Source organism: Pseudophryne corroboree, chromosome 2 (genome assembly GCF_028390025.1).
Source record: "Pseudophryne corroboree isolate aPseCor3 chromosome 2, aPseCor3.hap2, whole genome shotgun sequence".
Classification (NCBI taxonomy): domain Eukaryota; kingdom Metazoa; phylum Chordata; class Amphibia; order Anura; family Myobatrachidae; genus Pseudophryne; species Pseudophryne corroboree.
The window spans coordinates 670,850,804-671,139,161 of NC_086445.1; the positions used below are offsets into that span (position 1 = coordinate 670,850,804).

At 47.3% G+C, this 288,358-nt stretch overlaps 1 protein-coding gene and 3 pseudogenes across 3 annotated transcripts; 3 read left to right on the forward strand and 1 right to left on the reverse strand.

The window, feature by feature from the left end:
* The first annotated feature begins 47,911 nt into the window (after window positions 1–47,911).
* Window positions 47,912–177,026, forward strand: TAF8 (TATA-box binding protein associated factor 8). Of its 3 annotated transcripts, XM_063955088.1 has the most exons (9): window positions 48,041–48,055; window positions 68,002–68,074; window positions 96,952–97,108; window positions 133,856–133,954; window positions 134,033–134,095; window positions 134,632–134,756; window positions 134,890–135,037; window positions 155,704–155,846; window positions 176,493–177,026. In XM_063955088.1, the coding sequence occupies exons 3-9, from the start codon at window positions 97,096–97,098 to the stop codon at window positions 176,622–176,624; spliced, it is 723 nt and encodes a 240-aa protein (XP_063811158.1). In that variant the 5' UTR covers window positions 48,041–48,055; window positions 68,002–68,074; window positions 96,952–97,095; the 3' UTR covers window positions 176,625–177,026. The 3 variants fall into 3 exon arrangements, with proteins under 3 accessions (XP_063811157.1, XP_063811158.1, XP_063811159.1); XM_063955087.1 differs by lacking the exon at window positions 68,002–68,074 and having other exon boundaries at window positions 47,912–48,055; XM_063955089.1 differs by lacking the exons at window positions 48,041–48,055; window positions 68,002–68,074 and adding an exon at window positions 48,206–48,291.
* LOC135052406 (5S ribosomal RNA) lies at window positions 64,997–65,115 on the reverse strand (annotated as a pseudogene).
* LOC135052408 (5S ribosomal RNA) lies at window positions 67,036–67,154 on the forward strand (annotated as a pseudogene).
* Window positions 177,027–249,697: 72,671 nt separating the features above from the next.
* LOC135054135 (U5 spliceosomal RNA) lies at window positions 249,698–249,805 on the forward strand (annotated as a pseudogene).
* Window positions 249,806–288,358: the final 38,553 nt, after the last annotated feature.

The following is a 288,358-nucleotide window of genomic DNA, read 5'->3' on the forward strand; positions in this document are numbered from 1 at the left end:
TATCCGCAGGTACCACAATAAGCTGGTTCAGGTGAAACGCTGACACCACCTTAGGGAGAAACTGGGGACGAGTCCGCAGCTCTGCCCTGTCCGAATGGACAATCAGATATTGGCTTTTGTGAGACAAAGCCGCCAATTCTGACACTCGCCTGGCCGAGGCCAGGGCCAACACCATGGTCACTTTCCATGTGAGATATTTCAAATCCACAGATTTGAGCAGTTTAAACCAATGTGATTTGAGGAATCCCAGAACTACGTTGAGATCCCACAGTGCCACTGGAGGCACAAAAGGGGGTTGTATATGCAGTACTCCCTTGACAAACTTCTGGACTTCAGGAACTGAAGCCAATTCTTTCTGGAAGAAAATCGACAGGGCCGAAATTTGAACCTTAATGGACCCCAATTTGAGGCACATAGACACTCCTGTTTGCAGGAAATGTAGGAATCGACCGAGTTGAAATTCCTCCGTGGGGGCCTTCCTGGCCTCACACCATGCAACATATTTTCGCCAAATGCGGTGATAATGTTGTGTGGTCACCTCCTTCCTGGCTCTGACCAGGGTAGGGATGACCTCTTCCGGAATGCCTTTTTCCTTTAGGATCCGGCGTTCAACCGCCATGCCGTCAAAAGCAGCCGCGGTAAGTCTTGGAACAGACATGATCCTTGCTGAAGCAAGTCCCTTCTTAGTATCTCTTGAAGTTCCGGGTACCAAGTCCTTCTTGGCCAATCCGGAGCCACGAGTATAGTTCTTACTCCTCTCCTTCTTATAATTCTCAGTACCATTGGGTATGAGAGGCAGAGGAGGGAACACATACACCGACTGGTACACCCACGGTGTTACCAGAGCGTCCCAGCTATTGCCTGAGGGTCTCTTGACCTGGCGCAATACCTGTCCAGTTTTTTGTTCAGACGGGACGCCATCATGTCCACCTTTGGTCTTTCCCAACGGTTCACAATCATGTGGAAGACTTCCAGATGAAGTCTCCACTCTCCCGGGTGGAGGTCGTGCCTGCTGAGGAAGTCTGCTTCCCAGTTGTCCACTCCCGGAATGAACACCGCTAACAGTGTTATCACATGATTTTTCGCCCAGCGAAGAATCCTTGCTGCCATTGCCCTCCTGCTTCTTGTGCCGCCCTGTCTGTTTACGTGGGCGACTGCCGTGATGTTGTCCGACTGGATCAGCACCGGTTGACTTTGAAGCAGAGGTCTTCCTAGGCTCAGAGCATTGTAAATTGCCCTTAGCTCCAGTATATTTATGTGGAGAGAAGTCTCCAGACTTGACCACACTCCTTGGAAATTTCTTCCCTGTGTGACTGCTCCCCAGCCTCTCAGGCTGGCATCCGTGGTCACCAGGACCCAGTCCTGAATGCCGAATCTGCTGCCCTCTAGTAGATGAGCACTCTGCAGCCACCACAGAAGAGACACCCTTGTCCTTGGAGACAGGATTATCCGCTGATGCATCTGAAGATGCGATCCGGACCATTCGTCCAGCAGATCCCACTGAAAAATTCTTTCCTGAAATCTGCCGAATGGAATCGCTTCGTAAGAAGCCACCATTTTTCCCAGGACTCTTGTGCATTGATGCACTGACTCTTGGCCTGGTTCTAGGAGGTTCCTAACTAGCTCGGATAACTCCCAGGCTTTCTCCTCCGGGAGAAACACCTTTTTCTGGACTGTGTCCAGAATCATCCCTAGTAACAGCAGACGTGTCGTCGGAATCAGCTGCGATTTTGGAATATTTAGAATCCACCCGTGCTGTCGTAGAACTACTTGAGATAGTGCTACTCCGACCTCCAACTGTTCTCTGGACCTTGCCCTTATCAGGAGATCGTCCAAGAAAGGGATAATTAAGACGCCTTTTCTTTGAAGAAGAATCATCATTTCGGCCATTACCTTGGTAAAGACCCGGGGTGCCGTGGACAATCCAAACGGCAGCGTCTGAAACTGATAGTGACAGTTCTGTACCACGAACCTGAGGTACCCTTGGTGAGAAGGGCAATTTGGGACATGGAGGTAAGCATCCTTGATGTCCAGGGACACCATATAGTCCCCTTCTTCCTGGTTCGCTATCACTGCTCTGAGTGACTCCATCTTGATTTGAACCTTTGTATGTAAGTGTTCAAAGATTTCAGATTTAGAATAGATCTCACCGAGCCGTCTGGCTTCAGTACCACAAATAGTGTGGAATAATACCCCTTTCCTTGTTGTAGGAGGGGTACTGGGAATACAGCTTGTGAATTGTTTCCAATAATGCCTCCCTGTCGGAGGGAGACGTTGGTAAAGCAGATTTCAGGAACCTGCGAGGGGGAGACGTCTCGAATTTCCAATCTGTACCCCTGGGATACTACTTGTAGGATCCAGGGGTCCACTTGCGAGTGTTCGTGGGAAGGGGCTGCCTGCTGCAGTCTTCTTCCGTTCCTCTACCCCTGGGCAGATATGACTGGCCTTTTGCCCGCTTGCCCTTATGGGGACGAAAGGACTGAGGCTGAAAAGACGGTGTCTTTTTCTGCTGAGATGTGACTTGGGGTAAAAAAGTGGATTTTCCAGCTGTTGCCGTGGCCACCAGGTCCGATGGACCGACCCCAAATAACTCCTCCCCTTTATACGGCAATACTTCCATGTGCCGTTTGGGATCTGCATCACCTGACCACTGTCGTGTCCATAAACATCTTCTGGCAGACATGGACATCGCACTTACTCTTGATGCCAGAGTGCAAATATCCCTCTGTGCATCTCGTATATATAGAACTGCATCCTTTAAATGCTCTATAGTCAATAAAATACTGTCCCTGTCAAGGGTATCAATATTTTCAGTCAGGGAATCCGACCAAGCCACCCCAGCGCTGCACATCCAGGCTGAGGCGATCGCTGGTCGCAGTATAATACCAGTATGTGTGTATATACTTTTTAGGATATTTTCCAGCCTCCTATTAGCTGGCTCCTTGAGGGCGGCCGTATCTGGAGACGGTAACGCCACTTGTTTTGATAAGCGTGTGAGCGTCTTTAATTTTCTATCGGGGAAAACCCACGCATCATCACACACTTCATTTAATTTATCTGATTCAGGAAAAACTACAGGCAGTTTTTTCACACCCCACATAATACCCTTTTTTGTGGTACTTGTAGTATCAGAAATATGTAACACCTCCTTCATTGCCCTTAACATGTGTGGCCCTAATGGAAAATACGTTTGTTTCTTCACCGTCGACACTGGAGTCAGTGTCCGTGTCTGTGTCTGTGTCGACCGACTGAGGTAATGGGCGTTTTAAAGCCCCTGACGGTGTTTGAGACGCCTGGACAGGTACTAATTGGTTTGCCGGCCGTCTCATGTCGTCAACCGACCTTGCAGCTTGTTGACATTATCACGTAATTCCCTAAATAAGCCATCCATTCCGGTGTCGACTCCCTAGAGAGTGACATCACCATTACAGGCAATTTCTCCGCCTCCTCACCAACATCGTCCTCATACATGTCGACACACACGTACCGACACACAGCACACACACAGGGAATGCTCTGATAGAGGACAGGACCCCACTAGCCCTTTGGGGAGACAGAGGGAGAGTTTGCCAGCACACACCAAAACGCTATAATTTTACAGGGACAACCTTATATAAGTGTTTTCCCTTATAGCATCTTAATATGTAATAATATCGCCACAAAAATGCCCCCCCTCTCTGTTTTAACCCTGTTTCTGTAGTGCAGTGCAGGGGAGAGCCTGGGAGCCTTCCCACCAGCATTTCTGTGAGGGAAAATGGCGCTGTGTGCTGAGGAGAATAGGCCCCGCCCCCTTTTCGGCGGGCTTCTTCTCCCGTTTTTCTGACAACCTGGCAGGGGTTAAATACATCCATATAGCCCCAGGGGCTATATGTGATGTATTTTTAGCCAGCATAGGTACTTTCATTGCTGCCCAGGGCGCCCCCCCAAGCGCCCTGCACCCTCAGTGACCGTTGGTGTGAAGTGTGCTGAGAGCAATGGCGCACAGCTGCAGTGCTGTGCGCTACCTTAAGAAGACTGGGAAGTCTTCAGCCGCCGATTTCTGGACCTCTTTTTCTTCAGCATCTGCAAGGGGGTCGGCGGCGCGGCTCCGGCGACCCATCCAGGCTGTACCTGTGATCGTCCCTCTGGAGCTAGTGTCCAGTAGCCTAAGAAGCCAATCCATCCTGCACGCAGGTGAGTTCACTTCTTCTCCCCTAAGTCCCTCGATGCAGTGAGCCTGTTGCCAGCAGGACTCACTGAAAATAAAAAACCTAAGAAAACTTTTACTCTAAGCAGCTCTTTAGGAGAGCCACCTAGATTGCACCCTTCTCGGCCGGGCACAAAAACCTAACTGAGGCTTGGAGGAGGGTCATAGGGGGAGGAGCCAGTGCACACCACCTGATCCTAAAGCTTTTACTTTTGTGCCCTGTCTCCTGCGGAGCCGCTATTCCCCATGGTCCTGACGGAGTCCCCAGCATCCACTTAGGACGTCAGAGAAACATATACTTACAAATATGTTTGGCATAAGTGGCAACACCTATGTAGCGCATATTGTTAATTTGAGATGTGTACCACGAAAGAATGCTTACCATGGGGTCAAATTAATAACATTGAATTTGTTTTTAAGATGGGATGTTGTCCATAGCAACCAATAACATTGCAGGGAGTATATTGGAGAAGGTGCTGTATTAATGTTACGGAGAATAGGATTGGTTGGTATGGGCAACATCACATCTTAAAATAAGAATTTACTTACCGATAATTCTATTTCTCATAGTCCGTAGTGGATGCTGGGACTCCGTCAGGACCATGGGGAATAGCGGGCTCCGCAGGAGACAGGGCACATCTAAATAAAGCTTTTAGGATCACATGGTGCGTACTGGCTCCTCCCCCCATGACCCTCCTCCAAGCCTCAGTTAGGTACTGTGCCCGGACGAGCGTACACAATAAGGAAGGATCTTGAATCCCGGGTAAGACTCATACCAGCCACACCAATCACACCGTACAACTTGTGATCTGAACCCAGTTAACAGTATGATAACAAAAAACGAAGTAGCCTCTGAAAAGATGGCTCACAACAATAGTAATAACCCGATCTTTGTAACAATAACTATGTACAAGTATTGCAGACAATCCGCACTTGGGATGGGCGCCCAGCATCCACTACGGACTATGAGAAATAGAATTATCGGTAAGTAAATTCTTATTTTCTCTAACGTCCTAGTGGATGCTGGGACTCCGTCAGGACCATGGGGATTATACCAAAGCTCCCAAACGGGCGGGAGAGTGCGGATGACTCTGCAGCACCGAATGAGAGAACTCCAGGTCCTCCTTAGCCAGAGTATCAAATTTGTAAAATTTTACAAACGTGTTCTCCCCTGACCACGTAGCTGCTCGGCAAAGTTGTAATGCCGAGACCCCTCGGGCAGCCGCCCAAGATGAGCCCACTTTCCTTGTGGAGTGGGCCTTTACAGATTTAGGCTGTGGCAGGCCTGCCACAGAATGTGCAAGTTGGATTGTGCTACAGATCCAACGTGCAATCGTCTGTTTAGACGCAGGAGCACCCATCTTGTTGGGTGCATACAATATAAACAATGAGTCAGATTTTCTGACTCCAGCTGTCCTTGAAATATATATTTTTAATGCTCTGACAACGTCCAGTAACTTGGAGTCCTCCAAGTCGCTAGTAGCCGCAGGCACCACAATAGGCTGGTTCAAGTGAAAAGCCGAAACCACCTTAGGGAGAAAATGAGGACGTGTCCGCAGTTCTGCCCTGTCCGAATGGAAAATCAGATATGGGCTTTTGTATGATAAAGCCGCCAACTCTGAAACTCTCCTGGCTGAAGCCAGGGCCAATAGCATGGTTACCTTCCATGTAAGGTATTTTAAATCTACCGATTTTAGAGGCTCAAACCAATGAGATTTGAGAAAATTCAAAACTACGTTCAAATCCCACGGTGCCACTGGAGGCACTATTGGGGGTTGTATATGCAGTACACCTTTGACAAAAGTTTGTACTTCAGGCACTGATGCCAATTCCTTCTGGAAGAAGATTGATAAGGCCGAAATTTGAACTTTAATGGACCCCAATTTTAGGCCCATAGACAATCCTGCTTGCAGGAAATGTAAGAATCGACCCAATTGAAATTCTTCCGTTGGAGCCTTCTTGGCCTCACACCACGCAACATATTTTCGCCAAATGCGGTGATAATGTTGTACAGTCACTTCCTTTCTAGCCTTAATCAAGGTAGGAATAACTTCCTCTGGAATGCCCTTTTCTTTTAGAATCCGGCGTTCAACCGCCATGCCGTCAAACGCAGACGCGGTAAGTCTTGGAACATACAAGGTCCCTGCTGAAGCAGATCCCTTCTTAGAGGTAGAGGCCATGGATCCTCCGTGAGCATCTCTAGAAGTTCCGGATACCAAGTTCTTCTTGGCCAGTCCGGAGCCACCAGTATTGTTCTTACTCCTCTTTTCCGTATAATTCTCAGTACCTTTGGTATGAGAGGCAGAGGAGGGAACACATACACTGACTGGTACACCCACGGTGTTACCAGAGCGTCCACAGCTATTGCCTGAGGGTCTCTTGACCTGGCGCAATATCTGTCCAATTTTTTGTTGAGGCGAGACGCCATCATGTCCACCTTTGGTCTTTCCCAACGGTTCACAATCATGTGGAAGACTTCTGGATGAAGTCCCCACTCTCCCGGGTGAAGGTCGTGTCTGCTGAGGAAGTCTGCTACCCAGTTGTCCACTCCCGGGATGAACACTGCTGACAGTGCTATGACATGATTCTCCGCCCAGCGCAGAATCCTTGCAGCTTCTGTCATTGCTCTTCTGCTTCTCGTGCCGCCTTGTCGGTTTACGTGGGCGACTGCCGTGATGTTGTCCGACTGGATCAACACCGGCTGACCCTGAAGCAGCGATTTTGCCAGGCTTAGAGCATTGTAGATCGCTCTTAGCTCCAGTATATTTATGTGAAGGGACGTCTCCAGGTTTGACCACACGCCCTGGAAGTTTCTTCCCTGTGTGACTGCTCCCCAGCCTCGTAGGCTGGCATCCGTAGTCACCAGGACCCAGTCCTGTATGCCGAATCTGCGGCCCTCTAACAGATGGGCACTCTGCAACCACCACAGGAGAGACAACCTTGTTCTTGGTGACAGTGTTATCCGCTGATGCATGTGCAGATGCGATCCGGACCATTTGTCCAGCAGATCCCACTGAAATGTCCGTGCATGGAATCTGCCGAATGGAATCGCTTCGTAAGAAGCCACCATCTTTCCCAGGACTCTTGTGCATTGATGTACTGACACAGTTCCTGGTTTTAGGAGGTTCCTGACAAGTTCGGATAACTCCCTTGCTTTCTCCTCCGGGAGAAACACCTTTTTCTGAACCGTGTCCAGAATCATTCCCAGGAACAGCAGACGAGTTGTCGGGGTCAATTGAGATTTTGGAAGATTCAGAATCCACCCGTGTTGCTGAAGCACTACCTGGGTTAGTGCTACACCGACTTCCAGCTGTTCTCTGGACTTTGCCCTTATCAGGAGATCGTCCAAGTAAGGGATAATTAATACGCCTTTTCTTCGTAGAAGAACCATCATTTCGGTCATTACCTTGGTAAAGACCCGAGGGGCCGTGGACAAACCAAACGGCAGCGTTTGAAACTGATAATGACAGTCTTGTATCACGAACCTGAGATACCCTTGGTGTGAGGGGTAAATTGGGACATGCAGATAAGCATCTTTTATGTCCAGGGACACCATGAAGTCCCCTTCTTCCAGATTCGCTATCACTGCTCTGAGTGACTCCATCTTGAACTTGAATTTCTGTATGTACAGGTTCAAGGATTTCAGGTTTAGAATAGGTCTTACCGAACCGTCCGGCTTCGGTACCACAAATAGTGTGGAATAATACCCCTTTCCCTGTTGTAGGAGGGGTACCTTGACTATCACCTGCTGAGAATACAGCTTGTGAATGGCTTCCAAAACCGACGTCCTTTCTGAGGGAGACGTTGGTAAAGCAGACTTTAGGAACCGGCGAGGGGGAGACCTTTCGAACTCCAACATGTAACCCTGAGATATTATCTGCAGGATCCACGGGTCCACTTGTGAGCGAGCCCACTGATTGTTGAAAATCTTGAGTCGACCCCCCACCGCTCCTGAGTCCGCTTGTAAAGCCCCAGCGTCATGCTGATGGCTTTGTAGAACCCGGGGCGGGCTTCTGGTCCTGGGCAGGGGCTGCTTGCTGCCCTCTCTTACCCTTTCCTCTGCCTCGCGGCAGATAAGACTGTCCTTTTGGTCGCTTGTTTTTATAGGAGCGAAAGGACTGCGGCTGAAAAGACGGTATCTTTTTCTGTTGGGAGGGGGTCTGAGGTAAAAAAGTGGATTTGCCGGCAGTTGCCATGGCCACCAGGTCCGAAAGACCGACCCCAAATAATTCCTCTCCTTTATATGGCAATACTTCCATATGCCTTTTGGAATCCGCATCACCTGACCACTGTCGCGTCCATAAACTTCTTCTGGCAGATATGGACATCGCGCTTACTCTTGATGCTAGAGTACAAATATCCCTCTGAGCATCTCGCATATAAAGAAAAGCATCCTTTAATTGCTCTAGAGTCAATAAAATACTGTCCCTATCCAGGGTATCAATATTTTCAGTCAGAGAATCCAACCACACTACCCCAGCACTGCACATCCAGGCTGAGGCTACTGCCGGTCGCAGTATAACACCAGTATGTGTGTATATACTCTTCAGTGTAGTTTCCAGCCTCCTATCTGCTGGATCCTTGAGGGCGGCCGTATCAGGAGACGGCAACGCCACTTGCTTTGATAAACGTGTGAGCGCCTTATCCACCCTAGGGGGTGTTTCCCAGCGCGCCCTAACCTCTGGTGGGAAAGGGTATAATGCCAATAACTTCTTGGAAATTTGCAGTTTTCTATCTGGGTTAACCCACGCTTCGTCACACACGTCATTCAATTCCTCTGATTCTGGAAAAGCTACAGGTAGTTTTTTCACCCCCCACATAATACCCCTTTTTGAGGTACCAGCAGTATCAGAGATCTGCAAAGCCTCCTTCATTGCCGTGATCATATAACGTGTGGCCCTATTGGAAAATACGTTTGTTTCTTCACCGTCGACACTAGATTCATCTGTGTCGGTACCCGTGTCGACTGACTGAGGTAAGGGACGTTTTACAGCCCCTGACGGTGTCTGAGACGCCTGAGCCGGTACTAACTGGTTTTCCGGCCGTCTCATTTCGTCAACTGACTTTTGTAATGTGCTAACATTATCACGTAATTCCATAACTAAAGCCATCCATTCCGGTGTCGACTCCCTAGGGGGTGACGCACCATTACCGGCAATTGCTCTGCCTCCACACCAACATCGTCCTCATACATGTCGACACACACGTACCGACACACAGCAGCCACACAGGGAATGCTCTAATTGAAGACAGGACCCTCTTAGCCCTTTGGGGAGACAGAGGGAGAGTTTGCCAGCACACACCAAAAGCGCTATAAATGTATATAAACAACCCTAGAAGGTGTTGTTTTTGATATAAGCGCTTTTAATATATCAATATCGCCAAATTATGCCCCCCTTCTCTTTGTTACCCTGTTTCTGTAGTGCAGTGCAGGGGAGAGTCCTGGGAGCCTTCCTCACCAGCGGAGCTGAGCAGGAAAATGGCGCTGAGTGCTGAGGAGAATAAGCTCCGCCCCTTTTTCGGCGGCTTTTCTCCCGGGTTTTAAGAAAACTGGCCTGGGTTAAATACATACATATAGCCTTAATGGCTATATGTGATGTATTTATTTTGCCACTAAAGGTATTTAATATTGCTGCCCAGGGCGCCCCCAGCAGCGCCCTGCACCCTCCGTGACTGAATCAGTGAGACGTGTAGCAACAATGGCGCACAGCTGCAGTGCTGTGCGCTACCTTCATGAAGACTGAGGAGTCTTCTGCCGCCTGCTTTCCGGACCTCCGTCTTCAGCGTCTGTAAGGGGGATCGGCGGCGCGGCTCCGGGACGAACCCCAGGAGGACCTGTGTTCCGACTCCCTCTGGAGCTAAGTGTCCAGTAGCCTAAGACTCCAATCCATCCTGCACGCAGGTGAGTTGGAAATCTCTCCCCTAAGTCCCTCGATGCAGTGATCCTGTTGCCAGCAGGATTCACTGAGATTTAAACCTAAAAAAACTTTTTCTAAGCAGCTCTTTAGGAGAGCCACCTAGATTGCACCCTTCTCGGACGGGCACAAAAACCTAACTGAGGCTTGGAGGAGGGTCATGGGGGGAGGAGCCAGTACGCACCATGTGATCCTAAAAGCTTTATTTAGATGTGCCCTGTCTCCTGCGGAGCCCGCTATTCCCCATGGTCCTGACGGAGTCCCAGCATCCACTAGGACGTTAGAGAAATATAAGTTCCATCGTAGTAACATTACCCACACGTGTTTGCTGGTGTTGCTTACTACAAGGATGAGTGTGTGCTTTTGTTTAAATTTGGAAAACACTGTGTAAAATGCATTGAATTTTTAGAAATAAGGTTTACTCACCAGACAGCTGAGGGGATTGAGGCTCATCGGTTTGTGGACTGGCCAAAATGGCATCGGGTGGCTGAGGCAACACAGTTGAGATGCGCCGTTGTGGTGGTGAGGATGCGGGTGTAGGTACGGACTCAAGACGGCGTCTCTTACTACCCATCTTCTGGAGACTGCCAGACCCCTGCAAATGTCGTCTTAGTGGAATGCGGTGCGATGATGAAGTTCCTATGGGATAATAAAAACATTATAATTCTGTATTTATATGGGGCCTATTCATGAAGAAGTGAAAAGTGTGGAGAAGTGAGCCAGTGGAGAAGTTGTCCATGGCAACCAATCAGCATTAATGTTACATTTATAATTTGCATACTTTAAAATTATACTGAGCCACTGATTGGTTGCCATGGCCAACATCTCCACTGACTCACTGCTCCACTCTTTGTGTTTAAAGAATATGTGTACCCACAACATTCTTACCTGCATCGCCAGCATCCGCATCTCTTGCCTGTGTGGTTTGTGACCTGGCTGTGCTGTCTCTCTTTTGTACTGTTGAAATATGAATTTTGACCTTATATTCAGTAAATTGTGAATACATATTTACTCCAAAACATTATTGTGATGTGGACATATGAAGAACATTAAGACTATTACACTAAACTTGGCTTATGCTTTTATGGCTGAGTTCATTGGGTGTGTATACTTTAATCATGAACCAATTACAACAAACAATCCATACCCTAAGGCAGGCCTGTCCAAAATGCAGCCCTCCAGCTGTTGTGAAACTACATATCCCAGCATGCCCTGACCCAGTTTTTTTGTCAGAGAATGCTAAAGCTGTGTCAGGGCATGCTGGGATATGTAGTTTCACAACAGCTGGTGGGCCGCAGTTTGGACATGGCTGCCCTAAGATGCATAATTAACAATATTATACAACTACAAAACCAACCGTGGAACTTTTAAACAACAAGAATATTAGTCTGTTAGAAACATAAAAATTGTAGTCACAAATAACTCACAATAAACGAATATATTATTTAAATTTTAAAAGTATCAAATTTTTAGGCGGCAAAAATCACATCTTCCACACAAAGCCCTATCCACAACAACATACATTAACCAAAAATAAAAATAAAAAATGGATTAAACATTCATTAAAACACATGTCACATTTCATTTAAATGGAAAAAAATAAAATATACATTAAAAAAAATAATAATGCTGCAAAAGGGACAGGTCAACTGCTAACTTCACAAAACAATGGGAAATAACATAACTATTTATGTTAAAAAAAAAACATCACCAACACATTACAATATTTAAACCACTTACAAACAGAATCAGCTACAATACATTTCACACAACTAAGGACAAAGCAAATATGTTAAAATAATATAAATATTGAACCACAAACTCACCATCCTGCCTTGGACGATCCGAATCCCGGACATGAGTCGTACCAACCACTTCAGGCGGAATAAGGGACCGCACAGGCTCCTCCCAATCGCGATATGACGCTCTGAAGGGATGGTCACCCCCTGTTTGCCTGGCAGACTTTGCCTCCTTGGCCATCTTCGCCTTGACACGGCACTTGATATCGTAGAAGCGCTTACGACACGCGTCCTCGGTCCTCCTCACCACACCCTCACTATTAACTGCCGCTACTACCTTCCCCCACAGAACACTCTTCCTGCGTAAAGGTACCTTGGCAGCATCATGCCCAAACAGATGACGATGATGTTTCATCAGCTCCCGCACCAATGCCACATTCTCTGCATAGCTGAATTTAACATTGCGCCCAGTCTTTGTAGTGGTGCGTGGCTGCGGAGCCACAGCACCATCACTATCACTCGAGGCCGCAGCAACAACCTCCCCCTCCTCCTCACTAACCTCCTCCGCCTCACTCACCTCCACCCTCTCAGTCACCTCCTCACTCACCTCCTCCACCTCTGACTGGGACATATTCAGGACAAACAACAAATAACAAATATAAAAAAAAAAGCACACAACACACTCCTCCACTACCACTACACACCAAACACACACACACACACACACACACACACACACACACACACACACACACACACACACACACACACAATGACAATAGACTGTAACATTTTTTACAAAGACAAAAAATAAAACAGATTTTTAAATAACTACACAACAAGTATGACAAGACTACTTACACACACAGTACAGCACTCAACAATCTCAAAAAACCACCTCCAAACCACAAAATACTCCAAACTACTCACCAACACCAAACACCACTTCCTCTCACCTCTCCACTAGCTAAACCCACGAGGTAGGGACGGTTTGGGGCATTTTCATAGTAATGAGCACAGACACTCCTCCATCACTAAACAAACCAATCACGGACGAGTGACAAAAACGAAAGTTAGACCAAAATCGCGGCCGGGAACGGAAAAACACTGCCGTAACATTCAAATGACGCATTCGTTAAAAAAAACAACAACACGGACGCAAAAACACAAAATCGTCCGCATTCTACCATTAAAAACCACGAATTACATCGACATTGATAAATGAAAATAATCAATATACGACAGCTTAGTAAATGAGGCGTAATAAAAACAAAAAGTTGCAAATTCACACATTCGATGTCATTCGTGTTTAATTACACTCCAAATGGACACAGATACGAATTTTAGTAAATATACCCCCATGTGTGTAAACATACCCAATAACTGCAGATACAGTACGCACTGGGACGGGCGCCCAGCATCCTCTATGGACTAAGAGAAAAGGATTTACCGATAGGTATTAAAATCCTATTTTTTCATACGTCCTAGAGGATGCTAGAGATGCTTCAAGAACCATGGGGTTTATACCAAAGCTCTAGAACGGGCGGGAGAGTGCGGACGACTCTGCAGCACCGATTGACCAAACAAGAGGTCCACATCAGCCAGGGTATCGAACTTGTAAAACTTTGTAAAGGTGTTTGATCCCGACCAAGTAGCAGCTCAGCAAAGCTGTAATGCCGAGACCCCTCGGCCAGCCGCCCAGGATGAGCCCACCTTTCTAGTAGAATGGGCCTTCACCGATTTTGGTAACGGCAATCCTGCTGTAGAATGAGCCTGCTGAATCATATTACAGATCCAGCGCGCAATACACTGCTTGGAAGCAGGAGCCCCAATCTTGTTGGGAGCCCATAGGACAACAGAGCCTCTGTTTTCCTAATATGAGCCGTTCTGGCGACATAGATTTTTAAAGCTCTGACCACATCGAGAGACTTCGATACCACCAAGGTGTCAGTAGTCACTGGCACCACAATAGGCTGGTTTACGTGAAACCACTTTCAGCAGAAATTGCTGACGAGTTCTCAACTCCGCTCTGTTAGCATGGAAGATTAAATAGGGGCTTTTGTGAGACAAAGCCGCCAATTCAGATACCCGCCTTGCGGATGCTAAGGCCAACATCATGACCACTTTCCAAGTAAGAAATTTTAATGCAACCTTATGTAAAGGTTCAAACCAATGAGATTGCAGGAACTGCAACACCACATTAAGATCCCATGGAGCTACAGGGGGCACAAAGGGAGGTTGGATGTGCAACACGCCTTTCAAGAAGGTCTGTATTTCTGGAAGGAAGGCCAATTCCTTCTGAAAGAATATTGATAAGGCCGAAATTTGTATTTTAATGGAGCCTAACTTTAGGCCCGCCTCCACAATTGCTTGTAAAATATGGAGCAACCGCCCCAGCTGAAAATCCTCCGTTTTAGGAGCTTTCTTGGATTCACATCAAGACACATAATTCCTCCAAATACGGTGGTAACGATTTGCCGTTACTTCTTTTCTAGCCTAAAGAAGTGTGGGAATGACTTCACTGGGAATAACCTTCCGGGCTATGATTGGCGTTCAACCGCCATGCCGTCAAACGCAGCCGCGGTAAGTCTTGATACACGCACGGCCCCTGTTGTAACAGGACCTCTTGAAGAGGAAGAGGCCAGGGATCTTCTATGAGCAATTCCTGAAGATCTGGATACCAGGCTCTCCTTGGCCAGTCTGGAACAATGAGAATCGCCTGAACCCTTGTTCCTCTTATGATCTTTATCACCTTGGAATGAGTGGAAGTGGAGGGAACACCTAGACCGACTGAAACACCCACGGTGTCACCAGGGCGTCCACCTCTATTACTTGAGGGTCCCTCGACCTGGAACAATATCTTTGAAGTTTCTTGTTGAGGCAAAACGTCAACATGTCTATTTGAGGAATTAATTCCCCAACGACTTGACACTTCTGCAAAGACCTCTTGATGAAGGCCCTACTCTCCTGAATGGAGATCGTGTCTGCTGAGGAAATCTGGTTCCCAGTTGTCTACGCCCGAAATGAAGATCGCTGACAGAGCGTTTACATGCCTTTTCTGCCCAGTGGAGAACATTTTTGGCTTCTGCTATTTCCGCTCTGCTCTCCGATCCGCCCTGGCGGTTTACGCACGCCACTGCTGTACGTTGTCCGACTGAATTAAGACGGGCAGACCACGAATAAGATGTTCCAGAATGTTTAGGTGCAGACAAGCTTCCTGGCTTGACCACTTTCCCTGGAAATTCGTTTCCCCCTGAATGACTGCTCCCCAGCCCTGGAGACTTGCATCCATGGACACCAGGATCCCATCCTGGATCCCGAACCTTCATCCCTCTAGGCGGAGAGAACTGAGCAGCCACCACAGGAGAGAAATTCTGGTCCTTGAAGATAAGATTATTTACCGGGGTATGTGCAGGTGAGACCCGGACCACATGTCCAAGTCGCACGGCAGTATGCTGCAATGATATAAACATGACTCAACTTAAGTTGCATACAACTACTTCCCCATGCGCATGTAATGCAAGTATAATCAACGTATATGCGGACACATAATTAGAGCATCACATATCTTCCTGCTAAAAAACACTCTGGCATTTAACCTGCTCACTTAATGGCCTCGTAGGCCGCAACCCTCTTTTTCATCAATGGAACGTATTGATGGATTGACACTGTTGTAGATCTGACCCGACTCTGGATCTTCAGAGCTCTTTCCATTGGAAGAAACAAACTCTCAACAGTTCTGTATCTAACATTTTTCCCAAAGCCTACAACCGCGTCGTTGGGATCTACCGTGATTCTGGCAAGTTCAGGAGCCAACCACTTTGTTGAAGATCCGTCAGGGATAAAACAACGTTTTGCACCACTTGTTTCTTGCCCTCCCCGTACGCAGGAGAGCGTCCCAGTACAGAGTAATAATGACTCTTTTACTATTGAAGAAAACCATCATACCGCCATCACTCCGGTGAATTGGCACTGACAATCCTGAATAGCAAACCCAGGTAAGCCTAATTCGGAAGAACCGTATTGAGACCCTCTTTCCCCTTTAACAGATTGGAGATCCCTGCCCAGAGAGATTCCATCTTGTAGTTCAACTTCTTAAGTAGAAATTGTTTGGAATTGTTCTGACCGAGCCTTCCGGCCTCAGAAGCACGTCCAGAGGAGAATTGGAAAGGTCTATTTCAAAAATCAGTGAGGGGAATCGTCTGGAAACTCCAGTATGTCCCCCTTGGGACTCTATTCTTAAACTCACAGGTCCATGTCCGTTCCAGAACTGACTGAAGATTATTAGACGTGGTCCCACCGGTGTGGGCTCCCGCAAGAAAGACCCAGCGACATGCAGTGGATGTGTTAGAAACAGAGGATGATTTCTGCTCTGCGAACTTGAAAAGGCTGCTGACCTCTTACCTTTTCACCTTCCTCTACCTGCAAAGAAAGGGAAATCCGTATTCAGTCGGTCAAAATGACTGCATCCTACAAAAATGCGTCACCAACCGTTGTGAGGGAACATAGGTCAAGTGTTAGGTTCCTGGTGCTCAGAACAAAGGAGATGTTCATGAAGTGAGTCCAGAGCACCAGGACGTAACGCTGGGAAAGGGGAATGGAAAGGGAATAGCCCCTGGCGCCCTAACTCTGTTGTCTCACCCGTGCTATCGGAAATCCCTTGCGAGACTATGGTTTCTTGAGCCCTTGGCAGCCACGTTTGAAGGGCGGATTATGTCTGCCCAACTCCGGTGCCCCCCGGTCTTAATGAGAGACAAAGGGAAATCCGAGGCAGAATGATAACAAGAGGACCTCTAACTAAGCAAACAGGCCAGGGGCTACAAGCTAACTAAAAACCTAAAGTATGTGCGGAGAAACCGCCAAAGGAAAAGAACAACAAAGGAAATGCTGATCACACGCCGACACAATACCTTTGTGTACCGGCGGTGACAGCATAAGCAGAACCCTCTGCAAAACACCAGGGACAGAAACAATAATGGAATACAGCGGCCTAGGCCAACGGACGCGGGAGAGCCGCTACTCACGGAACCGGTACGAATACTGGCAAACGGACAGGAACTTCTAATGCTGCCGACACCGACTCTCAGAACTGGAGGACAAGCAGAATCCCAAACGACAGACCGGTGGACACCAGGAAGCCAGAAGACTTGACCAGGGACAGGCAAAGCCACTGGAACTCAGGGCAGGAACGCCTCACAGCAGGACACGGGATCAGACACAGGAATCGACACAGGGACTGACACAGGAATCAACACAGGGACTGACAGGAACCAGCTCAAACTTCAAGCAGACTGCAAACCAAGGAATATCACCAGCATCTGTGAATTGCAGTCAGCCAGCATATAACAGAGGCCTAATTAATAATCCCATGCAGCTGCCCTGTTGCATGATTCCAAACTGACAAGATGCAATTAGCAGCCAGGTGAGGCTGAACACATGGGAACAAGCTGCAATTACACAGACTCACCAGCGGCAGCAGACAAGAGTATTCTAAAACAGAGCAACAGGAAATCCTGGCATGCAAGACAACTTTATAAACATAAAATAGGAATGAACCACTACCTGTGGTTCATAACAATATCCCCTCCTTAAGGGTGAGCTCCGAGCACCCCATGACACCCACGGGGAACATAAACAGAAGTATAACATGAAATACAGAACAAAACTGCAAAACAGGAATGAGCCACAGCCGTGGCTCATAACATTACCCCCCCCCCCTTGAGGAGGGGTCAAAAGACCCCAAAATTCAAACTATCCAGAACAAGGGATACAAAAAAAAAAAACCTGACACACTGGTCTAACAGACAAGAAAACAAAAAACAAGTTGTAGCAACAACTTGTAACAGTGCCCTCCCCTTGATGGTGGCCACTGGACACAAGACAAGGAAAAAAAAAATCTTTTTTTTTTTTTTTATCAAGGCAAGAGTCAAAAATTATTTATTTTTCTTCTTCTTCTTTTTACAAAGCTCTTTAGGTCTGACCAAGGTAATTCCCCAAACATTGTCTGAACTGATGGTACCACCCAGCAAGGCTGCGTTCAAATCAGAGACAGGTCTCTTACCCTTGGGAGCTGAACTTTCTGGTAAAGTACTATTATTAGAAGAAGAAGTCAAAAAAGCACATCCTGCAGTCAAAACAACGGGCTGGGACTCTTGTGCCGAGTTTACAGTATTTGGTGGACTCTCAGCAGACAAGACGGGTGACTTAGAGGAACCTGAACCAATTTCTTTGGAACCATATCTTTTAATAATTGCATCACTGAATGCTGGGGGATCCTGAAGAATGGGATCTTCAGCTTTCATTAGGCTGGTCGCCCACTCAAAAGGCTCTCCTCTAAAAGAATAAATCAGATAAAGCACAAGGTTCTCTGAAGTGATGCCCAGAAATGGTCTAGACAACATAATAATGTAATAGTGTTTGTAAAGTGCCAAAAATTGGGCTAAGTCCCCATCAAAGATTATGGATGTTGAGATACCAGAGTCAGGATCTGTTTCCTTCCCATCTGACTGACTGGAGTGCTTTGCTAGGACCTGGTCACTATTGACCTTACTCGAGGCTGAGACTCTCTGAACCCCACCCGGGGCTGAGACTTTCTGAACCCCACCCGGTGTAGTGACTTTCTGAACCCCACCCGGGGCAGTGACTTTCTGAACCCCACCCGGGGCAGTGACTTTCTGAACCCCACCCGGGGCAGTGACTTTCTGAACCCCACCCGGGGCAGTGACTTTCTGAACCCCACCCGGGGCAGTGGCCTCCGGGAACCCCGCTGGGGCAGTGGCCTCCGGGAACCCCGCTGGGGCAGTGGCCTCTGGGAACCCCGCTGGGGCAGTGGCCTCCGGGAACCCCGCTGGGGCAGTGGCCTCCGGGAACCCCGCTGGGGCCAGCACCTCGGATTCTTTTACTGGGACCGGGCCGTTGGCCTCCCTGACTGGGATCGGGCCATCGGCCTCCCTCTCTGAGTCGATAATTATCGAAAGTTCTCCCGGGACTATGACTTCCGGGATTTTTGCTGAAGCAATAACGTTCAGATCCTCCACTAATGCTATGCTTCTTAAGTTCTTTCCTGGGGAAGCGACTTCTAGACCCTTCTTTGGGGCTGCGTCTCTCGAGACCCCACTTGGGGATATTACTTCAAAGATCCCTTCTGGGGTTTTGCTTCTCGAGTTCCCTTCAAGAACTATAGTTTTAGAGACCCTTTCTTGGGTTGCGCTTTTCAAGTCCCTACCTGGGGTAACAGCTTCTGAGACCCCTTCCGGTATGGACACCTGAACTATAATATTTGATGTCCCTCTATAAGCTAGGGCATCGGGTACCGCTCCAGCACTCTGGGCATCGGGTACCGCTCCAGCACTCTGGGCATCGGGTACCGCTCCAGCACTCTGGGCATCGGGTACCGCTCCAGCACTCTGGGCATCGGGTACCGCTCCAGCACTCTGGGCATCGGGTACCGCACCAAGAACCTGAGCATCGGGCACCACTCCAGGACCCTGGGCTATGGGCACCACTCCAGGACCCTGGGCATCGGGCACCACTCCAGGACCCTGGGCATCGGGCACCACTCCAGGACCCTGGGCATCGGGCACCACTCCAGGACCCTGGGCATCGGGCACCACTCCAGGACCCTGGGCATCGGGCACCACTCCAGGGGCTTGCAACTCCGCTTCCACAGGAACCTCAAGAGAGGAGAAAAACATTCTTTTTAGATTCCTGAATCTATAATGGGGCTCCCTTGCCCAAGGACCCCAATTATAGGACAGAGAGCCTTTTTGTGTGGGTTGTGTGACAAGTACCTCTGCCACAGTAGAGACAGGAGTAGGTCTTGTATCATGACTCAACTTGGCCAGAGGGCAAGACTCGTCACCACACTTTGGCTTGCGCAACTCACAGGTCTGCAGATAATGGCCTAAACCCCCACAATATAGGCATAAGTTTAAGTTTCTGCGACTCAGACGCTCCTCTTCTGAGAGCCTGGGCCGCAGAAAACTTTTAAACCTTTTCTCTTCAATTAAACCAGAGGATTCTCTTGTCACCATACTGTGAACAAGAGTCTCTTCAGAGATAGATGTACTCTCAACGACTTCTGGCAAAATGAGCAAGATTTTAGTCAGAAGGTTTTGCAGTTGCTTTAGGGATTGCTGCAAAACTTCTAGTCGCTCTGGTCTCAAAGCACTGAATACAGAGTTCAGGGCTGCGAGAGATGCCTGCAGGGCTTGCATAGTAGACATAGGAGGATTTAAAACTAGACAAGACAAGGCAAGACAAGGCAAGGCAAGGCAAGACAAGGTAAGACTAAATTTTGCTAAACAAAACAAGACTTTTTTTTTTTTTTTTTAAACACCGGACTGGATTCTAAACACCGGACTGGATTCTAGACAGGACTGGATTCTAAACACCGGATTGGATTCTGCACACTGAATTCTAGACAAGACTGGATTCTAGACTAGACACTGGACTGGGCCAAAAAAGAAAAAAAAGTTTTATTTCTTTTTTGTGGTATGGCTGGTGATAATGTTAGGTTCCTGGTGCTCAGAACAAGGGAGATGTTCATGAAGTGAGTCCAGAGCACCAGGACGTAATGCTGGGAAAGGGGAATGGAAAGGGAATAGCCCCTGGCGCCCTAACTCTGTTGTCTCACCCGTGCTATCGGAAATCCCTTGCGAGACTATGGTTTCTTGAGCCCTTGGCAGCCACGTTTGAAGGGCGGATTATGTCTGCCCAACTCCGGTGCCCCCCGGTCTTAATGAGAGACAAAGGGAAATCCGAGGCAGAATGATAACAAGAGGACCTCTAACTAAGCAAACAGGCCAGGGGCTACAAGCTAACTAAAAACCTAAAGTATGTGCGGAGAAACCGCCAAAGGAAAAGAACAACAAAGGAAATGCTGATCACACGCCGACACAATACCTTTGTGTACCGGCGGTGACAGCATAAGCAGAACCCTCTGCAAAACACCAGGGACAGAAACAATAATGGAATACAGCGGCCTAGGCCAACGGACGCGGGAGAGCCGCTACTCACGGAACCGGTACGAATACTGGCAAACGGACAGGAACTTCTAATGCTGCCGACACCGACTCTCAGAACTGGAGGACAAGCAGAATCCCAAACGACAGACCGGTGGACACCAGGAAGCCAGAAGACTTGACCAGGGACAGGCAAAGCCACTGGAACTCAGGGCAGGAACGCCTCACAGCAGGACACGGGATCAGACACAGGAATCAACACAGGGACTGACAGGAACCAGCTCAAACTTCAAGCAGACTGCAAACCAAGGAATATCACCAGCATCTGTGAATTGCAGTCAGCCAGCATATAACAGAGGCCTAATTAATAATCCCATGCAGCTGCCCTGTTGCATGATTCCAAACTGACAAGATGCAATTAGCAGCCAGGTGAGGCTGAACACATGGGAACAAGCTGCAATTACACAGACTCACCAGCGGCAGCAGACAAGAGTATTCTAAAACAGAGCAACAGGAAATCCTGGCATGCAAGACAACTTTATAAACATAAAATAGGAATGAACCACTACCTGTGGTTCATAACAGTATCCCCTCCTTAAGGGTGAGCTCCGAGCACCCCATGACACCCACGGGGAACATAAACAGAAGTATAACATGAAATACAGAACAAAACTGCAAAACAGGAATGAGCCACAGCCGTGGCTCATAACATCAAGAAGGTAGACTTACCAGTGGTATCTGCCGAGATCAACTTAACAAAGCCATCCCCAAACCATGTTTCACCTTCATAGGGAAGATACTCCAGTTTTTCTCGGAGTCAGCCACAGCATTCCATTGGTGAATTTACAACGCCCTCCTAGTCGAGACCGCCATGGAAGTGGCCCGCGAAAACAAGAGTCCTATATCCCTTGTAGTCGCACGGCAGTATGCTGCAATGATATAAACATGACTCAACTTAAGTTGCATACAACTACTCCCCCATGCGCATGTAATGCAAGTATAATCAACGTACATGCGGACACATAATTAGAGCATCACATATCTTCCTGCATACGATCCTTTGTGACAGGACCTTGTGCAGAACAGGGGGTGACTCTCACCTTCTATCCAATTAGAAGGACAAACTTTACCACAGCATTCATTATAAATATCTTTATATACTGTTAGGGTCTCCTGCTCTGTGCTGCCACGTCGTCATGGCAACCGGGAGACAAGTGCTAGCGGAGTAACCTGAGCGTAGCTGATACTCCGGTTTGGGTCTTTTGCTGTGCAGTGGTTACAGGCTCTGTGCACGGCAGGGGATCCGGTGCTGGTTTTTGTGCTCACAGTCTGTGAGGTCTGAGTGGGGCGTGGACAGCACCTGCTATATAAACCCTCTTCTCAGGTTAGGCAGATGCTGCTGAATCTTTGTTGGTTAGTCAGTTCCTGAAAGCTAGCTAGTACTGTGTAAACTTTGTATTTGTTTGTTGCTTACTGCAAATAGGCCTTGGGATTTGGTATTACACTCTGCCAATCCAGACCTAGCAGTAAGACTGGAGTCAGTCGTTTAACCTGCTGGGGTTCTTTTGCTACTCTGTGAACCTAGCAGGTTTGTGGCTGTATTCTCAGACTTGCCTGCCAAAATCCTTTCTCACTGTGCAAGGTGTTCAGGTGTCAGTTTAGTGGCAGTAAGCTGAACCAGTGCACTGCAAGTGAGGACTAGGATTGTGGAGACTCTCCTTGTGTCTATTATTCCATCTCTGACCAAGGAGTTTACTGCCACACCCGTTGGTAACCCTTTAGGGTTTTGCTGTTGCCCTTAGCAACAGCATTTCGGGTTCTCTACGTATTAAATAACTACATCTCGCTTCTTTCCATCTGAGCATTCCTAATACTAAGGAGACACCCAGTTTCTTAGCCTTTGGGCTTCTCTGTTCACTTTGTGTTTATTTTGTTACCCTATCACCTTCTGTGTATGTAATGTCATATTCCCCAGTCTGTCTGTGAGTTCATTTGTTTTGCATCCCTCACCGTTCAGACACCAGTACATTCCTGCTGGCACTGGTGTGCATAACATATTCAGCAGCTTAATACTCCTGTTGAAATTTTGTGGGAATATGGAGCATACCCCTCAAAATACTTTGCAACAGGTGGTCGATCAGGCGCAGGTCCTGACTCGACAATTTAATGATTTGTCCATTAAAATTGTTAGGCGCCGGGGTCCGCTCGTCGGTGCGGCCCGGCGCCTAGCAACCAGGGACGCCGTGCGCGTACAGCCGCCGGCTCCCTGGCAACGCTGGACGCCGGGCGCACGGAGCCGCTCAGACCCTAGCAACGGGGACGCCACGTTCGGGCCGCGTTCCCCGTTGATGGGTCTTTTCTAATTTGTATTAATGGTGTGCTGGCCGTGCAGCATGCAAGCTGCACGGCATTACTTGTGATTACCCAGTCTGGCTCCTGATTGGGGAGCTCACAGTTATAAGCACCCTTTGGACTTCTCACAGACGCCGGTGATAGCTTCCTGTTTGCCTGTGTCAGTTACAGAGAGTTTCCAGTCCTGCTCAATCCGGTTGTTCCTGTCCTCAGTGATCCTGTACTCGGAAGTTTGTCATCTATTCCTGGAGTCTGACCGAGCACCTTTAACATCCTGTGGTGTTCGTGAGTCGCGGCATAGCCGTGTGTTGCGGCTTGACCGCTTACTATTTATTATTTTGTATCTTTGTGTTCTGGAGCTTTTGCGGAGGATTCCGCTCTCCCTGGTCCACTCTGGTGTCCAGCGGTGCTGGATAGGAGTGACGGATCAGTGGATCTTTGGTTGTCCTTTTCCCTGGCGGCTAGTCCGCACATACTTCTTTGGTTAAGTTAGTTAGCTTGTAACCCCTGGCCTGGTTGCTTAGTCAGAGGGCCCCTTGTTATCACCCTGTCTCGGATTTCCCTTTGTCTCCCATTAAGACCTGAGGGGGCATCGGGGTTGGGCAGACATAATCCGCCCTTCGAACGCGGCTGCCATGGGCTCAAGCAACCATAGTCTCGCAGGGGATTTCTGATAACACGGGCGAGACAACGGAGTTAGGGCGCCAGGGGTTACTAGGCTCTCCTGCTCCCACAAACCAGTATATCTTTCCTGTACTCAGACCTCTGCCATAAGATCTCCTCTGGTCTGGAGTACGGGAATCATAACATTATCACCGGCCAGACTAAAATTTAAAATTAACAGGAGTTAATTTTTCCCTTGTTCAGTTGGGAGATTTGTCGGCCTCATGAATCCCACCGGTGTCGGGCAAAATCCTGGCCAGCTTCTAGTTAGCCAGATTCAAGAACTTACTCAGATGGTTCAGGATCTGTCCCTTCGGGTGAGGTCACAGGAAGATCTGTTACGGACTTCCCCAAGGGTCATTCCTGAACCAAAAATGCATCTGCCTGACCGTTTTTCTGGGGATAGAAAACAGTTTTTTAATTTTAAAGAGTCTTGTAAACTTTATTTTCGTTTGAGACCAGTCTCCTCAGGTACGGAGGCTCAGCGGGTTGGAATTATTATTTCTCTGCTTCAGGGGGATCCTCAGACCTGGGCTTTTGGTTTAAAGACAGACGATCCGGCTTTATTTTCTGTAGACGCCTTTCTGAAGTCTTTAGGACTGTTATATGACGACCCTGATAGAGAGGCATCCGCCGAGACTCAGTTGCGTGCTCTCAGACAGGGTAGGAATCCCGCAGAGAATTATTGTACGGAGTTTCGCCGTTGGTCGAATGACTGTGGATGGAATGACCCAGCCCTGCGCAGTCAGTTTCGCCTCGGCTTATCTGAGTCTATAAAAGACAGTCTCCTTCAGTATCCCGCTCCTGAGACTCTCGATAAACTCATGGAGCTCTCTATTAAGATTGATCGTCGGCTCAGAGAGCGGAGGGCTGAAAAAGGAGCATCTGTCGGGTCAACTCCTTGTGTTTTTTCCATCCCTGTAGACATAGAGGAGCCTATGCAGATAGGTCTCTCCAAACTGTCTCCTGAAGAAAGAACCAGAAGGCAAAATTCTGGTCTTTGTTTATACTGTGGAGGTAAGGGACATTTTGCCCGTAGTTGTCCGAACAAGTCGGGAAACGTCTCGACCAAGTGAATTGTGAGGGGGTTCACTTTGGTCTGCAGCTTATCTCCTCAAATAATTCACTGTTAGTCCCAGCTAAAGTTTCCTTTGGCAGCCTCTGTTCCTCGGTCTCTGTTTTTGTGGACAGTGGAGCTGCAGGGAACTTTATGGATTTAACATGGGCCAAGACCTTAGGTATTCCTCAGTTAGCCTTGGGTAGGTGTATCACCATGCATGGTTTAGATGGGAGTCCCTTGTCCAATGGGGTTATTTCTCTCTGTACACCTCCTGTTCTACTCTCGGTAGGAGCTCTGCATTCTGAAAAAATTGAGTTTTTCCTCACCCATTGCCCAGCAGTTCCAGTGGTTCTGGGTCACCCTTGGCTGGCCTTTCATAATCCCATCATTGATTGGCAGTCGGGGGAAATCTCACAATGGGGTACCATCTGTAATAAAGAATGTATTACGCTTCCCATCAGAATAGCTGCTGCCATTCCCGCACCCATTCCTGTGGAATACCAGGATTTTGTTGATGTTTTTTCCAAGGGCAATGCGGATATTCTGCCTCCCCATAGGCCTTATGATTGTGCTATTGAGCTAATTCCTGGTGCCACTTTGCCTAAGGGAAGGTTATATGCATTGTCCGGACCTGAAACCGTGGCCATGAATGAGTATGTTAAAGAAAGCCTAGGGAAAGGATTTATCAGGCCATCTAAATCCCCTTTAAGTGCAGGCTTCTTTTTCGTAGAGAAGAAGGATGGTTCACTCAGACCCTGCATTGACTTTAGAGCCTTGAATAAAATCTTATTAAAAAATACTTACCCTCTGCCACTGATCTCTGTCCTCTTTGATCAGCTACGTTCGGCTGTGATTTTTTCTAAGATTGACCTGAGAGGAGCATATAACCTCATCAGAATCAAGTCAGGGGATGAGTGGAAAACGGCATTCAGTACTCAGTCAGGCCACTATGAGTATCTGGTTATGCCATTCGGCCTGTCTAACGCTCCGGCAGTTTTCCAGGATCTCATTAACGATGTGCTTCGTGAATTCCTTGGAAAATTCGTTGTAGTCTACTTAGACGATATTTTGATTTATTCTGACTCGGTAGAACAACATGTTACCCAGGTGCATCAGGTTCTAAAAAAATTACGTGAAAATCACCTATATGCCAAGCTGGAGAAGTGTGAATTTCATGTCACGGAGGTATCCTTTTTAGGATACATTATTTCCCCTCGGGGATTCCGTATGGAACCAAAAAAGCTCCAAGCCATCCTCAGTTGGGCGCAACCCACCAACTTAAAAGCAATTCAGCGCTTTTTAGGGTTTGCGAACTACTATAGAAGATTTATTCACTCTTTCTCTGACCTAGTTGCTCCCATTGTGGCACTGACTAAAAAGGGAGCAGATCCTACCAATTGGTCACGTGAAGCTGAGTTATCTTTTCAGGCCTTGAAACAAGCCTTTGTCTCAGCCCCTGTCCTCAGACACCCCAACCCAGAATTGCCTTTCATTGTTGAGGTTGATGCCTCAGAGGTTGGAGTAGGGGCTATCCTGTCTCAGAAGGATCCGGATTCCCTTGAATTACATCCTTGTGCCTTTATGTCCAGGAAATTCTCTTCTGCTGAATCCAACTACGATGTTGGTAACCGGGAATTGCTGGCTATTAAATGGGCCTTCGAGGAGTGGAGGCATTGGCTTGAGGGAGCGACTCATATCATTTCAGTTTTGACTGATCACAAAAATCTTCAATACATTGAATCAGCTAAACGACTGAATGCCCGGCAGGCTCGTTGGGCTTTATTTTTTACTCGTTTCAAATTCATTATCACCTTCAGGCCAGGTTCCAAGAATACCAAGGCAGATGCCCTGTCACGCAGTTTTCTTCCAGTTCAAGACAACAGTCCTGTTACTCCCATACTTCCGTCTTCAGTCATTCGGGCAGGCCTCACACAGGATTTATTTACCCAGTTAAAGCTGCTTCAACATCAAGCTCCTGGAAATACTCCTGCTGGTCGTCTTTTTGTCCCTGAGTTTTTGAGAGCAACTGTTTTGACGGAGTTTCATGATAGCAAAGTTGCCGGGCATCCGGGAATCGCTAAGACTTTGGAATTAGTCTCCCGCTCAGTATGGTGGCCTGGTCTTTCCAAAGACATTAAAGAGTTTGTTTTTTCGTGTCAGGTCTGTGCACAGCATAAAGTTCCCCGTTCTTTGCCTATCGGTCAGCTTATGCCCTTGAATGTTCCTCTTAGGCCATGGTCTCATATCTCCATGGATTTTGTGGTGGACCTCCCTCTGTCAGCCGGATGCCGAGTCATATGGGTGGTAGTGGACCGTTTTAGCAAAATGGCCCATTTCATTGCTCTTCCCCGATTGCCATCTGCCCAGGGATTGGCAGTCTTGTTCCTCCGCCATGTTTTCAGACTCCATGGGTTACCCACTGATATTGTTTCTGATCGGGGTCCACAATTCATTGCACAGTTTTGGAAATCTTTTTGTGTCTCATTGAAGATGAAATTATCTTTAACGTCAGGCTACCATCCCCAATCCAACGGGCAGACTGAGCGAGTTAATCAATCACTAAAACAATATTTGCGTTTGTACTCGGCCAAACTCCAAAATGACTGGTCTGAGTTTCTTCCATTGGCGGAGTTCGCTTACAATAATGCCTGTCATTCCTCCACCAATGTGTCTCCATTTTTTGCAGTTTTTGGTTTTCACCCCAGAGCAAATTCCTTTTTTCAACATTCCTCTGTCTCCTCACTGACCTTGACCTCTCATCTTAGGCTCATTTGGAGAAAAGTGCACCTGGCTCTCAGAAAAGCGGCATTTCAGGAAAAGAGATTTTCTGACAAGCTCCGGCGGCCGTGCACTTTTAAAGTAGGAGATAGGGTATGGTTGTCGACTCGCAACATTAAACTTCGACAAACCTCAGCCAGATTGGGTCCTAAATTTATTGGACCATTTCACATTATCAAAAAAGTCAATCCAGTTGCCTTCCGGTTACGTTTACCAAAAACTTTACGGATCGGAAATACTTTCCATTGCTCTTTGCTGAAACCATTTGTCTCGTCCAGTAGATTTCCTCGTAAGATATCTCAGGGGAGATCACCAATAGATGTACAGGGTCAGCAGGAGTTCTTGGTGGAGAAGGTTCTCGATTCCAAGTTGTCCCGGGGTCGGCTTTATTTTTTGGTGCATTGGAGAGGTTATGGTCCAGAAGAAAGGTCTTGGGTCCTGGATAAGGATCTCCATGCCCCGAGGCTCAAGAGGGCATTTTTTCGAGAATTTCCCCAGAAACCTGGCTTTAGGGGTTCCTTGACCCCTCCTCAAGGGGGGGGTACTGTTAGGCGCCGGGGTCCGCTCGTCGGTGCGGCCCGGCGCCTAGCAACCAGGGACGCCGTGCGCGTACAGCCGCCGGCTCCCTGGCAACGCTGGACGCCGGGCGCACGGAGCCGCTCAGACCCTAGCAACGGGGACGCCACGTTCGGGCCGCGTTCCCCGTTGATGGGTCTTTTCTAATTTGTATTAATGGTGTGCTGGCCGTGCAGCATGCAAGCTGCACGGCATTACTTGTGATTACCCAGTCTGGCTCCTGATTGGGGAGCTCACAGTTATAAGCACCCTTTGGACTTCTCACAGACGCCGGTGATAGCTTCCTGTTTGCCTGTGTCAGTTACAGAGAGTTTCCAGTCCTGCTCAATCCGGTTGTTCCTGTCCTCAGTGATCCTGTACTCGGAAGTTTGTCATCTATTCCTGGAGTCTGACCGAGCACCTTTAACATCCTGTGGTGTTCGTGAGTCGCGGCATAGCCGTGTGTTGCGGCTTGACCGCTTACTATTTATTATTTTGTATCTTTGTGTTCTGGAGCTTTTGCGGAGGATTCCGCTCTCCCTGGTCCACTCTGGTGTCCAGCGGTGCTGGATAGGAGTGACGGATCAGTGGATCTTTGGTTGTCCTTTTCCCTGGCGGCTAGTCCGCACATACTTCTTTGGTTAAGTTAGTTAGCTTGTAACCCCTGGCCTGGTTGCTTAGTCAGAGGGCCCCTTGTTATCACCCTGTCTCGGATTTCCCTTTGTCTCCCATTAAGACCTGAGGGGGCATCGGGGTTGGGCAGACATAATCCGCCCTTTGAACGCGGCTGCCATGGGCTCAAGCAACCATAGTCTCGCAGGGGATTTCTGATAACACGGGCGAGACAACGGAGTTAGGGCGCCAGGGGTTACTAGGCTCTCCTGCTCCCACAAACCAGTATATCTTTCCTGTACTCAGACCTCTGCCATAAGATCTCCTCTGGTCTGGAGTACGGGAATCATAACATTAATGCACACCTCGCAGGCCGCTGGCGGAGCTCCCGCAGCAGCAGTACCTTCAGGGGTTAAGGAGCCGAAAGTAAATCTCCCGGATCGTTTTTCTGGAGATCGCTCGCAGTTCTTTTGTTTTAAAGGAGAGCTGCAAGCTATATTTCCAGCTTAGGCCTCAGTCTTCTGGGTCGGAGATTCAGCGGGTGGGCATAGTGATTTCCTTGCTACAAGGAGACCCACAGGTCTGGGCATATGGGTTGCAGCCTGACTGTCCGTCGCTTAAAAGTGTTGATGCTTTTTTTACGGCACTGGGCATGTTGTATGATGACCCTGACAAGACGGCCTAAGCCGAGGCTCAGATTTCGATCCTTAAGCAAGGGCGAAGGCCAGTTGAGGTTTATTGTACGGAGTTTCGGAGGTTGGCCCATGATACCCAGTGGAATGACCCAGCCCTGAGACACCAGTACCGAAGAGGTCTTTCTAACCAGTTAAAAGACCAACTGGTACAATATTCCTTGCCTGATAGCTTGGATCAGCTCATGCAGTTATCCATTCGGGTGGATAGACGGCTGAGAGAGTGCAGGCTTGAAAGGGAGACAGAGGTTTCCTTCTTTCCCAAGGGAACCTCAGACTCTGAGGAATTTCCGAGGAGCCTATGCAGATTGGGGCTACCCGCCTCTCCTCGCGTGAGAAGACGCGGAGGAGATAGCAGGGGTTATGTTTGTACTGTGGGAATAAAGGTCATGTGGTAGTATCATGCCCAGAAAAGCCGGAAAACTTCAGGGCCTGAGGGTGATGGGAAATATCCTGTCAGGTCAGAAGTCGGAATTTCCCAAGAAGACTTTTATCATTCCGGTGACTTTGAAGATCCTCGGTCAAACTGTCAAGACTGAGGCCTTTGTGGACAGTGGGGCCGACGGGGTTTTTATGGACCGCCAATTCGCCCTGAAACACTCTGTTCCCTTAGTACCCTTGGCATCGGAAATTGAGATTTGTGGGTTAAACGGGGAACCATTATCCCAGGGTAAAATTACCTCTTGCACTAGCCAGATTTCTTTGTTTATTGGAGCCACACACTCTGAAAAATTGTCCTTTTATGTGACTGTCTGTCCTTTTGCCCCATTGGTGTTGGGGTTACCCTGGTTAAGGGCCCACAATCCTCAATTTGACCGGGTCTCTGGGGAGATTCTTAGTTGGGGTACTGATTGTTTCAGGAGTTGCTTGAGCCTTCCAGTCAGGCTTTCGCAGCTAAGTTTGCCAGGATTGCCAGGATGTTATGCAGATTTTGCGGACGTGTTCTCCAAAAGAGTTGCAGAGGTACTACCTCCCCATCGCCCCTATGACTGTGCCATTGATTTGTTGCCGAATGCTAAGCTTCCCAAGAGCAGGTTGTACTCCCTGTCACGTCCTGAGACTCAGGCTATGGCAGAGTACATTCAGGAGAACTTGGCTAAGGGATTTATCAGAACTTCACAGTCTTCAGTTGGGTCGGGGTTCTTCTTCGTGGGTAAAAAGGACGGTTCGTTGCGACCCTGCATCGACTTCAGGGAATTGAACAGTATCACGATTAAAAACTCATACCCAATGCCTCTCATTTCGGTCTTGTTTGACCAGCTTCGTACTGCCACCATTTTTTCTAAGATTGACCTACGCGGTGCGTACAATCTAATCCGAATAAGAGAGGGGGATGAATGGAAGACTGCCTTTAATACCCACTCAGGTCATTATGAATATTTGGTGATGCCTTTTGGGCTCTGTAATGCCCCGGCAGTCTTCCAGGACTTCATGAACGATGTGCTCAGGGAATATTTGGATAGATTCTTAGTTGTATACTTAGATGACATCCTAATCTTCTCCCATTTCCTGGAGGAACATCGGAAGCATGTACGCTTAGTCCTCCAGAAACTCAGAGATCACCGGCTTGGGGCGAAGCTGGAGAAGTGCGAATTTGAAGTTCAGCAAATCGCATTTCTAGGATATATTATCTCCCCAGAAGGTTTCCAAATGGAGGGTTCCAAGGTACAGGCAGTCCTGGATTGGGTGCAGCCCACTAGTTTGAAGGCGCTTCAGCGTTTTCTGGGCTTTGCAAATTTTTATAGACGATTTATCGCTGGATTTTCGTCTATAGTGGCGCCCTTGGTGGCACTCACTAAGAAAGGGGCGGATGTTGCTCACTGGTCTTGTGAGGCCAAAGCGGCTTTTGCCCGTCTCAAAAGGGCATTTGTCTCGGCCAAGGTGCTGCGACACCCAGATCCAGAGCGTCCTTTTGTGGTGGAGGTGGATGCCTCTGAGATGGGTATTGGGGCAGTGCTCTCTCAGATGGGGGTGTCTGATAATCGCCTTCATCCCTGTGCTTACTTTTCCCGTAAATTTTCGCCTGCCGAGATGAATTATGACGTGGGTAACCGGGAATTGTTGGCTATTAAGGATGCATTCGAGGAGTGGAGACACTGGCTTGAGGGGGCTAAGTTTGTGGTCTCAATTCTCACCGACCATAAGAATTTGGCATATTTAGAGTCAGCGAAGCGCCTCAATGCCAGGCAGGCACGATGGGCTTTGTTTTTTGCTCGCTTTAATTTTTTGATAACATATCGCCCTGGGTCAAAAAACATCAAGGCTGATGCGCTCTCGCAGAGTTTTGCTCCAATCCAGGAGACCACCGAGGAGCCATTGCCCATTGTGTCCCCATCATGTATTAAAGTGGGCATTACCCAGGACCTCTCGTCATTAGTCCTTAGAGCACAGGAGCAGGCTCCTCCAGACCTTCCGGTAGGTCTTTTATTTGTGCCTCCTAGGTTAAGACAGCGAGTGTTCCTGGAATTCCATGCCAAGAAGTCGGCAGGTCACCCGGGTATTGCCAGAACTCGGGAGTTGCTATCTAGGGCGGTGTGGTGGCCCTCGGTGGCTAGGGATGTGGATCAGTGGGTTCGGGCATGTGACATCTGTGCCCGAAATAAGACTCCTAGAGGGGTTCCTGTTGGCCCATTACATCCACTCTCTATTCCATCTAAGCCATGGACCCACATTTCAATGGATTTTGTGGTGGACTTGCCCAAATCCTCGGGTATGACAGCCACCTGGGTTGTCGTTGACAGGTTTTCGAAGATGGCGCACTTCGTTCCATTGGTTGGGCTGCCATCGGCCAGATGCCTGTCTGAATTATTTATGCTGCATGTTGTGCGCCTCCACGGGTTGCCACTTGATGTGGTCTCTGACCGCGGATCCCAGTTTGTGGCCAAATTCTGGAGGGCATTTTGTTCCGATCTCCAGATTTCTGTCAGCTTGTCGTCAGGCTACCATCCGCAGTCTAATGGGCAGACTGAAAGGGTGAACCAGTCCTTGGAGCAGTTCCTCAGGTGTTATGTCTCCAAGTGTCAGACTGACTGGGTGGCTCATCTGTCCATGGCGGAGTTTGCCTATAACAACGCGGCTCACTCTGCTACAGGGATCTCTCCCTTCCTTTGTGTGTATGGGCATCATCCTAAGGCCAATTCTTTTGACCCCCTGGACTCCACGCCTGGTGATTCCTCTGTGGTTTCGGTCCTTAGAGGTATTTGGAGGAAAGTGAAGAAAGCCCTTGTGTCTGTGTCATTAGTGACCAAAAGGGTTTTTGATAAGCGGAAAAGACCCTGCAGCTTCAAATTAGGAGACTTCGTCTGGTTGTCTACCAAGAATTTGAAGTTGAGACAGCCATCTCATAAGTTAGGCCCCCGGTTCATCGGTCCTTATAAGATCACTAGGGTTATCAATCCGGTGGCATTTCAGTTAGATCTACCCCGTTCTTTGGGTATCAATAAAACATTTCATTGTTCCCCTTTAAAACGGGCGATTAGTAATCCTTCTTCCAGTGGAAGACCTTCCCCTCTTCTGATACGTGGCCAGAGGGAGTTTGTTGTTGAAAGGATTCTTGACTCCAAGATGGTTCGGGGTCGGCTGTCATTTTTGGTGCACTGGAAGGGGTATGGCCCGGAGGAGCGGTCGTGGGTGCGCAGTTGTGATCTTCATGCCCCCAGATTGTTACGCTCTTTCTTCTCGCAGTTCCCCGATAAACCCGGTGGTAGGGGTTCTTTGACCCCTCGTCAGAGGGGGGGTACTGTTAGGGTCTCCTGCTCTGTGCTGCCACGTCGTCATGGCAACCGGGAGACAAGTGCTAGCGGAGTAACCTGAGCGTAGCTGATACTCCGGTTCGGGTCTTTTGCTGTGCAGTGGTTACAGGCTCTGTGCACGGCAGGGGATCCGGTGCTGGTTTTTGTGCTCACAGTCTGTGAGGTCTCAGTGGGGCATGGACAGCACCTGCTATATAAACCCTCTTCTCAGGTTAGGCAGATGCTGCTGAATCTTTGTTGGTTAGTCAGTTCCTGAAAGCTAGCTAGTACTGTGTAAACTTTGTATTTGTTTGTTGCTTACTGCAAATAGGCCTTGGGATTTGGTATTACACTCTGCCAATCCAGACCTAGCAGTAAGACTGGAGTCAGTCGTTTAACCTGCTGGGGTTCTTTTGCTACTCTGTGAACCTAGCAGGTTTGCGGCTGTATTCTCAGACTTGCCTGCCAAAATCCTTTCTCACTGTGCAAGGTGTTCAGGTGTCAGTTTAGTGGCAGTAAACTGAACCAGTGCACTGCAAGTGAGGACTAGGATTGTGGAGACTCTCCTTGTGTCTATTATTCCATCTCTGACCAAGGAGTTTACTGCCACACCTGTTGGTAACCCTTTAGGGTTTTGCTGTTGCCCTTAGCAACAGCATTTCGGGTTCTCTACGTATTAAATAACTACATCTCGCTTCTTTCCATCTGAGCATTCCTAATACTAAGGAGACACCCAGTTTCTTAGCCTTTGGGCTTCTCTGTTCACTTTGTGTTTATTTTGTTACCCTATCACCTTCTGTGTATATAATGTCATATTCCCCAGTCTGTCTGTGAGTTCATTTGTTTTGCATCCCTCACCGTTCAGACACCAGTACATTCCTGCTGGCACTGGTGTGCATAACATACACATATATACCTTCCAATGCACCTATACACACACATATATAATAAGATTTTACTCACCAGAAAATCTATTTCTCGTAGTCCGTAGTGGATGCTGGGACTCCGTAAGGACCATGGGGAATAGCGGCTCCGCAGGAGACTGGGCACAACTAAAAGAAAGCTTTTGGTCTAACTGGTGTGCACTGGCTCCTCCCTCTATGACCCTCCTCCAGACCTCAGTTAGGATACTGTGCCCGGAAGAGCTGACACAATAAGGAAGGATTTTGAATCCCGGGTAAGACTCATACCAGCCACACCAATCACACCGTATAACTTGTGATACAATACCCAGTTAACAGTATGAACAATAACTGAGCCTCTCAACAGATGGCTCAACAATAACCCTTTAGTTAAACAATAACTATATACAAGTATTGCAGACAATCCGCACTTGGGATGGGCGCCCAGCATCCACTACGGACTACGAGAAATAGATTTACCGGTGAGTAAAATCTTATTTTCTCTGACGTCCTAAGTGGATGCTGGGACTCCGTAAGGACCATGGGGATTATACCAAAGCTCCCAAATGGGCGGGAGAGTGCGGATGACTGCAGCACCGAATGGGCAAACTCTAGGTCCTCCTCAGCCAGGGTGTCAAACTTGTAGAATTTTGCAAATGTGTTTGACCCCGACCAAGTAGCTGCTCTGCAAAGTTGTAGAGCCGAGACCCCTCGGGCAGCCGCCCAAGAAGAGCCCACCTTCCTCGTGGAATGGGCTTTCACTGATTTAGGATGCGGCAGTCCAGCCGCAGAATGTGCAAGCTGAATCGTACTACAGATCCAGCGAGCAATAGTCTGCTTTGAAGCAGGTGCACCCAACTTGTTGGGCGCATGCAGGATAAATAGCGAGTCAGTCTTTCTGACTCCAGCTGTCCTGGAAACATAAATTTTCAGGGCCCTGACTGCGTCCAACAACTTGGAAGCCTCCAAGTCTTTAGTAGCCGCAGGCACCACGATAGGTTGGTTCAAATGAAAGGCTGATACCACCTTAGGGAGAAACTGGGGACGAGTCCTCAACTCTGCCCTATCCATATGGAAAATCAGATAAGGGCTTTTACATGACAAAGCCGCCAATTCTGATACACGCCTGGCCGAAGCCAAGGCCAACATGACCACTTTCCACGTGAGATATTTCAATTCCACGGTTTTAAGTGGCTCAAACCAATGTGACTTTAGGAAATCCAACACCACGTTGAGATCCCAAGGTGCCACTGGAGGCACAAAAGGGGGCTGAATATGCAGCACTCCCTTAACAAAAGTCTGAACTTCAGGTAGTGAAGCCAGTTCTCTCTGGAAGAAAATCGATAGAGCCGAAATCTGGACCTTAATGGAACCCAATTTTAGGCCCATAGTCACCCCTGACTGTAGGAAGTGCAGAAAACGGCCCAGCTGAAATTCCTCCGTTGGGGCCTTCCTGGCCTCACACCACGCAACATATTTTTGCTAAAATATACTTTCTTTTCTAGGAGCTCAGGAGAGCCCCTAGTGTGCATCCAGCTCAGCTGGGCACAAGATTCTAACTGAGGTCTGGAGGAGAGTCATAGAGGGAGGAGCCAGTGCACACCAGTTAGACCAAAAGCTTTCTTTTAGTTGTGCCCAGTCTCCTGCAGAGCCGCTATTCCCCATGGTCCTTACAGAGTCCCAGCATCCACTTAGGACGTCAGAGAAATATATATATATACACACACACACACACACACACACACATATCTGCATATACATATTTTTTGTCAGGAACAGCAAGGTCCCTAGTGACGTTAATACGTTCTAATGTGTATGAACAGGTACTGAATGCCAATTTTTGAGGATCTGATCAGGAAACCTTATGGTCGACCTAAGAAAGATTTTCAAGTCGATCTCAGGGATGGCTGATTTTCACTGCCCGGAATAATCAGCCGTCCTTGTTCAAAAAGAAATCACCATTTATGAGTTACCAATGCATTTATTTAACCCATGCCATAGTCAATTACAAATAGTTTCAGATGGGGCTTAATGAAAGTTAATAGTAAGATGAATACTTGATGTAAGAAGTACACACAGATATAAAAAAGGGTTTTTTTTCTCTCTAAGATTCAGTTAACTCTGCTTGCTATAAGATAGCCATTGAAATGCAAATGAACCTGTGTAACTGCTTTTTCCTAACAGTGAAAAAAACCCACCTTTACAGGCAACCAATAGCACATAGCATTCATATGCAAATTAGAAGCACTTAATGGGTAAATGAGTCTCAGGAGACCAGTGAATGGTACATATATATAATATTATAATTATGTGTATATTTATATCAGTGTATGTTCTGCAAGATACCTATTCAATCTGAATCATACCATTTGAATTATTGAGGATTATTAGATTCATTTTGACCTGTACTGAAAAAATTTGTTGCTATTTAGTTTAAATATAGAGTTAATATTTAAGAAATAAGTGTAAGACGCACATGCAGCCTGGCCTAGTTGTAAAGGTTTATACAGAAGAAACTGTGTGCAGTGTTAAGTGAGCGATTATAGTTAATATCGCTTACATTTATAGAAGTGTGGGATTTGTAGTACTGCGGATGTACGGCCTTTGTACACGTGTCTCGGACAAAGTACGGGACTGCGTACGCTACGTAAAGGCCTACGCATGTGGCGTGTTTACGCAACATGCGTAAAGGGTACGACCGCTAAGTACAAATTACACAATAGCATTGTTTTAGTTTAGGCGCGAGACGGTAGCCACGCGATAATAGCACAAATTGATCAGTGTCCAATATTTAGTTTAAATACCTTTTTTACTCTATCACCTCTGGTACTAAGGCTGTTTTATCTGAATGAAAGTTAATTCTCTGTACAGAAAAACCAAAGTGTATATGAGTGAACGAGCGTGAGTGTGCAAGCAATAAAGGTTTTGTGGACCCAGGGAATTCTGGATCCCGTAGTAGACCACACCAGGTGAGTGGACACTTGGTGGCGTGAGAGTGGCTTGCTCACGTTAACATTGATTAAGGTACAAAGGAGCCAAGTAGAGAACAGCAGACCAAGAGGTCAGCGAAGTCAGAAAACCGCTGACAAAGTCAAGCGAAGCTCTAAATACCGCGGCCTAAAAGGTCAGCGAGGTTTTTGTTTAGAGAGCGCAGCCCAGGTGGTTGGCGTAGAACCCATATAGGCCCGTTCAGATACGCTCCGGCTGAGGTTTCGCAGCCTGAAAAACGATTCCATTGGTCGCACGGCGGATAAGTAACAGTTACCTATACGCTGGGCGATTGGACCGCGCGTTCGTGGGTGCGAAATTTAGCTCAACGTGATACCCTTTTACGACTTTTGCATAAAATCGCGGGATCATAAGCGCTAGGTGTAGCACACGCAATATGATTTGTGTAACAATTTTTTTTGTTTTAAGGGAGTTTCGCTGGTCACTCAGGAAATCTCCAACGACCAATATTTACTGGGAAGGGTAAGTCACTCCCATATACTTTCAGTAAATAGAGGTTACACTGGGGCCCGAGGTTGGGTACATTGCCTGCGCTATCAACAGTGTATGGTAGTATTGGACAAACGGTGGCGTGAGTGGGTGAAAGCACCGTTGCCTTATTTTGAGTATTTTGGTTTTTTTTGTAGGAATTAGCTGAGAAGGCAATACCTGCAAAAGATGGGGGCCAGTTGCTCAAGTAAGGGACGATCAACCAGGGTTCAGGTTGATATTCCGCGGCCCAAGGGGTCGGCGAGGTACATAATGTGTGAGAAATATGGATCACACGCAGAGGTTTTATGCAATGAATGGGAACGTATGACTGCGGAAGATAGGGAACCATTCCCTAAGGTAGGCAGTTTTAATCCAGAGGTGTTGCAGAATTTAAGGCTTAGGATATGTCTGATAAAGTCCCAAAAGAAAAGGGTCAGACACACAAACTGTTTAAATTTATGGCAGCAAGAGGGCGATATGCAAGATAAATTAACATATGCAATCGGTTCCAAACCTAGCGGGAATGAGGACACAAACACACCATTGTCGACACAGGTCGAAGGGGAACAGAAGGCTACAGTCAATGATACATCCGTAAATGATAGTAATATGAAAGAGCAATGTATTAACCCTAACTTTTGCAAAATGTATCCTGTTTTGAAGTCTCTCCAAGGTTTTAGGTCACAGGAAGATGAAGGAGTCAGCCAAATCGCAGCTCTCCTCCAAGCAGTCATGTTGCAGGAAACTCAGGTGGGACCTGTCCAACCAGGTAGTGCAGTAATAATATTCCCTAATGAAAGAACGGGTGAGGTCACAGCTACCGGTAAGTATGAGACAGTTCATTGCACAGAAACAACACCACCACACAGTAAACAGATTAGGAACGGAATGGTAGGATTACACCCTGTCTTGGGAATAGTAACCGATAGACAGGAAGTAGTCCTCACCAGGAATAATGCAATGTATTGCCCGTGGCCCAGAGATGAGCTGCGATCAATCATTTCAGGATTCCCCGACCCTTAGAAGCATTTAGCCAGATGTCAGAAATTTATCAGAGATCTGGGTAATGTGTATGAACCAACAAACCAACATTGGCGGACATTTTTGAAAGCATGCCTACCCCCTAATATTGACACCCAAAAATTCATCACTGATTGTAGATTAGAGATGGACAGTCCTATGACTGACAGAAACAATCAGGAAAATATGGAACAAATTAACAGACAACTAGAGTTGTATTTCCCCACAACTGCTAAATGGAGGAAAATTTTCTCCATAAAGCAGAGGGAAAACGAAATGGCATCTGAATATTTCCATCGGGCCCTACACATAATGGATAGATACATAGGGGTATCGGATGCAGGGAATGATGAAAATTACAGAGAGGTGGTTATCTCTGCGCTGATGGACGGACTCGATAAAACAGTGAGGAACAGAGTACAAACATCTTTGCCTAATTGGAAAGGGGTCACAGTAGCTTGCCTTAGAGAGTGCGCAACTGAACACCATAGGAATATTGCTAGGCGTAGAAAACTGCGAGAGGAGAGGTTGTGGATTGAAAGTATGCAGGCTCTTACACCAAAGTCTCATCAGCCCAAACCCCAAAACCCTAGTAGTAACAAAAGACCGAGAATATGTTACATTTGTAAAAATGAAGGACATTTTGCTAGAAATTGTAGGAGTAGTAGAGCACATAGCCAATATAGACCCCTAGACAGAATAAATAAGCCACGTTATTAAACACATAGACGGGATCAAGGGACATATAGTAAGGAATCACGATACAGTATAGAAAAACACAGATTCGGTTAATGGGAAGAACAGAATAAATGCAACTTTACCCTTTTGACAGAATTTACGGAGATTAGTAGGAGGATTCTAAACTTCTGCTTCTCTCTCTCTAGCAGAAGTGACCTCTAAGTAATCTAACAGGAGTTTTGTTAGAGATGGTATACATATAGAGTGCTCCCGCCCAGGAAGCACAAAATATGTTAAAATTCCCACGAAGACTAATATTGCATTTCACTGTTTTTAGAAGCATGTCCATCACAGGTAAAGGAAATTATCTCAAAGATACCGGGTTCCCTATGCAGGGGTGTATTTAGGGGTCCGAGCGCCCCTGGCAAAGTAAAGGACTGGTGCCCCTTCCCCCCCATATTTGAAATAGGGAAGTGCCAAAAAAGTGTTGTGGCCACTCAATAGTACCCCAATTCAAATTACACCACAGTAGTGTGCCTTACTCACATGACACAGCACAGTAATGTACATTATTCACGTTATGCTACACAGTAGTACCCCTTATACACATTATGCCACACAGTAGTGCCCATATATATATATATATATATATATATATATATATATGGGAAGGCGTGCACGCTCCTGGTTAAGTGGGCATGGCCTCACAATTTTATATAATGATATCAAACTATAAATATATAATCACACCCCCTACACATGCGCACACACATAATTAGCAGCCTTACACACAATACCCACAGTAGTTCTCCTTACACATAATGTCCCCAGTATAGTGTCAGATGCACATAATTGTCCCCCAGTATAGTGCCAGTTACACATATGCTCCCACAGTGCCAGATACACATATGCCCCCACCGAGCCATACACTCATATGCCCCTACAGTGCCAGATACTCATATACCCCTACAGTGCCACACACTCGTATGCCCCCACAGTGCCACGCACTCGTATGTACCCACAGTGCCGGACACTCAAATGCCCCCACAGTGCCAGATACACGTATGCCCCCACAGTGTCAGATACACATATGCTCCCACAGTGCCAGAGACACATATGCCCCATGTTGATTTTACTATTAAAGGCAGCACTTTTAGGTAGATTCACTTTTAGAGGCGACAGCTATCCCCCCACCCCCCCGTGTAGTTCCTCAACAGCAGGGAAGCCCATTAATGATCAAAGAATGCAGCAGCATTGGCGCCGGGGTCCAGCACCGCACCACAATACAGGCAAGAAACTCTACATAAACTACACCCCCCAGCAGCCGCTGCTGCATACTGTGAACATTACTGGGCATCCCTGCTGGTGAGGATTTACACGGGGGTGGGGGTATAGCTGCTGCCTCTAAAAGTGAATCTACATACTGTCCGCGGGTGGAACCTCTGGACGGCGCCCCCCCTTGGCTGGCGCCCCTGGCGAGTGCCATCCTGGCCAATAGGAAGATACACCCCTGTCCCTATGAACTTAGAATGGACAAGACACTGGATTGAGGGCTGGGATAGTCCCAGTAGAGATATAACACACATAGAATTTTTTTTTAGGGATCCAGATGTCAAACTTTGTAAAATCTTCTTTGTTACTAAACTCTGTGATTCATCTTCAAAGTTTCCTCTTCATCTCTGACGTTCACCAACAGAATTACAGCTCAAACGTCACATGTCTACTCGGTCTTTTCAGAGGTCTGCCCAAACCCAGTTTATCTGACCAGCATCACTGTGCCTGGCCATGCACAGAGGGTGGAGAGTGGAAATACTGGTGAAGGGAGACTGTGCAGAGATACCGATAGACATGATGGTGTGACAGCCTGATGGTGAACGCCAATCTGACAAATTTTCTTTTTATTATTCTCTCTCTCTCTCTTTCATTTTCCCTGGATGGTTTACTTCACACAACAGTTAAACACATTGTAATGCAGGATTTATGTTCCCTACAGAAAGGTCGCTGACCCAGAGAAAGCCCGTGACAAAGAGCAGACTGTAGAGAACATCGTATCACTGGAGTGTCTGTTCCGGGAAGATTGAGGCGGCACCTGAGCAAGGAGAATAACAAGACCAGAGGCGGTTGTCGCACCAGCTTTCTTTTTCCCTTTTTATTATTTTCTCCATCTCCCATTACCCTCCTTTCCTCCCCCTCCTTGTTTCCTTTCTCTCCCCCTTAACAAGATGGACTTACCCCAAGAGACTGCGTTCCGGGTTTTCCTGTTGACCCTATTGTTGACCAGAGCAGTCTGTTTCGGTGAGAGTACCAGAGAGGTCGAGAAAGGATCTGGAATGGGTTCTGATGACAAGGACGGATTGATAGAATTCCAAGAGCAACACATCCACCGAGCAAAGGCGAGTATCAGAAAACGATCTGGTAGTCAAGAAACTAGGAGGCACTGTGAAGGGTTATTGGCTGAGGAAAATTGTATTTGTAGAAACTGTGAAAACATAGTTGAGGACGGGTGCATCCAGAGTAGTCAGTCCAGCCTTAATATCAACATGGACCGTCATACATTGAGTGATTATCACTCACTAGTGGGTAAGGTTTTAAACCAAACAGAATGCTGGGTGTGCTCACAAGTACCTCAAGGTCAGAGCAAGTCAGGACTAGTACCGTATCCTTTAACAATAGATGATGTACTTGAATTACGGGGTGGGAGACCGGTGGACAAGAAATTTAATATTTCTAGGCCCCCTAGTTTGAAGCTCCACCAATATCACGTGGATAGATCCTTAGTATGTTTCAACATTTCCAATTCCCGAAAGCCGGGAAATTGGGAAGTGACATGGAATAACCAAACCATGGCATTTTAACACAGAGCCGACAGAATACCCGTAGACTCAGAACTTATACGCCAAATAGCCGACGGTGGAAGGTATTTTCAGTACAGGTATACTCTAGGAAGTAAGGCCATGCGGGTTGGAGAAGTATCACCAGGGTACTGTGCGCATATCATACAGCCTGATACGTGTACTGAACAGATGAGAGAGATAAGGATAGGATTTTTCACTTGGAAAGTTTGCAATATGGTAATGTCATATTCTGTCCCATATGTTCTCCCCGATGATGCTTATTTCATATGTGGGAGGACGGCTTATAAGTGGCTTGCCCCAAACTCAGAGGGATTGTGTTACATTGGAAGAGTGTTGCCAGAAGTAATGACCATAACCCATGATAAGATGAAAGACGTTCACCGCAATGCTCAAGCTCCTTACACTCATACTCACTATGAACACATCGTTAAGAGACACCTTATAGATAGGACAGAGCACGCAGCCTCCGATTTGATCCACGAATCCACCGGGATTCAATTCCTACTCGCGTTAGATATCACCCGTACCGCCAGAGGAATTATAAATTATAGGTATATTCATGCGCTAGCGAACATGATAGATAATATCACCGAGATGTATGATGACACCTTCAGGTATACAGGGAGGGAGTTGCAAGCTTACAAAACGGAACTGATCCAGCACAGGATGGTTCTAAATTATATCACAGCGGTGACAGGCGGGTACTGTGTCACCTTAGCAACTCAGTATGGTGTGAAGTGCTGCACGTACATCACAAACAGCACTGATGACCCAACCGAGGTCATAGATCAAAAAATGGACGATATCTTGCAATTGAAGTGGGAGTTCCGGAGGAGACACGACCTTACCCTTACTGCTGTGAGTAATGAACTGACCGGCTAGGTCTCATGGTTGAACCCACGCAATTGGTTCTCAGGTTTAGGAGAATGGGCTCGAAATGTTATCGTGAGTGTAGGAAAGTTTCTCCTTTGTATCCTGGGAGTTGTCATAATGATTGGTTTGATATTTAGGTGTGTTCGAATTTTAACGCGGCGCAAGCGCGGTACCAAAGTGATGAGTTTGAGGAGCGGGGGCATTGTTACAGCAACTGATTTAATTTATGACCCATCAATAGAGACAATGTTGTGATAAAACGTGATTCCACGGTCCGTTTCTTTCACCCGTTTTTCCTCTGTTTTTCTCTCAGCAAAAATACACCCATCCAGAAAAGACTTTGATGAACACTCTCAGCAAAAATACACCCATCCAGAAAAGACTTTGATGAACACTCTCAGCAAAAATACACCCATCCGGACAAGACTTCGATCAACACCAAAGAACGATTGCACAAATGTTATGTGATTGTATTTTTGATATGTTTCTTATCTTCATCTCTACAACCTTCAGGTAGTGACACACATAGTCGACAGGTGATATCCACATATTAGCATTCACATGTGTTCCCCCTCCATGTATCATCAACTAAATGTGCACCCCATTTGTTGGAACGAGAAGCCGAAAAGAGCTCGGTAGTGTTTGTTGGCCCACTTACAGACCCTTAATACGGGATGTGAAGGATTTAATGTATACTTCGCAATACCTCGAAGCTTATCTAGAACATATACGGCACGATGATACATGCCCCTCAGACATGGATTTCATACATACATGCTTTTACTATCCCACTAGGTCATACATTTCCCGCCTACACCTCTCCTCCTACCATCCAATTATTTTATGGATAATGTATTGTATATTTTTATCCAACCATCTGTAGATATTGTATTGTATATTTTTCTGTTTAATGTTTAGATAGTGGCAGTTGTTGTTGACTGCCAAAGGGTGGACTGTCAAAGTCGAAAAATATTGTAATACATATGCCTTGTACTAACCCCATGCACATGCCCGCTGCTCGTGCACTCAGTCTGCCGTGCGTGCACATATCCGCAATTTGCGTAAAGTAGCTTTCCACGGTCATGCGCCTCAGCGCGTGGTATGCGCATTTACGGTATAGTTTGTGAGCGCATAGAGGGTTATTAGAACATTACATATTTAACCCAAATAGTGCATTTTGTACCCATAGTTCCCTTGCACCACGTCAGTGAGTATTAATAGTTTAAACAGTTCCTGGACTAAGAGATTCGCCTTTGCATGATAGGAAGGGTCAGATAAAGGTTGGAAGGTGATGTCTAGTATCCAGCCGTAGGGTATTTTGAGGGTAACATTCCGGTGTTAGTGAGAGAAAGATCGCATGTTCCTGCGTATAGTTATGTGCAAAAGTAGAATATGAACATTGACTGTATTTACTGTATATTATGTATGCGGCGGGAATCCAGAGGATACCACCCACAAGAGCAGTTGGGGAAAGACATCGCCCATCTATTCAAATCCACCTATGACCTCTTCTGTAATGTAAAGACACATCCCTGTGTCCAATGGACAATGAGATTACAGTGACCATTGTATTGTGTATGCATGTTGTGTATAAAAAGCCCATTGTTGCCTGGCCGGTCAGAAGACTCTGAACGCTTTCTATCTGACTAGCGGAGGACCGGCCGGGTTGCGCTTGCTAACATTCTCACGTATGTACATTCTTTGTAGCCATTATTCTGTTTAGATTTATCTTGTTAGCCTGTAGTGTATGATTTGTACTGCTTTACCTTTTGGAATTAATCCACTGTGGCCTTAGAACCCTGTGGTTGCAACTACAAATCAGTGTTGTGTCTTCACTTTCCTGCAAGGGCTGTAAAGTGTATTTATCTGTATAAGGTGTATAAGTATTGATAAGGTGTACGCACTGCGGTTACTTTATACCGTCAGCGCTACTTAAGGTTTAAGGTATAACATCGTTGCAGTACTTTGCTGTTAAGGGTTTAAAGTGTAATCATATCATTACATTGTATCATTAACAAGGTTTAAAGGTTATCCATTGTGTGTGCGCACGCTGTGTGTATTCTGTACACTCAGCACGGCGTGTATACGCCAAGTACGTACCACGTGCGGGACTCTGTACGCAAATAGCGTACAAAGTGCGTAGCACGTGTATTCAGTCTAGCGGCCATAGCGGCTCCACGGTAATAGTGTATCTAGAGGTATAGCTTTTCGGTCTAAGATAATATCGACATTATCAGTAGTAACTGGGCCAAATAACATTTTTGCGACCCTGAGGGGTCTGAGAGAAATCTATTTTATGTATATGACTCCCTCCATAAATATTATCACGTCTGTGATCGTGCCACAGACCTATATAATCATGCTATACATACATATTTCATATAGGTATAGTTCTATCTGATATCACATTATCATGTCCATATCCACCCAGTCAGATATTGTTGGTGCAGACAGGGACACCCCCCACGTCTGTGTCTCCCATATAGTTTTCTCCTGGGAAAAATATACCTCTACTGACATGTTGACATATTTACATGTACCAAGTACCATTAGGAGTCGACAGCACCGACATAGTCATTCCCTTTGTGGCAGAGCCCTCAGCCTCAAATATGCCGACACACGTGTACCAAACACCCACCGACATTACACTGGCTATAAGGGATAGACCCCAGTACGTTCTGTCATGGAAACACAGAAGGAGTTTACCAGCTCATTTCCCCCAGCGCCCATGATATAGTGTTTTTATTTAAATTTATATTACACCAAACCACTGTGCCCCCCCTCGTTTTCCACTCTGATCTATACAGCAGTTTAGGAAGGACCAGCGTCTCTGTGAGGAGAAAATAGCACTGGATAGAGCTGTGAGGGCTAAGCCACGCCCCCTCACCGGCGCGCTTCAGTCCCGCTCAAATCCACGTTTATACTGGCGGGGGTCTATATTTAGTGCCTAGGCACTTTAAGTATACTTATTTGCCAGTGTAAAAACCTCAGTGTTCATGCTGCCCAGGGCGCCCCTCCTGCGCCCTGCCAATGCCGCTGTGTGTATGGGAGCATGGCGTGCAGCGCGACCGCTGCGCGGTACCTCAACACTGAAGCCTTCTGCCGTCACTGAAGTCTTCTTTTCTTCTTTTACTCACCCGGCTTCTTTCTTCTGGCTCTGCAAGGGGGTGACGGCGTGGCTCCGGGAGCGAGCAGCTAGGCGTACCAAGTGATCGGACCCTCTGGAGCTAATGGTGTCCAGTAGCCTAAGAAGCAGAGCCTTTGAACTCAGAGAAGTAGGTCTGCTTCTCTCCCCTCAGTCCCACGAAGCAGGGAGCCTGTTGCCAGCAGGTCTCCCTGAAAATAATAAACCTAACATAAAGTCTTTTCAGAGAAACTCAGTAGAGCTCCCCTGTGTGTGACCAGTCTCACTGGGCACAGAATCTAAATTGGAGTCTGGAGGAGGAGCATAGAGGGAGGAGCCAGTTCACACCCAATCAAAGTCTTAAAGTGTGCCTATGTCTCCTGCGGATCCCGTCTATACCCCATGGTTCTTGAAGCATCCCCAGCATCCTCTAGGATGTATTAGAAAAAACCTTTAATAAAGAAGCTCTGTAGAGCTCCCCTAGCTGTGACCGGCTCCTCCAGGCACATTTTCTAAACTGAGTCTGGTAGGAGGGGCATAGAGGGAGGAGCCAGCCCACACTCTCAAACTCTTAAAGTGCCAATGGCTCCTGGTGGACCCATCTATACCCCATGGTACTAATGTGGACCCCAGCATCCTCTAGGACGTAAGAGAAATATATTTGATACCGTCTATAGACCATCTATAGAGTGAATTATTAATACCATATTCCGTACACTATCTAGTGTGTAAACACCAATGTTTACATTAATGTTCAGGGTCGTTATTAGGTTCTTCTACTGCTTCCCTAGACTCCCACATTTGCTTAAATATTCTGCAGAGTGGGAAATTGTGGACTGCATTTGGAAACCCCCTCTAAAAATTCTGCATTTGCCACTGAACTTCCCCGAACGGGATGAAAAGGGGGTTGACATAATTACGTCACTATCGATGCATGGCTTGCGTTGCGTGAGCGATAACGCCCAAACGGACAATCGGATCATAAATTGGATTGCACGTCCAGTGGGTAGAATTTAATAAACTACGAAAATGGTCCTGTCGCTTTTTACCATTTCTGCTACAGGTGCTCTTCAGTTAATGCCAAGAACCATGGATTAATATTTACTTACATTAAGCATACCTCCCAACTGTCCCGATTTTCGCAGGACAGTCCCGTTTTTTTGGGACTGTCCCGCTTTCCCCCCCATGGGCCACAGTGTCCCGTGGTGGGGTGGGGCAGTTGGGAGGCTCTGTCTCTTGCTTAGCTGAGCAGCGGTGAATAGACGCTGTGCGCATAACGTCTATTCAGTGCAGACAGTGGGAGAGAGGGCATGCCAGCAGCTCATAGAGCGCTGGCTATGCCCCCTCACTGGCGAAAAAGGTGGCGTGGCTCGCGATTGCGGCCCTCCCACGAAGCCACGTCGCTATCCCATAAACCACGCCCCTTTTCGGGCGCACGCGCGCCGAGATGTCCCTCTTTCAAGTTCTTCAATGTTGGGAGGTGTGCATTAAGCCATCTCAAATTTACATCTCTATAGATTAACCACATTTTTAACACATTCATATTTACAACCGTGAAAGTTCTGGCTTACAATCAGAACCTCCCATGCGAAGAACGGATAGAACAGCTAGTCACCCAGAAACCAACTGTCTCTGTAAACAGAGCTACTACTAGCAGTACTCTACATCTGCACTAAGTGGGTAAGACGTTTCTCCCCGCGCCCCCTACGCACAACTCTGGGCGGCGACGCGGACAGAGCTCCTCGCCCCTGCTAGTGACACAGAGCGCCGGTGAAGACTACATTTCCCGGCGTACATTGCTGCTCAAAGAGTGACGCGCGGCATCCAAGATGGCGGAGACGTCGGTGGCGGTGACTGGCTCGGGAAGCTCTGGCACGGTAACGCTTCATGTCGGGGATAATAGCCGCCGTGGTGTGTGGCTGCGGTAATGTAACTCGGACAGTCATATAGCTCCGGCACCCATGTCACGATATCTGACTACTTCCATAGTCTATAGCGTACACGCGGTGTTATAGGGCGAATTCAGTCACGTGGACATTGGTGTGATGCTGATAGGCCGAGACGGGGTGTGGCAGATTAGCAGAAAGGGTTAATGTGAGCCTCGAGCTGTGAGGTCAGTTGTGCCTCACTGTGGGGGGTGTTCGCGGAGCGCTTGATCCCTGCGCTATAATATACGCAGAATGTATACCTATATATATATATATATATATATATATATATATATATATATATATAAAATCTCCTTTTATTTATGGTTTTACCTGTAACACAAACTAGCTGTGTGACATTTGTGACTCTGCAGCTGTTGAGACTACAAGCCCCAGCATGCTAGCAGAGCGCACTGAGATGTTGGAGAGGCGTGGCACACTGGTTGCTTAAGCTTGACCTGCACCGACTCTTGTACCTTTTGTTTATATAATAAAATAATATTAAGTGCATGTGTAAGGCTCAGTGCGTTCACTGCTATGAGGGGGAAGCTGCAGGTATCAGTTTTATATTAACTTTAAAAAAAATGCAATTTAAAATCCTTCTTAAATCATTTGACAGTTATGTTTTCTCTGACGTCCTAGTGGATGCTGGGACTCCGTAAGGACCATGGGGAATAGCGGCTCCGCAGGAGACAGGGCACAAAATAAAAGCTTAAGGATCAGGTGGTGTGCACTGGCTCCTCCCCCTATGACCCTCCTCCAAGCCTCAGTTAGATTTTTGTGCCCGGCCGAGAAGGGTGCAATCTAGGTGGCTCTCCTGAGCTGCTTAGAATAAAAGTTTAGTTAGGTTTTTTTATTTTCAGTGAGTCCTGCTGGCAACAGGCTCACTGCATCGTGGGACTAAGGGGAGAAGAAACGGACTCACCTGAGTGCAGAGTGGATCGGGTTTCTTAGGCTACTGGACACTAGCTCCAGAGGGACGATCACAGGTTCAGCCTGGATGGGTCACCGGAGCCGCGCCGCCGTCCCCCTTACAGAGCCAGAAGAGACGAAGAGGTCCGGTGAAATCGGCGGCAGAAGACATCCTGTCTTCAGACTAAGGTAGCGCACAGCACCGCAGCTGTGCGCCATTGCTCTCAGCACACTTCACACTCCGGTCACTGAGGGTGCAGGGCGCTGGGGGGGGAGCGCCCTGAGACGCAATATAACAGAATACCTTAGGTGGCAAAACAGAATACATCACATATAGCTCCTGGGCTATATGGATGTATTTTAATCCCCTGCCATTTCTCTATCGTCCTAGTGGATGCTGGGGTTCCTGAAAGGACCATGGGGAATAGCGGCTCCGCAGGAGACAGGGCACAAAAAGTAAAGCTTTCCGATCAGGTGGTGTGCACTGGCTCCTCCCCCTATGACCCTCCTCCAAGCCTCAGTTAGATTTTTGTGCCCGGCCGAGAAGGGTGCAATCTAGGTGGCTCTCCTAAAGAGCTGCTTAGAGAAAGTTTAGCTTAGGTTTTTTTTTTTTTACAGTGAGTCCTGCTGGCAACAGGATCACTGCAACGAGGGACTTAGGGGAGAAGAAGTGAACTCACCTGCGTGCAGGATGGATTGGCTTCTTGGCTACTGGACATCAGCTCCAGAGGGACGATCACAGGTACAGCCTGGATGGTCACCGGAGCCTCGCCGCCGGCCCCCTTGCAGATGCTGAAACATGAAGAGGTCCAGAATCGGCGGCAGAAGACTCCTCAGTCTTCTAAAGGTAGCGCACAGCACTGCAGCTGTGCGCCATTTTCCTCTCAGCACACTTCACACGGCAGTCACTGAGGGTGCTGGGAGGGGAGCGCCCTGGGAGGCAAATGAAAACCTATTTGGCTAAAAAATACCTCACATATAGCCTCCGGGGGCTATATGGAGATATTTAACCCCTGCCAGAATACACTAAAGAGCGGGAGACGAGCCCGCCGAAAAAGGGGCGGGGCCTATCTCCTCAGCACACAGCGCCATTTTCCTTACACAGCTCCCAGGTCTCTCCCCTGCACTGCACTACAGAAACAGGGTAAAACAAGAGAGGGGGGGCAAAATAGTGGCAAAAATTATATTATAAAAGCAGCTATACAGGGAGCACTTATTATAAGGCTATCCCTGTCGTATATAGCGCTTTTGGTGTGTGCTGGCAAACTCTCCCTCTGTCTCCCCAAAGGGCTAGTGGGGTCCTGTCTTCGTTAAGAGCATTCCCTGTGTGTCTGCTGTGTGTCGGTACGTGTGTGTCGACATGTATGAGGACGATATTGGTGTGGAGGCGGAGCAATTGCCAAATATGGGGATGTCACCTCCTAGGGGGTCGACACCAGAATGGATGCCTTTATTTATGGAATTACGGGATAGTGTCAACACGCTAAAGCAGTCGTTTGACGACATGAGACGGCCGGACAATCAGTTAGTGCCTGTCCAGGCGCCTCAAACACCGTCAGGGGCTGTAAAACGCCCTTTGCCTCAGTCGGTCGACACAGACCCAGACACAGGCACTGATTCCAGTGGCGACGGTGACGAATCAACCGTATTTTCCAGTAGGGCCACACGTTATATGATTTTGGCAATGAAGGAGGCGTTACATTTAGCTGATACTACAGGTACCACTAAACAGGGTATTATGTGGGGTGTGAAAAAACTACCTATAGTTTTTCCTGAATCAGAAGAACTAAATGATGTATGTGATGAAGCGTGGGTTGCCCCCGATAAAAAGATGCTAATTTCAAAGAAGTTATTGGCTTTATACCCTTTCCCGCCAGAGGTTAGGGCGCGCTGGGAAACACCTCCTAGGGTGGACAAGGCGCTCACACGCTTATCTAAACAAGTGGCGTTACCCTCTCCTGAGACGGCCGCACTTAAAGATCCAGCAGATAGGAGGATGGAAAATATCCAAAAAAGTATATACACACATACAGGTGTTATACTACGACCAGCTATAGCGACAGCCTGGATGTGCAGTGCTGGAGTAGCTTGGTCAGAGTCCCTGATTGAAAATATTGATACCCTGGATAGGGACAATGTTTTACTGTCTTTAGAGCAAATAAAGGATGCATTTCTTTATATGCGTGATGCACAGAGGGATATCTGCACACTGGCATCACGGGTAAGTGCTATGTCCATTTCGGCCAGAAGAAGTTTATGGACGCGACAGTGGTCAGGCGATGCGGACTCAAAACGGCATATGGAAGTTTTGCCGTATAAAGGGGAGGAGTTATTTGGAGTCGGTCTATCAGATTTGGTGGCCACGGCTACAGCCGGGAAATCCACCTTTTTACCTCAAGCTACTCCCCAACAGAAAAAGACACCGACTTTTCAACCGCAGCCCTTTCGTTCCTTTAAAAACAAGAGAGCAAAGGGATATTCATATCTGCCACGAGGCAGAGGAAGGGGGAAGAGACACCAACAGGCAGCTCCTTCCCAGGAACAGAAGCCCTCCCCCGCTTCTACAAAAGCCTCAGCATGACGCTGGGGCTTCTCAAGCGGACTCGGGGGCGGTGGGCGGTCGTCTCAAGAATTTCAGCGCGCAGTGGGCTCACTCGCAGGTAGATCCCTGGATCCTGCAGATAATATCTCAGGGGTACAGGTTGGAACTAGAGACAGATCCGCCTCGCCGTTTCCTGAAGTCTGCTTTACCAACGTCCCCCTCCGAAAGGGAGACGGTTTTGGAAGCCATTCACAAGCTGTACTCTCAGCAGGTGATAGTCAAGGTACCTCTTCTACAACAGGGAAAGGGGTATTATTCCACTCTATTTGTGGTACCGAAGCCGGACGGCTCGGTAAGACCTATTCTAAATCTGAAGTCCTTGAACCTGTACATAAAGAAGTTCAAGTTCAAAATGGAGTCACTCAGAGCAGTGATAGCGAACCTGGAAGAAGGGGACTTTATGGTGTCCTTGGACATCAAGGATGCGTACCTCCACGTTCCAATTTACCCCTCACACCAGGGGTACCTCAGGTTCGTTGTACAAAACTGTCACTATCAGTTTCAGACGCTGCCGTTCGGATTGTCCACGGCACCTCGGGTCTTTACAAAGGTAATGGCCGAGATGATGATTCTTCTTCGAAGAAAAGGCGTATTAATTATCCCATACTTGGACGATCTCCTAATAAGGGCAAGGTCCAGAGAACAGCTAGAGATGGGATTAGCACTGTCTCAAGAAGTGCTAAAACAGCACGGCTGGATTCTGAATATTCCAAAATCCCAGTTAATGCCGACAACTCGTCTGCTGTTCCTAGGGATGATTCTGGACACGGTTCAGAAAAAGGTTTTTCTCCCGGAGGAAAAAGCCAAGGAGTTATCCGAGCTTGTCAGGAACCTCCTAAAACCAGGAAAGGTGTCTGTACATCAATGCACAAGAGTCCTGGGAAAAATGGTGGCTTCTTACGAAGCAATTCCATTCGGCAGATTCCATGCACGAATTTTCCAGAGGGATCTGTTGGACAAATGGTCAGGGTCGCATCTTCAGATGCACCAGCGGATAACCCTGTCTCCAAGGACAAGGGTATCTCTTCTGTGGTGGTTGCAGAGTGCTCATCTATTGGAGGGCCGCAGATTCGGCATACAGGATTGGATCCTGGTGACCACGGACGCCAGCCTGAGAGGCTGGGGAGCAGTCACACAAGGAAGAAACTTCCAGGGAGTGTGGACGAGCCTGGAAACGTCTCTTCACATAAACATTCTGGAACTAAGAGCAATCTACAATGCTCTAAGCCAGGCAGAACCTCTGCTTCAAGGAAAACCGGTGTTGATCCAGTCGGACAACATCACGGCAGTCGCCCATGTAAACAGACAGGGCGGCACAAGAAGCAGGAGTGCAATGGCAGAAGCTGCAAGGATTCTTCGCTGGGCAGAGAATCATGTGATAGCACTGTCAGCAGTGTTCATCCCGGGAGTGGACAACTGGGAAGCAGACTTCCTCAGCAGACACGACCTTCACCCGGGAGAGTGGGGACTTCATCCGGAAGTCTTCCACATGCTGGTAACCCGTTGGGAAAGACCAATGGTGGACATGATGGCGTCTCGCCTCAACAAAAAACTGGACAGGTATTGCGCCAGGTCAAGAGATCCGCAGGCAATAGCTGTGGACGCGCTGGTAACGCCTTGGGTGTACCAGTCGGTGTATGTGTTTCCTCCTCTGCCTCTCATACCAAAAGTATTGAGAATTATACGGCAAAGAGGCGTAAGAACGATACTAGTGGTTCCGGATTGGCCAAGAAGGACTTGGTACCCGGAACTTCAAGAGATGATCACGGAAGATCCGTGGCCTCTACCTCTAAGGAGGGACTTGCTTCAGCAGGGTCCCTGTCTGTTTCAAGACTTACCGCGGCTGCGTTTGACGGCATGGCGGTTGAACGCCGGATCCTAAAGGAAAAAGGCATGCCGGAAGAAGTCATTCCTACTTTGATTAAAGCAAGGAAGGAAGTAACCGTGCAACACTATCACCGCATTTGGCGAAGATATGTTGCGTGGTGCGAGGATCGGAGTGCTCCGACGGAGGAATTTCAACTGGGTCGATTCCTACATTTCCTGCAATCAGGATTGTCTATGGGTCTCAAATTGGGATCTATTAAGGTTCAAATTTCGGCCCTGTCGATTTTCTTTCAAAAAGAATTGGCTTCAGTTCCTGAAGTCCAGACTTTTGTTAAGGGAGTGCTGCATATACAGCCTCCTGTGGTGCCTCCAGTGGCACCGTGGGATCTCAATGTGGTTTTGGAATTTCTAAAATCTCATTGGTTTGAACCACTAAAAAAGGTGGATTTAAAATATCTCACATGGAAAGTGACCATGTTACTAGCCCTGGCTTCGGCCAGGAGAGTGTCAGAACTGGCAGCTTTATCTTACAAAAGCCCATATCTGATTTTCCATTCGGACAGGGCAGAACTGCGGACTCGTCCGCATTTTCTCCCTAAGGTGGTGTCAGCATTTCATCTGAACCAGCCTATTGTAGTGCCTGCGGCTACAAGTGACTTGGAGGACTCCAAGTTACTGGACGTTGTCAGAGCATTAAAAATATATATTGCAAGGACAGCTGGAGTCAGAAAATCTGACTCGTTTATATTGTATGCACCCAACAAGATGGGTGCTCCTGCGTCTAAGCAGACGATTGCTCGTTGGATCTGTAGCACAATCCAACTTGCACATTCTGTGGCAGGCCTGCCACAGCCTAAATCTGTAAAGGCCCACTCCACAAGGAAGGTGGGCTCATCTTGGGCGGCTGCCCGAGGGGTCTCGGCATTACAACTTTGCCGAGCAGCTACGTGGTCAGGGGAGAACACGTTTGTAAAATTTTACAAATTTGATACTCTGGCTAAGGAGGACCTGGAGTTCTCTCATTCGGTGCTGCAGAGTCATCCGCACTCTCCCGCCCGTTTGGGAGCTTTGGTATAATCCCCATGGTCCTTTCAGGAACCCCAGCATCCACTAGGACGATAGAGAAAATAAGAATTTACTTACCGATAATTCTATTTCTCGGAGTCCGTAGTGGATGCTGGGCGCCGATCCCAAGTGCGGATTATCTGCAATAATTGTACATAGTTATTGTTAACTAATTCGGGTTATTGTTTAGGAAGCCATCTTTCAGAGGCTCCTCTGTTATCATACTGTTAACTGGGTTTGATCACAAGTTGTACGGTGTGATTGGTGTGGCTGGTATGAGTCTTACCCGGGATTCAAAATTCCTCCCTTATTGTGTACGCTCGTCCGGGCACAGTACCTAACTGAGGCTTGGAGGAGGGTCATAGGGGGAGGAGCCAGTGCACACCACCTGATCGGAAAGCTTTACTTTTTGTGCCCTGTCTCCTGCGGAGCCGCTATTCCCCATGGTCCTTTCAGGAACCCCAGCATCCACTACGGACTCCGAGAAATAGAATTATCGGTAAGTAAATTCTTATTTTTACACAAAAAAGCGGGAGATAAGGACGTCGTGAAGGGGCGGAGCCTATCTCCTCAGCACACAAGCGCCATTTTCCCTCACAGCTCCGCTGGAAGGACGGCTCCCTGACTCTCCCCTGCAGTCCTGCTTCAGAATCAGGGTAAAAAAGAGAAGGGGGGGCATTTTTGGCAGCAAATAACGATAATAACAGCAGCTATAAGGGAATAACACTTATATAAGGTTATCCCTGTATATATATATATATAGCGCTGGGTGTGTGCTGGCAGACTCTCCCTCTGTCTCTCCAAAGGGCTAAGTGGGGTCCTGTCCTCTATCAGAGCATTCCCGGTGTGTGTGCTGTGTGTCGGTACGCGTGTGTCGACATGTATGAGGAGGAAAATTATGTGGAGGCGGAGCAGTTGCCTGTGTTGGTGATGTCACCCCCTAGGGAGTCGACACCTGACTGGATGATTGTATTTAAACAATTAAGTGATAATGTCAGCAATTTGCAAAAAAACTGTTGACGACATGAGACAGCCGGCAAATCAATTAGTGCCTGTCCAGGCGTCTCAGACACCGTCAGGGGCGCTAAAACGCCCGTTACCTCAGTGGGTCGACACAGACCCTGACACAGATACTGAGTCTAGTGTCGACGGTGACGAGACAAACGTAATGTCCAGTAGGGCCACACGTTACATGATCACGGCAATGAAAGAGGCATTGAACCTTTCTGACACTACAAGTACCACAAAGAAGGGTATTATGTGGGGTGAGAAAAAACTACCAATATTTTTTCCTGAGTCAGAGGAAATAAATGATGTGTGTGAAAAAGCGTGGGTTTCCCCCGATAAAAAACAGCTAATTTCTAAAAAATTATTAGCATTATATCCTTTCCCGCCAGAGGTTAGGGCGCGTTGGGAAACACCCCCTAGGGTAGATAAGGCGCTCACACGTTTATCAAAACAAGTAGCGTTACCGTCTCCTGATACGGCTACCCTCAAAGAACAAGCTGATAGAAGGCTGGAAAATATCCTAAAAAGTATATACACACATACTGGTGTTATACTGCGACCAGCAATCGCCTCAGCCTGGATGTGCAGTGCTGGAGTCGCATGGTCGGATTCCCTGACCGAGAATATTGATACCCTGGATAGGGACAATATTTTGTTAACTATAGAACATTTGAAGGATGCATTACTATATATGCGTGATGCACAGAGGGATATTTGCACCCTGGCATCAAGAGTAAGTGCTATGTCCATCTCTGCCAGAAGAGCGTTATGGACGCGACAGTGGTCAGGGGATGCGGATTCCAAACGGCACATGGAAGTATTGCCGTATAAAGGGGAGGAGTTATTTGGGGCTGGTCTATCGGACCTGGTGGCCACGGCAACGGCTGGAAAATCCACCTTTTTACCCCAGGTCACTCCACATCAGCAGAAAAAGACACCGTCTTTTCAAACTCAGTCCTTTCGTTCCCATAAGTACAAGCGAGCAAAAGGCCACTCTTTTCTGCCCCGGGGCAGAGGAAGAGGAAAAAGACTGCACCATGCAGCCGCTTCACAGGAGCAGAAGCCCTCCCCTGCTTCTGCCAAGTCTTCAGCATGACGCTGGGGCTTTACAAGCAGACTCAGATATGGTGGGGGCCCGTCTCAAGAATTTCAACGCGCAGTGGGCTCACTCGCAAGTGGATCCCTGGATTCTACAGGTAGTATCGCAGGGGTACAAACTGGAATTCGAGGCGTTTCCCCCTCGTCGTTTCCCCCTCGTCGTTTCCTGAAGTCTGCTTTACCAAAGTCTCCCTCCGACAGGGAGGCAGTTTTGGAAGCCATTCACAAGCTGTATTCCCAGCAGGTGATAATCAAGGTACCCCTCCTGCAACAAGGAAAGGGGTATTATTCCACGCTGTTTGTGGTACCGAAGCTGGACGGCTCGGTGAGACCAATTTTAAATCTGAAATCCTTGAACACTTACATAAAAAGGTTCAAATTCAAGATGGAGTCACTCAGAGCGGTGATAGCAAACCTGGAAGAAGGGGACTATATGGTGTCTCTGGACATCAAAGATGCTTATCTCCACGTCCCGATATACCCTTCTCACCAAGGGTACCTCAGGTTTGTAGTACAAAACTGTCATTATCAGTTTCAGACGCTGCCGTTTGGATTGTCCACGGCACCTCGGGTCTTTACCAAGGTAATGGCCGAAATGATGATTCTTCTACGAAGAAAAGGCATTTTAATTATCCCTTACTTGGACGATCTCCTGATAAGGGCAAGATCCAGGGAACAGTTAGATCTACTGTTCCTAGGAATGATTCTGGACATAGTCCAGAAGAAGGTGTTTCTCCCGGAGGAGAAGGCCAGGGAGTTATCCGAGCTAGTCAGGAACCTCCTAAAACCAGGACAGGTCTCAGTGCATCAGTGCACGAGGGTCCTGGGGAAAATGGTGGCTTCTTACGAAGCGATTCCATTCGGAAGATTCCATGCAAGAACATTTCAGTGGGATCTACTGGACAAATGGTCCGGATCGCATCTGCAGATGCATCAGCGGATAACCCTGTCGCCAAGGACAAGGGTGTCTCTCCTGTGGTGGCTGCAGAGTGCTCATCTACTAGAGGGCCGCAGATTTGGCATTCAGGATTGGATCCTGGTAACCACGGATGCCAGCCTGAGAGGCTGGGGAGCAGTCACACAGGGAAGGAATTTCCAGGGCCTGTGGTCAAGCTTGGAAACGTCTCTTCATATAAACATTCTGGAACTAAGGGCCATTTACAATGCCCTAAGTCAAGCAAAACCTCTGCTTCAGGGTCAGGCGGTGTTGATCCAATCGGACAACATCACGTCAGTCGCCCACGTAAACAGACAGGGCGGCACGAGAAGCAGGAGGGCAATGGCAGAAGCTGCAAGGATTCTTCGCTGGGCGGAAAATCATGTGATAGCACTGTCAGCAGTATTCATTCCGGGAGTGGACAACTGGGAAGCAGACTTCCTCAGCAGACACGACCTTCACCCGGGAGAGTGGGGACTTCACCCTGAAGTCTTCCACCTGATTGTAAACCGTTGGGAAAAACCAAAGGTGGACATGATGGCGTCACGTCTAAACAAAAAACTGGACAGATATTGCGCCAGGTCAAGGGACCCTCAGGCAATAGCAGTGGACGCTCTGGTAACGCCGTGGGTGTACCAGTCAGTGTATGTGTTCCCTCCTCTGCCTCTCATACCAAAAGTACTGAGAATCATAAGAAGGAGAGGAGTAAGAACTATACTCGTGGTTCCGGATTGGCCAAGACGGACTTGGTACCCGGAACTTCAAGAGATGCTCACGGACGAACCGTGGCCTCTACCTCTAAGAAAGGACCTGCTACTGCAGGGGCCTTGTCTGTTCCAGGACTTACCGCGGCTGCGTTTGACGGCATGGCGGTTGAACGCCGGATCCTGAGGGAAAAAAGGCATTCCAGAAGAAGTCATCCCTACTCTGGTCAAAGCCAGGAAGGACGTAACCGCAAAACATTATCACCGCATTTGGCGTAAATATGTTGCGTGGTGTGAGGCCAAGAAGGCCCCTACAGAGGAATTTCAACTGGGTCGTTTCCTTCATTTCCTGCAAACAGGACTGTCTATGGGCCTAAAATTAGGGTCCATTAAGGTTCAAATTTCGGCCCTGTCGATTTTCTTCCAGAAAGAACTGGCTTCAGTACCTGAAGTTCAGACATTTGTAAAAGGGGTGCTGCACATACAGCCTCCTTTTGTGCCTCCAGTGGCACCTTGGGATCTCAATGTGGTGTTGAGTTTTCTAAAGTCACATTGGTTTGAACCACTTTCCACTGTGGACTTAAAATATCTCACATGGAAGGTGTCGATGCTGTTAGCCTTGGCTTCAGCCAGGCGTGTGTCAGAATTGGCGGCTTTATCATATAAAAGCCCTTACTTAATTTTTCATTCTGACAGGGCGGAATTGAGGACTCGTCCTCAATTTCTACCTAAGGTGGTTTCTGCATTTCACATGAACCAACCTATTGTGGTACCTGCGGCTACCAGGGACTTAGAGGACTCTAAGTTGCTTGACGTTGTCAGGGCCTTGAAAATATATGTTTCCAGGACGGCTGGAGTCAGAAAATCTGACTCGCTGTTTATCCTGTATGCACCCAACAAGCTGGGTGCTCCTGCTTCTAAGCAGACGATTGCTCGTTGGATTTGTAGTACAATTCAGCTTGCACATTCTGTGGCAGGATTGCCACAGCCAAAATCAGTAAAAGCCCATTCCACAAGGAAAGTGGGCTCATCTTGGGCGGCTGCCCGAGGGGTCTCGGCTTTACAACTTTGCCGAGCAGCTACTTGGTCAGGGGCAAACACGTTTGCTAAATTCTACAAATTTGATACCCTGGCTGAGGAGGACCTGGAGTTCTCTCATTCGGTGCTGCAGAGTCATCCGCACTCTCCCGCCCGTTTGGGAGCTTTGGTATAATCCCCATGGTCCTTACGGAGTCCCAGCATCCACTAGGACGTCAGAGAAAATAAGATTTTACTTACCGATAAATCTATTTCTCGTAGTCCGTAGTGGATGCTGGGCGCCCATCCCTAGTGCGGATTGTCTGCAATACTTGTATATAGTTATTGTTACAAAAATTCGGGTTATTATTGTTGTGAGCCATCTTTTCAGAGGCTCCTTTGCGTTTATCATACTGTTAACTGGGTTCAGATCACAAGTTGTACGGTGTGATTGGTGTGGCTGGTATGAGTCTTACCCGGGATTCAATATCCTTCCTTATTATGTACGCTCGTCCGGGCACAGTATCCTAACTGAGGCTTGGAGGAGGGTCATAGGGGGAGGAGCCAGTGCACACCACCTGATCCTTAAGCTTTTATTTTGTGCCCTGTCTCCTGCGGAGCCGCTATTCCCCATGGTCCTTACGGAGTCCCAGCATCCACTACGGACTACGAGAAATAGATTTATCGGTAAGTAAAATCTTATTTTTTGCATTTAATTTTCATGTACATTTCTTTTTATCAGTGTTTTTCTGGCATTGCTGGTATGGGTCGTTAGGTCGACACAGCTTAGGTCGACCACTGACGGTTGACATGGGCATTAGGTCGACGTGCTCTAGGTCGACAGGTGAAAAGGTCCACAGGAGTTTTGGACTTTTTTTGGTGTCGTTTTCTTCGTAAAGTGACGGAGAACCCTAATTTGTGCACCGAGTCCCCATTCTTCGGGCAAGGTGCCTCGCTCTGCTACCGCTGCGCTCAGCAGAGGTTGCCGTTTCCAGTTGTAGTCCACGTGGATCGTAAAGTATGAAAAAGTCCAAAAATTTAATTAAAAAAAAAAAAAACTCATGTCGACCTAGCACATGTCGACCTAATGCCCATGTCGACCTTCAGTGGTTGAGCTAATGACTGTCTACCAATAGTGGTCAACCTAACGACCGTATCCCGCTGGAATCGGATATGCAGAATTTCTGCCATCTCATAAACACAGTTTGATGGGGATCCGGTCTGAAGATCGACAGTGACACAAGTTAGCACTTTATAAATAATGCCCTATGCTCTCACTTGCCACATTATCATCTCTATGCCATAGTTTCTGTGGCGCCATCTGCCATTATACCATGCAGGAAAACTACATGTAACAGTATGGACAAACTTTCTTTCTACAAGTGTCTTCTGTATCCACCATCATCAAACGGGTGTGGTTCGTTTTATCGACAGTATCTAGGTTGACAATGTTTAGGTCGACCACTATAGGTCGACAGTCACTAGGATGGACAGTCAGGTCGACATGGATGGAAGGTCGACAGGGTTTCTAGGTCGACATGTGCTAGGTCGACAGGTCTAAAGGTCGACATGAGTTTTTCACATTTTTTTGGGGGGGGGGATTTTTTCATACTTAACGATCCACGTGGACTACGATTGGAACTGTAAAGTGTACCGAGCGAAGCGGTAGCGGAGCGAAGGCACCATGCCCGAAGCATGGCGAGCGAAGCGGTGCACTAATTTGGGATCCCGGTCACTCTACGAAGAAAACGACACACACACAAAAAAAAATTCCTCATGTCGACCTTTAGACCTGTCGACCTAGCACATGCCGACCTAGAAACCCTGTCGACCTTCCATCCATGTCGACCTAGTGACTGTCGACCTATAGTGGTCGACCTAAACATTGTCGACCTAGATACTGTCGATAAAACGAACCACACCCGTTTGATGATGGTGGATACAGAAGACACTTGTAGAAAGAAAGTTTGTCCATACTGTTACATGTAGTTTTCCTGCATGGTATAATGGCAGATGGCGCCACAGAAACTATGGCATAGAGATGATAATGTGGCAAGTGAGAGCATAGGGCATTATTTATAAAGTGCTAACTTGTGTTCTGTAGAGCTGTGCGCCTTGGTTTGTGCAACAGTTCCTACATTTCTGCCATAATGCATTGGTTTACAGAGGAAGGTGGCATTTATGTAACAGAAGTTTGGCGAAAGTAAAGGTGCGTACACACTAGGCGATATATTAAACGTTATCGCTAATTTCTGCAGCAGGTACACTGTCTTCCACATGGAATACATCGGGGTGTAGAGATGGATCTTGAGCCAAGCACCAACAGGTTAAAGCTTTAGCTGTCCCAGGATGTATTGAGGCCTACTCTATAACCCCGCCTCCAGGCACTGTGAGCTCAGTTTCAAGTTGGTATCTGCAGAGCAGGCTAGTCAACAGGGGGGCTGCGCTGGGCAGCCTGAAAAAAGACTTCAAGGGCCGCAGCATTGTTATATGTCAGTGACATTCAGCGCTGCGGCTCTATCACCTCCCAAGCGGCGTTGCATAGTCCTGCGGCTCAGTTCCCGAATACTTGCGGCGGAGACGCTCCGGTTCTAGGCACACGGTCGCTGACGCTCTCCTGGTTCGCGTGGCTACTCCGTGGAGGAGGTAAGAGGGTCCCCCAGGCGGGACGCGCTACTAAATCTCGTTCCGTTCGCTGTCTAGGGAGACGGACTGCGACGCTGGCATGGACACTGTTGCGCACAGGGACCACACTATATCTGCCAGGGCATAGGAGTACAGGTTGGGTGTATTACCACCCAGTTTAATAAGACTCTGTAGGACAAGGCGGTGAGGACCAGCATAGGGGAGCCGGCGCTTGACCTGTAGCCCCTCACCCGGCCCAGGGTGCCATCTCTGAGCAGATTTTCCTGCCCTGGAGCTGCCTTCCACTCTCCCTCACTGAGACGCTGAGCGCCATCTTAGGTACAGCTGCGGCTGGTCTCCGGGACCGCAGGGCAAGGTCTCCCTTGTGAAGCCGCCTGTCTACAGCGCTGTGACTTTACAAACACTTAAGTATTCTACATGTCTTTATACAGACAGCAGCGTTAGTTAAGAACAAGTGTACCTGTTACAGAATATATTATACGAGGATTCTGATTCATACTTCCGGTCTAGCACCGCGCTGTGTTTTTTATATATATATATATATATATATATATATATATATATATATATATATATAATATATACACTGCTCAAAAAAATAAAGGGAACACTAAAATAACACATCCTAGATCTGAATGTATGAAATATTCTTATTAAATACTTTGTTCTTTACATAGTTGAATGTGCTGACAACAAAATCACACAAAAATTATCAATGGAAATCAAATTTATTTACCCATGGAGGTCTGGATTTGGAGTCATACTCAAAATTAAAGTGGAAAAACACACTACAGGCTGATCCAACTTTGATGTAATGTCCTTAAAACAAGTCAAAATGAGGCTCAGTAGTGTGTGTGGCCTCCACGTGCCTGTATGACCTCCCTACAACGCCTGGGCATGCTCCTGATGAGGTGGCGGATGGTCTCCTGAGGGATCTCCTCCCAGACCTGGACTAAAGCATCCACCAACTCCTGGACAGTCTGTGGTGGATGGAGTGAGACATGATGTCCCAGATGTGCTCAATTGGATTCAGGTCTGGGGAACGGGCGGGCCAGTCCATAGCATCAATGCCTTCGTCTTGCAGGAACTGCTGACACACTCCAGCCACATGAGGTCTAGCATTGTCTTGCATTAGGAGGAACCCAGGGCCAACCGCACCAGCATATGGTCTCACAAGGGGTCTGAGGATCTCATCTCGGTACCTAATTGCAGTCAGGCTACCTCTGGCAAGCACATGGAGGGCTGTGCAGCCCCCAAAGAAATGCCACCCCACACCGTTACTGACCCACTGCCAAACCGGTCATGCTGGAGGATGTTGCAGGCAGCAGAACGTTCTCCTTGGCGTCTCCAGACTCTGTCACGTCTGTCACATGTGCTCAGCGAGAACCTGCTTTCATCTGTGAAGAGCACAGGGTGCCAGTGGCAAATTTGCCAATCTTGGTGTTCTCTGGCAAATGCCAAACGTCCTGCACGGTGTTGGGCTGTAAGCCCAACCCCCACCTGTGGATGTCGGGCCCTCATACCACCCTCATGGAGTCTGTTTCTGATCGTTTGAGTAGACACATGCACATTTGTGGCTTGCTGGAGGTCATTTTGCAGGGCTGTGGCAGTGCTCCTCCTGTTCCTCCTTGCACAAAGGCGGAGGTAGCAGTCCTGCTGCTGGGTTGTTGCCCTCCTACGGCTTCCTCCACGTCTCCTGATGTACTGGCCTGTCTCCTGGTAGCCCCTCCATGCTCTGGAGACTACGCTGACAGACACCGCAAACCTTCTTGCCACAGCTCGCATTGATGTGCCATCCTGGATGAGCTGCACTACCTGAGCCACTTGTGTGTGTTGTAGACTCCGTCTCATGCTACCACTTGAGTGAAAGCACCGCCAGCTTTCAAAAGGGACCAAAACATCAGCCAGAAAGCATAGGAGCTGAGAAGTGGTCTGTGGTCACCACCTGCAGAACAACTCCTTTATTGGGGGGTGTCTTGCTAATTGCCTATAATTTCAACCTGTTGTCTATTCCATTTGCACAACAGCATGTGAAATTGATTGTCAATCAGTGTTGCTTCCTAAGTGGACAGTTTGATTTCACAAAAGTGTGATTGACTTGGAGTTACATTGTGTTGTTTAAGTGTTCCCTTTATTTCTCTTACGTCCTAGAGGTTGCTGGGGACTCCGTAAGGACCATGGGGTATAGACGGGCTCCACAGGAGACATGGGCACTATAAAGAACTTTAGAATGGGTGTGCACTGGCTCCTCCCTCTATGCCCCTCCTCCAGACCTCAGTTAGATCCTGTGCCCAGAGGAGACTGGGTGCATTGCAGGGGAGCTCTCCTGAGTTTCTCTGTAAAAAGAATTTTGTTAGGTTTTTTATTTTCAGGGAGCACTGCTGGCAACAGCGGGCACTGTAAGGGCGCAGGGGGGGGGGGGGTGCGCCCCGGGCAGCAATTAATAGCCTCAAGGGACACTGGCAGATGTACATATACTGCGGAGGCAGTATATTATTTACCCCCAAAAGAGGAAAATACAGAAGACTCTTGTGTGGGTGCACTCTTTTTTTATATGTATATGTTAATATGAAGATATTAAGACATAACTTTTATTTTTTAATTATTCTAAGAAAAAATCCACACTTGTGTTATCCACCACAATTAATTCATTTACATTCTGTATTGCTACATACAATTATGATTCAGCCCACCAACTTCTCTGAAAGATGCCATATCTGTTGATGTGGCTGATCAAACTGTACAGGTTGGGGTGTGTATAGGCCACAACCAGTGTTACAATCTTTAAAGAAAATTGGAAATGTTCTGGTTAGTCTATATTGGTAGACTCCAGGAGGGATGTAGACACTATTGCTCTACATCCTGTTCCTATCCAACCAGCACAAGCTCTGCTTGTATTAATAGGACCTCAGAGGGTCAATGTACCAAGAAGTTAGGAGGAGTATAGATCCTTATTGGTATTGGACCAATTGAATCTATGACATATCAAGAGAGACGGTACGGAAGGTGGGCAAAAGAAATGATTGAAGGAGAAAGTGGTGATCCTGCTGTTGGTTTAGAGTCGAGAAGGTCACGAATTACAACACCGGGTATTCTCTGGGGGTCACCCTCACAGATACTGACCCAGCCCACCACCGTTTTGCTTCCAAGATCGGACGAGATCGGGCTCTGTCAGTGGGGTATGGTAGTAATTTCTCGGGCCTCCTTGTGGCCGACTCACCAATGAGAGTGCACCTAAATTGAGGGAGGGGAAAAAGGTATAGGGTGAGGGAGACAGAAAAAATGGGCGGATCTGCTGTCTATGTTAGGCACAGGATAAACCTGTGGATCATGGATGAGAGTCCGCAGATGTATAAGGAGGAAAGGGAGGAAAGGAACAGAGAGAGAGGGGGAAGAGAGACTGAGTGAAAAAATGATGACAGATATCCTCTGGTATCAAATACAGAATTATCAAAATTGTCAGCAACTAGGTATAGGTCAGATTGACTGGCAATACATTCCGTGGTCACTTTGATTCAGAACAATATATAGATATCAAATTGGTATCACAACCAGAATGTCATCAAAAAAATATATGAATAAGAATAATTAAACATAGGCCAGATTAACTGGCAATACTGTGTATATTCCGTGATCACTCTGTTTGGAAAAATAAGTATTTATATTCTCCTCAGTGCTATTATTCTATAAAAACCAGCATACACATAACAGTAATATTGTTGGTAATTCTGTTGAGTATAGTGGTTTTGATGCTGGGATTTAAAGAGAGCAAAAAGTAATAATGCCGAAGAAAAGAAGGAAAAACAACATTTTTAGAAGAAGAAAAAAGAAAAAAATGAAAAAAGAGATATTGAGAATTTCCTTTAAATGGTTATTCTGGGTATGACAATCATAGTCCAGATCCCTGAACTGCCCTGCTCAGGGCCAAGAAAAAAAAATATATAAAAGGTAATAACAATAAAAAATCATCACGTATTGCTGAATTGCTGTGTAGGTACAGAAATTCCCAGAAAATTGATAGAAAAAGTGTACCGGTCCCTGGGTCAGTTACTAAATAACAGGATGCAATATGTACTCCTCAGGTCCTTAGTTCATGTTGAAATGATTCATACTGGAATACTGGAATAGGTCATGCTGGAACTAGGATAGGACTTCCAGCACGTCCTATCCTAGTTCCAGCATGACCTATTCCAGTATGAATCATTTCAACATGAACTAAGGACCTGAGGAGTACATATTGCATCCTGTTATTTAGTAACTGACCCAGGGACCGGTACACTTTTTCTATCAATTTTCTGGGAATTTCTATACCTACACAGCAATTCAGCAATACGTGATGATTTTTTATTGTTATTACCTTTTATATATTTTTTTTTCTTGGCCCTGAGCAGGGCAGTTCAGGGATCTGGACTATGATTGTCATACCCAGAATAACCATTTAAAGGAAATTCTCAATATCTCTTTTTTTCATTTTTTTCTTTTTTCTTCTTCTAAAAATGTTGTTTTTCCTTCTTTTCTTCGGCATTATTACTTTTTGCTCTCTTTAAATCCCAGCATCAAAACCACTATACTCAACAGAATTACCAACAATATTACTGTTATGTGTATGCTGGTTTTTATAGAATAATAGCACTGAGGAGAATATAAATACTTATTTTTCCAAACAGAGTGATCACGGAATATACACAGTATTGCCAGTTAATCTGGCCTATGTTTAATTATTCTTATTCATATATTTTTTTGATGACATTCTGGTTGTGATACCAATTTGATATCTATATATTGTTCTGAATCAAAGTGACCACGGAATGTATTGCCAGTCAATCTGACCTATACCTAGTTGCTGACAATTTTGATAATTCTGTATTTGATACCAGAGGATATCTGTCATCATTTTTTCACTCAGTCTCTCTTCCCTCTCTCTCTCTGTTCCTTTCCTCCCTTTCCTCCTTATACATCTGCGGACTCTCATCCATGATCCACAGGTTTATCCTGTGCCTAACATAGACAGCAGATCCGCCCATTTTTTCTGTCTCCCTCACCCTATACCTTTTTCCCCTCCCTCAATTTAGGTGCACTCTCATTGGTGAGTCGGCCACAAGGAGGCCCGAGAAATTACTACCATACCCCACTGACAGAGCCCGATCTCGTCCGATCTTGGAAGCAAAACGGTGGTGGGCTGGGTCAGTATCTGTGAGGGTGACCCCCAGAGAATACCCGGTGTTGTAATTCGTGACCTTCTCGACTCTAAACCAACAGCAGGATCACCACTTTCTCCTTCAATCATTTCTTTTGCCCACCTTCCGTACCGTCTCTCTTGATATGTCATAGATTCAATTGGTCCAATACCAATAAGGATCTATACTCCTCCTAACATCTTGGTACATTGACCCTCTGAGGTCCTATTAATACAAGCAGAGCTTGTGCTGGTTGGATAGGAACAGGATGTAGAGCAATAGTGTCTACATCCCTCCTGGAGTCTACCAATATAGACTAACCAGAACATCTCCAATTTTCTTTAAAGATTGTAACACTGGTTGTGGCCTATACACACCCCAACCTGTACAGTTTGATCAGCCACATCAACAGATATGGCATCTTTCAGAGAAGTTGGTGGGCTGAATCATAATTGTATGTAGCAATACAGAATGTAAATGAATTAATTGTGGTGGATAACACGAGTGTGGATTTTTTCTTAGAATAATTAAAAAATAAAAGTTATGTCTTAATATCTTCATATTAACATATACATATAAAAAAAGAGTGCACCCACACAAGAGTCTTCTGTATTTTCCTCTTTTCCTAGTTTGTTTCTGACTCTGGGTGCACCACCAGACCCTATAATTACAACACGAATCATACGTGCATATTAGATGTTATTCTGGTACTGTAGTATTATTATTATTATTATTATGAATTATCTCTTGGAACCTTCAGAATACTGGTGCGGAATCACGTCTACTTTGTGAGATATTATTTACCCCCGCCAGTTTTTTGATTGTTTGAGCGGGACCGAAGCCCGCCGCTGAGGGGGCGGGGCTTGATCCTCCAGCACTAACCAGCGCCATTTTCTCCACAGCACACTACAGAGAAGCTGGCTCCCCGGACTCGCCCCTGCTGAACACGGTCACAGAGGGCAAAAAAGAGGGGAGGTGGGTACTTTTTATTGGCGCAGTGAGTGTATATTATATATTTGTATAAAAGGGCTGTTTGTCTGGGAATTTGGTTTCCAGTGTCAGTTGGCGCTGGGTGTGTGCTGGCATACTCTCTCTGTCTCTCCAAAGGGCCTTATTGGGGAACTATCTCCATATAGATATATCCCTGAGTGTGTGGGGGTGTCGGTACGCGTGTGTCGGCATGTCTGAAGCGGAAGGCTCTTCTAAGGAGGAGGGGGAGCAGATGATTGTGGTGTCTCCGTCGGCAACCCCGACACATGATTGGATGGATATACTGAATGTTTTAAATGCAAATGTGGCTTTGTTACATAAGAGATTGGAAGAGATTGGACAAAGCAGAGTCCAGGGATACTACAGGTAGTCAATCAATGGCTTTGACGGTGTCGCAGGGCCCTTTAGGGTCTCAAAAACGTCCCCTGTCCCAAATAACAGACACTGATACTGACACGGATTCTGACTCCAGTGTCGACTACGAGGATGCAAGGTTACACCCAAGGGTGGCCAAGAGTATTCATTATATGATTATTGCAATAAAAGATGTTTTGCATATCACGGATGACGCCTCTGTCCCTGACAAGAGGGTTCACATATTTAAAGAAAAGAAACCTGAGGTAATTTTCCCCCATCTCATGAGCTGAACGAGTTATTTGAAAAAGCTTGGGAAACTCCAGACAAGAAGCTGCAGGTTCCCAAAAGAATTCTTATGGCATATCCTTTCCCTGCGAAGGACAGGTTGCGGTGGGAATCCTCACCCAGGGTGGACAAGGCGTTGACGCGCTTGTCCAAAAAGGTGGCACTACCGTCTCCAGACACAGCAGCCCTCAAGGATCCTGCTGATCGCAGACAGGAAACTACCTTAAAATCAATTTATACACATACAGGGACCTTGCTTAGACCGGCAATTGTGTCGGCTTTGGTTTGTAGCGCTGTAGCAGCTTGGACTGATACCTTGTCAGCTGACTTCGATACCCTAGATAGGGATACCATTTTATTGACCTTAGGTCACATAAAAGACGCAGTCTTGTATATGAGAGACGCTCAGAGAGACGTTGGTCTGCTAGGTTCGAGAGCCAACGCCATGGCGATTTCTGCTAGGCGAGCCCTGTGGACCCGCCAATGGTCGGGTGATGCCGACTCAAAGAAACATATGGAAGTTTTACCTTACAAAGGTGAGGATTTATTTGGAGAAGGTCTCGCAGACCTGGTTTCCACAGCTACCGCGGGTAAATCTACCTTTTTACCTTATGTTTCTCCACAGCAAAAGAAGAAAATGCCGCAATATCAGATGCAGTCCTTTCGATCGCATAAGTCCAGAAGAGGTCGGGGTTCTTCCTTCCTCGCCAGAGGTAAGGGTAGAGGGAAAAAACTGCCTGCTACGGCTAGTTCCCAGGAGCAGAAGTCCTCCCCGGCTTCTGCTAAATCCACAGCATGACGCTGGGACTCCACTGAGGGAGTCCGCTCCGGTGGGGGCACGTCTTCGACTCTTCAGCCACGTCTGGGTTCAGTCAGACATGGATCCTTGGGCAATGGAAATTGTATCCCAAGGCTACAAGCTGGAATTCGAAGACGTGCCTCCTCGCCGGTTCTTCAAATCGGCTTTACCAGCTTCTTCCCCAGACAGGGAGATAGTGTTAGCTGCGATTCAAAAACTGTGTCAACAACAAGTGGTTGTCGAGGTTCTCCTAGTTCAACAGGGGAAGGGGCACTACTCAACCCTATTTGTGGTCCCGAAACCGGATGGCTCGGTCAGACCCATTCTAAATTTGAAATCCCTAAACCTGTACTTAAAAAAAAGTTCAAATTAAAGATGGAATCGCTCAGGGCGGTTATCTCCAGCTTGGAAGGGGGGGATTTTATGGTGTCTCTAGACATAAAGGATGCATACCTTCATGTCCACATATATCCCCCTCATCAGGCGTACCTGAGATTCGCTGTACAGGACTGTCATTACCAGTTTCAGACGTTGCCGTTTGGGCTTTCCACGGCCCCGAGGGTATTCATCAAGGTAATGGCGGAAATGATGGTGCTCCTGCACAGTCAGGGAGTCACAATTATCCCGTACTTGGACAATCTCCTGATAAAAGCGAGATCGAGAGATCAGTTACTGAAAAGCGTGTCACTCTCCCAGCATGGCTGGATTCTAAATCTTCCAAAGTCGCAGTTGGTTCCAACGACTCGGCTATCTTTCTTGGGCATGGTTCTGGACACGGAACAAAAGAGGGTTTTTCTCCCAGTGGAAAAAGCCCAGGAACTCCAGAACATGGTCAGAGACCTGTTAAAACCGAAAAGAGTGTCAGTCCATCAATGCACTCGAGTTCTGGGGAAAATGGTGGCGTCCTACGAGGCCATCCCCTTCGGCAGGTTTCATGTGCGGACGTTTCAGTGGGGCCTTCTGGACAAGTGGTCCTGGTCCCATCTTCAACTTCATCAAACAATAAGCCTGCCCCCCAGGGCCAGGGTGTCTCTCCTGTGGTGGCTGCAGAGTGCTCATCTTCTAGAGGGTCGCAGGTTCGGCATTCAAGACTGGGTTCTGGTGACCACGGACGCGAGCCTCCGAGGATGGGAAGCAGTCACACAAGGAAGAAACTTTCAGGGGACATGGTCAAGCCAGGAGGCTTGTCTACACATCAGTGTACTGGAATTGAGGGCCATATACAACGGCCTTCGTCAAGCGGAGAATCTCCTTCGCGACCTACCGGTTCTGATTCAATCAGAGAACGTCACAGCCGTGGCTCATGTAAACCGCCAAGGCTGGACAAGGAGCAGAGTGGCAATGGCGGAAGCCACCAGGATTCTTCGCTGGGCGGAAATTCACGTAAGCGCTCTGTCAGCTGTATTCATTCCGGGTGTGGACAACTGGGAAGCAGACTTCCTCAGCAGACACGATCTCCATCCAGGAGAGTGGGGACTTCATCAAGAAGTCTTTGCAGAGATAACAAGTCATTGGGGACTTCCTCAAATAGACATGATGGCATCACGCCTCAACAAGAAGCTTCAGAGGTATTGTGCCAGGTCAAGGGACCCTCAGGCAGCAGCAGTGGACGCCCTGGTGATACCGTGGGTGTTTCAGTCGGCCTATGTGTTCCCTCCTCTGCCACTGATCTCAAAGATATTGAGAATAATAAGACGAAAAAGAGTGCGGATAATACATATTGTTCCAGATTGGCCTCGAAGGGCCTGGCATTCAGATCTTCAGGAAATGCTCACAGAAGATCCGTGGCCTCTTCCTCTCAGAGAGGACCTGTTGCAACAGGGGCTCTGCGTGTTCCACGACTTACCGCGGTTACGTTTGACGGCATTGCGGTTGAACACCGAATCCTAGCTGGGAAAGGCATTCCGGAAGAAGTCATCCCTGCTCTGATAAAGGCTAGGAAGGAGGTGACGGCGAAACATTATCGCCGTTTCTGGAGAAAGTATGTATTTTGGTGTGAGACTAAGAATGCTCCTACGGAAGATTTTCATCTGGGCCATTTTCTCCACTTTCTGGAGTGGATATGGGCCTTAAATTGGGCTTCATTAAAGTACAGATTTCGGCCTTAACGATTTTCTTTCAGAAGGAGTTGGATTCTCTCCCAGAAGTCCAGACTTTTGTAAAGGGAGTGCTGCACATGCAGCCTCCTTTTGTGCCTCCTGTGGCACCATGGGACCTTAACGTGGTGTTACAGTTCCTGAAATCTCACTGGTTTGAGCCCCTTCAAACAGTGGAATTAAAGTTTCTCACTTGGAAGGTGGTCATGTTGTTGGCCTTGGCGTCGGCAAGGCGGGTGTCTGAATTGGCGGCTTTGTCTCACAAAAGCCCCTATCAGATTTTCCATGTGGATAGAGCGGAGTTGAGGACTCGTCCTCAATTTTTGCCTAAGGTGGTTTCTTCGTTTCATATGAACCAACCTATTGTGGTACCGGTGGCTACGAGTGTCTTGGAGGATTCCAAGTTCCTGGATGTAGTCAGGGCCTTAAAAATTTATATAGCCAGGACGGCTCGGGTTAGGAAAACAGAGGCTCTGTTTATCCTGTATGCAGCCAACATGGTTGGCGCTCCTGCTTCTAAGCAGACTATTGCTCGCTGGATATGTAACACGATTCAGCAGGCTCATTCTACGGCTGGATTGCCGTTACCAAATTCGGTGAAGGCCCACTCCACTAGGAAGGTGGGCTCTTCTTGGGCGGCTACCCGAGGCGTCTCGGCATTACAGCTTTGCCGAGCGGCGACTTGGTCAGGTTCAAACACTGTTGCAAAATTTTACAAGTTTGATACCCTGCTCAATCGGTGCTGCAGAGTCATCCGCACTCTCCCGCCCGGTCTGGAGCTTTGGTATAATCCCCGTGGTCCTTACGGAGTCCCCAGCATCCTCTAGGACGTAAGAGAAAATAAGATTTTAAACCTACCGGTAAATCTTTTTCTCCTAGTCCGTAGAGGATGCTGGGCGCCCGTCCCAGTGCGGACATATTTCTGCAAGACTTGTATATAGTTATTGCTTACATAAGGGTTATGTTACAGTTTTGATCAGTCTCGGACTGATGCTGTTTTGTTTCATACTGTTAACATGTTAGTATATTCCATGTTATACGGTGTGGATGGTGTGGGCTGGTATGTATCTTGCCCTTAGATTAACAAAATCCTCTCCTCGTACTGTCCGTCTCCTCTGGGCACAGTTTCTCTAACCGAGGTCTGGAGGAGGGGCATAGAGGGATGAGCCAGTGCACACCCATTCTAAAGTTCTTTCTAGTGCCCATGTCTCCTGCGGAGCCCGTCTATACCCCCTGGTCCTTACGGAGTCCCCAACATCCACTACGGACTAGGAGAAAAAGATTTACCGGTAGGTTTAAAATCTTATTTTTTTTGAGCAGTGTGTATATATATATATATATATATATAATATTTGAGGGGGAATTTTTAGATGATGGTTTGTGTAATGTGTGCCATACCTCTCCTAGGGCCAGATGTACTAAGCCTGAAAAGTGATAATTATCACAGTGATAAAGCACCAGCCAATCAGCTCCTAACTGTCATTTTTCAAACACAGCCTGTAACATGTCAGTTAGGAGCCGATTGGCTGGTGCTTTATCACTGTGATATTTATCACTTTTCAGGCTTAGTACACCTCCCCCCAAGTCAGTTAGCTCCGGCAACCAATCGGGAGCCACCCTGGGCTAAGTTCTCAACTCTGTTGGGTACTCTGGTGGACTCCCTTACGCCTACTATGGGATCACCTGTGACACTAAATCCACAAATTGTCCCTATGGTTAATCCGCCTTGGGTGGATAATTTGTCTAACCAGTTGCAGCAATTAAACCAATCTTTGGTTAGACATAAATCCGCTATAGGTAACACTCATGCCCCTGGGTTATCTAAGCGGGCTGCCACTTCCTCACGATCCACACATCTCTCAAAAGTCTCTGCTGATGATGATGGGGAACTAACTATCCTGTCTGACACTGAATCAGATGCTTCTGACGAGGAGTCTTCTTTACAGGTGGATGTCCTTGATTTGGTGGTTGCTATTAGACAAATCCTCCAAATATCTGATGGTGATGAGGATTCCACTGCGGTGTCTAAGAAACCTGACAAGTTTAAACGTCAGAAGCTAACTAAAACTCTATTACCACATTCTGGCCATTTAGTGGACATACTGTATACGCCGAGAACCCTGGTCTGAGCCAGGGAAGAAATTCCCCCCTATCTAAACGGGCCTTGGCTCGATATCCTCTCCCTGTAGAGTTATGTAACAAGTGGGAAAAGCCATCGCCGGTGGATTCCCATGTCGCCCCTCTGGTGGTATCTTCTACTCTGCCTGTCACTACTGTCACCTCACTAAAGGAACTGACATAAACGTATAGAGGGATTCCTGAAATCTATTTTCTCTAACATCCTAGTGGATGCTGGGGACTCCGTAAGGACCATGGGGAATAGACGGGCTCCGCAGCAGACATGGGCACTTTAAGAAAGAATTTAGATTCTGGTGTGCTCTGGCTCCTCCCTCTATGTCCCTCCTCCAGACCTCAGTTTGAATCTGTGCCCGGACGAGCTGGGTGCTGTTCAGTGAGCTCTCCTGAGTGTAAGAAAGTATTTTGTTAGGTTTCTTATTTTCAGGGAGCTCTGCTGGCAACAGACTCCCTGCATCGTGGGACAGAGGGGAGAGAAACAGCCCTACTCTCTGCAGATAGGTCCTGCTTCAAAGGCTACTGGACACCATTAGCTCCAGAGGGATCGTACACAGGATCTCACCCTCGTCGTCCGATCCCAGAGCCGCGCCGCCGTCCCCCTCGCAGAGCCGGAAGACAGAACCCGGGTGAGCATAAGAAGCAAGAAGACTTCTAAATCGGCGGCAGAAGACTCCAGTCTTCACTGAGGTAGCGCACAGCACTGCAGCTGTGCGCCATTGCTCCCACATACACCCACATACTCCGGTCACTGTAAGGGTGCAGGGCGCGCGGGGGGGGGGGGGGGGGGGCGGATGGGGCCTGGGCAGCAATTAGGACCTCTTGGCAAAAGTTTGACATATATACAGTTGGGCACTGTATATATGTATGAGCCCCCGCCATAATATTGTAAATAAACGCGGGACAGAAGCCCGCCGCTGAGGGGGCGGGGCTTCTTCCTCAGCACTCACCAGCGCCATTTTTTCTCCACAGCTCCGCTGAGAGGAAGCTCCCAGGCTCTCCCCTGCAGATACACGGTAGAAAAGGGTATAAAGAGAGGGGGGGCACATAATTAGGCGCAAAAATCATTATAACAGCGGCTACTGGGTTAACACTAAGTTACTGTGTGATTCCTGGGTTATATAGCGCTGGGGTGTGTGCTGGCATACTCTCTCTCTGTCTCTCCAAAGGGCCTTGTGGGGGAACTGTCTTCAAAAAGAGCATCCCCTGTGTGTGTGGTGTGTCGGTACGCTTGTGTCGACATGTTTGACGAGGAAGGCTATGTGGAAACAGAGCGGGAGCAAATGAATGTGGTGTCTCCGCCGACGGCGCCGACACCTAATTGGATGGATATGTGGAAGGTTTTAAATTATAATGTTAATTCCTTGCATAAAAGGTTATATAAAGCTGAAGCCTTAGGACAGTCAGGGTCTCAACCCGTGCCTGATCCTATGTCGCAGAGGCCGTCAGGGTCTCAGAAGCGCCCACTATCCCACATTGTTGACACTGATACCGACATGGATTCTGACTCCAGTGTCGATTACGATGATGCAAAGTTACAGCCTAAATTGGCTAAATCCATCCGTTATATGATTATAGCAATTAAGGATGTGTTGCACATCACAGAGGAAACCCCAGTCCCTGACAAGAGGGTTCATATGTATGGGGAAAAAAGGCAGGTGGTGACCTTTCCCCCTTCACACGAGCTAAATGAGTTATGTGAAAAGGCTTGGGAATCTCCAGATAAAAAACTGCAGATTTCTAAACGGATGCTTATGGCGTACCCTTTCCCGCCAACGGACAGGTTACGCTGGGAATCCTCCCCTAGGGTGGACAAAGCTTTAATACGCTTATCAAAGAGGGTAGCCCTGCCGTCACAGGATACGGCCACCCTGAAAGATGCTGCGGATAGAAAGCAAGAGGGTACCCTGAAGTCCATTTATACACATTCAGGTTCCTTACTAAGGCCGGCAATTGCATCGGCCTGGGTGTGTAGTGCTGTAGCAGCATGGACGGATACCTTATCTGAGGAACTTGATACCTTAGACAAGGATACTATACTAATGACCCTGGGGCATATAAAAGACGCTGTCCTATATATGAGAGATGCTCAAAGAGACATTAGCCTACTGGGCTCTAGGATAAATGCTATGTCGATTTCTGCCAGAAGGGTCCTGTGGACTCGGCAATGGACAGGTGATGCCGACTCAAAAAGGCACATGGAGGTTTTACCTTACAAGGGTGAGGAATTGTTTGGGGAGGGTCTCTCGGACCTGGTCTCCACAGCTACTGCTGGAAAGTAAAAAATTTTTGCCATATGTTTCCTAACAACCTAAGAAAGCACCGTATTACCAAATGCAGTCCTTTCGTTCACAAAAAGGCAAGAAAGTCCGAGGTGCGTCTTTTCTTGGCAGGGGCAGAGGAAGGAAGCTGCACAACGCAGCTAGTTCTCAGGAACAGAAGTCCTCCCCGGCTTCCACTAAATCCACCGCATGACGCTGGGGCTCCACAGGCGGAGCTAGGCCCGTTGGGGGCGCGTCTCCGAAATTTCAGCCACAAGTGGGTACACTCCCAGTTGGATCCCTGGGCAATAGAGATTGTGTCTCAGGGATACAAGCTGGAATTCGAAGAGATGCCCCCTCACCGTTACCTCAAATCGGCCCTGCCAGCTTCTCCTTTGGAGAGGGAAATAGTGTTAGCTGCAATTCACAAATTGTATCTTCAACAGGTGGTGGTCAAGGTTCCCCTCCTTCAACAAGGGAAGGGTTATTATTCGACCATGTTTGTGGTACCGAAGCCGGACGGTTCGGTCAGACCCATATTGAATTTAAAATCCCTGAACATATACCTGAAAAGGTTCAAGTTCAAGATGGAATCGCTCAGAGCGGTCATCGCAAGCCTGGAAGGGGGGGATTTTATGGTGTCTCTGGACATAAAGGATGCATATCTTCATGTCCCCATTTATCCACCTCATCAGGCGTACCTCAGATTTGTGGTACAGGATTGTCATTACCAATTCCAGACGTTGCCGTTTGGTCTCTCCACGGCACCGAGAATATTTACCAAGGTAATGGCGGAAATGATGGTACTCTGCGGAAACAAGGGGGTCACAATTATCCCATACTTGGACTATCTCCTCATAAAAGCGAGGTCAAGGGAGCAGTTGCTGATCAGCGTAGCACGCTCCCTGGAAGTGTTACAACAACACGGCTGGATTCTAAATATTCCAAAGTCGCAGTTGATTCCTACGACTCGTCTGCCTTTCCTGGGCATGATTCTGGACACAGACCAGAAGAGGGTTTATCTCCCGATGGAGAAGGCTAAGGAGCTCATGACACTGGTCAGAGACCTATTAAAACCAAAACAGGTGTCGGTGCATCACTGCACGCGAGTCCTGGGAAAGATGGTGGCATTGTACGAGGCAATTCCCTTCGGCAGGTTCCATGCGAGGACCTTTCAATGGGATCTATTGGACAAGTGGTCCGGATCACATCTTCAGATGCATCGGTTAATCACCCTATCCTCCAGGGCCAGGGTGTCTCTCCTGTGGTGGCTGCAGAGTGCTCACCTTCTCGAAGGTCGCAGATTCGGCATTCAGGACTGGGTCCTGGTGACCACGGATGCAAGCCTCCGAGGGTGGGGGGCAGTCACACAGGGAAGAAATTTCCAAGGTCTGTGGTCAAGTCAGGAGACTTGTCTTCACATCAACATCCTGGAACCAAGTGCCATATACAACGCCCTACGTCAGGCGGAGTCCCTGCTTCCTGGCCAACCGATTCTGATTCAGTCAGACATCACCGCAGTGGCTCATGTAAACCGCCAAGGCGGCACAAGGAGCAGGGTGGCGATGGTAGAAGCCACCAGAATTCTTCGCTGGGCGGAGAATCACGTAAGCGCACTGTCAGCAGTGTTCATTCCGGAAGTGGACAACTGGGAAGCAGACTTCCTCAGCAGGCACGACCTCCACCCGGGAGAGTGGGGACTTCATCAAGAAGTCTTCACAGAGATTACAAATCGATGGGAACTGCCACAGGTGGACATGATGGCATCCCGCCTCAACAAAAAGCTACAAAGGTATTGCGCCAGGTCAAGAGACCCTCAGGCGATAGCTGTGGACGCACTAGTAACACCGTGGGTGTTCCAGTCGGTCTATGTGTATCCTCCTCTTCCTCTCATACCCAAGGTGCTGAGAATCGTAAGAAAAAGAGGAGTGAGAACAATACTCATTGTCCCGGATTGGCCAAGAAGGACTTGGTACCCGGAACTGCAAGAAATGCTCACAGAGGACCCATGGCCTCTGCCTCTCAGACAGGACCTGTTGCAACAGGGGCCCTGTCTGTTCCAAGACTTACCGCAACTGCGTTTGATGGCATGGCGGTTGAACGCCGGATCCTAGCGGAAAAAGGCATGAAGTTATTCCTACGCTAATAAAGGCTAGGAAGGACGTGACAGCAAAACATTATCACCGTATATGGCGAAAATATGTTGCTTGGTGTGAGGCCAGGAAGGCCCCTACTGAGGAATTCCAGCTGGGCCGGTACTGCACTTCCTACAGTCAGGAGTAACTATGGGCTTAAAATTGGGGTCCATAAAGGTCCATATTTCGGCCCTATCCATTTTCTTTCAAAAGGAACTGGCTTCACTTCCTGAGGTTCAGACGTTTGTTAAGGGAGTGCTGCATATTCAGCCCCCTTTTGTGCCACCAGTGGCACCTTGGGATCTTAACGTGGTGTTGAGTTTCCTAAAATCTCACTGGTTTGAGCCACTTAAGACCGTGGAAAGTGGTCATGCTATTGCCCTTAGCTTCGGCTAGGCGTGTGTCAGAATTGGCGGCTTTGTCATGTAAAAGCCCCTATCTGGTTTTCCATATGGACTGGGCAGAATTACGGACTCGTCCGCAATTTCTGCCGAAGGTGGTGTCATCTTTTCATTTGAACCAACCTATTGTGGTGCCTGCAGCTACTCGTGACTTGGAGGATTCCAAGTTGCTTGATGTAGCCAGGGCTTTGAAGATTTATGTAGCCAGGACGGCTGGAGTCAGGAAAACTGACTCGCTGTTTATCCTGTATGCATCCAACAAGCTGGGTGCTCCTGCTTCAAAGCAAACTATTGCTTACTGGATCTGTAACACGATTCAGCAGGCTCATTCTGCGGCTGGATTGCCGCATCCAAAATCAGTGAAAGCCCATTCCACAAGGAAAGTGGGCTCTTCTTGGGGGGCTGCCCGAGGGGTCTCGGCATTACAGCTTTGCCGAGCAGCTACTTGGTCAGGTTCAAACACCTTTGCAAAGTTCTATAAGTTTGATACCCTGGCTGAGGAGGACCTTGTGTTTGCCCATTCGGTGCTGCAGAGTCATCCGCACTCTCCCGCCCGTTTGGGAGCTTTGGTATAATCCCCATGGTCCTTACGGAGTCCCCAGCATCCACTAGGACGTTAGAGAAAATAAGATTTTACTCACCGGTAAATCTATTTCTCGTAGTCCGTAGTGGATGCTGGGCGCCTGTCCCAAGTGCGGACTTTCTGCAATACATGTATATAGTTATTGCTTAATAAAGGGTTATGTTATGTTGGCATCCGTTGTTTGATGCTCTGTTGTTGTTCATACTGTTAACTGGGTATGATATCACGAGTTATACGGTGTGATTGGTGTGGCTGGTATGAGTCTTACCCTGGATTCCAAAATCCTTTCCTTGTAATGTCAGCTCTTCCGGGCACAGTTTCCTTAACTGAGGTCTGGAGGAGGGGCATAGAGGGAGGAGCCAGTGCACACCAGTAGTACTAATTCTTTCTTAGAGTGTCCAGTCTCCTGCGGAGCCCGTCTATTCCCCATGGTCCTTACGGAGTCCCCAGCATCCACTACGGACTACGAGAAATAGATTTACCGGTGAGTAAAATCTTATTTTTTCTTCCGATGGAAAAGGCTCAGGAGCTCATGGCCCTGGTCAGGAACCTATTAAAGCTAAAAACGGTTTCAGTGCATCATTGCACACGTGTCCTGGGGAAGATGGTGGCATCGTACGAGGCCATCCCCTTCAGCAGGTTCCATGCGAGGACCTTTCAATGGGATCTACTGGACAAATGGTCCGGGTCCCATTTACAAATGCATCAAAGGATCACCCTGTCTCCCAGAGCCAGAGTATCTCTCCTGTGGTGGCTGCACAGTGCTCACCTCCTGGAAGGCCGCAGGTTCGGAATTCAGGACTGGATCCTGGTGACCACGGACGCAAGCCTCCGAGGTTGGGGAGCGGTCACACGGGGAAGAAATTTCCAAGGTCTCTGGTCAAATCTGGAGACTGGTCTCCACATCAACGTCCTACGCCAAGCGGAGGCATTGCTTCGGGACAAACCGGTTCTGATTCAGTCAGACAATGTCACGGCAGTGGCTCATGTAAACCGCCAAGGCGGCACAAGGAGCAGAGTGGCCATGGCAGAAGCGACCAGGATTCTTCGCTGGGCGGAAGGCCCTGTAAGAGCCCTATCAGCAGTATTCATCCCGGGGGTGGACAACTTGGAAGCAGACTTCCTCAGCAGACACGACTTGCATCCGGGAGAGTGGGGACTTCATCCAGAAGTCTTCGCACAGATCGTGGGTCGGTGGGGACTGCCTCAGATAGACATGATGGCGTCCCGTCTCAACAAAAAGCTAAAGCGGTATTGCGCCAGGTCCAGGGACCCTCAGGCGGTAGCGGTAGACATTCTAGTGACACCTTGGGTGTTCAGATCGGTCTATGTGTTCCCTCCTCTACCTCTCATACCCAAGGTTTTGAGAATAATAAGGCTAAGAGGAGTCAGAACGATCCTCATTGTTCCGGATTGGCCACGAAGGACTTGGTATCCGGATCTGCAAGAGTTGCTCACAGAAGATCCGTGGCCTCTTCCCCTAAGGCAGGATCTGCTTGCTGCAGCAGGGGCCCTGTCTGTTCCAAGACTTACCGCGGCTGCGTTTGACGGCATGGCGGTTGAACGCCGGATCCTAGCGGAAAAAGGTATTCCGGAGGAGGTCATTCCTACCCTGATCAAGGCTAGGAAGGACGTGACATTGAAACATTATCACCTTATATGGCGAAAATATGTGTCTTGGTGTGAGGCCAGAACTGCTCCTACGGAGGAGTTCCATTTGGGCCGTCTGCTTCACTTCCTGCAAACGGGAGTGAATTTGGGCCTAAAATTAGGGTCCATAAAGGTCCAAATTTCAGCCTTATCCATTTTCTTCCAAAAAGAATTGGCTTCTCTTCCTGAAGTACAGACATTTGTGAAGGGGGTACTGCATATTCAGCCTCCCTTTGTACCTCCGGTGGCACCTTGGGATCTTAACGTGGTATTAAGTTTCCTCAAGTCACCTTGGTTTGAACCACTCAAGACGGTGGAATTGAAATATCTCACTTGGAAAGTGGTTATGTTATTGGCCTTGGCTTCTGCAAGGCGTGTTTCAGAATTGGCGGCTTTATCGTATAAAAGCCCCTACCTGGTTTTTAATGTGGATAGGGCAGAATTGAGGACTCGTCCTCAATTTCTGCCAAAGGTGGTCTCATCTTTTCATATGAACCAACCTATTGTCGTGCCTGTGGCTACGCGGGACTTGGGGGATTCCGAGTCCCGGGATGTGGTCAGGGCTTTGAAGATTTATGTGTCAAGAACAGCTAGGATCAGGAAGACTGAAGCTCTGTTTGTTCTGTATGTGGCCAACAAGGTTGGCGCTCCTGCTTCAAAGCAGACTATTGCTCGCTGGATCTGTAACACGATTCAGCAGGCGCATTCTACAGCAGGATTACCATTGCCTAAATCGGTTAAGGCCAATTCCACTAGGAAGGTGGGCTCTTCTTGGGCGGCTGCCCAAGGGGTCTTGGCATTACAGTTGTGCCGAGCAGCTACTTGGTCGGGGGTCAAACACCTTTGCAAAGTTCTATAAGTTTGATACCCTGGCTGAGGAGGACCTCCTGTTTGCTCAATCGGTGCTGCAGAGTCATCCGCACTCTCCCGCCCGTTTGGGAGCTTTGGTATAATCCCCATGGTCCTTACGGAGTCCCCAGCATCCTCTAGGATGTTAGAGAAAATAAGATTTTACTTACCGGTAAATCTATTTCTCGTAGTCCGTAGAGGATGCTGGGCGCCCGTCCCAAGTGCGGACTACTTCTGCAATACTTGTATATAGTTATTGCTTCAATAAGGGTTATGTTATGGTTGCATCGGTCATGTACTGATGCTATGTTGTTTTTTCATACTGTTAACTGGTTAGTATATCACAAGTTATACGGTGTGATTGGTGTGACTGGTATGAATCTTGCCCTTGGATTAACAAAAATCCTTTCCTCGTACTGTCCGTCTCCTCTGGGCACAGTTTCCCTGACTGAGATCTGGAGGAGGGGCATAGAGGGAGGAGCCAGTGCACACCCAGAATCCTAAAGTCTTTCTTAAAGTGCCCTATCTCCTGCGGAGCCCGTCTATTCCCCATGGTCCTTACGGAGTCCCCAGCATCCTCTACGGACTACGAGAAATAGATTTACCGGTAAGTAAAATCTTATTATTACCGGGCAGGTCCGCCAGATGTGGTAAAATGTGCCCACTTGGTCGCAGTTCCTCCAGCAAAGGTTGGAGGCATCAGGATAAATCCTGTGCAGTCGATCCGGTACCAAGTACCATCTCGTGTATATTTTGTATGAGTTTTCGCGAATAGCCACGCTGATGGAGCATTGCGAAATTGCGGTGCGAATTGTGTTCCACCCCTCCTCTCCGAGGTGTAGTCCGAGATCTGCCTCCCATGCCAACTCATGCGGTTCAAGGGGGGGAGATTCAGGGTTGAGGATGGATTTATATAGAAGAGAAATAACGCCCCTATCAGTAGGGTTATACATGCAGAATCTATCGAGAGGGGAGGGAACCGGTAAAGGAAATGGTAAGTGAAGAGAAGAAAGAAAGTGACGGATTTGTAGATATTGATATAATAGAGAATTGGGTAAATCATATGTGTTTTGTAGATCAGAGAATGATTTAATGGCGTGTGTCCCGTGAAGTGGTGAATTCTAGTGACGCCTGCAGAGATCCAAGGGCGGGACATTCCTTGGGAGAGCCCCGGGGGGAATGCTGAATTGTGTCAGATGGGGGTCAAAGGGGAGGGATGAGTGGACAGTTTGAATTTTTTGTTCAGATTCTGCCAGTGGCTGAGTGTCAATTCTATTGTGGGTGAAGGGTAGTGAAATTGAGAGCATTGTTTTCTAGAGAGCCAAGGTAAATATGAATCGATGGGACTCCGAAGAGATCACTTTCCAGGTCAACCCACCTTTTAGTGTGCTTTGGGACGTGCCAGGCAACCATTTGGCTCAGCCTGGTTGCGTCGTAATAACACCGGAGGATAGGGAGGCCTAGACCGCAGTTCCGAGAATGTTTAGCTAAAATGTCGTGTCCGATCCTGGGTTTTTTATGATTCCAAATGAATTTACACTGAGAAGATTGGAGGGTAGTAAGAGTCTGGGGAGCGATCGAGATTAGAAGCGTCTGAAATAAGTATAGGAGTTTGGGGAGAGTATTCATTTTTATTGCATTGATATGCCCCATCCATGAGAGTAAGTAAGATTCCCATTGATGGATATCTTTAAGGATAGAAGCGATAAGCGGGGGATAATTAGCTCGGTAAAGAGAATTGTAGGATTTAGTGATAGAAACCCCTAGATATTTAAGCGAGTGTCTGCGCCATGAAAAATCTAAATTCTTTTGTAGTTGAGTTTTTTAAAGTTTGGGGATGTGTAGGGAAAGGGCTTCAGATTTTTCCTGGTTAATCTTGTATCCCGAGAGGTTGCCATAAGGATGACGTTGCTTTATATTTACGCAACATACATGATTCAGCAGGTTTTATGGTAGAATCCATGAAAGACCTGGGTTCCATGGCTGCTGGAATATCTTCCATGTCTGTTTCAGCTCGTCGGGGACTGTGGCTGCGCCAGTGGTCGGCCGACGCGGAATCCAGGAAAAAGTGTGGAGGCCCTACCCTATACAGGTCAGGCTCTCTTTGGGGAAGCTCTAGATGCGTGGATATCCACGGCTACAGCGGTTAAATCTCTGTTTCTTCCCTCAGCAGCACCTGCTCCGAAGAAATCCTTCTCTTGATCTGCAACGCAGTCCTTTCGGTCTAACAGGCCTAGAAAGGCCAGAACGTCCAATACCTTCTTCAGGGGAGGTCGAGTTCAGTCTAAGAAACCTGCTGCTGCTGGTTCCCAGGAGCAAAAGTCTGCTTCAGGTACGCCAAAGTCCTCCGCATGACAGTGGACGCGCGGCCTGGAGATGGGGCCAGTGGGAGCCAGACTCAAGCACTTCAGTCACGTCTGGGTATCGTCCGGCCTGGATCCCTGGGTGATAGATATTGTATGGAATTTCAAAGTCTTCGTCCTCATCGTTTTTTCAAATCCGGCTTACAGGACACTGTCCAAAAACTGTTGGAGGCACAGGTCATGATGCCAGTACCACCTCACATGCTGAACAAAGGTTACTATCCGAACCTTTTCGTGGTACCGAAACCGGATGGTTCGGTCAGGCCCATTCTGAACCTGAAAATATTGAACCCCTTTCTAAAGGAGTTCAAGTTCAAGATGAAGTCTCTCAGGGCGGTGATATCAGGTCTGGAAGAGGGAGAATTCCTGGTATCACTGGATATCAAGGATGCGTACCTCCACATTCTGATCTGGCTGCCGCATCAGGCTTATCTCCGTTTCGCATTGCTGAACTGTCATTTCCAGTTCCAGGCCCTGCAATTTGGCCTCTCCACAGCACCAAGGGTGTTTACCAAGTTGATGGCAGAAATGATGGTTCTCCTCCGCAAACAGGGTATAAACATTCCATATCTGGACGATCTGCTGATAAGAGATTCGTCGCAATTCATTGTTCTCTCAGGAGTCATGTAGGTTGGATTCTGAACCTTCCAAAGTCACATTTGGAACCAACCCAGAGGTTGTCCTTTCTGGGAATGATCCTGGACACGGAAGTACAAAGGTTGTTTCTTCTGCAGGAAAAGGCGTTGGTGATACAAGCTATGGTCCGGGATGTCCTGAAGCCAGCCCGGGTGTCTGTTCATCAATGCATTCGCCTGTAGGGAAAGATGGTGGCCTCTTTCGAGGCTCTCCAGTACGGGTGGTTCCACACTCAGACTTTCCAACTGGATCTCCTGGACAAGTAGTCGGGATCTCATCTCCACATTCACCAGAGAATTCATCTGTCGCCAATGGCCAGGATTTCACTCCTCAGGTAGCTCCAATTGCCTCATCTTCTGGAGGGCCGCAGGTTCGGGATTCCGGACTGGGTCCTTCTAACCACAGATGAGATCCTTCGGGGCTGGGGAACAGTCACTCAAGGAGTAACCTGCCAAGGACGGTGGTCAAGCCTGGAAGCCGGCCTGGCCATCAACATCCTGGAACTGAGAGCCGTCTACAACGGTCTTCTTCAGGCGGCCCCTCTTCTAAGAAATCGGGCCATTCAAGTGCAGTCTGACAACGTAACAACAGTGGCTTACATAAACCGACAAGACGGAACGAAGAGCAGAGCGGCAAGGTCAGAGGTCACAAGAATACTCCTCTGGACAGAAAAGCACGCATTGGCTCTGTCAGCCATCTTCATTCCGGGAGTAGACAACTGGGAAGCAGGCTTCCTCAGCAGACACAATCTCCATCCAGGGGAGTGGGGTCTCCATCCGGAGGTGTTCATGGAAATAACAGACCTTTGGGGATTACCCCAAATAGACATGATGGCATCTCGTCTCAACAAGAAGCTTCCAGGTGGAGGGACCCACAGGCAGTGGCAGTGGACGCCCTAGTGTCTCCGTGGGTGTTCCAGACAGTGTACGTGTTTCCACCACTCCCATTCATCCCAAGAATCCTAAAGCTCATAAGGAGAACAAGGGTTCAAGCGAACCTCATTGCCTCAGACTGGCCAAGAAGGGCTTGGTACGCGTATCTTCTGAATCTACTGCAAGAAGAACCGAGGCCTCTTCCTCTTCGGGAGCGCCTGCTGCAGCAGGGGCCGTTCGCCTATCAAGACGTAATGTGGCAACATTTGACGGCATGGAAGTTGAGCGCCTGATACTTGCTCGGAAGCGCATTTCAAAGAAGGTCTTTCCTACCCTGATACAGGCTAGGATAGGGGTAACGTCTTAACATTACCATCGTATTTGGAGGAAATATGTCTCTTGGTGTGAGTCCAAGAAGTTTCTTACGGTGGGGTTTCAACTCGGACGTTTTCTCCTCTTCCTGCAAGCAGGTGTGGATATGGGCCTGAGGTTGGGATCTGTAAAGGTCCAGATTTCGTCCATATCTATTAATTGGCTGCCTCTACAGGAGATTGAGGTAAAATTTCTTACATGGAAGGCGGTCACGTTGTTGGCCTTAGCTTCTGCTAGACGTGTGTCCGAATTGGGGGCTTTATCCTGTAAATGCCCTTACTTGATCTTCCACGAAGATAGAGCTGAGCTCAGGACACATCAGCAGTTTCTTCCGAAGGTTGTGTCGGCATGTTTTATCAACCAAACTATTGTGGTGCCAGTGGCTACTGACTCCTCAATTACATCAAAGTCCTTGGATGTTGTAAGGGCTCTGAAGATATATGTGAAGAGAACTTCTTGTCACAGAAAGTCGGACTCTCTGTTTGTCCTATATGATTCCAAGAAAATTGGGGGTCCTGCTTCTAAGCAGACTATTTCTCGCTGGATTAGGTTCACTATCCAGCACGCTTATTCTATGGCAGGACTGCCGTGTCCAAGATCTGTTAAGGCCCACTCTACTCGTAAGGTGGGGTCTTCCTGGGCGGCTGTCCGGGGTGTCTCGGCAGTACAACTTTGCCTAGCTGCAACTTGGTCTGGGTCGAACATGTTTGCAAAGTTTTACAAGTTTGATACTTTGACTGAATTTCAGATCATCAGAGGCCAATCAGTTCTGCTGGAGCCTCAGCGCTCTCCCTCCTGTTCTGGGAGCTTTGGTACATCCCCATGGTACTAATGTGGACCCCAGCATCCTCTAGGACGTAAGAGAAAATAGGTAAATCCTTTTCTCGTAGTCCGTAGAGGATGCTGGGCGCCCGCCCAGTGCTTCGTTTTCCTGCAAATGTTATTTGGTTCAGTACAACTTCATTTAGTTGAGTACTGCATTGTTACTTGGTAAGCAATGTTTCAGCAGTTGCTGAGTGTTCAAGCTTCTTTGGCTCGACGTGCCTTGTATGTGTGAGCTGGGACGAATCTCACCACTATCCGTGTATAATCCTTCTTCTCCTGAAGATGTCCGTCTCCTCGGGCACAGGAGCCAGCCCACATTCTCAAATTCTGAAAGTGCCAATGGCTCCTGGTGGACCCGTCTATACCCCATGGTACTAATGTGGACCCCAGCATCCTCTACGGACTACGAGAAAAGGATTTACCGGTAGGTACCAAAATCCTATTTTCTCTATCGTCCTAGTGGATGCTGGGGTTCCTGAAAGGACCATGGGGAATAGCGGCTCCGCAGGAGACAGGGCACAAAAAGTAAAGCTTTCCGATCAGGTGGTGTGCACTGGCTCCTCCCCCTATGACCCTCCTCCAAGCCTCAGTTAGATTTTTGTGCCCGGCCGAGAAGGGTGCAATCTAGGTGGCTCTCCTAAAGAGCTGCTTAGAAAAGTTTAGCTTAGGTTTTTTATTTTACAGTGAGTCCTGCTGGCAACAGGATCACTGCAACGAGGGACTTAGGGGAGAAGAAGTGAACTCACCTGCGTGCAGGATGGATTGGCTTCTTGGCTACTGGACATCAGCTCCAGAGGGACGATCACAGGTACAGCCTGGATGGTCACCGGAGCCTCGCCGCCGGCCCCCTTGCAGATGCTGAAACAAGAAGAGGTCCAGAATCGGCGGCAGAAGACTCCTCAGTCTTCTAAAGGTAGCGCACAGCACTGCAGCTGTGCGCCATTTTCCTCTCAGCACACTTCACACGGCAGTCACTGAGGGTGCAGGGCGCTGGGAGGGGAGCGCCCTGGGAGGCAAATGAAAACCTATTTGGCTAAAAAATACCTCACATATAGCCTCCGGGGGCTATATGGAGATATTTAACCCCTGCCAGAATCCACTAAAGAGCGGGAGACGAGCCCGCCGAAAAAGGGGCGGGGCCTATCTCCTCAGCACACAGCGCCATTTTCCTTACACAGCTCCGCTGGTCAGGACGGCTCCCAGGTCTCTCCCCTGCACTGCACTACAGAAACAGGGTAAAACAAGAGAGGGGGGGGCAAAATAGTGGCAAAAATTATATTATAAAAGCAGCTATACAGGGAGCACTTATTATAAGGCTATCCCTGTCATATATAGCGCTTTGGTGTGTGCTGGCAAACTCTCCCTCTGTCTCCCCAAAGGGCTAGTGGGGTCCTGTCTTCGTTAAGAGCATTCCCTGTGTGTCTGCTGTGTGTCGGTACGTGTGTGTCGACATGTATGAGGACGATATTGGTGTGGAGGCGGAGCAATTGCCAAATATGGGGATGTCACCTCCTAGGGGGTCGACACCAGAATGGATGCCTTTATTTTTGGAATTACGGGATAGTGTCAACACGCTAAAGCAGTCGTTTGACGACATGAGACGGCCGGACAATCAATTAGTGCCTGTCCAGGCGCCTCAAACACCGTCAGGGGCTGTAAAACGCCCTTTGCCTCAGTCGGTCGACACAGACCCAGACACAGGCACTGATTCCAGTGGCGACGGTGACGAATCAACCGTATTTTCCAGTAGGGCCACACGTTATATGATTTTGGCAATGAAGGAGGCGTTACATTTAGCTGATACTACAGGTACCACTAAACAGGGTATTATGTGGGGTGTGAAAAAACTACCTATAGTTTTTCCTGAATCAGAAGAACTAAATGAGGTGTGTGATGAAGCGTGGGTTGCCCCCGATAAAAAGATGCTAATTTCAAAGAAGTTATTGGCTTTATACCCTTTCCCGCCAGAGGTTAGGGCGCGCTGGGAAACACCTCCTAGGGTGGACAAGGCGCTCACACGCTTATCTAAACAAGTGGCGTTACCCTCTCCTGAGACGGCCGCACTTAAAGATCCAGCAGATAGGAGGATGGAAAATATCCAAAAAAGTATATACACACATACAGGTGTTATACTACGACCAGCTATAGCGACAGCCTGGATGTGCAGTGCTGGAGTAGCTTGGTCAGAGTCCCTGATTGAAAATATTGATACCCTGGATAGGGACAATGTTTTACTGTCTTTAGAGCAAATAAAGGATGCATTTCTTTATATGCGTGATGCACAGAGGGATATCTGCACACTGGCATCACGGGTAAGTGCTATGTCCATTTCGGACATATCTGCCACGAGGCAGAGGAAGGGGGAAGAGACAGCAACAGGCAGCTCCTTCCCAGGAACAGAAGCCCTCCCCCGCTTCTACAAAAGCCTCAGCATGACGCTGGGGCTTCTCAAGCGGACTCGGGGGCGGTGGGCGGTCGTCTCAAGAATTTCAGCGCGCAGTGGGCTCACTCGCAGGTAGATCCCTGGATCCTGCAGATAATATCTCAGGGATACAGGTTGGAACTAGAGACAGATCCACCTCGCCGTTTCCTGAAGTCTGCTTTACCAACGTCCCCCTCCGAAAGGGAGACGGTCTTGGAAGCCATTCACAAGCTGTACTCTCAGCAGGTGATAGTCAAGGTACCTCTTCTACAACAAGGAAAGGGGTATTATTCCACTCTATTTGTGGTACCGAAGCCGGATGGCTCGGTAAGACCTATTCTAAATCTGAAGTCCTTGAACCTGTACATAAAGAAGTTCAAGTTCAAGATGGAGTCACTCAGAGCAGTGATAGCGAACCTGGAAGAAGGGGACTTTATGGTATCCTTGGACATCAAGGATGCGTACCTCCACGTTCCAATTTACCCCTCACACCAGGGGTACCTCAGGTTCGTCGTACAAAACTGTCACTATCAGTTTCAGACGCTGCCGTTCGGATTGTCCACGGCACCTCGGGTCTTTACAAAGGTAATGGCCGAGATGATGATTCTTCTTCGAAGAAAAGGCGTATTAATTATCCCATACTTGGACGATCTCCTGATAAGGGCAAGGTCCAGAGAACAGCTAGAGATGGGATTAGCACTGTCTCAAGAAGTGCTAAAACAGCACGGGTGGATTCTGAATATTCCAAAATCCCAGTTAATGCCAACAACTCGTCTGCTGTTCCTAGGGATGATTCTGGACACGGTTCAGAAAAAGGTTTTTCTCCCGGAGGAAAAAGCCAAGGAGTTATCCGAGCTTGTCAGGAACCTCCTAAAACCAGGAAAGGTGTCTGTACATCAATGCACAAGAGTCCTGGGAAAAATGGTGGCTTCTTACGAAGCAATTCCATTCGGCAGATTCCACGCAAGAATTTTCCAGAGGGATCTGTTGGACAAATGGTCAGGGTCGCATCTTCAGATGCACCAGCGGATAACCCTGTCTCCAAGGACAAGGGTATCTCTTCTGTGGTGGTTGCAGAGTGCTCATCTATTGGAGGGCCGCAGATTCGGCATACAGGATTGGATCCTGGTGACCACGGACGCCAGCCTGAGAGGCTGGGGAGCAGTCACACAAGGAAGAAACTTCCAGGGAGTGTGGACGAGCCTGGAAACGTCTCTTCACATAAACATTCTGGAACTAAGAGCAATCTACAATGCTCTAAGCCAGGCAGAACCTCTGCTTCAGGGAAAACCGGTGTTGATCCAGTCGGACAACATCACGGCAGTCGCCCATGTGAACAGACAGGGCGGCACAAGAAGCAGGAGTGCAATGGCAGAAGCTGCAAGGATTCTTCGCTGGGCAGAGAATCATGTGATAGCACTGTCAGCAGTGTTCATCCCGGGAGTGGACAACTGGGAAGCAGACTTCCTCAGCAGACACGACCTTCACCCGGGAGAGTGGGGACTTCATCCAGAAGTCTTCCACATGCTGGTAACCCGTTGGGAAAGACCAATGGTGGACATGATGGCGTCTCGCCTCAACAAAAAACTGGACAGGTATTGCGCCAGGTCAAGAGATCCGCAGGCAATAGCTGTGGACGCGCTGGTAACGCCTTGGGTGTACCAGTCGGTGTATGTGTTTCCTCCTCTGCCTCTCATACCAAAAGTATTGAGAATTATACGGCAAAGAGGCGTAAGAACGATACTAGTGGTTCCGGATTGGCCAAGAAGGACTTGGTACCCGGAACTTCAAGAGATGATCACGGAAGATCCGTGGCCTCTACCTCTAAGGAGGGACTTGCTTCAGCAGGGTCCCTGTCTGTTTCAAGACTTACCGCGGCTGCGTTTGACGGCATGGCGGTTGAACGCCGGATCCTAAAGGAAAAAGGCATGCCGGAAGAAGTCATTCCTACTTTGATTAAAGCAAGGAAGGAAGTAACCGTGCAACATTATCACCGCATTTGGCGAAAATATGTTGCGTGGTGCGAGGATCGGAGTGCTCCGACGGAGGAATTTCAACTGGGTCGATTCCTACATTTCCTGCAATCAGGATTGTCTATGGGTCTCAAATTGGGATCTATTAAGGTTCAAATTTCGGCCCTGTCGATTTTCTTCCAGAAAGAATTGGCTTCAGTCCCTGAAGTCCAGACTTTTGTTAAGGGAGTGCTGCATATACAGCCTCCTGTGGTGCCTCCAGTGGCACCGTGGGATCTCAATGTGGTTTTGGACTTTCTAAAATCTCATTGGTTTGAACCACTAAAAAATGTGGATTTGAAATATCTCACATGGAAAGTGACCATGCTACTAGCCCTGGCTTCGGCCAGGAGAGTGTCAGAACTGGCAGCTTTATCTTACAAAAGCCCATATCTGATTTTCCATTCGGACAGGGCGGAACTGCGGACTCGTCCGCATTTTCTCCCTAAGGTAGTGTCAGCATTTCATCTGAACCAGCCTATTGTAGTGCCTGCGGCTACAAGTGACTTGGAGGACTCCAAGTTACTGGACGTTGTCAGAGCATTGAAAATATATATTGCAAGGACAGCTGGAGTCAGAAAATCTGACTCGTTGTTTATATTGTATGCACCCAACAAGATGGGTGCTCCTGCGTCTAAGCAGACGATTGCTCGTTGGATCTGTAGCACAATCCAACTTGCACATTCTGTGGCAGGCCTGCCACAGCCTAAATCTGTAAAGGCCCACTCCACAAGGAAGGTGGGCTCATCTTGGGCGGCTGCCCGAGGGGTCTCGGCATTACAACTTTGCCGAGCAGCTACGTGGTCAGGGGAGAACACGTTTGTAAAATTTTACAAATTTGATACTCTGGCTAAGGAGGACCTGGAGTTCTCTCATTCGGTGCTGCAGAGTCATCCGCACTCTCCCGCCCGTTTGGGAGCTTTGGTATAATCCCCATGGTCCTTTCAGGAACCCCAGCATCCACTAGGACGATAGAGAAAATAAGAATTTACTTACCGATAATTCTATTTCTCGGAGTCCGTAGTGGATGCTGGGCGCCCATCCCAAGTGCGGATTATCTGCAATAATTGTACATAGTTATTGTTAACTAATTCGGGTTATTGTTGTAGGGAGCCGTCTTTCAGAGGCTCCTCTGTTATCATACTGTTAACTGGGTTTAGATCACAAGTTGTACGGTGTGATTGGTGTGGCTGGTATGAGTCTTACCCGGGATTCAAAATTCCTCCCTTATTGTGTACGCTCGTCCGGGCACAGTACCTAACTGAGGCTTGGAGGAGGGTCATAGGGGGAGGAGCCAGTGCACACCACCTGATCGGAAAGCTTTACTTTTTGTGCCCTGTCTCCTGCGGAGCCGCTATTCCCCATGGTCCTTTCAGGAACCCCAGCATCCACTACGGACTCCGAGAAATAGAATTATCGGTAAGTAAATTCTTATTATTAAGAGGTCAGATACCCTTTTTGTACTGTTTGGTTTCCACAAACGTGCCTGGGTTGCGAATAAGCAAACCTTGACCAGATGGATTAGAATGGTGATTGCACAAGCTTAAGCGCAGGCTGGACTTCAAGCTCCTACTGCTATTAAAGCCCATTCTTCTCGGTCTGTTGGACCTTCTTGGGCGGCCCGCCATTGCGTGTCCGCAGAACAATTGTGCAAGGAAGCTGGCTACGTGGTCCTCTGTGAACACGTTCATTAGGTTCTATGCCTTTGATACTTCCGCCTCCCACGATGCTTCCTTTGGATGCCGGGTTCTCATACCCGCTATGGCACGTCCCCTTCCTTGAGGAACTGCTTTAGGACATCCGCGATCTATTCCCTGTGGAACACACTCTACCCCGCTGCAGAAAAGGAGATTTATGGTAGACTTACCATTGTTAAATCTCTTTCTGTGAGGTACACTGGGTCCCACAGGTCGCCCGTCCTGACGCAGCTTCTTTGGGTTTGTATGACATTAGCCGCTGGTCTCTTCTCCTGTCATGAGAATGTGGTTCTATGTGACTAAAATCTGCCTTCTCTTTTACCTGCTCCTGCATTGGACTGGTTAATGAAACTGAGCTCACAGTGCCTAGAGATGGGCTTATAGAGGAGGCCCCAATGCATCCTGGGACAGCTAAAGCTTTAATCTGTTGGTGCCTGGATCAAGATCTATCTCTACATCCCGATGTATTCCCTGTGGAACCCAGTGTACCTCTCAGAAAGAGATTTAACAATGGTAAGTCTACCATAAATCTCCTTTTTCCCCACTTCTGAGTGATACTGTTTGTAATATCGTCCAGTGTGTATGCTTTGAATGATGCTTACTCCCATGGGTCATTAAACAAGGTCCCCTGTTTGTACATGCAGCTCAATTTTGGCTATATTGTTAACAACTGCATGCTCAGGGCTGTGGCAGGGTGACATCACTGAAATATATCTTTCACAATATTTTTCAGTGTGTATGCACTTTATTGTTTGTCCAGGCGTTCCAGGGAGTTCAAGGGAAATTGTGAAAGATATTGGGGCTAATCCAGAACTGATTGCTGCTGTGCGTGTTCACACAGCAGCGATCAGGCCTGAACTGCGCATGGCAGACAGCCGACTGCTGTCTTAGCCCTGCGATCGCCTCTGCCTGATTGACAGGCAGAGGCGGTCGCTGGGCGGGAGGGGGCGGGCCGCAGCGGCTGCATGACGTCATACGCAGCCGCTGCGACCCGGGCAGTGACGAGTAGCTCCCTGCCAGCCGTGCAATGCTTTTGTACTTGTGCGACGGGGTAGGGCCTGACATACGGGGCAGACTAGCCCTGTGCTGGGCGTCCCCCCGCATGTCAGGAAGCTGATCGTAGATGTGCTAAATTTAGCACATCTACTACCAGGTCTGAATCACCCCAATTGTTTCTTTTGCATGTTGTCTAGTGTAAATGCACCTTAAGATGCATTGAAGTTGTTCCTTGCAAAGAACTGGGGAGGAGCACTAATGCATCTAGTTTATTGGAACAGCAAAAACAAGATTTATTTTTTTGATCAATATGTATACGAGATAAATGTGCTACATTTTCACCTTCTAGTTGCTTTAGGACAGGGGTGTCAAACTCACGGACCCGTACCACTCGGGCAGGATCTTTTTGCGGTCCATTGGCAGGTCGGAATGGGGCAGAACTGCGTCCCCTGCGTTCTGCCTTTGTCCGCTTATGGTGACATTGCCCCACGGCCTGCACCGCCCACCGGCACCCATGTGGCGGTGTGAAGCATGGAGCCGGGGATCCCTCACAGACAGTCACAGCCCTGACTGCCAGGGAGCCCTTAAAGCCGCAGCCCTTACAGCTGGAGCCCTGACCTATGAAGCGGCATGCCCACGAAGGAGCATTCTGCTAATGTAAGTCTGCGGGGCATGCTGAACAGGGGAATGGGGGTGTAATGGGGGGCACTATACTGAGGGACATCATGTGTAACTGGCACTATAGTGGGTGCATAAAAATATTCAGAAAATATGGAAACATCTGTTATCCAAAATGCTTCTAGTCCCAAGCATTTTGGATAAAGGATACTGGACCTATATACATATATATATATATATATATATATATATATATATATATATATATATATATATATATATATATACCTATACTTTTTTCTTTTTCTTACGGCCCACACAAGACTTAGGGGGATATCCAATTAGCCCCGTTTTTTTACCGGGTCTAATTGTCCCGCCGGGGGCTATCTAATTAGCCCGATAAGCCGCGGCATGTGCCGGCTTATCAGGGATTTTGTTTCGCCTGCCGGAATCCCCCGGAAACTGCCCCGTTTTCGTCCGAAAACAGGGCTGTTTCACCCGAAAACACACAGGTTTCACTGAACCTGTGTGTTTTCGGGAGAAAATATTTTTTTTTTACATGCAATTTAACAGGATAGCCTGTAAAAAAAATTGGTGAAACATCGGAAAAAAAGTCGGCCGTTTTTCGGACCCGATGTTTTAACGGGGATATCTTAGACCTTAATAATTCGACCCAGTTGGGATTTTGAGTATGACATGCCTGCTCTAGGAGGCACTGGTAGCGACCATTAACCAATGAGAAATAGGTTGTGCTGCATTCTAAAACTTTAGATCAGAATGCTGTAATTTATCCTATTTTCAATTTGTTTAAGGTATTAGGAGCTGATAAACACACTAACTGAATACTCAAACTTATGAGTTAATCTGACAATTAGAATGCTGCCAGGGGGCTGGATAATTATTTTACCCCTCCTCTGTCCCCTCCCCTAGCCCGCCTGGGTCGGCGGCTAGGACTAAGACACTGGGAATGGCAGTTAGGGCTAACTTCCCTCTAATCCTAACACCTCCATCCCCCCTTTGGGATATTGGGGTTCCAGTGCCGGGATTCCGAGTGGTGTCGGGATTCCAGCGTCGGTCAACTAACCGCCGGCATCCCGACTGCCTGGATGCTATCCGCATCCCTTGAAAACACATATGTAAATGTGATAGGGAAAAAGATGCTAAAGCAGTGGAGCCATTACAGTTTCACACAGTGTCGGGTGACAAGTTCAGTAGGATAACTCAGATATGCATTCTCTAAGCTTGGGCACATGTCATATCCTCAGCCTTTGGTTGTCAGACCCTGCAGGAACTTGTACATCTATAATTGCTGGCCAGACAAATATTGCTTACCTCCTGTATAGAATTTGTCTCTTCTAATTTTGGACCCCAGTGCAGTTACATAATTGATGAATATAATGAGAAGGCTGGTTAGCATACAATATAATGCATAATTGCAAGAGTAGAGGATAACCGATACCCCTTTTAGACCTAATGAGGCAAGTCGTACTGGAGAACATGACACGGGCGCTTACTGGGTGCGACCCGCCTCAGGCCCCTTGCTGGCACAGTTTCCAGCCTGGCATATTGCCAGGTTGGTGACGTCAGTGGTGATGCGGCGGGGGCGGTTCTTGTAGACAACACGATCTCCAAGCGCCGCCCATCCACATAGAGTAAACGGGAAATGGGTTGCATCGACCCGGCTTCCTGTTTACACAGCACAGCGCGCCGAGTTGAACCCGTGTTCAACCCTGCAAGCTACCCGAGATGAAATACCGGGTCACTCAACATGGATTATTCCAACTGGGCCCTCTTTTACACCGCGCAGCAACACGTGTTATGTGCACTTATGTGCAATAACCCATTTTAGAAGCTGGCGGTGTAAAAGGGGTATTAGTGAGCTAGTGACAGTGGGAGCAGCGATATACTGTTTGCAGAGAAGATTGGGTGGCCTGGAGTTCTTCAGCGGCATTGTTGAGTCCCTTAGTAAATTTTGCAATGGTTGCGACACTCCTTTCTCTATATAGTCTTTATAAAGAATGGGTGTAAATCTGAGAGTATAAGGCAGTGGTTCTCAAACTGTGTGCTGTGGCACACTGGGGTGCCTCGGGACACTTGCAGGGGTGCCTTGGATTAGTGGTCCAGGACCAATTAAAATTATTTATGGGCAATGTAATAGGCAAAACCAGTACTGGTGGCTGCCAGTCATAAAATATGTGGACAAACAGAAGCAAATCTTGTCCCCCACCACATATCTGAACCTAAGGATGACATATAAACACAATTTACTTAATTTAAAGTTTCTTTCTAAATTACTCTGTAAGAAACTTTTGGCCTAGGGGGGGCGGTGAAAAAAATTCTGATACTCTAGGGCGTCGTGATTCAAAAAAGTTTTGAGAACCACTAATATAAGGAGTAGGGCTTTCTCATGCTTCTGTAGAAGTCAATCCCTTCCTCACATTTGAAAGACTCACACTGCCATAATATATTTATAGTATTATGACATTTCATTACTTCTTAGAGATCCTGTGGCCGTGGTGCCTCCACCCCTGCAGATAACTACTTGCTGGCCCGTCGGCGAACGTTACAGGTGGTTGTCAGTTCTCTTCTCACTGAAGCTGGATTTGAGAGTGCAGAGAAAGCAGCTGTGGAGACTCTGACCGAGATGTTACAAAGCTGTAAGTGTGATGGGAGTGTGCAGGAAATAATTTATCATAGAATTGTTTGTCCGATTTAGGGGGAAACTTATCAACAAGGTTCGAGAGAGTTAAAGTACCAATCAATCCGCTCCTAAGTGTAATTTTTCAAACACAACCTGTAAAATGACAGTTTGAAGCTGACTGGTTGGTACTTTATCTCAAGCTTTCGTAAATGTGCCCCATTTTGACTTGAGTTATAACACTCTTGTGTCACTGGAGATTAAACAAAGCAATAGTATAGAATAAGTTGAATTTAGTAACTATGGGGCCTATTTGCTATGCCTTGGAAAGAGATAAAGTGGAGAGAGATAAAGTACCAACCAGCTCCTGTCATTTTTCTCTCTCCACTGTATCTCTCTCCAAAACTTAGTACAGTGGTTCTCAAACTCTGCCCTCAGGAGCCCACACGGTTCACGTTTTCCATGTCACCCAGCAGACATCAACTGTCGCATTTTAAAAATGTACAGGTGACCTTCAAAACATGAACCGTGTGGGGTCCTGAGGACCGAGTTTGAGCACCAGTGGCTTAGTAAATAGACCCCTATATAACTGACACACACTTGTTTTTGAGCTTTTGAAGCAGGTGGCAAGGGAAAAGCCGAACGTTAATGAAAAGTCCGTAAGTCAGAACTATGAAATAATAGCTAGATGTTCTAGCTATAATGGATAGTAAAAAAGTCTGTGCACCCTTATTGAAATTGCTATTTTTTTTGTGATACAATGCATGAAATCAAGATAAATTGTCAGAATTTATTTCTAACTTTAATGTGGCCTTAAAACCAACAAACTTCAAGTGGAAACACATTTTTTACGAAAACTTAAACAACTACAATATCCAAGTTGCATAATTGTGCATACGCTGAAGTCCTTTGCGGAGGCACATTTTTCTATTATTATAGCAATCTTTTGGAATAAGTGGGTAATTCAGATCTGATCACAGCAGCAAATGTGTTAGCAGTTGGGCAAAACCATGTGCACTGCAGGTGTGGCAGATATAACATTTGCAGAAAAAGTTAGATTTAGGTAGGTTATTTTGTTTCTCTAACGTCCTAGTGGAAACTGGGGAGCAGTAGATTACCATGGGGTATAGATCAGGTCCACTGGAGCCTGGCACTTTAAGAAATCAATAGTGTGTGCTGGCTCCTCCCCTCTATGCCCCTCCTGCAGACTCAGTTTAGAAAATGTGCCCAAGATGCCGGGTGCATTCTGTTGCTCTCCAGAGAGTTTTCCAGAGTCTCCCTGTGTCTTTGGACTTAGGGGGGACCGAACCAACTTCCTTAATGGTTCGTTTCCCGCTGACAGGACACTGAGCTCCTGAGGTGATGTTTCTCATACCCCTCGGGTGTGAGCCCATGCCGACAGCATGATGCCACCTCTAACAGATGCTGAAGAGACGCAGTACAGGGAGGGTTACATTGGGGTCCCAGTTAGCGGGTCCCCGGTGCAAATGGCTGCATAAAGGGACAGTGGTCACCTGGCTACGGGCCACGGTGCCAACTAAGTACCCACACTGGCAGCATGGTTAAAGGGGTTTGCGCACTCTCTTTTTACACAAATAATGGAGTAAGCCAGTATAAATAAACTGCAGGGACAGCGCGCCATTATGGGACGGGGCTTAACGGATTGAGGGACCAGAGGCTAAACCGCGCCGTTTCCTGCTGCTGCTGATCTTACAGGCTGCATGTGGAGACTGCTCCTCCACAGGACCCACTGAATCACCATTGTAACTAGTACCAGGGGGTTATAAGCAAGGGGGGAGCACATAGTCAGCGGTTAAACCGCTGTATGGAAATTTACACATAAGAGACACCCAGCGGGGTGCAGCTCGGTCTGTGGTGTTGTGTGCTGGTCCCAATCCTCTCTGTGTCACTCCATTCAGGGTGGTCTGGGATAAGTGTGCTATCTCACTAATACTGCACTGTATTTCATACTAATCTGTGTGTTTTCTGCTCAAGCATGTCTGCAAACAAGTCTGTGTGTACTTTATGCAAGGCTAGGTTTACACATTCCTCACAATGGCCCCTAATGTGTACCCAATGCTCACTTCCTTCACAGAGAAGTAATGTGCAGGAACCTGAGTGGATGGAATCATTTAAAACTATGATTACCAGTATTAATTCAGAGTTGGCTACGGCTAAACCAGAAAGACCCTGAAACAAACTATGGACACGTTTATGTTAGCTGCTGCCGACCAGAGGCAGACTCCTCAGCCCCCTCTGTTGGTCTCTCATAGGACGAGGATAATACCCTGTCCTCAGGTGTTGAGGTCCTCTTTTATGCTATTAGGGAGGTGCTCAATATCCCAGATAAGGAGGAAGAACAGACAGAGGAATTGTTTTTTAATGTGAAACCAAAGTCCTCTGAAACCTTCCCGGTTTCTAAAGAATTAGATTCCCTGGCTAAGGCAGCGTGGATAAATCCTGACAAGAAATTTATTACCCCTAAACTGCTGCTAAATACTTTTAATTTCCCTGCAGAGGATAGGAAAATCTGGGAAATCCCACCGACAGTGGATACCTCTGTGTCCAGTCTGTCACGTAAGTTTTTTTACCTGTCCCTGGGGCTGTTTCTCTTAAAGACCCAGCTGATCGCAAGATTGAAACCACTCTTAAATCAATTTACACTGCATACGGTGTAGCCCAATGCCCTACCATAGTATGCAGCTGGATTTCTAGAGCCATGGTAAAATGGTCTGATGAGATTCTAAAGGGGCTGCTTACACTACCTCAGGAAGAGTTGGTTACATTACAACACATCCGAGATGCTGCAAACTTTATGAGCGAGGAACTTAGTATCATTAACGGCCATACCACTGCTATGGCAGTATCGGCTCATAGAGCCCTGTGGATGCGACAATGGTCAGCAGATGCTGATTCTAAAAAAGTTGAGAACCTTCCTTTTACAGGTGATGTCTTGTTTGGAGAAGAACTGAACAAGTGGATATCTCAGGCAGCTGCAGGTAAATCTACATGTCTGCCGTCTGCCCCGCCACCTGCTAGTCGTCTCTATCCTGGGCCCTTCCTGCAGTCCTTTCGGGTGGCCAGATTCAGAGGCAAAGCCAGATGTACATCCACTGCTTCTAGAGCACAGGTTCTCAAACTCGGTCCTCAGGACCCCACACAGTGCATGTTTTGCAGGTCTCCTCACAGAATCACAAGTGAAATAATTAGCTCCACCTGTGGACCTTTTAAAATGTGTCAGTGATTAATTAATACACCTGTGCACTTGCTGGGTTACCTGCAAAACATGCACTGTGTGGGGTCCTGAGGACCGAGTTTGAGAACCACTGTTCTAGAGGAATTCGTGGTAAGTCCCGTAAACCAGCGGCTGCTGGACCTGCGGACCAGACCTCCGGATCCTCTTCTAAGAAGTCCTCTGCGTGACGGTTTGCCCCAGCAGCAAGGCGACTTTCAAGTAGGTGTTCGCCTTCAACACTTCGTCCACATATGGGCAGAGTCCTGCCGGGATCCTTGGGTGAGGAAGCTCATATACCAAGGATACCGGCTTGAATTCCCTCCTCTCAGATTCTTCAGGTTAGGCTTACCAGCTTCACCGGTAGCTAGAGTTTCCTTACAGGAGGCAGTGCAAAAGCTGCTTTCTACGGGAGTTATTGTTCCAGTACTTCCTCAGCTGCACACAAAGGAGTTTTACTTCAGTTTCTTTGTTGTTCCGAAGCCGGACGGCTCTGTACGACCGATCTTGAACCTCAAATCCCTGAACCCTTATCTTCGAGTGTTCAGATTCAAGATGGAATCTCTAAGAGCAGTGATAGCAAATCTGGAGGAGGGGGAGTTTCTGGTGTCCCTTGATATCAAGGACGCTTACCTGCTTATCCCAATTTGGCTCCCTCACCAAGTGTTCCTCAGGTTCACGATACTGGACCAGCATTTCCAGTCTCAGGCCCTACCCTTTGGTCTCTCCACAGCCCCAAGGGTATTCACAAAGGTAATGGCGGAAATTATGCTACAATTGATGGGTGTCAGTGTAATTCCCGTACCTGGACGATCTCCTGATAAAGGCAATGTCCAGGGAGCAGCTGCTGCACAGTATCGACCTGACTACTCGTTTGCTTACGGATCACGGATGGATACGCAATTTCCGGAAATCTCACTTGGAACTGTCTCAGAGAATTCAGTTCCTGGGGATGATCCTGAATACGGTGTCTCAGAAGGTTTAGCTTCCAATGGACAAGGCTTTGACTATTAAGTCTATGGTCCGGATGGTGCTGAAACCTCGCGTGGTCTCAATTCATCTTTGCATTCGCTTGCTAGGCAAGATGGTTGCAAGATCATTTCAACTGGATTTGTTGGACAAATGGTTGGGATCTCACTTTCACATGCATCAGCATATAACCCTGTCACCGAAAGCACGGATATCCCTGCTATGGTGGCTACAAGTCTCCCATCTAGTGGAGAGTCGGAGTTTCAACACCCAGTCGTGGACGCTGTTGACAATGGATGCCTGCCTCCGGAGTTGGGGGGCTGTGACTCAAGTGGTGCAGTTCCAGGGGACATGGTCATTTTAGGAATCTTCTCTTCCATTCAACATCCTGGAACTCAGATCAATTTACAATGCTCTAATACAGGCCTCATACCTCATTCGGAATCAGGCCATTCAGGTGCAGTCGGACATTGCCACGGCAGTAGCGTACATCAACCGACAGGGAGGAACAAGAAGCAGGGCTGCAATGCGAGAGGTGTCAAGAATACTCCACTGGGCGGAAGCCAACGCAAAGACCATCTGAGCAATTTACATTCCAGGAGTGGACAATTGGGAAACGGACTTCCTAAGTTGGCACAACCTCCATCCGGGGGAATGGGGCCTCCACCCTCGGGTGTTTCAACAACTTGTTCACCGGTGGGGTTATCCACAGATAGACCTGATGGCTTCTTGTCTCAACAGGAAGCTCCATCATTACTGCTCCAGAACGAGGGACCCGCAGGCGGTTGCGGTAGATGCTCTGATGATTCAATGGACTTACCAGTTTGTTTACCTGTTTCCTTCAATTCCTCTCATCCCAAGAGTTCTCAAAAGACTCAAAAAGGAAAGAGCTTAGGCAATTCTCATTGCCCCAGATTGGCCTCGACGGGCCTGGTATGCGGACCTCCTGACCCTGTCGCTGGAGGATCCCTGGCCTCTGCCGCTTCTCAAGGACCTTCTTCAGCAAGGACCGTTCATCTATCCAGACTTACAGCGGCTACGTTTGACGGCCTGGAAGTTGAGAGGGAGATTTTAACCAGGAAGGGTCTTCCATCCAAGGTGGTTTCCACTATGATCCAGGACCGTAAGATGGTCACTTCCAAACATTACCACTGTATTTGGAAGAAATAATGGGGGGTAATTCTGAGTTGATCGCAGTTGGGCAAATCCATGTGCACTGCAGGGGAGGCAGATATAACGTGCAGAAAGAGTTAGATTTGGGTGGGTTATTTTGTTTCAGTGCGGGGTAAATACTGGCTGCTTTATTTTTACACTGCAATTTAGATTGCAGATTGAACACACCACACCCAAATCTAACTCTCTCTGCACATGTTATATCTGCCTCCCCTGCAGTGCACATGGTTTTGACCAACTGCTAACAAAATTCCTGCTGCGATCAACTCAGAATTAACCCCAATGTTTCTTGGTGTGAGGGTAGAAAATGTTCCCCTGTGGATTTCGTCTGGGCCGTTTTCTACTGTTACTGCAAGCAGGAGTGGATAAGGGCCTATGTTTAGGCTCCATAAAGGTTCAGATTTCGTCTCCCTCTATCTTCTTCCAGAAACAACTGGCGGTACTTCCTGAATTACAGACCTTTCTTAAGGGGGTTTTGCACATTCAACCACCCTTTGTTCCTCCACGGGCTGTGTGGGACCTCAATGTGTTCTTGACCTTTCTCCAGTCGGATTGGTTTGAACCCTTACATAGGGTGGACTTAAAATACCTAACGTGGAAGACTGTTATGTTACTGGCCTTGGCTTCTGCTCGACGGGTGTCGGAATTGGGGGCTTTGTCCTGTAAGAGCCCACACTTGATATTTTATGAGGATAGAGCGGAGCTCAGAACTCGCCTACAGTTTTTGCCGAAGGTGGTGTCGGCCTTTCATGTTAATCAACCAATTGTGGTTCCAGTTTTATCCGACACTTCCGTTGCTCCAAAGTCCCTGGATGTAGTGAGGGCTTTGAGGATTTACGTTAAAAGGACTGCTCGCCACAGGAAGTCTGACTCGCTTTTCGTCTTTTATGATGCTACAAAAATTGGTTGCCCTGCCTCCAAGCAGTCCATTGCTCGTTGGCTCAAATTGACTATCCAACAAGCCTATACTTCGGAAGGTCTGCCGCTGCCGAGTTCTATTCAGGCCCACTACACAAGGTTGGTGGGTTCTTCCTGGGCGGCTGCCCGGGGTGTCTCGGCCTTACAGTTGTGCCGGGCAGCTACGTGGTCTCGTTTGAACACGTTTGTTAAGTTCTACAGGTACGACACCTTGGCCAAAGTTTGGTCAGGCTATTCTGCAGGGGTTTCGGCACTCTCCCACCCGTACTGGGAGCTTTGGGATGTCCCCATAGTAATCTACTGCTCCCCAGTATCCACTAGAACGTTAGAGAAAATAGGACTTTAATACCTACCGGTAATTCCTTTTCTCGTAGTCCGTAGTGGATACTGGGCGCCCGCCCCAGTGCTTCGTGTCCTACTTACCGGGTTGTAATTGTTCTTGGTTGGGTTTGCTGTTCCTTTCCCTGTTCCTTGTGTGGTTAACGTTGCTATCCTTCTATAGTTGGCGTTGCTTTCCTCTGTTCTGGTTAGCTCTGCTATCTTTGTTGTTATTGTGTGTTGGTTCGTTATCTCACCGCATATGTGTCATATCCTCTCACAGTATGTCCGTCTTCTCGGGCACAGTTTCCTAGACTGAGTCTGCTTGGAGGGGCATAGAGGGGAGGAGCCAGCACACACTATTGATTTCTTAAAGTGCCAGGCTCCAGTGGACCCGATCTATACCCCATCGTAATCTACTGCTCCCCAGTATCCACTACGGACTACGAGAAAAGGAATTACCGGTAGGTATTTAATTCCTATTTTCCGCCCAGGGTAAATACTGGCTGCTTTATTTTTACTCTCTCTGCACGTTATATCTGCCCCAACTGCAGTGCACATGGTTTCTCTTACGTCCTAGAGGGTGCTGGGGTCCACATTAGTACCATGGGCTATAGACGGGTCCACTAGGAGCCATTGGCACTTTAAGAGTTTGAGAGTGTGGGCTGGCTCCTCCCTCTATGCCCCTCCTACCAGAAAATGTGCCCGGAGGAGCCGGTCACAGCTAAAGGAGCTCTCCAGAGTTTCCCTAGTAAAAGTTTTTTTTAGAGTTTATTATTTTACAGGGAGGCTGCTGGCAACAGCCTCCCTGCTTCGGGGGACTAAGGGGGGGAGTAGTGTCCGCCCTGCGGGGTCTGAGCCACTATCTCCGCTAACAGGACACTGAGCTCCTGAAGGGATTGATTGATCGCCGCCACAGGGGATCGCTCCACCCCGGCAGCATGCCGCCACCCCCTTACAGAGCCATAAGACTTGTGGCGAGTTAGTCCCCGAGCCCCCCTAGCAAGCGGGGGGCCGGTGTGAAGATGGCGGCAACAGGGTATAGAGCACAGTACTAACTGCGCTCCGGGGCTCAGCGGTACATAGTGCGGCGCTGTGAGGGTCGCCCTGAGCCAGCGCCTACACCCTACACTGGTCAGCAAGCCTGTCGGGGACCCCGGATCACTGCCAGCTCATACCTCAGGCCAGTATAATTCGAACAGAGAGCAGGAAGCAGCGCCATGAAAGGGGGCGGAGCTTATCAGAGCGGCCCCAGCAGCGTTCAGCGCCATTTTCACTGCCTGCAGAGACGCTGAAAGGTAGAGCTGTCCTTCCTCATCACCTCCAGCTATCTTATAACGGTACCAGGGGGTTGTAGAAGGGGGGGCTGTGTACAGACTGTGTAACCTATTAAGGTACACAGTCAGCGCTGCGTAGTGGCTGTTCTCTATCCAGAAAGCGCTGTGTGTGGGTTGTCTCCAATCTCTGTGTCTCTCTTGGCATTCTTGGGGGGAAACTCTGTCTGCCTTTCCCTGTGTGTGTGTGTGGAGTGTTTGTGGTCTCCATTAAGCTATGTCCAGGGACTCTGTGTCATATGTTGCAGAGGATATGTCCTCTCAGGAGGATCCAATTCCATGTAATCATGATTGCACTATGTTAGCACAGGTCCCAGCAAGAGAGCCTGAGTGGTTAGCCTCTCTTAAAACCATGATTTCTCAGATGTCTACTAGAGTTGCACAAAATGAGTCTGCAACTCAGGTTTTACAGAACTCTATGGCAGATTGATACGGTTCTGTTACCTCAGGGCTTCCTGACGTACGCTCGTAAAAACGTGCTCTTGCCATAATAATGCAGGATGACACGGATACCGACTCTGACACGGCAGACGGTGATGGGGATGTACTGCGTGGGGCGGCATCTCTTGATGATAGAGGCCGAGATGTGTTGAATATTTCTGATACAACACCTGAGCAGGTTGAGCAGGCTTACTTCACAGACCATAAGAAAGCCTCACTAACCTTCCCTGCGTCTAAAGAATTAAATGCTATTTTTGAGAAGGCCTGGGAGAACCCGGAGAAAAAATGTCAGATCCATAGAAGGGTTCTGGTTGCTTTCCCTTTCCCTAAAGAGGATAGAAAAATATGGGAAAATCCACCAATAGTTGACGTGTCTGTATCCAGACTCTCAAAAAATGTGGTTTTACCTGTCCCAGGATCTACCGCGTTAAAAGAACCGGCTGATCGCAAAACTGACGCTACGCTCAAATCCATATACACGGCTTCAGGGGCGATACTACGTCCTACTATTGCCTGTGCATGGATTTCCAAAGCTATAGTAAAGTGATCAGGCACGTTACTTGAAGATTTGGATACAATAGATAAAAGTGATGTTGAATTGTTTTTACGTAACATTCAGGATTCTGCAGGATTTATGGTGGAATCCATGAAAGACCTGGGTTCGATGGCTGTAGGGATATCTTCCATGTCTGTCTCAGCTCGCAGAGGACTTTGGCTGCGCCAGTGGTCTGCCGACACGGAATCCAGGAGAGGTGCGGAGACCCTACCCTACGTAGGTCAGGCTCTATTTGGGGAGGCTTTGGATGCGTGGATTTCCACGGCTTCCGCGGGTAAGTCACCTTTTTTTCCCTCAGCTGCACCGGCTGCGAAGAAACCTTATACTCCCTCCTGCATCACAGTCTTTTCGGGCTGCTAAAGCAAGAAAGGCCAAGCCGTCTAACACCTTCTTTAGGGGAGGTCGATCGAAATCCAAGAAACCTGCTGCCGCGGGTTCCCAGGAACAGAAGCCTGCTTCAGGTACGCCTAAGTCCTCAGCATGACGGTGGACCGTGCGGCCTGGAGGCAGGGCCAGTGGGGGCGAGACTCGTCTGGGTGTCGTCCGGCCTGGATATTGTATCCCAGGGGTACAGGCTGGAGTTTCAAGATCTCCCACCTCACCGGTTCTGCAAATCAGGCTTACTATTCAAACCTTTTTGTAGTACCGAAACCGGATGGTTCGGTCAGGCCCATTTTGAACTTAAAATCGCTAAACCCCTTTCAGAGGGAGTTCAAGTTCAAAATGTAGTCTCTGAGGGCGGTGATATCAGGTCTGGAAGAGTGGGAATTCCTGGTGTCCCTGGATATCAAGGATGTGTACCTCCACATTCCAATTTGGCTGTCGCATCAAGCTTTTCTCCGATTCATACTGTTAGTCATTTTCAATTCCAGGCCTTGCCATTTGGCCTTTCCACAGCACCGAGGGTGTTCACCAAGGTGATGTCGGAGATGATGGTTCTCCTCCACAGACAAGGGATGAATATAATCCCGTATCTGGACGATCTGCTGATAAAGGCATCGTTCAAGGAGAAGTTGTTGCAGTCCATTGTTCTCACGACTCATCTGCTCAGGGAACACGGTTGGATCCTGAACCTTCCGAAATCACATTTGGATCCGACAGGAGGTTGTCCTTCTGGGAATGATCCTCGACACGGAAGTGCAGAGAGTATTTCTTCCGGAAGAGAAAGCGTTGGTGATACAAACAATGGTCCGGGATGTCCTGAAGCCAGCCCGAGTCTCGGTTCATTAGTGCATTCGCCTTCTGGGGAAGATGGTGGCCTCTTACGAGGCTCTGCAGTACGGAAGGTTTCATGCTCGGCCCCCTCATCTACACATGCACCAGAGAATACGTCTGTCGCCAAGGGCCAGGATTTCACTCCTCTGGTGGCTTCAATTACCTCACCTTCTGGGTGCCGCAGGTTCGGGATTCAGGACTGGATCCTTATAACCATGGATGCAAGTCTCCGGTGCTGTGGCGCAGTCACTCAATGGGAAAACTTCCAAGTAAGGTGGTCAAATCTGGAAGCCGGCCTACCGATAAACATTCTGGAAAAAAGAGCCATCTACAAACGGTCTTCTCCAAGCGGCCCATCTTCTGAGAAACCGGGCCATTCAAGTGCAGTCAGACAATGTAACGACAGTGGCTTACATAAACCGACGGCGGAACGAAGAGCAGAGCTGCAATGTCAGAGGTAACAAGAATCATCCTCTGGGCAGAAAAACATGCGTTGGCGCTGTCAGCAATCTTCATTCCGAGAGTAGACAACTGGAAAGCGAATTTCCTCAGCAGCCACGATCTCCATCCAGGGGAGTGGGGGTCTCCATCCGGAGGTGTTCAGGGAGGTAACAGATCTTTGGGTTGTACCTCAAATAGACATGATGGCCTCTCGTCTCAACACGAAGCTTCAGCGTTATTGTTCCATGTCGAGGGACCCGCAAGCCGTGGCGGTGGGCGCCCTGGTGACTCCATGGGTGTTCCAGTCGGTGTACGTGTTTCCTCCACTTCCACTCATTCCAAGAATCCTAAAGCTCATAAGGAGAACAAGAGTTCAAGCGATCCTTATTGCTCCAGACTGGCCAAGAAGGACTTGGTACGCGGAACTTCTGGATCTACTGCTAGTTGCCTCTTCCTCTTCGTGAGGGCCTGCTGCAACAGGGGCCGTTCGCCTATCAAGACTTACCGCGCCTAGGTTTGACGGCATGGAGGTTGAATGCCAGATATTAGTTCGGAAGGGCATTCCAAACAAGGTTATTCCTACCCTGATACAGGCTAGGAAAGGAGTAATGTCTAAACATTACCATCATATTTTGAAAAAAATATGTATCTTGGTGCGAGTTCAAGAAGTTTCGTACGGTGGAGTTTCAACTGGGATGTTTTTTCCTCTACCCAGCGCCCTGGGATCTTAACGTGGTGTTGCAGTTCCTCCAGTCGGACTGGTTTGAGCCTCTACAGGAGGTTGAGGTCCAGTTTCTCACGTGGAATGCTTTCACTTTGTTGGCCTTAGCTTCTGCTAGACGTGTGTCCGAGTTGGGGGTCTTTGTTATGTAAATGTCCCTACTTCCATGAAGATAAAGCTGAGCTCCGGACACGTCAGCAGTTTCTTCCGAAGGTTGTGTCAGCATTTCATATCAACCAACCTATTGTTGTGCCAGTTGCGACTGACTCCTCAATTTCATCAAAGTCCTTAGATGTTGTGAAGAGGACTGCTCGTCATAGAAAATCGGATTCTGTTTGTCTTATATGATCCCAAGAAAATTGGGTGTCCTGCTTCTAAGCAGAAGATTTCTCACTGGATCAGGTTGACATGCGTATTCTATGGCAGGCTTGCCGGGTCACGTCTGTTAAGGCCCACTCTACTTGTAAGGTGAGTTCTTCCTGGGCGACTGCCCGGGGCGTCTCGGCTTTACAACTCTGCTGAGCTGCTACTTGGTCTGGGTTGAACACGTTTGCTAAGTTCTATAAGTTTGATACTTTGGCCTCTGAGGTCTTTGTTTTTGGTTGAGTACATGTTGACCTTTTGTCATGTCGACCTTGCACATGTCGATATAATGCTTGTGTCGACCTATTTTAGGTGACGACTTAGTCACTGTCGACCAATAGTGGTCAACCTAGGCACTGTCGACCTAAGTGTGGTCTACCCTATGAACCACACTCCTAGTAACTGACATGCAAAATAGAGAGCATTCTAGGGACTTAAATATAATGCACAAGCAAAGCATCCAAGTGATGGCTGTATAAGTGCACAGTCACATACCCAGGCTTTGTGCGGCTCTACTCATGTTTTCTCCACCTCCTTGAACACGGGAGGGATACATACATTATACAGTGCATCTGGAAAGTATTCACAGCGCTTCACTTTTTCCAGATTTTGTTATGTTACAGCCTTATTCCAAACTGGAATAAATTAAATTTTTTCCCTTAAAATTCTACACACAATACCCTATAATGACAACGTGAAAAAGTTTGTTTGATATTTCTCTTTCATCCAGTAGGGGACACTGGAACAGAATATACAGCTGGGGGTGTGAAGTATGCAGACCGGAAGTGGCACAATCTAACTTTAAAAATAAATAAATGTATAGCCGTCTCCTTCCCCCTTCATGCCCATATCCCCCAGTTTGAAAAATGGTGCTGGGAGGTGCAGCACAGAAGAAAAGGAGCTCTTGCTCCACTAAGAATATCCTTATCAGAGAAAAGCTTTGGGGCCCAGCCAACTTGTTTAAAAGGGGGTAAAAGGCTTCCATGAAGTTGGGAGACAAAGACCCTGACTGAAGGGTCGGCATCTCTCCCAAGAGACAGCAGCAGCATCAAACAGTGAGTTGCATTACAAGGAGAGGCTCTGTTAAGCAAAGGCAGCAGGTATAGTCAGTTAGTGAGAGTAAGCACTCTTTTGGGGCAGCGTTTTAGCAGACTGAAGGGGGGAGCGCACGTTAGTCACAGCAGAGAAGCAGCCTGATTGTACAACAGCGGTCATTAGAATATTCCGTAGCCGCGTGCGGTGAGCCGCACAGAGCCGGCCTTAGGCATAGGCAAACTAGGCAAAGGCCTAGGGCATTTGGTATGCTTAGGGGCACCAGCAGCTTCTGCTGATTAAAATGATATGCGGCATGCCTATATTCTGTGTGTGACTGCGGCTTTATCTGCATACGAAATGCTACATTGCAGTGTATTCCTGGCCACATAGTAATGCAAATAAGATACATTTTTATAAACAAAAGGCGCCCAATGTTAGCAGAGCTTTCAGATGACTCATGCCAAGGATCTCCTGCAGAACTAGCAGCGGTGCTAGGGGGCACCAGCCAAAATCTTGCCTAGGGCATCATATTGGTTAGGGCCAGCTCTGGAGCCGCACAGGTAAACATTACAGCGGCAGACAGGACGAATAGAATATGTGTCCAAATTTTTTTTTCCGTTGCGGCCATATTGAATTTTAGAAATAGGCGCGCAGCTGCAGTTACAAACTCTCTGAGGTGATTTCTCGGCTACCAATCACTGTTAAGCAGATTGCAACATATGTAATAAATTCAGAACAGCCTGAGACTAATTTACATACTGTACTGCTGGTGTTGCTAGAGAAAAGTTTTGCTGCTGCTGAATCTTTGAATAAAGAACTATATAATATTTTATATATATTTTTTATATATACTGTATAAAGAATTAGTTCCAGCTGTGTATTTCCAGATTCACTTGCTCTCTATATTCCTACGGTCTTTCTCTTCCTACTTAAATAGGGTGAAAGCACTGCTGACTGTTAGTGGCACTGCTGACTGTTGGTGGCATGTTAAACATGTCACAGCACAAGACCACCAAGACATGTTATGTATGCTCAAAATGTGGTAAAAAGAGCACTAATGTTGGCAGTACCGGGGTGTGCGACTCATGTTTAAGAATGGATGCTCAATCTGGGAGTAGTGGTCAGTCGGCATCATGGGAAAGTGCTCTAGCCGATATTTCCAGAGAGATGGAGGAATCTCGTAAGCAGCATTCAGAATGGGCAGCAGGGTTATACAAAACTATGGAGGAATTCTTAATTTGAATGACTGCGCCCACACCAGCAAAAAACACTGTGCGTAAGGCAATTAAGAGACCACTCCCAATCCTACAGGAAGAGTCAGATGAGGAGGGTCTTGTAATTGATGATGAGGAATGTGAGGCAGTAGAGGAGATACTGGACACCAGTCCGCAAGAGGAGGACTCTGAGGTTAAGGGATTAGATTCTCTTATTGAGGCGGTAAAACAGGTCCTTAACTTCAATGAGGAAGAAGTTAAGGAACCTGAAAAATGTGATTTATTTGAATCGCAAAAACCATTAACATCTGTATTTCCAATTCCTCAGACTCTTCAGGTTCAAATGGGAGAAGCATGGAAGCAGCCTGATAAATGCTTCCAAATTCCAAAGAAGTTTGAGGCCAATTACCCACTACCAAAGTCTGTCATGCCTAAGTGGGAGGTTCCGCCGATTGTGGATGCTTCACTGGCCAGACTGTCAAAAAAGACAATCTTGCCGATACCGAACGTGTCTACTTTAAAGGATGCATCAGATCGAAGGTAGACACAGCCCTGAAATCTATTATTGTAGCGGCTGGTGCATCACACAGACCTACAATTGTTAGTGCTTGGGTCACCAAGGCTATTGTAGCATGGGCCGGTCGTATTGTTCTGGCTGTAGAAGAAGATCAGGGCCAGAAGGAGGTAGTTAGACTTGCAGAGCATATTTGCGAGTTGGCAACATACATTTGTCAGGCAGCAAAGGATGCTAGCAGAATAGCATCACGCATCTCTTCTTCGGCCATATCAGCTGGAAGAATCCTGTGGCTCAGGGAATGGCAAGTGGATTCTGACTCCAAGAAAGCAGTTGAGGCGATCCCCTTTGTAGGAGAGACGTTATTTGGTCCGGAGTTAGACAAGTGGATTTCTCAGGCAACAGCAGGGAAGTCTACTTTTATACCAACCACGTATCCTAGGACGGGTATGGATGTTGGGTCAACGTACATTAGGTCAATAGGGCCATTAAGTCGACATGTACTAGGTCGACTTCAGTTTTTTTACTTTTTTTGGTTTTGTTTTCTTCGTAAAGTGACGGGGAACCCCAATTAGTGCACCGTGTCTCCTCGCGTGGCGAGCGAAGGTGCATCGCTCCGCTACCATTGCTCACGGCACAGGTTTCCGTTCCCAATTGTTGTCCACGTGGATCGTAAAGTATGAAAAGTCCAAAAATTAAAAAGAATTGTGAAAAACTCATGTCAACCTTTTGAACTGTCGACCTAGTACATGTCAACCTAATGCATGTCGACCAATAGTGATCGATCTAATCATTGTTGACCTAAGTGGTGTCGACCTAATGACCTTGGACCACCCCACCAGCCACAAGAAATTATTCAGGGCCGGTGTTTAACTCCTTTAGGTCTCAATCCTTTCGAGCCAGATGAAGAGGTTATGGCAGTCAGGCTCGTGGAAGCAGAGATAGAGGCCGCTCCCAAGCTACAACCAAAAAGCAGGACCCTAAGCCTTCCGACAAGACGGTGGCATGACTGTCTCCCTGCTCACCTCGGGTCTCCTTTGGTGGGTGCACGGATGGAAAGGTTTCGGGACACCTGGGCAGAAACCTCTCCAGAAGTCTGGGTCAACAGGATTATATCCCAGGAATACCAAATAGATTTTCTACAATGACCCCACAATCCGTTATTTACAACGGGTCTTCCTCAGAAAGCGAGGGCCTTAGAAGCGGCAACTGAGAAGTTACTTCAGATGGAAGTAATTTTTCCGGTCCCGACTTCTCAAAGAGGAACGGGATTTTATTCCAGCCTTTTCGTGGTACCAAAACCGGATGGGTCTGTCAGGCCAATCTTCAATTTAAATGTTTTAAATCAGTTCCTGAATGTTTTCAGGTTCAAGATGGAGTCCATTCAGTCCGTTATTGCAGGACTGGAACAAGAGGAGTTTATGATGTCCATGGACATAAAGGATGCGTACCTCCATGTTCCAATTTGGAGCCCACATCAAGCTTACCTACGATTTGCAGTGTACAAAAATCACTACCAGTTCAGAGCCCTACCATTCGGCTTATCATCAGCCCCGAGAGTCTTCACAAAGATCACGGTTATAATGGTCGCGAAATTGGGATCGTTATGGCTATCGATCATCCCATATCTGGGCGACCTTCTAATCAAGGCTTCCTCTCAGGACTAACTGATCCGGGCTGCTCAGACCACTCATCAATTTTTGATTCGACACGGCTGGATCGTGAATTTCAAGAAATCCAACCTTCCATCGACACAGAGGATTCAACTCGGAATGACCCCCATAGATAGGGCTGAAATCTGTACCTTAATGGAGCCTAACTTCAGGCCCATATCCACTCCTGTCTGTAGAAAGTGGAGAAAACGGCCCAGATGGAAATCTTCCGTAGGAGCATTCTTGGCTTCACACCAAGATATATACTTCCTCCAGATACAATGATAATGTTTCGCCGTCACCTCCTTCCTAGCCTTTATAAGAGTAGGGATGACTTCCTTCGGAATACCTCTTCCAGCTAGGATTCGGTGTTCAACCGCCATGCCGTCAAACGTAGCCGCGTAAAGTCTTGGAATACGCAGGGCCCCTGCTGCAACAGGTCCTCCCTGAGAGGAAGAGGCCATGGATCTTCTGTGATCATTTCCTGAAGATCTGAATACCAGGCCCTTCGAGGACAATCTGGAACAACGAGTATTGTCTGTACTCTTTTTCGTCTTATGATTCTCAATACTTTTGAGATGAGAGGCAGAGGAGGGAACACATAGACCGACTGAAACACCCAGCCTCTGCTTCGCGACCAACCGGTGCTGATTCAGTCAGACAACATCACCGCAGTGGCTCATGTAAACCGCCAGGGCGGCACAAGAAGCAGAGTGGCAATGGCAGTAGCCACCAGGATTCTTCGTTGGGCGGAGAATCACGTGCAAGCACTGTCAGCGGTGTTCATTCCGGGAGTGGACAACTGGGAAGCAGACTTCCTCAGCAGACACGACCTCCACCCGGGAGACTGGGGACTTCATCACGAAGTCTTCATACAAATCGATGGGAACTGCCACAGGTGGACATGATGGCGTCCCGTCTCAACAAAAAGCTACAAAGGTATTGCGCCAGGTCAAGAGACGCTCAGGCGATAGCTGTGGACGCCCTGGTAACACCGTGGGTGTTCCAGTCGGTCTATGTGTTTTCTCCTCTTCCTCTCATACCCAAGGTGCTGAGAATCGTAAGAAAAAGAGGAGTGAGAACAATACTCATTGTTCCGGATTGGCCAAGAAGGACTTGGTACCCGGAACTGCAAGAAATGCTCACAGAGGACCCATGGCCTCTGCCTCTCAGACAGGACCTGTTGCAACAGGGGCCCTGTCTGTTCCAAGACTTACCGCGGCTGCGTTTGACGGCATGGCGGTTGAACGCAGGATCCTAGCGGAAAAAGGCATTCCGGATGAAGTTATTCCTACGCTGATAAAGGCTAGGAAGGACGTGACAGCGAAACACTATCACCGTATATGGCGAAAATATGTTGCCTGGTGTGAGGCCAGGAAGGCCCCTACTGAGGAATTCCAGCTGGGCCGGTTCCTGCACTTCCTACAGTCTGGAGTGACTATGGGCCTGAAGTTGGGGTCCATAAAGGTCCAGATTTCGGCCCTATCCATTTTCTTTCAAAAGGAACTGGCTTCTCTTCCTGAAGTTCAGACATTTGTTAAGGGAGTGCTGCATATTCAGCCCCCTTTTGTGGCACCTTGGGATCTCAACGTGGTGTTGGGTTTCCTGAAATCCCACTGGTTTGAGCCACTTAAGACCGTGGAGCTAAAGTATCTCACGTGGAAGGTGGCCATGCTATTGGCCTTAGCTTCGGCTAGGCGTGTGTCAGAATTGGCGGCTTTGTCATGTAAAAGCCCCTATCTAGTTTTCTCTGACGTCCTAGTGGATGCTGGGACTCCGTCAGGACCATGGGGATTAGCGGCTCCGCAGGAGACAGGGCACAAAAATAAAAGCTTTAGGACTAGGTGGTGTGCACTGGCTCCTCCCCCTATGACCCTCCTCCAAGCCTCAGTTAGGTTTTTGTGCCCGTCCGAGCAGGGTGCAATCTAGGTGGCTCTCCTAAAGAGCTGCTTAGAAAAAGTTATTAGGTTTTTTATTTTCAGTGAGTCCTGCTGGCAACAGGCTCACTGCAACGAGGGACTTAGGGGAGAAGAAGTGAACTCACCTGCGTGCAGGATGGATTGGCTTCTTAGGCTACTGGACACCATTAGCTCCAGAGGGATCGAACACAGGCCCAGCCATGGAGTCCGGTCCCGGAGCCGCGCCGCCGACCCCCTTGCAGATGCCGAAAAGTGAAGAGGTCCAGAAACCGGCGGCAGAAGACTTTTCAGTCTTCATGAGGTAGCGCACAGCACTGCAGCTGTGCGCCATTGTTGTCAGCACACTTCACACCAGCGGTCACTGAGGGTGCAGGGCGCTGGGGGGGGGCGCCCTGGGCAGCAATGATAATACCTTGTTCTGGCTAAAAATACATCACATATAGTTCCTGGGGCTATATGGATGTATTTAACCCCTGCCAGGTCTCACAAACACCGGGAGAAGAGCCCGCCGAAATAGGGGGCGGGGCCTATCTCCTCAGCACACAGCGCCATTTTCCTGCACAGCTCCGCTGCGAGGAAGGCTCCCAGGACTCTCCCCTGCACTGCACTACAGAAACAGGGTAAAAAAACAGAGAGGGGGGGCACTTTTTTGGCGATATTGATATATTAAGCTGCTATAAAGGAAACAACACTTCTGTAGGGTTGTACCTATATATTTATAGCGCTTGGGTGTGTGCTGGCAAACTCTCCCTCTGTCTCCCCAAAGGGCTAGTGGGGTCCTGTCTTCGATAAGAGCATTCCCTGTGTGTCTGCTGTGTGTCGGTACGTGTGTGTCGACATGTATGAGGACGATGTTGGTGTGGAGGCGGAGCAATTGCCGGTAATGGTGATGTCACCCCCTAGGGAGTCGACACCGGAATGGATGGCTTTGTTTATGGAATTACGTGATAATGTCAGCACGTTACAAAAATCAGTTGACGACATGAGACGGCCGGCAAACCAGTTAGTACCTGTCCAGGCGTCTCAGACACCGTCAGGGGCTGTAAAACGCCCCTTACCTCAGTCGGTCGACACAGACCCAGACACGGACACCGAATCTAGTGTCGACGGTGAAGAAACAAACGTATTTTCCAGTAGGGCCACACGTTATATGATCACGGCAATGAAGGAGGCTTTGCATATCTCTGATACTGCAAGTACCACAAAAAGGGGTATTATGTGGGGTCTGAAAAAACTACCTGTAGTTTTTCCTGAATCAGAGGAATTGAATGAAGTGTGTGATGAAGCGTGGGTTAACCCCGATAGAAAACTGCTAATTTCAAAGAAGTTATTGGCATTATATCCTTTTCCGCCAGAGGTTAGGGCGCGCTGGGAAACACCCCCTAGGGTGGATAAGGCACTCACACGCTTATCAAAACAAGTGGCGTTACCGTCTCCTGAAACGGCCGCCCTCAAGGATCCAGCTGATAGGAGGCTGGAAACTACCCTGAAAAGTATATACACTCATACTGGTGTTATACTGCGACCAGCCATCGCCTCTGCATGGATGTGCAGTGCTGGGGTGGTTTGGTCGGATTCCCTGACTGAAAATATTGATACCCTGGATAGGGACAGTATTTTATTGACTATAGAGCAATTAAAGGATGCTTTTCTTTATATGCGAGATGCTCAGAGGGATATTTGCACTCTGGCATCGAGAGTAAGTGCGATGTCCATATCTGCCAGAAGAAGTTTATGGACGCGACAGTGGTCAGGTGATGCGGATTCCAAACGGCATATGGAAGTATTGCCGTATAAAGGGGAGGAATTATTTGGGGTCGGTCTATCGGATTTGGTGGCCACGGCAACAGCCGGGAAATCCACCTTTTTACCTCAGGTCCCCTCCCAACAGAAAAAGACATCGTCTTTTCAGCCGCAGTCCTTTCGTTCCTATAAGAACAAGCGGGCAAAAGGACAGTCATATCTGCCCCGAGGCAAAGGAAAGGGTAAGAGAGTGCACCAAGCAGCTCCCTCCCAGGAGCAGAAGCCCTCCCCGGCTTCTGCAAAGCCCTCAGCATGACGTTGGGGCTTTACAAGCGGACTCAGGGGCGGTGGGGGGTCGACTCAAGAATTTCAGCGCACAGTGGGCTCACTCACAGGTGGACCCCTGGATCCTGCATGTAGTATCTCAGGGTTACAGGTTGGAATTCGAGAAGTCTCCCCCTCGCCGGTTCCTAAAGTCTGCTCTGCCAACGTCTCCCTCAGACAGGGCGACGGTATTGGAAGCCATTCACAAGCTGTATTCTCAGCAGGTGATAGTCAAGGTACCCCTCCTACAACAGGGAAAGGGGTATTATTCCACACTATTTGTGGTACCGAAGCCGGACGGCTCGGTAAGACCTATTCTAAATCTGAAATCTTTGAACCTGTACATACAAAAATTCAAGTTCAAGATGGAGTCACTCAGAGCAGTGATAGCGAATCTGGAAGAAGGGGACTTTATGGTGTCCCTGGACATCAAGGATGCTTACCTGCATGTCCCAATTTGCCCTTCACATCAAGGGTACCTCAGGTTCGTGGTGCAAAACTGTCATTATCAGTTTCAGACGCTGCCGTTTGGATTGTCCACGGCACCTCGGGTCTTTACCAAGGTAATGGCCGAAATGATGTTTCTTCTGCGAAGAAAAGGCGTATTAATTATCCCTTACTTGGACGATCTCCTGATAAGGGCAAGGTCCAGAGAACAGCTGGGGGACGTAGTAGCACTAACCCAAGTAGTACTGCAACAGCACGGGTGGATTCTGAATTTTCCAAAATCTCAATTGACCCCGACGACACGTCTGCTGTTCCTGGGAATGATTCTGGACACGGTTCAGAAAAAGGTGTTTCTTCCGGAGGAGAAAGCCAGGGAGTTATCCGAACTTGTCAGGAACCTCCTAAAACCAGGAAAAGTGTCTGTGCATCAATGCACAAGAGTCCTGGGAAAAATGGTGGCTTCTTACGAAGCGATTCCATTCGGCAGATTCCACGCACGAACTTTTCAGTGGGATCTGCTGGACAAATGGTCCGGATCGCATCTGCAGATGCATCAGCGGATAACTTTGTCTCCACGGACAAGGGTGTCTCTTCTGTGGTGGTTGCAGAGTGCTCATCTGTTAGAGGGCCGCAGATTCGGCATACAGGACTGGGTCCTGGTGACCACGGATGCCAGTCTGAGAGGCTGGGGAGCGGTCACACAGGGAAGAAACTTCCAGGGAGTGTGGTCAAGCCTGGAGATGTCTCTTCACATAAATATACTGGAGCTAAGAGCGATTTACAATGCTCTAAGCCTGGCAAAACCCCTGCTTCAGGGTCAGCCGGTGTTGATCCAGTCGGACAACATCACGGCAGTCGCCCACGTAAACAGACAGGGCGGCACAAGAAGCAGGAGGGCAATGGCAGAAGCTGCAAGGATTCTTCGCTGGGCGGAAGATCTTGTGATAGCACTGTCAGCAGTGTTCATTCCGGAGTGGACAACTGGGAAGCGGACTTCCTCAGCAGACACGATCTACACCCGGGAGAGTGGGGACTTCATCCAGAAGTCTTCCACATGATTGTGAACCGTTGGGAAAAACCAAAGGTGGATATGATGGCGTCCCGCCTCAACAAAAAACTGGACAGGTATTGCGCCAGGTCAAGAGACCCTCAGGCAATAGCTGTGGACGCTCTGGTAACACCGTGGGTGTTCCAGTCAGTGTATGTGTTTCCTCCTCTGCCTCTCATACCAAAAGTACTGAGAATTATACGGCAAAAGGGAGTAAGAACGATACTCGTGGCTCCGGATTGGCCAAGAAGAACTTGGTACCCGGAACTTCAGGAGATGCTCACGGAAGATCCGTGGCCTCTACCTCTAAGACGGGACCTGCTTCAGCAGGGACCGTGTCTATTCCAAGACTTACCGCGGCTGCGTTTGACGGCATGGCGGTTGAACGCCGAATTCTAAGGGAAAAAGGCATTCCGGAAGAGGTCATCCCTACCCTGGTAAAAGCCAGGAAGGAGGTGACTGCACAACATTATCACCGCATTTGGAGAAAATATGTTGCGTGGTGTGAGGCCAGGAAGGCCCCGACGGAGGAATTTCAACTGGGTCGATTCCTACATTTCCTGCAAACAGGATTGTCTATGGGCCTCAAATTAGTGTCCATTAAGGTTCAAATTTCGGCCCTGTCGATTTTCTTCCAGAAAGAATTGGCTTCAGTTCCTGAAGTCCAGACTTTTGTAAAAGGAGTACTACATATACAGCCCCCGGTTGTGCCCCCAGTGGCTCCGTGGGATCTTAATGTAGTTTTGGATTTTCTCAAATCCCATTGGTTTGAGCCACTCAAATCGGTGGATTTGAAATATCTTACATGGAAAGTAACCATGCTACTGGCCCTGGCTTCAGCCAGGAGAGTGTCAGAATTGGCGGCTTTATCGTATAAAAGCCCATATCTGATTTTCCATTCGGACAGGGCAGAACTGCGGACGCGTCCTCAGTTTCTGCCTAAGGTGGTTTCAGCGTTTCACCTGAACCAGCCTATTGTGGTGCCTGCGGCTACTAGCGATTTGGAGGATTCCAAGTTGCTGGACGTTGTCAGGGCATTGAAAATATATATTTCAAGGACGGCTGGAGTCAGAAAATCTGACTCGCTGTTTATACTGTATGCACCCAACAAGCTGGGTGCTCCTGCTTCTAAGCAGACGATTGCTCGTTGGATTTGTAGCACAATTCAACTTGCACATTCTGTGGCAGGCCTGCCACAGCCTAAATCTATCAAGGCCCATTCCACAAGGAAGGTGGGCTCATCTTGGGCGGCTGCCCGAGGGGTCTCGGCATTACAACTCTGCCGAGCAGCTACGTGGTCGGGGGAGAACACGTTTGTAAAATTCTACAAATTTGATACCCTGGCTAAAGAGGACCTGGAGTTCTCTCATTCGGTGCTGCAGAGTCATCCGCACTCTCCCGCCCGTTTGGGAGCTTTGGTATAATCCCCATGGTCCTGACGGAGTCCCAGCATCCACTAGGACGTCAGAGAAAATAAGATTTTATTTACCGATAAATCTATTTCTCGTAGTCCGTAGTGGATGCTGGGCGCCCATCCCAAGTGCGGATTGTCTGCAATACTTGTACATAGTTATTGTTACAAAAATATCGGGTTGTTATTGTTGTGAGCCGTCTGTTCAGAGGCTCCTACGTTTGTCATACTGTTAACTGGGTTCAGATCACAAGTTGTACGGTGTGATTGGTGTGGCTGGTATGAGTCTTACCCGGGATTCAAAATCCTTCCTTATTGTGTACGCTCGTCCGGGCACAGTATCCTAACTGAGGCTTGGAGGAGGGTCATAGGGGGAGGAGCCAGTGCACACCACCTAGTCCTAAAGCTTTTATTTTTGTGCCCTGTCTCCTGCGGAGCCGCTAATCCCCATGGTCCTTACGGAGTCCCCAGCATCCACTAGGACGTTAGAGAAAATAAGATTTTACTCACCGGTAAATCTATTTCTCGTAGTCCGTAGTGGATGCTGGGCGCCCGTCCCAAGTGCGGACTTTCTGCAATACGTGTATATAGTTATTGCTTGATAAAGGGTTACGTTATGTTGGCATCCATTGTTGATGCTCTGTTGTTCATACTGTTGACAGGGTAAGTTTATCACAAGTTATACGGTGTGATTGGTGTGGCTGGTATGAGTCTTACCCTGGATTCCAAAATCCTTTCCTTGTAATGTCAGCTCTTCCGGGCACAGTTTCCTTAACTGAGGTCTGGAGGAGGGGCATAGAGGGAGGAGCCAGTGCACACCAGTAGTACTAAATCTTTCTTAGAGTGCCCAGTCTCCTGCGGAGCCCGTCTATTCCCCATGGTCCTTACGGAGTCCCCAGCATCCACTACGGACTACGAGAAATAGATTTACCGGTAAGTAAAATCTTATTTTTTCTCTGTGATTTTAGTCACCATATCTCTCCTTTATCTCTGCTAGTGCTGACTACACTGCGCAGGGGTTTGGGTACGAGGTATTGTGCTGCTGCCAATTGTACTGTGTTACCTGATACTGCAAGTTACATCATGTCTGCTTCTGAGGGTAACGGGTCTGGGGCTGAACACACTGCCGGTGTTGCTGAAGCCACAGATCCCTATGAGGAGAATATAGCAGCTGTGGGCTCTGGTTCTGGGGGCTCCTTGCCCCCCAGTGGGACTGTGGCAACGGAGGTACATAATGACCCACTGTGGGCCGCTTTTTCCATGCTTCTACATACGCTAGTTAATAAACTAACACCCCCTATGGGACCCCCTATGCCGGTACAACCGTATGTGGTCCCTGCAGCTAACCCGCCATGGGCGGATGACTTATCTGCTCAATTGAAGAAGTTGAACCAGTCCCTGACTACTAAAAAGTCTGACCCTCGTTCGCCCAAGCCCAAGGGGTCCTCTAAGCGAGCTCTTATCTCCTCACAATCCACTGCTGTCACTGACACCTTGTCTGATGAAGACGGCACTTACACTGACCCCACAGATTCTGACACAGATACTGCTGATGGGGAGGGTAGTTCACATGTGGATGTTCCTGATCTTTTGAAAGCTATTAAGTTGATTTCTCTATCGTCCTAGTGGATGCTGGGGTTCCTGAAAGGACCATGGGGAATAGCGGCTCCGCAGGAGACAGGGCACAAAAGTAAAGCTTTCCGATCAGGTGGTGTGCACTGGCTCCTCCCCCTATGACCCTCCTCCAAGCCAGTTAGATTTTTGTGCCCGGCCGAGAAGGGTGCAATCTAGGTGGCTCTCCTAAAGAGCTGCTTAGAAAAGTTTAGCTTAGGTTTTTTATTTTACAGTGAGTCCTGCTGGCAACAGGATCACTGCAACGAGGGACTTAGGGGAGAAGAAGTGAACTCACCTGCGTGCAGGATGGATTGGCTTCTTGGCTACTGGACATCAGCTCCAGAGGGACGATCACAGGTACAGCCTGGATGGTCACCGGAGCCTTGCCGCCGGCCCCCTTGCAGATGCTGAAGTAAGAAGAGGTCCAGAATCGGCGGCAGAAGACTCCTCAGTCTTCTAAAGGTAGCGCACAGCACTGCAGCTGTGCGCCATTTTCCTCTCAGCACACTTCACACGGCAGTCACTGAGGGTGCAGGGCGCTGGGAGGGGGGCGCCCTGGGAGGCAAATGAATACCTATTTTGGCTAAAAATACCTCACATATAGCCTCCGGAGGCTATATGGAGATATTTAACCCCTGCCAGAATCCGTTAAGAGCGGGAGACGAGGCCGCCGAAAAAGGGGCGGGGCCTATCTCCTCAGCACACAGCGCCATTTTCCCTCACAGAAAGGCTGGAGGGAAGGCTCCCAGGCTCTCCCCTGCACTGCACTACAGAAACAGGGTTAAAACAGAGAGGGGGGGCACTAATTTGGCGTTAGAAATATATAAAAAAGATGCTATAAGGGAAAACACTTATATAAGGTTGTCCCTATATAATTATAGCGTTTTTGGTGTGTGCTGGTAAACTCTCCCTCTGTCTCTCCAAAGGGCTAGTGGGTCCTGTCCTCTATCAGAGCATTCCCTGTGTGTGTGCTGTGTGTCGGTACGTGTGTGTCGACATGTATGAGGACGATGTTGGTGAGGAGGCGGAGCAATTGCCTGTAATGGTGATGTCACTCTCTAGGGAGTCGACACCGGAATGGATGGCTTATTTAGGGAATTACGTTATAATGTCAACACGCTGCAAGGTCGGTTGACGACATGAGACGGCCGACAAACAATTAGTACCGGTCCAGACGTCTCAAAAACACCGTCAGGGGTTTTAAAACGCCCGTTTACTTTAGTCGGTCGACACAGACACAGACAGGGACACTGAATCCAGTGTCGACGGTGAATAAACAAACGTATTCCTTATTAGGGCCACACGTTAAAGGCAATGAAGGAGGTGTTACATATTTCTGATACTACAAGTACCACAAAAGAGGGTATTATGTGGGATGTGAAAAAACTACCGTAGTTTTTCCTGAATCAGATAAATTAAATAAAGTGTGTGATGATGCGTGGGTTCCCCCCGATAGAAAATTATGGGCGGTATACCCTTTCCCGCCAGAAGTTAGGGCGCGTTGGGAAACACCCCTTAGGGTGGATAAGGCGCTCACACGCTTATCAAAACAAGTGGCGGTACCGTCTATAGATAGGGCCGTCCTCAAGGACCAGCTGACAGGAGGCTGGAAAATATCATAAAAAGTATATACACACATACTGGTGTTATACTGCGACCAGCGATCGCCTCAGCCTGGATGTGCAGAGCTGGGGTGGCTTGGTCGGATTCCCTGACTAAAAATATTGATACCCTTGACAGGGACAGTATTTTATTGACTATAGAGCATTTAAAGGATGCATTTCTATATATGCGAGATGCACAGAGGGATATTTGCACTCTGGCATCAAGAGTAAATGCGATGTCCATATCTGCCAGAAGATGTTATGGACACGACAGTGGTCAGGTGATGCAGATTCCAAATGGCACAAAGGTGTATTGCCGTATAAAGGAAGATTATTTGGGGTCGGTCCATCGGACCTGGTGGCCACGGCAACTGCTGGAAAATCCGCCGTTTTTACCCTAAGTCACATCTCTGCAGAAAAAGACACCGTCTTTTCAGCCTCAGTCCTTTCGTCCCTATAAGATCATATCTGCCCAGGGATAGAGGAAAGGGAAGAAGACTGCAGCAGGCAGCCCATTCCCAGGAACAGAAGCGTTCCACCGCTTCTGACAAGTTCTCAGCATGGCGCTGAGACCGTACAGGACCCCTGGATCCTACAAGTAGTATCCCAGGGGTACAGATTGGAATGTCGAGACGTTTCCCTTTCGCAGGCTCCTGAAGTCTGTTTTACCAAGGTCTCCCTCCGACAAGGAGGCAGTATGGGAAAAAATTCACAAGCTGTATTCCCAGCAGGTGATAATTAAATTACCCCTCCTACTACAAGAAAAGGGGTATTATTCCACACTATATTGTGGTACTGAACCCAGAAGGCTAGGTGAGACTATTCTAAAAAATTTTTTGAACACTTACAAAGGTTCAAATCAAGATGGAGTCACTCAGACCAGTGATAACGAACCAGGAAGAAGGGGACTATATAGTGTCCCGGGACATCAGGGATGCTTACCTCTATGTCCCAAAATTTGCCCTTCTCACTAAGGGTACCTCAGGTTCGTGGTGCAGAACTGTCACTATCAGTTTCAGACGCTGCCGTTTGGATTGTCCACGGCACCCCGGGTCTTTACCAAGGTAATGGCCGAAATGATGATTCTTCTTCGAAGAAAAGGCGTCTTAATTATCCCTTACTTGGACGATCTCCTGATAAGGGCATAGTCCAGGGAACAGTTGGAGGTCGGAGTAGCACTATCTCGGATACTGCTACAACAGCACGGGTGGATTCTAAATATTCCAAAATCGCAGCTGATCCCGACGACACGTCTGCTGTGCCTAGGGATGATTCTGGACACAGTCCAGAAAAAGGTGTTTCTCCCGGAAGAGAAAGCCAGGGAGTTATCCGAGCTAGTCAGGAACCTCCTAAAAACAGTGCATCATTGCACAAGGGTCCTGGTAAAAATGGTGGCTTCCTACGAAGCAATTCCATTCGGCAGATTTCACGCAAGAACTTTTCAGTGGGATCTGCTGGACAAATGGTCCGGATCGCATCTTCAGATGCATCAGCGGATAACCCTATATCCAAGGACAAGGGTGTCTCTCCTGTGGTGGTTATAGAGTGCTCATCTTCTAGAGGGCCGCAGATTCGGCATTCAGGATTGGATGCTGGTGACCACGGAGCCCAGCCCGAGAGGCTGGGGAGCAGTCACACAAGGAAAAAATTTCCAGGGAGTGTGATCAAGTCTGGAGACTTTTCTCCACATAAATATACTGGAGCTAAGGGTAAATTTATAATGCTCTAAGCTTAGCAAGACCTCTGCTTCAAGGTCAGCCGGTATTGATCCAGTGGGAAAAACATCACGGCAGTCGCCCACGTAAACAGACAGGGCGACACAAGAAGCAGGAGGGCAATGGCAAAAACTGCAAGGACTTTTCGCTGGGCGGAAAATCATGTGATAGCACTGTCAGCAGTGTTTCATCCCGGGAATGGAAACTGGGAAGCAGACTTCCTCAGCAGGCACGACCTCCACCCGGGAGAGTGGAAACTTCATCGGGAAGTTTTTTCCACATGATTGTAAACCGTTGGGAAATACCAAAGGTGGACATGATGGCGTCCCGTCTGAACAAAAAACGGGACAGGTATTGCGCCAGGTCAAGAGACCCTCAGGCAATAGCTGTGGACGTTCTGGTAACACCGTGGGTGTACCAGTCGGTGTATGTGTTCCCTCCTCTGCTTCTCATACCTAAGGTGCTGAGAATTAAAAGACGTAGAGGAGTAAGAACTATACTCATGGCTCCGGATTGGCCAAGAAGGACTTGGTACCCGGAACTTCAAGAGATGCTTACAGAGGTCTTATGGCCTCTGCCGCTAAGAAGGGACTTGCTTCAGCAAGTACCATGTCTGTTCCAAGACTTACCGCAGCTGCGTTTGTCGGCATGGCGGTGGAAAGCCGGATCCTAAGGGAAAAAGGCATTCCGGAAGAGGTCATTCCTACCCTGGTCAAAGCCAGAAAGGAGGTGACCGCACAACATTATCACCACATGTGGCGAAAATATGTTGCGTGGTGTGAGGCCAGGAAGGCCCCACAAAGAAATTTCAACTCGGTCGTTTCCTGCATTTCCTGCAAACAGGAGTGTCTATGGGCCTCAAATTGGGGTCCATTAAGGTTCAAATTTCGGCCCTGTCGATTTTCTTCCAGAAAGAATTGGCTTCAGTTCCTGAAGTCCAGAAGTTTGTCAAGGGAGTATTGCATATACAACCCCCTTTTGTGCCTCCAGTGGCACTGTGGGATCTCAACGTAGTTCTGGGATTCCTCAAATCACATTGGTTTAAAACCAGTCAAATCTGTGGATTTGAAGCATCTCACATGAAAAGTGACCATGCTCTTGGCCCTGGCCTGGACCAGGCGAGTGTCAAATTGGTGGTTTTTTTCTCAAAAAAGCCCATATCTGTTTGTCCATTCGGACAGGGCAGAGCTGCGGACTCGTCCCCAGTTCTCTCCCTAAGGTGGTGTCAGTGTTTCACCTGAACCAGCTTATTGTGGTGCCTTGCACCTACTAGGGACTTGGAGGACTCCAAGTTGCTAGATGTTGTCAGGGCCCTGAAAATATGTTCCAGGACGGCTGGAGTCAGGAAAACTGACTTGCTGTTATCCTGTATGCACCCAACAAACTGGGTGCTCTTGCTTCTAAGCAGACTATTGCTAGTTGGATGTGTAATACAATTCAGCTTGCACATTCTGTGGCAGGCCTGCCACAGCCAAAATATGTAAATGCCCATTCCACAAGGAAGGTGGGCTCATCTTGGGCGGCTGCCCGAGGGGTCTCGGCTTTACAACCTTGCCGAGCAGCTACTTGGTCAGGGGCAAACACGTTTGCTAAATTCTACAAATTTGATACCCTGGCTAAGGAGGACCTGGAGTTCTCTCATTCGGTGCTGCAGAGTCATCCGCACTCTCCCGCCCGTTTGGGAGCTTTGGTATAATCCCCATGGTCCTTTCAGGAACCCCAGCATCCACTAGGACGATAGAGAAAATAAGAATTTACTTACCGATAATTCTATTTCTCGGAGTCCGTAGTGGATGCTGGGCGCCCATCCCAAGTGCGGATTATCTGCAATACTTGTACATAGTTACAAAAATCGGGTTATTATTGTTGTGAGCCATCTTTTCAGAGGCTCCGCTGTTATCATACTGTTAACTGGGTTTAGATCACAAGTTGTACGGTGTGATTGGTGTGGCTGGTATGAGTCTTACCCGGGATTCAAAATTCCTCCCTTATTGTGTACGCTCGTCCGGGCACAGTACCTAACTGGCTTGGAGGAGGGTCATAGGGGGAGGAGCCAGTGCACACCACCTGATCGGAAAGCTTTACTTTTGTGCCCTGTCTCCTGCGGAGCCGCTATTCCCCATGGTCCTTTCAGGAACCCCAGCATCCACTACGGACTCCGAGAAATAGAATTATCGGTAAGTAAATTCTTATTTTTACAGATTACGGATGATCCCGAGCCATCCGTCCCTCCTAAGAAACCAGATAGGTTCAAGCGTCAGAAGGTGGTTAAACAAGTTTTACCTCACTCTGACCACCTAGTGGATATACGTCAGGAACCCTGGGAAAACCCGGGTAAGAAGTTTGTGCCTCAAAAGAAGATGCTGGCTCGCTATCCCCTCGCACCAGAGCTGTCTAAAAATTGGGAAACGCCTTCTCCAGTAGACTCACATGTGGCTAGGATGGTGGTTTCCTCAGCTCTACCTGTCACTACCGTCACGTCTCTAAAAGAGCCTACGGATAAACGTGTGGAGGGTTGTCTGAAAGCGATTTACACCCTCACGGGTGCTGCACAAAGGCCCACTATTGCAGCAACATGGGCTGCAGAGGCTATTGAAGCATGGGCCTTGAAGTTAGAAGCGGAACTCTCTTCTGACCATGCTAGACAATGCTTGTCATATATTGTCACAGCTTCTCGCTATATTAAAGAGGCGTCTTCTGATGCCGGTATCCTAGCAGCCAAGGCCTCTACTACGTCAGTCCTGGCTCGCCGGATATTGTGGCTGAGATCCTGGTCTGTGGATCTGAACTCTAGAAAATCCCTGGAGGTACTCCCTTTCAAGGGAGATATTCTGTTTGGGGAGGACTTAAATAAGATAGTGGCAGACTTGGCTACTGCCAAAACTGCCTGTCTGCCAAGTACCACTTCTTCTGTGTCGAAGGCTAAAGGTACTTCCTTTCGCCCCTTTCGTCCTTCAGGTAAAGCAAAAGGTCAGGCGTACCACAAGCAGACCCGCACTTCCAAACCTGGTAAGCCAAACCCCAAAAGAGCCTGGGCGGCCCGTCAGCCAGCTTCCAAGACCGATAAGCCTGCCGCATAACGGGGCGGGCCTCCCCCTGGGGGATCCCAAGGTGGGGGTTCGGCTTCTAGGGTATACCCAGGAATGGTTGAAGATCACTTCAGATGCCTGAGTACGGGAAGTCGTCACTCGAGGTTACGCCATAGCCTTCAGAAGCCGCCCCCCTCATCGATTTTGCCGGACAGACGTCCCGTTGGACCAGACAAAGGCAAACACTCTACATTCGGTGGTACAGACCCTCCTGGATACAGGAGTCGTAGTACAGGTGCCTTTTGCGCAGAGGGGCCGAGGGTACTATTCTCCGCTGTTTCTAGTCCCAAAACCGAATGGGTCCTCCCGGCCCATTCTCAACCTCAAGGCATTGAACAGGTTTGTGAAGGTTTCCAAGTTCCGTATGGAAACCCTTCGCTCTATAGTTCTGGCCTTGGAACCTGGGGACTACATGGTCTCCCTGGATATACAGGATGCTTACCTGCATATTCCTATAGCAGCGTCACATCAGCAATACCTGAGGTTTGCGATTGGCAACCTCCTTTACCAATTTCGGGCGTTACCTTTTGGTTTAACTACGGCTCCGCGAATCTTCACCAAGGTCATAGCAGTGATGACGGTGGTACTCCGCCGTCAAGGGGTCAGGATACTGCCGTATCTGGACGACTTTTTAATCCTGGCAAATTCGGCAGAACTTCTCCTACGTCATCTGGATATGACGGTCCGGTTTCTACAATCCCACAGGTGGCTCATCAACTGGAAGAAATCGTCCCTGGTCCCTGCTCAGAGCATGGTGCACCTGGGAGTGCTATTGGACACTCACAACCAGAGGTTGTTCTTGTCTCAGGAGAAAGTCCTGAAGCTTAAGGACAGGATTCTTTGCTTCCTTTCTCATCCGCAAGTGTCGATACATTCGGCGATGCAGGTGCTGGGCCTCATGGTCTCAGCATTCGACATGGTGGAGTATGCTCAATTCCATTCTCGCCCCCTCCAGAGGCTAATTCTAGCCAAGTGGGACGGCCTGCCTCACCGGATCAGGTCTCACATGATCTCATTGACTCCGGAGGTCCATCTATCGCTGCACTGGTGGCTCCAGGATCAACGTTTGTGCAGGGGCCGTCCCTTCTGGATAGCGGACTGGGTCCTGTTGACGACAGATGCCAGTCTCAGAGGTTTGGGAGCGGTGCTGGAGCAACACTCCCTTCAGGGTCGGTGGACCAAGGAGGAGTCCCTCCTCTCAATCAACAATAGACCTTCTTGGGCGGCCTGCCGTGGAGCGACTCTTGAACAATTGTGCAAGGCGGCTACGTGGTCCTCTGTGAACACGTTCATAAGATTCTATACCTTCGATACTGCCGCTTCCCAGGATGCTTCCTTTTTACGCCGGGTTCTTGTGCCCGCTACAGTGCGTCCCCTCCCATAAGGAACTGCTTTAGGACATACCCTATGTCTATTCCTTGTGGAGCCCAGTGTACTCCGCAGCAGAAAACGAGTTTTATGGTAAGAACTTACCTTTGTTAAAACTCTTTCTGCGAGGTACACTGGGCTCCACAAGGCGCCCACCCTGACGCACTTAGCTTCTTTGGGTTGGTATGGCATTAGCCGCTGACACTTCTCCTGTCGTGAGAGTGTGGTGTATGTGGCTACTAACCGTTGTTGTCTCTTTTCCTGCTACTGCATTGGGTTGGTTAACTAAAAACTGAACTCCTGTGCAGGGAGGCGGGGTTATAGAGGAGGCAACGCTATGCATTCTGGGAACAGTCAAAGCTTTTCAGCCTGTTGTTGCCTCGGATCAAGATCCTACTCTACACCCCTATGTCTATTCCTTGTGGAGCCCAGTGTACCTCGCACAAAGATTTTTAACAAAGGTAAGTTCTTACCATAAAACTCGTTTTCTCTATTATGGTGGCTACAAGCTCCTCACCTAGTAGAGGGCAGGAGTTTCAATATCCACTTGTGGATTCTTCTGAAAACGGATGCCATCCTCCTGGGTTGGGGGGCTGTGACCCAAGGGGCCCAGTTCCAGGGGATATGGTCAAGACAGGAATCTGCTCTGCCGATAAACATCCTGTATCTCAGGGCAATTTACAATGCTCTTCTGCGAGCTTCTCATCTCCTGAAGGATCAGGCAATCCAGGTTCAGTCGGACAATGCCACGGCGGTGGCGTACATAAACCGACAAGGGGGGAACAAAAAGCAGAGCGGCGATGCGAGAAGTGTAAAAAATCCTCCTCTGGGCGGAGGCCAACGCAAGAGCCATCTCAGCCATATTCATTCCAGGAGTGGACAACTGGGAAGCAGACTTCTTCAGTAGGCACGACCTTCATCCGGGGGAATGGGGCGTACATCCCCAGGTGTTTCAACAGTTAATTTACCGCTGGGGCAGTCCGCAGATAGATCTGATGGCTTCTTGTCTCAACAAGAAGCTAGGCCATTACTGTTCCAGAATGAGGGTTCCGCAGGCTGTAGCAGTGGATGCGCTGACGACACCTTAAACGTTCCAGTTTGTGTACCTGTTCCCTCCTACCGCTAATCCCAAGGGTTCTAAAAAGACTACGAAGGGAAAGCGTTCAAGCAATTCTAATTGCCCTGGATTGGCCTCGACGAGTGTGGTACTCGGACCTCCTAACCTTGGCTCTGGAGGATCCTTGGCCTCTACCGCTCCAAAAGGATCTTCTTCAACAAAGTCCATTAGTCTATCCAGACTTAAAGCGGCTACGTTTGACAGCTTGGAAGTTGAGAGAGAGATTCTTCAGTAGCAAGAAAGGGTCTTCCCTCCAGGTTATTTCCACCATTGTTCAGGCCAGGAAGATGGTTACGTCAAAACATCATCATCATATTTGGAAAAAATATGTTTCCTGATGTGAAGGTAGAAAAATGGAATTAAGAATTGGTCGTTTTCTACTTTTCCTGCAAGCGGGAGTGGATATGGGTCTATCAAAGTCAAGATTTCTGCACTCTATAGTTTCTCCCAGAAACAGCTTGCTTTGTTACCAGAAGTACAGACCTTCCTAAAGGGAGTTCTTCATATGCAACCGCCCTTTGTACCTCCCACGGCTCTTTGGGACATCAATGTGGTTCTGTCCTTTCTCCAATCGGACTGGTTTGAACCCGTACATAGGGTGGAGTTAAAATTTCTCACCTGGAAGACGGTGATGTTATTGGCATTGGCGTCTGCCAGACGTGTCTCTGAATTGGGGGCCTTATCCTGTAAGAGCCCTTATTTGATATTTCATGAAGACAGGGTGGAACTTAGGACCCATGCTCAGTTTTTGACGAAAGTGGGGTCAGCTTTTCATGTGAATCAACCTATTGTGGTTCCAGTATTGTCTGATGCTTCTGTTGGTCCTGAGTCCTTGGATGTGGTCAAGGCTCTGAAGATTTATGTCAAAAGGACGGCCCGTCATCGGAAATCTGACTCGCTGTTTTTCCTTTATGATGCCTCCAAGATTGGTCGGCTGGCTTTTAAGCAATCTATTGCTCGCTGGCTCAGGTCGACCATTCAACAGGCATATACGTCGGCGGTTCTGCCTTGTCGGCGTCTATTCAGGCCCACTCGACGAGTTTGGTGGGGTCTTCCTGGGCGACTGCCTGGGGTGTATCGGCCCTACAATTGTGCCGAGCTGCACCTTGCTCTGGTTCGAACATGTTTGTTAAATTCTGTAGGTTCGATACCTTGGCCAAGGATGACCTTCAGTTTGGTCAGGCGGTTTTACGGGGGTCTCAGCGCTCTCCCACCCGTTTGGGAGCTTTGGGACTTCCCCATGGTACTAAAGTACAAGACCCCAGTATCCACTAGGACATAAGAGAAAATAGGAATTTAACACCTACCGGTAATTCCTTTTCTCCTAGTCCGTAGTGGATACTGGGGGTTATTCCGAGTTGTTAGCTTGCTAGCAGCCGTGCAAATGCGTTGTCGCCGCCCACCGGGGAGTGTATTTTCGCTTTGCAGAAGTGTGAAGGCTTGTGCAGTAGAGCGACTGCAAAAACATTTTGTGCAAAACAAGACCAGCCCTGGACTTACTCTTCGTGTGCGTTGATTCTAACGTTGGAAGGATGGCTTTTGACGTCACACTCCCGCCCAGCGTTCGCCCAGCCACGCCTGCGTTTTCCCTGGCACCCCTGCGTTTTTCCAAACACTCCCTGAAAATGGTCAGTTGCCACCCAGAAACGCCCCCTTCCTGTCAATCTTCTTGCGGCCGACAGTACGACTAAAAACGTTGCTAGAACCTGTGCAAAACCACAAAGCTCTTTGTACCCATACGTCGCGCGTGTGCATTATGGTGCATGCGCAAATTAGCCGGTTTTTACACTGATCGCTATGCAGCAAACAACGGCAGCTAGCGATCAACTCGGAATGACCCCCATTGGGCGCCCGCCTCAGTGCTTCGTTCCTGCTTACCTGTGTGTTTGGTTGGAGCGGCGTTACGGTCCCATTATGTTGTTGGGATAGCTGTGCTATCCTGGTTAGGTTGGTGTTGCTATCCTCTGTTCTGGTTAGCGCCCTCCTTTTAGTTTGTGGTTGTGTGTTGGCTTGTTGCCTCACTGCTGTTGTAATGTTTCTTCTCTCATATTATGTCTGTCTCCTCGGGCACAATTTTCCTAGACTGAGTCTGGTAGGATGGGCATAGAGGGTTGGAGCCAGCACACACATACACACACTAAAGGTTTTTAAAGTGTCAGGCTCCAGTGGACCTGATCTATACCCCATGGTTCTAAAGTACAAGACCCCAGTATCAATTTACGAACTAGGAGAAAAGGAATTACTGGTAGGTATTAAATTCATATTTTTTTCTCCTCCTCCGTCTTCCTCCATGTCCATTGTCCTACTCCTTCATTTTCGTAATCCTTTTTCTTCTTCATAGTCCACCACCTTCAACAACATCCTGTTCATACTATTCCCCTGTCCTAGTTGACTTTATTTTCCTGCTCAAGGTTTATTTTCCTTTGAATGTACTAAACTTTAAGCACAGATATATCAATGGTTACGCAAAGGTAAGTTATTGTTACATTCTACCACTCAGGACTAATACCCATCTGCGGAACAAAAATTTTACTTGCTCCTCCATATGTTTTTTGCATTGAATAGACCAGGGCCCTCATTCCGAGTTATTCGCTCGCTAGCTGCTTTTAGCAGCATTGCAAACGCTAGGCCGCCGCCCTCTGGGTGTGTATCTTAGCAGAGTAGCGAATGAAAGAGTAGCAGAATTGCTACTAAATATTTTCTTGCAGTTTCTGAGTAGCTCCAGACCTACTCCTAGATTGCGATCAGCTCGGTCCATTTAGTTCCTGGTTTGACGTCACAAACTCGCCCTGCATTCGGCCTGCCACTCCCCCATTTCTCCAGACACTCCCGCGTTTTTCCCTGACACGCCTGCGTTTTTTAGCACACTCTTGGAAAACGCTCAGTTACCACCCAGAAACGCCCCTTTCCTGTCAATCACTCACCGATCAGCAGTGTGACTGAAAAGCGCTGCACGAACAACAGCAAAACTGCTAAGTTTTTAGTTAAATAACTAAGCGCATGCGCCCTGCGTACCATGCGCATTTAGCAACAAATCGCAGCATAGCGAAAATCGGCAAAGAGCGAACAACTCAGAATGACCACCCAGATTAGTGATCTTCATTCTATCTGTTGTCAATCTGTAAGGGAGTTGTGAACATCAAGTTATTTACACTTATTATACTATAGTATTGTATTGTTTATAATGCACGTGTATATGTCAAATTAAAAATAATTAACACTATTGTAGTTTAGTACTCACTTGTTGCTCTGTTATATTTTCCAATAACAGATCTGACAGAGATTGGACGCAGCGCAAAATCCTACTGTGAACACACGGCACGTACACAGCCCACACTGCCAGACATTGTAGTGACCCTAGTAGAAATTGGTGGGTGGACTTAAACTAGTTAATTATTTGATCTTGCAATATTTTAATTTTATAGTGACTCTTTACCAATGATTGCAGGATTTAATGTGGATACGTTGCCGGCATACGCCAAGCGTTCTCAGAGGATGGTGATAACAGCACGTAAGTGTGTTTCTTTAAGTATTTAAATGCATCCATACTTACAAGTGTTTATATAATAACACAAGATCAGATTTCACAATATATTGACATTTTAGGAATTTTTTCTTTAAATTGTAGTTTACGTGATTTCATCTTGTTTTTTAAACATGGAGATCTTTACAAAGATATATAGAAATGAATGTGCAGAGGAAATTGTTGATCCTACACCTAACATCCAAACACGTGTGTGCTATCATTTTGTAAACGGCATTAAAATGTCAGATGCCTTTTTGTCTCACACAAGTACTTTTTTGTTGTTGATAAATGGAAAAACAATTAAGAAAATACAACACTTCTTGATTTGTAAGGCCAGTTCGGAAAAATTCACAAATATTGGAAACAATGCAAATCAATATAATCTTGATGTGTAATTTAAGATTAATTAGATGACAAAAAGATATCCATACACAAATGTACTGTTTTCCTGACACGTACTTAAGTCATGTGAATATTTTTCTGCTCCTGTGCCTGTATAAGATGTGTTTCTTTTCTCTCAGCCCCTGTGACCAATCATCCAGTAGTCCCAAAAGCATTGAGTGCAGGGCAGAACAAGCCCCATCCGCCACACATTCCTAGCCACCTGCCAGAATTTCCAGATCCCCACACGTACATTAAGACTCCGGTGAGAATAATTGGGACATTAAAGCCTCTCTCTCAGATATTAAGAGGAGATTGTGTTTATTTATCATAATAATATGGTCATTTACATCTTGGAATGGTGTTTAAACTAATTCACCTACTCATTATTTTTCAAGACGTGTCGAGAGCCAGTTGGTGATTATCAAGTCCTGCGGGAGAAAGCAGCATCTCAGCGTAGAGACGTGGAGAGAGCGCTTACTCGTTTTATGGCTAAGACAGGCGAGACTCAGAGTCTTTTCAGAGATGACACCAGCACTTTCCCATGTAAGAGAATAACTGTAACCATACTGACTGGTTATAAAGGCTATTCAGGCGTACTTGTTCTATTATTTTCTCCAGCATCCATAAGGGATTTTGGGGACAGATTAGTACGATGGGGTATAGACGGGTCCAAAGGAGCCAGTGCACTTTAAATTTCTTCAACTGGGTGTGCAGGCTCCTCCCCTCTATACCTCCTCCTACAGGTCAGTTTAGAAAAAAGTGCCCTCAGGAGAGGATGCACACTCTGCAAGCTCCAGAGTTTTTTTTTTTTCTTCAATTTCTTTTAAACCTTTCGTTCGGTGTGCTGTTTGGGCATCAGCATACCTGCACCATGGCGGGTGGGGGGGGGGGGGGGGGGGGGGCGGGCGGGCGGTCACCGGCCTCTTGAGGTGCAGAGCCGCTTCCCCGCTGAGGGGCTGTTTGTTCAGCGGGGCATGGCGCCTTGGCTGTCGCAGCCGCAGCATGCCGCACAGCCCTAACGCTGCCTGAAGGTGATCATCGGTGGTGAGTACGCTCCAGGGACCCTGGTACACGGTGCGGCAGAAGAGTGGGTGAGGTGTACGGGTCCCTCCTGGGGGGACCCGCTGTGGCCCCTGCGTGAGACTGGCTAAATACCTTGTACCAAGTATTTATGTGAGGCTACAAACACTTAGGAGACATGTATAAAGATTAGATATTAGCTCCAGCGCCATAGCGGGGGGGGCGGAGCTACATCAGAGCGGGCCCAGCGGCTTTTTGGCACCTTCCTCTGCATAAGCAGCAGCCTCACACAGCTCCTCCATAACGGTCACACGCTGGATCACTGGTACCGGGTGTAGAGGGGGAGAGCCGCTGTATTGTGCACAAATATCATCCCTCTGAGGGATTTTTCATTAGACCGTCTCACTGTTTATATGTATATGTGAAACGCTGACAGCCTCACTGGGGCTGTGCACCATTGGGTGCGGTGCGCTGGTGTCCTCTCTCCTGTGTCTCCTCTCACATGCAATAGTGCAGGCTTGTATTGTATTTCAGGCTGTGTTGTATGTGTATTATACTTGTTTTTCTTCTTCATAATGGTAAAACAGAAGTAATGTAGTGTGTGTAATCCTAGATTTTCCCATAGCTCATCTGGCTCAATATCATGTGAGCAGTGGAGTCAGTCATCACAAAATGCTGATAACAATGTGGAGGAGAGTCCAGAGACCTCCTCGATGGGGGCTATCAAAACAATGATGTCTGATATGTCATCTCAATTCACTGCAAATGCCAATAAGTAACTGCAACAAGCAGTGGCACTACAGGTGCACAAAAATGTGCTTTACCTTCTCTTCTATCAGCTACTGGATGATGGGGATGATGTGGACCCCATAAGCGGGGACTCCACCCCTACACAGGGTATTGAACCCCTCATATTGGCTATTTGGGATGTGTTAAAGCTCCCCCTGGAGGATGCTAATAATCAGCAATTATTTTTCCTCCCACAAGACAAACTGAGTCACATTTCTCTGACGTCCTAAGTGGATGCTGGGACTCCGTAAGGACCATGGGGATTAGCGGCTCCGCAGGAGACTGGGCACAACTAAAGAAAGCTTTAGGACTACGTGGTGTGCACTGGCTCCTCCCACTAAGACCCTCCTCCAGACCTCAGTTAAATTCTTGTGCCCGGCTGAGCTGGATGCACACTAGGGGCTCTCCTGAGCTCCTAGAAAGAAAGTATATTTAGGTTTTTTATTTTACAGTGAGATCTGCTGGCAACAGACTCACTGCAGCGAGGGACTAAGGGGAGAAGAAGCGAACCTACCTAACAGGTGGTAGTTTGGGCTTCTTAGGCTACTGAGGGATCCATTAGCTCCAGAGGGATCGACCGCAGGACCCGACCTTGGTGTTCGTTCCCGGAGCCGCGCCGCCGTCCCCCTTACAGAGCCAGAAGCATGAAGAGTCCGGAAAATCGGCGGCAGAAGACTTCGGTCTTCACCAAGGTAGCGCACAGCACTGCAGCGGTGCGCCATTGCTCCTCATGTACACCTCACACTCCGGTCACTGATGGGTGCAGGGCGCTGGGGGGGGCGCCCTGAGGGCAATTATATGACACCTTGGCTGGCAAATCTACATCATATATAGTCCTAGAGGCTATATAGATGTAAAATTACCCCTGCCAGTATTCCAGAAAAAGCGGGAGAAAGTCCGCCGAAAAAGGGGCGGGGCTTCTCCCTCAGCACACTGGCGCCATTTTCTCTTCACAGTGCAGCTGGAAGACAGCTCCCCAGGCTCTCCCCTGTAGTTTTCAGGCTCAAAGGGTTAAAAAGAGAGGGGGGGCACTAAATTTAGGCGCAATATATGTATCCAAGCAGCTATTTGGGGAAAAATCACTCAGTTATAGTGTTAATCCCTGCATTATATAGCGCTCTGGTGTGTGCTGGCATACTCTCTCTCGGTCTCCCCAAAGGACTTTGTGGGGTCCTGTCCTCAGTCAGAGCATTCCCTGTGTGTGTGCGGTGTGTCGGTACGGCTGTGTCGACATGTTGGATGAGGAAGGTTACGTGGAGGCGGAGCAGAGGCCGATAAATGGGATGTCGCCCCCTGTGGGGCCGACACCAGAGTGGATGGATAGGTGGAAGGTATTAACCGACAGTGTCAACTCCTTACATAAAAGGCTGGATGACGTAACAGCTGTGGGACAGCCGGCTTCTCAGCCCGCACCTGCCCAGGCGTCTCAAAGGCCATCAGGGGCTCAAAAAACGCCCGTTACCTCAGATGGCAGACACAGATGTCGACACGGAGTCTGACTCCAGTGTCGACGAGGTTGAGACATATACACAATCCACTAGGAACATCCGTTACATGATCTCGGCAATGAAAAATGTGTTAAGCATTTTCTGACATGAACCCAAGTACCACATAAAAGGGGTTTTATTTTTGGGGAGAAAAAGCAGCCAGTGTTTTGTTCCCCCATCAGATGAATGAATGAAGTGTGTAAAGAAGCGTGGTTTCCCCCGATAAGAAACTGGTAATTTCTAAAAAGTTACTGATGGCGTACCCTTTCCCGCCAGAGGTTAGGTCACGTTGGGAGATATCCCTTAGGGTGGATAAGGCGCTCACACGTTTGTCAAAAGGTGGCACTGCCGTCTTAGGATACGGCCACCTTGAAGGAACCTGCTGATAAAAAGCAGGAGGCGATCCTGAAGTCTGTATTTACACACTCAGGTTATATACTGAAACCTGCAATTGCCTCAGCATAAATAGTGCTGCTGCAGCGTGGTCTGATACCCTGTCAGATAATATTAATACGCTAAGACAGGGATAATATTTTGCTAACATTGAGCATATTTAAGACGTTGTCTTATATATAAAGGATGCACAGAGGGATATTTGCCGGCTGGCATCCAGAATTAATGCAATGTCCATTCTGCCAGGAGGGTATTAGAAACCCGGCAGTGGACAGGTGATGCTGCCTGTAAAAGGCACATGGAGTTTCTGCCTTATAAGGGTGAGGAATTGTTTGGGGATGGTCTCTGGGACCTCGTATCCACAGCAACAGCTGGGAATAAAAAGAAAAAAAAAATTTTTACCTCAGGTTTCCTCACAGCCTAAGAAAGCACCGTATTTTCAGGTACAGTCCTTTCGGCTTCAGAAAAGCAAGCGGGTCAAGGGCGCTTCCTTTCTGCATAGAGACAAGGGAAGAAGGAAAAAAGCTGCACCAGCAGCCAGTTCCCAGGATCAAAAATCTTCCCCCGCTTCCTCTGAGTCCACCGCATGACGCGGGGGCTCCACAGGTGGAGACAGGTGCGGTAGGGGCGCGTCTCGGGAACTTCAGGGACCAGTGGGCTTGCCCACAGGTGGATCTCTAGGTTCTGCAAATGGTATCACAGGGATACAGGCTGGAGTTCGAGGCGACTCCCCCTCGCCGTTACCTCCCATCAGCCTTGCCTGCTGCCCTCGGAGAAAGGTAGTACTGGCGGCAATTCACAAGCTGTACTTCCAACGGGTGAAATAAAGGTACCCCTCCTTCAACAAGGCCGGGGTTACTATTCCAAAATGTTGTGGTACCGAAACCAGACGGTTCGGTGAGACCCATTCTAAAATGGAAAGCCTTGAACACTTATATACGAAGGTTCAAGTTCAAAATGGAATCGATCAGGGCGATTATTGCAAGCCTGGAGAATTTCATGGTATCACTGGACATCAAGGATGATTACCTGCATGTCCCTATTTACCCTCTTCACCAGGAGTACCTCAATATTGTGGTACAGGATTGTCATTACCAATTCCAGACGTTGCCGTTGGTCTGTCCCCGGCACCGAGGTATTTACCAAGGTAATGGCCGAAATAATTATCCCGTACTTGGACGATCTCCTTATAAAGGCGAAGTCCAGGGAGCAGTTGTTCGTCGGACTAGCACTATCTCGGGAAGTGCTACAACAGCACGGCTGGTTTCTGAATATTCCAAAGTCGCAGCTGGTTCCTACGACGCGTCTACTGTTCCTGGGTATCATTCTGGACACAGAACAGGATAAAAAGTTTTTCTCCCGGAGGAGAAGTCCAAGGAGTTGTTATCTCTAGAGAGAGACCTCCTAATACGTATACAGGTGTCGGTGCATCAATGCACGCGAGCCCTGGGAAAGATGGTAGCTTCTTACGAAGAAATTCCATTCGCCAAGTCCCATGCAAGGATTTTCCAGTGGGATCTTTTGGACAAGTGGTCCGGGTCGCATCTTCAGATGCATCGCCTGATAACCCTGTCTCCAAGGGTCAGGGTGTCGCTGTTGTGGTGGCTGCAGAGTGCTCATCTTCTAGGGGGCCGCAGATTCGGCATACAGGACTGGGTCCTGGTGACCACGGATGCCAGCCTTTGAGGCTGGGGGGCAGTCACACAGGGAAGGAACTTCCAAGGCTATGGAAAAGTCAGGAGACTTCCCTACACATAAATATTCTGGAACTGAGGGCCATTTACAATGCCCTAAGTCAGGCTAGACCCCTGCTTCAACACCCCCTAGGGGGTCGACACCTGAGTGGATGAACTGTTGGAAGGAATTACGTGACAGTGTCAGCTCTGTATAAAAGACAGTGGTTGACATGAGACAGCCGGCTACTCAGCTTGTGCCTGTCCAGACGTCTCATAGGCCGTCAGGGGCTCTAAAGCGCCCGTTACCTCAGATGGCAGATATAGACGCCGACACGGATACTGACTCCAGTGTCGACGGTGAAGAGACAAATGTGACTTCCAGTAGGGCCACACGTTACACGTTACGGCGGTCGCTCATGTAAACCGACAGGGCGGCACAGGAAGCAGGATGGCGATGGCAGAAGCCGCAAGGATTCTCCGATGGGCGGAAAATCATGTGTTAGCACTGTCAGCAGTGTTCATTCCCGGAGTGGACAACTGAGAAGCAGACTTTCTCAGAAGACACGACCTCCACCCGGGAGAGTGGGGACTTCATCCAGAAGTCTTCCAAGTGATTGTACATCGTTGGGAAAGGCCACAGGTGGACATGATGGCGTCCCTCCTCAACTAAAAGTTACAAAGATATTGCGCCAGGTCAAGGACCCTCAGGCGATAGCTGTGGACGCTCTGGTAACACCGTGGGTGTACCAGTCGGTGTATGTGTTCCCTTCTCTGCCTCTCTTACCCAGGGTAATGAGAATAATAAGAAGGAGAGGAGTAAGAACTATACTCATTGTTCCGGGTTGGCCAAGAAGAGCTTGGTAACCAGAACTCCAAGAAATGATCTCAGAGGACCTATGGCCTCTGCCGCTCAGACAGGACCTGCTGCAGCAGGGGGCCTGTCTGTTTCAAGACATACCGCGGCTGCGTTGACGGCATGGCGGTTGAACGCCGGATCCTGAAGGAAAAGGGAATTCCGGAGGAAGTTATCCCTACGCTATTTAAAGCTAGGAAAGAACTGAACGCAAACCATTATCACCGCATATGGCAAAAATATGTTGCGTACTGTGAGGCCAGGAAGGCCCCAAAGGAGAAATTTCAGCTAGGTCGATTTCTGCACTTCCTACAGTCAGAGGTGACTATGGGCCTAAAATTGGGTTCCATTAAGGTCCAGATTTCGGCTCTATCAATTTTCTTCCAAAATTGAACTGGCTTCACTGCCTGAAGTTCAGACTTTTGCTAAGGGAGTGCTGCATAGTCAGCCCCCGTTTGTGCCTCCAGTGGCACCATGGGATCTCAACGTGGTGTTGGATTTCCTGAAGTCGCATTGGGTTGAGCCACTTAAATCCGTGGAGTTATAATACCTCACGTGGAAAGTGGTCATTCTGTGGGCATTGGCGTCGGCCAGGCGTGTATCAGAATTGGCGGCTTTATCATACAAAAGCCTTTATCTGTTTTTTATATGGATAAGGCGGAATTGAGGACTCGTTCCCAATTCCTTCCTACGGTGGTATCAGTTTTTCATGTGAACCAACCTATTGTGGTGCCTGCGGCTACTTGGGACTTGGAGGATTCCAAGTTACTGGATGTAGTCAGGGCCCTGAAAAGTATATGTTTCCAGGACAGCTGGAGTCAGGAAAACTGACTCGCTATTTCTCCTGTATGCACCCAACAAGCTGGGTGCTCCTGCTTCTAAGCAGACGGTTGCTCACTGGATCTGTAGCACGATTCAACTTGCACATTCTGCGGCTGGACTGCGGCACCCTAAATCTGTAAAAGCCCATTCCACGAGGAAAGGGGCTCTTCTTGGGCGGCTGCCCGAGGGCTCTCGGCTTTACAATTTTGCCGAGCTGTTACTTGGTCGGGTTCAAACACTTTTGCAAGAGTCTACAAGTTTGATACCCTGGCTGAGGAGGACCTAGAGTTTGCTCATTCGGTGCTGCAGAGTCATCTGCACTCTCCCGCCCGTTTGGGAGCTTTGGTATAATCCCCATGGTCCTTACGGAGTCCCAGCATCCACTTAGGACGTCAGAGAAAATAAGATTTTACTCACCGGTAAATCTATTTCTCGTAGTCCGTAGTGGATGCTGGGCGCCCATCCCAAGTGCGGATTGTCTGCAATACTTGTATAGAGTTATTGCCTAACTAAAGGGTTATTGTTGAGCCATCTGTTGAGAGGCTCCGTTATATTTCATACTGTTAACTGGGTATAGTATCACGAGTTATACGGTGTGATTGGTGTGGCTGGTATGAGTCTTACCCGGGATTCAAAATCCTTCCTTATTGTGTCAGCTCTTCCGGGCACAGTATCCTAACTGAGGTCTGGAGGAGGGTCTTAGTGGGAGGAGCCAGTGCACACCAGGTAGTCCTAAAGCTTTCTTTAGTTGTGCCCAGTCTCCTGCGGAGCCGCTAATCCCCATGGTCCTTACGGAGTCCCAGCATCCACTACGGACTACGAGAAATAGATTTACCGGTGAGTAAAATCTTATTTTCCTGACTCCTAGAAGTTGGATGATTTATATAAAATAGCCTGGAAAAATCCAGATAAAAAAATATCAGGTGTCCAAACTGTTTTTGCATACATTCTCCTTTGCCCCTGAAAGCAGGAAATTCTGGGAAGAATCTCCAGCAGTAGACGTCTCAGTCTCTCGCCATTCTAAAAAGGCGGTACTTCCTGCTCCGGGCTCCTTTACGGTAAGGGACCCGGCAGATAGGAAAATTGAGACCACTCTGAAATTTATATACACTGCTGCAGGTGTAGCTCAAAGACCGGTCATTGCAGGTTGCTGGATGACACATGCAATTCATTCCTGGGCTACTCAAATTCAGGAAGGGTGATATGACCATAGTTACTACTGTAACTTTCCTAAAACACATTCAGGACTTGGCTAGGTTCCTCTGTGACTCCCTTAAAGAGATTGCCAATATTAATGCTAGGACTACGGCTATGGCTGTGTCTGCGCGCAGAGCCATATGGTTGCGTCAGTGGATTGCTGATGCTGACTCCAAACGTAATGTGGAATCTCTTCCCTTCACAGGTGACTGGCTCTTTGGAAGTGAATTTGGATGTATGGATCAACCAAAATCTACTGCTGGGAAATCCACGTTTCTCACTTTGGTTGCTCCGCCTGCTAGTAGTACCTACCCGGGCCCGTCTACTCAGTCCTTTCGGTCCTCCAGATTTCGGTCTCGGGCCAGGGAGGCCTCCAATGCGGCTAGAGGCACCAGAGGTAAGCCTAAGAAGCCATCCGTTACTGGCTCCCAGGAACAGAGCACCAGTTCTGCTTCCACAAAGACTTCAGCATGACGGTGCCCACTCACCCCGAGGGTATCTCGTGGTGGGAGCTCAGTTACGTCACTACAGCCACATCTGGGACTGTTCCTGCCAAGATGCTTGGGTAAGGGACCTTATCTCTCAGGGTTACAAGCTGGAGTTCGACGGTGCTCCTCCCCAACGATTTTTCAAATCAGGCTTACCAGCTTTGGAAAATATGCGTGGTACGCTACTACTGGCTATAAACAATTTGGTCCAGTCCCAGGTTATTGTTCCAGTACCCCTGCAACAACAAGGACAAGGTTACTACTTCATCTGTTCGCAGTACCAAAACCAGACTGGTCTGTGAGACCCATTCTGAATCTGAAGTCCTTGAATCCTTACCTGAAGGTTTTCAAATTCAAGATGGAAACTTTGAGAGCAGCGATAGCGGGCCTGGAGCAACAGGAATTCCTAGTGTCCCTGGATATGAAGGACGCTTACCTCCATATCCCCATTTGGCCTCCTCATCAGGCCTATCTGCAGTTCGCCCTACTGAATGAATACTATCAGTTTTACACGATCTCCATCCAGCAGAGTGAGGTCTGCATCAAGAGGTCTTTGCAGAAGTGACAAGTCTTTGGGGAATTCCTCAAATAGACATGATGGTGTCTTGCCTCAACAAGAAACTTCAGAGATATGGTTCCAGGTCAAGGGAACCCCAAGCAATAGCAGTGGACGCACTAGTGACACCATGGGTGTTTCAGTCGGTGTATGTATTCCCTCCGCTTCCACTCTTTCCAAAAGGGCTGAAGATCATAGGAAGAACAAAGGTTCAGGTGATCCTCATTGTTCCAGACTGGCCAAGGAGGGCTTGGTATCCAGATCTTCGGGAATTACTCATAGGAGATCCCGGGCCTCTTCATCTACGAGAGGATCTGTTGCAGCGAAGGCCGTGCGTGTATCAAGTTTTACCGCGGCTGCGTTTGAAGGATTGGCGGTTGAATGCCGGATTCCTAGCCTGAAAGAGTGTTCCCAGTAAAGTCTTTCCCACACTTCTTCAGTCTAGGAAAGGAGTAACGTCTAAACGTTACCACAGAGTTTGGAGAATATATGAGTCTTGATGTAAATCCAAGAAGCCTTCTACGGAAGAATTTCAGCTAGAACGTTTTCTCCATTTTCTACAAGCTGGTGTGGATGAGGGCCTAAAGTTGGGCTCAATTATAAGTACAGATTTCAAAAATTGGCCTCCTTTCCAGAAGTTCAGGCTTTCGTGAAAGGCGTATTGCACATCCAACCTCCATTTGTGCCCCGGTGGCACCATGGAATCTTAGCGTGGGTTGCAGTTCCTTCAATCACATTGGTTTGTACTTTTACAGAAGGTGGAGTTGACATTCATCACTTGGAAAGTGGTCGTCAGGTTGGCCTTGGCATGCGCAAGGCGAGTGTCTGACTTAGAGACCTGGTCTCACAGGAGACCTTATTTGATCTCTCATGAAGATAGAGCAGAATTGGAAACTCGTCAACACTTCCTACCGACGGTGGTTGTTTTCTTCCACATGTACCAACCTATTGTGGTGCCTGTGGCTACTGACGCCTTTGCTGAGTCAAAAGTCTCTGCAGGAGGTCAGAGTTCTGAAAATGCATGTCGCCAAGACGGCTCCGTCTAGGAACACAGGCTCTGTTGTCTGGTTGGCTCCCAACAAGATTGGGTGCTCTGCTTCCATGCAGACCATTACGCGTTGGATCTGTGGTATGATTCAGCTTGCTCATCCCACGGCATGATTGCCGTTACCGAAATACGTGATGGCCCATTCTGTTGGACAGGTGGGCTCATCCGGGCCGGTGAACCGGGGGATCTCGGCATAGCAACTTTGCCGAGCAGCTGTTTAGTAAACTGTTTGGCTATTTTTTTATGGGTTTGCCACCTTGGCCGATGATGACCTCAACTTTGGTCAATCGGTTCTGCAGAGTCATCCGCACTCTCCCGCCCGTTCTAGAGCTTTGGTATAACCCCATGGTTCTTGATGTTACCCCCACATCCTCTAGGACGTATGAGAAAATAGTATTTCTCTAACGTCCTAAGTGGATGCTGGGGACTCCGTAAGGACCATGGGGAATAGCGGCTCCGCAGGAGACTGGGCACATCTAAAGAATGCTTTAGGACTAACTGGTGTGCACTGGCTCCTCCCCCTATGACCCTCCTCCAAGCCTCAGTTAGATTTCTGTGCCCGACGAGAAGGGTGCACACTAGGGGCTCTCCTGAGCTTCTTAGTGAAAGTTTTAGTTTAGGTTTGTTATTTTCAGTGAGACCTGCTGGCAACAGGCTCACTGCATCGAGGGACTAAGGGGAGAAGAAGCGAACTCACCTGCGTGCAGAGTGGATTGGGCTTCTTGGCTACTGGACATTAGCTCCAGAGGGACGATCACAGGTCCAGCCTGGATGGGTCCCGGAGCCGCGCCGCCGGCCCCCTTACAGAGCCAGAAGAGCGAAGAGGTCCGGGAAAATCGTCGGCAGAAGACGTTCCTGTCTTCAATAAGGTAGCGCACAGCACTGCAGCTGTGCGCCATTGCTCTCCGCACACTTCATACTCCGGTCACTGAGGGTGCAGGGCGCTGGGGGGGGGCGCCCTGAGACGCAATAAAACATTACAGAAATACCTTACATGGCAAAAAATGCATCACATATAGCTCCTGGACTATATGGATGCATTTAACCCCTGCCAGAATATACAAAATACCGGGAGATAAGGCCGCCGAAAAGGGGGCGGAGCCTATCTCCTCAGCACACTGGCGCCATTTTCCCTCACAGCTCAGTTGGAGGGAAGCTCCCTGGCTCTTCCCTGCAGACAGAAAGGGTTAAAAAAAGAGAGGGGGGCACTAATTAGGCGCAGTTTTAAAACATACAGCAGCTATAAGGGGAAAAACACTTATATAAGGTTATCCCTGTATATATATAGCGCTCTGGTGTGTGCTGGCATACTCTCCCTCTGTCTCCCCAAAGGGCTAGTGGGGTCCTGTCCTCTATCAGAGCATTCCCTGTGTGTGTGCTGTGTGTCGGTACGTTTGTGTCGACATGTATGAGGAGAAAAATGATGTGGAGACGGAGCAGAGTGTCTGTAACAGTGATGTCACCCCCTAGGGGGTCGACACCTGAGTGGATGTACTGTTGAAAATTACGTGACAGTGTCAGCTCTATATAAAAAAACAGTGGTTGACATGAGACAGCCGGCTACTCAGCTTGTGCCTGTCCAGACGTCTCATAGGCCGTCAGGGGCTCTAAAGCGGCCGTTACCTCAGATGGCAGATACAGACGCCGACACGGATACTGACTCCTGTGTCGACGGTGAAGAGACAACCGTGATTTCCAGTAGGGCCACACGTTACATGATTGAGACAATGGAAAATGTTTTTATACATTTCTGATAATACGAGTACCACCAAAAAAGGGGTATTATGTTCGGTGAGGGAAAAACTACATGTAGTTTTCCTGAATCTGAGAAATAAAATGAGGTGTGTGATGATGCGTGGGTTTCCCCCCGATAACAATTAATAATTTCTTAAAAAGTATTGGCTGCATACCCTTTCCCGCCAGAGGTTAGGATGCATTGGGAAACACCCCCTAGGGGGGATAAGGCGCTCACACGCTTGTAAGAACAAGGGCTCTACCCTCTCATGAGATGGCCGCCCGTAAGGATCCTGCTGATAGAAAGCAGGAGGGTATCCAAAAAAGGTATTTACACACATACTGGTGTTATACTGCGACCAGCAATCGCCTCAGCCTGGATGTGCAGTGCTGGGTTGGCATGGTCGGATTCCCTGACTGGAAATATTGATATCCTAGATAAGGATAGTATATTATTGCCTATAGAGCATTTAAAAGATGCATTTCTATATATGCATGATGCACAGCGGAATAATTGCCGACTGGCATCAAGTATAAGTGCGTTGTCCAATTCTACCAGTAAAATGGTCAGGTGATGCGGATTCCAAACGGCATTTGGAAGTATTGCCTTTGAAAGGGGACATTTGGGGTCGGTCTTTTAGACCTGGTGGCCACGGCAACAGCTGGGAAATCCACGTTTGTACCCCAGGTCGCCTCTCAAAATAAGACGCCGTATTATCAGGCGCAGTCCTTTGTTGGCAAGCGGACAAAAGGTTCCTCTTTTCTGCTCGTGACAGAGGGAGAGGAAAAAGGCTGCAGAGATCAGCCAGTTCCCAGGAACAGAAACCCCTTCCCGCCTCTGCCAAGCCCTCAGTATGACGCTAGGGCTTTACAAGCTCAGGCACGGTGGGGGCCCGTTCTCAATGAATTTCAGTGCGCAGTGGGCTCACTCGCAAGTTAACCCCTGGATCCTTCAGGTAATATCTCAGGGGTACATATTGGAATTCGAGACATCTCCCCCTCGCCGTTTCCAAAAGTCGACTTTACCGACAACAAGGAACGGGGTATTATTCCACACTATTGTGGTACCGAAGCCAGACGGCTCGGTGAGACCGATTCTAAAATCTAAAATCTTTGAACACTTACATACAGAGGTTCAAATTCAAGATTGAGTCACTCAGAGCAGTGATTGCGAACCTGGAAGAAGGGGACTACATGATGTCTCGGGACATCAAGAATGCTTACCTTCATGTCAAAATTTACCCTTCTCACCAAGGGTACCTCAGGTTATGGTACAGAACTGTCACTATCAGTTCAGACGCTGCCGTAGGGATGGTCCACGGCACCCTGGGTCTTTACCAAGGTAATGGACGAAATGATATCCCTTCGAAGGAAGGAAATTTTAGTTATCCCTTACTTGGACAATTCCCTGATAAGGGTAAGATCCAGGGAACAGTTGGAGGTCGGTGTAGCACTATCTCAGGTAGTGTTGCGGCAGCACGATTGGGTTCTCAATATTCCAAAATCGCAGCTGGTTCCGACGACTTGTCTTCTGTTTCCTAGGGATGATCCTGGACACAGTCCAGAAAAAAGGTGTTTCTCCCGGAAGAGAAAGCCAAGGAGTTATCCGAGCTAATCAGGAACCTCCTAAAACCGAACCAAGTCTCAGTGCATCAATGCACAAGGGTTCTGGGAAAAAATGGTGGCTTCCTACGAAGCAATCCCATTCGTTAGATTCCACTCAAGAACTTTCCAGTGGATCCTACTGGACAAATGGTCCGGGTCGCATTTTCAGATGCATCAGCGGATAACCCTGTCACCAAGGACAAGGGTATCCATCCTGTGGTGGTTGCAGAGTGCTCATCTTCTAGAGGGCCGCAGATTCGGCATTCTGGACTGGGTCCTGGTAACCACGGATGCCAGCCTGCGAGGCTGGGGAGCAGTCACACAGGGAAGGAATATCCAGGGCTTAAGGTCAAGCCTGGATACATCACTTCACATAAATATCCTGAAGCTAAGGGCCAGTTACAATGCTCTAAGCTTAGCGAGACCTCTGCTTCAAGGTCAGCCGGTGTTGATCCAGTCGGACAACATCATGGCAGTCACCCACGTAAACAGACAGGGTGGCACAAGAAGCAGGAGGGCAATGGCAGAAGCTGCAAGGATTCTCCGCTGGGCGGAAAATCATGTAATAGCACTGTCAACGGTATTCATTCCGGGAGTGGACAAATGGGAAGCAGACTTCCTCCGCATGACCTCCACCCGGGAGAGTGGGGACTTCACCCAGAAGTCGTCCACATGATTAAAAAACTCGACAGGTATTGCGCCAGGTCAAGAGACCCTCAGGCAATAGTTGTAGACGCTCTGGTAACACCGTGGGTGTACCAGTCAGTGTATGTGTTCCCTCATCTGCCTCTCATACCCAAGGTACTGAGATTGATAAGATGGAGAGGAGTAAGCACTATATTCGTGGCTCCGGATGGGCCAAAAAGGACTTGTAACCGGAACTTCAAGAGAGGCTCACGGAGGATCCGTGGCCTCTACCTCTAAGAAGGGACCTGCTCCAGCAAGGACCCTGTCTGTTCCAAGACTTACCGCGGCTGCGTTTGACGGCATGGCGGTTGAACACCGGATCCTGAAGGAAAAAAGGCATTCCGGATGAAGTCATCCCTATTCTGATCAAAAGCCAGGAAGGATGTAACCGCAAAAACATTATCACCGCAATTGGCGAAAATATGTTGCGTAGTGCGAGGCCAGTAAGGCCCGACGGAGGAAATTCAACTGGGTCGATTCCTACATTTCCTGCAAACAGGAGTGTCTATGGGCCTGAAATTGGGGTCCATTAAGGTTCAGATTTCGGCCCTGTCAATTTTCTTCCAGAAAAGAACTAGCTTCAGTCCCTGAAGTTTAGACGTTTGTAAAAGGGGTACTGCATATACAGCCTCCTTTTGTGCCTCCAGTGGCAATTTGGGATCTCAATGTAGTTTGGGTTCCAAAAGTCACATTGGTTTGAACCACTTAAATCTGTGGAGTTAAAATATCTCACATGGAAAGTGGTCATGCTGTTGGCCCTGGCCTAGGCCAGGCGCGTGTCAGGATTGGCGGCTTTATCCTGTAAAAGCCCTTATCTGATTTTCCATTCGGACAGGGCGGAATTGAGGACTCGTCCTCAGTTTCTCCCTAAGGTGGTTCCAGCGTTTTCACCTGAACCAACCTATTGTGGTGCCTGCGGCTACTAGGGACTTGGAGGAATCCAAGTTGCTGGATGTTGTCAGGGCCCTGAAAATATGTTCCAGGACGGCTGGAGTCAGGAAATCTGACTCGCTGTTTATCCTGTATGCACCCAACATGCTGGGTGCTCCTGCTTCTAAGCAGACTATTGCTCGTTGGATTTGTAGTACAATTCAGCTTGCACATTCTGTGGCAGGCCTGCCACAGCTAAAATCTGTAAAAGCCCGTTCCACAAGGAAAGTGGGCTCATCTTGGGCGGCTGCCCGAGGGGTCTCGGCTTTACAACTTTGCCGAGCAGCTACTTGGTCAGGGGCAAACACGTTTGCTAAATTCTACAAATTTGATACCCTGGCTGAGGAGGACCTGGAGTTCTCTCATTCGGTGCTGCAGAGTCATCCGCACTCTCCCGCCCGTTTGGGAGCTTTGGTATAATCCCCATGGTCCTTACGGAGTCCCCAGCATCCACTTAGGACGTTAGAGAAAATAAGAATTTACTTACCGATAATTCTATTTCTCGTAGTCCGTAGTGGATGCTGGGCGCCCATCCCAAGTGCGGATTGTCTGCAATACTTGTACATAGTTATTGTTACAAAAATCGGGTTATTATTGTTGGGAGCCATCTTTTCAGAGGCTTCTCTGTTATCATACTGTTAACTGGGTTCAGGTCACAAGTTATACGGTGTGATTGGTGTGGCTGGTATGAGTCTTACCCGGGATTCAAAATCCTTCCTTATTGTGTACGCTCGTCCGGGCACAGTTTCCTAACTGAGGCTTGGAGGAGGGTCATAGGGGGAGGAGCCAGTGCACACCAGTTAGTCCTAAAGCTTTCTTTAGATGTGCCCAGTCTCCTGCGGAGCCGCTATTCCCCATGGTCCTTACGGAGTCCCCAGCATCCACTACGGACTACGAGAAATAGAATTATCGGTAAGTAAATTCTTATTTTTAATACCTACCGGTAAATCCTTTTCTCTTAGTCCGTACAGGATGCTAGGCGCCCGTCCCGGTGCGTACTGTTTCTGCAGTTATTGACTATGGTTACACACGGGTTGTGTTACGGTTTTTGTGTCAGCATATCCTGCAAATTCTCCATGCCATTGGCTTGGGTTCTATTGAATGCCACGTTCTGCGGCATACTTGAGGTGTGAGGTGGTAAGATGCTCACCGTGGTTTAACAATAAATCCTTTCCTCGAAATGTCCATCTCCCTGGGCACAGTTCCTTAAACTGGAGTCTGGAGGAGGGGCATAGAGGGAGGAGCCAGGTCACACCACTTTGAAAGTCTTAAAGTGCCCATGTCTCCTGCGGATCCCATCTATACCCCATGGTTCTTAATGTTACCCCCGCATCCTCTACGGACTAAGAGAAAAGGATTTACCGGTAGGTATTAAAATCCTATTTTTTGCTCAGTATTTACTACTGAAAGAGAGGAGAAGGGGCGACAGTAAAGTTGCAAGGATATTTAGGAAAATGAAACAAGAAGTACATTTACAGAGGAGAAGGTCCTAACAGAACTCTCAAAGCTGAAAGTGGACAAATCTATGGGGCCAGGTGGGATACATACAAGGATACTAAAAGAACTTAGAGGTGCTGGTAGCACCATTGACAGAATTATTCAACCAGTCATTAGCAACAGGAGTAAATCCAGAGGACTGGAAAGAGCAAACGTAGTCCCACTGCCCAAAAGTGGAAGCAAGGAAGAGGCAAACAACTACAGACCAGTGAGTCTTACATCAGTAGTAGGGAAATTGATGGAAACACTCTTAAAAGAAAGAGTTGTAGATTATCTCAAATCTGGCAATTTACAGGATCCCAAACAGCATGGATTCACTGGGGGGAGATCATGTCAAACAAATCTTGACTTTTTTGACTGTGTGACTAAAGTGATGGATAAAGGTGGAGCCATGGATATAGCTTATCTAGACTTCAGTAAGGTGTTTGACACTGTTCCACATCGCATACTGCTAAATAAACTTGAAAGTTTGGGATTGGATATTAGGATTATTGAATGGATAAGATCTTGGTTGAAGGATAGAAAACAGAGTTGTGGTAAATGGAGTGCATTCACAGGAGGGAAATGTTACCAGTGGAGTACCTTAGGGATCTGTATTTGAACCAGTGCTTTTTAATATCTTCATTTGTGACATTGCAAATGGCATTAAAGGGAAAGTATGCCTTTTTGCAGATGACACAAAGGTATGCAACAGGGTAGACACACCAGGTGGGGTAAAACAAACGATTGAAGATCTAGGTAGACTAGAGGAATGGTCAAGAGTGTGGCAATTACAGTTTAATGCCAAAAAATGCAAAATCATGCACTTGGGTCTCAAAAATCCATAGGCTAAATATAGTATTAATGGCACTGTACTGGAAACTACTGAGGAGGAAAGGGATCTAGGAGTCACTATTTCAGGTGACTTAAAGGCAGGTAAGCAATGTAACAAAGCGATGAGGAAGGCTAGTCAGATGCTTGGCTGCATTGGGAGAGGAATCCGCAGCAGCAGAAAGAAAGAAGTAATAATGCCACTGTATAGGTCTTTGGTATGGCCTTATCTAGAATACTGTGTTCAATTCTGGATGCCATATCTTCAAAAGGATATTAATACATTAGAAACTGTACAAAGAAGGGCAACTAAAATTGTGCATGTCCTACATCACAAAACATACCCAGAAAGAATAAGAAATCTCAATATGTATAGTTTGGAGCAGAGAAGGGAAAGGGGGGACATGATAGAAACTTTCAAATATATCAAGTGTTTTAACAAAGTCCAGGAGGAAAACATTCTCCAAATGAAGAGAAGCAATAGGACACAAGGACATGCACTGAGACTGGAGAGGGGGAGGTTCAGGGGAAATTTGAGGAAAAATTACTTCACAGAAAGGGACAAGTGGAATAGCCTCCCATCAGAGGTGGCAGAGGCTAAGACAGTAGAACAGTTTAAACATGCATGGGATAGACATAAGGATATCCTTACAAAGAAATAAGGATCAAACAAGGTTAGAGATAAAAATAATGTAAAAAAGAAAAAAAGGTGGGCAGACTAGATGGGCCAAGTGGTTCTTATCTGCCGTCAAATTCTATGTTTCTATGATACAGTTTGGAAGGTTTCATTCCAGACCTTTCCAATTGGACATCCTGAACAAATGGTCCGGTTCCCATCTTCAGTCGACAAGGAGGTACAAAAAGCAGAGCCTGCATGCGAGAAGTGTCATGGATACTCTTCTGGGCAGAAAGACATGCAAGAACACTGTCCGCAATCTTCATTCCGAGGGTGGACAACTGGGAAGTGGACTTCCTGAGTCGCCACGATCTCCATCCAGGGGAGTGGGGACTACACCCTCAGGTGTTTCAACAGGTGATCTACAGGTGGGGCTGCCCAAAAATCGACATGATGGCCTCTCGCCTCAGCAAGAAGCTTCCCTGCTATTGCTTGCGAACCGCTGACGTCGCCTTGGCCTTACCAGCTGCTCTACCTATTTCTTCCGATTCCGTTGATTCCAAGGGTGCTCAAGCGTATCAGGCATCAAGGAGTGCAAGCAATCTTTATTGCCCCGGATTGGCCCCGAAGAGCGTGGTACATGGCTCTTCTGGACATTTCCGTAGACGACCCTTGGCCTCTACCACTAAGAAGAGATCTTCATCAAGGACCGTTCGTCTACCCGGACTTATGGCGGCTTCGTTTGACGGCATGGAAGTTGAGCGGAACATCTTTGCTCACAAAGAGCTTTCCAAAAAGGTCATTACCACTATGGTGCAAGCCAGAAAACCTGTGACGTCAAAACACTATCATCATATCTGACGGAGATATGTCTCTTGGTGCGAGGAACGCACATATCCGTCTGCAGAATTCCACTTGGGAAGATTCCTTCGTTTCCTGCAGACTGGAGTGGATAAAGGCTTATGTCTTGGATCCCTTAAGTTCCAGATTTCAACTCTTTCCGTCTTCTTCCAGAAGAAGTTGGCTATCCTGCCAGAAGTTCAGACCTTCTTGCAAGGGGTGCTTCACATACAACCTCCGTTTGTGCCGCCTACGGCACCTTGGGATTTGGATGTGGTGTTACACTTTCTGCAGTCCTCCTGGTTTGAACCTCTGATGACGGTAGGAGACAAGTACCTCACGTGGAAGACGGTGATGTTATTTGCCCTGGCTTCAGCTAGACGTGTCTCAGAATTGGGGGCCTTATCGTGTAAAAGTTCCTACTTGATCTTTTACGAGAACAGAGCGGAGCTCCGGACTAGACAGCAGTTCCTGCCGAAGGTGGTCTCCGTGTTTCACTTGAATCAACCTATTGTGATTCCGTCCAGTTCTAGCAGTTCTGCTTCTCCGGAGGCATTTGATGCAGTGCGAGCCTTGAAAATGTATGTCAAGAGGACGGCTCCGATCAGAAAGACGGATTTCTTGGTCGTGCTGTATGATGCGCAGAAAAAGGGTTGCCCTGCTTCATAGCTGTCTATTGCTTGTTGGATTCGGCTTACTATCCAACAGGCCTATGTGTCGGCAGCCTTACCTGTTCCACAGTCTCTGTAGGCCCACTCTACGAGATCAGTGGGCTGGGTGGCTGCCCGAGGAGTCTCGGCCCTGCAACTATGCCTGGTCGGGTAAGAACACCTTATTTAAGTTATACAAGTTTGATACCCTGGCAAAAGAGGATACCCAGTTTGGGCAGTGCTGCAGATGTCTTTGCACGTTCTCGCCCATTCTGGAAGCTTTGGGACATCCCCATCGTACTAATCTGTCCCCAATATCCCTTATGGATGCAAGAGAAAATAGGATTTAAAATGCCTAACGGTAAATCCTTTTCTCGTTGTCCATAAGGGATATTGGGTGCCCGCCTCTGTGCGGTGACTTTCTGCAGGTTCTCTGGGGCAGATTTATTAAGCTCGGTGAAGTGATAAATTGGAAGGTGATAAAGGACCAGCCAGTAAGCTCCTAACTGTCATTTTTCAAACCTAGCCTGTTACACGGTAGCTAGGATCTGATTGGCTGGTACTTTATCACCTTCCACTTTATCACTTCACCGAGCTTAATAAATCTGCCCCTCTGTTACCTGTTCAGCTGTTGCTGTTCCTGTTGCAAGCCGTTGCTGGCCCGGTTATGTTATGGTGTGCTGGTGTGTAAATCTCACCACGCTTATTGTTATGTTTTTTCTCTCTAGTATGTCATTCTCCTTTGGGCACTGTTTTACCTATAACTGACCTGCAGGAGGAGGCATAGCGGGGAGGAGCCAGCACATCCAGTTGAAGAAATTTAAAGTGCACTGGCTCCTTCGGACCCGTCTATACCCAACTTACTAATCTGTCCCCAATATCCCTTGTGGACTATGAGAAAAGGATTTACCGGTATGTATTTAAAATCCTATTTTCTTTCTAATCCATATATTGGGCCTGATTCAGAGATGGACACTTTTGCACAGCAGCTGCGATTGCCTGCAGCAGGTATCTGAAGGAAAAGACGCCTCCTATTAACATCTCCAATATGATGCCCGTGTCCGAAGATACAGGATCAGATCCACATTGATCCACCGATTTGCAGCATTGGCCATCTGGTTAAACATAAGCTTACTCAAAATGGCCATCTCCTGCCCGCTTTAGAGGACAATAAATGCATCGGAAGATGCAGACCCTGGCCTCTCTACACCGCAAAAAAAAAGAGTGACGACACGCCCCCCCCCCCTTCATTTCTAGAAACGGAAGTAGCGCCGCGCCGTCCCCATCCCCAGATATTGCTGCTTGGTGTCACTACATGTGATCTCCCTAGCTCATTCTGCACATGCGCAGTCCCACAAAAATTGGAGATGTACTGTACGTAAACCATTGGGTTTATGTACATCTCTGAACCAAGCTCATTATTCACTTCATGCTATCTCCTGTATTTCAGTTTTCTTTTTGTATACCTGTGTCTTGAATTCCTTGTTGCATTTGCTGCCTACCTCCCCCAGTGATTGCTGCTCGTCCTCTGTCCATACCATATCTGAATGCTCTCCTCCCGTCAGAACTAGAGCTACAACAGGTGGAAGAGACTGATTCCTCAGAACAAGATGACCAGACCGACACAGAGAACCTCTCCATGCACCTTCAAGCGGTACAGCGTCAAGTGATATTATTCATGGCTGAGTTTTTTTTTTCTTGTCATCATTCCCCTTCATCTTACCTGTTTACCTCTTTCTAGTCAATAGTCTTATGTTTGCACTTAGTCTCCTCCTATTCTCATTTTCTGTCCGTACCTTTCATATTTAGAAACATTTCATGTTGTGACTTTTTGCATTTCTTGCATAAGTTTTAAGTATGTTTTACCAATTTTCTCTTGCAACATGTCATTAAAGACCTCTTCTCACAGTTCTTTCTCTTACTTCATAGGGGATACTGGGAATCCATTTAGTACCATTGGGTATAGACTGGTCCACTAGGAGCCTTGTGCACTTTAAGAATTTGATAGTGTGTGCTGGCTCCTCCCTCTATGCCCCTCCTACCAGACTCAGTTTAGAAAATGTGCCGGAGGAGCCGGTCACGTCTCTGGAAGCTCCTGAAGAGTTTTCTGCGTTTATTTTATTCGGTTTGTTATTTTCAGGGAGCCTGCCTGCATCGTGGGACTTGGGGTGAGGGAGGGGACGGGGAAGGCCCAACCTCTTGAAGGGTTAATGGTCCCATTCCCCGCTGACAGGACACTAGCTCCTGAGGGAACTGTTTTCAAGCCCCACCACGGCAAGCGTACATTCCCGCAGCATGCCGCCATCCCTAACAGCCAGAAGAGAGTGGTGAGTACTAAGTGTGTACACAGTACCCAGACTGGCATTACAGATTTAAAAGTGGGCTGACTCCATTTTAGGCACAAAATTACCTCAGCCACTATAAAAAAGAGCGGGAAAACTGCACATCATTGAAGGGGCTATGAGCGGATCCAGCAGCTCACCAGCGCCATTTTCCCTCCACAGCGGACAGAGATGCTGACTGACAGGGATGCGCAGCTCCTCCGGGGAGACTCCAGATTACCTCAGCGGTACCAGGGGGTCATAGCAGGGGGGGAACAATTATAAGTGTACTGAATACCTAATCTACGTACTTAGTCTGCGACCCGGCTAAGCTTGGCATTAGCGGTAAGGGTGTTGTTTGCTGGCTCCATACTATCTTTGTGTCTCCCTGGAAGGGGTCTTTGTGGGTTAATTGTGTATTTAACCTTTTCCTGTGTGTGTGTGTGCTGTCACTGTTACAGTATGTCAGGCAAAGAGTGTGTTTCATGTAAGGCACAGTGTTCCTCTTCTCCAGGCGATTCACTACTGTGTACTCAGTGTAGGGTACCTTCCTAGGCTAGCGGGGCAGAGCCAGCATGGCTGGACTCCATTAAGGGAATGATTTCCAATATTTCTACTAAATTGTCCCGCAATGAGAAAGAGACGCAATACTTAAGACAATCGATGACTGAGTTTATGAAAAGAGACTCAGTACCCAAACCAGCGTCTCAGTCCTCAGTCCAAACGTACTTTGGCCCATATTCTGCAGTCTGACTCTGATGATGAAGGGTCAGACATGGAGGAGGGGCAGGTGGACTCAGAGGTGGGGGAGGCTACTCTGTCACAGGGAATAGAGGCTCTCATAGAAGCTATCAGAGAAGTTCTGCATATCCCTAATAAGGTGACAGAGGACAGTGAGGAATCTTATTTTCTCTGACGTCCTAGTGGATGCTGGGAACTCCGTAAGGACCATGGGGAATAGCGGCTCCGCAGGAGACTGGGCACAACTAAAGAAAGCTTTTAGGTCACCTGGTGTGCACTGGCTCCTCCCACTATGACCCTCCTCCAAGCCTCAGTTAGATTTTGTGCCCGGCCGAGGTTGGATGCACACTAGGAGCTCTCCTGAGCTTCTAGAAAGAAAGTATATATTTAGGTTTTTTATTTTACAGTGAGACCTGCTGGCAACAGGCTCACTGCAGCGAGGGACTAAGGGGAGAAGAAGCGAACCTACCTGCTTGCAGCTAGCTTGGGCTTCTTAGGCTACTGGACACCATTAGCTCCAGAGGGACCGACCGCGTGGAACTGGCCTTGGTGTTCGGTCCCGGAGCCGCGCCGCCGTCCCCCTTACAGAGCCAGAAGTAAGAAGAGGTCCGGAAAATCGGCGGCAGAAGACATCTGTCTTCACCAAGGTAGCGCACAGCACTGCAGCTGTGCGCCATTGCTCCTCATACACACTTCACACTCCGGTCACTGAGGGTGCAGGGCGCTAGGGGGGGGCGCCCTGAGCAGCAATAAAAAGACCTTGGCTGGCAAAAATACCACAATATATAGCCCCAGAGGCTATATATGTGATAATTACCCCTGCCAGAATCCAGAAAAAAGCGGGAGAATAGTCCGCGAAAAAGGGGCGGAGCTATCTCCTTCAGCACACTGGCGCCATTTCTCCCTCACAGCTCCGCTGGAAGGAAGCTCCCTGGCTCTCCCCTGCAGTCTACACTACAGAAAAGGGTAAAAAAGAGAGGGGGGGCACTAAATTTAGGCGCAGTATATATAACAGCAGCTATAGGGGACATAATTCAGTTAGTCCCTGCATTTTATATAGCGCTCTGGTGTGTGCTGGCATACTCTCACTCTGTCTCCCCAAAGGGCTTTTGTGGGTCCTGTCCTCTGTTAGAGCATTCCCTGTGTGTGTGCGGTGTGTCGGTACGGCTGTGTCGACATGTTTGATGAGGATAATGATGTGGAGGCGGAGCAGTTGCATATAGAAGGGATGTCACCCCCTGCGGGGCAGACACCTGAGTGGATGGACTTATGGAAGGAATTGCGTGCACGCGTCGACTCCTTACACAAAAAATTTGACGACATGCCGAATGCGGGACAGCTGGCTTCTCAGCTCGTGCCTGTCCAGGTGTCTCAAAGGCCTTCGGGGGCTCTAAAACGCCCGCTACCTCAGATGGCAGACGCGGATGTCGACACGGATACTGACACCAGTGTCGACGACGATGAGTCTAGTCTAATGTCCACTAAGGCCATTTGTTGCATGATTGAAGCAATGAAAGAGGTGTTACACATTTCTGATATAAACCCAGGTACCACTAAAAAGGGTATTATGTTTGGGGAGAAAAAACTACCCGTAGTCTTTCCCCCATCAGAAGAATTAAATGAAGTGTGTGAAGAAGCGTGGGCTTTCCCTGATAAAAGATTGGTAATCTCTAAGAAGTTACTAATGGCGTTCCCTTTCCCGCCAGAGGATAGGTCACGTTGGGAGACACCACCTAGGGTGGATAAAGCGCTCACACGTTTGTCTAAAAAGGTGGCACTACCGTTTTCGGATACGGCCGCCCTCAAGGAACCTGCTGATAGAAAGCAGGAGGCTATCCTGAAGTCTGTTATATACACACTCAGGCATTATACTTAGACCTGCTATTGCGTCAGCATGGATGTGCAGTGCTGCCGCTGCGTGGTCAGATTCCCTGTCAGAAAATATTGACACCCTAGACAGGGACACTATTCTGCTAACCATAGAGCATATAAAAGACTCAGTCTTATACATGAGAGATGCACAGAGGGAGATCTGCCGGCTGGCATCTAAAATAAGTGCACTGTCCATTTCTGCTAGGAGAGGCTTATGGACTCGCCAGTGGACAGGGGATGCAGATTCAAAAAGGCACATGGAAGTTTTGCCTTATAAAGGTGAGGAGTTATTCGGGGATGGTCTCTCGGACCTAGTTTCCACAGCTACTGCTGGGAAGTCAGCATTTTTACCCCATGTTCCCTCACAGCCTAAAAAGGCGCCGTTTTATCAGGTACAGTCCTTTCGGACTCAGAAAAACAGGCGTGGAAAAGGCGGGTCCTTTCTGTCCAGAGGTAGGGGAAAAAGGCTGCAACAAACAGCAGGTTCCCAGGAGCAAAAGTCCTCCCCCGCTTCTTCCAAGTCCGCCGCATGACGGTGGGGCTCCACAGGCGGAGCCAGGTACGGTGGGGGGCCGCCTCAAAAATTTCAGCGATCAGTGGGCTCGCTCACAGGTGGATCCCTGGATCCTGCAAATAGTATCTCAAGGGTACAAACTGGAATTCGAGGCGTCTCCACCCCACCGGTTCCTAAAATCTGCCTTGCCGACAACTCCCTCAGGCAGGGAGGCTGTGCTAGAGGCAATTCACAAGCTGTATTCCCAGCAGGTGATAGTCAAGGTGCCCCTACTTCAACAAGGACGGGGTTACTATTCCACACTGTTTGGTACCGAAACCGGACGGTTCGGTGAGACCCATTTTAAATTTGAAATCCTTGAACACATACATAAAAAAATTCAAGTTCAAGATGGAATCGCTCAGGGCGGTTATTGCAAGCCTGGACGAGGGGGATTACATGGTATCCCTGGACATCAAGGATGCTTACCTGCATGTCCCCATTTACTATCCTCACCAGGAGTACCTCAGATTTGTGGTACAGGATTGCCATTACCAATTCCAGACGCTGCCGTTTGGACTCTCCACGGCACCGAGGGTGTTTACCAAAGTAATGGCGGAAATGATGATACTCCTTCGAAGAAAGGGAGTTTTAATTATCCCGTACTTGGACGATCTCCTAATAAAGGCGAGGTCCAAGGAGCAGTTGTTGGTGGGAGTAGCACTATCTCAGGAGGTGCTACACCAGCACGGTTGGATTCTGAATATTCCAAAATCACAGCTGGTTCCGACGACACGTCTACTGTTCCTGGGTATGATCCTGGACACAGTCCAGAAAAAAGTGTTTCTCCCGGAGGAGAAAGCCAAGGAGCTGTCATCTCTAGTCAGAGACCTCTTGAAACCAAAACAGGTATCGGTGCATCACTGCACGCGGGTCCTGGGAAAGATGGTGGCTTCTTACGAAGCAATTCCTTTCGGCAGGTTCCATGCCAGAATCTTTCAGTGGGACCTGTTGGACCAGTGGTCCGGATCGCATCTTCAGATGCATCGCCTGATAACCCTGTCTCCAAGAACCAGGGTGTCTCTGCTGTGGTGGCTGCAGAGTGCCCATCTTCTAGAGGGCCGCAGATTCGGCATACAGGACTGGGTCCTGGTGACCACGGATGCCAGCCTTCGGGGCTGGGGGGCAGTCACACAGGGAAGAAACTTCCAAGGACTATGGTCGAGTCAGGAGACTTCCCTACACATAAATATTCTGGAACTAAGGTCCATTTACAACGCCCTAAGTCAGGCAAGGCCTCTGCTTCAAAACCAGCCGGTACTGATCCAGTCAGACAACATCACGGCAGTCGCCCATGTAAATCGACAGGGCGGCACAAGAAGCAGGATGGCAGTGGCAGAAGCCACAAGGATTCTCCGATGGGTGGGAAATCACGTACTAGCACTGTCAGCAGTGTTCATTCCGGGAGTGGACAACTGGGAAGCAGACTTTCTCAGCAGCCACGACCTCCACCCGGGAGAGTGGGGACTTCATCCAGAAGTCTTCACGCTGATTGTAAATCGATGGGAACGTCCACAAGTGGACATGATGGCGTCCCGCCTAAACAAAAAACTAGAGAGATATTGCGCCAGGTCAAGGGACCCTCAGGCGATAGCTGTGGACGCTCTGGTGACACCGATGGTGTACCAGTCAGTTTATGTGTTCCCTCCTCTGCCTCTCATACCAAGGGTACTGAGAATAATAAGAAAACGAGGAGTAAGAACAATACTCGTGGTTCCGGATTGGCCAAGACGAGCGTTGTACCCGGAACTTCAAGAGATGATCTCAGAGGACCCATGGCCTCTGCCGCTCAGACAGGACCTGCTGCAGCAGGGGCCCTGTCTGTTCCAAGACTTACCGCGGCTGCGTTTGACGGCATGGCGGTTGAACGCCGGATCCTGAAGGAAAAGGGCATTCCGGAGGAAGTCATTCCTACGCTGATTAAAGCCAGGAAAGATGTAACTGCAAAGCATTATCACCGCATATGGCGGAAATATGTTGCTTGGTGTGAGGCCGAAAAGGCCCCAACAGAGGAATTTCAACTAGGTCGATTTCTGCACTTCCTACAAGCAGGAGTGACTATGGGCCTGAAATTAGGCTCCATTAAGGTACAGATCTCGGCTCTGTCGATTTTCTTCCAGAAAGAACTGGCTTCATTGCCTGAAGTTCAGACGTTTGTGAAGGGAGTGCTGCATATTCAGCACCCGTTTGTGCCTCCAGTGGCACCTTGGGATCTCAACGTGGTGTTGAGTTTCTTAAAATCACATTGGTTTGAGCCACTTAAAACCGTGGATCTAAAATATCTCACGTGGAAAGTGGTCATGTTATTGGCCTTGGCTTCGGCCAGGCGTGTGTCAGAATTGGCGGCTTTGTCATGTAAAAGCCCTTATCTGATTTTCCATATGGATAGGGCAGAATTGAGGACTCGTCCTCAGTTTCTCCCTAAGGTGGTATCAGCTTTTCACTTGAACCAACCTATTGTGGTGCCTGTGGCTACTAGGGACTTGGAGGATTCCAAGTTGCTGGACGTAGTCAGGGCCTTGAAAATTTATGTTTCCAGGACGGCTGGAGTCAGGAAAACTGACTCGCTATTTATCCTGTATGCACCCAACAAGCTGGGTGCTCCTGCTTCTAAGCAGACTATTGCTCGCTGGATTTGTAGCACAATTCAGCAGGCGCATTCTGCGGCTGGACTGCCGCATCCTAAATCAGTAAAAGCCCATTCCACAAGGAAGGTGGGCTCATCTTGGGCGGCTGCCCGAGGGGTCTCGGCTTTACAACTTTGCCGAGCTGCTACTTGGTCAGGGGCAAACACGTTTGCAAAATTCTACAGATTTGATACCCTGGCTGAGGAGGACCTTGAGTTCTCTCATTCGGTGCTGCAGAGTCATCCGCACTCTCCCGCCCGTTTGGGAGCTTTGGTATAATCCCCATGGTCCTTAAGGAGTTCCCAGCATCCACTAGGACGTCAGAGAAAATAAGATTTTACTCACCGGTAAATCTATTTCTCGTAGTCCGTAGTGGATGCTGGGCGCCCGTCCCAAGTGCGGATTGTCTGCAATACTTGTACATAGTTACTGTTAACTAAAGGGTTATTGTTGAGCCATCTGTTGAGAGGCTCAGTTGTTTTTCATACTGTTAAACTGGGTATTGTATCACAAGTTATACAGTGTGATTGGTGTGGCTGGTAAGAGTCTTACCCGGGATTCAAAATCCTTCCTTTTTATGTCAGCTCGTCCGGGCACAGTGTCCTTACTGAGGCTTGGAGGAGGGTCATAGTGGGAGGAGCCAGTGCACCAGGTGACCTAAAAGCTTTCTTTAGTTGTGCCCAGTCTCCTGCGGAGCCGCTATTCCCCATGGTCCTTACGGAGTTCCCAGCATCCACTACGGACTACGAGAAATAGATTTACCGGTGAGTAAAATCTTATTTTAATATAAAAAAGAAATCCTCAGCCACTTTTCCTGTGTCAAAGGAACTAAATACCCTGTTTGAGGAACCGTGGGTTAATCCTGTTAGGAAATTTCAAATCCCTAAAAGGTTACTTTCATTTTTCCCTTTTCCTCCTGAGGATAGGAAAAAATGGAAAAATCCACCTACAGTGGATGCATCAGTATCCAGGCTGTCACGAAAAATTATATTGCCTGTCCCGGGTGCGACCTCCCTAAAAGACACAGCTGATCGTAGAATTGAGACCACACTCAAATCCTTGTATACAGCTGCTGGGGTGGCCCAGAGACCCACTATAGCATGTGGGTGGATTACGAAAGCCATTGCCAAATGGTAGGGTAACCTAATTGAGGGGTTAGATACCTTGCCTCAAGGGGAGATTATTTTACTCCTGCAACATATACAGGACTCCGCAAACTTTATGGTTGAAGCCATAAAAGAAATAGGTTTGCTTAATGCATGCACCACTGCTATGGCAGTGTCAGCACGCAGGGGCTTACGGCTACGCCAGTGGACTACTGACACGGACTCCAGGTAATACGTGGAAGGCCTACCCTTCACAGGAGAGGCCTTATTTGGAGATGAACTAGACAAATAGTTCTCCAAAGCTACTGCGGGTAAGTCCACATATCTTCCTTCTGCAACTCCTCCATCCAGGAAGGCTTACTCAGGTTCCAATTTACAGTCCTTTTGGACGGCCAAGTTTAGGGGCAAAACCAGAGGTTCTTCTACAGCCACCAGAGACACTAGAGGTAAACCATGCAAACCATCAACTGCTGGTTCTCAGGAACAGAGCTCAAGCTCTGCTTCCTCAAAGCCTTCAGCATGACGGTGGACCGCGATGCCTGGAAGACTGGCGGGTGGAAGCCTGACTAAAATTCTTCAGCCACATCTGGACAAGTTCGTGCCAGGATCCCTGGGTCATAGATCTTATTTCCCAGGGCTACAGACTGGAGTTCCAGGAGCTCCCACCTCACAAATTCTTAGGCTTACCAGTTTTGCAAGAGGCAAGTATAACTTTACAGGATGTCATTCAAAAACTTGTACAGACTCAGGTCATTGTTCCAGTTCCACCTCATCTGCAAAACAAGAGGTATGATTCCAACTTGTATGTAGTACCGAAACCGGATGGTTCGGTAAGACCGATTTTGAACCTCAAGGTGTTGAACCCGTACTTACGAGTGTTCAAATTCAAGATGGAGTCTCTGAGAGCTGTGATTTCAGGTCTGGTGGAGGGGGAATTCCTAGTGTCTCTGGATATCAAGGATGCGTACCTTCACATTACGATCTGACCGCCTCATCAGGCTTATCTACGGTTTGCATTGCAGGACTGTCACTACCAGTTCCAAGCCCTGCCATGTGTTCTCTCTACAGCACCGAGAGTGTTCACCAAAGTGATGGCAGAGATGATGTTTCTACTCTGCAAACAGGAAGTTAACATAATTCTGTACCTGGACGATCTTCTGATAAAGGCACCGTCCAGGGAGTGGTTGTTGGACAGCACTGGTCTCGCAACCAGACTACTCCTGCATCACGGGTGGATTCTGAACTTACAAAAATCTCACCTGAAACCAACGCAGAGGCTTCCTTTCCTGGGAATGATGCTGGACACAGAGTCTCAGAGAGTGTTCCTTCCCTTGGAGAAGGCTATGGTAATACAGTTGATGGTTCGGGCTGTCCGGAGCCCAACCCAGATCTCGGTGCATCTGTGCATTCGCCTTCTGGGGAAAATGGTGGCTTCTTATGAGGCACTTGGTTTCATGCAAGGCCCTTCCAGCTGGATCTGTTGGGACAAATGGTCCGGATCGCATTTTCACATGCACCAGAGGATCCGTCTGTCGCCAACAGCCAGGATCTCCCTTCTGTGGTGACTACAGACTTCTCACCTCGTCGAAGGTCAGAGGTTCGGGATTCAGAATTGGATTCTGCTAACCACAGACGCAAGCCTCAGAAGTTGGGGAGCAGTCATCCAGGGGGTGCAGTTTCAAGGAAGATGGTCAAGTCAGGAAGTTATCCTTCCAATAAACATCCTGGAACTCAGGGCAATCTACAACACCCTTCTGCAGGCCTCATCTCTACTTCGGAATTCAGCCATTCAAGTCCAGTCGGACAATGTGACAGCGGTAACGTACATAAACCGACAGGGCGTAACGACAAGCAGAGCAGCAATGTCAGAGGTGTCAAGTATTCTCCTCTGGGTGGAAAAACATACGGTGGTCTTAATTCCGGGAGTAGACAACTGGGAAGCAGACTTCCTCAGCAGACACGACCTGCACCCGGTGGAGTGGGGCCTCCACCCGGAGGTGTTCCGGTGGTTGACACGTCGTGGGGATATCCACAGATCGACATGATGGCCTCTCGACTCAACAAGAATCTCAAGCACTATTATTTCAGGTCGAGGGACCCACCAGCAGGTGTACGTGTTTCCTCCACTTCCTCTGATCCCAAGAATTCAAAAGAGAAAAAACAGGAAAAGGTTCAAGCAATACTCATTACTCCAGACTGGCCGAGAAGGGCCTGGTACGCGGATCTTCTCGAGATGCTGATCGAAGATCCGTGGCCTCTACCTCTTCGCGAGGATCTTCTGCAACAGGGCCCGTTCGTCTATCAGGACTTTACGCGGCTACATTTAACGGCATGGAAGTTTGACGGCTGATTCTAGCCAGAAGAGGGATTCCTGACAAGGTCATCCCGACTATAATCCAAGCCAGGAATGGGGTAATGTCAAAACATTACCACCATATATGGAAGAAGTATGTCTTTTGGTGTGAAAGCAGACAATATTCTGCTGTGGAGTTTCACCTGGAACGTCTCCTGCTTTTTCTGCAGTCGGAAGTGGATGTGCGCCTACGTCTAGGCTCCATTAAAGTCCAGATTTAGGCCTTGTCTATTTACTTTCAGAAACAATTAGCTTCTCTCCCTGAGGTCCAGACGTTCTTGAAGTGTGTTTTGCACATCCAACCTCCCTTTGTGCTTCCCACGGCACCTTGGGATCTCAATTTGGTTCTGCACTTCCTACAATCGGACTGGTTTGAACCGTTACAGAAGGTGGATGTAAAGTACCTTATGTGGAAGATCGTCACACTGATGGCCTTGGCTTCAGCCAGAAGTGTGTCGGAGCTGGGGGCGTTGTCTTACAAGAGCCCCTACTAAATTCTCCATGAGGACAGAGCTGAACTCGTCAGCAATTTCTTCCTAAGGTGGTGTCCACATTTCACATCAACCAACCTATTGTGGTTCCAGTTGTTACGGACACCTCTATTACTTCAAAGTCTTTGGATGTTGTGAGGGCTTTGAAGGTGTACATAAAGAGGACAGCCCGTCACAGGACATCGGACTCGCTGTTTGTTCTTAATGATCCCAATAAAATTGGGTGTCCTGCTTCAAAGCAGTCAATTGCATGCTGGATCAGGCTCACTATCCAGCATGCTTATTCCACGGCAGGATCGCCAGTTCCAAAGTCTGTACAGGCCCACTCTACTAGGTCGGTGGGCTGCCCGGGGTGTCTCGGCTTTACAGCTCTACCGAGCACCTACTTGGTCAGGTTCGAACACGTTTGCAGAGTTTTACAAGTTCGATACTTTGGCCTCTGAGGACCTTCAGTTTGGTCAATCAGTTCTGCAGGAACGTCAGCACTTTCCCACCCGGTTTGAGAGCTTTGGTACTTCCCCATGGTACTAAATGGATTCCTTGTATCCCCTAGGACAGTGGTCTCCAACCTTAATTGGGGTGTGAGCTACTGGAGAAAAATTAAACCTCCTGAGGAGCTACTAAAGTTTTTTTGGGAAAAAAGCCGCACTTGAATGGTTGCTGGCGCGCTCTGTGTTAAGACTGAACTCGTGGGCAAAAAAGTTTCTGGCGCCCCTCCCATTGCTATATTAAAAGTATGGCAATGCCCATGATACAGTATGCAACACACCGTAATGCCCATTAAACATTTTATCTCACACCGCAATGCTGGTTATACACACCGTATTGTCACACACCATAATGCCCATTACACATTATATCACACACCGCAATGCCAGTTATACATTATGCCACACAATGTAATGCCTATTACACATTATGCTCCACAGTAAGGCTTCTAATTAATTTTAAATTACCTGCTCGTTGTCAGGGGTCTCATGCTCATTGCCAGGTGTTTTATGCTTGTTGCCAGGGGTGTCATGCTCTAGGTTCCATGCTTGTTGCCAGGGGTGTCATGCTCATAGCCAGGGATCTTGTTGGCAGTGGTGTAATGTTCATTGCCAGGGGTGTAACTCTCTGCGTGTCATGCTTGTTGTTAGGGGTCTTGTTGCCAGGGGTGTAATGCTCGTTTCAGGGGTGTAATCAGGGCCGGTCCACCGCATACGCGGGGTACGCAGCTGCATAGAGCGAGTGCCAGATGATGAGGGCGCTGCCGCAGTGTTACCCCGCTGGAGGAGGTGGCCTAGCTGCTGCTCTCCCTCCTGTCAGTGCAGCTGATTGACAAGAGAGAGTGTGTGTGTGTCCCGCCCGCCAGCATTCTCAGTTCCCTCTGCTGCCTCTGTGCCCCAGCCCCCTCACGCCGCTGCCGCGTGTAATGGAAGTGCCTGGAGTGCTCCCAGCACTTCCGGGTAACTAAAGCGCTGGCCTGACACTGATAGACGCTAGAGGTCAAGTATGATCTCTTGCGTCTGTCTCCTTCACGACGGAGGAGCGCTACGGACCGGCCGGGGGGGGGAGTTAATTGCAGACTCCCCCCGAAGTTTGCCAGCGGCAGCAGCCAACACGGGTCAAGCGACCCAGATTGCGGCTGCGAGCTACCCGTCGCTCGCGAGCACGTGTTGGCGACTGCTGCCCTAGGACGCAAGAGAAAATGGGATTTTAATTACCTATCGGTAAATCCTTTTCTCGTAGTCCAAAGGGGATACTGGGCACCCGCCTGGTGCTTCGTTCTTCCTGCACTGTTACTTAGTATTCTGTTTGGTTCAGCTGTTGCTTTTCCTGGTTTCATATTTGGTTAGCATGTCTTGCCTCTTATTTTGTGTGTGCTGGTTTGTAATCTCACCACTTTCCTTGTCTATCATTCTCTCAAAGTATGTCCGTCTTCTCGGGCACAGTTTCCTAGACTGAGTCTGTTAGGAGGGGCATAAAGGGAGGAGCCAGCGCACACTATTAAATTCTTAAAGTGCCCGAGGCTCCTAGTTGACCCGTCTATACCCCATGGTACTAAATGGATTCCCAGTATCCCCTAAGGACTACGAGAAAAGGATTTAATGGTACTGTAGGTAATTAAAATACTATTTCTCCAGCAGGGTCCACAGGTTATCCACAGGATAACAATGGGATATGGTGGAGCAACAGCGGATTGGCACCAAATGATTACAAGCTTTCAGTCCTCCTAGGATAGAACGGGCTCGTCCATAACCCCGCCCACTGGCTCAGGCAAATCAGTTTTTTGTTTGGTGCGGCAGGAGCCAGACCACGGTCACAGGGCTGCTGTGTTTGGCAGCTCTAAGCTTTCTTATTTTATTTTTATAGTCTTACTACGTTTTCTGAGTGATCTTTCCTAACAGCGTCTTATACGCATATTGGAAAGAGTCGCTCCAACAACTCTCCGCCGGGTCGCAACAACGCTTACCCACGGTACAAGTGCTGTCTTGACGGGCATCTGTGTCGGATATAACTAGCAGGTCTAGCAGACGTTACCAGGCTGTGGTCGGAGCACGGGGAGAAGGTAAGGCATCGGTTCCACTTAGAAGGGGAATAACATACACAGCCGCATTGTATTGGGAGGAAACTACCAAACAGTAGCTGGCGCGCCGCCACCACGGGTGCTCCAGCGCTAGGCTTTAGGGATCATAAGCACCAAGATTAGTATGAGGCTGCGATCCCTAGGGTTGATGTCAGCATGGGGAGTTAGACGCTCTCCTGGTCGCCCCTCCCCCCAGTTCATGACCAGTTTCCACCGGTCTCCCGCCATGAACTGATTGCCTCACTTCCGTCTCAGACGCTACCACGGGGGGGAGGTCTCGGTCGCAGCATAGGCCGCTGCGTCTGTACACAAAGCGCTACAGGGAGGAGACCAGGTTGCAGTACAGGCGTCTCTATGACCGATGCGTCTGCATGCACAGTGCACTGTCTGTGTTCACTAAAAGTTCCCGGAGCGGCAGTGTACACTAGTAGCGTCTGGATCCACTCAACGTTTGCTAACGTATTGATCGATCTTGGAAGTGGGGTGAGTCTCCCTGTATCCCACTCTATTGAGTACGGGTTATATAGCACTAAATTTCTATCTACTTTTTATCAGTGTGAATAGTTAACTTTAGTGCCTATTGCATATGAGTCTGTGTACATTACTGTGGTTTTCTTCGCAATGCGTCTGAATACGTTAAATAACTATAGAACAGAATTCAGTAATATGTACTCCTACATACTTTGAAATGTTTTTGTAGTTGATAATATGCTCATATGACTAATATATAACATGTGACTGACTGCTAGTGTGATTGCTGACTTTATATATGTTTGTCAGTGGTTTCTTCTGAGCCTCAATGCTGGTGCATGGGTTGGGGGGCAGATTGATATCACTTTAAATATAGTAAAGTGATTACAGTCACAAATTGTGAAGTACACTGTGAAAAGCTGATTATTTATCATGTCTAAGAGCGGCAAAGGTGACGAGGTTACATTAACAGTAACACCAACACTCATAACAAAGTGGGATTATCCTCTCAGTATCTGGCACATGATGGGTTATGTACAAATTGTTTTGCGTTTCAGAAGATTGCAAGGCAGACTTCTGCTCTTGGAAACCGTAAGGCCTCACCTTTATACGGGAGAGCCTTCATGTTTCTTTTGGAATCTGCATCAGCGTTCCACTGGCGAATCCACAACGCCCGCCGAGCCAATACTGCCATGGTAGCGGCTTGTGAACTCAAGAGTCCAATATCTTTCATCGCTTCTATCATGTATACGGCAGCGTCTTTGATATTGCCTAACTTAAGGAGTATCTGATCTTTATCAATCGTGTCAATTTCTGATGACACGCTTTCTGACCATTTTTCAATAGCACGACTCACCCACGTGCAGGCAATAGTTGGCCTGAGCAGTGTACCATTTGCTACATAAATGGATTTTAATGTCGTTTCCATTTTGCGGTCTACCAGCTCCTTAAGTGAAGCTGTGCCAGGTGCAGGGAGAATTACCTTCTTTGTCAACCTGGAAAGTGCACTGTCTAACAGAGGGTGATTCCCATTTTTTTCTGTCCTCAGCAACCGGGATTCAGGACTGGGCCCTGGTAACCACGGATGCAAGTCTCCGAGGCTGGGGAGCGGTCACTCAGGAAAAAAAACTTCCAAGGACGTTGGTCACATCAGGAAGCCTGTCTTCACATAAACGTTCTGGAGCTGAGAGCCATTTACAATGGCCTTCAACAAGCGGTACATCTTCTTCAAGACCGTCCCGTGCAGATCCAGGCAGATAATGTAACAGCAGTCGCGTACATAAACAGGCAGGGCGGAACGAAAAGCAGAGCGGCAATGGCAGAGGTGACAAAGATCCTCCTCTGGGCAGAAAAACATCTAAAAGCTCTGTCTGCAATATTCATTCCGGGAGAGTGTCTTTGCAGAGGTGACAAGTCTTTGGGGAGTTCCTCAAGTAGACATGATGACATCTCGTCTCAACAAGAAGCTTCAGAGATACTGTTCCAGGTCAAAAGACCCTCAAGCAATAGCGTTTGATGCGCTAGTGACCCAGTGGGTTTTCCCGTCAGTGTATGTCTTCCCTCCACTTCCGCTGATCCCAAAAGTGCTCAGGATCATAAGCAAAACAAGGGTTAGAACAATCTTCATTGCCCCAGACTGTCCAAGGAGGGCTTGGTACCCAGATCTTCAGGAGTTGCTCATAGAAGATCCTCGGCCTCTTCCTACTCGCGAGGACCTGCTGCAGCAGGGGCCATGCGTGTATCAAGACTTAACGCGGCTACGTTTGATGGCATGGCTGTTGAGCGCCGGATCCTAGCCCGGAAGGGTATTCCCAAGGAAGTCATCCCCACTCTTATCCAGGCCAGGAAGGGAGTAACGTCAAAACATTACCACCGTATTTGGAGAAAATATATGTCTTGGTGTGAATCCAAGAAAGCTCCTACAGAGGAGTTTCACTTGGGACGTTTTCTCCATTTTCTACAGGCTGATGTGGAAGCGGGCCTCCGGTTGGGATCAATCAAGGTCCAGATTTCGGCCTTGTCAGTGTTTTTCCAGAAACAATTGGCCTCTATTCCAGAGGTTCAGACCTTTGTGAAAGGGGTTTTGCACATCCAGCCTCCATTTGTGCCTCCGGTGGCACCATGGGACCTTAATGTGGTGCTGCGGTTCCTTAAATCAGAATGGTTTGAGCCTCTACAAGAGATAGAGTTGAAGTTTCTCACTTGGAAAGTGGTGATGCTTTTGGCATCGGCATCCGCACGGCGGGTGTCTGAATTGGGGGCCCTGTCTCACAAGAGCCCTTACCTGATCTTCCATGAAGATAGGGCAGAGTTGAGGACTCGCCAATATTTTCTTCCAAAGGTGGTTACATCTTTCCACATAAACCAACCTATTGTTGTGCCAGTAATTACTGACAAATTCACTGTCAAAGTCTCTAGATGTGGTTAGGGCTTTGAAAATCTATATCGCTAGAACAGCGCGAATACGGAAAACAGAGGCCCTGTTTGTCCTGTATGCTCACAACAAGATTGGGTGTCCTGCTTCCAAGCAGACTATTGCACGTTGGATCAGAAATACGATTCAGCAAGCTCATACTACGGCTGAATTGCCGTTACCGACGTCGGTAAAGGCCCACTCCACTAGGAAAGTGGGCTCATCGTGGGCGGCTGCCCGGGGGGTCTCGGCATTACAACTTTGCTGAGCAGCTACTTGGTCAGGGTCAAACACATTTGCTAAGTTCTACAAGTTTGACGCCTTGGCCGATGAGGACCTCAAGTTCGGTCAATCGGTGCTGCAGGGTCATCCGCACTCTCCCGCCCGTACTGGAGCTTTGGTATAAACCCCATTGTCTTGATGTTGTCCCCAGCATCCTCTAGGACGTATGAGAGAACAGGATTTTGATACCTACCGGTAAATCCTTTTCTCCTAGTCCGTAGAGGATGCTGGGCGCCCGTCCCAGTGCGTACTTTACCTGCAGTATAGTTATTAGAGTTACACAAGTTGTGTTATCTTGGTTTCAGCATGTTGCTGCAATTGGTTCATGCCTGTTGGCATGTGTTATGTTGAATGCCATGTGTGCGGCATGGTTGAGGGTGTGAGTTGGTATGTATCTCACCACTAGTATTAAAGTAAGTTTTTTCCTCGAAATGTCCGTCTCCCTGGGCACAGTTCCTATAACTGAGGTCTGGAGGAGGGGCATAGAGGGAGGAGCCAGTTCACACCCAATGAAAAGTCTTAAGAGTGCCCATGTCTCCTGCTGATCCCGTCTATACCCCATGGTCTTGATGTCGTCCCCAGCATCCTCTACGGACTAGGAGAAAAGGATTTACCGGTAGGTATCAAAATCCTGTTTTCTCTGTCAGGGGCAGTCATAAGGCCAGCTATGGCTTCAGCTTGGATGGCAAAGGCGGTAGCTGAATGTGCTGACGAACTGGAAAACGGGCTTTCGGCACCTACTAGGGAGCAGGAATCCCATATAGCTCACATGAAGCAGGCTGCGGTATTCTTAGAAGCAGCAGCAATAGATATGGGTACTATTGCTTCCAAAGAGTCAGCTTTAACGGTAGCTGCTCGCAGAGCAATTTGGCTACGTACATGGAAAGCTGATTCAGAATCTAAGAAGGTTCTGGAATCTTTGCCTTAACCTAGTCGACACGGAATCCAAGAAGGTCAGGTTTCCTGCCAATTATAACCCCATGCCTAGGGGTTTGGGGTTTCGGCCATTTCGGTGGCAAGGAAAAACAAAAGGAAAAAGTGATGCTAAGCAGCCTCAATACAATAAGTTTGGTAAGGCAAAGAAGCAATGGACCACCAGAGGGCCAGCTTCCAAACCAGAACAGAAATCATCAGCCTGATGGTGCGGGCCTCCGCCTGGGGGACCCCAGGGTAAGGGGCCGTCTTCTTCAGTTTGCACACATATGGCAGCAGTCGACGACAGATGCTTGGGTGCAAGAAGCGGTATCTCTGGGTTATGCTTTGCCTTTCAAGAAACCGCCTCCTCGAAGGTTTTTCTACACCAGTCCGTCTCGTATAGAGGCGAAGGCCAGAGCCCTGCAAGAAGCAGTTCAGAAATTGCTTCAGTCAGAATTATTCCAGTACCCCCTGCACAACGGGGACAGGGTTTTTACTCCAACCTGTTTTTGGTTCAGAAGCCAAATGGGTCATTCCGGCCAATTCTAAATCTCAAAATGTTAAATAAATACATTTGGGTACCACGGTTTCCGTATGGAGACGTTACGCTCCACAGTTTTTGCCATGGAACCAGGGGATTACATGGTATCTCTGGATATACAGGATGCTTACCTGCATGTTCCTATAGCATTGTCTCATCAGTGTTACCTCAGGTTGGCCATCCTCCAGCAACATTTTCAGTTCCAGGTCTTACCCTTTGGGTTAGCCACAGCCCCCAGAGTATTTACCAAGATTATGGTGGTTATGGCAGCTTATCTCCGCAAGCAGGGGATAAGAATTTTTCCATACCTCGACGATCTTTTAATCCTGGCACAATCCCAGGAATTGCTCTTGAGCCATCTCCAGCAGATGATAACTTGTCTACAGAACCACGGATGGCTCATAAATTGGGCAAAGTCATCTCTGATTCCGTCACAACGGATAATTCGCTTGGGGGCTGTATTGGATTCAAGTCTGCAGAGAATATTTTTATCTTGGAACAAGATATCCGAGGTGCAGTTAATGACTCAGGAATTGTTACACAGTCAAACAATATCAATTCACGCAGCAATGTGAGTGATGAGTTTTATGGTGTTAACATTCGACATGGTGGAGTATGCACAATTCCATTCAAGACCACTGCAGCGTCTGATTCTGGCCAGATGGAATGGAGTACATCAGACAATAAAGAAACAGATGATGGTACTTCCAGTAAAGGTAAAAAGGTCATTAGCCTGGTGGCTGCAGACAACCCATCTAGACAGGGGGATACCCTTTTGGATATCAGATTGGGAGGTCCTGACAACAGATGCCAGTCTTCAGGGCTGGGGAGCAGTGTCCAGAAAATTATGGTTCCAAGGACAGTGGACGACAGAAGAAAGTTGCCTGCCAATAAACCTGTTGAAAACTGATTCAGGCAAAGGACACTCTGCAAGGAAAGCCAGTCCAGATCCGCTCGGACAATGCAACGGCAGTAACATACCTCAACCATCAGGGAGGAACTAGCAGCCAAAAAGCAATGAAGGAGGTAAGCCACATACTAAAGTGGGCAGAACTCCATCTCCCAGCATTGTCTGCAGTGTTCGTTCCGGGAGTCCTAAACTGGGAAGCGGACTTTCTCAGTCGACACGCAATTCAAGCAAGCGAATGGGCTCTACACCCGGAAGTATTTCAGACTCTGGTAGACAAGTGGGGGTTGCCAGATGTAGGTCTCATGGCATCCCGTCTGAACAACAAAGTACCGTCATACGGGTCAAGAACAAAAGATCCCGGAGCGAACCTTGTGGACGCACTGTCAGTGAAATGGGACTTTCATCTGGCATATCTATTTCCTCCGATCTCCCTGTTACCCAGGGTGGTGAGAAAAATAAAGCAAGCAAAGGGTGCCTTGATTCTAATAGCTCTTGCTTGGCCCAGAAGGCATTGGTACATAGATCTGCAGAGGATGTCGATGGATGCTCCAGTTCTGCTCCCTCAATGTCCAGATCTACTGATGCAGGGTCCTTGTTATCACAGGCATCTGGATCGGCTGTCTTTGACGGCGTGGCTATTGAAACTTCTATCCTGAAGTCAAGAGGTTTTTCACAACTATGCTCAGAGCAAGGAAACCCTCCTCTGCTCGCATTTATCACCGAATATGACAAACCTATATTCATTGGTGCAGTGAAAGAAGTATGGACCCAAAATCTTTCAGAGTATCCAGAATCTTAGATTTCCTTCAGGCAGGAATGTATAAGGGTTTGAAGGTGGCTTTATTGAGAGTACAAGTATCAGCATTGACTGTATGGTTCCAAAAGAAAATTGCCAATTTACAGGATGTGCGTACTTTTTTCCAGGGTATGCTGCGCATTCAACCGCCTTTTGTTCCTCTTGCAGTGCCTGGGGATTTAAGTCTGGTTCTCAAAGCTCTTCAAGTTGCTCCGTTTGAACCACTTAATAAAGTGGATCTTAAATGGTTGACAGCTAAAGTTCTCTTTCTACTGACTATAGCATCAGCTAGAAGAGTATCAGATTTAGGAGCGCTGTCATGTAAATCTCCTTTTCTGATTTTTTTATCCAGATAAAGCAGTTCTCAGAACTAGGTCTGGTTATCTTCCTAAGGTGGTATCTAAGTTTCACCTTAACGTAGAAATTGTGGTCCTGGCTTTTCAGGCATCGGGACTTTCTGCGGAAGAGGCGTCGCTGGACGTAGTTCGGGCATTAAGAATCTACGTGGATTGTACCAGTACCATCAGAAAGACAGATTCTCTCTTCATTCTCTACGGATTTCACAAGAGGGGATGGCCTACTAAACAGACGCTAGCAAGATGGCTTCGAATGACGATTTCAGAAGCATATTCTCAAGCTGATCTCCCTGTTACGGCTAATGTCTCTGCTCACACTACACGTAAGGTAGGTCCTTCATGGGCAGCACAACATCAGCAGAACAGATATGTAAGGCAGCCACATGATCTTCCATTAACACATTCATTAGACATTATGCCTTGGATACTTTTGCCTCTCATGACGCTGAATTCAAGCGTAAGGTTCTCCTGTCCAATCAGGAGCGTCCCCACCACTAAAAATTGCTTTGGGAAGTCCCATTGTTATCCTGTGGATAACCTGTGGACCCTTCCGGAGAAATATATGTTATGGTAAGAACTTACCGTTGATGACTGTATTTCTCCTATGTCCACAGGTTTCCACAAGGGATCCCACCCTGACGCACCTGATTTGAGAATCTTTATACTCACTAAACTTTTCCCTCTTGCATGGAACGGTGTGCATGTGTGTTCTTCTCGCCTGAATAGGGTTCTACATAATGCTCCTGCCTAAATGATTTGGAATCCAACTGATTTGCCTGAGCCAGTGGGCGGGGATATATGGACGAGCCCGTTGCATCCTGGGAGGGCTGAAAGCTTGTGATCGTTTGGTGCCAATCCGCTGTCGCTCCATCATATTCCATTGTTATCCTGTGGAAACCTGTGGACATAGGAGAAATACCGTTATCAACGGTAAGTTCTTACCATAACATATTTTTTCTAATGGTGGCCTTTCTATTTCTTAGGATGATTCTGGTGCAGAGAAAGAGAATTCGTCAGTTCTGCAGCAAAATTCACTTAAGGGTGGGGAGGATACACTGATTGATAACCCCTACTTGCGGCCTGTGAAAAAGCCTAAACTGAGACGTAAAAAGTAACAAAGTCTAAGTTAAGAAGGGACGTCTGAGAGAACTGGCTTCCTATGGATACGCAGGTTGCGTGATTGGAGAGAAGAGTGTGCTGTTCCACTCATATTGCCCGGTCTGCAATTTCAGTAGAAGGCTTGCTCACATTAATTGTGGATGTTTTAGGGACTGTTGCACTATATTGGTTTGGGAACTTAAGGGTTGGCTTGTGGCAAATATTGCCCAGTCAGGATCACAAGAATCTTTTTCTCAAAAACCTCCTATCAGACCCCAGCACTGTGTCATATGTATCAGGATTCTTCCATGGGTGAAGAGATGGGGTTTCTGTTTTGTTTTTTTGTTTTTCTTTATTACCCTGAGTTTAGGGCACAATATTCATTGTGTTTATTTTCTTAATAAAAAAATACAACTTAATGCTTGTGTGCCAAATGTAGATTTGCTGATAAATGGAATGCAAAGTAAACATAATTAATTTGTTTCATAACTATGACATAAATGTTTTCCCTGTATAAACCTATTCAGTGTTTACTACACTTGTACTGTATGTTATCTTAACAAGAGATGATAAACCCTGGTCACATACCAATATTATAGCAGTTGACAGCAGTGGGGCATAACTGGTCAAAGGCAGCATCCTTGATATGATGTCTGTGTCATGTCATTGCCTCACTTTGGGCAGCATCCTATTAACAGCAGTAATTTACCGCTGCAAATTATTTCTCCGAGTGCTATCCTATTAGCTCCAATGCGGGCATCCTTTTCCCCCGTAAATGTCGACATTTATCAGGGATTATGGTTTTGGTCCTCAGGCACCCGAAGCATAATCCACGATAAGGGGCAGCTGGAGTTGCAAAAACACATGGGACCCATGTGTTTTCGTGCGATCGCGGGTCCAATTTCAGCCGATCAAAATGGCCTCTAATTGAATACCACATTAATGACCATCGGTCATTAATCGTGATATTTGGCTGTTTTGACTCACTTCGACAAGCCACCCTTTGTTGCTGATGAGGTTATTGTGCAATTGCTATGAATATAGTGACGTGACTATATTGGGGTTTTCCATTCTATTTGTAAAAGACATACTGGACCTACTAGCCACTAGTTTGACTCTGCCAATGACATATTTTGGATTTATCTAAAATCTATTTGTGCCTTGATTTTGCAAAAATATTAGCTGGAGATTCAGTGGCCTTTATTGAGAAGACTTTTTTTTTATTTAATTTTTTTACTTTTTTGGAGGTTTGCTTTTTAACCCAGTGGTTTCCAAACTTTTTTAGAATATCAGAATTTTTTTCACGGCACCCCTAGGCCAAAAATTTCTTATTGAGAAATTTAGAAAGAAATATTACATTAAGTAGATTGCGTTTATATGTCATCCTTAGGGTCAGTTGTGTGGTGAGGGACAAGATTTGCTTCTGTTTGGCCACATTTTATGGCAGCCACCAGCACTGGTTTTGCCTATTATATTAACCATGAATAATTTGAATTGGTCCTGGACCACCAACCCAGGGCACCCCTGCAAGTGTTCCGAGGCACCCCAGGGAGCCACGGCACACAGTTTGGGAACCTCTGCTTTAACCACTTAACTGACGATTTATTTTGCCAAAAATCGCTCCGAAATTGTTTTGTTTATTTATGAGTGAATTAGGTGAAGAACCTGAATTTAACCCTCTCCCAAATGATTTTAGTTAAAAAAAATAATAATACATATTTCTCTTACGTCCTAGAGGATGCTGGGGACTCCGTAAGGACCATGGGGATTGACGGGCTCCGCGGGAGACATGGGCACTTTAAGAAAGACTTTAGGTATTGGTGTGCACTGGCTCCTCCCTCTATGTCCCTCCTCCAGACCTCAGTTTACTACTGTGCCCAGAGGAGACTGGGTGCATTACAGAAAGTATATTTGTTAGGTTTTTTATTTTCAGGGAGCCTGCTGGCAACAGACTCCCTGCATCGAGGGACTGAGGAGAGAGAAGCAGACCTACTTCTGTGAGTTTCAAGGCTCTGCTTCTTAGGCTACTGGACACTATTAGCTCCAGAGGGATCGGTACGCAGGTCTCACCCTCGCCGTCCGTCCCAGAGCCGTGCCGCCGTCCTCCTCACAGAGCCGGAAGGTAGAAGCCGGGTGAGTATAAGAAGAAAAGACTTCAGAGGCGGCAGAAGACTTCATGATCTTCACTGAGGTAACGCACAGCGGTGAAGCTGTGCGCCATTGTTCCCATACACCTCACACACGGCAGTCACTGTAAGGGTGCAGGGCGCAGGGGGGGCGCCCCCGGGGCAGCATATAAACCTCTCTCTGGCAAAAATATGTATATATACAGCTGGGCACTGTATATATAAAGAGCCAACGCCAGTTTTTAGTATATTTGAGCGGGACAGAAGCCCACCGCCGAGGGGGCGGGGCTTCTCCCTCAGCACTCACCAGCGCCATTTTCTCCACAGCACAGCGCTGAGAGGAAGCTCCCCGGATTCTCCCCTGCTTAATCCACGGTGAAAGAGGGTTTTGAAGAAAGGGGGGGGGCACATAATTTGGCGCATTTATATATGTACAAACAGCGCTACTGGGTAAACATATATTTATATAGTGTTTTTTCCTGGGTCATATAGCGCTGGGTGTGTGCTGGCATACTCTCTCTCTGTCTCTCCAAAGGGCCTTGTGGGGGAACTGTCTTCAGATAAGAGGATTCCCTGAGTGTGTCGGTACACGTGCGTCGACATGTCTGAGGTAGAAGGCTTTTAGGGGGAGGAGGAGGAGAAAATGAATGTGGTGTCTCCGTCGACAACGCCGACACCTGACTGGATGGATATGTGGAATGTTTTAAGTGCTAATGTAAATTTTCTCTGACGTCCTAGTGGATGCTGGGAACTCCGAAAGGACCATGGGGAATAGCGGCTCCGCAGGAGACTGGGCACAACTAAAGAAAGCTTTTAGGTCACCTCCAAGCCTCAGTTAGATTTTGTGCCCGGCCGAGGTTGGATGCACACTAGGGGCTCTCCTGAGCTTCTAAAAAGAAAGTATATAATTAGGTTTCTTATTTTACAGTGAGACCTGCTGGCAACAGGCTCACTGCAGCGAGGGACTAAGGGGAGAAGAAGCGAACCTACCTGCTTGCAGCTAGCTTGGGCTTCTTAGGCTACTGGACACCATTAGCTCCAGAGGGATCGACCGCATGGAACTGGCCTTGGTGTTCGGTCCCGGAGCCGCGCCGCCGTCCCCCTTACAGAGCCAGACGCAAGAAGAGGTCTGGAAAATCGGCGGCAGAAGACATCAGTCTTCACCAAGGTAGCGCACAGCACTGCAGCTGTGCGCCATTGCTCCTCATACACACTTCACACTCCGGTCACTGAGGGTGCAGGGCGCTAGGGGGGGGGGCGCCCTGAGCAGCAATAAAAACACCTTGGCTGGCAAAAATACCACAATATATAGCCCCAGAGGCTATATATGTGATAATTACCCCTGCCAGAATCCATAAAAAAGCGTGAGAATAGTCCGCGAAAAAGGGGCGGAGCTATCTCCTTCAGCACACTGGCGCCATTTCTCCCTCACAGCTCCGCTGGAAGGAAGCTCCCTGGCTCTCCCCTGCAGTCTACACTACAGAAAAGGGTAAAAAAGAGAGGGGGGGCACTAAATTTAGGCGCAGTATATATAACAGCAGCTATAGGGGACATAATTCAGTTAGTCCCTGCATTATATAGCGCTCTGGTGTGTGCTGGCATACTCTCACTCTGTCTCCCCAAAGGGCTTTTGTGGGTCCTGTCCTCTGTTAGAGCATTCCCTGTGTGTGTGCGGTGTGTCGGTACGGCTGTGTCGACATGTTTGATGAGGATAATGATGTGGAGGCGGAGCAGATGCCTATAGAAGGGATGTCATCCCCTGCGGGGCAGACACCTGAGTGGATGGACTTATGGAAGGAATTGCGTGCACGTGTCGACTCCTTACACAAAAAATCTGACGACATACCAAATGCGGGACAGCCGGCTTCTCAGCTCGTGCCTGTCCAGGCGTCTCAAAGGCCATCGGGGGCTCTAAAACGCCCGCTACCTCAGATGGCAGATGCGGATGTCGACACGGATACTGACACCAGTGTCGACGACGATGAGTCTAGTCTAATGTCCACTAAGGCCATTCGTTGCATGATTGAAGCAATGAAAGAGGTGTTACAAATTTCTGATATAAACCCAGGTACCACTAAAAAGGGTATTATGTTTGTGGAGAAAAAACTACCCGTAGTTTTTCCCCCATCAGAAGAATTAAATGAAGTGTGTGAAGAAGCGTGGGCTTTCCCTGATAAAAGATTGGTAATCTCTAAGAAGTTACTAATGGCGTTCCCTTTCCCGCCAGAGGATAGGTCACGTTGGGAGACACCCCCTAGGGTGGATAAAGCGCTCACACGTTTGTCTAAAAAGGTGGCACTACCGTCTCCGGATACGGCCGCCCTCAAGGAACCTGCTGATAGAAAGCAGGATGCGATCCTGAAGTCTGTATATACACACTCAGGCATTATACTTAGACCAGCTATTGTGTCAGCATGGATGTGCAGTGCTGCCGCTGCGTGGTCAGATTCCCTGTCAGAAAATATTGACACCCTAGACAGGGACACTATTCTGCTACCCATAGAGCATATAAAAGACTCAGTCTTATACATGAGAGATGCACAGAGGGAGATCTGCCGGCTGGCATCTAAAATAAGTGCATTGTCCATTTCTGCTAGGAGTGGCTTATGGACTCGCCAGTGGACAGGGGATGCAGATTCAAAAAGGCACATGGAAGTTTTGCCTTATAAGGGTGATGAGTTATTTGGGGATGGTCTCTCGGACCTAGTTTCCACAGCAACTGCTGGGAAGTCAGCATTTTTACCCCATGTTCCCTCACAGCCTAAAAAGGCGCCGTTTTATCAGGTACAGTCCTTTCGGACTCAGAAAAACAGGCGTGGAAAAGGCGGGTCCTTTCTGTCCAGAGGCAGAGGTAGGGGAAAAAGGCTGCAACAAACAGCAGGTTCCCAGGAGCAAAAGTCCTCCCCTGCTTCTTCCAAGTCCGCCGCATGACGGTGGGGCTCCACAGGCGGAGCCAGGTACGGTGGGGGGCCGCCTCAAAGATTTCAGCGATCAGTGGGCTCGCTCACAGGTGGATCCCTGGATCCTGCAAATAGTATCTCAAGGGTACAAACTGGAATTCGAGGCGTCTCCACCCCACCGGTTCCTAAAATCTGCCTTGCCGATTACTCCTTCAGACAGGGAGGCTGTGCTAGCGGCAATTCACAAGCTGTATTCCCAGCAGGTGATAATCAAGGTGCCCCTACTTCAACAAGGACGGGGTTACTATTCCACACTGTTTGTGGTACCGAAACCGGACAGACGCTGCTGTTTGGACTCTCCACGGCACCGAGGGTGTTTACCAAGGTAATGGCGGAAATGATGATACTCCTTCGAAGAAAGGGAGTTTTAATTATCCCGTACTTGGACGATCTCCTAATAAAGGCGAGGTCCAAGGAGCAGTTGTTGGTGGGAGTAGCACTATCTCAGGAGGTGCTACACCAGCACGGTTGGATTCTGAATATTCCAAAATCACAGCTGGTTCCGACGACACGTCTACTGTTCCTGGGTATGATTCTGGATACAGTCCAGAAAAAAGTGTTTCTCCCGGAGGAGAAAGCCAAGGAGCTGTCATCTCTAGTCAGAGACCTCCTGAAACCAAAACAGGTATCGGTGCATCACTGCACGCGGGTCGTGGGAAAGATGGTGGCTTCTTACGAAGCAATTGCTTTCGGCAGGTTCCATGCCAGAATCTTTCAGTGGGACCTGTTGGACCAATGGTCCGGATCGCATCTTCAGATGCATCGCCTAATAACCCTGTCTCCAAGAACCAGGGTGTCTCTGCTGTGGTGGCTGCAGAGTGCTCATCTTCTAGAGGGCCGCAGATTCGGCATACAGGACTGGGTCCTGGTGACCACGGATGCCAGCCTTCGAGGCTGGGGGGCAGTTACACAGGGAAGAAACTTCCAAGGGCTGTGGTCGAGTCAGGAGACTTCCCTACACATAAATATTCTGGAACTAAGGGCCATTTACAATGCCCTAAGTCAGGCAGAATCCCTGCTTCTACACCAGCCGGTACTGATCCAGTCAGACAACATCACGGCAGTCGCCCATGTAAATCGACAGGGCGGCACAAGAAGCAGGATGGCAATGGCAGAAGCCACAAGGATTCTCCGATGGGCGGAAAATCACGTACTAGCACTGTCAGCAGTGTTCATTCCGGGAGTGGACAACTGGGAAGCAGACTTTCTCAGCAGGCACGACCTCCACCCGGGAGAGTGGGGACTTCATCCAGAAGTCTTCACGCTGATTGTAAATCGATGGGAACGGCCACAGGTGGACATGATGGCGTCCCGCCTAAAAAAACTAGAAAGATATTGCACCAGGTCAAGGGACCCTCAGGCGATAGCTGTGGACGCTCTAGTGACACCGTGGGTGTACCAGTCAGTTTATGTGTTCCCTCCTCTGCCTCTCATACCAAGGGTACTGAAAATAATAAGAAAACGAGGAGTAAGAACAATACTCGTGGTTCCGGATTGGCCAAGACGAGCGTGGTACCCGGAACTTCAAGAGATGATCTCAGAGGACCCATGGCCTCTGCCGCTCAGACAGGACCTGCTGCAGCAGGGGCCCTGTCTGTTCCAAGACTTACCGCGGCTGCGTTTGACGGCATGGCAGTTGAACACCGGATCCTGAAGGAAAAGGGCATTCCGGAGCAAGTCATTCCTACGCTGATTAAAGCCAGGAAAGATGTAACTGCAAAGCATTATCACCGCATATGGCGGAAGTATGTTGCTTGGTGTGAGGCCAAAAAGGCCCCAACAGAGGAATTTCAACTAGGTCGATTTCTGCATTTCCTACAAGCAGGAGTGACTATGGGCCTGAAATTAGGCTCCATTAAGGTACAGATCTCGGCTCTGTCGATTTTCTTCCAGAAAGAACTAGCTTCACTACCTGAAGTTCAGACGTTTGTGAAAGGAGTGCTGCATATTCAGCCCCCGTTTGTGCCTCCAGTGGCACCTTGGGATCTCAACGTGGTGTTGAGTTTCTTAAAATCACATTGGTTTGAGCCACTTAAAACCGTGGATCTAAAATATCTCACGTGGAAAGTGGTCATGTTATTGGCCTTGGCTTCAGCCAGGCGTGTGTCAGAATTGGCAGCTTTGTCATGTAAAAGCCCTTATCTGATTTTCCATATGGATAGGGCGGAATTGAGGACTCGTCCCCAGTTTCTCCCTAAGGTGGTATCAGCTTTTCACTTGAACCAACCTATTGTGGTGCCTGCGGCTACTAGGGACTTGGAGGATTCCAAGTTACTGGACGTAGTCAGGGCCTTGAAAATTTATGTTTCCAGGACGGCTAGAGTCAGGAAAACTGACTCGCTATTTATCCTGTATGCACCCAACAAACTGGGTGCTCCTGCTTCTAAGCAGACTATTGCTCGCTGGATTTGTAGCACAATTCAGCTGGCGCATTCTGCGGCTGGACTGCCGCATCCTAAATCAGTAAAAGCCCATTCCACAAGGAAGGTGGGCTCATCTTGGGCGGCTGCCCGAGGGGTCTCGGCTTTACAACTTTGCCGAGCTGCTACTTGGTCAGGGGCAAACACGTTTGCAAAATTCTACAAATTTGATACCCTGGCTGAGGAGGACCTTGAGTTCTCTCATTCGGTGCTGCAGAGCCATCCGCACTCTCCCGCCCGTTTGGGAGCTTTGGTATAATCCCCATGGTCCTTTCGGAGTTCCCAGCATCCACTAGGACGTCAGAGAAAATAAGATTTTACTCACCGGTAAATCTATTTCGCGTAGTCCGTAGTGGATGCTGGGCGCCCATCCCAAGTGCGGATTGTCTGCAATACTTGTACATAGTTATTGTTAACTAAAGGGTTATTGTTGAGCCATCTGTTGAGAGGCTCAGTTGTTTTCATACTGTTAAACTGGGTATAGTATCACGAGTTATACGGTGTGATTGGTGTGGCTGGTAGGAGTCTTACCTGGGATTCAAAATCCTTCCTTTTTATGTCAGCTCGTCCTGGCACAGTGTCCTAACTGATGCTTGGAGGAGGGTCATAGTGGGAGGAGCCAGTGCACACCAGGTGACCTAAAAGCTTTCTTTAGTTGTGCCCAGTCTCCTGCGGAGCCGCTATTCCCCATGGTCCTTTCGGAGTTCCCAGCATCCACTACGGACTACGAGAAATAGATTAACCGGTGAGTAAAATCTTATTTATTGCACAAAAGATTAGACAAAGCTGAAGCTAGGGAGCAGCCAGGGAGTCAACCCATTTCTGTCACTATGTCGCAGGGACCTTCGGGGTCTCAAAAGCGCCCACTATCCCAAATTGTAGACACAGATACCGACACGGATTCTGACTCCAGTGTCGACTACGATGATGCAAAGTTACAGCCAAAATTGGCTAAATGTATTCGATATATGATTATTGCAATAAAAGATGTTTTGCATATCATAGAAGAACCCCCTGTCCCTGACACGAGGGTACACATGTATAAGGGAAAGAAACCTGAGGTAACCTTTCCACCCTCACATGAGTTGAACGAATTATGTGAAAAAGCTTGGGAATCCTGCAGATTCCCAAAAGGATTCTTATGGCGTATCCTTTCCCGCCAACGGACAGGATACGGTGGGAATCCTCCCCTAGGGTGGACAAAGCATTGACACGCTTATCCAAAAAGGTAGCGCTGCCATCCCAAGATACGGCTACCCTCAGGGATCCTGCTGACCGCAAGCAGGAGGTTACCTTGAAGTCCATTTACACACATTCTGGTACCTTACTCAGACCGGCGATTGCGTCGGCCTGGGTTTGTAGCGCGGTAGCAGAATGGACAGATACCTTATCAGCGGAAATTGAGACCCTAGATAAGGATACCATTTTATTGACCCTAGGGCATATAAAAGATGCTGTCTTATATATGAGAGATGCTCAAAGAGACAGTCTACTGAGTTCTAGAATCAACGCGATGTCCATTTCTGCTAGACGAGTCCTATGGACCCGGCATGACTCAAAAGAGGCATATGGAGGTTTTACCTTACAACGGTGATTGTTTGGGGAAGGTCTCTCGGACCTGGTCTCCACAGCTACAGCTGGTAAATCAAATTTTCTACCTTATATTCCCTCACAGCCTAAGAAAGCGCCACATTATCAAATGCAGTCCTTTCGATCACAAAAAAACAAGAAAGTACGAGGTGCGTCCTTTCTTGCCAGAGGTAAGGGCAGACGAAAAAAGCTGCACAACACTGCTAGTTCCCAGGAACAGAAGTCCTCCCCGGCCTCTACAAAATCCACCGCATGACGCTGGGGCTCCGCTACAGGAGTCTGCCCCAGTGGGGGCACGTCTTCGAGTTTTCAGCCACATCTGGGTTCACTCACAGGTGGATCCCTGGGCAATAGAAATTGTTTCCCAGGGTTACAAGCTGGAATTCGAAGAGGTGCCTCCTCGCCGGTTTTTCAAATCGGCCCTACCAGCTTCTCCCCCGGAAAGGGAGATAGTGTTAAATGCAATTCACAAATTGTATCTTCAACAGGTGGTGGTCAAGGTTCCCCTGCTTCAACAAGGGAGGGGATATTACTCAACCCTGTTTGTAGTCCCGAAACCGGTCAGACCCATTTTAAATTTAAAATCCCTGAACCTATACTTGAAAAGGTTCAAGTTCAAGATGGAATCGCTAAGATCGGTCATCGCCAGCCTGGAAGGGGGAAATTTTATGGTATCTCATAAAGGACATAAAGGATGCATACCTTCATGTTCCCATTTATCCACCTCATCAGGCGTACCTGAGATTTGCGGTACAGGATTGTCATTACCAATTTCAGACGTTGCCGTTTGGGCTTTCCACGGCCCTGAGGATTTTCACCAAGGTGATGGCGGAAATGATGGTGCTCCTGCGCAAGCAAGTTGTCACAATTATCCCGTACTTGGACGATCTCATAAAAGCGAGATCACGAGAGCAATTGCTGAACAACGTCTCACTTTCACTGAAGGTGTTACAGCAACACGGCTGGATTCTCAATATCCCGAAGTCGCAGTTGGTTCCTACGACTCGTCTGACTTTCTTGGGCATGATTCTGGATACAGACCAGAAAAGGGTTTCTCTTCCGATAGAAAAAACTCAGGAACTCATGACTCTGGTCAGGAACTTATTGAAGTCACTGCACTTGAGTCCTGGGAAAGATGGTGGCATCATACGATTGCAACAGGGGCCCTGTCTGTTCCAAGACTTGCTGCGTTTGACGGCATTGCGGTTGAACGCCGGATCCTAGCGGAAAAGGGCATTCCGGATGAGGTCATTCCTACTCTGATAAAGGCTAGGAAGGACGTGACAGCTAAACATTATCCCCGTATATGGCGAAAATATGTTGCTTGGTGTGAGGCCAGGAATGCTCCTACGGAAGTATTCCATCTGGGCCGTTTCCTTCACTTCCTACAAAAAGGAGTGAATTTGGGCCTAAAATTAGGCTCCATTAAGGTTCAGATTTCAGCCTTATCCATTTTCTTTCAAAAAGAATTGGCTTCTCTCCCAGAAGTACAGACTTTTGTAAAGGGAGTGCTGCATATTCAGCCTCCTTTTGTACCTCCGGTGGCGCCTTGGGACCTTAACGTGGTGTTGAGTTTCCTTAGGTCGCACTGGTTTGAACCACTTAAAACGGTGGAATTAAAATATCTCACTTGGAAAGTGGTCATGTTGTTAGCCTTGGCTTCGGCTAGGCGAGTGTCGGAATTGGCGGCTTTGTCTCATAAAAGCCCCTATCTAGTTTTCCATATGGATAGAGCGGAATTGCGGACCCGTCCTCAATTCTTGCCTAAGGTGGTGTCATCTTTTTATATGAACCAACCTATTGTGGTGCCTGTGGCTACGCGCGACTTGGAGGATTCCGAGTTCCTTGATGTAGTCAGGGCTTTGAAAATTTACGTGGCCAGAACGGCTAAGATCAGAAAAACAGAAGCACTGTTTGTCCTGTATGCAGCCAACAAGGTTGGCGGCCCTGCTTCAAAGCAGACTATTGCTCGCTGGATCTGTAACACGATGCAGCAAGCGCATTCTACGGCAGGATTGCCGTTACCAAAATCGGTTAAGGCCCATTCCACTAGGAAGGTGGGCTCGTCTTGGGCGGCTGCCCGAGGGGTCTCGGCAGTGCCGTTTCTTGCGACGGGCGAGCCGTGCAACCGCACGGAGCGCCCCGCCGCGGCTCTTCCTGAGCACTTTCAAACCCCCCTCCCCTCTCCTCCCGAGTGCCCAGCTCGGGGGGCGGGGTTTTGCGAAATGACGCGTTTGCGTCGTAACGTCACAACGCAATCGCGTCATTCCGCGAAACCCCGCCCCCTGAGCTGGGCACTCGGGAGGAGGGAGAAGGGGGAGCCAAGCCGGCCAGCGCTGCGCAGACGAGGGAGAGGCGGCTGAAGAGCGGGAAGAACCGCTTTAAATGTAAGTCAGTCCCTCTCTCTCTCTCTCTCTCTCTCTCTCCCTCCCCCACTACCACCTGCCGTACTGTGTAAAATGGGGACACCTGTCTGCCGGAATGTGTAAAGTGGGGACACTTGTCTGCCGGAATGTGTAAAATGGGGACGCTTGCCTGCCGGAATGTTTAAAATGGGGACACCTGTCTGCCGGAATGTGTAAAATGGGGACTCTTGTCTGCCGGAATGTGTAAAATGGGGACACCTGTCTGCCGGAATGTGTAAAATGGGGACACTTGCCTGCCGGAATGTGTAAAATGGGGACACCTGTCTGCCGGAATGTGTAAAATGGGGACACTTGCCTGCCGTAATATGTAAAATGGGGACACTTGCCTGCCGGAATGTGTAAAATGGGGGCACGTGCCTGCCGCAATGTGTAAAATGGGGTCACTTGCCTGCCATGCTGTGTAAAATGGGGGCACGTGCCTGCCGCAATGTGTAAAATGGGGACACTTTCCTGCCGCAATGTGTAAAATGGGGACACTTTCCTGCCGCAATGTGTAAAATAGGGACACTTGCTTGCCATGCTGTGTAAAATGGGGACACTTGCCTGCCGTAATGTGTAAAATGGGGACACTTGCTTGCCGGAATGTGTAAAATGGGGGCACGTGCCTGCCGCAATGTGTAAAATGGGGACACTTGCCTGTTGTACTGTGTAAAATGGGGGCACGTGCCTGCTGCAATGTGTAAAATGGGGTCACTTGCCTGCCATGCTGTGTAAAATGGGGGCACGTGCCTGCCGCAATGTGTAAAATGGGGACACTTTCCTGCCGCAATGTGTAAAATGGGGACACTTTCCTGCCGCAATGTGTAAAATGGGGACACTTGCCTGCCGTACTGTGTAAAATGGGGGCACGTTCCTGCCGCAATGTGTAAAATGGGGACACTTGCCTGTTGTACTGTGTAAAATGGGGGCACGTGCCTGCCGCAATGTGTAAAATGGGGACACTTGCCTGTTGTACTGTGTAAAATGGGGGCACGTGCCTGCCGCAATGTGTAAAATGGGGACACTTTCCTGCCGCAATGTGTAAAATGGGGACACTTTCCTGCCGCAATGTGTAAAATGGGGACACTTGCCTGCCGTACTGTGTAAAATGGGGGCACATGCCTGCCGCAATGTGTAAAATGGGGACAATTGCCTACAGTGCTGTGTAAAATGGGGACACTTGCCTGCTGTAATGTGTAAAATGAGGACTTTTTTTTTCTTTTATCCTGTGGTGGCCGTGATGATGAGATCAGATGAGGTCACGCCCATCTTAACAAAGCCACGCCCATTTTGATGAGGTCACGCCCCCTTGGCGGGAGCGCGCGCGCATACTTTTCCTCTTTATATGTATAAGGGGGGGGGGCGCATTTTTTCTTATGTGAATGGGGGGGAGCGCATTTTTAAATCTCGCACTGGGAGACAAATTGGCTAGAAACGGCCCTGGGTCTCGGCACTGCAACTATGCCGAGCTGCTACTTGGTCGGGTTCAAACACCTTTGCAAAGTTCTATAAGTTTGATACCCTGGCTGGGAAGGACCTCCTATTTGCTCAATCGGTGCTGCAGAGTCATCCGCACTCTCCCGCCCGTTTGGGAGCTTTGGTATAATCCCCATAGTCCTTACGGAGTCCCCAGCATCCTCTAGGACGTAAGAGAAAATAAGATTTTAAACCTACCGGTAAATCGTTTTCTCGTAGTCCGTAGAGGATGCTGTTATGATTCCAGCACTCTGGTCTGAGGAGATCTTATTGCGAGGACCGGAGCACTGGAACGTAATGCTGGGGAAGGGAGCGGGAATGGAAAATAGCCCCTGGCGCCCTAACTCTGGTTGCTTGAGCCCATGGCAGCCGCGTTTGAAGGGCGGATTATATCTGCCCAACTCCGATGCCCCCTCAGGTCTTAATGGGAGACAAAGGGAAATCCGAGACAGGGTGATAACAAGGGGCCCTCTGACTAAACAACCAGGCCAGGGGCTACAAGAAACTAAAAACTAGAATATGTGCGGAAAAACCGCCAGGGAAAAGGACAACCAAAATATCCACTTGTCCACTCTCCTACCCGGCACCGCCGAGTTCCGGAGAGGACTTGTGGAAGCGGAACCCTCCGCAAATGCTCCGAAACAGAATATAAAGATAAAGCAGCTGAGCCGCAACACACGGCAGAGCCGCAACTCACGAACACCACTCGATATTCTCTGGTGATCGTTGAGGACAACAGGGGACCAAACGACTTCTTGGGATGAGATGACAACTCCAAGATACAGAACTTCTGAGGACAGGAACAGACGTTCAGCAAACCAAAGCAGCATGCAGGAAGCTATTACCGGCGTCTGTGTGCAGCACTGAGCAGGTATTTAGCAGGGAGTCCTCCAATCAGATGCTTGGAGCCTGATTAACAAGATGCCGTGCAGCTGGCTTGCTGCACGAGCAGAAGACAAATGTGTGAATGTTTTAACTGATTAGATTGACCCTGCAACGGGGAGCGCGGTCCGCCCGTGGCGTCCCCGTTGCTAGGGTCCAGGCGGCTCAGTGTTACTAGGGAGCCGGCGGCTAAGCGCGCACGGCGTCCCAGCGTTGCTAGGGACCCGGCGGCTCGCACGCCTGGCGTCACTAGTTGCTAGGCGCCGGGCCGCAAGGACGTCGCGGACCACGGCGCCTAACAGTACCCCCCCCCCTTGAGGAGGGGTCAACGAACCCATAGAGCCAGGTTTCTGAGGAAATTCTCGAAAAAATTCTTTCTTGAGTCTAGGGGCATGAAGATCCTTGTCCAGGACCCAAGACCTTTCCTCCGGACCATAGCCTCTCCAATGAACCAAAAAATAAAGCCGGCCCCGGGATATTCTTGAATCAAGAACTTTCTCTACCAGGAACTCCTGTTGTCCCTGCACATCCACTGGAGATCCACCCTGAGAGATTTTCCGAGGAAATCTACTGGAAGAAACAAATCGTTTCAACAGGGAACAGTGAAAAGTATTTCCAATCTTAAGGGATCTCGGTAAACGTAGCCGAAAGGCAACTGGGTTGACCTTCTTAATAATAAGAAACGGTCCAATAAATTTGGGTCCCAGTCTAGCCGAGGATTGTCGAAGCCTGATGTTGCGAGTTGACAACCACACCTTATCTCCCACCTTAAAAGTGCAAGGACGTCGGAGCCTGTCAGAAAATTTCTTCTCTCGGAAGGCCGCTTTTCTGAGAGCAAGGTGCACTTTTTTCCAAATTGCTCTGAGATGGGAGGTTAAGGTTAGCGAGGAGACTGGAGAATGGTGAAAAAAAGAATTGGCTCTGGGGTGAAAACCAAAAACTGAAAAGAATGGAGACTCTTTAGTGGAGGAATGACAAGAATTATTGTAAGCAAATTCAGCCAAAGGGAGAAACTCGGACCAATCATTCTGGAGTTTGGCTGAATACAAGCGCAAATATTGTTTTAATGACTGGTTGACTCGTTCGGTTTGCCCGTTGGATTGTGGGTGGTAACCGGATGTTAACGACAGTTTCATCTTTAATGAGGCACAAAAACTTTTCCAGAGTTGTGCGATGAATTGTGGACCCCGATCAGAAACAATATCAGTGGGCAACCCATGAAGCCTGAACACATGGTGGAGGAACAAAACTGCCAACCCTTGAGCAGAAGGCAATCGAGGAAGAGCAATAAAATGAGCCATTTTACTAAAACGGTCCACTACCACCCATATGACTCGGAATCCGGCTGAAAGGGGAAGGTCAACCACAAAATCCATGGAAATATGAGACCATGGCCTGAGAGGTACAGTTAACGGCATAAGTTGCCCGATAGGCAAGGAACGGGGAACCTTATGCTGTGCACAAACCTGACATGAATAAACAAATTCCTTAACGTCTTTAGAAAGACTAGGCCACCATACTGAGCGAGAGACTAACTCCAATGTCTTAGTGATTCCCGGATGCCCTGAAACTTTGTTGTCATGAAATTCAGTTAAAACAGTGGCTCTCAAAAATTCAGGGACGTAAAGACGACCAGCAGGAGTAAATCTAGGAGCTTGGTGTTGAAGCTGGTTATAACTGGGTAAATAAATCCTGTGTGAGGCCTGCCCGGATGACCGAAGATGGAAGTATGGGGGTAACAACAGGATTGCTATTGTGAACCGGAAGAAAGCTACGTGACAGGGCATCAGCTTTAGTATTCTTGGAACCAGGCCTGAAAGTGATTATAAATTTGAAACGAGTAAAAAATAATGCCCAAAGTGCCTGCCGGGCATTAAGCCGTTTAGCTGATTCAATGTATTGCAGGTTCTTATGGTCAGTCAAAACCGAAATAGTATGTTTTGATCCCTCCAGCCAATGCCTCCACTCCTCGAAAGCCCACTTTACCGGCAGTAACTCCCGATTACCAACGTCATAGTTGGATTCAGCGGAGGAGAATTTCCTGGACATAAAGGCACAAGGATGTAACTCCAGAGACTCCGGATCCTTTTGAGAAAGGACAGCCCCCACTCCAACCTCTGAGGCATCAACCTCCACAACAAAGGGCAACTCCGGATTATGATGTCTGAGGACTGGAGCCGAGACAAAGGCTTGTTTCAAGGCCCGGAAGGACAACTCAGCTTCATGCGACCTGTTGGTAGGATCCGCTCCTTTCTTTGTCAGAGCTACTATAGGAGCAACCAGGTCAGAAAAAGCATGAATGAACCTCCTATAATAATTCGCAAACCCTAAAAAGCGCTGAATTGCTTTTAAATTGGTGGGTTGCGCCCAATTAAAGATGGCCTGGAGCTTCTTTGGTTCCATGGAAAATCCCTGAGGGGAAATTATGTACCCTAAAAAAGATACTTCCGTGACGTGAAAATCACACTTCTCCAGCTTGGCATATAAATGATTCTCACGTAACTTTTGAAGAACCAGACGAACCTGGGTAACATGTTGTTCCATCGATTCAGAATAAATCAAGATGTCGTCTAAATAAACGACCACGAATTTCCCTAGGAAGTCACGGAGCACATCGTTAATGAGGTCTTGGAAAAACTGCTGGAGCATTAGACAGGCCGAACGGCATCACCAGGTATTCGTAGTGACCCGACTGAGTGCTGAAAGCCGTCTTCCACTCATCTCCAGATTTAATTTGGATGAGGTTGTAAGCTCCTCTAAGGTCAATTTTAGAAAAAATCACAGCAGAACGTAACTGATCAAAAAGTACAGAAATTAACGGCAAAGGATAGGTGTTTTTTACTGAGATCTTATTCAGGGCTCTAAAATCAATGCATGGTCTAAGCGAGCCATCCTTTTTCTCCACAAAGAAAAAACCTGCACTTAAAGGAGATTTTGATGGTCTAATAAATCCTTTCTCTAAGCTCTACTGAACATAATCATTCATGGCCGATGTTTCTGGCCCGGACAATGCATATAATCTCCCCTTTGGCAATGCGGCACCTGGAACTAGCTCAATAGCACAATCATAAGGCCGATGGGGAGGCAGAATGTCCGCATTGCCTTTGGAGAATACATCGGCAAACTCCTGGTATTCCACAGGAATGTGTCACGATCCGGGTATCTGGACGCCATTTCTTACCCATCAGATGCCTCCTAAGGCTGGCTCAGCGCTCCAGGACCGGATCCCATCTGTTATCCTGATGTGTACATTCCTGTATCCTCTCCTGTCACTCTGGGACGCTGTCACAGTAAACGCCATATTACACCTGGCATGGCGTCTCCCGCGGCCTCCGCCGCCGTCCCTGAACTTCTGCATGCAGAGTGTCTGAGTGGCGATTACGTCAGCCGCGGCCTCCGCTGTGTCCGCGTGGTTGGATGTGCATCTGTCAGCCTGGCGCCTCCTGTCTCCGGTGGCCGGCGCCGCCATTACTGTTTTCATTACCACATGGATTACAAACCAAACTTCCCTCCAAGTGTCTGCATGGGCGCAGCCATCTTGGATTCTGTCAGCTGATCATTTCCACCAATCTGTTCTCAGTATTGATAATCTGCATAATTGCCTAGCCAATCCCTTCCTTGCTGCAGGTATAAATACACTGTGCCTGAGCAAGGAAGGCGTCAGTGCTTTGGTTGTCAAACCTAGTTCCTGTTTGTCTCTCTCCTGTGATTGTCTTCCAGGTTCCAGCTCCTGTCTCAAGACTTCCACCATAGAGACCCGCACCAGCATTCCACCTGCGGTGTAGCCTGACTCTCCAATCCATTGTGGATTCATCTGTTTCCAGCTACAACATTACCTGCTTCCAGCTCAGCTTCCAGCAGAGTACAGCTTCCCTTAAAGGGCCGGTGTCCTTTCTACACTTTACCACTCTCCACCGGTATTATTATTTCTCCGCTCTCAAGTTCTACATTTCAGTTCATATTTCATCGCTCCCAAGTTCATTTATTATTTAACTGGTTCCAGCCAGTATCCACTCCGTGCTAACAACAGTCTGGTTTCAGCCAGTATCCACAGCAGCTGTTTTATCTTCAGCAACCCAGCTTTTCCTGGAACACCAGCTGGCACAATCCTGGGTTATCTCCATTGCTACAGTCGGGCCTGGTAAGGACTTTCCATCTAGAAGATCATAAGAACTATCTCACACTACCAGTGCCCTGTGGCTCCTGCCATCCTGTAGTACCCAGGAACTGAATTTATTCTTTGCTGACTTTTACGTTTTCTTTTACTGCTGCTGTGTTGCGGAGTTGTCATAATAAACATCATTGACTTTTATCCAAGTTGTCGTGGTCACGCCTTCGGGCAGTTATTATTCATGTTACTTACATGTCCAGGGGTCTGATACAACCTCCCAGGTTCCGGTACATCTCAGCCCCTACAACTGAGGCTGCCTCCCGTCAGCTCAGGCCCTCAGTTGTGACAGAATGAGCTCTGGAATGATAGCTGCTACTCTGACTGGATACGAAATACATACCTTAGCACAAAATGTACCCCATTGGGAAATCTCCCCGGACCGCCAATCAATGGTGGGATTATGAAAGGCCAGCCAAGGGTGACCCAGAACAACTGGAACTGCTAGGCAATGTTTTAGGTAGAATTCAATATTTTCGGAATGTAAGGCTCCTACTGTAAGTACTACGGGAGGTGTACGGTGAGTAATAACCCCATTGGAAAGCGGACTCCCATCTAAGCCGTGCATGGTGATACACCTATCCAATGGTAACTGTGGAATGCCTAAGGCCTTTGCCCAAGTTAAATCCATGAAGTTTCCTGCAGCTCCACTGTCAACAAAAGCCGACACCAAAGAACTGAGGCTGCCAAAGGAAACCTTAACTGGAACTAAAAGAGAGTTATTCGAGGAGATAAGCTGCAGACCTAGGTGAACCCCCTCACAATTCATCTGGTCAAGGCGTTTCCCGACTTTTTCGGACAATTACGAGCAAAATGTCCCTTACCACCACAGTACAAACAAAGACCGGAATTTTGCCTTCTGGTTTTTTCCTCAGGAGACAGCCGGGAGAGACCCATCTGCATGGGCTCTTCAAAGTCCTCAGGAATGGAATAAACACAAGGACTAGACTTTACAGTTGTTCCTCTTTCAGCCCTCCGCTCTCTGAGACGACGATCAATCTTAATAGAAAGCTCCATGAGTTTATCGAGAGTCTCAGGAGCGGGATACTGGAGGAGACTGTCTTTAATAAACTCTGATAAACCGAGGCGAAACTGACTGCGCAGGGCTGGGTCATTCCAGCCACAGTCGTTCGACCAACGGCGAAACTCGGTACAATAAACCTCTGCAGGATATCTACCTTGTTTGAGAGCGCGCAGCTGACTTTCAGCGGACGCCTCTCTATCTGGGTCATCATACAAGAGCCCTAAAGACTTAAAGAAAGCGTCTACTGACAACAACGCAGGATCCTCTGCTCTTAAACCAAATGCCCAGGTCTGAGGATCCCCCTGGAGTAAAGAAATAATAATCCCAACCCGCTGAGATTCAGTACCAGAGGAAGTAGGTCTTAAACGAAAATAAAGTTTACAGGACTCTTTAAAATTAAAAAATTATTTTCTATCACCAGAAAAACGGTCGGGCAAATGCATCTTTGGTTCAGGGACTACCTTTGGGGAGGCTCGCAAAAGATCTTCCTGCGACCTCACCCGAAGAGAAAGATCCTGAACCATCTGAGTAAGTTCTTGAATCTGATTGACTAAGAGCTGGCCAGGATTTGGCCCTAAACCTGTCGGATTCATGAGGCCAAAGAACTTTAACAAAAACTGAATGAGAAAAAATTAAACCCTGTTTAATTTTAGTTTTTGGTATGGCCGGTAATAATGTTATGATTCCAGCACTCTGGTCTGAGGAGATCTTATTGCGAGGACCGGAGCACTGGAACGTAATGCTGGGGAAGGGAGCGGGAATGGAAAATAGCCCCTGGCGCCCTAACTCCGTTGTCTCGCCCGTGCTGTCAGAAATCCCCTGCGAGACTATGGTTGCTTGAGCCCATGGCAGCCGCGTTTGAAGGGCGGATTATGTCTGCCCAACTCCGATGCCCCCTCAGGTCTTAATGGGAGACAAAGGGAAATCCGAGACAGGGTGATAACAAGGGGCCCTCTGACTAAACAACCAGGCCAGGGGCTACAAGAAACTAAAAACTAGAATATGTGCGGAAAAACCGCCAGGGAAAAGGACAACCAAAATATCCACTTGTCCACTCTCCTACCCGGCACCGCCGAGTTCCGGAGAGGACTTGTGGAAGCGGAACCCTCCGCAAATGCTCCGAAACAGAATATAAAGATAAAGCAGCTGAGCCGCAACACACGGCAGAGCCGCAACTCACGAACACCACTCGATATTCTCTGGTGATCGTTGAGGACAACAGGGGACCAAACAACTTCTTGGGATGAGATGACAACTCCAAGATACAGAACTTCTGAGGACAGGAATGACCGGATACAGCAGGACAGGAACAGACGTTCAGCAAACCAAAGCAGCATGCAGGAAGCTATTACCGGCGTCTGTGTGCAGCACTGAGCAGGTATTTAGCAGGGAGTCCTCCAATCAGATGCTTGGAGCCTGATTAACAAGATGCCGTGCAGCTGGCTTGCTGCACGAGCAGAAGACAAATGTGTGAATGTTTTAACTGATTAGATTGACCCTGCAACGGGGAGCGCGGTCCGCCCGTGGCGTCCCCGTTGCTAGGGTCCAGGCGGCTCAGTGTTACTAGGGAGCCGGCGGCTAAGCGCGCACGGCGTCCCAGCGTTGCTAGGGACCCGGCGGCTCGCACGCCTGGCGTCACTAGTTGCTAGGCGCCGGGCCGCAAGGACGTCGCGGACCACGGCGCCTAACAGATGCTGGGCGCCCGTCCCAAGTGCGGACTACTTCTGCAAGACTTGTATATAGTTTTGCTTACATAAGGGTTATGTTATAGTTTTCATCGGTCTTGGACTGATGCTATGTTGTTTTCATACTGTTAACTGGTTAGTATATCACAAGTTATACGGTGTGATTGGTGTGGCTGGTATGAATCTTGCCCTTGGATTAACAAAAATCCTTTCCTCGTACTGTCCGTCTCCTCTGGGCACAGTTTCTCTAACTGAGGTCTGGAGGAGGGGCATAGAGGGAGGAGCCAGTGCACACCCATACCTAAAGTCTTTCTTAAAGTGCCCATGTCTCCTGCGGAGCCCGTCTATCCCCATGGTCCTTACGGAGTCCCCAGCATCCTCTACGGACTACGAGAAAAAGATTTACCGGTAGGTTTAAAATCTTTTCTCTGACGTCCTAGTGGATGCTGGGTACTCCGTAAGGACCATGGGGTATAGACGGGCTCCGCAGGAGACTGGGCACTCTTAAAAGAAAGATTAGGTATTATATCTGGTGTGCACTGGCTCCTCCCTCTATGCCCCTCCTCCAGACCTCAGTTAGTATCTGTGCCCGGCCAGAGCTGGATGCACCCTAGGGGCTCTCCTGAGCTTCCTAGAAAAGAAAGTATTTGTTAGGTTTTTTATTTTCAGTGAGATCTGCTGGCAACAGACTCACTGCTACGTGGGACTGAGGGGAGAGAAGCGAACCTACCTGCTTGCAGCTAGCTTGGGCTTCTAAGGCTACTGGACACCATTAGCTCCAGAGGGATCGAACACAGGCCCAGTCCTCGGTCGTCCGGAGCCGCGCCGCCGTCCCCCTTGCAGAGCCAGAAGAACGAAGAGAATTTGAAAATCGGCGGCTGAAGACTCCGGTCTTCATTAAGGTAGCGCACAGCACTGCTGCTGTGCGCCATTGCTCCCTTAGCACACCACACACTCCGGTCACTGATGGGTGCAGGGCGCTGGAGGGGGCGCCCTGGGCAGCAATTAGATTACCTTACTTGGCGAAAAGCACATAATACAGTCTGATAAACTGTATATGTGCATTAACCCCCGCCATTAAAATACATAAAAGGACAGAAGCCCGCCGCTGAGGGGGCCGGGCCTTCTTCCTCAGCACACCGGCGCCATTTTCTCTTCACAGCTCAGCTGGAAGGAAGCTCCCCAGGCTCTCCCCTGCAGTATCCTGGTACACAAAGGGTAAAAAAGAGGGGGGGCACATAAATTTAGGCGCAAAACTGTGTATATATGCTGCTATAGGGGAAAAATCACTCAGTATAGTGTACATCCCTGTATTATATAGCGCTGTGGTGTGTGCTGGCATACTCTCTCTCTGTCTCTCCAAAGGGCCTGGTGGGGGAACTGTCTTCAAATAGAGCATCCCCTGTGTGTGTGGTGTGTCAGTACGCGTGTGTCGACATGTCTGAGGTAAAAGGCTCCTCTAAGGAGGTGATAGAGCGGATAAGTGTGTGGGAGGGTGTCTCCGTCAACAACGCCGACACCTGTTTGGATATGTGTAAGTGCTGAGGTAAAATTATTGCACAAAAGGTTAGGGAACAGAAAGGAAATCTACCCTGGTCTGTCCCTATGTCACAGAGTCCTTCAGAGTCTCTCTATGTTCACTATCCAAAATAACAAAGTATCGACACGGAGTTTAACTCCACTGTCGACTACGATAATGCAAAGTTACAGCCAAGAGGGCTAAAAGATATTCAATATATGATTATTGGAATAAAAGATGATTTGCATATCACTGATGACTCATCTGTCCCTGACACGAGAGTACACATGTTAAGGGGAAGAATGCTGAGGTAAATTTCCCTCCTCTCATGAGGAAAAAGAGCGGGAATCTCCAGACAAGAGACGGCAGCTTCCCACAAGAGACTTCTCAGGCTGTATCCTTTCCCCACTAGGGCCAGGATGTGTTGAGAATCTTCCCCTTGGGTGTCCTGTTTGCACTAGCTATTCTCAGGGATCCTGCAGATAGCGTGCACATTCTAGTAGACTACCTAGACCGGCGATTGTGTCGGCATGGGTTTATAGCGCTGTGGCAGCGTGGACAGGTACCTTATCAGCAGAGATTGAGACCCTAGTATGCATATAAATATTTTAAGATGCTGTCTTAAGTGATAGATATATAATTATAAAGCATGCCCAAAGGGACATGAGTATACTGGGTCCTAGAGACAAAAGCTATGTCGATTTCTGCTTGACGTGTCCTGTAGAATATACATTGGACAGATGATGCCGACTTAAGAGGCATATGGAAGGCTGAGGATTGTGTGGAGAAAGGTTCTCGGGCCTGGTCTCCACAGTTATAGCTGGTAATTCTGATATTTTGCCTTATATTCCTGCACAGCCTAGGAAAGCACGACATTATTAAATGCAGCTTTTCGAATAAAGAAACAAGAAAGTCTGAGGTGCGTCCTTTCTTGTCAGAGCCAGGGGCAGAGGAAAGAAGCTGTACAACACAGCTAGTCCCCAGGAACAGAAGTCCTCCCCGGCCTCTACAAAAATCCACCGCATGTTGCTGGGGCTCCACAGGCGGAGCTAGGCCCGGTGGGGACACGCCTTCGTAAGTTCAGCCACAAGTGGGTTCACTCCCTGTTAGATCCCTGGGCAATAGAAATTGTATCGCAGGGATACAGGCTGGACTGTGAGAAGATGCCCCCTCACCGAGGACCCGGCGGGCTTCCCCCCAAGAGAGGGAGCCAGTGTTAACTGCAATTCGTAAATTGTATCTTCAACAGGTGGTGGTCAAGGGTCCCCTCCTTCAACAAGAGGGTGTTATTATTCGACCATGTTCTAATCCCGAAACCAGACGGTTCGGTTAGACCCATATTGAATTAAAATCCCTGAACATATACCTGAAAAGGTTCAGGTTCAAGATGGAATCGCTAAGAGCGGTCATTGCATGCCTGAAAAGAATCGGGACATAAGGGATGCATACCTTCGTGTCCCCATTTATCCACCTCATCAGGCGTACCTCAGAATTGCGGTACGGGATTGTCATTACCAATTTCACCAAGGTAATGGCGGATATGATGGTGCTCCTGCGGAAGCAAGGTGTCACTATTATCACATACTTGGATGATCTCATAAAAGCGAGATCAAGAGAGCAGTTGCTGGACAGCGTATCACCTTCTCTGGAAGTGAAACGGCAACACGACTGGGTTCTATATATTCCAAAGTCGCAGTTGGTTCCTACAGCTCATCTGCCTCGCCTAGGCATGATCCTAGACACAGACCAGAAGAGGGTTTATCTCCCGATAGAGAGAGCTCAGGAGCTCATGACACTGGTCAGGAATCCATTGAAAACCAAAACAGGTGTCAGTGCATCACTACACTCGAGTCCTGGGAAGGATGATGGCATCATACGAGGCCATCCCCTTCGGCTGGTTCCATGCAAGGACAATGGAACTTACTGGACAAGTGGTCCGGATCACATCTTCAGATGCATCGGTTAATCACCCTATCCCCCAGGGCCAGGGTGTCTCTCCTGTGGTGGCTGCGGAGTGCTCACCTTCTCGAGGGCCGCAGATTCGGCAATCAGGACTGGGTCCTGGTGACCACGGATGCAAGCCTCCGAGGGTGGGGGGGCAGTTACACAGGGAAGAAAATTCCAAGGTTTGTGGTCAAGCCAACAGAATTGCCTTCACATCAATATCCTGGAACTAAGGGCCATATACAACGCCCTAAGTCAAGCGGAGTTCCTGCTTCGCGACCAACCGGTTCTGATCCAGTCAGACCGCAGGGGCTCATGTAAACCGCCAGGGCGGCACAAGGAGCAGGGTGGCGAGGGTAGAAGCCACCAGAATTCTTCGCTGGGCGGAGAATCAAGTAAGCGCACTGTCAGCAGTGTTCATTCCGGGAGTGGACACGACCTCCACCCGGGAAAGTGGTGACTTCATCAGGAAGTCTTCACGCAGTTTTGCAAATTGATGGAAACTGCCTTAGGTGGACTACATGGCGTCCCACCTCAATAAAAAGATAAAAAAGGTTTTATGCTGGGTCAAGGGACTCTCAGGCGATAGCTGTGGTCGCACTAGTAACACCGTTGGTGTTCCAGTCGGTCTATATATTCCCTCTTCTTCCTCTCAGACCCAAGGGCTGAGAATTGTAATAAACGGAGGAGTGTGAACAATATTCTTTGCTCCGGATTGGCCAAGAAGGACTCGGTACCCGGAACTGCAAGAAATGCTCTCAGAGGACCCATGGCCTCTGCCTCTCAGTCAGGACATGTTGCAACAGGGACCCTGTCTGATCCAAGACTTACCGCGGCTGCGTTGGACGGCATGGCGGTTGAACGCCGGATCCTAGCGGAAAAGGGCATTCCGGATGCAGTTATTCCTACGCTGATAAAGGCTAGGAAAGACGTGACAGCAAGACTTTTCATATGGCGAAAATAGGTTGCTTGGTGTGTGGCCGGGAAGGCCCTACAGAGGAATTCCAGGGGGGTCGATTCCTGCACTTCCTACAGTCAGGAGTGACTATGGGCCTAAAATTAGGATCCATAAAGGCCAAGATTTCGGCCCTATCCCTTTTTCTCTCAAAAAGAACTGGCTTCACTGCCTGAAGTTCGGACGTTGTTACAGGGGTGCTGCATATTCAGCCCCTTTTGTGCCTCCAGTGGCACCTTGGGATCTTAACGTGTGTTGGATTCCTAAAATCCCACTGGTTTGAGCCACTTAAGACCGTGGAGCTAAAATATCTCACGTGGAAAGTGGTCATGCTTTTGGCCTTAGCTTGGACTAGGCGTGTGTCAGAATTGGCGGCTTTGTCATGTAAAAGCCCATATCTGATCTTCCATATGGAAAGGGCAGAATGGAGGACTCGTCCCCAATTTCTCCCTAAGGTGGTATCATCGTTTCATTTGAACCAACCTATTGTGGTGCCTGCGGCTACTAGGGACTTGGAGGATTCCAAGTTGCTGGACGTAGTCCGGGCCCTGAAACTTTATGTTTCCAGGACGGCTAGAGTCAGAAAAACTGACTCGCTATTTATCCTGCATGCACCCAACAAGCTGGGTGCTCCCGCTTCAAAGCAGACTATTGCTCGCTGGATCTGTAGCACCATTCAGCTTGCACATTCTGCGGCTGGACTGCCGCATCCTAAATCAGTAAAAGCCCATTCCACGAGGAAGGTGGGCTCTTCTCGGGCGGCAGCCCGAGGGGTCTCGGCTTTACAACTTTGCCGAGCTGCTACTTGGTCGGGTTCAAACACTTTTGCAAAATTCTACAAGTTTGGTACCCTGGCTGAGGAGGACCTTGAGTTTGCTCGTTCGGTGCTGCAGAGTCATCCGCACTCTCCCACCCATTTGGGAGCTTTGGTATAATCCCCATGGTCCTTACGGAGTACCCAGCATCCACTAGGACGTCAGAGAAAATAAGAATTTACTCACCGGTAATTCTATTTCTCGTAGTCCGTAGTGGATGCTGGGAGCCCGTCCCAAGTGCGGACTCTCTGCAATACATGTATATAGTTATTGCTTAACTAAAGGGTTATTGTATGAGCCATCTGTTGAGAGAGGCTCAGTTATTGTTCATACTGTTAACTGGGTATAGTTATCACGAGTTGTACAGTGTGATTGGTGTGGCTGGTATGAGTCTTACCCTGGATTCCAAATCCTTTCCTAGTAATGTCAGCTCTTCCGGGCACAGTTTCCCTAACTGAGGTCTGGAGGAGGGGCATAGAGGGAGGAGCCAGTGCACACCAGATATAGTACCTAATCTTTCTTTTAAGAGTGCCCAGTCTCCTGCGTAGCCCGTCTATACCCCATGGTCCTTACGGAGTACCCAGCATCCACTACGGACTACGAGAAATAGAATTACCGGTGAGTAAATTCTTTTTTTTTTTTTGATGTATTTAAAATTTTTCCTCCCAAACATCGAAACATCGATCGGGGACATCGCGATCATCGCAGCTTTCATTTTGAAAGCCGGGACAGCCTCCAGGTATACTGGGGGGGGGTCTGGGGGTGGCTTGGGGGGGTTAATTTACACTCCCCAGCGACAGCCGCTGGAGGGGGGGGGGATCCTGCCGTGCTGACCGATCAGCAGTGATCGGCAGCACGGCAATCAGTAGGGGAGAGTGCAGGGAGGCAGAGGGACTTTCCGTTCCCTCTGAAAGCAGCAGCAGAGGGAAGTTTCCCTTCCCTGCCGCTGCTAACACACTCTATGTGAGGATGCGACGACCAGTTCAGATAGAGAACTTGCAGGTGTGGTCGCATCTGATGCGACCATGCCAGTCAAGTGGTTAATATATGTATATAATAAACTTAAATTAGAAAGCCTTTATGGTTACATGACATGCTCATTGAACAGACATCTGGTTTCAGTTAATAATGTGTATGCCTTGCAATTTATGGCCCTCATTCCGAGTTGATCGGTCGCAAGGCGAATTTAGCAGAGTTACACACGCTAAGCCGCCGCCTACTGGGAGTGAATCTTAGCTTCTTAAAATTGCGACCGATGTATTCGCAATATTGCGATTACTAACTACTTAGCAGTTTCAGAGTAGCTTCAGACTTACTCTGCCTGTGCGATCAGTTCAGTGCTTGTCGTTCCTGGTTGACGTCACAAACACACCCAGCGTTCGCCCAGGCACTCCCACCGTTTCCCCGGCCACTCCTGCGTTTTTTCCGGAAACGGTAGCGTTTTCAGCCACACGCCCCTGAAACGCCGTGTTTCCGCCCAGTAACACCCATTTCCTGTCAATCACATTACGATCGCCGGAGCGATGAAAAAGCCGTGAGTAAAATTACTTTCTTCATAGTAAAGTTACTTGGCGCAGTCGCAGTGCGAACATTGCGCATGCGTACTAAGCGGATTTTCACTGCGATGCGATGAAAAATACCGAGCGAACAACTCGGAATGAGGGCCAATGTTCTTAATTGCATCTGTTTGGGAATTGTTAATAACCCATGTGAGCTAACTTGGCACCACCAATACAGGTAGCAACGATGGCTGACAGACTGGAGAAACTTGTAAAGAAGACAGGCTGGGATATACTTTCCTAAACACAAAAAAGCGAAATCCCCTAGATCAGTGGTTCCTAAACGCGCTCCTCAAGGAACACTAACAGTCCAGGTTTTAGGTATATCAACGCGTTGCCACAGGTGACTTAATGAGTACCTCAGTTATTTTGATTTCACCATCTGTGCTGAGTAATAGATATCTTTAAAATCTGGACTGTTAGTGCTCCTTGAAGACCTAGGGGCAGATGTATTAAGCTTGGAAAAGTGATAAGTAGAATGTGATAACGCACCAGCCAATCAGCTAACTGTCCTTTCTCTGACGTCCTAGTGGATGCTGGGAACTCCGTAAGGACCATGGGGAATAGCGGCTCCGCAGGAGACTGGGCACAACTAAAAGAAAGCTTTTAGACTACCTGGTGTGCACTGGCTCCTCCCACTATGACCCTCCTCCAAGCCTCAGTTAGATTTCTGTGCCCGGCCGAGCTGGATGCACACTAGGGGCTCTCCTGAGCTCCTAGAAAGAAAGTTTATTTTAGGTTTTTTATTTTACAGTGAGACCTGCTGGCAACAGGCTCACTGCATCGAGGGACTAAGGGGAGAAGAAGCGAACCTACCTGCTTGCAGCTAGCTTGGGCTTCTTAGGCTACTGGACACCATTAGCTCCAGAGGGATCGACCGCATGGAAGTGGCCTTGGTGTTCGTTCCCGGAGCCGCGCCGCCGTCCCCCTTACAGAGCCAGAAGCAAGAAGAGGTCCGGAAAATCGGCGGCAGAAGACATCAGTCTTCACTAAGGTAGCGCACAGCACTGCAGCTGTGCGCCATTGCTCCTCATGCACACTTCACACTCCGGTCACTGAGGGTGCAGGGCGCTGGGGGGGGGGGGGGCGCCCTGAGCAGCAATAAAAACACCTTGGCTGGCAAATATATCACAATATATAGCCCCAGAGGCTATATATGTGATAAATACCCCTGCCAGAATCCATAAAAAAGCGGGAGAAAAGTCAGCGAAAAAGGGGCGGAGCTATCTCCCTCAGCACACTGGCGCCATTTTCTCTTCACAGTGCAGCTGGAAGACAGCTCCCCAGGCTCTCCCCTGTAGTTTGCAGGCTCAAAGGGTTAAAAAGAGAGGGGGGGCACTAAATTTAGGCACAATGGGGCAGATGTATTAACCTGGAGAAGGCATAAGGAAGTGATAAACCAGTGATATGTGCAAGGTGTTAAAGGCACCAGCCAATCAGTTCCAATATGTAAATTAACAGTTAGGATCTGATTGGCTGGTGCCTTTAGCACCTTGCACATATCACTAGTTTATCACTTCCTTATGCCTTCTCCAGGTTAATACATCTGCCCCAATATTGTATATACAAGCAGCTATTGGGAAAAATTCACTCAATATAGTGTTAATCCCTAAATTATATAGCGCTCTGGTGTGTGCTGGCATACTCTCTCTCTGTCTCCCCAAAGGGCTGTGTGGGGTCCTGTCCTCAGTCAGAGCATTCCCTGTGTGTGTGCGGTGTGTCGGTACGGCTGTGTCGACACGTTTGATGAGGCTTATGTGATGGCAGAGCAGATGCCGATAAATGTGATGTCGCCCCCTGTGGGGCCGACACCAGAGTGGATGGATAGGTGGAAGGTATAAACCGACAGTGTCCACTCCTTACATAAAAGGCTGGATGACGTAACAGCTATGGGACAGCCGGCTTCTCAGCCCGCGCCTGCCCAGTCGTCTCAAAGGCCATCAGGGGCTCAAAAACGCCCGCTCCCTCAGATGGCAGACACAGATGTCGACACAGAGTCTGACTCCAGTGTCGACGAGGTTGAGACATATACACAATCCACTAGGAACATCCGTTACATGATCCCGGCAATAAAAAATGTGTTACACATTTCTGACATTAACCCAAGTACCACTAAAAAAGGGTTTTATGTTTGGGGAGAAAAAGCAGGCAGTGTTTTGTTCCCCCATCAAATGAGTGAATGAAGTGTGAAAAAGCGTGGGTTCCCCCGATAAGAAACTGGTAATTTCTAAAAAGTTACTGATGGCGTACCCTTTCCCGCCAGAGGATAAGTTACGCTGGGAGATATCCCCTAGGGTGGATAAGGCGCTCACACGTTTGTCAAAAAAGGTGGCACTGCCGTCTTAGGATACGGCCACTTTGAAGGTACCTGCTGATAAAAAGCAGGAGGCTATCCTGAAGTCTGTATTTACACACTCAGGTACTAGACTGAGACCTGCAGATAGTGCTGCTGCAGCGTGGTCTGTAACCCTGTCAAACAGGGATACTATTTTGCGAACATAAGACGTCGTCTTATATATGAGGGATGCACAGAGGGATATTTTGCCGGCTGGCATCCAGAATTAATGCAATGTCCATTCTGTCAGGAGGGTATTAGAGACCCGACACTGGACAGGTGATGCTGACTTTAAAAGGCACATAGAGCCTTATAAGGGTGAGGAATTGTTTGGGGATGGTCTCTGGGACCTCGTATCCACAGCAACAGCTGGGAAGAAAATTTTTTACCTCAGGTTTCCTCACAGCCTAAGAAAGCACTGTATTATCAGGTACAGTCCTTTCAGCTTCAGAAAAGCAAGCGGGTCAAAGGCGCTTCCTTTCTGCACAGAGACGAGGGAAGAGGGAAAAAGCTGCACCAGTCAGCCAGTTCCCAGAATCAAAATTCTTCCCCCGCTTCCTCTGAGTCCACCGCATGACGCGGGGGCTCCACAGGCGTAGCCAGGTACGGTGGTGGGCCGCCTCAACAATTTCAGCGATCAGTGGGCTCACTCACAGGTGGATCCCTGGATCCTTCAAGTAGTATCTCAGGGGTACAAGCTGGAATTCGAGGCGTCTCCCCCCCGCCGTTTCCTCAAATCTGCCTTGCCGACAACTCCCTCAGGCAGGGAGGCTGTGCTAGAGGCAATTCACAAGCTGTATTCCCAGCAGGTGATAGTCAAGGTGCCCCTACTTCAACAAGGACGGGGTTACTATTCCACACTGTTTGTGGTACCGAAACCGGACGGTTCGGTGAGACCCATTTTAAATTTGAAATCCTTGAACACATACATAAAAAAATTCAAGTTCAAGATGGAATCGCTCAGGGCGGTTATTGCAAGCCTGGAGGAGGGGGATTACATGGTATCCCTGGACATCAAGGATGCTTACCTACATGTCCCCATTTACCATCCTCACCAGGAGTACCTCAGATTTGTGGTACAGGATTGCCATTACCAATTCCAAACACTGCCGTTTGGACTGTCCACGGCACCGAGGGTCTTTACCAAGGTAATGGCAGAAATGATGATACTCCTTCGAAAAAAGGGAGTTTTAATTATCCCGTACTTGGACGATCTCCTTATAAAGGAGAGGTCCAAGGAGCAGTTGTTGGTCGGAGTAGCACTATCTCGGGAAGTGCTACAACAGCACGGATGGATTCTATACATTCCAAAGTCACAGCTGGTTCCTACCACACGCCTACTGTTCCTGGGGATGGTTCTGGACACAGAACAGAAAAAAGTGTTTCTCCCGCAGGAGAAAGCCAAGGAGCTGTCATCTCTAGTCAGAGACCTCCTGAAACCAAAACAGGTATCGGTGCATCACTGCACACGAGTCCTGGGAAAAATGGTAGCTTCTTACGAAGCAAAATTCCATTCGCCAGGTTCCATGCAAGAACCTTTCAGTGGGACCTCTTGGACAAGTGGTCGGGATCGCATCTTCAGATGCATTGGCTGATAACCCTGTCTCCAAGGACCATGGTATCTCTACTGTGGTGGCTGCAGAGTGCTCATCTTCAAGAGGGCCGCAGATTCGGCATACAGGACTGGGTCCTGGTAACCACGGATGCCAGCCTTCGAGGCTGGGGGGCAGTCACACAGGGAAGAAATTTCCAAGGACTTTGGTCAAGTCAGGAGTCGTCCCTACACATAAATATTCTGGAACTGAGGGCCATTTACAATGCCCTAAGTCTGGCAAGGCCTCTGCTTCAAAACCAGCCGGTACTGATCCAATCAGACAACATCACGGCAGTCGCCCTTGTAAACCGACAGGGCGGCACAAGAAGCAGGATGGCGATGGCAGAAGCCACAAGGATTCTCCGATGGGCGGAGAATCACGTCTTAGCACTGTCAGCAGTGTTCATTCCGGGAGTGGACAACTGGGAAGCAGACTTCCTCAGCAGACACGACCTACACCCGGGAGAGTGGGGACTTCATCCAGAAGTCTTCCAACTGTTGGTAAACCGTTGGGAAAGGCCACAGGTGGACATGATGGCGTCCCGCCTAAACAAAAAACTAGATATTGCGCCAGGTCAAGGGACCCTCAGGCAATAGCCGTGGACGCTCTAGTGACACCGTGGGTGTACCAGTCGGTTTATGTATTCCCTCCTCTGCCTCTCATACTAAAGGTACTGAGAATAATAAGAAAACGAGGAGTAAGAACGATACTCGTGGTTCCGGATGGGCCAAGAAGAGCTTGGTACCCAGAACTTTAAGAAATGATATCAGAGGACCCATGGCCTCTGCCGCTCAGACAGGATCTGCTACAGCAGGGGGCCCTGTCTGTTCCAAGACTTACCGCGGCTGCGTTTGACGGCATGGCGGTTGAATTCCGGATCCTAAAGGAAAAAGGCATTCCAGAGGAAGTCATTCCTACGCTGATAAAAGCCAGGAAAGAAGTAACCGCAAACCATTATCACCGTATTTGGCGAAAATATGTTGCGTGGTGTGAGGCCAGGAAGGCCCCAACAGAGGAATTTCAGCTGGGTCGTTTTCTGCACTTCCTACAGTCAGGAGTGACTATGGGCCTAAACTTGGGTTCCATTAAGGTCCATATTTCGGCTCTGTCGATTTTCTTCCAGAAAGAACTGGCTTCACTGCCTGGAGTTCAGACATTTGTAAAGGGAGTGCTACATATTCAGCCCCCTTTTGTGCCTCCTGTGGCACCTTGGGATCTCAACGTGGTGTTGAGTTTCCTAAAATCACATTGGTTTGAGCCACTTAAAACTGTGGATTTGAAATATCTCACGTGGAAAGTGGTCATGTTATTGGCCTTGGCTTCGGTCAGGCGTGTGTCAGAATTGGCGGCTTTGTCATGTAAAAGCCCTTATCTGATTTTCCATATGGATAGGGCAGAATTGAGGACTCGTCCCCAGTTTCTCCCTATTGTAGTGCCTGCGGCTACTAGGGACTTGGAAGATTCCAAGTTACTGGACGTAGTCAGGGCCTTAAAAATTTATATTTCCAGGACGGCTGGAGTCAGGAAAACTGACTCGCTTTTTATCCTGTAGGCACCCAACAAAATAGGTGCTCCTGCTTCTAAGCAGACTATTGCTCGCTGAATTTGTAGCACAATTCAGCTGGAGCATTCTGCGGCTGGATTGCCGCATCCTAAATCAGTAAAAGCCCATTCCACGAGGAAAGTGGGCTCATCTTGGGCGGCTGCCCGAGGGGTCTCGGCTTTATAACTTTGCCGAGCTGCAACTTGGTCAGTGGCAAACACGTTTGCAAAATTCTACAAATTTGATACCCTGGCTGAGGAGGACCTTGAGTTCTCTCATTCGGTGCTGCAGAGTCATCCGCACTCTCCCGCCCGTTTGGGAGCTTTGGTATAATCCCCATGGTCCTTACGGAGTTCCCAGCATCCACTAGGACGTCAGAGAAAATAAGATTTTACTCACCGGTAAATCTATTTCTCGTAGTCCGTAGTGGATGCTGGGCGCCCATCCCAAGTGCGGATTGTCTGCAATACTTGTATGTAGTTATTGCCTAACTAAGGGTTATTGTTGAGCCATCTGTTGAGAGGCTCAGTTATATTTCATACTGTTAACTGGGTATAGTATCACAAGTTATACGGTGTGATTGGTGTGGCTGGTATGAGTCTTACCCGGGATTCAAAATCCTTCCTTATTGTGTCAGCTCTTCCGGGCACAGTATCCTAACTGAGGCTTGGGGGAGGGTCATAGTGGGAGGAGCCAGTGCACACCAGGTAGTCTAAAAGCTTTCTTTTAGTTGTGCCCAGTCTCCTGCGGAGCCGCTATTCCCCATGGTCCTTACGGAGTTCCCAGCATCCACTACGGACTACGAGAAATAGATTTACCAGTAAGTAAAATCTTATTTTTTCAAACCCGTAATGATTGGCTGGTGCATTATCACCTTCCACTTATAACTTCTTTATCACTTCTCCAGGCTTAATACATCTGCCCTCTAGTTTGGAAACCATTGCCCTAGATTAGCACTACCAGAGGGGCTGGTGTTGCACTGTTCAAAAGAGGTTGTCTGCTTCCTTGTTCGCAGAGCCAGTAACGGAAAAAAAGGGTATGTGAACAGTGCTGGTAGTAGCCAATAGGACCAGTACTTGAAAGGAAATATTATATGCAGATCAAGTCTAATGAACCCGATTTAATGACTTAAAAAATCTTTATTAATAAACTATTAAAAATGGTCTGGGATAGATAGTGTCTGTTTAGACAAATTTCATATATCTTCAACTGAGTAAGGATGAATGATGGTATAGCTGTACAGTCATGTACTGTAAGTTGAAATATAATGTATATCTGTAAATTGAATGAAGATACAGTAGATAACAAAGTTCCAGGAATAAGATAAAAATGAGTTCTTTGGGATCCCGCAACTTCCTCAATAGAGACTTGGAGGACCTACCGTGACAAAAACGTCAGGCGTTAACTCTCGTGCTTGTTTTGGGCCTGGAATACCGTTACTGTGAACCAGTTGGAGGATCCTTTGGACAGCACCCATCAAAGCAAATCAGTCCATTTGCTGAAGTATTCTGAAACTGGTAAAACTCCTCTATTATACTTAATACACATCGTTTGACTCATAAGTCTTTATATAGATTTTTGCAGATCATTGACTTGCTTCACCTTACACCTGGAAAATGCCAGACAGGCTGAGTACATTATGGTTGGAATTCAAATGTTTGAAAAGGCGGCTGGGTGTCTGTTTTTTCCTGTCTATTAGATAGGAAAAAACAGACTCCCAACTGACTTTTCAAACTTTTGAATCCCCCCCTATGTGTGTATTCAAGCAATTGAGACATAATTTTCTGTAAACATATTTGCGTTATTTAATTGACATTTACATTTTGGCCCTCATTCCGAGTTGTTCGCTCGCAAGCTGCTTTTAGCAGCTTTACACACGCTAAGCCGCCGCCTACTGGGAGTGAATCTTAGCTTCTTAAAATTGCGAACGAAAGATTTGCAATATAGCGAAAAGACATCTCTGTGCAGTTTCTGAGTAGCTCGAGACTTACTTGGCATCTGCGATCAGTTCAGTGCTTGTCGTTCCTGGTTTGACGTCATAAACACACCCAGCGTTCGCCCAGACACTCCTCCGTTTCTCCAGCCACTCCCGCGTTTTTCCCAGAAACGGTAGCGTTTTTTCGCACACACCCATAAAACGGCCAGTTTCCACCCAGAAACACCCACTTCCTGTCAATCACATTACGATCACCAGAACGAAGAAAAAACCGTGAGTAAAAAACCTAACTGCATGGCAAATTTACTTTGCGCAGTCGCACAGCGGACATTGCACATGCGCACTAAGCGGAAAATCGCTGCGATGCGAAAAAATTTACCGAGCGAACAACTCGGAATGACCCCCTTGGGCTACTGCAAGAATGAAGTTTACCATTTGATATTTAAAGGTACAAGCAACAGGTGTGGAGGTGTTTGTATTTCATTACATTTTATATGGAAAATTTGACTTTAACATATTTAGAATTGTCAGGACAATGTTCTCTCGTGTATATGTCATTACATTATTATAGGGAAATGTAATTTTAGGATTTAGGGGGTCATTCTGACCCGATCGCACGCTGCTGTTTATCGCAGCGGTGCGATCGGGTCAACTGCGGATGCGCCACAGTGCGCCAGCGCATGCCAGATGGCCGAAGGGGGAGGACGAAACGGCGGCGTTTGGCCGCCGTTTCGTGGACTCGGTCCGGCCAACGCAGGCGTGGCTGGAACGTTCGGGGGGCGGGCAGCAGCGGCTGCGTGATGTCACGCGGCGGCTGCGAGCCGAGGAGCGACGAGTAGCTCCTGGCCTGCACGCTAAAGCTGCGCTGGCCGGGAGCTACTCCTAAAGTGCAAAAGCATCGCCGCTGTGTGATGCTTTTGCACTGACATGCGGGGCAGGATAGTCCTGTGCCGGGCGTCCCCCCACATGTCTATGGACATGATCGTAGCCCTGCAAAATTTTGCAGGAATACGATCAACTCGGAATGGCCCCCTTAGTGCTAACACTGTCTAGTCGCATCTTTACACCATCACACTGATACATGTCTTGTGCAATTGCTACTAACGTGTCTACCTCATACTTACAAACTTTTTAAAAAGTATTGTAAGGAGATTGTGAAAGCAACTTCTATATGCCCAGCTCTGCAGAGGGAGTGTACTGCTCAATCTGTCAAAACAATTACTTCTATCCTTCTGTAAATGTGTCCAACAGCAGTTACATACAGCTGTAGCTACGCTCATCTTGTTGCGATGCTGCATGACGGGCCGATCCGTTAATAAATGCTGCCGGCGATCAGCTCCATTAATTCAATTAGGAATTAAAGGAGCGATCGCCGGCTTTGGATAGTCGCAGCATGGCATGCCATGCAGCAAGCCGTGTTACAGCAAGATGAGCATGACTACATCTGTACTTCACATATAAAACACAAATGCACACAAATACTGTCTTTCTGCTGCGGGGTACACTGGGCACCACAAGGATTAACATCGGGGGTGTAGAGTAGGATCTTGATCTGAGGCACCAACGGGCTCAAAGCTTTGACTGTTCCCAAGATGCACAGCGCCACCTCCTCTATAATACCGCCTCCGTGCACAGGAGCTCAGTTTGTAAGTTGGTGCCATGCAGTAAGCAGGCAATCAACAAGGGGGCTGCCATTGCAGCCCATATGTTCGCTTAATCAGAAGAAAATAAGAACTTTTGAAGACTTCAAGGGCTGCAGCTTTTATGCATGTCACATAAGACATCCTTTGCTGCAGCTCCATCACTCCCCCAGCGGAGCTGTATACGCCCGCGCCCTGGTTGCCGGGTAACTACAGCGGAGGCTCCGGTGTCCTTCTGTTAGTCACACACACACGCCACTGCCCTCCAGGATCGCGTGGCGGGAGGTAAGGGGTCTTTTTGGCCCGCTGTTAACCGTGATGGGACGCGGCCGTGGGAGGCGGGCCGCGCGCGCTGGCGTGGACACTTAACGGGGCAGTCGCTCCACTAGTCACTGGGACACGGCACAGGTGGGGTTTTCTCATAAAAACCCTGTTTTAATCAAAGCCCGCAGCGCCCGGTGGGGAAGCCAGCAGGGGGATAAGGCCTAACCTTCCCCCAGCCCCAGGGCGCCATTTCAGTGAATGTTCCCGCCCTAGAGCTGCATATCTCTCCCTAACTCCCTGTCAGCCACCATCACACGGAGCTGTGCTGTTGCTGGGGCAAATCCTTCTCTGTAAAGCCGCCTGCTCGCCAGCGCTGTTCATTTTACAGGACACTTATGTATTCTACCTGTCACTAGGACAGTGTTAGTTAAGAAAGAGTGCATACATTCAAGGTGTTGTGGCACAAACACCCTGTGATATACATTCAGTACATACTGTGCTTTGTTATATCTATTGTTAACATTATAGCTATACTGAGTATTACTTTGTATTGCTAGTCCAGTGCAGTTTTATGGTGTATAATTTCTGCATGGTACGCTTGTGACTATATATGTGTGTGTGCATGTAGCTGCTGTGTGGCTGCCATATCGGGTATTTAACTGAGCGTGCTACTCCTATATTCTGTAACCTGAGGGGCTAAGTGTGTCAGGTTTTCTAACTAATATAGGTATTTCACAAGATATACTTGCTGTGTATTTCTCTAACGTCCTAGTGGATGCTGGGGACTCCGTAAAGACCATGGGGAATAGACTGGCTCCGCAGGAGACAGGGCACTTTAAGAAAGAATTTGGATACTGGTGTGCTTTGCCTCCTCCCTCTATGTCCCTCCTCCAGACCTCAGTTTGAATCTGTGCCCGGACGAGCTGGGTGCTGTTCAGTGAGCTCTCCTGAGCTTGCTAAAAAGAAAGTATTTTGTTAGGTTTTTTTATTTTCAGAGAGATCTGCTGGCAACAGACTCTCTGCTACGTGGGACTGAGGGGAGAGAAGCAGCCCTACTCACTGAAGATAGGTTCTGCTTCTTAGGCTACTGGACACCATTAGCTCCAGAGGGATCGTACACAGGATCGCACCCTTGGTCGTCCGATCCCGGAGCCGCGCCGCCGTCCCCCTCGCAGAGCCGGAAGACAGAAGCCGGTGACAGAAGCAAGAAGACTTCAAAATCGGCGGGAGAAGACTCCAGTCTTCATATGAGGTAGCGCACAGCACTGCAGCTGTGCTCCATTGCTCCCACACTAAACCCACACACTCCGGTCACTGTAGGGTGCAGGGCGCAGGGGGGGGCGCCCTGGGCAGCAATTAGAGACCTCTTGGCAAAAGTGGGCATATATACAGTTGGGCACTGTATATATGCATGGGCCCCCGCCATATTTTTACACAGAAACGCGGGACAGAAGCCCGCCGCTGAGGGGGCGGGGCTTCTTCCTCAGCACTCACCAGCGCCATGTTTTTTCTCCACAGCACCGCTGAGAGGAAGCTCCCCAGTCTCTCCCCTGCAGTTACACGGTAGAAGAGGGTAAAAAGAGAGGGGGGGCACATAATTAGGCGCAAAAATCAATATAAACAGCAGCTACTGGGTTAACATTAAGTTACTGTGTTATTCCTGGGTTAATAGCGCTGGGGTGTGTGCTGGCATACTCTCTCTCTGTCTCTCCAAAGGGCCTTATGGGGGAATTGTCTTCAGATGAGCATTCCCTGAGTGTGTGGTGTGTCGGTACGTGTGTGTCGACATGTCTCAGGTAAAAGGCTCCCCTAAGAAGGAGACAGAGCAAATATGTGTCGACAACGCCGACACCTGTTTGGATATGTGTAATTAAGTGCTAAGGTGAATTTATTGCACAAAAGATTAGAGAACAGACAGGAAATCTACCCATGTCTGTCCCTGTGTCGCAGAGACCTTCAGAGTCTCTCAATGCTCACTATCCAAAATAATAAACACGGATATCGACACGGAGGTTGATTCCAGTGTCGACTATGATAATGCAAAGTTACAGCCAAAATGGCAGAAAAGTATTCAATATGATTATTGTAATAAAAGATGATTTGCATATCACTGATGACTCATCTGTCCCTGACACAAGGGTACACATGTTTAAGGGGAAGAAAGCTGAGGTAAATTTCCCTCCTCATGAGGAAAAAGAGCGGGAATCTCCAGACAAGAGACTGCAGTTTCCCACAAAGAATTCTCAGGCAGTATCCTTTCCCCACTAGGGCCAGGATAGGATGGGAATCTTCCCTTAGGGTGTCACGTTTGCCCAAAAGGTAGCCCTGATGTAACAGCTATTCTCAGGGATCCTGCAGATAGCGTGCACATTCTGGTACACTACTCAGACCGGCGATTGTGTCGGCATGGGTTTATAGCGCTGTGGCAGCGTGGACAGGTACCTTATCAGCAGAGATTGAGACCCTAGTATGTAGATATATATATATGTATATATAGAGATATATATATATTAAAGATGCTGTCTTAAGATATATATATATATATATATATATATATATATAAAATATGCCCAAAGAGACATGAGTATACTGGGTCCTAGAGTCAAAGCTATGTCGATTTCTGCTTGACGTGTCCTGTAGAATATGCAATGGACAGATTATGCCGACTTAAGAGGCATATGGAAGGCTGAGGATTGTGTGGAGAAGGGTTCTCGGACCTGGTCTCCACAGCTATAGCTGATAATTCTGATATTTTGCCTTATATTCCTACACAGCCTAGGAAAGCACGACATTATCATATGCAGCCTTTCGAACAAAGAAACAAGTCCAAGGTGCGTCCTTTCTTGCCAGAGGCGGGGGCAGAGGAAAGAAGCTGCACAACACAGCTAGTTCCCAGGAACAGAAGTCCTCCCCGGCCTCTACAAAAATCCACCGCATGTCGCTGGGGCTCCACAGGCGGAGCTAGGCACGGTGGGGGCACGGCTTCGTAAGTTCAGCCACAAGGGGGTTCACTCCCTGTTAGATCCCTGGGCAATAGATATTGTGTCTCAGGGATACAAGCTGGACTTTGAGAAAATGCCCCCTCACCGACGGCCCTGCCGGCTTCCCCCCACGAGAGGGAAACAGTGTTAACTGCAATTCACAAATTGTATCTTCAACAGGTGGTGGTCAAGGTTCCCCTCCTTCAACAAGGAGGGGGTTATTATTCGACCATGTGTTAGTCCCGAAACCGGACGGTTCGGTCAGACCCATATTGAATTTAAAATCCCTGAACATATACCTGAAAAGGTTCAAGTTCAAGATGGAATCGCTAAGAGCGGTCATTGCAAGCCTGAAAGGGGGAGATTTTATGGTGACTCGGGTCATAAAGGATGCATACCTTCATGTCCCCTTTTATCCACCTAATCAGGCGTACCTCAGAATTGCGGTACGGGATTGTCATTACCAATTTCAGACGTTGGCGTTTGGTCTCTCCACGGCCCCGAGAATGTTCACCAAGGTAATAGCGGAGGTGATGGTGCTCCTGCGGAAGCAAGGGTCACTATTGTCACGTACTTGGACGATCTCCTCATAAAAGCGAGATCAAGAGAGCAGTGGCTGAACAGCGTATCACTTTCTCTGGAAGTGTAACGGCAACACGGCTGGATTCTATGTATTCCAAAGTCGCAGTTGGTTCCTACAGCTTATCTGCCTCTCCTAGGCATGATCCTAGACACAGACCAGAAAAGGGTTTATCTCCCGATAGAGAGAGCTCAGGAGCTCGTGACACTGGTCAGAAATCTATTAAAACCAAAACAGGTGTCAGTGCATCACTGCACTCGAGTCCTGGGAAGGATGGTGGCATCATACGAGGCCATTCCCTTCGGCAGGTTCCATGTGAGGACCTTCCAATGGGACTTACTGGAAAAATGGTCCGGATCACATCTTCAGATGCATCGGTTAATCACCCTATCCCCCAGGGACAGGGTGTCTCTCCTGTGGTGGCTGCAGAGTGCTCACCTTCTCGAAGGTCGCAGATTCGGCATTCAGGACTGGGTCCTGGTGACCACGGATGTAAGCCTCCGAGGGTGGGGGGCAGTCACATAGGGAAGAAATTTCCAAGGGCTGTGGTCAAGTCAGGAGACTTGCCTTCACATCAACATCCTGGAACTAAGGGCCATATACAACGCCCTACGTCAAGCGGAGTCCCTGCTTCGCGACCAACCGGTTCTGATTCAGTCAGACAATATCACGCAGTGGCTCAGGTAAACCGCCAAGGCGGCATAAGGAGCAGGGTGGCGATGGTAGAAGCCACCAGAATTCTTCGCTGGGCGGAGAATCACGTAAGAGCATTGTCAGCAGTGTTCATTCCGGGAGTGGACAACTGGGAAGCAGACTTCCTCAGCAGGCACGACCTCCACCCGGGAGAGTGGGGACTTCATCAAGAAGTCTTCACGCAGATTGCAAGTCGGTGGGAACTGCCACAGGTGGACATGATGGCATCCCGCCTCAACAAAAAGCTACAGATATATTGCGCCAGGTCAAGAGACCCTCAGGCGATAGCTGTAGACGCACTAGTGACACCGTGGGTGTCCCTATCGATTTATGTATTTCCTCCTCTTCCTCTCATACCAAAGGTGCTGAGAATCATAAGAAAAAAAAAGAGTGAGAACAATACTCATTGTTCCGGATTGGCCAAGAAGGACTTGGTATCCGGATCTGCAAGAAATGCTCACAGAGGACCCATGGCTTCTGCCTCTAAGACAGGACTTGTTGCAACAGGGGCCCTGTCTGTTCCAAGACTTACCGCGGCTGCGTTTGACGGCATGGCGGTTGAACGCCGGATCCTAGTAGAAAAAGGCATTCCGGATGAGGTTATTCCTACGCTGATAAAGGCTAGGAAGGACGTGACGGCTAAACATTATCACCGTATATGGCGAAAATATGTTGCTTGGTGTGAGGCCAGGAATGCCCCTACGGAGGAATTCCAGCTGGGCCGTTTCCTTCACTTCCTACAGTCGGGAGTGACTTTGGGCCTCCGTTAAGGTCCAGATTTCGGCTCTATCCATTTTCTTTCAAAAAGAACTGGCTTCTCTTCCTGAAGTCCAGACGTTTGTAAAGGGAGTGCTGCATATTCAACCCCCTTTTGTGCCTCCAGTGGCACCTTGGGATCTTAACGTGGTGTTGAGTTACCTGAAGTCACATTGGTTTGAGCCACTCAAAACCGTGGAGTTAAAATTTCTCACGTGGAAGGTGGTCATGCTATTAGCCTTGGCTTCAGCTAGGCGTGTGTCAGAACTAGCGGCTTTGTCACATAAAAGCCCCTATCTGGTTTTCCATATGGACAGGGCAGAATTGTGGACCTGTCCACAATTTCTGCAAAAAGTGGTGTCATCCTTTCATATGAACCAACCTATTGTGGTGCCTGTGGCTACTCGTGACTTGGAGGATTCCGAGTTACTAGATGTGGTCAGGGCTTTGAAGATTTATGTAGCCAGAACGGCTAGGGTCAGGAAAACAGAATCTTTGTTTATCCTGTATGCTTCCAACAAGCTGGGGGCGCCTGCTTCAAAGCAAACTATTGCTCGCTGGATCTGTAACACGATTCAGCAGGCTCATTCTGCGGCTGGGTTGCCGCTGCCTTGATCAGTTAAGGCCCTTTCCACAAGGAAGGTGGGCTCTTCTTGGGCGGCTGCCCGAGGGGTCTCGGCATTACAGCTTTGCCGAGCGGCTACTTGGTCAGGTTCAAACACCTTTGCAAAGTTCTACAAGTTTGATACCCTGGCTGAGGAGGACCTTGTGTTTGCTCATTCGGTGCTGCAGAGTCATCCGCACTCTCCCGCCCGTTTGGGAGCTTTGGTATAATCCCCATGGTCCTTACGGAGTCCCCAGCATCCACTAGGACGTTAGAGAAAATAAGATTTTACTTACCGGTAAATCTATTTCTCGTAGTCCGTAGTGGATGCTGGGCGCCCGTCCCAAGTGCGGACTTCTTCTGCAATACTTGTATATAGTTATTGCTTAAATAAGGGTTATGTTGGTTGCATCAGGGTTGATCTGATGCTCCGTTGTTCATACTGTTAACTGGGTAAGTTTATCACGAGTTATACGGTGTGATTGGTGTGACTGGTATGAGTCTTGCCCTGGATTCCAAAATCCTTTCCTTGTACTGTCAGCTCTTCCGGGCACAGTTTCTCTAACTGAGGTCTGGAGGAGGGGCATAGAGGGAGGAGCCAGAGCACACCAGTATCCAAATTCTTTATTAAAGTGCCCTGTCTCCTGCGGAGCCCATCTATTCCCCATGGTCCTTACGGAGTCCCCAGCATCCACTACGGACTACGAGAAATAGATTTACAGGTAAGTAAAATCTTATTTTTTCTTTGTGATTTATAGTCACCATATATCTCTTGGATTCCCGGTTTGTGCTGACAGGAAAGTCACACTTCACTGGGAGTTCTTGCTAGGTATATCGCTGCTAAGAATTGTACCAGGTTGACTGATATAGTGCTTATTGTTATGTCAGCTACACGAGGCAACGGAGCTGGGACTTCCCCCACATTGCGTGGTGGTGATGCCGCAGACATTTTGGAGGAAAATTTGGCAGCAGAGAGTTCAGGTTTAGGGGGTTTCTTACCCCCCAGTGGGTCTGTAGCAATGACCCACCTTGGGCTACCTTTTCCACACTGTTAAACATGCTTGTAACTAAACTGGTGTCCCCTGTGGGACCACCTGTGCCAATGCAGCAGTTTTTGGTCCCTGCAATTAATCCACCATGGGCAGATCAAATCTCCACTCAGTTACAGCAATTGAACCGGTCACTGACTAAATCTAGCTCTCACTCTCGCCCTCCTAAGACTAAGATGTCTTTTAAACGGGCCATTACCTCCTCACAATCCACTGCTATCCCGGACACATCCTCAGAGGAGGATGGTGAATATACCGACCCCACAGACAGTGACTCAGATGCTTCTGATGGAGAAGAGAAGTCAATGGTGGCTGTCCCTTATTTGTTTGAGGCGATCAGGCTCATTCTTCAGGTCTCTGATGAACCTGATATACAGAAATAGAGAAGTACGCATACACAAGGCGCTCAGAGGTTAAAAATAGTACACCACAATAAAGACTTTAAAACAATAATCACTCCACTATTTCCAGAGAGGGTAAAGGACTTGGAATATAGACTTGATTTTTCTTTTTTTTTCACAGTTCTTAGTTGAAATCTAGAAAACACAATGTGGCTACCTCCACATACCATGTGTTTGAGGTAGAACACAAAAAGAAAACAAAAGATAGTGCAGTAATCCTTTTACAAAGGAAATTTTCTAAATAAATCAATGCACTTACTAACGAATGTTAATAAACAGCATGTCTCATGATCCCACACGGCATACAGCTCATCAGCCAGCTAGAGATATCTGGACAAGAATCTGGATCGATGTATATATCTAGAAAATAAATGTGACTACCTCCATATATTATGTGTTTTGAGGTTGAGGCACATAAGGAAAAACAATAGTGCAATAATCCTTTTTACATGTAAAAATGTAATACATCAGCGCACTTACAAACAAACGTAGTTTAATCAGCATTAAAAACAAGATTCCACAAGGTATCCAGCTCAGCAGACAACAGCAGCCACCCTCAGGTCCTAGTCCAAGATGGAAAACTAGACAGGTAAGTGATCCCTCAGTCCGGATAAGAGGGTCCACACAGGGAGTACCGTATTTTTCGGACCATAAGACGCACCTGACCATAAGACGCACCTAGTTTTTAGAGTAGGAAAACTGGAAAAAAAATATTCTGAACCATTTCTGCTTTATCATCCTTGCGCTGCCTCCCTAGTTTTCACCAACCTCTAAGAGATATTTCTGTGTGATTTCTCAGACTCCTACAAGGATTCTGTACAGTGCAGCCTTCTGTCAGAGCCAGCATACAGAGACACACACAAATCAGAGTCAGCATACATATAGACACACACACACACACACACTCTGACAGTACTAGTGGTTCCCCGCGTCCAGGCTCTCAGCTAACGCTGCCCGCGGTGCACTCCTGAGGAGGGAGGAGGTGGGGGGGAGCGGGGGAGTCACATGATGCTGGCTCTGCTGCTGAGATGCGCTCTGCTGATGACGGCGCAGCATTCAGGACCCGCCGCTACCCGCCGGCCGCCGACGCTACCCGCAAACACGTCTTATTCGCTCCATAAGACGCACATACTTTTCCCCCCACATTTATGGGAAGAAAAAGTGCGTCTTATGGTCCGAAAAATACGGTAGTTACCGCGATCAGCCGCCAGGTCCTTGTAGATCGAATGTATGGAAAAGGAACACTTAACGCGTTTCTGACCTTATGGTCCTTCGTCAGAAGTGTAAGTCCCTTTTCCATTAGAGTCCTATTTATACTTCCCAATATAGAGAACACCTGTGTCTCATGAAGACGCTGTCCGGCATTCGCGCCCTCTTGCGCATGTGCCGTAGGATCCGGAAGTTAAAGATGCGTTCCACGTCAAGCGGATGTCCGGAAGTCCGAGATGCGTTCCACCTCAGGCGGAAATACGTCACTTGCGTTCCATTTACCCAGAAAATACACTCCATAGATCGAGAAAGGAGATGTCAAAAGATAAATCCATTGAAGCAGCGTTTTGCACATAGATATTCGTATGTACAGAGTCCCAACAATGAGTCCATACATATGAAATATAAAACAACAATAATACCAATGATTAAAAAACATATAGTAATAAACATTTCTACATATAGTAAAGTGCATCTCAAAAAAGTGCCAGAAAGTGCCAAAAAGAGAGAGAAGAGTGCATATATATAGACACATACTAGGTGAGGAAACACTTAAGTTCAAAATCCCCGTTGAGGCCCTTCGGTACAAGGGTCCCCAAACGGTGGATCCACCTCATTTCCGCCCTAGAGAGCCTATCCTCCAAACCCCTATTTCTCCATGATGGTAATATTTGTTGTATTCCTATAAAGTTCTTCAGATGGCATTCATTCGAATTATGAAATCTCTTAAAATGGGCCAGAACAGTATGGGTTTCAAGACCCTTACGTATATTATATATGTGTTCGGCCATTCTAACTTTAAGGCACCTTGTGGTCTTTCCTACATAGAATAAACCACAAGCACATTCCAAACAATAAATTACATTTTTGGAATGGCAAGTGATGAATTCCTTGATCGGAAAGCTCTGATTATTTACAGTGAAATCGACCTGTTTGCGCTGTTTATCCTTCACAGTTTTACACATTAGACAGTCTCCACATTTATGAAAACCCTTGGTTCTGATACTTTGTCGAATTTCTGGTTCTATACTACTTTTTACAAGGTGATCCTTCAGAGCTGGTGCCTTTCTATAGACAAAAGATGGTTTGTCTGGTATATGTTGTCCCAGAATTGTATCCAACTTTAGGATCTTCCAGTTCTTTTTAATGATTCGTTCTATATCTCTATGGCATGAATTATATTGAGTAATAAATGCCCATTGAGATCTATCATTAGTAGATAATGTCTTTTTTCTATTTTCTAATAAGTTTGTTCTTTCTACTTGATCTATTCGATTCGTAGCTTTAGTAAGAATATCTGTGGGATAACCCTTTGTCTCAAAGCGCTCAGTCAATTCATCTAGTTCTTCACATATATTTGGTTCTGTGCGATTTCTTTTTATCCTAGAAAATTGGCCAAAGGGGATCCCATCTAACCAATTTTTATGATGTTGGCTGGTTCTCTCAATGAAGTTGTTACAATCAGTCGGTTTCCGATAGGTCATTGTATGTAGAGAACCTTCTTTGACATAAATACTAAGATCTAAAAAGCATATTTTCTCTCTACTTAGATTAAAAGTTAAATTAATAGACACAGTATTCAAATTCAAACTAGTGCAAAAATCATCCAGAGATTCTTCATCCCCACTCCATATAAAAAAATATCATCTATAAAACGATGCCAGGACACCAGGTTCGCCACCAGACTGCCATTTGTCCAGATTGTGCGTTCCTCCCAGTACGCCATAAATAAATTAGCGTAACTGGGGGCGAACCTGGTGCCCATGGCGGTTCCTACCATTTGAAGATAAAAGGACCCATCATAATAAAAATAATTGTTTAAAAGGATAAACTTTATACTATCAATAATAAAGTGCTTTAGTGTTTCGTTCATATCACTTTTATCTAAAAAATAGGTAACAGCAGTAACACCCTTTTCTAAATCAATTATAGTATATAGTATTTTAACATCTGCACTGCAAAGAAAATTATTCTCCTTCCAGTTAGTGTCAGCTAATTTACGTAAAATATCCCCTGTATCTTTTAAATAGGCTCTCGTCGTCTGTACCAGTGGTTGCAAATAAAAATCTATTAATGCCGATAGATTACTTGTAAGACTATTGCAGCCAGATATTATAGGCCGTCCAGGGGGGTCTAAAAGGTCCTTATGTACTTTTGGCAGTATATAAATAGTAGGTGTAGATGGATTCTTTATATTTAAAAATTCTAATTCTTTCTTTGAGATGAGACCATCATTAAAAGCTTTCATTGTTAGTTCTTTCAAACCTTTCTCAATTTTGACAGTAGGATCACCTTTTAATTTTCTATATGTGTTATCCTCATTTAGCAATTGATGGATTTTTTTCATATAAGTTTATTTTTGCATTAAAACTACCCCTCCCCCCTTATCTGCTGGTTTAATGATCAAGGTTTTATCCTCTTTAAGTGATTTTAAAGCACTGAATTCTTTTTTAGTTAAGTTCAAATGCTTATTCTTTTTTGTTGAGTTTTTTTTTGTAAGATTTTTTCGGTTTCATCACATACTAATTTGTTAAAAGAATCAATACAACTTCCCTTTGCATGTGAAGGATAAAAGGTTGAGGGGGGTTTGAATCTATCTCTTTGAGGGGTCAATTGTGAACCTTCTGTCTCTTCTTTTTCTTTCATAAGGAAGAACCTTTTAACTGTTAGTTTTCTCACATAGTTTTGGATATCCAAAAATACGTCAAATGAGTTGGGTTGGAAAGTGGGGGCATGTTTTAAACCCTTCTTTAAAACTTTATTTTCATCCTCCGTTAAAACCCTATCACTAAGATTAAAAATCTTTACCTCTTGGTTCTCATTATCCAGACCTTTTGAGGGGATTGGGTTTACTTCATTCTGTACTTTTCTATTTTTGTGTTTATTTCTATTTTTAAGTCCACCCCTTTTCCCTCTCTTGGTTTTCTTTGAGATGGGAATCAGGGGGACTAATATCTGTTCCTTATTGGAGTTCTTTTGTTCCACTCTAAAAAAGAGGGTTGTTCTTGCCTTAAATGATCATCATAATTAGCATTATCTAATACTGAAAAGCGATTTGGATGTCTAAAATGTGGGGATGGATTGTAATCCCTTTTTCCCTTTAATGGGAACCTTGTGGTGTGCCAATTATCTGCTTGCAATCTGTTTCTCTCTGGTCTGTATTTAGTCCGATTACCCCAAGAATTAGTAAATCTATTATGACTTTCATAAGATGTCTTTTAAACGGGCCATTACCTCCTCACAATCCACTACTATCCCGGACACATCCTCAGAGGAGGATGGTGAATATACCGACCCCACAGACAGTGACTCAGATGCTTCTGATGGAGAAGGGAAGTCAATGGTGGATGTCCCTTATTTGTTTGAGGCGATCAGGCTCATTCTTCAGGTCTCTGATGAACCTGAGCCCGAGGCTGTCTCTATAAAGCCGGACAGATTTAAATGTAAGAAGGTGGTTAAACAAGTTTTACCTCATTCTCAACACCTGGCTGACATACGTCAGGAGTCCTGGGAAAATCCGGGGACAAAATTCACACCAAATAAGAGACTGTTGGCTCGCTATCCTCTCTGCGGAGCTATGTAAAAATTGGGAAACTCCTCCGTCTGTAGATTCTCATGTTGCGCGCATGGTAGTCTCCTCTGCTCTGCCAGTAACTACCATCACCTCTCTGAAGGAACCGACAGATAGACGTGTGGAGGGTTGTTTGAAAGTGATTTACACCCTAACGTGGGCTGTGCATAGGCCAACCATTGCAGCAACTTGGGCTGCTGAAGCTGTTGAGGCGTGGGCTCAGGAGCTAGAGACGGAGCTGACTTCCAACGCATCTGAGCATGCTAGACAATGTCTCTTATATTACCACGGCTTCTCTGTACCTTAAGGAGGCGGCCTCTGATGCCGGGGTGCTGGCGGCCAAGGCTGCTATTACGTCCGTCTTGGCCAGACGTATCCTTTGGTTGAGATCCTGGTCGGTGGATATGGATTCCAAGAAAACCCTGGAGGTGCTTCCCTTCAAGGGAGACATTCTCTTTTGACAAGACTTCAATAAGATTGTGGCTGATCTGGCTACTGCTAAAACAGCTTGCCTGCCTAGTACGGCTCCTTCCACGCAGAAGGCTAAAAGTACTTTCCCTTAGCCCTTTCGTCCTCCAGGTAAAGCAAAAGGTCAGGCGTACTCAAAGCAAGCTCGTGCTTCCAGACTTGCCAAGCCCAGACCAAAGCGGGCCTGGGCTGCCCATCAGCCTGCTTCCAAAACTGACAAGCCTGCCGCATGACGGGACGTGCCTCCCTCTGGGGAATCCCAGGGTGGGGGGCCGACTTCTAGGTTTTGCTCAGGAATAGTTGAAGACCACTTCTAATGCCTTGGTAAGGGAAGTCACCACTCGAGGTTACGTCGTACCCTTCAAGAATCGTCCCCCTCATCGATTTTGCCTGGCATATGTTCCTCTGGACCCGACAAAGGCAAACACTCTGCATTCGGTGGTATATTCCCTCACGACCTGAGGAGTGGCAGTACAGTTGCCTCTGGCTCAGAGAGGCATGGGGTACTATTCACCGCTGTTTCTAGTCCCGAAACCGAACGGGTTCTCGCGGCCCATTCTCAATCTGAAGTCCTTGAACAAGTATGTGCAGGTCTCCAAGTTTCGTATGGAAACTCTGCGCTCTATTATTCTGGCCTTGGAGCCTGGGGACTATATGGTCTCCCTGGACATACAGGATGCCTACCTACATATTCCTATTGCAGTGTCTCATCAGCAGTACCTGAGGTTTGCGGTGGGCAACCTTCATTACCAGTTTCGGGTGTTACCCTTTGGTTTGACAAAGGCTCCCCGAGTTTTCACCAAAGTAATGGCGGTCATGACGGCTACACTGCGCCATCAAGGGGTCAGGATCCTACCGTACTTGGACGATTTGTTGATCCTGGCAAATTCCCCAGAACTTCTGCTGTGTCATCTAGATCTGACGGTCCAGTTCATGAAAGCCCATGGGTGGCTAATCAACTGGAAGAAATCCTCCCTGGTTCCTGCTCGGAGCATGGTACACCTGGGGGCGTTTTTGGACACTCACAACCTATGGTTGTTCTTGTGTCAGGAGAAAGTCCTGAAGCTTCAGGACAAGACTCGATGCTTCCTATCTCGTCCGCAAGTGTCAATACATTCGGCAATGCAAGTGCTAGGTCTCATGGTGTCGGCTTTCGAATGGTGGAGTACGCTCAATTCAATTATCTCCCTCTGCAGAAGTTAATTCTGACTAAGTGGGACGGCCTGCCTCCCCGGATCAGATCTCACATGATCTCCTTGTCTCCGGAGGTCCGCCTGTCACTAAGCTTGTGGCTTCAGGACCAACGTTTGAGCAGGGGCCGTCCCTTCTGGATATCCAACTGGGTCCTGACCACGGATGCCAGTCTGAGAGGTTGGGGCGCGGTGTTGGAAAAAAAACTCTCTTCAGGGTCGGTGGACAGAGGAGGAGTCTCTACTCCCGATAAATATTCTGGAACTGCTGGCAGTATTCAATGCGTTGACAATGGCCCAGCATCTAATACAGAACAGACCTGTTCAAGTACAATCGGATAACGCCACCACGGTGGTGTACATCAATTATCAAGGCAGCACTCAAAGCTGCATGGCAATGAGGAAAGTATCACGGATTCTTCAGTGGGCAGAAAGCCATCTGCCGGCCATATCCGAAGTGTTCATTCCGGGGGTCCTAAACTGGGAAGTGGACTTTCTCAGTCATCAGGACATACACGCCGGAGAATGGAGCCTCCATCCAGAGGTGTTTCAAATTCTCGTGGAAAAGTGGGGCCCTCCAGGTGTGGACCTGATGGCGACTCGACACAATCACAAGGTTCCGGTCTTCGGAGCAAGGACAAGGGATCCTCAAGCAGCGTTTGTGAATGCTCTGTCAATCCCATGGAACTTTCGGCTGCTGTATGTGTTCCCTCCGGTGTCACTCCTGCCCAGAGTAATACGGAAGTTCAAGCAAGAAGGAGGAAACCTACTTCTGGTCGCTCCAGCGTGGCCCAGACGGCACTGGTTCTCCGATCACCGGGCCTCACGTTGGATCGTCCCCTTCTACTTCCACAATGACCAGATCTCCTCGTTCAGGGCCCTTGTGTTTACCAGGACTTGGCCCGTCTGGCTTTGACGGCATGGCTCTTGAAGCTTCCGCCCTGAGGGCCAAGGGTTTTTCTGAGGCGGTCGTTCAAACTATGTTGAAGGCCCGTAAGCCGGCTTCTGCTCGGATTTACCATGGAATGCTTACTTTATTTGGTGTGCGTCTCACAATCATGACGTTTTCAAGTTTAGCACGGCCAAACTGTTGGCCTTCCTGCAACAGGGCCTGGACTTAGGCCTTCGTCTGGCCTCCCTCAAGGTTCACATTTCTGCCTTGTCGGTTTGGTTTCAGAGAAAGATTGCTGCCCTACCTGATGTTCATACATTCACTCGGGGCGTGTTGCGAATTCAGCCTCTTTATGTACCGCCTGTGGCCCCTTGGGATCTGTCGGTGGTTCTGGAGGCCTTGCAAGAGTCTCCGTTTGAGTCCCTTGCATCTGCGGAACTTAAGTGGCTTTCCCTTTCGGTTTTGTATTTGCTGGCTATCGTTTCAGCTAGAAGGGTCTCGGACTTGGGTGCCTTATCCTGTAAGTCCCCCCATTTGATTTTTCACCGTGACCGGGCGGTTCTTAGAATGCGGCCAGGTTATTTACCCAAGGTGGTGTCTTCATTCCACCTTAACCAGGAGATTGTGGTTCCAGCTCTTAATTCTCCTGAGTTGTCTCCCAAAGAACGATCTTTGGATGTGGTACGGGAACTCTGTATCTGTGTGAAGAGAACATCCTCCATTAGGAAATCTTATTCTGTTTTTGTACTGCAACAGAAAGAAAAAACCTAACCTCACTCACAAGGAGTGGGTGTACCTCGCGCTTCACAGGGCTGATTCTCCTCAAGCAGCTGTAAAAAATTGGACCGTCACTCCAAACTGAACAAGAAACACAATTGTACTGAAAGTACCAAAACAGCGCTGAATCAATGATGGAATAATTAAATATATGCAGACAGGTGGAAAGGATCAATCAGTATTTAATGAATGTCTATTTAGTCAGTTAAAAATAATTAGTTGCACATAAAGAACATCATAAGAGCAAATTTAAAACATGACTGACTTTAAACAAGCCAGAGGATCCTATGCGGGACACTAATGATTGAATAAACCAGTGGTTGGTGGACCTAGATGTCCTGGGCCAGACAGATGTAAGTCTCTCCGTTGATAGTTACCAATCCTGGAGGAACCAATGCCGGATTCCCTGGTGATGTCTCAGCAAAGAGAGATTTCAGCACACCGATTAAGGGAAAAATAGGTCCTCCGTTTAGCAGTAGATGGGTCATCAGAGAGAGTCCCAGGCTTGTTTTAAAGGGTCCACCGTCCAAATGTCCTGGATGATAGTGTCACAAGATCCAATAAGTAGGTCCTTATGCGTTTCTCTGGCTTCCAGGGGCAGCTTTATCAAAGGTATGTGCTCTCTAGAACAGTCACCCCTTATATAGGGCATAAATTGGTTAATCCACATCACCTGTCTGCAACATCAATCACATATAAATTTCCACAAAATCTAATTTCAAAACCTTATTCTAATAAAGGAGGCAAACCTATTAAAAATCCATATCTTTATTGCTAAAAACGAGTACTAATATCGATGTTTTTAAACATATAATCCATATAATTAAAACTAAAATACTTTTCCTGAAAAGTTCAGGGGAATAGACACATAAGGAAACAGTGGGCTTCATTGTCTTCACTTCCTGATAGTTCTACTTCCACTCTAGTGGCTGCAGGCCCTGCGATCACGTGAGGCAGATGTCATAAATCACATGATCCGCATTGGCCAACCACTAGACTGGTGTGACCCATACCTAAACAGTCATCGTTTGTAGTTTCGGATGCCGAATGACCCGCGATCACGTGATCGGATCACGCGCCCCGGAGCCACGTGATGCGGCCCTCGGTCACGTGCTCCGGAGTCATTCAAACCATTGGCTCACCGGCGGCCGCATTCATTGGACATGCGGTTGTAAACAAACAATCTTATTGGACAAGGAGTCTTCCATATACACATTGTGCTCTGGTTATTACAATCGTCGCTGTTACTATAATTATCGATTAAATTAGAAACAAATCCAGTTCAATATAGACAACATGGAAAGAAATAGTCTATTGATCAGAAAGCAGATATTTAAACATCCTAGTTGACGATTCAGACGTTATCACCATGAACTTTGTTCTAAAGTATAGAGTTTCTAATAACATTTGTTTTCTTTCTAGAGTAATAATATTTAGACACCATAATACCTCATAACAAAAATAACAGTTACTGGACATGGTAATAACACCATGATGTACACACCACTGCATACCCTGGATTATCAGATCACTGCATTTAATTCCATTCCCTCATTTAATCCATAAGGGTATAATGTATTCATATTAAAAATCCAGTGGATCTCCTGTCTCTGCAGTCGATTAAACCTATCTCCTCCCCTTTGTGTTACTTTGATGTGTTCTAAACACGTTAATTTTAGAGAATCTGGGTTACTCTGATGACATTCGAAAAAGTGTTTAGAAACACTATGATCAGTTTTCTTATTGAGGATAATCCTTCTATGTTCTAAGAATCTTAATTTAACTTTACGGGTGGTTCTTCCTATGTAGCAGAGATTGCATTGGCACTGTAAAAGGTATATTACCCAGCTGGTTTCACAATTCATGAATTCCTTCAGTGTAAAATTAGTTCCATCCAGTGCACATTTTACACTTTTAGTTCGATTTATTACATGATTACATGTTAAACATCTAGATCTATTGCATCTATAGAAACCATGAGGTCTTGATGGTAACCACGTTTCACTACTTTTGGTGTGCGTTATGTGTACCTTTTTCAACAGGCTTGGAGCTAGAGTATCTTTCAAAGATTTGTTCTTTTTAAAAATCACTCTCGGGTCATTGGGGATAATATCTCTAAGAATCGGATCTTGCTTTAATATTGGATAGTTTCGTTGGATAATTTTCCTGATCTCATTCGATTTATTATTAATTTGGAGATAAATAAAGTTTCTTTCAACTCTCTATCTCTAGGTTCCGTAACCCTTGTTTTACTCATCACCAGATCTTTCTTGTTCATCTTTTCTACATCTCTCAATGCTTCCTCTAATAGATCCTCAGGATAATTGCGCAATTTAAAGGATTCCACCATTTCGGATGCTTGTTGCAGAAACATTGTGTGTTCTGAACAATTGCGCCTCAGGCGCTGTAACTGTCCCCTTGGAATATTTCTTTTCCAAGGGGCATAATGTGCACTAGTATAGTTCAGGTAGGCATTCTTACCTACTTCTTTAACAAAATTAGAGGTTTGTATTTCCCCATTAACCATCTCAAGTGAAATATCCAAGTAACTTATGGTGGATTGGTGAAAATTTGAAGTGAACTGTAAATTAAATGAATTTTTATTAAGATAGGATACAAATTGAGTAGCTAAATCATTATCTCCGTCCCATATAAAGAAGAGATCATCAATGAAGCGGCCATAGAGGACCCTCCCCCCCCCCACACACTATAAATTGCGCAATTATCCTGAGGATCTATTAGAGATCCGATTCTTAGAGATATTATCCCCAGTGACCCGAGAGTGGTTTTTAAAAAGAACAAATCTTTGAAAGATACTCTAGCTCCAAGCCTGTTGAAAGAGGTACACATAACGAACACCAAAAGTAGTGAAACGTGGTTACCATCAAGACCTCATGGTTTCTATAGATGCAATAGATCTAGATGTTTAACATGTAATCATGTAATAAATCGAACTAAAAGTGTAGAATGTGCACTGGATGGAATAAATTTTACACTGAAGGAATTCATGAATTGTGAAACCAGCTGGGTAATATACCTTTTACAGTGCCAATGCAATCTCTGCTACATAGGAAGAACCACCCGTAAAGTTAAATTAAGATTCTTAGAACATAGAAGGAATATCCTCAATAAGAACACTGATCATAGTGTTTCTAGACACTTTTTCGAATGTCATCAGAGTAACCCAGATTCTCTAAAATTAACGTGTTTAGAACATATCAAAGTAACACAAAGGGGAGGAGATAGGTTTAATCGACTGCAGAGACAGGAGATCCACTGAATTTTTAAGATGAATACATTATACCCTTATGGATTAAATGAGGGAATGGAATTAAATGCAGTGATCTGATAATCCAGGGTATGCAGTGGTGTGTACATCATGGTGTTATTACCATGTCCAGTACCTGTTATTTTTGTTATGAAGTATTATGGTGTCTAAATATTATTACTCTAGAAAGAAAACAAATGTTATTATGAGAAAAGCAAAATATGACCACCTCTTTCAATGACAGCCTTCTCTTTTGATAGACATGATAATACAATTTTTATACAGGATATGCTTATGATAGAACTGTGACTCATGTTAATAAATAGAAACTCTATACTTTAGAACAAAGTTTATGGTGATAACGTCTGAATCGTCAACTAGGATGTTTAAATATCTGCTTTCTGATCAATAGACTATTTCTTTCCATGTTGTCTATATTGAACTGGATTTGTTTCTAATTTAATCGATAATTATAGTAACAGTGACGATTGTAATAACCAGAGCACAATGTGTATATGGAAGACTCCTTGTCCAATAAGATTGTTTGTTTACAACCGCATGTCCAATGAATGCGGCCGCCAGTGAGCCAATGGTTTGAATGACTCCGGAGCGCGTGACCGATTCACGTGACCGCGGGCCGAATCACGTGGCTCCGTGGCGCGTGATCCTATCACGTGATCTGAGACTACAAACGATGACTGTTTAGGTATGGGTCACACCAGTCTAGTGGTTGGCCAATGCGGATCATGTGATTTATGACATCTGCCTCACGTGACCGCAGGGCCTGCAGGCACTAGAGTGGAAGTAGAACTATCAGGAAGTGAAGACAATGAAGCCCACTGTTTCCTTATGTGTCTATTCCTCTGAACTTTTCAGGAAAAGTATTTTAGTTTTAATTATATGGATTATATGTTTAAAAACATGGATATTAGTACTCGTTTTTAGCAATAAAGATATGGATTTTTAATAGGTTTGCCTCCTTTATTAGAATAAGGTTTTGAAATCAAATTTTGTGGTAATTTATATGTGACTGATGTTGCAGACAGGTGATGTGGATTAACCAATGTATGCCCTATATAAGGGGTGACTGTTCTAGAGAGCACATACCTTTCGATAAAGCTGCCCCTGGAAGCCAGCGAAACGCGTAAGGACCTACTTATTGGATCTTGTGACACTATCATCCAAGACATTTGGACGGTGGACCCTTTAAAACAAGCCTGGGACTCTCTCTGATGACCCATCTACTGCTAAACGGAGGACCTATTTTTCCCTTAATCGGTGTGCTGAAATCTCTCTTTGCTGAGACATCACCAGGGAATCCGGCATTGGTTCCTTCAGGATTGGTAACTATCAACGGAGAGAATTACATCTGTCTGGCCCACGACATCTAGGTCCACCAACCACTTGTTTATTCAATCATTAGTGTCCCGCATAGGATCCTCTGGCTTGTTTAAAGTCAGTCATGTTTTAAATTTGCTCTTATGATGTTCTTTATGTGCAACTAATTATTTTTAACTGACTGAATAGACATTCATTAAATACTGATTGATCCTTTCCACCTGTCTGCATATATTTAATTATTCCATCATTGATTCAGCGCTGTTTTGGTATTTCAGTACAATTGTGTTTCTCTTTTTATACTGTTTGGTTTTCACAAACATGGCTGGCCTGCTTCCAAGCAGACCCTGTCCGGATGGATTAGAATGGTGATTGCACATGCTTATGTACAGGCTGGTCGTCCAGCTCCTGCTACCATCCAAGCCCATTCTACTCGGTCGGTTGGACCTTCTTGGGCGGCCCACCGTGGTGCGACCCTTGAACAGTTGTGCAAGGCGGCTACGTGGTCCTAAGTGAACACGTTCATAAGGTTTTATGCCTTCGATACTTTCGTCTCCCAGGATGCTTCCTTTGGACGCCGGGTTCTTGTGGCCGCTACAGTGCGTCCCCTCCCATAAGGAACTGCTTTAGGACATCCCCAATGTTAATCCTTGTGGAGCCCAGTGTACTCCACAGCAGAAAACGAGATTTATGGTAAGATCTTACCGTTGTTCAATCTCTTTCTGCGAGGTACACTGGGCTCCTCAAAGCACCCACCCTGACGCACTTAGCTGCTTTGGGTTGGTATGGCATTAGCCGCTGACACCCTCTCCTGTGGTGAGTGTGTGGTGTAATTGGCTACGAGCGATTGTCGTCTCTAGTACCTGCTACTGAATTGGGCTGGTTAACAAAACTGAGCTCCTGTGCATGGAGGTGGGGTTATAGAGGAGGCGGCGCTGTGCATCTTGGGAACATTCAAAGCTTTGAGCCTGTTGGTGCCTCGGATCAAGATCCTACTCTACACCTCCGATGTTAATCCTTGTGGAGCCCAGTGTACCTCGCAGAAAGAGATTTAACAACGGTAAGTTCTTACCATAAATCTTGTTTTCTGTAGCATCCATAAGGGATATTGGGGAATTAGTACAATGGGGTATAGACGGGGTCCAAAGGAGCCGGTGCACTTTAAATTTCTTCACTGGGTGTGCTGGCTCCTCTCCTCTATGCCCCCTCCCACTGGCAGTTTAGAAAAAAGTGCCCACAGGAGAGGATGCACATCTCTGCAGCTCCAGAGAATTTTCTTCAATTTCTTTTAAACTTTTATTATTTTTTGTATGCTGTTTGGGCAACAGCATACCTGCACCGTGGGAGTTAGAGGGGATTGGTCACCAGCCTTGTGAGGTGCAGAACCACTTCCCCGCTGCAGGACCACCGCCCTAAGAGATTGTTTGTTCAGCAGAGCACTGCACCTTGGTTTTCGCAATCGCAGCAAGCCGCACACCCCTAACACTAGCCTGAAGATGACGTCTGTGGTGAGTACAAGCCGGGGCCCCCCGGTTCAAAGTGTGGCTAAACGCGGGCGTGGCATACGGGACCCTCCTGGGGGGGACCCGCTAGAGCCTCCCGTGTAAACTGGCTCAATATGGCTTAAACTAGCACTAGTGCTATGTTTTTAAGCATGATAGTAGACATTGCCAGAATAAAAAAACGCTGTAGCTCCGGTGCCATTGGGGAGGGCGGTGCTACCTCAGAGCGGGACTAGAGGCATTTTGGCACCTTCCTCTGCTTATTGCAGCAGCAGCAAGCAGACACAGCTCTTCCTGCTTCACAAGAAACGCTGGAAAACTGGTACAGGGTGTAGCAAAGGGGAAGAGCCCCTATTGTACGCAATCTAGGTCCTCTACAGGACAGAATTTACTAGTGTTTCACTGTAATATAATTAGTTGACAGCCTCACCGGGGCTGTACAGATAGGGGTGTGCTGGTGTCTCTGTGTGTGTCTCCTCTCACATACAGTAAGGGCAGGCTTGATCAGTGTTACTGTTTGTGTGTATGTCATTGTGATTACTGTAAACATGGGTAAACACAAACTCTGTAGTGTATGCCTTACTAGATTCTCTCCCTTATCTGCTGATTATGTTTCATGTGAACAATGCAGCCAATCTTCACATCTCAATGAAGGGGCTGGGAGAGAGGGTCCAGAGCCCTCCTGGCTAGGGGCTCTTAAAACTATGATGTTTGATATGTCATCACAACTGACTGCTAATGTTCAGAAATGTCAGCAACTACAACAGGCTGTTGCAGACTTAGGGGGTAATTCAAAGTTGATCGCAGCAGCAAATCTGTTAGCAGTTGGGCAAAACCATGGGGGTCATTCCGAGTTGTTCGCTCGTCGCTGATTTTCGCTATGCTGCGATTTGTTGCTTATTGTGCATGCGCAAGGAACGCAGGGTGCATGCGCTTAGTTATTTAACTAAAAACTTAGTAGATTTGCTGTGGATCCTGCGGCGCTTTTCAGTCGCTCTGCTGATCGGTGAATGATTGACAGGAAAGGGGCGTTTCTGGGTGGTAACTGAGCGTTTTCCGGGAGTGTGCTAAAAAACGCAGGCGTGTCATGGAAAAATTCGGGAGAGTCTGGAGAAACGGGGGGAGTGGCTGGCCGAACGCAGGGCGTGTTTGTGACGTCAAACCAGGAACTAACGGGACTGAGCTGATCGCAATCTGAGTAGGTCTGGAGCTACTCAGAAACTGCAAAGAATTATTTAGTAGCAGTTCTACTAATCTTTCGTTCGCTATTCTGCTAAGCTAAGATACACTCCCAGAGGGCGGCGGCCTAGCGTGTGCAATGCTGCTAAAAGCAGCTAACGAGCGAACAACTCAGAATGAGGGCCCATGTGCACTGCAGGTGTGGCATATATAACGTGTAGAGAGAGTTAGATTTGGGTGGGTTATTTTGTTTTTGTACAGGGTAAATACTGGCTACTTTATTTTTACACTGTAATTTAGAGTTCAGTTTGAACACACCCCACCCCAATCTAACTCTCTCTGCACATGTTATATCTGCCCCCCCTGCAGTGCACATGGTTATGCCCAACTGCTAACAAATTTGCTGTTGCGATCAACTCTGAATTAGGCCGTTAGCTGCTAGGGCAGATTTTACACAGCCCTCCATCTCTCATGCAGGTCCACAAAAGCATGGTTTACCTGCCCTACTCCTGATTCTGCTCAGGGTATTGAACCCCTCATCTGGCTATAAGGAATGTGTTAAAGCTCCCTCTAGAGTAGGGGTGGGCAACAGGCGGCCTGCGGGCCGGATGCGGCCCGCGGACCGATCGTGCCTGGCCCGCTGTGCCCCATTAGAGTGCAATGACAAGCGGCCCGACAGGCCGCTTGTCATTGCACTGTTCTCAGACGAGGCGCCGCTGAGGAAATCCCGGTCACGTCACAAGGTCAGCTGACCGGGATTTCCTCTGTTACCAAGCGCGCTGGGCGGCACGGGGGGCGGGCACTGCGCTTGGCGGCTGAGTGAGGAGAAGAAGCAGCGGCCAGCGAGCGGGAGCAAGAGGCGCCACATCAGCAGTGACTCCAGGCGGCATCATCGGACAGCGGGGATCGTCTGCCACTGTGACGAACAGGTAAACCCCCTGTCCTGCCAGCCCCTGGATCACTGCTTAAGCTGCCATATAGGTTTAGGGGTGGGGAGGCAGCTGAGTTAAAAACTACAATATGGGTTTAGGGGAGGGAGGGGATAGGGGGGTAGGGACTGTCTGCCGTAATGTGTAAAAAGGGGGATGATGTCTGCCATAATGTGTAAAAACGGAGGCACTATCTGCTGTAATGTGTAAAAAGGGGGACGATGTCTGCCGTAATGTGTAAAAAGGGGACGCAGTCTGCCGTAATGTGTAAAAAGTGGACGCAGTCTGCCGTAATGTGTAAAAAGGGGGACAATGTCTGCCGTAATGTGTAAAAACGGGGGCGCTGTCTGCTGTAATGTGTAAAAAGGGGGATGATGTCTGCCGTAATGTGTAAAAAGTGGACGCAGTCTGCTGTAATGTGTAAAAAGGGGAACAATGTCTGCCGTAATGTGTAAAAACGGGGGCGCTGTCTGCTGTAATGTGTAAAAAGGGGGATGATGTCTACCGTAATGTGTAAAAAGTGGACGCAGTCTGCCGTAATGTGTAAAAAGGGGAACAATGTCTGCCGTAATGTGTAAAAACGGGGGCGCTGTCTGCTGTAATGTGTAAAAAGGGGGACGATGTCTGCCGTAATGTGTAAAAAGGGGACGCTATCTGCCGTAATGTGTAAAAAGGGGACTCTTTTTGAGTATTTTGTGTGTGGCCCTCGAATATTCGTTGGAAGTGTTAAGCGGCCCCCCAGCTGAAATAATTGCCCACCCCTGCTCTAGAGGACACTGCATCACAGCAGTCGTTTTTCTTTACCCAAAACAAGCCAAATGTCACTTTCCCTGATTCTGCAGAGTTAGGTGACCTATTTAAGTTGGCCTGGAAAAATCCAGACAACAAATTCCAAGGGGGGTATTCAATTGTTTGAAAAGTCATCTGGGTGTCTGTTTTTTTCTGTCTAATATACAGGGAAAAACAGACACCCAACCAATTTTTCAATCAATTGAATTCCCCCCATGTGTCAAAAAAGTTTTTGCGCACTTTCCTATTTGCTCCTGAAGGTAGGAAATTCTGGGAAGAACCCCTTGGGGTGGACGTATCAGTCTCTCAACTGTCCAAAAAGGCTGTGCTGCTTGCCCTGGGCTCCTTTACCATGAAGGATCCTGGGGACAGAAAGATAGAGACTACACTCAAGTCTATTTACATGGCAGCAGGTATATCGCAGAGGCCAGTCATAGCAGGTTGCTGGATGACCCATGCCATTCACACGTGGGCTACTCAGATTCAAAAGGGCCTCTCTGGGGCTCTGCCTCTGGTCACTATGGTGCCTCTTCTGAAGCACATTCAGAACACTACATGCGTCCTGTGTGACTCACTCAAGTAGATGGGGAATATTAATGCAAGGACATCTGCCAGGGCAGTGTCGGCGTGCAGGGCTTTGTGGTTGTGTCAGTGGATAGTGGATGCAGAATCAAAGCGCAGTGTGGAATTCCTCCCCTTTTAGGGGGAATGGCTCTTTGGGGTTGAGTTGGATATGTGGATTTCACTGCTGGGAAATCCATGTTTCTCCCATCTGGGGCCCCGCCGGCTAGGCGTTCCTACCCGGGGCCGTCTGTTCAGTCCTTTTGGTCTAACAGATTTTGTTCTAGGGCTAGAGGTGACTCCAATGCAAATAGAGGCACCAGAGGTAAGTAAAAAAGACCTGCAACCGCCAGTTCTCAGGACCAGAGCACCAGTTCTGCTTCCACTAAGTCCTCAGCATGACAGTGCCCACCTACTCCAAGGAGATCTCGAGATGGGAGCCCGACTGCGTCACTTCAACTGCATCTGGGAAAGCTCCTGCCAGGCTACCTGAGTAAGGGACGTCATTTCTCAGGGCTACAAGCTGGAGTTCGATGGTGCTCCTCCCCAACGATTTTTCAAATCAAGCTTACCAGCTTTGGAGGATACACAAGTTACTTTGCAACAGGCCATCTGAAAGTTGATCCAGTCCCATGTCATTGTTCCATTACCGATACCACAACGAGTCAGGGGTTATTACTCCAACCAGTTTGTGGTTCCAAAGCCGGACGGCTCGGTATGGCCCATTTTGAATCTAAAGTCCTTGTATACCTAAATGTTTTCAAGTTCAAAATGGAATCCCCGAGGGCAGTGATTGCGGGTCTGGAATAACAGGAGATCCTGGTTTCTCTGGATATCAAGGACGCCTACCTTCATATTTCTATTTGGCCACCTCATCAGGCTTATCTAAGGTTTGACCTTCCGGATGATCACTACCAGTTCGAAGCACTACCCTTTGACCTGTCCACAACTCCGAGGGTATTCACGAAGGTGATGGCGGAAATGATGTTCCAACACCAGGTCCAGGGGGTCAGTGTTGTCCCTTACCTGGACGATCTTCTTAAAAAAGCAAGATCCAGGGAGCTTTTATTGCTCCATATCGACCACACTATCCAACTTCTGCCACGCCATGGGTGGATTCTCAATCTAAAGAAGTTCCACCTGGAAACGACTCAGTGGCTCCTGTTCTTGGGGATGTTACTGGATACAGTGGCCCAGAAGATGTTCCTCCCAGAGGACAAGGCGAGAACACTTCAGGAGATGGGCCGCATGGTGCTCCGACCTGCTCGTGTATCCATCCATCTATCTTAACATCAGGTTGTTGGGGAAGATGGTCACCTCCTACGAGGCGATCCAATATGGGAGGTTCCATGCCAGAACATTTCAATTGGATCTCCTGAGCAAGTGTCCGGATCACATCTACAGATGCACCGGATGGGTCTGGGACTCCAGGTCGACAACAAAAATGTCGACACACCTTAGGTTGACGCCAATTGGTCGACACACCTTAGGTCGACATGGACAAAAGGTCGTCAGGAACAAGGTAGACATGGAAAAAGGTCGACATGAGTTTTTTATGTTTTTTTGGTGTCGTTTTCTTCGTAGAGTGACCGGGAACCCCAACTAGTGCACCACGTCCCCTCGCATGGCTCGCTTCGCTCGCCATGCTTCGGGCATGGTACCTTTGCTCCGCTCCAATTCACTCGGCACAGATTACCGTTCCAATCGTAGTCTATGTGGATCGTTAAGTATGAAAAAGTTCCAAAAAAGAAAAAAATTGTGAAACTCATGTCGACCTTTTTCTATGTCGACCTTGTCCCTGTCGACCTTTTGCCCATGTCGTCATTTTGTCTATGTCGACCTAAGGTGTGTCGACCAATTGGCATCGACCTAAGGTGTGTCGACCTTTTTGTTGTCGACCTGGAGTCCGGATACCCACCGGATGATTCGGCTGTCACCTCGGGCCAGGATTTTCCTCCTGTGGTGACTGCAGTCCTCTAATTCCTGGAAGGCCGGAGTTTCAGGATTGGACCCTCCTCACGACGGTTGTGAGTCTGCAAGGATGGGGTGCTGTCACCCAAGGGGCACAGTTCCAGGGCAAGTGGACAGCCCACGAAGCCCTCCTTCCAATCAACATTCTGGAACTTCGGGCGATCTACAGTGCTCTGCTTCAGGCCTCTCTGCTTACGAATCACGCGATCCAGGCTCAGTTGGACAACGCCACTGCAGTGGCGTACATCAATCGGCAAGGAGGGACAAAAAGCAGAGCCTTCATGTGAGAGGTGTCAAAAATACTCCTCTGGGCAGAAAGAAATGCAAGAGCAATGTCGACAATCTTCATTCCGGGTGTAGACACCTGGGAAGCGGACTTCCTCAGTCGTCACGACCTCCACCCAGGAGAGTGGGGAGTCCACCATCAGGTGTTCCAGCAGATCAAACACCGGTGGGGCTGCCTGCAGATAGACATGATAGCTTCTCATCTCAGCAAGAAGCTTCACTGGTATTGCTCTCGAACCCGCAGGCGAGGGCAGTGGACGCACTGACGTCGCCTTGGCCTTACCGGCTGGTCTACCTGTTTCCTCTGATTCCGTTGTTCTCAAGGGAGCTCAAGTGAATCAAATCAGGGAGTCCAAGCAATTCTGATTGCCCCGGATTGGCCTCGGAGGGCGTGGTACGTGGATCTTCTGGACATGTCCGTTGAAGACCCTTGGCCTTTACCACTAAGAAGCAATCTACTTCAACGAGGACCGTTCGTCTACCCGGACTTACGCAGACTTCGTTTGACGGCATGGAGGTTGAGCAGAACATCCTAGCTCACAAGGGCCTTTCCAAAAAGGTTATTGCTACCATGGTTCAGGCCAGAAGCCTGTGACGTCAAAACACTATCATCATATCTGGAGAAGATATGTCTCTTGGTGCAAGGAACACACGTATCCACTTGCAGAGTTTCACTTGGGACGTTTCTTACGTTTCCTGCAGGCTGGTGTGGATAAGGGCTTGCGTCTGGGTTCCATTAAGGTCCAGATTTCAGCTCTCTCCATTTTCTTCCATAAGAAATTGGCACTGTTGCCAGAAGTTCAGACCTTCTTGCATGGGGTACTCCACCTTTTGTGCCGCCTACGGCACCCTGGGATTTGAATGTGGTGTTGGAATTTCTACAGTCCTCCTGGTTTGAGCCTATGATGACGGTAGAAGACAAGTACCTCACGTGGAAGACAGTGATGTTACTGGCCCTGGATTCTGCTAGATGCGTCTCAGAATTGGGGGCTTTATCGTGTAAAAGTCCATACTTGGTCTTTTATGAGGACAGAGCGGAGCTCAGGACTAGCCAGTAGTATCTGCCGAAGGTTGTCTCTGCGTTTCACCTGAATCAAGCTATTGTGGTTCTGTCCAGTTCTGGCACTTCTGCTCCTCCGGAGGCATTGTATGCGGTGTGAGCCTTGAAGATCTATGTCAAGCGGACGGCTCGGATAAGAAAGACGGATTCCTTGTTCGTGCTCTATGATGCGCAGAAAAAGGGTTGCCCTGCTTCGAAGCAGTACATTGCTCGTTGGCTTAGGCTTGCTATCCAACAGGCCTACTGTATGTATCGGAAGCCTTACCTGTTCCTAAGTCTCTGAAAGCCCACTCTACAAGATTTGTGGGCTCTTCCTGGGCGTTTGCTCGAGGAGTCTCAACCTTGCAACTACACCGAGCTGCTATTGATAGCCTGGCCAAAGAGGATACCAAGTTTGGGCAGGCGGTGCTGCAGCAGTCTGCGCACATTCCTGCCCGTTCTGGAACCTTTGGGACATTCCCATTGTACTAATTCCCCAATATCCCTTATGGAAGTTAGAGAAAATTGGATTTTAATTACCTACCGGTAAATCCTTTTCTCGTAGTCCATAAGGGATATTGGGCGCCCGCCTCAGTGCGTTGACTTTTCTGCATGTGGTTACCTGTTCAGCTGTTGCTGTTATTGTTACCAGCCATTGCTGGTTGTTATATGTTCGTGGAGTGCTGGTATTAATTCTCACCACTCTTTTTGTTGTCCTATTCCTTCTCTCATATATGTCCTTTCTCCTTTGGGCACTGTTTTACTTATAACTGCCTGTGGGAGGTGCACCGGCTCCTTTGGACCCAGTCTATACCATCATACTAATTCCCCAATATCCCTTATGGACTTTGAGAAAAGGATTTACTATACGGTAATTAAAATCCTATTTTTATAGACTTGCTGGAGCTCGGCACTTAGTCCCAAGTGATAGGAAAATGTACTGGTGATCTGTCTGACATGGATACAACTTTCATAGATAATTAATGCAAACAAAAGATGGCACTTCTCTCATATATGTCCTTTCTCCTTTGGGCACTGTTTTACCTATTAATGCAAACAAAAGATGGCACTTTGAATACAAACTTTATTCCTCAGATTCTATCTGTTTTTTTTCTTAAGTTCTAGGGGATACCGGGAATCCTTAGTACCATGAGGTATAGACGGGTCCACTTGGAGCCATGGGCACTATAGAAGATTGATAACGTGTACTGCTCCTCCCTCTGTGCCCCTCCTACCAGACTCAGTTTACAAAATGTGCCCGATGGAACCGGTCACATCTCTGGAAGCTCCTGAAGAGTTTTCTGCATTTATTTTCTAAGTTTGTTATTTTCAGGCAGGACTGGATGGCACCAGCTTAGTGAGACTTTGGAGGGGGGGGGGGGGGGGGGGAACTACCCTACCCCACCCCACCCCACTAAGGGTTAATTGTCTAATTTCCCGCTGACAGGACATTAGCTCCTGAGGAAACTATTCGCAAGCCCCACCACGGCGAGAGCACATTTCCGCAGCACGCCGCCACCCTTAATAGAGTCAGAAAATAATAGAGTACAAAGCCGGTGTCCCGGCTATGGGTTACCGGCCATTATGGCAGCATGAAGATACGGAGACACATGGCTTCTAGCAGGGCGGACTGAGTCTCCAGACTTAGTACACAATAGTGTACACAGTCCCAGACTAGCAATACAGGCTTAAAAGGGGGGTGTAGTATGGTTTGCCAGCGGTCGGGGTCCCTGCGACCAGCATACCGGTGCTGGCATACCGACAGCTGGGCGAGCGCAAATAAGCCCCTTGCAGGCTCGCTGCACTCGCGGTGGCGAGCTACGCATGCCACGCTATCTATTCCCTCCCTCCAGGGGGGTCGTAGACCTCCAAGAGGGAGAAAAGATGTCGGTATGCTGGCAGTCAGGATTCCTGTGCCGGTATGGTAGTTGCCGGGAGCCCGGCCGCCGGCAACCAGAATTCCACCCTTAAAAGGGTACTTACTCCATTTTATGCATCTAGAGATGACAGCCAGTATATAGAAAAGCTGGAAGACCGCGCTCCATTGCAGGGGCGGGGCTTCACTATGAGCGGATCCAGCAGCTCACAGGTGCCATTTTGCACACTGCATCATCACATACGCTGACTGCAGGGACGTGCAGCTCCTCCGGACATCCTCCAGACTAACTCAGTGGTATCGGGTCATAGCAGGGGGAAGCTACCTGACTAAGCTTGCTCTTTAGCGATAATGGTGCCGTGTGCTGGTTCTCTTCTTTCTCTGTCTCTTGGGAAGGGCTTTCTGTAGGTTAATTGTGCATTTAACCTTTCTCTGTGTGTGTGCTGTTACTGCTGAAGTATGTCAGGCAAAGAGTGTGTAGCATGCAAGGCACAGTGTTCCTCTTCTCCAGGGGGTTCACTAGTTTGTACTCAGTGTAGAATCCCTTCTCAGACAAGTGGGGTGGAGCCAGCGTAGCTGGCATCCATTAGGGGGATGATTACTACCATCTCTACTAAATTAACTCGTAATGAGCAGGAGACGCAATACTTAAGAAAATCTATGGCTGATTTTATGCAAAAGGACTCAGTACTCGGACCAGCATCTCAGTCCTCTACCATTGTTCCGCAAAAACTTACTTTGGCCCATATCCTACATTCTGACTCTGATAATGATGGGACAGAAATGGAGGAAGGTGAGGTGGACATAGAGGTAAGGGAGGGTACTCTGTTGCAGGGTGTAGAGGCTCTCATTGACTATCAGAGAAGTCCTAAATATTTCTGATAAGGTGACAGGTGTGTTAAGAATCTTACTTTAATGTAAAGAAAAAATCCTCAGCCACTTTTCCTGTATCAAAGGAACTAAATACCCTGTCTGAAGAACCATGGGTTAATCCTGATAAGACATTTAAAATCCCTAGGCGGTTATTGTCATCTTTTCATTTTCCTTCTGAGGATAGGAAAAGTGGGAAAATCCACCGATAGTGGATACGTCAGTCTACAGGATCTTGCATAAAATAGTATTACCTGTTCCTGGTGCAGCCTTCCTAAAGGATACAGCTGATCGTAAGATTAAGACTACCCTCAAGTCTTTGTATACAGCAGCAGGGGTGGCCTAGAGGCCCACTATAGCATGTGGGTGGATTACACGAGCCATTACAAAATGGTCTGGTAATTTAATTGAAGGTTGTAAATGATTTACTTACAGGACTAAAAAGCTATACTTTAAACACACTTAATACACTTTAATATTGAGCCACTGTATTTAACCTTTCACCCTTATATTGTTCACAAACCTTACGTACACAAGATCGTACCGTGTACGCACTCTGCGTACATATGCTCCGAAAGGGCGCAGTGACTACACAGTTTGCGTACACAGGCCTACATGCTGTTAGCACAATGCAGCAGCCCGAGTGGCTGTAAATACACTTTAAACCTTAGCAAGGAAATGAGACACGACACCAATTGCAATTCAAAAACTATGTTGAGGTCCAACCCACAATGGTTATCTTTACTAGCAGAGGGTTACAACGATAATACAATACAATTAGAGAAAAAGAGGCTACAATAAAATGGTACATACGTTTGGTTTCGCCAGCGCCACGCGGTCCCGGTGCTCAGGTCTATCAGGCAAGATGACCCTTCAGAGAGAGAATTTACCGACCAGCTAGGCAGCTTGGCTTTTTATACAGTTGATCAAAACAATACAATAGACACTGTGTGCTCTTCTTCCATTGGTTCGGGTGTGGGACATATCCTGTGCATCGGGGATCATTGGTCAGCTCAAGAGGTGGGCGATGGCTAAGACTTGAGATGTGATTTCTGTTGTTTGCATCTGAATTCCCACCCCATGACCAGTTAAACCCATCACATTAATCATACATAAATCTGGTATTAATAATTTATTGTTGCAATATGTGACAATATTCTTATACCCACCAGATTAATGCTTATGTGACTCTGAACAATATGATCCCACACATGATATGATTATCCATTTCCATCCTCAAGATATACATATGTACATATTCCTGTTATTACAATTTGTTAGGGAACATATATACATATACAGTACATATATACACATACACACACACACACACACACACACACACACACACATATATATATATATATATATATATATATATATATACATATACACACATTTCCAAGAGTTCAGACCATCAGTTATTATCTTAGCTATCTAAATGTCTGGTTTGTAATTTGTCAGCTATTGCAAATTGAGTTTCTCTTCAAACTAGGTTCCTGGATATTGTCTTTTTGTTTGTCCTGTCTTCAGATAAGACAATGACAATCCAGTATTTATTGTCTTCAACAGGTACTGGACAACTCTAGAACAATGGGAGTAACCAAAGGTATTTGCCTTCTTCATAGGATTTCAAAGCTTTGCGTAAACGAGGCCGTCTGGTACATGGTATTAGCGTTTCTGGGAGGATAATTTATGTGTGAACCATCTTCTTGCTAATAGAAGGATGAGCAGACAGTGGGTGATTTATGCATTATATGGATTACATATAGGATATGTCTTTGTGGCTTTTCCATGCGAGTACAAATGCCTCCGTAATTACTCATACCACGCGCTAACACGCACGACCGCGGGAGCGATCATACACAATTTGCGAATATGTGCACGCACGGCAGAATAAGTACACGCACGGAGGCCATCTATGTGGTGTTTGTACGTGATGTGTGTACTGTAATTTCTTTATCATCCACTAGGGGTCACTGGAGTACTCTTGGGATATGGACGGGCGTAGCCGAACAAAGGCACTGAATATTTAAATTTAGGACTCTCCCCCCCTCCATATCCCCAAGTACCTCAGTGTACTTTGTCAGTGTTTTTTCGGTGCTCACAGATGAACATCGGCTTGTGGCAATGGCCACTTTTCAGAAGATTTTTATTTTTAATTTTTACACTTCCCGTCCCAGTTTCTGGAAAAACTTGGGTCCGGGATGGTGCCGCTGCAAGGCAGCGTATGGCGTGTCGGTCCTCACAAAGAGCACCCTCACAGCCACAGGCGCTACAAGGCAGCGCATGGCGTGTCGGTCCTCACAAAGAGCACCCTCACAGCCACAGGCAGCCACTGTCTCCTGCAAACTGAACGGAGCTTACAGGAAGAAGCTCAGTCACAGCCAGGATGAGACAAAGAGCTGGAAGAAACTACATCTGCAAGGAGCTTACACCAGAAGCCCCGTCACAGATGAGAAGCTGGAGGCTGTAACGGAGTTTACACAGATCACAGCCAGGATGAAAACGGCACAAGGTAGGGGTGTCAGGGCGGTCAGCTCACGCTGCCGCCCTGCTGTGTGTGAAAGTGTTAACTGTACCCGCCGCTAAGCACCGCTGAAGGGGTCCTGCTAAACTATGCACAGAGCGGCCGCACGTCACTCAGACGCCGGCCGCTCTCACTGTGCTGATGACCGGAGACTCCGTGTGCTGAATACGCGCAGAGCGGCCGCACGTCACTCAGACGCCGGCCGCTCTCACTGCGCTAATGCCCGGCACCACTACACGCCGCACAGAGACTGCCGAGACTTTAACACTGCCGAGACTTTTCTGTATGCTAAAGAGCGGCCGCACGTCACTCACGGCCGCCGGCCGCTCTTTCAATGACACACTGCACGCTGCTGGCCGGACACAGAAGACTGTGTATTACGCCGCCCGCTCGTCCGGACGGCTCCCCGGCGCTATATACAGCGCTCTTCTGCTATCGCTCTCCTGCTCTCCCTGCACCTCGAACCCCGTACGCTGCAGGTACCATGGGGAGACAGGGGGGGGGGAGGGGGAGTAATGCCCATAGCAGCAGCAAAGGCTGCATGGGTTTAAAATAAGCAGCGCAGCGTTTTAAACAGAATCAGAAGCTATATTATCAGTATAAAACTGTAGATATAAGATCAGTGGGAACTGTGATTATATGTTCAGCACATTTTATATATCTAATATATAATGAAGCTTGTTGCTGCCAGACTGTGTCTAATATCAGTATGAAACTGTGATTATATGTTAAGCAGTTTATATATATAATATATATATGAGGCTTTGGTTGGCAATAGGCTATCAGTGGCATAATCTATTGCAGGTTTAACCATGTTTTCTGTTAATTTCTATAAGACATTCACTGCAGGCAGTGTTCATATTAATGAAGGCTAACTAAATACATGTATTTTACTGTATCCTACACCTGTGTTATCACTGTATAATCTGTATAATAGGCTATTAAGTCTATATTAAAAATGCAGCAGGTAACCTGTACTGTGATTTTATGTGAAAACATGGCATGACGGCCATTTTAATCATTGCTGTTTTTCCAGTTATAATTCCAGAACATTCCGGCAATACACCTCTACTCCACAAGGAGGCGCAGGGGTGTTAGTGGGAATTTTTAGTTTAGGATAATTCTAGAACATTCCTGCCCTACATCTTTAAGCCACCAGAAGGCGCAGGGGTGTTAGTAGGAATTTGGTTCGGGTTTCATGCCCATGTGAAATGCTTTTCACATAAGGAACACTTTAGTTCCTAATAAATATGCTGTTCAGCAATAACATATATATATAGATATATATGCCATATAATAAATTTATTAAGTCGTGCAAGTGTCTGTCTGTTGCCTATTAAGATGTCTGTCTACATAGCGAATAAGGCTCTAGTGCAGACTAAAAATGTTAACATTGGCAATTCAAATTAAAACAGCGGTAATCGGAGTCTCGGAATAACTCCGCCAGCGCTAACAAAAGACAATCTTTCCAAAGGGACAATTTTCCTTTGGGTACCAGAGGGTTTATTTCACTGGTCTTATAATTTAATGCACGATTCTATGTCAAATCTCACACCGATAACTACGAGTGAGAAGGGTACATTAGTCCAGCACTCAGATAGTGCGGGGTTTTGGACAACCATACAGACGCGATCCGCCATTGGTATATGCGTTTCTGTCAAACATTATAAAAACCCCTAGATTCTATGTATGAAACCATGTCGATCACGGTTAAATAAGCTGCACAGTATATCTGTAAAGCTTCTGCTAACGCCGGTTATTTTCATTGTCGTTAGTTAAGCGCTAAAAGGCCAGAGCTTGTTTGCTCCTAAATATACTTGTAACGGCATTTTATCCCTTTTAGGATATTCTGACATTAGCGCATACAGTATACTTGTAACGGCGTTTTATTCCTGTATAAGAAACAGTCACGCCTTGTAACGACAAGACGTTACAGTCAACAAGCCAGTGGTTTGATGACCTCTTTTACAATTGTGGAAGTGCGTCTTTTCATGTTACCTTTGCGAGGTTTCATGACTTCAACTCATATATGTCTCAGCTATTTACAGCTTGGAGTACAAAACTGCTTCTGTCGAACGGTTTGGCAGGTTGTCATTTAGTCTTTGCTGGTTTATAAACCAGGCAATAGTACGCCAACAGAGTCAAAGTTACTTATTTCCCTCTGTTTGAGCAAAATCAAACAGCTCCGTTGCAATATCAATCAGCAAGTCATTTACTACAGTTAGAAAATGGCTTTTCTGCAGTGAGTTTTTTGCTTTTTCGAGCCACAAAATTGTATAATTGCATTTGATCTTCACAATGCGTATTTACCCAGTCCGGTTTCTTCATCACAGGTTATAGCGTTTGCAAATCGCCACAACCATTACCCATTTCCATTCTACCGTTGCTTATCGCTTCCGGTATTTACCAAAGTGATGTTGCAATGATAGCTCATCTCACATAAGAACTATGTATCAACAAAGTCCTCTATCTTGCGCTACTAAGATATACTGCGGTAGCAGATTAAGTTCGAAAACAATCACATCTAAGTCTGTCTAAACGATATCAATTCCGAAGTAAGATTATAAATACGGTAAATCAAATACTTTTACCTACTACACCAGCAACAACAAAAGTACACGCACACTAGCGGTATATTGCTGTATTCACTTATTAAGAATAAAGATGTGTTTTCAGTTAGTTCGCCACCCTTCACTCGCGTTTCCCACAAAGGGACAAGGGTGCGTATACTCTGGAATGCAAGGATGCGTATAATCTGGACAACAGTCACAGAGAGTCAGGATTTGTATTTAAATTCAACGCAAAGGTTCTAAAACACGACACATTGCTGTCGATAAATGTACTAGAACTCTGTGCATTTTACAATGCAATAGATAAATGTCCTAGAACTCTGTGCATTTTACAATGCATTAAATGATTCGCTTTCAGTCGAACCAGAGATAGACTCTGGTTTCTCTTCAGAACGAATAAATCTTTCGCTTTTTACTAAAGATTTCTGTGGAGAGAAACAACCGTGAGTTTCATGTAATTTTGTTTTTCAGGCCTGGCTCACGCTGCCCTTAAGCAGTCAAACAAAGCAACGGCAGTTGCATACTCAACAACCAGTGAGAACCAAGAAGCCGCATGACAATGCGGCAGGTAACTCAAATCTTCAATGGCTCAGAACGCCATTATGTGAAAATGTCAAGACATCAATCCGTGAGTGGACATCTGTTAGACACACGATCTCACCCGTCAGGGTTTGGATCTTGAAAACTGGACATTAAATCCACAGGTGTTTCGTATGCGAGTCCACACAAGGAGGTTACCCTCAAGTATATCAGTATGTGTACATCACATTCATGGGGTCATTCAGCATCGTGTGTCTAGCTACACCATTTTCCGCTTCTCTCTTCGTTGCCAAAACGGATCAGAAGACAGTTCGTCACAGTCATACTGGTGGGATCTCATGGGTTTCAGAGAAGTTGCTTCTCGAATTTTCAAGGAATACTTGCACACGATCTGGGCCCGCTCATAATACGTCCAACCTGTTACATCAGGAAACGTTCTTTTACCCATAGTTACCTATGTACCTATTATCTATGTACCGCAGCTGCGGTTGACAGGGTGAGGGTTCAGACCGCCCTCTTAAAAAAAATAGAGCGTTACTGTATCGGTTATACCAACCATGTTACGAAATAGTAAGCCGCTTAAGGCAGCTCATTATTAAAAAGATTTCGTGTGCTTACATAGGTTGTAAACCTCGGAAGTTTCCAACATCATCCTTCAAGTAACCGTATTCTGTTAAACGGAATGGGATGGAAAACTGCGGTCATCTGCACTAAGAGTGCAGGTATCTGTGTGGTAAACTTATTTTCAAAGCGTTTGCTCTATTTGCGTCTGTAAACATCTTTCTACAAGGTGTCACCAAAGTTCAGACTCTATTTATCCCACCTACAGCGCTAGGCGATTTGAGGTTGGGTTCAGATTTATGACAGTTTTCATATTTTGGAACCTTTTCAACAAAAGGGAATTAAGTTTTCATATTTTGGAACCCTTTCAAAAAATGGGGATTAAGTTTCTCACTTTGGAAAACATTTTTCTTCTAGCCTTGGCTTCGGCAATAGTGCTTCGACAAGGGGTTTGTTTTCAGATTTGGTTGCCTTGTATTACAAGCCACCGTATTTGAGTTTTCTCATGACAAAGCAGATCTTCGGACGAAATCCGCTTTCGTATTCTTCACATCAATATACCAATAGTGGTTCCTGTGTGGACACCACATTCTAAAATTCTGAATGTGGTACACGCGTTACGCGTTTATATATGTACCGAACGACTACAGTACGTGATATGAATACGTTGTTTGTTCTATATGATACTGCAAACTGGAGTTAGCCAGTTTCTCAGCAGACATTATCCAGTTGGATAATAATGACTACAAGTCAGGCTTACTTTAAGGCTAAGTTACAATCGCCTACGTCAGTAATAGTTCATCCCACAGGTTCTGTGGGAATGTCAGACCCAGCGGGTCGTGGAGCGTCTACGACGCGGCTACATAGCCTTCAGTGCACCACGTTTGTGCACTTTTACACGTTATGAATGGTGGCGCCGTCAGCATATAGCTTTGGCTGCCTACTGTTACAAGTATCAAACAGCTCTCCCGCCCACGAGGGAAGCTTTGGTACGTCCCAAGAGTACTCCAGTGACCCCTAGTGGATGATAAAGAAAATAGGATTTTGGTACTTACCAGGTAAATCCTTTTCTTTGAATCCATAGGGGGCACTGGACGCCCACCCAGAGCAGTTTTACCTGGGTTGTTTTAAGCTCAAGGGAGCTTACTGAACAAATTTTACTTGTGTGGTATTAAGCTCAAAGAAGCTTATGGTAACACATTTTCACCGATTGGCTCAAATTATAAAGTTCTATCGGTTAAGGTGTCAACTGTTTAGTTGACAATAAGGTGGTGTTAAGCTCAAAGGAGCTTATGGTAACACATTTTCACCGATTGGCTCAAATTATAAAGTTCTATCGGTTAAGGTGTCAACTGTTTAGTTGACAATAAGGTTACAGGTCAACTTTGTGGTTGTCGGTTATAGGGATTCTCCATTGTCAATCTCTCTATATCCTGTTCGCTCAGTAAAAAACACTGGCAAAGTACACTGAGGTACTTGGGGATATGGAGGGGGGGAGAGTCCTAAATTTAAATATTCAGTGCCTTTGTTCGGCTACGCCCGTCCATATCCCAAGAGTACTCCAGTGCCCCCTATGGATTCAAAGAAAAGGATTTACCTGGTAAGTACCAAAATCCTATTATTTTCCGACTTCGACAGTCCACCCTTTGGCAGTCATCAATAACTGCCACTAACTAATCAATAAACAGAAAAAAAATATTACCTATACAATATATACAAAAGCTTGGATGATCGGGGAGAGTTGTAGGTGGGAAATGTATAGCCTAGTGGGATAGTAAAAAGCATGTATGTATGAACCAATGTATGAGGGGCATGTATCATCGTGCCATATATGTTCTAAATAAGCTTCGAGGTATTGCGAAGTATACATTAAATCATTCTCATCCGGTATTAAGGGTCTGTAAATGGGCAAACAAACACTACCGAGCTCTTTTCGGCTTCTTATTCCAACAAATGGGGTGCACATTTAGTTGATGATACATGGAGTGGGAACATATGTGAGTGCTAGTATATGTGGCTATCACCTGTCGACTATGTGTGCCATTAACTGGAGGTTGCAGAGATGAAGATAAGACACATATATAAAAAAAAATACATTCACATAAACATTTTGGGTAGGGTTGACGTCTTTTCCGGTTGGATGTATCTGGACAGAGGGGGAGACAGAGAAAAACGGGTGAAAGAAACAGGCCATGAAATTTATTTTTACAATCCTTATATCACAGTTTCTATTAAGGGGTTATAAATTAAATCTGCTGCTATAACAGCGCCCTCGCTCCTTAGACTCATCAAATTTGTGCTGCGCTTGCGCCACGTTAGAATTTGAACACACCTGAATATCTGACCAATAATTATGATGACTCCCAGGATACAAAGGAGAAACTTCCCCACACTCATAATGACATTTTGAGCCCACTCTCCGTACCCTGAGAACCATTCGCATGGGTTCAACCATGAGACCCAGCCGGTCAGTTCATTACCCACAGTCGCTAAGGTAAGATTGTGCTTCCTCCTGAACTCCCACTTCAACTGTAAGATCTCATCCATCTTCTGATCGATGATCTCCGTGGGGTCGTCAGTGCTGTTCGTAATATATGTACAGCACTTCACACCATATTGAGTTGCCAGGGTAACACAGTACCCACCTGTCACGGCTGTGACGTAATTAAGGACCATCCCTGTGCTGGATCAGTTCCTTCTTGTAGGCTTGTAACTCCCTTTCCGTATACCTGAAGGTGTCATCATACATCTTGGTGATATTGTCTATCAAGTTCGCTAGCGCATGGATGTACCTATAATTTATAGTTCCTCTGGCAGTACGGGTAATATCTAATGCGAGAAGGAACTGAATCCCGGTGGATTCATGGATCAAATCAGAGGCTGTGTGCTCTGCCCTATCTATGAGGTGTCTCTTGATGTGTTCATAGTGGGTATGAGTATAAGGAGTCTGAGCGCTGCGGTGAACGTCTTTCATTTTATCGTGGGTTATGGTCATGACCTCTGGTAGTACTCTCCCAATATAACACAATCCCTCAGAGCTTGGAGCAAGCCACTTGTACGCTTTCCTCCCACATATGAAATAGGCATCATCTGGGAGAACATAGGGGACAAAATGTAACATTACCATGTTGCAAACTTTCCAGGTAAAGAAACCAATCCCTGGTTCTCTCATTTGCTCAGTACACGTATCGGGCTGGATGATATGGGCACAATACCCTGACGATACTTTTCCAACCCACATGGTCTTGCTTCCACGTGTATACGTATACCGAAAATACCTCCCACTGTTGGCTATCTGGCGTACAAGTTCAGAGTCAATAGGAATCCGATCAGCTCTGTGTGAAAAAGTAATTAGTTATTCCATGTCATTTCCCAATTTCTGGGTTTTCGGTAATTGGAAATATTGAAACACAACAGGGACCTATCTACGTTGTACTGGTGGAGCTTCAAGCTAGGGGGCCTAGAGATATTGAATTTCTTGTCCACCGGTCTCCCACCCCATAATTTGAGTACCTCATCTATTGCTAAAGGGTATAGGGGGTAATTCCAAGTTGATCGCAGCAGGATTTTTGTTAGCAATTGGGCAAAACCATGTGCACTGCAGGGGAGGCAGATATAACATGTGCAGAGAGAGTTAGATTTGGGTGGGGTGTGTTCAATCTGCAATCTAATTTGCAGTGTAAAAATAAAGCAGCCAGTATTTACCCTGCACAGAAACAAAATAACCCACCCAAATCTTACTCTCTCTACACATGTTATATCTGTCTCCCCTGCAGTGCACATGGTTTTGCCCAATTGCTATCAAAAATCCCGCTGTGATCAACATGGAATTACCCCCATGGTACTAATCCTGACTTGCTCTGACCTTGAGGTACCTGTGAGCACACCCAGCATTCTGTCTGGTTTAAGACCTTACCCACTAATGAATGGTAATCACTCAATGGATGTCGGTCCATGTTGATATTAATGTTGGAATGACATCTCTGGATGCACCCATCTTCGATTATGTTCTCACAATTCCTACAAATACAATATTCATCAGACAATAACCCTTCACATTGCCTCCGAGCTCCATGACTACCAGAGCGCTTACTGATACCAGCCTTTACTCGAGTGATGTGCTGCTCCTGAGAGCCTACAAATTTGTACTCGCCGTCAGAACCCATTCCAGATCCTTGCTCGACCTCTCTGGGACCCTCACCAAAACAAATTGTCCTGATCAAAAACAGAATTACTAGTAGAACCCGAAACGCAGTCTCTTGTGATCGATCCATTTCGTTAGGGGAAAGAAGGAAAATAAGAAGGAGAAAAGAAAGGAAAATGCAGGGGGGGGGGGGTGAAAAAAGAAAATGGTGCGACAACCGTCCTTGATCTTGTTGCTCTCCGCGCTCAGGTGCCGTTCAACAGTCCTGCCTCTCAACTTTACCGAAACAAACACTCTAGTGATACGAGGTTCTCTTCACCTTACTCTTTGAACACACAGTTCTCTCCGGGTCAGCGACCTTCTTGCAGTGGGACGAGTGGACCCAAGTCTCTCTTTCGGCGAACTTTAGTGCTGTCATGCTGGTTAACAAGACTTAATATGGTCCTTCCCACCTGTCTATGAGGCAACCTGAGCATAGAAAATGTAATCCCCAGGCTCAATGTCATGACAATTACTGTTCAGTAGGTCAGGAATCACCAGCTTTAGATTTCTTTGTTGATTTCTCAGCTGCTGGCTCATCCTAACCAAATATTTCAGTTATTTCATTATTGCATTTCAAATCATCCTGGGGGTCTATCATTACATGAGGTTGTCGACCAAAAAGAATTTCAAAGGGTGATAAGTTAAGCGGAGACCTGGGAGTGGTTCTGATGCTATACAACACTAGTGGCAAAGCTTCTGACCACAGCAATCCAGTTTCAGCCATCACTTTGCTCAGCTTGTTCTTAATAGTGCTGTTCACTCTACCTTCGCACTCGCCTGTGGTCGATACGGAGTATGCAGCTTGCTATTAATTCCCATCAGTTTGCACATGACCTGAAAGACTTCAGCTGTAAAATGGGTACCCCTATCACTTTCAATCACTCTAGGGATACCATATTTACACACAAATTCCTGCAAAATTTTCTTTGCAGTGAACGTGGCAGTATTTGTGGCAGTAGTGGTATTTGTCTACCCAGTTGGAAAATACATCAATACATGCTAACACATATTTCAAATTCCTACAGAGTGGTAACTGTATGAAGTCGATTTGTATTACCTGAAAAGGTCCGTCCGTAGGAGGGATATGGGATGGCTCTGTTGGTATTGTCTTACCAATATTCTTCCTCAACCAAGTAAAACATGTCATTGCTCTCTTACCTGCATGAGAAGAGAATCCTGGCACACACCAGTAGGCTCTTACCAGATTGCACATACCCTCTTTGCCCAGATGAGTCAGACCGTGTGCCACCTCAGCTAGACTTGGAAGATATGCTCTGGGTGCTACTGGCTTACCGTGTCCACCTGTCCAAAGTCCTGAGGACTCCTGACCATACCCCTTCGACTTCCAGACCGCCTTTTCATGTGGGGAACCCAAATTTTGCATTTCGATTTACTGTTTTGTGTTATCAGTTGTGTGAAGTAAACCGTCTCTGGATGAGAGAAGAGAGGGGAGACAAGTGTAAAAAAAGAAAATGTCAGGTTTGGCATTCACCAACAGGCTGACACACCATCATGCATATCGGTGTCTGTACACAGTCTCCTTTCACCAGTATTCTCATTCTCCACCCTTTGTGCATGACCAGGCACACTGCACTAATACTGGTGTCCTTGTTCTGGTGAGATATACTGGATTTGGGCAGAACTCTGAAGGACCGAGTAGGCATGTGGCGTTTGAACTGTAATCGGGGTCCATGTATTGTACCCTCCTGTCGGTGAACGTAAGAGATGAGGAGGAAACTTTGAAGAAAAATCACATAGAGGTTAGTAACAGATAAGTTTGTAGAGGCAAAAATGATTTTATAAAATTTGACAACTGGATTGGGCACTATAGGGAATGCCTTTTCTATTAGGTCTACACCCCTAAAAAAAAATCTATGTGTGTCGTATCTCTACTGGGACTATCCCAGCCATCAATCCAGTGTCCTGTCCATCCTAAGTTCATAGGGAACCCGGTATCTTTTAGATAATTTCCTCTACCTGTGATGGACATGAATCTAGAACAGTGAAATGCAACATTAGTCTTCATGGGTATCCAACCTACTTTGTACTTCCTGGGCGGGAGCACGCTATATGTATACCATATCTAACAAAATTCCTGTTACATTAATCAGGGCATTTCTGCTAGAGAAAGAAGCAAAAGTTTAGAGGCCTCATCTTAACCCCAGCAAGTTTTGTCAAAAGGGTAAAGTTGCATTTATTCCGTTCTTCCCATTAACCGAATCTGTGTTTTCTATATGACTCGTGATTCCTTACTATATGTCCCTTGATCCCGTCTATGTGTTTAATAATGTGGCTTGTTTTCTCTGTCTAGGGGTCTATATTGACTGTGTCCTACTACTCCTACAATCTCTGGCAAAATGTCCTTTATTTCTACAAATGTAAAATATTCTTGTTCGTGATGTACCACCGGGGGTCTGGGGTTTTGGCTGATGGGGCTTTCCTGTCAGAGCCTATAGACTTACTGTCATCAGCTTCTCCTCATGTTGTTCTCTGCGCCTAGCAATATTCTTGTGGTGTTCAATTGCGCACTCTCTAAGACAAGCTACTGTGACCCCTCTCCAATTAGGCAAAGATGTTTGCACCCTGTCCCTTAATGTCTTATTGAGCCCGTCCATTAGCACAGAGACAGCCACCTCCCTGTAATTCGCATCATTTCCTATATCCTATACCCCAATGTATCCATTATTTGCAGAGCCCGATGGAAATATTCAGATGCCATTTAATTTTCTCTCTGTTTTATGGAGAAAATTTTTCTCTACTTAACAGTAGTGGGGAAATACAACTCTAGTTGCATGTTAATTCGTTCCACATTCTCCTGATTGTGTTCGTCAGTCATAGGACCATCCGACTCTAAGTTCAATCAGTAATACATTTTTGGGTGTCAATATTAGGGGGTAGGCACGCTTTCAAAAGTATCCGCCAATCTTTGTTTGCCGGTTCATATGCATTACACAGATCCTTTACATACTTCTGACATCTGGCTAAATGCTTCTGGGGATCGGGGAATTCTGAAATGATTGACTGAAGTTCTGATCTGGACCACGGGCAATACATTGCATTATTCCTGGTGAGGATTACTCCCTGACTATCGGTTCCCCCATTGGGAGTTACTATTTCCAAGACAGGATGTAATCCTACCATTCCATTCCTAATCTGCTCACTGTTAGGTGTTAATGTCTCTATGTAATGAACAGTCTCACACTTACCGATGTCTGTGATCTCACCAGTCCTTTCAGTGGGGGATACTGTTACTGCTCTTACCGGTTGGACAGGGCCCACCTGCATTTCCTGTAAGGCAATTGCCTGGATGAGGGCTGAGAGTGGGATGGATGCATCATTTTCCTCTGACCTATGACCTTGGAGAGAGTTCAAAACCGAATACAACTTGCAAGGGTTAAGGTTAACACATTGATCTTGCATTTTTCTATCTTTTACAGATATACCATTGACTGTAGCCATCTTTTCCCCTTCGACCTGTGTCGGTAATGGTGTGTTCATGCCCTCATTCCTGCTAGGTTTGGAACTTGCTTTGCGAGTTTGTTCCCTTTGCACCTCCCCCTCTTGTTGCCACAGGTTTAAACAATCGTTATGTCTGATCCTTTGTTTTCTGGATTTAATCAGACATATTTTACTACCTACATTCTGCAGTACCTCTAGTTCAAAGCTGCCCATCCTAGGGAACGATGCCCTATCCTTTGTCAGTCATACGTACCCACTCATTGCAAAAAGCCTCCGTGTGTGAACCATATTTTTCACACATAATAAACATTGCTGACCCTCTCGGCCGCAATCCCTCAGCCTGAACCCTAGCTACCATATGTCTCTCACTTGAGCAACTGTCTCCCATAATTGTGGGCCTTTTCCCACAAACACCAAAATACTCAATGTAAGCAGACGGTGAAAGTTCTCCGAGCGCTCTTCACCCGCTCTCGCCCACGTTGGCCAGTACTACGATACACTGTCGATAGTGGATCGCGATGTATCCAACCTAGGGCCCCTAACTGGGTTCTATTTACTGGAAGTTTTTGGGAGTGACTTACCATTACCAGTAGATATCTACCATTGGAGATTTTCCTGAGAGAGACCAGCGAAAACTCCCTATGCATTTGTACACAAATCACACTTGCGTATGCTCTAGGCAGCGATAATGATACTGCGATTTTACGCAAAAGCTTGTAAAGGGGTATCAAGTTGCGCTATGTATCGCACCCACAAACATGTGGTCCAATCGCACAGCGTATAGGTACTTGTTACCTATCCGCCCTACGACCACTGGAATCGAATCACAAGCTGCGAAACCTCAGCCGGAGCGTATAAAAAAAACTACATGGGTCACAATTCCCTACCACGCTCCTGTGCAAGTCTCCTCACGACTTGCGTACTTTTCTATCTCTATTAACGTGTCAGCCGCCTCACGCCGCCAAACCTCCACTTACTTGGTGTACCAACGACGGGATCCCGAATTCCCGTGTTCAAATCCTCTCACTCCACTTTCAGCTCACACAAATACACAGCGTTTTTCTGTACAGAAAATTTCCACTCTTTCTGATCGGCAGCTTTTTCCCCAGAGGCAATACAGTTTAAACAAAAGTCTTATACTAATCTGCTTTTGAAACCGGATAGTTATGTGCTATTGTATAGTATGGCTACTATCCCACCTTTTAATTGAACGAACTATCGTGTAATTTGTACTTAGCGTCCGCACTCTTACGCACTTTACGTAAACACGCGACCATGCGTGCCTTTTATGCTGCGTGAGCGGTCCTGTACTTTGTCCGAGCCACGTGTACAAAAGGTGCGTCCGCAATAAAACAAATCACACAACCTCTATAAATGTGAGCAATACAAACTATAATCGCTCACTGAACACAACCCACACTTCCGTTTAACCCTTTTACGATTGGGCCAGAACTGCTTTTTGTGTTTTTATCATTACTCCCTTAAATATATTAAATATATCCATTCAAATTTATCTATATAGCAACAAATGTATCCGATTTCACACAGATCTAAACTGGTCTATACTTGGTCTGTACAGTACTTTTGGACTGCAAAGTTTCGGGGTAGGGCCAGAGGTTCCTCTATCGCCGGCAGAGGTGCTAGAGGAAAACCATGCAAACCAGCGACTTGGTTCTCAGAAACAGAGCTCCGGATCTGTCTCCTCAAAGCCCTCCACATGACGGGCCGCGATGCCTGGGAGTTGGGAGCCCGGCTAAAATGTTTCAGTCACACCAAGAACAGTCCAAGTTCTTGCCAGGGCCCCTGGGTCGTAGACCTTATATCCCAGGACTACAGGCTGGAGTTCCAGGATCTCCTACCTCACAGATTCTTCAAATCAGGCTTACCAGTTTCACAAGAAGCAAGAGTAACCTTACAAGAAGCCATTCCGAAACAGTCACAGACCCAGGTCATTGTTCCAGTTATAGCTCATCTACAAAACAGGGCTCGTTAATATCGATCCCAAATCTCAAGTCATTGAACCCATATGTAGTGGTGTTTAAGTTCAAGATGGAGTCTCTGAGAGCGGTGATCTCATGTCTAGAAGAGGGGAATTCCTAGTGTCTCTGAATATCAAGGATGTGTACCTTCAAACGCCGATCTGGCCGCCTCATTAGTAGAGATGAGCGGGTTCGGTTTGTTGAGATCCGAACCCCCCCGAACTTCACCTATTTTACACGGTTCCGAGGCAGCCTCGGATCTTCCCGTCTTGCTCGGTTAACCCGAGCGCGCCTGAACATCATCATCCCGCTGTCGTATTCTCACGAGATTCGTATTGCATATAAAGAGCCATGTGTCACCGCCATTTTCACTCGTGCATGGGAGATGATAGCGAGAGGACGTGGCTGCCTTCTCTCAGTTTCTGTGTTCAGTGTGCTGCAGATATCTGTGCTCAGTGTACTGCAAATATCTGTGCTCAGTGTGCTGCAAATATCTACGTTCTCTGCCTGAAAACACTCCCTATCTGTGCTACATTGTAGTATATAGTAGGAGGACACTGCAGAATTTTGCTGACCACCAGTATATATATATAGCAGTATGGTACAGTAGTCCATTGCTCTACCTCTGTGTCGTCAAGTATACTATCCATCCATATCTGTGCTGCATTGTAGTTGTGCGCAGTATATAGTAGGAGGACAGTGCAGAATTTTGCTGACCACCAGTATATATATATATATATATATATATATAGCAGTACGGTACAGTAGTCCATTGCTCTACCTCTGTGCCGTCAAGTATACAATCCATATCTGTGCTGCATTGTAGTTGTATGCAGTATATAGTAGGAGGACAGTGCAGAATTTTGCTGACCACCAGTATATATATAGCAGTACGGTACAGTAGGCCATTGCTCTACCTCTGTGTCGTCAAATATACTATCCATCCATACCTGTGCTGCATTGTAGTTGTGCGCAGTATATAGTAGGAGGACAGTGCAGAATTTTGCTGACCACCAGTATATATATAGCAGTACGGTACAGTAGGCCATTGCTCTACCTCTGTGTCGTCAAGTATACTATCCATCCATACCTGTGCTGCATTGTAGTTGTGCGCAGTATATAGTAGGAGGACAGTGCAGAATTTTGCTGACCACCAGTATATATATATATGTATATATATATATATATATATATAGCAGTACGGTACATTAGGCCATTGCTATTGATATATTACTGGCATGTAATTCCACACATTAAAAAATGGAGAACAAAAATGTGGAGGGTAAAATAGGGAAAGATCAAGATCCACTTCCACCTCGTGCTGAAGCTGCTGCCACTAGTCATGGCCGAGATGATGAAATGCCATCAACGTCGTCTGCCAAGGCCGATGCCCAATGTCATAGTAGAGAGCATGTAAAATCCAAAAAACAAAAGTTCAGTAAAATGACCCAAAAATCAAAATTAAAAGCGTCTGATGAGAAGCGTAAACTTGCCAATATGCCATTTACGACACGGAGTGGCAAGGAACGGCTGAGGCCCTGGCCTATGTTCATGGCTAGTGGTTCAGCTTAACATGAGGATGGATGCACTCATCCTCCCGCTAGAAAAATGAAAAGACTTAAGCTGGCAAAAGCACAGCAAAGAACTGTACGTTTGTCTAAATCACAAATCCCCAGGGAGAGTCCAATTGTGTCGGTTGCGATGCCTGACCTTCCCAACACTGGATGGGAAGAGGTGGCGCCTTCCACCATTTGCACGCCCCCTGCAAGTGCTGGAAGGAGCACCTGCAGTCCAGTTCCTTATAGTCAAATTGAAGATCACTGTTGAAGTACACTAGGATGAGGATATAGGTGTTGCTGGCGCTGAGGAGGAAATTGACAAAGAGGATTCTGATGGTGAGGTGGTTAGTTTAAGTCAGGCACCCGGGGAGACACCTGTTGTCCGTGGGACGAATATGGCCATTGACATGCCTGGTCAAATTACAAAAAAAAAATCACCTCTTCGGTGTGGAATTATTTTAACAGAAATTCAGGTGTCAAGCCGTGTGTTGCCTTTGTCAAGCTGTAATAGGTAGGGGTCAGGACGTTAACCACCTAGGAACATCCTCCCTTATACGTCACCTGGAGTGCATTCATCAGAAGTCATTGACAAGTTCAAAAACTTTGGGTGACAGCGGAAGCAGTCCACTGACAACTAAATCCCTTCCTCTTGTAACCAAGCTCCTGTAAACCACCCCACCAACTCCCTCAGTGTCAATTTCCTCCTTAGACAGGAACGCCAATAGTCCTGCAGGCCATGTCACTGGCAAGTCTGACGAGTCCTCTCCTGCCTGGGATTCCTCCGATGGATCCTTGAGTGTTACGCCTACTGCTGCTGGCGCTGCTGTTGTTGCTGCTGGGAGTCGAGAGGGGAAGTTGGAAGTTGGTTGGAAGACCACTTGTACTACTTCCAGTAAGCAATTGACTGTCCAACAGTCCTTTGTGAGGAAGATGAAATATCACAGCAGTCATCCTGCTGCAAAGCAGATAACGGCAGCTGCGGTGGTGTTAAACGTGTGTCCGGTATCCACTGTTAATTCACAGGGAATTAGAGAATGAATTGAGGTACTGTGTCCCCGGTACCAAATACCATCTAGGTTCCATTTCTCTAGGCAGGCGATACCGAGAATGTACACAGACCTCAGAAAAAGAGTTACCAGTGTCCTAAAAAATGCAGTTGTACCCAATGTCCACTTAACCACGTACATGTGGACAAGTGGAGCAGGGCAGACTCAGGACTATATGACTGTGACAGACCACTGGGTAGATGTATTGCCTCCTGCAGCAAGAACACCAGCGACGGCACCAGTAGCAGCATCTCGCAAACGCCAACTCGTTCCTAGGCAGGCTATGCTTTGTATCACCGCTTTCCATAAGAGGCACACAGCTGACAACCTCTTACGGAAACTGAGGAACATCATCGCAGAATGGCTTACCCCAATTGGACTCTCCTGGGGATTTGTGACATCGGACAACGCCAGCAATATTGTGCATGCATTACATCTGGGAAAATTCCAGCACGTCCCATGTTTTGCACATACATTGAATTTGGTGGTGCAGAATTTTTTTAAAAACAACAGGGGCGTGCAAGAGATGCTGTCGGTGGCCCGAAGAATTGCGGGCCACTTTGGGCATTCAGCCAACGCGTGCCTAAGACTGGAGCACCAGCAAACACTCCTGAACCTGCCCTGCCATCATCTGAAGCAAGAGGTGGCAACGAGGTGGAATTCAACCCTCTAAATGCTTCAGGAGATGGAGGAGGAGCAGCAAAAGGCCATTCAAGCCTATACATCTGCCTACGATATAGGCAAAGGAGGGGGAATGCACCTGACTCAAGCGCAGCGGAGAATGATTTCAACGTTGTGCAAGGTTCTGCAACCCTTTGAACTTGCCACACGTGAAGTCAGTTCAGACACTGCCAGCCTGAGTCAGGTCATTCCCCTCATCAGGCTTTTGCAGAAGCAGCTGGAGAGATTGAAGGAGGAGCTAAAACGGAGCGATTCTGCTAGGCATGTGGGACTTGTGGATGGAGCCCTTAATTCGCTTAACTAGGATTCACGGGTGGTCAATCTGTTGAAATCAGAGCACTACATTTTGGCCCCCGTGCTCGATCCTAGGTTTAAAGCCTACGTTGTATCTCTCCGGCAGACACAAGTCTGCAGAGGCGCAAAGACCTGCTGGTGAGACACTTGTCAACAGCTCCTCCTTCACATTCTCCCGCAACTGGGGCTGCGAGGAAAAGGCTAAGAATTCCAAGCCCACCCGCTGGCGGTGATGCAGGGCAGTCTGGAGCGAGTGCTGACATCTGGTCCGGACTGAAGGACCTGCCAACAATTACTGACATGTCGTCTACTGTCACTGCATATGATTCTGTCACCATTGAAAGAATGGTGGAGGATTATATGAGTGACCGCATCCAAGTAGGCACGTCAGACAGTCCGTACGTATACTGGCAGGAAAAAGAGGCAATTTGGAGGCCCTTGCACAAACTGGCTTTATTTTACCTAAGTAGCCCCCCCTCCAGTGTGTACTCCGAAAGAGTGTTTAGTGCAGCCGCTCACCTTGTCAGCAATCGGCGTACGAGGTTACTTCCAGAAAATGTGGAGAAGATGATGTTCATCAAAATGAATTATAATCAATTCCTCCGTGGAGACATTCACCAGTAGCAATTGCCTCCAGAAAGTACACAGGGACCTGAGATGGTGTATTCCAGTGGGGACGAATTAATAATCTGTGAGGAGGGGGATGTAAACAGTGAAAGGGGTGAGCAATCGGACGATGAGGAGGAGATGGACATCTTGCCTCTGTAGAGCCAGTTTGTGCAAGGAGAGATTGATTGCTTTTTTGGTGGGGGCCCAAACCAACCAGTCATTTCAGTCCCAGTCGTGTGGCAGACCCTGTCGCTGAAATGATGGGTTTGTTAAAGTGTGCATGTTCTGTTTATACAACATAAGGGTGGGTGGGAGGACAATTCCATCTTGCAAATCTTCTCTTTGCATCATGTGATATTTGGGGACAATTTTTTTTAAGTGCCATCCTGTCTGACACTGCAGTGCCACTCCTAGATGGGCCAGGTATTTGTGCCGGCCACTTGGGTCGCTTAGTTTAGTCATCCAGCGACCTCGGTGCACCTCTTTTTTTCTTTGCATCATGTGCTGCTTGGGGACTATTTTTTTAAGTGCCATCCTGTCTGACACTGCAGTGCCACTCCTAGATGGGCCAGGTGTTTGTGTCGGCTGCTTAGCTTAGCCATCCAGCGACCTTGGTACACCTCTTTTTTTCTTTGCATCATGTGCTATTTGGGGACTATTTTTTTAAGTGCCATCCTGTCTGACACTGCAGTGCCACTCCTAGATGGGCCAGGTGTTTGTGTCAGCCACTTGGGTCGCTTAGCTTAGTCATTCAGCGACCTCAGTGCAAATTTTAGGACTAAAAATAATATTGTGAGGTTGAGGTGTTCAGAATAGACTGGAAATGAGTGGAAATTATGGTTATTGAGGTTAATAATACTATGGGATCAAAATGACCCCCAAATTCTATTATTTAAGCTGTTTTTGAAGGTTTTTTGAAAAAAACCCCACCCGAATCCAAAACACACAATTTTCAGGGAGGTTTTGCCAAAACGCGTCTGAATCCAAAACACGGCCGCGGAACCGAATCCAAACACAGAACCCTAAAAATTTCCAGTGCACATCACTACTCAACAGACTTATCCACGATTTGCACTGCAGGACTGTCAATACCAGTTTCAGGTACTGCCAATTGGCCTCTCCACGGCACCGAGGGTGTTCACCAAGGTGATGGCAGAGATGCTGATGCTACTTCACAAACAGGGAGTGAACCTAATTCCTTATCTGGACGTTCTTATGATAAAGGCTGCGTCCAGGAAGCAGTTGTTGGACAACATTGGTCTCACAACCAGATTACTCACGGATCATGGGTGGATTCTGAAACTGACAAAATCTCACCTAGAACCAATGCAGAAGCTCCACCTCCTGGGAATGATTCTGGACACAGAGTCTCAGAAAGTGTTCCTTCCCTTGGAAAAGGCAACTGTAATCCAGTCGATGGTTCGGGCTGTCTTGAAGCCGAACCGAATGTCGGTACATCTATGCATCCGCTTTCTGGGAAAAATGGCTTCTTACGAGGCAATTTAGTACGGAAGGTTTCATGCGAAGCCCTTCCAACTGGACCTGTTGGACAAATGGTCTGGATCGCATCTACGCATGCATCAGACGATTCGTCTGTCGCCAAAAGCCAGAATCTCTCTCTTGTGGTGTTTACAAACTTCTCACCTGGCGAAGGGTCGAAGGTTCGGGATTCAGAATTGGATTCTGTTAACCACAGACGCAAGCCTCAGAGGTTGGGGAGCAGTAACCCAGAGGGTGCAGTTTCAAGGAAGATGGTCAAGTCAGGAAGTCGTCCTTCCGATAAATATTCTGGAGCTCAGGGCAATCTACAACTCCCTTCTGCAGGCCTCATCTCTTCTTCAGAATCAGGCCATTTAAGTTCAGTTGGACAATGCGACGGCGGTGACGTACATAAACCGACAATACGGAACGAAAAACAGAGCCGCAATGTCAGAGGTGTCATGGATTCTTCTCTGGGGCGGAAAAGCACGCGAGGTGTTGTCGGCGATCTTCATTCTGGGAGTAGACAACTGGGAAGCAGATTTCCTAAGCGGACACAACCTGCACCCTGGGATATGGGGCCTCCACCCGGAGGTGTTCCAGTGTCTGACACGTCGGTGGGGTTATCCACAAATGAACATGATGGCCTCTCAACTCAACAAGAAGCTCAAGCGGTATTGTTCCAGGTTGAGGGACCCACAGGCTGTAGCGGTCAACGCTCTGACAACTCCATGGGTCTACCAGCTGATGTACTTGTTTCCTCCAATTCCTCTGATCCCAAGAGTTCTCAAAAGAATAAAAGGGGAAAGAGTTCAGGCAATACTGATTGCTCCGGACTGACCACAAAATGCTAATCAAAGATCCATGGCCTCTGCCTCTTCACGAGGATCTTCTGCAACAGGGCCCGTTCATTTATCAAGACTTACCATTGCTACGTTTAACGGCATGGAAGTTGAAAGGGAGATTCTAGCCAAAAAAGGGATTCCTGACAAGGTCATCCTGACTATGATCCAAGCCAGGAAGGGGGTAACGTCTAAACATTACCATCATATCTGGAAGAAATATGTTTCTTGGTGTGTGGGCAGACAGTATTCTGCGGTGGAATTTCATCTGGGGCGGTTCCTGCGTAAAAGTTCAGATTTCGGCCTTGTCTATTTTCTTTCAGAAACAATTGGCTTCTCTACCTAAAGTCCAGATGTTCTTGAAGGGTGTTCTTCATATCCAGCCTCCTTTTGTGCCTCCCCCGTCACCCTTGGATCTCAAGTTGGTTCTACGGTTCCTTCATTCGGACTGGTTTTAACTATTACTGCAGGTAGACGTAAAGTATCTTACGTGGAAGACCGTCACGCTGTTGGCCTTGGCTTCGGCAAGACACATATTGGAACTGTGTGCATTGTCTCGCAAGAGCCCCTACTTGATTTTCCACGAGGACAGAGCTGATCTTAGGTCTCGTCAGCAATTCCTTCCTAAGGTGGTGTCGGCTTTTCACATCAACCAGCCGATTGTGGTTCCGGTTGTTACAGACACCTCTGCTGTTTTTTTTAGAACATCCTAGGACGTTCTAAAGGCTCTGAAGGTATATGTAAAGCGAACAGCTCGTACCAGAAGATTGGACTCGTTCTTTGTTCTCTATGATGCCAACAAGATTGGGTGTTCTGCTTCAAAGCAGTCGATTGCATGCTGGATCAGGCTCACTATCCAACATGCTTATTCCACGGCAGGTTTGCCAATTCCAGAATCTGTTTAGGCCCTCTCTACTCGGTCAGTGGGTTCCTCCTGGGTGGCTGCCCAGGGTGTCTTGGCATTACAACTCTGCCGAGCAGCTACTTGGTCAGGTTCGAACACGTTTGCCAAGTATTACAACTTGGCAAACCGAGGACCTTCAGTTTGGTCCATCAGTTCTGCAGGAACCTCAGCACTCTCCCACCCAGTTTGGGAGCTTTGGTACTTCCCCATGGCACTAAGGATTCCCAGTATCCCCTAGGATGTAAGAGAAAATAGGATTTTAATTACCTACCAGTAAATCATTTTCTCGTAGTCCATAGGGGATACTGGGCACCCGCCCGGTTGCTTCATTTTTCCTGCACGGTTGCTTGTTTAACTGTTGTTTGGTTCAGCAGCTGTTGTCCCTATTTTCATGTTCTGGTTAGCATGGCTGTCCTCTTGTTATGGTTGTGCTGGTTCAAAATCTCACCACTTTGCTCATCTGTTTTCCTTCTCTCGAAGTATGTCCGTCTCCTCTGGCACATTTTCTAAACTGAGTCTGGTAGGAGGGGTATAGAGGGAGGATCCAACACACGTTATCAAACTTCTATAGTGCCCATAGCTCCAAGTGGACCCGTGTATACCCAATGATACTAAGGATTCCCTGTATCCCCTATGGACTACGAGAAAAGGATTTACTGGTAGGTAATTAAAATCCTATTTTTACACTACATCATACAGAACATAGCCAACATTTTGGTATAATTAATATACAGTCATCAGGATGAATCATGAAAAAAAAAATTGAGTCATTTGTTTTTATTTTCTTCTGGTGCACCACCCTGATGGCAGTGTATTAATCACACGAAACGTTGCATTTGTTCTGTTTGATGTAGTGTAAATACTTTTTCATATATAATAAAAAAATGTATTCATTCCCAGAGTTCTCTCTTTTTTTCAGCATATAAAGATGGATAGATCTGATAGCACTGATGTTTATTTTCCAAGTTATATAGCAGGTAGATAATGGGGATAAGGTGTAAATGTGATAGGAGTCAGTGCTTTTAAACAAGTATTTAAGTGTGCAAATCATGTGCAGTTGACCCAGTAATGCAAAAAAAAAAAAAATCTGCAATGATCATGAAAAGAGGTTGCACAGATGGCCTGTAAGTCTGTTCTTTAGCTCATGAACTCACTTACCAAAAGGGCCTTATTCTGAGTTTCACACACTGCCAAAGTTGGACACAGTGAATAATTTTTGTCTTCTGGGCTTGTGTCTATGTCGCACTGCCGTGCGTCCAGACAGACCGTTTTATGAGCAAATTATGGGCGTGTCTGTGAAAGCTGCACTAGATGCAGAAATCTGATCACACTATGCACCTCAATGTTTGACCATGTTTACACCAGCTCCGTCATCCTACAGCTGATGTTGGGACAGTGTGACTGATATAAGACGCAGTCTAATGGCTGTCAGGGTAAGCAGTGGTCTTCCTGCTCTGGCCTGGTGGAAAATTAGAGAAATGGTTAACATTACACATGTGAGAGGTCTTGATACCTTACTTCTTGAACCACCATCTTATTATACCCTGTAATGTATCTTGAGGCAGAACTCTTTTGTATATATTGGGTTAACATGAAAATGCTAGATGGTTAAGTTTATAGGTATAAATATAGGATGTTAAGTTATAGTAGGAGTTTGTCACGGTCCGGGCAACAAAACAGATATTCTAACCTCTCAAGTGTCTGTCCAAGCTGTCGCTGCGCTCCAGGTCCGGTTGCTATAAGCGCTGTCTGCGTCCACTGCGCAGTGTGGCAGACCTGCATCCATTTCTGAGGTCAACCGGTGCCGCTGTCCCTGCAGCTATACAGCATCATCAGCCCATCATGTCTGACTCTCACAGTCTCAGCTACCCACGGCTTCCATGCTGCTGCTATTGCTGCTAGGCCACAGCCACATATAATACAAACACAGTTTCCCTCTTAAACCAAACATGGGTGCTGTTATGTTTGACCTAGTCATCTGATCCTTCTGAGCCTATCCTGACTGTCCCAGCCAATCCCCGCACACTGGCTGCTATAGAAGTGCTGGGAAAGAGCTGCCTCATCGCCAGTGCTGTTTGTCATACTCCGTATGGTTGTTTGCTCTCAGCTGCTTCCAGGTTACCTTGCTCCAGGAGATTCCATTCTGATCTGGGACCTGAATTCCATCCAGCTTGCAGCTCTGCCTGGCTCCATCGGTGTTCCGCCATCGATACTCATCGTAATTGGTGTTCCACCATCGATCTCTAGCTACATCAGTGTTCCGCCATTGATCTCTAGCTCCATTGGTGTTCTGCCATCGATACTAGTCTCTAACTACATCAGTGCTCCGCCGCCAAAATCCAGTTTCATCGGAGATCCACCATTGATGCGCCACATCATCGGTATCCTTCCTATCTCCAGCGGTCAGTAACCTTGTGCTAGTTACCATCTGAGTCTGCTGTTGTGTGCTCACCTATATTGGGACTTCATCAGTGGTTCACACTGCATCTGTTATTACATCTTGCCATCGATGTTACATCTGCTATAGCATTGCCACTGACTCTAAGCATATGTTACTGCATTCTCTGATACCGATTGCTAAGCCTATCACCAACTGCCGCTATTTGTACCATCACCTGCGTGCTGAATAAAAGACTTCTTTTATTATATCTTATTCTTCATTCTGGTCACGCCTTCAGGGCTATGCTCAAGTGATACCACATCCTAGTAACATAGTAACATAGTAATTGAGGTTGAAAAGAGGCAATTTGCCCATCGTGTTCAACCTGTATTAAGTTGTGATGAATCTTCATACCCGCTGAGTAATGTTTTATGACTAGTTAACTACTATAACTCATATAACCCCCGGATTAACCATTTTGATATTTTAAATATTATAACCTTGGATATCATTTTCATTCAGAAATGTATCCATTCCTTTTTTAAATCCATTTACAGAGTCCGCCATTACCACCTTCCCTGGCAGGGAATTCCACATCCTAATTGCCCTAATAGTGAAGAACTTTCTCTCCTTCAGCCGCAGCGAGTGCCCACGTGTCCTAAACTGTGTTCTTTTAATAAATAGTTCCTCTGATAACTCTTTGTAATGCCCCTTTACATATTTGAAGATATTAATAATATCCACTCTTAGACGCCTCTTTTCTAGTGTATACATATTCAACCTATTAAGCCTTTCCTCATAATCCAGTCCCTCTAGGCCTTTAATCAATTTAGTAGCTCGCCTTTGAACCCTTTCGAGTTCACCGATATCTTTTTTTATACAGTTGTGCCCAAAACTGAACACAATATTCCAGGTGCGGACGTACCAATGCTTTATACAGCGGCAGGATTACATCCGAGTCCCTTGTCTCAATTCCCCTTTTTATGCACGCTAACACCTTACTTGCCTTCTTTACTGCGCTTTGACATTGTGTATGGTTATTAAGCCTATTATCAATGAGTACCCCAAATCCTTTTCCAAATCTGTTTTACCTAGTCGTTCCCCCATTTAGTATGTAGGCTGCAAGTTTGTTTTTAGTCCCGAAATGCATAACCTTGCATTTGTCTGTATTGAACCTCATTTTCTATTTAGACCCCCAGAGTTCAAGTTTAGATAGATCATTCTGTAAGGACTCCACATCCAATTCCGAGTTAATTACCTTACACAGTTTAGTATCATCTGCAAAGATTGACACTGTGCTTTCCAGGCCTATTTCTAGATTATTGATAAATATGTTGAACAGTAGTGGACCGAGTACGGACCCTTGTGGTATACCGCTGACTACTGGGGACCAGGTTGAGTACTTCCCGTTGACCACTACTCACTGTACCCTGCTATCCAACCAGTTGCTTATCCATGTGCAAATAGTTTTTCCTAGGCCAAGCTCCTTTAATTTGATGATCAGTCTCCTGTGAGGCACTGTATCAAATGCTTTTGCAAAATCTAGGAAGACTACATCCACTGCTTTTCCCTGATCAAGATTATTGCTCACTTCCTCATAGAAGCTAATTAAGTTAGTATGACATGACCTATCCCTCACAAACCCATGCTGGTTCTTGCTAATAATCCTAGTGGTTTGTAGATACTCCTGTATGCTGTCCCTTAGAATTCCTTCCAATATTTTCACCACTAAAGACGTCAAACTAACTGGTCTGTAGTCACCCGGAAGATTTTTGGATCCCTTTTTAAATAATGGCACTACCTCAGCTATACGCCAATCCTTCGGTACCATGCCTGATCTAATTGAACTATTGAAAATCAAGTATAGGGGTCGTGCTAGTTGTGAACTAAGCTCCATAAGAACCCTAGAGTGAAGTCCATCAGGACCAGGTGATTTATTAACTTTAATTTTGCTTAGTCTCTCTCGGATTACTTCTTCACTTAAACAAGTTTCTAACCATGGATCTTTACTGTCACAAATGTTATGCTCTACTCCCACCAACAGTTCTTCTCTGGTGAATACTGATGACAAAAATTGTTCAGTATTTCCGCTTTTATTTTGTCATCATTTATCAATTCTCCAAATTCATCTTTTAATGGACCTATATTCTCCTTTTTTAGCCTTTTACCGTTTATGTATTTTAAAAAATTTTTTAGGATTGGTTTACTCACTATAGCAATTCACTTTTCATTTTCCATTTTAGCTGCTCTTATTGCTTTTTTGCTTTTCTTATTACATTCCTTGTAATACTTGAAGGACTCTTCCTTTCCATTAGATTTAAATGCTTTGAAAGCCCGCTTTTTTTATCCATTTCTGCCTTAACCTTCTTGTTAAGCCACATCGGCTTGAGTTTAATACTCCTGCGTTTACTGCCCATGGGAATAAATTTATGAATATTGCTATCCAGCAACCCGTTTAAAACATCCCACATTTCCGAAGTATTCTTGTTATTAAACAAAATCTCCCACTCTATGGCCCTCATTCCGAGTTGTTCGCTCGTTAGTGGTTTCGCAACGGAGCGATTTGTCGCAAACTGCGCATGCGCAAGGTTCGCAGAGCGCATGCGCTTAGTTATTTTACTCAAAAGTTAGGTATTTTACTCACAGCATAACAAGGAATTTTCATCGTTCTGGTGATCGGAGTGTGATTGACAGGAAGTGGGTGTTTCTGGGCGGAAACTGCCCGTTTTATGGGTGTGTGCTGAAAAACGCTGCCGTTTCTGGGAAAAACGCGGGAGTGGCTGCAGCAACGGGGGAGTGTCTGGGCGAATGCTGGGTGTGTTTGTGACGTCAAACCAGGAACGAAACTGACTGAACTGATCGCAGTGGCAGAGTAAGTCCCGAGCTACTCAGAAACTGCAAAGAAATTTCTATTCGCAATTATGCAAATCTTTCGTTCGCAATTCTGGTAAGCTAAGATTCAAGAAAAAAACTATAGATACTATAATAGGGAGCGCAAACATATGATATCTTAAAAACAATTTATTAATAAAACAGCATATATTTGACCATAGAATGACTGCTGCAGAGCCAATTAGTAATTAGACAGGAGCAATTTGATTATACCAAACAATGTTGGATAGACACATGTAAAAATGGTCCCCTATTAATTATGATACAGGGAATCCAATATATCAAATGATAAGATGGTGTATATTTATCGTTCCTTAATATCCCAACAAAAATTTCGTCAGCTGTGTCCCTGTTGTTGCAAGTAATTAGCAGCGATGTTCAAAATTGCCTCATTAGTATGATTTTGATGTGATAGCACACACACAGAAGGTTTGCAACTGTGATTGATTAACAGTTCCTTAGCAACGTAATTTTGACATCACTACGCCGTATATGAGATGATGTAAGTTTCTCACCAGAATGCAGTGTGAAAAAGCCGTATCCTATGGCATAAGGATGTAGCGGCTATGCGGCAGTGGATGTTAACGTTGGTGCCGGGTCCTATGGAACGAGGACCGCCCGGCACTGGAGCAGAGTGCAGTGTGAAAAAGCCGTATCCTATGGCACAAGGATGTAGCGGCAGTGCGGCAGTGGATGTTAACGTTGGTGCCGGGTCCTATGAAACGAGGACCGCCCGGCACTGGAGCTGGATAGACAGCCAAGTTGGAGTATAGAAATGAGGCAAACCTTAGGGACACGGAGTAATCACTCGTGCTGCTGAATATAGACGTCCTGGGATCAATATTGATCTTGCGGCTCAGCAGTATCGTGGTCAGAATCCTTGACGCGTTTCTCCGGCTTAAATCATGCCGGTTTCCTCAGAAGGTATAACTGGTGATCAGTTCAATGTGGTATATAACAGAACATCAGCCAATCAATGTTCAGTATAATTAAACACCTGATCAATAACAGGTGTAGGTATCATGCTGTTCAATCAGTATGGTCTCTAACAGGTATATTGTCATGACTATTTATACATACATTCGCTTGATTGAATATATATTATACATAACAATATAACATTTTTCTTACATATAAAAGGCAATGAATTGCTCATAATCAATTAATGGCATCGCGGAAAATATATTTGTTTTTAAAAGAAAAAGAGAAAAGGGAAACTCTTTAATGATCAGCTCTATACTAAAATACATATATGTTTTTCAAACCAACGTATTACAGAGTTGTCAGTGGCACACAACACTAATCGTCAGGTTTACCAACTGCAACATCCTGGGTTCAAACCTCACTAGTCTCAGACTGATAATTTTAATCTGTTAATTTTTATTTTTATTTCTATTCAATTAACCTTTATTAAACAAGAATATATTGGTCATCATGTGTATATCTATATACAATTTACTAATTCCTTAGAGTAATCAATAAATTATCGGCATTAACCAAAATTCCCATCGCCCGAGGGGGATGAGAGGGCTGGACAGTGTCACAAAAGTATGATAATTCTTAAATCAGTGTTCCAAGGTGTATCGTTAGAGATCCCTATAACAAGAGGACATATACATAGAAAAGACCTCAAAGGGTTATATCACTAAGTGATGTAGTGCACCTCCATATTTATTTCCAAAAATAGGGTCACTTAATCTAACCAATATAAATGAAGTGGGAACTCGATATAGACAGACATTAGACATTGTTCATTTCAATACAGTCATTAAGACCATTTGGAAATAGAGTGCCCAAAGAGAATATCCAAAAAGCTTCTCGTTTGCAAAGGAGATTATATCTATCGCCTCCTCTGATGGTGGCCTCAATATGTTCTACACCCTGTATTTTAATGTTCTCAATGTTACCTTTATGCTTAGTAATTACATGTCTGACTAAACTATGCTGGCTAGTACCCCTCAGTATATTATTCTTGTGTTCTAAGAACCGCAACCGTAGTGCTCGTGTGGTTCGACCCACATATTGGATCCCACAAGCACAGTTAATCACATAAATAACATAATTGGTTTGACAATTAATGCTACCTACTACTTTAAACTGAGTCCCATAAGTATATGAATAAATTAATTTTACTTTATCCAACATAAATTGACAAGTAATACACCTACTTCTCCTGCATTTATAGCATCCATTTGTTTTTTGTTCTCCACACTTATGTAACCAAGTTTTTTTCTGCTTGGTATCTATTATATCAGTATGAGATGGTTTAAAATGACTTGGAGCTAAAAGAGTTTGTAGATTTGACGCTTTTTTATATGTAACACACGGTTTGTCGTCCAGAAATGTCGAGAGTAACCTATCTGTTTTTAAAATAGGGTAATTTTTATTAATTATGTTGCGTAGTTCTCCTGAACACATATTATACTTAGAGATAAATCTAGGTTGTTGTGTGTCAATACATGATTGTTTAATCACTGGTTTGGGTACCAATAGTGATCCTCTTTCTCTAGAGCGTGTATCATTTAAAGCTTTCTCGATCAATGTCATTGGATATCCCTGGTCTCTAAAGGCAGTGGTAAGTTCCGCAGCTTGTGCTTCGAACTGCTCTGATTGGGAACAATTACGGAGTACTCTTAAAAATTGACTTTTCGGTATATTATTTACCCACGGACGAAAATGGCAGCTATGGTAGTTAAGAAAATTGTTGGTGTCCACCTCTTTATGATATGTTGACGTAACTAATATATTATCCTTAATACTAATATCGATATCCAAAAAACTAATATGTGAGGTGTGCGCAGTGCTGGTGAACCGTAAACCATAATTATTAGAATTAAGATGTGATACAAAGGAAGAAGTGGATAATAAATCACCATCCCAAATAAAAAACAGGTCGTCGATGTAGCGACCATAAAGTACCAGGTTCGCCCCATAGGGACCTCCCCATATAAGGGAGTCCTCAAGGCGACCCATAAAAAGGTTGGCGAAACTAGGGGCGAACCTGGCACCCATCGCCACACCGAGGACCTGTAGAAAAAATTGACCATCAAAAGTGAAATAATTGTGGGATAACATAAACTGAATAGCTTGAATAATAAATTGACAAAGGGAACCATCTATACAATCGTCAGATTCTAAATAAGTTTCTACCACCTCCAAACCCTTTTGATGTGAAATATTACTATATAGTGACTCTACGTCACACGTTAGAAAAATGTATTCTTTTTTCCATTTGACATCTTTAATCATATTCAAAAATTGAGTAGAATCTCTAATGTATGATTTCAAATTCCGAACGTGAGGTTGTAAAAAAGAATCGACAAAGGCCGATAAATTGGAAGTGAGGGACCCAACACCAGAAATAATAGGTCTCCCAGGGGGTGCGTGTAAGGACTATTTATTATCCACTTCTTCCTTTGTATCACATCTTAATTCTAATAATTATGGTTTACGGTTCACCAGCACTGCGCACACCTCACATATTAGTTTTTTGGATATCGATATTAGTATTAAGGATAATATATTAGTTACGTCAACATATCATAAAGAGGTGGACACCAACAATTTTCTTAACTACCATAGCTGCCATTTTCGTCCGTGGGTAAATAATATACCGAAAAGTCAATTTTTAAGAGTACTCCGTAATTGTTCCCAATCAGAGCAGTTCGAAGCACAAGCTGCGGAACTTACCACTGCCTTTAGAGACCAGGGATATCCAATGACATTGATCGAGAAAGCTTTAAATGATACACGCTCTAGAGAAAGAGGATCACTATTGGTACCCAAACCAGTGATTAAACAATCATGTATTGACACACAACAACCTAGATTTATCTCTAAGTATAATATGTGTTCAGGAGAACTACGCAACATAATTAATAAAAATTACCCTATTTTAAAAACAGGTTACTCTCGACATTTCTGGACGACAAACCGTGTGTTACATATAAAAAAGCGTCAAATCTACAAACTCTTTTAGCTCCAAGTCATTTTAAACCATCTCATACTGATATAATAGATACCAAGCAGAAAAAAACTTGGTTACATAAGTGTGGAGAACAAAAAACAAATGGATGCTATAAATGCAGGAGAAGTAGGTGTATTACTTGTCAATTTATGTTGGATAAAGTAAAATTAATTTATTCATATACTTATGGGACTCAGTTTAAAGTAGTAGGTAGCATTAATTGTCAAACCAATTATGTTATTTATGTGATTAACTGTGCTTGTGGGATCCAATATGTGGGTCGAACCACACGAGCACTACGGTTGCGGTTCTTAGAACACAAGAATAATATACTGAGGGGTACTAGCCAGCATAGTTTAGTCAGACATGTAATTACTAAGCATAAAGGTAACATTGAGAACATTAAAATACAGGGTGTAGAACATATTGAGGCCACCATCAGAGGAGGCGATAGATATAATCTCCTTTGCAAACGAGAAGCTTTTTGGATATTCTCTTTGGGCACTCTATTTCCAAATGGTCTTAATGACTGTATTGAAATGAACAATGTCTAATGTCTGTCTATATCGAGTTCCCACTTCATTTATATTGGTTAGATTAAGTGACCCTATTTTTGGAAATAAATATGGAGGTGCACTACATCACTTAGTGATATAACCCTTTGAGGTCTTTTCTATGTATATGTCCTCTTGTTATAGGGATCTCTAACGATACACCTTGGAACACTGATTTAAGAATTATCATACTTTTGTGACACTGTCCAGCCCTCTCATCCCCCTCGGGCGATGGGAATTTTGGTTAATGCCGATAATTTATTGATTACTCTAAGGAATTAGTAAATTGTATATAGATATACACATGATGACCAATATATTCTTGTTTAATAAAGGTTAATTGAATAGAAATAAAAATAAAAATTAACAGATTAAAATTATCAGTCTGAGACTAGTGAGGTTTGAACCCAGGATGTTGCAGTTGGTAAACCTGACGATTAGTGTTGTGTGCCACTGACAACTCTGTAATACGTTGGTTTGAAAAACATATATGTATTTTAGTATAGAGCTGATCATTAAAGAGTTTCCCTTTTCTCTTTTTCTTTTTAAACAAATATATTTTCCGCGATGCCATTAATTGATTATGAGCAATTCATTGCCTTTTATATGTAAGAAAAATGTTATATTGTTATGTATAATATATATTCAATCAAGCGAATGTATGTATAAATAGTCATGACAATATACCTGTTAGAGACCATACTGATTGAACAGCATGATACCTACACCTGTTATAGATCAGGTGTTTAATTATACTGAACATTGATTGGCTGATGTTCTGTTATATACCACATTGAACTGATCACCAGTTATACCTTCTGAGGAAACCGGCATGATTTAAGCCGGAGAAACGCGTCAAGGATTCTGACCACGATACTGCTGAGCCGCAAGATCAATATTGATCCCAGGACGTCTATATTCAGCAGCACGAGTGATTACTCCGTGTCCCTAAGGTTTGCCTCATTTCTATACTCCAACTTGGCTGTCTATCCAGCTCCAGTGCCGGGCGGTCCTCGTTTCATAGGACCCGGCACCAACGTTAACATCCACTGCCGCACTGCCGCTACATCCTTGTGCCATAGGATACGGCTTTTTCACACTGCACTCTGCTCCAGTGCCGGGCGGTCCTCGTTCCATAGGACCCGGCACCAACGTTAACATCCACTGCCGCATAGCCGCTACATCCTTATGCCATAGGATACGGCTTTTTCACACTGCATTCTGGTGAGAAACTTACATCATCTCATATACGGCGTAGTGATGTCAAAATTACGTTGCTAAGGAACTGTTAATCAATCACAGTTGCAAACCTTCTGTGTGTGTGCTATCACATCAAAATCATACTAATGAGGCAATTTTGAACATCGCTGCTAATTACTTGCAACAACAGGGACACAGCTGACGAAATTTTTGTTGGGATATTAAGGAACGATAAATATACACCATCTTATCATTTGATATATTGGATTCCCTGTATCATAATTAATAGGGGACCATTTTTACATGTGTCTATCCAACATTGTTTGGTATAATCAAATTGCTCCTGTCTAATTACTAATTGGCTCTGCAGCAGTCATTCTATGGTCAAATATATGCTGTTTTATTAATAAATTGTTTTTAAGATATCATATGTTTGCGCTCCCTATTATAGTATCTATAGTTTTTTTCTAGTGTTTATCAGGTACAACAGAATACCTTGTGAGAGCTGCAATTATCTAAAACTGTTAAAGTGGTTTTTAATTATTTCTATAAGCGCCTGTATTTAATTCCTGATAGGAATTATCTTTTAAGCTAAGATTCACTCCCAGTAGGCGGCGGCTTAGCGTGTGCAAAGCTGCTAAAAGCAGCTAGCGAGCGAACAACTCGGAATGAGGGCCTATGTTGTTAAGTGCACATCTCAGCATACTGAAATTAGCCTTCCTAAAATTAAAAGTTTTGGTGGAACTCCTGTAGCTGTTTCCTGAAACTGATGTCGAATGTGATCATATAGTGGTCACGGTTACCCAAGGTCTCCCTAACTTTAGTGTTTGATATAATATCCACATTATTAGTAATTACTAGATCCAAGGTAGCTTTTCCCCTAGTTGGGTCCTCGACTAATTGAGATAAATAGTGATCCTTTAACATATTTAAGAACCTATTGCCCCTCGTTTTAGCACATGAATCATTACTACAGTTTATATCCGGCTAATGAAAATCCCCAATCACAAGGGTGTCCCCCAATCCCACAGCCGTTTTGATTTGTTGCAAGAGTTGTTCTTCCTCCTGTACGCTAATATCCAGCTGTTTGTAACACGTGCCTATGACTAGTTTTTTTGCATCAATACCCCCACTTGAGATTTCAACCCATAGGGACTCCACATTATCACCAGTTTCCGCACAGCTAACCTCCTTTAAGTATGGTTTAAGTGATGGTTTAACATAAAGACATACACCTCCTCCTCTTGCTTGCCCTGTCCCTCCTGAAAAGAGAATACCCCTCCAAGTTTGCAACCCAGTCGTGAGAGTCATCCCACCATGTTTCCATAATACCTATAATGTCATACTCAGCCTTTGATGCTAACAATTCAATTCCCACATTTTACCGGCTAGACTTCTAGCGTTTGCAAGCATACATTTTAGTTTAGCTGTTCCTTTATTTGTTTGTTTTTTTAAAGATATCCTAACCTTTACTAGTGCATCCCTTGAGTTACTGATACAGACTGTCCTTCTCGCTCCCTCTCCAACCCCACTGTACTTAGTATTGCCCACCTTACATTTCTCTAACGTCCTATAGGATGCTGGGGACTCCGTAAGGACCATGGGGAAAGACGGGCTCCGCAGGAGACATGGGCACTTTAAGAAAGAATTTAGTTCCTGGTGTGCACTGGCTCCTCCCTCTCTGCCCCTCCTCCAGACCTCAGTTTGATTCTGTGCCCAGAGGAGCTGGGTGCTTTTCAGTGAGCTCTCCTGAGTTTGCTGATAGAAAGTTTTTTGTTAGGTTTTTTATTTTCAGGGAGCTCTGCTGGCAACAGACTCCCTGCATCGTGGGACTGAGGGGAGAGAAGCAGCCCTACTCTCTGAAGCTAGGCCCTGCTTCTTAGGCTACTGGACACCATTAGCTCCAGAGGGATCGGTACGCAGGATCTCACCCACACCGTCCGTCCCAGAGCCACGCCGCCGTCCCCCTCGCAGAGCCGGAAGACTGAAGCCGGGTGAGTATGAGAAGCAAGAAGACTTCACAAGCGGCAGAAGACTTTGTGATCTTCACTGGAGGTAACGCACAGCACTGCAGCTGTGCGCCATTGCTCCACACACCTACACATACTCCGGTCACTGTTAGGGTGCAGGGGGGGCGCCCTGGGCAGCATTTGGGACCTCATTCTGGCAAATAAACACATATATACAGCTGGGCACTGTATATATGTAGGAGCCCCCGCCAAAGAAATAAAATTTAAGCGGGACAGAAGCCCACCGCAGAGGGGGCGGGGCTTCTCCCTCAGCACTCACCAGCGCCAGTTTTTCTCCACAGCACGCTGAGAGGAAGCTCCCCAGGCTCTCCCCTGCTGATACACGGTAGAAGAGGGTTGAAAAGAGAGGGGGGGGGCACATAATTAGGCGCAAAAAAGTATATTAACAGCAACTACTGGGTTAACTGAAGTTACTGTGTTATTCCTGGGTTATATAGCGCTGGGGTGTGTGCTGGCATACACTCTCTCTGTCTCTCCAAAGGGCCTCGTGGGGGGGGAACTGTCTTCAGAAAATTCGCTTATCCAAAAAGGTAGCCCTGCCGTCCCAGGATACGGCTACCCTCAAGGATGCTGCTGATCGCAAACAGGAGGGTACCCTGAAGTCCATTTATACACATTCAGGTACCTTGCTCAGACCGGCAATCGCGTCGGCCTGGGTCTGTAGTGCAGTAGCGGCATGGACTGATACCTTATCAGAGGAGTTTGATACCCTAGACAGTGGCGCACCCAGGGGGGGTTTCCGAGTACCCAGAAACCCCCCTCCACTAAAAAAAAAAAAAATTTTTTTTTTTTTTTTTAGCTGCATGAGTATTATTAATGACTGTCTAGCGTCCTCTGCAGCCTGCTGTCTTCCTGGTGGCACTTGCAAGTGCAATAAAAGTTAACTTTATTTTAATTATAGTACATATATATCCATGTGCCTACATATATACACATGTATATACATACATACATACATATAAACGCACACACACACATATGATATATATATATACATGTGTATATATATGTGTACTGTATGTGTGTGTATATATATATATATATATATATATATGTATGCATGTTTAATATGCTATGTGTATGTGTATATGGGTTCACTACGATCTCCCGGCGGCCGGCCTCCCGGCGACCAGCATACCGGCGCTGGGAGGCCGGCCGCCGGCTTACCAACAGTGTGGCGAGCGCAAATGAGCCCCTTGCGGGCTCGCTGCGCTCGCCACGATACGCGCGCCACACTATTCTATTCTCCCTCCAGGGGAGTCGTGGACCCCCACGAGGTAGAATAAGTGTCAGTATGCCGGCGGTCAGGCTCCCGGCGCCGGTATGCTGGTCGCCGGGAGCCCGACCGCCGGCATACTGAAGACCACCCGTGTATATGTATGTGTGTGTGTATGTGTATGTATGCATATATATATATATATATATATATATATATGTATGTGTGTGTGTGTAGATATATGTGTATATATATATATATATATATACACACACAGACACACTAGTTTTACGGACCCAGCATATACTGGGTCACCTCAGTCCCCACCCCCATGATTGGCTCCGCCCAGTTCTGGAAACCCCCCCATGCAAATCCTGCGTTTGCCACTGCTAGATAGGGATACTGTTTTATTGACCCTGGGGCATATTATAGACGCTGTCCTTTATATGAGAGATGCTCAAAGAGACATTAGTCTGCTGGGTTCTAGAATAAACGCTATGTCGATTTCTGCCAGAAGGGTCCTGTGGACTCGGCAATGGACAGGTGATGCCGACTCAAAACGGCATATGGAGGTTTTACCTTACAGGGGTGAGGAATTGTTCGGTGAAGGTCTATCGGACCTGGTCTCCACAGCTACGGCTGGAAAGTCAAATGTTTTGCCTTATGTTCCCTCACAGCCTAAGAGAGCACCGCATTATCAAATGCAGTCCTTTCGTTCACAAAAAAACAAGAAAGTCCGAGGTGCGTCCTTTCTTGCCAGAGGGAGAAGCAGAGGAAAGAAGCTGCACAATACAGCTAGTTCCCAGGAACAGAAGTCCTCCCCGGCCTCTGCAAAATCCACCGCATGACGCTGGGGCTCCACTGGCGGAGTCGGGGCCAGTGGGGGTGCGTCTTCGGAATTTCAGCCACATGTGGGTTCACTCCCAGGTGGATCCGTGGGCAATAGAAATTGTGTCTCAGGGTTACAAGCTGGAATTCGAAGAGGTGCCTCCTCGCCGGTTTTTCAAATCGGCCCTACCGTCTTCCCCCCTAGAGAGGGAGATAGTGTTAAATGCAATACAAAAATTGTATCTTCAGCTGGTGGTGGTCGAGGTTCCCCTCCTTCAACAGGGAAGGGGGTATTATTCGACCATGTTTGTGGTTCCGAAACCGGACGGTTCAGTCAGACCCATACTGAATTTAAAATCTCTGAACCTATACTTGAAGAGGTTCAAGTTCAAGATGGAATCGCTAAGAGCGGTCATCGCCAGCCTGGAAGGGGGGGATTTTATGGTGTCACTGGACATAAAGGATGCGTACCTTCATGTCCCCATTTATCCACCTCATCAGGCGTACCTAAGATTTGCGATACAGGACTGTCATTACCAATTTCAGACGTTGCCGTTTGGTCTCTCAACAGCTTCGAGGATTTTCACCAAGGTAATGGCGGAAATGATGGTGCTCCTGCGTAAGCGGGGTGTCACAATTATCCCGTACTTGGACGATCTCCTCATAAAAGCGAGATCAAGAGAGCAGTTGCTGAACAGCGTATCTCTTTCACTGAAAGTGTTACAACAACACGGCTGGATTCTCAATATCCCAAAGTCGCAGTTGGTTCCTACGACTCGTCTGCCCTTCTTAGGCATGATTCTGGACACGACCCAGAAAAGGGTTTATCTTCCGATAGAAAAAGCCCAGGAACTTATGACTCTGGTCAAGAACATTTTGAAAACAGGTTTTGCATCATTGCACTCGAGTCCTGGGAAAGATGGTGGCCTCATACGAGGCCATTCCCTTTGGCAGGTTCCATGCAAGGACTTTCCAATGGGATCTGTTGGACAAGTGGTCCGGATCACATCTACAGATGCATCGGTTGATCACCCTGTCCCCCAGGGCCAGGGTGTCACTCCTGTGGTGGCTGCAGAGTGCTCACCTTCTCGAGGGCCGCAGATTCGGCATTCAGGATTGGATCCTGGTGACCACGGATGCAAGCCTCCGCGGTTGGGGAGCGGTCACACAGGGAAGAAATTTCCAGGGTCTTTGGTCAAGTCAAGAGACTTGTCTGCACATCAACATCCTGGAACTAAGGGCCATATACAACGCCCTACGTCAAGCGGAGGCCTTACTTCGCGACCAACCAGTTCTGATCCAGTCAGACAACATCACCGCAGTGGCTCATGTAAACCGCCAAGGCGGCACAAGGAGCAGAGCGGCAATGGCGGAAGCCACCAGGATTCTTCGCTGGTCGGAGAATCATGTAAGTGCACTGTCAGCAGTGTTCATTCCGGGAGTGGACAACTGGGAAGCAGACTTCCTCAGCAGACACGACCTACACCCGGGAGAGTGGGGACTTCATCCAGAAGTCTTCGCACAGATTGTGAGTCGGTGGGAACTGCCACAGATAGACATGATGGCGTCCCGCCTCAACAAAAAGCTGCAGAGATATTGCGCCAGGTCAAGAGACCCTCAGGCAGTAGCGGTAGATGCCCTCGTGACACCGTGGGTATTCCGGTCCGTCTATGTATTTCCTCCTCTTCCTCTCATACCAAAGGTGTTGAGAATAGTAAGAAGAAAAGGAGTGAGAACAATCCTCGTTGTTCCAGATTGGCCACGACGGACCTGGTATCCAGATCTGCAGGAAATGCTCACGGAAGATCCGTGGCCTCTTCCTCTAAGGCAGGACCTGTTGCAACAGGGTCCCTGTCTGTTCCAAGACTTACCGCGGCTGCATTTGACGGCATTGCGGTTGAACGCCGGATCCTAGCGGAAAAAGGTATTCCGGTGGAGGTTATCCCTACGCTGATAAAGGCTAGGAAGGAAGTAACAGCAAAACATTATCACCGTATATGGCGAAGATATGTTTCTTGGTGTGAGGCCAGGAATGCTCCTACGGAAGAATTCCATCTGGGCCGTTTCCTTCACTTCCTACAAACTGGAGTGGATTTGGGCCTTAAATTAGGCTCCATTAAGGTCCAGATTTCGGCCCTATCCATTTTCTTTCAAAAAGAATTGGCTTCTCTCCCAGAAGTTCAGACTTTTGTTAAGGGAGTACTGCATATTCAACCTCCGTTTGTGCCTACGGTGGCGCCTTGGGACCTTAATGTGGTCTTGGGCTTCCTAAAGTCACACTGGTTTGAACCACTGAAAATGGTGGAGTTTAAATATCGCACTTGGAAGGTGGTCATGTTATTAGCCCTGGCTTCGGCTAGGCGAGTGTCGGAATTAGCGGCTTTATCACATAAAAGCCCCTATCTGGTTTTCCATATGGATAGAGCGGAATTGCGGACACGTCCTCAGTTCCTGCCAAAAGTGGTTTCATCCTTTCATATGAACCAACCTATTGTGGTGCCTGTGGCTACACGGGACTTAGAGGATTCCGAGTCCCTTGATGTGGTCAGGGCTTTGAAAATTTATGTAGCCAGGACGGCTAGAGTCCGAAAAACAGAAGCACTGTTTGTTCTGTATGCAGCCAACAAGCTTGGCGGCCCTGCTTCAAAGCAGACTCTTGCTCGCTGGATCTGTAACACGATTTAGCAGGCGCATTCTACGGCAGGATTGCCGTTACCTAAATCGATCAAGGCCCATTCCACTAGGAAAGTGGGCTCTTCTTGGGCGGCTGCCCGAGGGGTCTCGGCACTACAGCTATGTCGAACTGCTACTTGGTCGGGTACAAACACCTTTGCAAAATTCTATAAGTTTGATACCCTGGCTGAGGAGGACCTCATGTTTGCTCAATCGGTGCTGCAGAGTCATCCACACTCTCCCGCCCGTTTGGGAGCTTTGGTATAATCCCCATGGTCCTTACGGAGTCCCCAGCATCCTCTAGGACATTAGAGAAAATAAGATTTTACTTACCGGTAAATCTATTTCTCGTAGTCCGTAGAGGATGCTGGGCGCCCGTCTCAAGTGCGGACTTCTTCTGCAATACTTGTATATAGTTATTGCTTCAATAAGGGTTACGTTATTGTTGCATCGGGCGTGAACTGATGCTATGTTATTGTCATACTGTTTACTGGATTGTTATCACAAGTTATGCGGTGTGATTGGTGTGGCTGGTATGAATCTTGCCCTTGGATTAACAAAAATCCTTTCCTCGTACTGTCCATCTCCTCTGGGCACAGTTCTCTAACTGAGGTCTGGAGGAGGGGCAGAGAGGGAGGAGCCAGTGCACACCAGGAACTAAATTCTTTCTTAAAGTGCCCATGTCTCCTGCGGAGCCCGTCTTTCCCCATGGTCCTTACGGAGTCCCCAGCATCCTCTACGGACTACGAGAAATAGCTTTACCGGTAAGTAAAATCTTATTTTCTCTTTGATCAACCCAATATTCCCATCTAAAAATTACCGCCCTGAAATAAGTATTTTCCCTTATGTCCCGTACATCATTTTCTATAGGCTGTAAAGATGACACATAATTGTTATTAGTTAATGCTTTGGCAATACCTTCTTGATACCCTTATTAGAACCAATGTAAATGCCCTTACCAGCTGCACTTTCCCTCCCCCCTTCTCCACCCCCATTTATCTCACTACCACCATCCCTATTATTCTCGCTGCTTGACCCATAGTCTCTAGCTAAACCCTCCCCCCCCCGGCTCCTAGTTTAAAAGCTCCTCCAACATACTAACCATCCTTCCCCACAGCACCGCAGCCCCTTCCTCATTCAGGTGCAATCTATCACGAGAGAAAAGATGGCACCTGACTGAAAAGTCCGCCCAGTGTTCCAAGAACACAAACCCCTCTTTCCTACACCAGTCCCTAAGCCACACATTTAGTTCCCTAATCTCCCTCTGTCTCCCTGGGCTAGCGCGTGGCACTGGTAATGTTTCGGAGAATATTACCTTAGATATCCTTTTTTTAAGCTTCTGGCCTAAGTCCCTATAGTCTTTCTTAAGGACATATAGTCTAAGTATAGACAGTATATGTCTAAGAACTTTATTAAAGCTCCCAGGTTTATATTCCAGGTAGCCTCTACGTCTGCCGCTGGGAGAGAGAAGAGGATGTTTCCCACCCTCCCGCCTGCGACATATGGTGAGTTATGTGTGCCGGGCGGGGCTAGGGGGCAGCCACATAGGGAAAAGCCAATCTCAGGAATCCCGGGATTGGCCATTTTTCAATCCCGATATCCAGGATTGAAAAAATGGCCTGGGATTGGCCTCCCTAGGCGTGACACAGTTAGAGTAACAGAAGTTAGAGGTCAGTTGAAGTTGGTGCTGGAGAAAGGAGATGGACAGCCAGAGGGACACATTGAATGAATGAGAATGGGATTTTTGTTTTACCTGTAAAATCCTCTTTTTCTGAGTCAGGGCACCAAAGAATTAATTTCTTTCAGCACAGCAAAGGCTTTTCCCCTATAACCCACCCTGAGGCCAGGATGACCAGTTGGACTTAACAAACTAAAGGAAGAGGCATGAAAAAGAGGTGAAGACTAGCACACACACACAAATAACCTGACATACAACAACTGTGAAACAGGGTGCAAGTAACCAAAAATCCCTAAGCAGCCAGGGGTGTAAGGGTGGGTACCCACCATGGATTGAGGAAAAAGGATTTTACAGGTAAGAACAAAATAAATGTTTTCCTTTCATCAAGTGTTGGGCTCTGGGACTGTGGGACATCCCAAAGCTGTCCTATTATGGGAGGGTACACCCCTATATTGCGCCAAGGACCCAACGCTCAAAAGCCGCATAGACTGTCTTGAAGATGTCGAAACTATAGAATTTGAAGGTGTGACCAGAAGACCAAATGGCTGCCTTACGGCCCATCCAGTGATCTCTTGCAAATACCCTGGGTGACAACACAGCCTACACGTCGTGTCGCACAGTGGTAAATGACACGCGGCTACTTGCCTAGCCCTGGTCCTAACCATGGACTCCACTAATTGCTGATATGTATTTAGTTATATGCCAGGCAATATTGTATTGTGGTCCTAATTCAGACCTGATGGCTAGCAGGCGATTTTTGCACTACTGCGATCAGACAGTCGCCATCTACAGGGGGAGTCTATTTTAGATGTGCAAGTGTGTGAACGTGTGTGTAGCAGAGCTGTACAAACAGATTTGTGCAGTGTCTGAGAAGCCCAGGACTTACTCAGCTGGCGCGAACACTTCAGCCTGTCTGGGACTGGAATTGACACCCGTGCTGCAAACGCTTGGACATGCCTGTGTTTTTCCAAACACTCCCAGAAACGGTCAGTTGCCACTCACAAACGCCCTCTTCCTGTCAATCTCCTTGCGAACGCCCATGCAAATGGATTCTTCGCACAAACCCATCGTTGAGCGGCGATCCGCTTTGTACCCGTGTGACGCACCTGTGCATTGCGGTGCATATGTATGTGCAGTTCTGACCTGATCGCCCGCTGTGCGAAAACACAGCCTAGCGATCAGGTCTGAATTTCCCCCTGTGTATTATATTGTACAGTTATGTTTTATCTGTTACTGTATATTTGGAATATGTAGTTTATTTGGTTATACTGTGTTCAGTGTGTGTAATTATTAACAGGAATAAGTGTATGCCAGCCTGTTATCTAACATAGTTAAAACAACTCATTGTAATCTATTGGTGCCCATACACTTGTGCGATGCCCCGTGATGCGACATCGCGGGGCATCGCACCGGCAGTTCAGGTGCGATTAAATCACACCTGAACTGCCAAAGTGATTACCATGCGATCATGCGAT

Coding starts and splice junctions, on each gene's coding strand:
- TAF8 (XM_063955087.1), top strand. CDS start 48,008: ATGGCGGAGACGTCGGTGGCGGTGACTGGCTCGGGAAGCTCTGGCACG. Junction 134,757..134,889: donor ACACGTACATTAAGACTCCG/GTGAGAATAATT, acceptor TTATTTTTCAAG/ACGTGTCGAGAGCCAGTTGG. Junction 135,038..155,703: donor TGACACCAGCACTTTCCCAT/GTAAGAGAATAA, acceptor TACCTCCCCCAG/TGATTGCTGCTCGTCCTCTG.